At 52.5% G+C, this 263,111-nt stretch overlaps 4 protein-coding genes across 6 annotated transcripts; 1 reads left to right on the top strand and 3 right to left on the bottom strand.

The window, feature by feature from the left end:
• Positions 1-17,815: 17,815 nt before the first annotated feature.
• Positions 17,816-39,624, bottom strand: TADA2A (transcriptional adaptor 2A). Its single transcript, XM_054394270.1, has 15 exons — positions 39,600-39,624; positions 38,641-38,747; positions 37,513-37,572; positions 36,805-36,896; positions 35,920-36,077; positions 34,815-34,903; positions 34,032-34,104; positions 29,226-29,289; positions 26,529-26,572; positions 25,933-26,043; positions 23,699-23,770; positions 22,992-23,124; positions 21,880-21,923; positions 20,079-20,152; positions 17,816-18,002 (listed from the first exon to the last, which is right to left on the bottom strand). The coding sequence occupies exons 1-15, from the start codon at positions 39,622-39,624 to the stop codon at positions 17,817-17,819; spliced, it is 1,332 nt and encodes a 443-aa protein (XP_054250245.1). The 3' UTR covers position 17,816.
• A 15,828-nt stretch (positions 39,625-55,452) lies between these two features.
• Positions 55,453-160,890, top strand: ACACA (acetyl-CoA carboxylase alpha). Of its 3 annotated transcripts, XM_054394135.1 has the most exons (54): positions 55,453-55,697; positions 66,635-66,767; positions 67,614-67,752; positions 68,246-68,355; positions 68,806-68,887; positions 69,513-69,611; positions 70,489-70,595; positions 71,270-71,380; positions 72,139-72,348; positions 73,244-73,414; positions 75,448-75,609; positions 75,856-76,019; positions 76,903-77,053; positions 77,576-77,679; positions 78,469-78,550; positions 79,624-79,769; positions 80,836-80,986; positions 82,113-82,247; positions 82,848-82,994; positions 83,493-83,681; positions 84,222-84,322; positions 84,815-84,903; positions 85,603-85,727; positions 89,379-89,492; positions 91,004-91,117; positions 91,836-91,925; positions 92,410-92,528; positions 99,586-99,609; positions 102,182-102,325; positions 103,282-103,378; positions 104,306-104,413; positions 110,356-110,412; positions 110,708-110,752; positions 113,056-113,097; positions 113,684-113,899; positions 114,426-114,581; positions 115,871-116,074; positions 116,466-116,621; positions 117,275-117,421; positions 127,151-127,420; positions 127,764-127,861; positions 128,383-128,503; positions 128,945-129,055; positions 138,180-138,323; positions 138,771-138,891; positions 141,227-141,323; positions 143,763-143,859; positions 144,500-144,635; positions 147,242-147,419; positions 148,141-148,253; positions 156,699-156,853; positions 157,459-157,629; positions 160,243-160,379; positions 160,764-160,890. In XM_054394135.1, the coding sequence occupies exons 1-54, from the start codon at positions 55,471-55,473 to the stop codon at positions 160,888-160,890; spliced, it is 7,044 nt and encodes a 2,347-aa protein (XP_054250110.1). In that variant the 5' UTR covers positions 55,453-55,470. The 3 variants fall into 3 exon arrangements, with proteins under 3 accessions (XP_054250110.1, XP_054250109.1, XP_054250111.1); XM_054394134.1 differs by lacking the exons at positions 99,586-99,609; positions 110,708-110,752 and having other exon boundaries at positions 55,471-55,697; XM_054394136.1 differs by lacking the exons at positions 55,453-55,697; positions 110,708-110,752 and having other exon boundaries at positions 66,627-66,767.
• A 6,639-nt stretch (positions 160,891-167,529) lies between these two features.
• On the bottom strand, positions 167,530-206,534 carry AATF (apoptosis antagonizing transcription factor). Its single transcript, XM_054394516.1, has 12 exons — positions 206,450-206,534; positions 204,109-204,297; positions 203,061-203,477; positions 202,280-202,417; positions 189,166-189,280; positions 188,660-188,864; positions 187,812-187,976; positions 186,968-187,051; positions 178,440-178,507; positions 176,988-177,068; positions 174,688-174,759; positions 167,530-167,590 (listed from the first exon to the last, which is right to left on the bottom strand). Exons 1-12 carry the CDS (start codon positions 206,532-206,534, stop codon positions 167,530-167,532), a joined length of 1,680 nt encoding a protein of 559 aa, XP_054250491.1.
• Positions 206,535-214,187: 7,653 nt separating this feature from the next.
• LHX1 (LIM homeobox 1) lies at positions 214,188-218,386 on the bottom strand. The gene is made up of 5 exons (XM_054394328.1): positions 218,217-218,386; positions 216,753-216,979; positions 215,842-216,119; positions 215,013-215,178; positions 214,188-214,567 (listed from the first exon to the last, which is right to left on the bottom strand). The coding sequence occupies exons 1-5, from the start codon at positions 218,384-218,386 to the stop codon at positions 214,188-214,190; spliced, it is 1,221 nt and encodes a 406-aa protein (XP_054250303.1).
• Positions 218,387-263,111: the final 44,725 nt, after the last annotated feature.

Raw genomic sequence — 263,111 nt, 5'->3', positions numbered from 1 at the left:
ACATGGCTGGTACCGGGCAGCGCTGCGTCGGCTGGCGGCAGGATGGCTCCTGTCCAGGAAGAGTTAATGCTTTGGAGAGGAGCTCATTCCATAAGTGAGGGCTGAGGCCCCAAGCCCCGCATCCCAGGCTGGGGGCCGCGGCAGCAGCAGACGCTGGGAGAGAAGCTACGGCAGAGGGACAGGGAGCAGCGTCCCTCCCGTGGCTCACAGCTCTCGCAGCAGGAGCTGGCTGGGATGGCACCGACTGCGACACGCTGTCTCAGGCATGTGACAAAGCCACACTCCTCCTGCCCACACATAGAAGGCTGAGCAGCTGCTGCCTTGCAGGGAGCCTGCAAATGGAAGGGGCCACGTCTGCCGCGGAAGGCAGGGGCTGCGTGCGGCGTCTTGGGCTGGCGATGAGGAAGCTTCAGCAGCCCTGCAGGTGCAAGCCCTGCTCTGTCCTGAGAGCTGCACCTTCTCCTAACCCTCCTGCCTGGCCCTAGCCAGCTTCACAGATTCACTGAATCATAGAATGAGTTGGGTTGGAAGGGACCTTAGAGATCATCCAGAGTCAGCCCCCTGCAACAGGCAGGGACACCTCCACCAGCTCAGGTTTCTCAAGGCCTCATCCAGCCTGGCCTTGGACACTTGAGGGAGGAGGCATCCACAGCCTCCCTGGGCAACCTGTTTCCGTGTCTCCCCAGCCTCACTGTACAGAATTTCTTCCTTATCTCCAGTCTAAACCTGCCCTCTTCCATCTCAAAGCCATGGCCCTTCATCCTGTCACTACAAGCCCTTCTAAACAGACCCTCCCCAGGTTTCTTGTAGCGCCCTTCAGGTACTGGAAGGCTGCTCCAAGGTCTCTCTAGAGCATTCTCTTCTCCAGGCTGAACAGCCCCAAAGACAGAGGCTCACCTGAAGTCTGCTCTTTCACTCCTGTCAAACTCCCTTTGCCTTTCTCAGCACCTCTGCTTCCCTCTGCTCTGTCCCTGCTGTAACCCGATGCTGCTGCTCTTTATACAGGAGTTCCCCTTCTTGTGCTGAGGTAGAGAGAAAGGAAGAGTGAAAAGGCTCTGCTTGGCCATTGCTGCGTGCAGAAAAAAATAGGGGAAAACAGCTGAAGATCCAATGAAGCACATACAGAGCCCAGCCCTGGCTGTGCCACCTGCACAGGACAGTGGCAAAATGGGCATGGGGAGAGGAGCTGGCTGTGGGTCCAGCACTGCCTCACAGAGTGCAGCGAGGCTGCACCATTTCACATGAAAATAACCTCAGCTGTCCTCCCAGGGTGACAGGGGGTCCCTGGCCCTGATGACACAGGGGTGGGACTGGTGCAGCTTTCCCAGCAGAAACTGGTGGGTTCTGCATAAGCAGGGATGGGGGAAAGGAGAGGGTAAGTACAGCCTGGAGAGGACTCTGGTCTTCAAAGCCTCTAGCTGCTTTCCACACAGCTCCTGGCCAGCATGGTCCTGAGTGCAGGTTTGCAGCTCCTTCTCCAGCTCCTGCCACGACCAGGGCCTCACCCTGCTGCCTGCAGCTCTCCAGAGTGCCACGCTGATGGGGAACCACATTTGGACACCACATGCGGTTCTGATGTACCTTGAGGCTCAGCTGGGTGGTTCACCTGCAGTTGGGTCCACCTGGAGAAGGGGCAGATGCCTTCTGGTGGCTGCTCCCATGGCAAGGCTTGGTGCTTTGGGCTGCACTTTGATACTGGATTGTATCCCACCTGTGCTGGGCTTCCTGGCATCAGCATGGCTCCTCTCCAAACAAGAGGGTTTCAGAAGCAGCACAGCACCACTGGTGTCCTGCTCTGTGTAGCGGGTGCTCCAGTTCCTCAGGTTGCTGCTGGCAATGTTCATGGCTCTGTTCACAGCTGGAGCTTGTTTCCTGCTTTCATCCCTGGGAATGTGGTCCTGCTAACAAGGGCTGGAATTCCCACAGGAAAGCATTCCTGGTTCCTCCCAAGAAAGGCTTGAGAACACCTCTGAAAGCTCAGAAGGCAAGCAGGGAGATGTTAGCTCAGCAGGCTGTGATCTCCAGGGCAGGAGAGGAGAGCCTTGCTTCTTGGTCTGTACACAATGAGTTGGCAAGTCTGAGCTTCTGCTTCCTTCCCCTGCTGCTGCTGGGTGGTTTTCTTGGATTTTTGGGGTTTACTTTTTGTAAGAGCTCCTCTGGCTAGAGAGCAGAGACTGTGGTTCGTTTCGGAGCGACTCAAGTAGGACTTCTAGTTGGTGGTGGACTGGATGTCAGTGATGTGGCAGCGTGGCTGGTACCTGGCAGTGGTGGAGGCATCTCCCAGGCCCTTGTCCCCCTGGGCCACAGCTCTGCAGCTGTGTGAGTCGGCAGCCAGGGGTGGCTGGTCCTGCTCTGGCTCTGCTGCTGCTGGCTGGGTGCCCCTGGCTCTGTGGCAGCTGTTCTGCTCCTCCTGCCCTAACACAGCTGGGAGGACCATGGCTGAGCTGGACATCCTTGGAGTGGTGCAGAGGGCAAGGCACAGAGCACAGACCCCAGTGCCCCTGGTTTCACTCCAGAGCATCATCTGGGATTCCAAGCAGGTCTGTGGGCTGGGTGTGTGAAAGGCTGGTACTAGAATAAGCCTTCCCCCCCTCCCAGGAGAGGGAAAGTTATTCATTCATTTTGGAGATGACAAATGCTCCCTAATGCTGCAGTGAAGAGTCAATATTGCAGGTGCTGAAGGAAGGAGCCTGCTCAGGGCTCTTCCTAGCCAAGTTGAACAGCAAATTGCCTCCGAAACGGTCTTGGAGAGCAGCATTTAAAATAAATGTCAGTGGAGAGCACAAAATGCAGCCCTGCTCAGGGTCAGGCCTTGTTCGTGCCCAGCCTGTGGCAGTCTGAAGTGAGCTCAAGGCCAGGGGTGCTGCAGCTGTGACCACAGCTCAGTGTCTGCTCCACTGGGGTCTTTGCCTTCGTGCCTCTGGCTGTGGTGGATGTGCTCCTGAAGCTGTCACAGACTGCTTTGTGTGTGGTTCACAGCCATCAGCACATCATCGTGACGGAAGGGATGAGAAGGTTGGGTTTGAAGCAGAACAGAAGGAGGGGGAAGCAGGAGGGGACGCTGGGGTGGCTTGGGCTGTGACCAGCCTCTGATTGATTCCTGCTTGCAGCCTGCGTTACCCTCTCAGGCAAGCTCAGGATGGAAGCTGTCAGATGTTAAACCAAGATAATCATCTGCCTGCCCCAGCTCCACACAGGCCTGGCTGCTCCTGCAGCACACAGCACCGCTGGGGTTCCCACGCTGGCTGGAACACACTGATGGCACTTCCCAAAGGTTTCCTGGTGCACTCCAGTCTTGACTCCTGTTCACAGGGGAAGCTCACAGAGCACAGCTGCAAAGGCCCCCAGGCTCCATGACCCCGGATCCAACACTTCAGTTCATAGCACAACGTCTGGTTGCTCCCAGTGCAGCACTGCCTCCTCCACACACCTGGAGCTGGGGCTGCTCCCATGACCTTAGCCAGCTCTGCAGAGCTGATGAGCCCTCCCCAGCCTGTCCCAGCCTGCTGTGATGCTGCCTCTGGAGGGGTGACAGCAGACGCTCGGGTGTCACAGCTCATCTCCTTCCACGGGCACTGCTGGCATGCCAGATGCTCTGGGCAGGCTTGGGGAAGGCCAGGACTTGGCAAGCCTCACCCAGCTGCCTCCTGCAGTCCAGGAGCCACAGCCTCACTTTGAAGCTGGTCTCTGTTCACGCTGCAGGCAAAGCACAGCACACAGTCCCAGTCTGTGACCAGGCTGCTGAGGTTAATCCACTGAGCAGACTCCGGAGGGGTTAACCATGGATTGCAGAAGGCATGGGTAGCATTGCAAGCATTTCCAGACCATCAGGACATGCCTTATGGTTGGCAACTTCTAAATCAGCCCAGCTGACGAGCTCCTGAGTGTCTGGCAGTGCTCTGCCATCCCCTCAGCCCCTCCTCACGCTGTGAGCCAAAGCCTGGCTCCCTGATCTGCCACTCTCCCAGCACCAAAGGAGCAGAAAATGACAAGAGTGCTAAGGGGTTTTGGAAGGCTCCACAAGGATGCTGCTTGGCACAGGGGCCAGGCTGCCTGCATGCCTCTGCCAGGCAGGGGAGGGCAGCTCCACTGACTCCTCACACACACTGCCACTATCTCCTCCTCGGGAGGCAGCAGAGCCTGCCCACGGGCACCTTACCCACTCCCTGCAGCACAGCCACCCCCACCTCACTGCTCTGGAGCAGGAACAGGCAGAGCTGCTTCCTCTCTGCTGGATCTTGCCAGCTGTGAGCCAGAGCTCTCACCACGGGCAGGGAGAGCTCCTGGCAGGGCCGGAGGAGGCAGGGAGCGAGCGCAGCACACTGGTGTTTATCACTTCCCCCATGATAGGATATCGGCCACGCTGATCTGGGCACAAGCTTCCCACAGCAAGGTTTCATGCAAAGAAAACAAACCTCCTTCCTCTGGGAGGCAATGGCTGTGCTTGCAGAGCTGCTGGCTCCAGCACCAGCTGGCAGCAGGGGCACGGCGCTCACCGGCTGGGCCCCAGTAGTGTGGCTGTCCACAGCTCACTCAGGATCTGGTAGGGTGCACAAAGCACTCCCTAAAAATCAGAATTAAGTCTCCAGGAGGCACGAACGGGAGCCTACAGTTATGTGCAGCCTTAGTTCTGTTGTCTACTGAACACCAAGGACTGTTTTTGAACCCCAAGTGGAGATATCATCTGTTCTGAAACACTACAGCTCATTCCAGTGCCAGCTGATGGCATCTGGATTGCAGATGGAGTTTAGAAAAGCTGCCCTGCTCCATCCCCTGCTCCCCATGTCTGAAATGACCCTGACAGGACACAGATGGAGTCAAAACACAGGGACCTGGTGTGTGACTGTGCTGGGAGCAGGGCTGCTCAGCTGACACCATGAGGCTCATCCATGTCTGTGCTGGGAGGGTTGTGCCTCTTGCTTACGTGGCAGCAGTTCTGGGCTCTGCCCTGTCCCTGCCAGCCCACCTCAAACCCCGTAAAATCGAAGGCAGCTGCAAATTAACTGCAACGTGCCCTGGAAACTGTCTGGTGCTTCCCTGCTGATGCTCTCCCGGACCTTTTCCTGGGGCACTGCCAACTGATGCATGCTCCGAATGCAGCTCTGCTTTTCCGGGGGTTCTCAGAGCCTGGCACCCCCAGTAAACCAATGACATACCCCCCTGCTGGAGGAACCCAGGCTGGCAGGAGCTGCCCACGCTTTCCAAAGCCAGGCAGTGGTTCTCCACTGGTCAGTAAAAGCAGGAAGCAAGAGCTGAAGGGAGAGCAGCAAGAAAGCAGGATGGGAATGGGCTGGTCGGCTCAGAGGCAGCTGTAAGGAATGAGGTCACCTTCTAAGCACATCGATGGGGTTGCTTAGGGTAACAGGAAGGGAGGCCAATTTTAATCAATTAGTTGGAAATCAAGTTTACAGTCAGGAGAAAAATGCTTCCCGAGCAAGCAGCGTGGGGCCGGCCCCCTGAATCTCCCATGCACAGCTCCGGCTGCTCCTGGCTTGGGGAAGGGATTCCCCTCAGCAGCAGGGACACTGGGAACAGCCAAATTCACTTCGTGAACTGGGACTCCTGCCCCCTGAGCTCTGCTGGGCCTCTCACCAAGGGCAAGGGACCCACAGCCACCCTCTGTGCTGTAGGGTGGCTGGGAGAGGGCAGATTTAGACTGGAGGTTAGGGAGAAATTCTTTGCAATGAGGGTGGGGAGACACTGGAACAGGTTGCCCAGGGAGGCTGTGGCTGCCTCCTCCCTGGAGGTGTTCAAGGCCAGGCTGGATAAGGCCTTGAGCAACCTGGGCTGGTGGGAGGTGTCCCTACCCATGGCAGGGGGTTGGAACTGGATGATCTTTAAGGTCTCTTCCAACCCAACCCATTCTGTGATTCCATCTAGACAGAGGGGGAAATCAAATCTCAGCAGCCCAGGTATCCCAACCCACCCAGCTGTGGGGCACCAATGAGCATGGCAGCACCTGTGGAGCCTTGCTGCTGGGAAACTAAAACCTGCCTGAGTATTATTATTTCTTTTTCAGGTGGGGAGAAGCCCTATGAGGCTGCACCATGAGCTGGTGTTAGGGAATGCTCTGCAGGCACCATGGCTGGGGTAGCCCCCCTGAGCCCTGCCCAAAGCAGGCTGGGCACTGTGTTTGCCTTCCACTTTGAGACTTCATTCCCAAGCAGCCAGGGCTGCTGTTCAGAGATTTCTCAGCTATTTCCAAATGCCAGAGCCTGATGCTGGCACTTCTGATTGCATTGTGGTTGCTCAGCATGTCATTTTTTGAAGCCATAAATTAGTGATGGTTGTGTACCCGGAGAGGGAAGGAGCTGAGAGAAGCTCCTGTCCCTGGTTTGAGGAATCACAAAAAAGCACCCTGGGAGTTAGGTCCTGCATTGGTGGCAGGAAGCATGGAAGGCTTCTCTGCTGCACTGGTGTGAGTGGCTCTGCTGTGTGGTGAATGAGAGCAAAGCTGCTCCCCAGACCCACTGCCTTGCCCAGATACTTTTTCCCCACTCCTCATCCCTGACTTCTGCCTGGATGTGCAGCTGTGCCACGTGGCTGGCTCCCTGAAACAAAGCTGGTACCAAGCTCTCAACGAAGAGGTCGGTTTGAGACTGTTGTGTAGGCTTCTGCGTTTCTCCCCTCCCTCCCCAACGCGCGCTGTAGCCAGACACACCCCTTGTATGTTTCCCCACACCCCTTGTCCATTTCTCTCACTAGAGCCGCAGGAGCTGTCTGCCTTCCCAGCTCTTGAGATTCCAGCTCGGATTAAGTATTGAATTAAACCCTGCAAATTTCAATACTGCCCTGACCAACAAGGAAACAGTGCCAGAGCCTGGAGCAGACCCCACAGGATGAAACCCCTGAGATTTCACCTTTCCCTCTGGAGGAAGGCTGGGATGTGCATGCCCCCATCCAGGAGCCCTCGGGGGCTGGAAGGGCAGGCAGAGCTGCACCCTCACACCTTCTGGGCATAAACCCCCCATAATACAGCCTGCTGCATTACTGCTCCCTCCTGACGCTCACCAGGGTCACGTTAGCCAAGCCACGGCAGCAGGTCGCTGCCGCTGGGGAACGGCACATTCTGCCCAGACTGGGGGGCTCTGGTTTTCCATTGCTTGGGCACTGGAGTGCTACAGAGTCTGTCCCAGCCACGGGGAGCACGGCGCACACCGAGGCGGATAGAGAGGCCCGGGGGAGGAACGTGCTCCCCGGCAGGGCAGGGGCAGCCGATCCGGTGTATCATAAGGGAAAACAGCGTTTTGTCGGCGCTGATCCTTACAGCGTTCCTGGGGCAGCGGCATTAGTGATAAACTGAACTTGCAACACGATATTGGGACATCTGTCAATACTCGGAGCTTCAGAATAAAAGACTCATTTGCTGCCCAGTCGAACAGGTTATAATCCTGTCCAGCCTCCCTGCAGCCAAATACCACTCATTGATTACTGCTCTCGCCCAGAGCAGCTGCTCCGGCGCTGAGTCAAGGGCCACGCACGCAGCCGGCTCGGAGGCCGGGCGGCCGCAGGCACGCGACAGGGTTTGTCGGCCCCGGGGTGCCCCAGGGCCGGGGGTGCCAAGGGCGGGCAGCACCCCGATGGGCAGCAGCCAGGGAATGCCGCCTCGCTCCGGCACCGCCACAAGCGCGGCGTGGGCTGAGCCGTGTTTCCACATCGAGGAAACACCCGAGCCCTGCGCTGGGCTCTTCTGGTGTGGATCCCTAGCGAATCCCTCTCTCTCCAGCCAGGGGTTCAACCACCCGTGAAGGGGTTTTGGCCCAGTCCTGGTCTTCTGGGCACCTTCTGCTGGAGAGGTCTGGATGGGCTGCACCGTCCCACCATAGCCAGCACCATTAACGTTGGGCTGGATGATCTTAAAGGTCTTTTCCAACCCAAACCAGCCCACGGCTCCCTAGCCCTGGATGCACGGGACCGTCCTGACTCTAGTGCTGACTGCGGTGAGGGCCCTCGGGGCTGTATCCAGCCCCTCTGCACCAGGGGGGCTGATCCGTTCTCCCCTCGGTGCGGCGGGGGACACCCCTCCGTGGGGGTGAGGACACTGAAAGGTTGGACCAGATAATCCATGAGGTCCCTTCCAACCTGGCACTGACTCTGTGCTGGGGGGCGGCAGCGCTGCCCAGTCTGGACGGGCAGACCCGGGGCCGCGACGAGGGGCTGGACACCGGGGTTGGGGAGGGGGCTGGCCCGGGGGCCTCCCGGGCAGAGGCCCCCGGAGAAGGGCACTTTGGGACATAATTTAGCGCGGCGAGCTGTAAATACGGCGGAGGCGGCGTTAGAGCGGCAGGGGAACGCGGCCGCCCGAGCTCCCCCTGTTCCCCCCCGCCCCGGCTCAGGCCCCTGCGGGCCCGGCTCGGCTCTTACCATGGCTCCTCGGCGGCAACTCCACGCTCCCTCCCGGGGCGGCGGCGGGGCAGGACTTTTATCGGGGCTCCGTCTCTCCGGGGCTGCCACCTGACCGCGGCGCTGCCAGGGCCGCCCTCCGCCCGCCGAGCCGCCGTTACCAGGCTACGGCGGGGCCCGGCCCGGCCGGCTCTGCCCCGGGGCGGAGGCAGCTGGCGGCCGGCCCAGCCTTAAAGGAGCCGCTGGACGGAGGGGGCCGAGTCGGGGGTCCCTCTGGGGACGTGACGTTGTGTGGGGCAAGTTGGGGTTCCTGTTGGGACATGACGCTGTATGGGGACAAGTGGGGGTCCCTACAGGGACACGACGGTGTGGGCAGATGCAGTGGGGTTCCTGGTGTATGGGGACAAGGGGGTATCCCAGTGAGGATGTGATGACAAGTGGGGGACCCTATAGGGATGGGAGCAAGTAGGGGTCCTTGTTGGGACATCACAGTGTGTGAGGACAAGCGGGGGCCCCTGTGGGGATCGAGCCAAGTGAGGGTTCCAGAGGAAACATGATGATATTTGAGGACAAGTGTAGGTCCCTACAGGGACGTGACAGTGTGTGGGGACAAGTGGAGAGGTCCCTTTGGGGATGGGGATGGGGATGTGCCAAGGTCCCTGTGGGGACTGGGTGAGTGTCCAGTGAGGAGGGGGACAGCCCTAGGAGAGAGAGATGAGCCTTGTGTTTTGTGGATTCAGGACATGGCCAAGACACAGCCTCTACTTTCTCCTTTCTCCTTCCTGCCAGAGTAAAGGCCCGGGGGTCCCTTTGGCCCCATGGCTGGTCCCTTGTCAGTGGCACGGAGGGATAGCATGGGCAGGGGGACTCAAGTTTGACTTTGTCTGGAAACTGTCAGGCTAAGGTGGAAGGAAGGGTCTGCTCCCACCACCTCCCCACCACAGCAGGGATGGGACAAGGCTGCCTGGCACGGGGGAGAGGAGGAGGAGGGCAGCCCCCAGGTTAACTCCCCGGCTGCTGGAGTGAAGCGCCGACGCTTGTCCTGCTTTTGTTCGGTTCCTGACTTTGTTGTCGCAGGTTCAGACTGAAATAGCAAAAAACCCCTAATGGGAAGCTTCCCCTGCCCCGAGCCCTCCGGTCTATATTTCCCTTCAGCAGGTTTCATGACTCAGCAGCCCAGATGGAACCATCCCTCACAGCCCTCAGCACCAAATCTGTTTATTGCTCCAGAGGCTGTTTTTCCAAGAGCCTCTCAGCTTTCTAACAGCCAGGCTCTTCCTCACAGCCCTGCCTCTCCCGCCAAGGCTCTCGTCACACTGCACGGAGGTGGGTGAGGAGCAAAAATAGACAAATTAAGAAAACCTCAAAAGGCCAAAAAAATGAAAATGTAAGTTGGGCTCTGCAAGCTCAAGGTTTGCTTTGCCTCCACGTTGTATCAGCTCTGCTCCTCTCTGCTGTCTTCCTTGGAGCTGCACCAGCTCAGGGGCAGAAACAAAGCCCTGGGTGATCTCAGGTCTGTTGAGAAGCTGAGAGGCAGCTGAACCTCCTGAGATGTCTCCTTAGGAGCTGTGTTGGAGGGACCATGCCCTTGGCTCAGGGCTCAGAGCCCTTGCAGTGCAAGCCTTGGCTGGTGCTGTCCATGGCAGTGTAGGGAACGATGAGGATGGATTTTGGGGAGGCAACCTCAGCAAAGTTCCTCCCCAAGCATCTGAACCCCTCATTTTCCCCTTTTCTGACCATCATTAAATGAGCAGCAGGCTCTTGCACAGCCCTAGGCCACTTGTCCCCTATGATTCTTGACTACTCACACAACAATGGATGGGTTTTAAATGCTGGTGTAACTTCTGCTTTTAACCTTCACCCTGCCAGGAGCTTTGTGTGTTTCTAGCGTGTTGGAGGATGCAGAGAGGGACAGCTGGGAGGCCTTTGACCCAAGGAAGCAGCAGATGCTGTGGGTACAGGAGCTGAAAGGAAAAGTCAGCTCCTCCCAACACTCAGCTGCTGGCTTGGAGCAGGAACAAGGAAGGGAGGACGTGGAAGTACTTGGTGGGTGCTGCTGGAAGGCTGGGATCCTCCAACCCTCCGCAAAGAGCCATTTCAGGCAGAATGGATGAGCAGAGAGGCAGGTGAGATCAGGAGGGTTTGCTCTCGAGGCAGGGGACGTGTCGGGCAAGTGCTTTCTCAGCTTGCCCTCTGCCCTGGCATGGGAGGCCAGCAGTGCCTCCGTGGGACCCCTGCAGCAGAGGGAAGGCAGCCTGTGCTCCCATCACACTCTGCCCAGGTTGTGTGGGGTGGCAGCAGCTCTCCTGTAAGGCAGACTTCATGCTGTGGGCAGGTTTCCCCTGACGCTTCCCATAGGATGCATCTCTTGGAAGAGATACAAAGGCTGTGCTGGGACAAAGATGCTTGAAGCAGGACCAGACTCTCTCAGTGATGCCCCACAGTGCCTTTAGGGGTGATGGCATCGGAGGGCCTCAAGCCCATCTTTCGCCAGCCCAGCCTTGCAGATCCCATGCCCATTGTGCTGGGGTGAGCTGGGCAAGATGCAGTCCTGGGCACATTCCTGAAGGGCGAGTCCAGCCCGCAGTCCATTAGCTGGTCATTAGGGCTATTAGCTTAATCACGGGGTGTTTCCTGCCATGCTCTATGATCATCCATGATCAGCGTGTGAGGGTCACGCAGACAGCTCCGTGGGGAGCAGGCGGCTGCTTTCCACACAGCCGTGGCACTCCTGTGTGGGGATATGCCACCCTCCATCCATCCATCCGTCCTCTCCAGTTTCCATGGCTACATCAGAGTTTACTCTTCCCCGCCCTCGGCCGCCTGCATGGGCGTGATGCAAAAAAAGCTTCCTGCGTGATGCAGAAAGCCCAGGGCCGTGGGACCTCCTGGTTTTTACATCCCAGGGTGTCAAACTGCGGAGCAACAGGTGCCGACCAGTCCAGCAGCGCTCGTACCCCAGCCCAGCGGCACCTTTGAGGGGCTCAGGACAGCTGTGGCACTTTGGGGGTGCTGCCTTCTCCTGCTGAGGGCAGCAGGGACCCGGGGGAGGTAGCGAGCGACCTTCTGGGGATAAATGCAGGCGCGGAGCTGTCGGCCGCCTCTCGGTCGATGCGAGGTGACAGCGCGGAGCAGAGATCCCGGAGCGGGCGCTCAGGCTGCGCCTTACTAATGCGGGAAAACAAAACCTGAGCTCTGGGTCACCGCCTGCCATTCAAGCGACCGAATGTGGGGCACTGGAGGTCTCTCTGGGGAGGGAGGGTGCAGGGGGATGTCACAGCACAGCCGATTTCGAGCTGCTTTACAGCCAGACGAGGAGCAGAGGGAGTTTTGCATCCAGACCCATAGCCGAGCTCCCCAGGCAGGAGGAGGTTTTGGCTGAGGGGCTCCCAGGACACGGGTGGGTGAAGGGCGTGTGGCTCCAAGCCCACGGGAGCTGTGATTCACGGCCCGGTGCAGGAAGTGCTTCCATAGCCCAGGTGTGTTTTGGCTGCGAGGAGCCACCTGTGCCAGAGGCTTACTCACTGCTGGGGCAATTCTCATACCTCACCCCAGCAGCTCAAGCATCCCCCCTGTGCCTGCCTCTCCTGTGTGGAGAGAAGCATCAGCCCCCCTGAGGCCAGTGGTCCCTCTTCCGTCCCACCTGATGGGCTATAGGTGACTGTGAGCTCTGCAGGGCTGTGAGGAGCAGCTCCACTCCATGCTGGTTGCACTGAAGGGATCCCTTCTTGCCTTGAGTAGCCTCTCATTAGCAGGGGAGCAGAGATGGTGGGGTGCAGGGACCCCATGGCATGGGCTGTGCTTCAGCAGCTCCTTTGGTGAGACATGGGGCACAGAGGGGTACTGGGGTGCTGCTGAGGCTCGGGAAGGTGAGGTGAGCTCCAGCCAGGCTCTGGCATGCTGAGTCACAGGGCTGGAAGCTGTGAGCTGTGAGCCATGGCGTGAGTGCCTCTGGCCTGGCCAGCGCCGCTGCTCCGTGTCCTCCCCTGACCCTTCTCCCTCTGCCTTGGGGCAGGCTCTGCGGCCAGGAGGGGAAGCGAGGGCTGATGGCCTGGCAGCTCAGCCTCCTCAAAGGTGCCCACTGCTCCTTGCACCTCTCCCACATTGGCTCCTTCCTCCCCATCCCAAGCCATGTATCACCACCTGCCTCCCTGGCAGCCAAGCTGAGGTCAAAGAATCATGGAGCTATTTGGGTGGGAATGGACCTTTAAGGGTCATCCAGTCCAAGCCCCTGCAGCCAGCAGGGACACTTGCAGGTAGGGCAGGCTGCTCAGAGCCCCAGGCAACCTGGCTTGCAGTAGTACCAGAGATGCGTCTCTGCCCCATCACAAGGCACTCAGACATCTCCTGGGAGCCCAGCCTGCAGCGTGCTCCTACAGAGCCTGCCTCAAGCTCCCCATGGCCTTCAGTGGGGTGGGCTGGGCAGTGCTGGCACCTGCAGAAGCTGCTTCATGGAACACTGACTCTCCAGTCAGGCTTTGCAAAAGAAATGAGATGTCAGTGATTGTATGGAAAGGTCAGCCGATGCCAGACTGCTTTCTCAGGTGTAAAAGGTGATCCTTGTGATGGAGCAGCCACTGCCTAACAGCTCTGGCACCACGGGGACCCAAGGCAGTGGGCATCCTGCATGCTCTGAGCTCATGCTTGACCCTACATCTGGGGTTTCTCATGCTTTCTCCTACTCCATTGTTGCCCATTGGTTTCCCACATGGTCCTGACCCAGGGCTGCCACAATGTGCCAACACCAGGCTGGGATGTGTGGGCTGGGCTGTGGTTCCTCTGTGGAAGGATGTTTAGCTCTGTGGGGAGCAGCCAGGCAGGATGGAGGCACAGCAGGACAGGGGCATGGCAGGATGGAACCTCACAGCATGAGGTGCTGGTGGTGTCACTCCCTGTTCCCCTCCATCAGCTCCAGCCAAAGGGAGTGGGGTGGAAATACCTATGCTTCCCCTGTGCCACTCTCTCCTCACTCACTAATAAACCCTGCTGGCTCTTCCCGGAAGGCTGCTGAACCAGTTTGTTGGAGGAGCAGAGGGATGGCTGTGGGACACCACCAGGTGCCTTGGACTTTTTTCCTTTTTTGGTGCCACACTGGCCAGGAGGACAGCTCGGGTGTTCCTCTAAGCACAGCTGAGTGGCTGCTGCTCCAGCACCGCTGCTGTTTGTCCGCGGAAGGAGGAGGTTTAAGTTTCACCAGCCCCACCTGATGGGAATTCGAGCAGGCACTGAAACTAGGGCTGCTTGTGCCGACCTTATCGGCCTGATCTACCCTGCTCTGCGGGGAGCGGGTGAGCGCCCGGGATGTGCTCCTGGCAGCCGCCACCCCCCGGGGCTGAGTCACCAGCGGCCCGAGTGCGTGAGCTGCCAGTGTGACGGCAGCGGTGAGACCCAAAAAAGAAAGCCCCAGCTCCAGTGCTTTCCGTGGCAGGCGAGGAGCAGAGCCCCGAAGAGGACTCAGCCCTCGCACAGCTTCTGCCAGGGTGAATAAGCCTGCGCTGGGGTGGAGCAGGGGCAGCCTCCCATCACCGCCCCAGCCCTGCCTAATGAATTCCGCGGGTCCCCTACCGGCACACGAACCCAAACTGGCCCTCTCCTGCCCGGCCCCAGCCTTGTGCCGTGTTCGCTCTCCCGCGTTCACCTGAGTCTCTAACGAAGCCAGCTGCAGCCCATAGCTGGGAGCCTGCCGGCTGCTGACGAGCCCTGGCCCCCGGCGCTCTGTGTGCCAGGCCACGCCACAGCCCCCAGAAACACCCCCGGGCGCGGGTTTGCCTTTTTCCTCTCCTAAAATGTAGTTTGTTTTATTCTCCCCTCCCTGAACTAGCACTGGTCCCAAACCAGGGACTGGATGGTTGGAACTGGATGACCTTTAAGGTCCCTTCCAACCCAAACCTGTCAATCCATGAGTAAGCGTGGGCCTCTTGGCAGCAAAGTTATTGGAAAAGATCTGTGGGGACTGTCTTTTATTGCCTCCTTTTGCACAGCAAAATCATGATGGGGTTGTTTGAGGTATCTGAGAAGCACTTTGTGGGGTTTCCTTTCACTGGCAGCAGCAGTCCAGAGAGGTTGTGCCTGGGTGCGACAGGGCAGCAGGAAACCTCTGTGTGCTGCTTCCTAAGCCACAGCCTGAGCACAGAACCACAGAATCAGAACCACAGAATGGTAGGGGTTGAAAGGGACCTCTGAAGATCATCAAGTCCACCTCTCCTGCCAGAGCAGCATCACCTGAAGCTGATCACATAGGAACCAGCAGCCAGTGGAGGATCTGGGCCACAGCAGGGGCAGCAGCAGCCACCATCCTGCCCCTGCCATCCAGCTTGGCTGCCTTTCTGTTCCAGCATCCCAGTTAAAAATAAGCCCTCACGCCACAGCAGTGAATGGGGTTCTGATTTCCCTCTGCTGCTGCACAGGAGAGCTGTGTTGTAAATAGAAAGGCATAGCCATGGCAACCCCAACTTTTCATTATTGTTAATTACTTGCAGAGTGCTGGAGCCGCACATGGCGCTTCCCGGCACGGATAAAGATAGAAGGCTCCGCTCAAAGCCTCTCACACCACAGCCAGGAGGCAGCGAGCTCCTGGGAGCTTGCAGCTGGCTCTGGCAGGCAGCGATGGAGACATTTTGTGAGGAGTCAGAGAGGAGCTGGGATTAAAGAAGGAGGAACTGGTGAAGCAGCCAGGAGCTCAGGGGCAGCTTTTCTTCCCCCAAACACCTCCCCAGGTGCTGGGAAATAGCTTAGAGCAGGGAGGAGGGGGACAAAGGTCACAGGCAAGAAAACTGTCTTGTGCCCACACACTGGCTTTTCTCTCCTCAGGTTCATGGCGATGGAGAGCGTGTGAAGGGGAGGAAGGGCCAGTGGGGCTTGTCACCAGAGAGGCAGGGATCTGCTGGTGTTGGCTGCAGTCCTCCTGTCCTGCAGGAGCCTTCTGCTCTGTTTGGAAAGCAGTGCAGCTGAGCTCACTTCTCAGCGGATGAGCTTGGCCTCAGCTGGCACCATCTGAGTGGCTTTTGCTTCTCTGTTTCTTGGGGTTCATTTTATTGGAAGAGGTTCACAAACTTTTGAGTGACGAGGTCCCCATCCTGCCTCCCCACATTGGGCAATCTGGCCCCAGCCAGTTCTAGATGGTTACATTTGTACCACAAATCCTGCCCCTGGTGCGTTTCTGGCAGCTGACCACTTGCCTGTCCTCAGAGCATGGTGTGAGCAGCTGTGGGATGGTTGTGCCTTGGTGGTCTCTGCATGGTCACAGCCAGTGTCCAAGAGCCTTCCACAGCCCCTGGTCCTCATCTCACCCCCAAGCTTGGCATAGGCACAGATGAAGCTTTTTAACCCAACTGCCTTCTCCTAAGGTGCCTTTCCTGGCCTTACTGCTGCAGAAAGTGGTGTTAGAGCCTGGCAAGCAAAGGCAACAGGAGCAGCAGAGAGGTGTTGGCCCTGGCAGAAGCGTTCCCTTGCTTGGGAGATTCCCTTTGAAAGGGGAAAATCCCTTTTTTTATCCTTGAAACATCCCAGGCCCCTTCACTGCCTCCTGCTCTCTTACTGTGCAAAAATGCCTTTGCTGGTTCCCCTCCCAGGCAGCTGAAGACTCTTCCAGAGATCTTTTCCTCCTAACATGTTCCAGATGGCCAAATTGTTTAGCACTGCCCACAGCACAAGGCTTGGCAGCAGCTCAGGCCTGGGCAGTTCTGTCTGGTCAAAGCAGGTCACCCTCAGTCCTGTCTGTGTCCCTGTGGGGCAAAGGAAGGTCACTGGGTTTTGCTGGGTGGGGATGGTGCTGACCTCGGAGTGCTCATGGCAGCTCCTGGGGTATTTGTGCCTTCTGCTTTCTGCACAAGCCATGGTGAAGGGGACTGGGCCAGAGGAAGGTGGTTTGGCTGCTTAATGATAAAATACAACTGGGCAAAACATTCCCAGGGATTTACAGCTCTGTCCCTTCCCTTGGCATTCCCACTCTCTCCAGTCTCAGTTCCTACACTTTAACCTCCAAGGTGTAGTTTGCTGCTGCTGCTCTCATAGTGAGGAACTGATGGACGCAGATGCAGGCAGCTCTGTGACGTTTCCAGTCTCTCTGGGAGCCCAAGAAGGTAGACAGGAGATTGGTTTGACTCATTTTGATTTTTATTATAAACCAAAACACTTCACATTCAACGGCACTCCAGGTACACAGGAGAAAACATCCCCAAACCTGAACACCTGCAACAGACATTGGTATGGCTGCAGCTCACTTAGGCTTGTCCAGATGGTGTCCCACACTTGAGACCACCCCAATCCCACTGCTCTGGCTGTTGTGTCACCCAGGGGATATTATTTCAGCTCCACACAGCAGCAGTGGAAGCTGTTTGATAAAGAGTTTCGTGTCCAGTGAAGCAGGCCAAGCTGCATCTGGAAAGAACCATCCTCATGTGTTCCACCACCCCAGTGCCCTGCTCTGAAGATGTTCCATGGCTCAGCTGGGTGACAGGGTGCTGGGTGCAGGAGCTTGGTGCACCTCATCTTGCTTTGCTGGTCAGCTGGGTCCACCACTGTGACAAGCTGAGAGAATAAGGCCCCAGGAAGAGAAGGGCAGGAGGGGTTGATTCATGGAATTGGTTTTGGGCTGGAAAGGTCCTTGAGGATCATCTTCCAACCCCCCTGGCACTGGCAGGGATGCCCTGCACTAGACCAGATTACTCATGGCCTGATGTGTGTGCTCTGGGCAGGCTGTGGTACTGCTATCTTCTGGGTGATGACAGGGGGGTCCTGAGCACCCTTTGTATTCTGAAGGGCTGTGATCTTCAGCAGCCTCTCCCGTGAGCTGCAGCAAGGGAACCTTAACCTGGGGGATTTTATATAACCTGACAATCACAACTCAAGTAGGGAGCAGCTGAAGCTGATTGGTCTGTACAGTGCTCTCATGCTGTGATATGTGCTAATATCACATAAAAGTAACAACTGTTGAGGAGCTTCCCTGCAATGTCCTTTCCCATCCTTTATCACAATTAAATTAAAAGGACTGGACTACTGCAAGCTCTATTTTTATACCCTGGGGCATGTGCTATCTCCTCTGAAAGCTGCCAGGGGTTTAGGAAGGGAGCACAGGGGAGGGGACTGCATTTCTCTAGCCCTGTGCTCACACAAAGCCAAGCTGTGACTCTGCTCTGTGCTGCTCCTCTGTGCTTCTCCCTGGCAGGATCGAAGCTCTGTGCCTCTCCCTCAGCTCACAGGAGGTGTGGGAGCTGAGAGCCCATTCCCAGCTCACACCATAGCTGCTGCTTCCCAGTGCCACGTGGCAGTGGGATTCTGCCTACAGCACTCAGGGGGCACCCAGAGGAGGAGCTGTCAGTGCTCACAGGATTCAAGGAAGCTCCCTACTTGCTTGTACCAAACCCCACAACCCTAACAGCTTTGGAAGGGAAGGCAACGTCCTTCCTCCAGCACTGAAACCTTGCAGTGCCGCCAGAGCACCTTCCAGCCCTGCAGCTTGGCTGCTGCTGTGCTCAGGCCTTGGTGATGTAGCCCTCCCTGATCAGGAAGTCGTAGATCTTCCTGGTCTTATTCACATCGATCTTGATGAGCGCTCGAGCCTGTGCCAGCCTCAGGCCTCCCTGCTTGTTGCACTCATTCACCAGTGCAGCTTTGTACTCTAAATAGGCTCCAGGGACCAGCCTCACCATCTGACAGAGCTGCAAGACAAGAGGTGAAGTTCATGAACACCAACGCTCCTCACACTCTGGCACTCCACAGCCTCTGCTGGGGGACTGACTGTGAAAATTCTTCTGCAAAAATTCAGATGTGTTGTGGAGGTTGTCACAATCACAGAACTGTTTGGCTTGGAAAAGGCCTCCAAGAGCATCCAGTCCAACCTTCAACCCAACACCACCACAGCCAACAAACCACAGGTTTCTGGAACGTCTCCAGGGAATGGGGACTCCACCACCTCCCTGGGCAGCCTGTTCCAATCCCTGACCACTCTTCCAGCAATAAATTTTTCCTCATCTCCAACCTAACCCTCCCCTGGCACAATTTCAGGCCATTTCCTCTCCTATCACCTGAGACTTGGGAGAAGAGACCAACCCCCACCTCACTGCAACCTCTTTTCAGGGATATGTAGAGAGCTATGAGGCGATGGGAGATGCAGGCAGCAATTGCAGGATGAGCTGTTCCCAGCCACAGGTAGGGAAGGGGAGGAGCTTGTTGGCTGCTGCCCTTAAATAGAACCCCACATTCCTGACTGAAAAATAACCTAGGAGGATGAAAGCAAGCTCTGGGCTCAGAGTGTAGCCATGAGTGTGCTGTGTGGGCGTTGTTCTTTACAAACCCAGGGAAGCAGCCATGCCAAAGAACCTTGCAAGCTGCAATTGGGCATGCTGGCCAGCAGCCAGGCAGGGCAGCTGCCTACTAATCCCCTGCAGACTGAGCCTCTAATGTCTTGCTACAAAAGCAGCTCTGCACACATGGCCTGGCCCTGTGGAAGCTGTGCAAGGAGGGCAGCCTGTCTCTGGAAGTTTGGAAGGAATTGCTGCCAGAAACTCCCCAAGCTCTGCTGTGAGGCTGCAATGCTCCTGTTTAGCTTCCAAACCCCATCTGCCTTCCAGCCAGGGAGCTGTGCTGCTCCCCATGGAGAAGCTGGCTCTCTCCTCCTTGTAATAAGGAAATGCTTTAATGATTGTTCTTTATTGATAGGAAATTGCAGAAGTCAGAGGAACTCAGAATTTGTGTCTCAGCTGAGGAGCAAATCAGATTCCCTGTGCAGGCTGCTGTCTAGTCACAATTATTTATGTGCCGAATGGGGCCACAAATGCCCTGGTCCATGGTGGGGCTGTGAGCTGCTTGCCAATGCTGCCATGGCCAGTCAAGGGGAAACAGCTTCCACACAGAGGTAGAGGGCTGAAAGACATCTGCCTTTCACAGGCACTGAAACCTGCTTTGTGGAAAATCCAAAGGCCAGTGATGGTCTGCATTTAAAGGATGTAAGATTTGGTACTTCAGTGGTCTCCCAGCGCTGCCTTTCCCTGAATCAGAGCCCAGTTCACCTGGCTGCAGGCCCCTCACAGCACTGCTCACCTCTCCTGTCTGCTGTCTGTCTGCTGACCTTCCCTGCTCCTGACTGCTGCAGGTGGCTGTGCAAGAACACAAATTGCAGCACCAGGCTGAGCTCACGACCCAGGGCTTGAAGCCAGAGTCCATTCTCTGCCATACATCTGTGCAAAGGCTTGGGCTGTGCACTGAAAGAAGGAGACATGGAAAAACCTGGTGAAAGAACAGCCTGGTGTCACCTGCCTGGCTCCCAGCACTGCTTGGTGAGAACACCCATGAGCGACTGAGGTGTGGCCTGGAGGTGTCTGTGACAGAGAAAAAGCTCCAGTGCTCAGTGGTGTGGCCAGTGAAGCTCTTGCTGACTTCCTCTGGCTGCTATAAAGCCCAAACAGCCCTGCTGCTCAGCCTGTGCTCACAAACACCCACTGAGAAAAACTTCCTCTGCCCACCTCAGCATGAGGAAGAGAGGAGACATGCTCTGGAGGCTGCAAGAGCTGCTTGCTGTGCTTCACCTTTCCCTGCTAACTGAGCTGACCTGCCCTGTGTGGGGGGGACCTAGCTGGAAAACCAAATGGGATTTGTGAGCAGGGTCTCAGAGTCTGTGTCTTTGTCAGAGTCTGTGGCTGAGGTGATGTTCACAGCACCAGATTTGGATGGTGGGAGCAGCCCTGTGCTGTGGAGAGAAAGTTTTCCCTCAGCTATCTTCCCCTTCCTCTCCTCACCTCCTTCTCCTTCTCGTTGAGCTTCTCGGTGCCAGGCAGCCCGGTGAGGTTCAGCGGCGGAGCACTGCGCCTGCCTGCAGGGACAGCAAAGCACAACTGAGCAGCTCTGAGCACCTGCTGCTGGCTGCTAGCACAGGAGCAAGGAAATCCCAGTATGATCCCAGTGTTCATCCCAACACAGCCCTCCCAAATGTGGCAAAGGGATGAGACCTTGGGAACTCTGCAGTTCCATTTTCCCCACGGACTGTGCTGGCTTCTGCTCTGGAGCCTTGCCCTGCCAGGGGCCTACCTCTGGGGATGGGGAGTCCCTCTCTCCCCTGTGCATCTGTAGGAAACAGATGGGAGTCTGCCTGGGTGAGGGGAGCCTGGGCAGAGAGGGAACTGCAGGGCTAAGAAGATGCTGGAGCTGTGTCTGTGGCAGGTGCAGAGGAACGATTTCCCAACACTGCTCCCTGGCCTGGAACCAGTGTGCTATGGTGAGACAGGACAAGGTTGGATTTTACTTGTTTACAAACTTAGGAAATCACAGAGATACACAAACTACACCAAAGGAAGCACACTGAGGCTGCAAAGTCCAGATCTCAAAGTCCAAGGCCAAGTCAAGCAAGGTTAATTTGCCCTCCTGCATATTCAGGGTGATACAGTCTTCAATTACAGCCATGTGTGCAGCCTGGTTGCAGGGTGATTGCTAATTAGCAGCTCCATGGAGCTGTGTTTGGGTTAACAGGTGAGGCTGGAAGTAAACACTGCCTGCTATCAGAGTTCAGGGTAAAACAATTCCTGCTCCACTGGGCTCTTCCCCATGGGCCACTGAGAGACAAAAACTGAGTTTGGTTCTTCAGCTGGGGGGAACTGTCCCCATTCCATGGCTCTGGGTGAGCAGCATGAGACACAGAGCACTGCTCCCTCCCAAACCCCAGCTCCTGCCCCTCACCAGGTATGCTTAGCACACAGTGCAGACTGCAGGGACTAATTGCTGGCTGCTCTGACCCATATTTCTCCTGGCAGAAATGTGGAAGGACAACCCAGAGGCAGTGTTCACCTCACAGGAGTTTGGTTCCAGGGGTTTATTAGCATCCACATCAAAACTGGATGCAGAGACAGAGCTGGGAGCCAGTTCTCCTTGGCAACACTTAACAGCTTTGTAGTAAAACCTGATCCCAGGCCCATTGATTGCATGTCAGCCTGTGACCTCACCAAACCAGATGGGAACTCATGCAAGTCTTGCTCACAAGGGTCTTCACTGACCCCTGGCTCTGCTCTTAGTGGGCACTGAAAGGAGTCCTCCTCTTGGGGGAAAACTCATAAATGGTGATTAGAAAAGTAAAGAATATAAAAGCATATTAATTGAGAAGGAAAACTGAAGCTGCCCAGACAACCTGCACCATTTCCTTTGTCATTCTGAAATGCTGCACTCATTGCCTGCTGCTCAGGCAACTGGTTTTGGTGTTCTGCCCTCCCAGCTCTTATGTCAGGTTGATATTGCTGGGGTAAGTGCTACACAGCCTCATGAAACACTTAGGTTAGCTTTTGAAATTAAAGTTTTGTTCTCATGTGAAAATTCTGTCCTTTCCTGCCTTGCTAGTGAGCTCTAAGATAGGTTCTTCACCCTGTAGTTGGAAAAATCCAGAAACTGAGCAAAACTCCTCCAGGATTTGAGGGGGGAATGAGTTGCAGACTGAGGCAACGTCCAGTTAAGCAGTGCTTAACCATAGGCTCCAGGCCTCTGTGCCCTGGCTGTCAGGGTGGTGGCAGTGGTGCATGGCTGGCTCCTGGTCACAGCCCATCAGCTCACACCTACCTGAATTGGAAGGCACTGGCACCGTGGGACTCAGGCCGGAATCACTGAAAAGAAAAAACATTTTCAGATTGCCTCTGTGCTCTGCCAAGGACTCACTGCAAATACTGGCCCTGGAATGACTCTGCCCAGCTTCTCCCAACTACACAACCCAGGCACTGAGCATTTCTGAATGTTTAGCAGTCCCAGACTGAAGACCATGTCTGAAACCTGACAAATCAGAGGGGAGGGACACAAAGAACAGCTCAGCCTGGGCTGCTTGGGGAAATGCAAACACCTCAGCCCCTGTGGCACACAGGAAGCGTTTCCCTCGCTGCAGCTCAGTGCTTGTGCAGGGTAACTCCACATTAATGATGCTGCTACATCCAAAAGCATCTCAAACATTTCAAGTGTCATCTGTGCCCTCATTAAGAGCCACCAAGACCTCATTTCCCTCCATGGCTTCATTAACAGCAGTTAAATTCCTGCAATATGAACTAGAGAAAACTGGTCACCAGTCTGCACCTCCCAAGCACTGCTGCTTCCATCTCTGCCTTCCTGACCTCCTGGGTTGTGCAGACTCTTCGTACTGCAAGAAAAAGGGAATGCTTTTGTTGTTACCATAGCATGGTTTGGGTTGGAAGGGACCTTCCTTGGATATTAGGAAACGTTTCTTTGCTGTAAGAGTGGTCAGGGACTGGAACAAGCTGCCCAGGGAGATGGTGGAGTCACCATCCCTGGAGGTGTTCAAGAAGTTTGCAGGTGTGGTGCTTCAGAATCTACTTTAGTGGTCATGGTAGGTGGGTTAAGGTTGGACTCAATGGTCTTAAAGGTCTTCTCCAACCTTAATGATTCTGTGACCTTAAAGATCATCCAGTTCCAACTCCCTGCCAGGGGCAGGGACACTTCCCACCAGCCCAGGTTGCTCAAGGCCTCAACGAACGTAGCCTTGAACACCTCCAGGCAGGAGGCAGCCTCCCCAGGCAACCTGCCCCAGTGTCTCCCCTCCCTCACTGGCAAGAATTTCCTCCTCGTATCCACTCTGCATTTGCCCTCTGCCAGTTACCACACAGCCAAGTGTTTGCTGCAGCTGCCTGAAGCAGAGGTGTGTGACACAGATTCCTCCTGTCCCCTACATGTCAGCTTGTCTGCTGAGCCACTGCTGGCAGGCACTGCTGTCCTGGATGTACTGCAGCACTTCGGAGAGCATGGTGCGCTTCAGCCGCTCCTCCTCCCGCGTCCGCTTCAGGTGCTCGTAGGTCCTGGCACCTGCAGTGAGCACAGACCACGTCCTTGCCCGCTGCCCTGCCCAGCACCCTAGACTGCTGCCTTTCTCCTTCAGGAAATGGGAACCTGTTCCCTAGCTCTGGAGCAGGCTCTGCTATTCTCCCTCCTGACAGCTCCTTGGCATCAGAGGGATGAGATTCCAGCCTGCACCCCTCCCCCCATTCATTTCAGGCCAAAACCAAACAAAAAAGGCTTCCAGGATCCCATTCCAGGCTAAAGCAGGCCAGTTCTTTTGTGTAGGGGTCTGAGGCCTCTCTCCAGATACCACACTTGCTGACAGGCAGCTGCACTGGCCAGGGATGAAGCCCTGGAGACCACTGTGCCATGCCACAGATTTATTTTGCTGAGCCTTTTGCAAAGCTCTGCTGAGCAGCGCAGGCTCCAGGGGCACAGCTGCACCCAGGCACTGCTGCTGAAGCCTCCCTCACTTTAGGAGCCAGGCAAAGGTGCTTCAGGATCAAGTGCCTTTTTGATTCAGCACATCCTGAACATTGGGAAATCATCCTTCCACACCCTGATGAATGGGGATGGGCTGAATAATGCATCAGGTACTTACTGCAGAAGTTGGTGATTCCTGCTGCTCTGTACTCCTGCAGCCGCTTGATCTCTCTGCGCAGCTCAAACTCCACTGTTTCACCCCAGAAGGGAGATACAGAAAACAAAGGAGGGTCAATGGGGGTGGCAGTGAACTGTCCTGCACCAAGAACATCGCTGCTGCTTATTTGTCAGCAGCTTGCAGTGAAGCACACAGAGCCACAGACAGGGTTAACCTCCCTGCCCACATCACTATCTGATCTCAAACTGGCTGTGCCCAGCACTCCTTGTCTGTGGATTTAAGCTGGCTTCTGGCACCTGTGTGCCCACAGAGCCTATTTCATCTTCAGGCTTTGACAGTTCTTTTGCCATAATAACACCAGTGTAGGATTTCTGGAAAGCCCTCCAATAGGTCTGAATCTCTCCCCCATCTTGGCTCCTTACAGCATCTCTCAACTCTGATTTCCATGAGTGGACCCTCCCGAAATTTCCCTCGCAGACAACTCTTTTCCAGCAGTCAGGAAGATGCAATCCCCATTTGTCTTTTGCTCAGAGATATTTAAGTGCCTGCAGCTTTTATCAGCTGGCTGCCAGGCACTACGCAGCTTTGCAGTGAGCAAGTTTGCTTGTCTCAGGTTTGTTTACTCATCCTTCTCAGGAGACCTGGGCAGGGCATGGACTTGGCTGCCAGGTTAACTGTAGAGGGCTTGGCTGATGCTACAGCAACAAAATCAAGTTCCAGGACTAGGCACTCACGTGTGGCACTTGAGATCTGCAGGATCATACCTTTGGTATTTCAGGCAGGCTGCCCTGGAAATACAGTGGCAGCTCACTGCAGCACTCTGTTCCCTCTAATGGCAGCAGTTCCCCAGGGTCAGTCACAGCTGAAGCAGGAGGCAGTGACTCTACTGCTGCTGTGGTCATGCATCAGGACCTGAGATGATGTGGTGCTGGAGCAGAGCCTCTCCCTCCGAGGTAAGGGCCATGATGACAGTGCCCCTCTGTAATTATGTGCACACACAACAGCCTCACGTGGATCTTTCAAAGAATTCACAGCTTGCTGCCTGCTGCTGCGCTCTCAATGCAGACATTTTAGGGCCTTTGTTCTTTCAGTGACAGAGTTCCCAGAAATGAAGAGTGGTCTTTTGTTCACAGTCACAGAATGGGGTAGGTTGGAAGGGACCTTAAAGATCATCCAGTTCCAACCCCCTGCCATGGGCAGGGACACCTTGCACCAGCCCAGACTACTCAAGGTCTCATCCAGCCTGGCCCTGAACACCTCCCTGGGCAACCTGTTCCAGTGCCTGACCACCCTCACTGCAAAGAATTTCCTCCTAAGCTGCAGTATTGATAAGGAAGCTCTGCTGCTAGCACATGACCAGAATGCTCAGTCAGCTGAGACATCAAACAAAGAACTCAGACGCAGCTCAGTGGAAGAAAACATTTGCTGCTCATTTAATAAATCAAACCACAAATGTGTTTGGGTTTTCTGAGGTAGTTAGATGGGGAGGAGGAGGAGCAAAAACAACCTCCTGTCCTTCAGCAGTGGAATATATTTAGGGAAGACTGTAGGATGTCCATGAGCCAGCAATGAGACCCTGTGGTCAAGAAGGCCAATGGCATCCTGTGGTGCATCAAGAAGAGTGTAGGGAGCAGGTCAAGAGAGGTTCTCCTCCCAGTCTGCTCTGCCCTGGTGAGGTCACATCTAGAGTCCACTTCTGGGCTCTCCAGTTCAAGGACAGGGACCTGCTGGAGAAGGGATAGCAAAGAGCTGCAAAGATACTGAGGGGACTGGAACAGCTCTGTGGTGAGGAAGGGCTGAGAGAATTGGGGCTGCTTGGTCTGGAGAAGAGCAGCCTGAGGGGGATCTGATCAATGCTGATCCATACTCAGAGGGTGGGTGGCAGGAGGATGGCACCAGGCTTTGTTCAGTGGTGCCTAGTGACAGGACAAGGGGCAGTGGGCACAGACTGGAACAGAAGAAATTCCATCTGGACATGAGGAGGAACTTGTAATGTAAGGGTGCTAAAGCCCTGGAGCAGGCTGCCCAGAGAGGTGGTGGAGTCTCTTTCTCTGGAGGCTTTCAAGACCCACCTGGATGTGTTCCTGTGTGACCTGCCCTGGGTGACCCTGCCTGGGCAGGGGGCTAGACTGGATGATGTCCAGAGGTCCCTTCCAAGCCCTGCCCTTCTGTGGCTCTGTGAAGCCCGTTCCCCATGCAGAGGGAGGGGGCCAGCTGCTGCCCCCAGTACTTACAGGCGTGGCTCTCTATGAACTTGTCGTGCTCCAGGGGCCCCAGGATGCGCGCGAAGCGCCGCATGGTCTCGTGCAGCTCCTGCAGCTCCTTGGGGTAGCGCCGCTCCAGAACTGCAGGGAACACAGCACAGCCCTCAGCATGCCTACAGCCACCCCCAGCCTCTCAGCTGCCCAGGGATCCACTCTGGGGCCTTTCTGTGTCACTAGCACAAACAGCTGAGGCACAGCAGGGAAAGCATCCAGCACTGCAAGCTCTGAGAGCAGCCAGGGTGGCACCTCCACGCTAGGTGCTCACTGCCCAGCAGAGTGAGATGCACTCTGAGGCCAGGAGGTCTCCTTCACCCTTCTCCTTACTCAAAGGAACCTGAAATGCTTCTCAAGAGTGGTTCTCAGTCAACAACTAAAACACTGAGCTGGGAGGACTTGGAGCCAGGTGGCTGGGAACAGCTGGGGCAGAAAATCTGCTGGAATTCAGCCCCCCTGAACTCAGTCCAGCATGAACAAACCACAGTGGTGCCCTGGGAACAGTGAGCAGAAGAAGTTTTCCTTCCCAAGCAGAGCCACCTTCAAGCTAAGCAGCTGCACTTGATACTCACTCTGAAACTTCCTGAGGTTAATGAGGCCATGATCTCTTATAATCCTGAAATTGAGAGGAGCAAATGCTGTTAACAGGAGACATTAACTGCTGTGGCACCTCACAAGTAACAAAGGCTTCAGAAGACTCTTTGACATAGACCATCAGAGGGGTCTAGAACCAAACACGTATGAAACTTCCAGGGCCCTGGGGCTGGCCAGCTGAGGGACAAACTGGGGTGATGCAGGGTGGCTTTACTCAAAGGAATTCTGGGTGGTGCTGTGCATTGGTCCAGCTCTGAGAGCACCAAGCACAAAGGAGCCACCATCACTTCAGAGGTTTAAAACTGTTGCTTTAGGCACAGATTTCACACCCACACCCACCCTGAAGCTGGAGGCACAAGGAACATCTCCCGAAGCATGGCTTCCAGCTCCAGAGAGAGACAAACATCCTTCTGCCAGAGCAGGGGTGAGAGGTGGACTGCAGACTCCACCCCTGGAGCAGAGGACAGGATTTTGCTATGACAGCTTAGCTTTTAAACAGAGGAACTCATCCCTTTGAGGTGCTCCTGCCAGGACCAGGGAAATGAGCAGAGAGGAAAGGCAGGTAAGGTATTTCCAGGTGCCTGACAAATCCATGTGTCACAGGCTCCAGCACAGGCCACAAGGCCATTGCTAAGTGGTGGTTCCATAAACAGCCAACTCTTGGTAATGCTCAGATCCCAGGAGCTGGGCTTGGCAAGGGCAGCCTGGAATTTGCTCTAGAAACTTCATCACAGTTTCTTTAGAGTATAAAACCCACTCCTGAGCCATGCAGAGAAGCCTTTCTGAAAGAGACATCAGCAATGGATTTGAAAGGAGTCAAGGTTGGGAAAGACCTCCAAGATCATCCAGTCCAATGCTCAACCCAACACCACCATGGCCACCAAACCATGGCCCCAAGTGCCATGGCTACAGGTTTCTGGAATACCTCCAGGGATGGGGACTCTACCACCTCCCTTGGCAGCCTGTTCCAAACCCGGACCACTCTTGCAGCAAAGACATTTTTCCTAATCTTCAACTTAAACCTCCTCTGGCACAATTTCAGGCCAGTTCCTCTCCTTCCATCACTTGAGAGAAAGAAAAAGAGGCCAGTCCCCACCTCACTCCAAGCTCCTTTCAGGTAGACGGAAGCAGAAGGAGAAAATGAAACACTATGAGGGAAACCAGGGCCAGGGCCAGGACCCATTAAAAAGAGGAAGTGACCTTAGGGCATTTCCCAGATTTTTGTCCCATGCTGCTGCAGGAAGGCTACCAACCTGATAGGATTTATGGCCCTGAGCTCATGGCAGCCTCTCTTGGTGTGGTGTGATTTGATTTATCATCGAGAGGATGGCACCACAGAAGGATTGTTATTTATGGGTTACAAAGAGCCAGACCAACACAGACCAGCTCCTGCCTGTCCTGCAGCAGAACCGTGCTGCACGAGGGGGAGAAGGACCAGAGGACTCTCACCCCAGATTATGAATTCCTCCAGCAGGGAGTAATGCAGCAAGAGATCATTTTAAATATTGAACAAAGTGTTTGAAAGTTCTATTAAAATTGAACTTAATGAACAGTTTGAGTCATTGCAAAGAGCTGTCAACTGCACTGAATACATTACTCAAATTCAGCTCAGCAGTAGTTACCTACATCACACACAGAGGAAAACTAATGTAGGGACGACTAAGAATTCAAAACAATATGCAAACATTCCTGTGGGGAGTGGGGGTCGAGCCATTAGTCACAGACTGGCAGCTTTTTTTCCCCCCTAAAATAGAAAATGAACCACATGCAGTCCACAGGCAGTGCACTGGGGATGAAAAGAGCAGGGATTGGCCTCTCTTTTCTGGGTCCTGGCCCTAGATATGGGACTTGTTGCCCTCATAGTGTTTCAGTTTCTCCTTCTGCTTCCTCCTACCTGAAAGGAGGTTGGAGTGCAGTGGGTGTTGGCCTCATTTCCCTAGCATCAGGTGATAGGAAAAGAGGAAATGGCCTCAAGCTGCATCAGGGGAGGTTTAAGTCTGAGAGTAGGGAGAATTTCCTTGCTGCCAGAGTGGTCAGGGAACAGGCTGCCCAGGGAGACGGTGGAGTCCCCATCCCTGGAGGTGTTCACAGATGTGTGGCCATGGCCCTTAGGGTCATGGTTTGGTGGCCATGGTGGTATTGGGTTGATGGTTGGACTCCATGATCTTGGAGGACTTTTCCAACCCAACCAATTCTGTGATACTCCTTCTGTGGCTTTGGGATCTCCTAGGGTGTGCTGGAACCTGAGTGATTTGTGTCTGACTGGCTTTGGGGCTGCAGGATGAAGAGCCCTCTGTGCATGGCCTCCTTGCACTAAGGAGGACTGGGAAAGAGGCTCTTCACAACTCAGGACTTGCTTGGGGAGTTTAAAGGAGAGTTGTGGTGTGCAGAGGTCCTTTGCACAATGTGCACACAACTCCCAGGGCCTGCTAGCCTCTGCCTTCTGGGCTGGTACTACTGCTACAGCCACAGGCCTGATCTTCACCAGTGCTCAGGAGGGGAAACACCCAGCTGAGGTGGAGCCTGTGGTGCAAATGTGACAGCAGAAGGCCTCCATGCATGGCAATTGGCTGAAAGATGCTGGAGGAAATCAGGCATGGTTAGCAGCAGCACGACACTGGGGACCAAAACATGGTAGTGGAGCAAAGGAACAGAATTATTGCTTGAGAACTCACTTTTTTCTTCTCTGCCTTTCCTTTAACCTGGAATGGTAGATATCTACCACTGCAATCTTCAGAGCTGCAAAGTAAAGATACAAACCATGACAGGATACAAAATTATCACTGCAATAGGCTCATTTGCAAGCCTCTGTGATCACTGGAGGCTACAGAGGTCACTGCACTTTCCTCTTTAGTGGCAGCTTTAGAGGGGCAGAAGCTCCCTGGAGGCTGTCTGCAGACTGCTGCTGCTACCTGCAAGAGCTTTTCTTTGCCTGCTCCTCCCAAACACATTGCTGCCTGTGACTGTGAGCCTGGGCAGATCCTGGCAACCCTTCTCCTCATCCTTGGACTGGAGTCTGTGCCATCCTAAGGGCAAGAGTTGTATATTTTGAAGCCCTCTGCCAGCTCAGCTGACATCCTATTTGCTGGGCTTTGTGTGGGCAGAACTTAATAAGTGCCTGCAGATTCTGCACTGAGGACTTCTATAAATATCAGAAGCATTTCTGCACCCAAAGCACTGTACTTGGATGCTTTCACCTGAGCACAAGATATTCTGAAAGAAATGATCATCAGCTGGGGAGGAGAAGGAGCACTGCTGAGGAAGAGTGAAGGGAGAAAAATGGAGCTTCTGCTTAGCCAAACAGGAAGCGTTTGCTGCCACTTGCATGGTGCAGAGGCTTTTGTTGTCATGGACATAGTCACCCAGGACAGCCCAGGGCCAGGTGTGGCGTGCAGGAATAACTCACCCTGCTGGGCTGTGCCATGCTGCAGGGAATGAGACAAGAGATGCTGTGGGAATGGAAATGCTTTGCCTCTGCTCCTCCCCAGCGTGCCAGTGGCTTGCACTGGTGACCTAAGGTAACTCCAGCTGACACCTGAGCAGAGTGGCCAGCTGGGCACTGACCAGGCTCTGAGATGGGCAGAGCAGCCTTGAAGGCTCCAGTGATGGGCAGCAATTCAAGGCCCCTTTCTCCACTCCCAAACAAAACTCCAAATATTTTGGTTTCTCAAGAGTGTGTCCAAAAAAGTTTCTTAGCTTTTTGTTCATCTGCAGCCTCCTTTGCTCTGCAACAACTTCTCTGAAGGCTAATGAGTGAGACCTTTGTTTTGCTAGCTAACCTGTTTGGCCTGCAAGGCCCAAATAAAGGCAAGAATGCAAAGCAAGCAAAGCAAACAGGCTGTGTGCATGTCCAGGCTGTGTCCTGCTTGCTACCAACTTCATGACTCCAATCCAAATTCCCCCTCCCTGAAGGCACAGAGGGTATCTGCCTTCAGAGTGTGCCAGCAGCTCCAGAGCAGAGCAAGCACCAAGCAGTATTGAGAGGGACACTGCCTGCCTTGTCTCACCCAATGAAACCTCAGCACAGGCAGCCAGAGCTGCAGGCTCCATCCCCTTGCTTCCAGAGCTGTGGTTTCAGCAATTACTTGCTGGTGAAAAATCATTTACATGAGAAGGGGAGAAAAAGCTGGGGAAAAAGACAAATTACTGAGGCTGTAATTCTGGCTGATGAAAACTTGTAATTCATGAAATATTCAGGCACTCAGGCCTGGATCAGATCTGTAGCTGCTTGTTGCCTTTGATCTGCCCTTTATGGCTCTGTTTAACTGCAGTGTAGGTTTGCAGCACTAATTGTGCTGCAAGAACTGAATTAGGCTGAATACTGCCAGCAGTTAATTGAAATCTGAGAGATTCCACACCAATTCCAGCACCTCACCAGCATCAGGAAGTGCCTGATCAAGGTCTGTGCCCTCCTGAGTGGAGGGAGGAGCCAGCAGGTAGAGCTTTCTGTGCTACTCAGTAAAGGCTGCCTGGGATTTTTCCACCCTGTATTAAATTGCACTTTTTGTTCTTATGGGAATACTGAGACAGGGCAGGGAAAATGCAATGCCAGTGTGAAAAGGGAGTCCAGTAGCTCAAATCTAGAACTTTTTACAAAGTTATTTAATATAATGTAAAGAAAAGCAGAGCAATGTAAGAAGGAGGAATTCTGTTGCAATGGAAGCATCCAACACTGCTGTTGTGTGCAGTGCAGAAGCTGCAGCCCTCACCTGGGACCTGTGAAACCAAAGGAAGAAAGAGGCTCCAGAGGAATGGTTCTGGTTGGTGTGCTCTCACGGTCTAGCTTGAGTAAATTGCAGAAAATGGAATATAAAAGTGGCTTTCAGAAATTAACCTTGAACCCAATAAGGTTTAATGCACAGCAGAGTTTATCACAAACCTGAGACTTAATCTATGCTCAAGACCCCCCTGGGCTTTCTCCAGGCTCCAACATGTGTTAAGCCCCTGGTTTACATCTTTGCCTTTAGTTTGGCCAGCACAGCTGTGTCTCCTGCAGCTGTGGAAGCAGGCAGCCACAGGGTTGCCTTTCAAGGCTGCTGCAGTGAGATCAGTGCAAGGAGTTTGCCAGTGGGCAGGGCTGGGGTGCAGAGGCACTGCTGGAGCTGCTCTGGGAGCACTGGGACACGTACCCTTGGGAGAGCTTAGGAGAACCTGGGCCTGCAGGGCTGCCTCACCACCTTCCCTTCCTGCTAACTAGAAAGTACAAAGGTTTCTTAAATCATCCTAATGCCTGTCCCTGCCTTCAGACCCAAATGTCGAGCCACTTTCTACAGGATGAAAGCCTACAATTAGGTAGCAAAATGCTGTAAAGCAAAGACAGCATCTGAGGTCTTTGACACTGCAGGACAGGGAGGAAGTAGCTCTGAGAAGGGAAAGAGCTACTTCCAAAGTTTTTGAGAATTCCTTCTCTCCCTAAGACACCTGATGCCAGAGAAAAGCATCTGCCTGGAGCCTGGGACTTCACTCTTCAGAGGCATTCTCTGTCACATGGGCAGATGTAGGACAGCTGTGGGAAGGAAGATGACAGAGTTCCTGAGCTAAGAGGTGGAAAATGTAGCTGGTCATGCTTCATGACCTCTGTCAAAGAGTTATCAAGGGCAAGTGCCTGACATCCTGTACTGCATACTGAGGACAACTGGAGACTGAGCTAGAGAAGAGCCAATGAAATGATCAGGCCAAAGATCTGGCAGGCAGAAGGAAGGATTCTTCACACAGCACGTAACTTGTGGAGCTCCTGAGGCAGGTGTGGGGCTGACTGCACAGGAAGCTATGGGGGCAAAAGCACAAACATCTCCAGCTCTGACAGCAGGGAGCTAGGCTGGTGCAGAACAGGTCCTGCGCTGAAAGCCAGGAGAGCTGGCATCTGGATTCAGACAGCTGCAACAGCAGGCTCGGAGGCTGCCCTGTGAGGAGAGGCTGAGAGCTGGGGGTGTGCAGCCTGCACAAGAGAAGGCTTAGGGAGACCTTATTGCCATGGACCAGAACAGAAAGGGTGGCTGCCAGGAGCATGGAGACTCCCTTTGGACAAGGAGTGCCATGGAGAAGACAAGGGGTGATGGGGACAAGTTACTGCTGGGGAGGTTCCCATTGGACTCCAGAAGAAAATGTTTCCCCATGAGCACAACCAGACATGGGAATCATCTCCCAAGGGCATCACTGGGCAGTCCCCTACACAGCACTCAGCCTGCCAGCTCATTTCAGCTCCACCATCACCTAGAAAGGTTGGAGCAGATGGGTCCCTGGGGTCCTGGCCCTCTGGGATTGTGTGAGGAGATTCCTTAAGTGGCTCAGCTGTGCAGTGGGAGGGGCATGGACAGCAGTGCTTGGATGCATATTGAGCTCTCAATTAATACACAGTAGATCAGTTTTGCTTTTCCAGTTTACCAGGACTCAGACAGGATCTAGAGGCAAGACAATGGCTCTTTGATAGTAACAAAGGGAAAGGGTGGGGAGATGGCTTCACGGATCCATGCTCTGTTCCCTTTTCAATGCACATTGAAAGGGAAGAGGCTGAGCCCCCATTCCCATAACATTTGTTTTGAGCCAAGGGAGTCTGCACTCCCCAAAGCTCTGTGGACACTGCTACAGCTCAGCCTTATTTCCAGCTCCAGGAGGCCTGTCTGTAAGTCACAGGGTTTGTCTGTCTGCAAGGCTTCAGTTCCGAGCTGCCTGGCACAGATGGCAGAACTCTGCGGCACAAACAGTACTTTCCACTACTGTGTACTTGCAAATGTGGGCAAAAGCAGCAGCTTTCCTCCTCTGTGGATGAAAGCAACACATTTTAGTCATTCTGTTCTTTCTTTGGTGCTGTTCAAGCAGCTATGTTCACAGCAACTCAGCAGCAGGAACTGGACTCACACAACAACCATCCCCTGCTCAATAAGCAGCTGTCCCTTGCAGCTGATGCTGCTACAGCTCCAGGATCCTGTTTAGCGCATGGAAAGCCTCTGGAGAAGGAGTTTCAGTGTGTTGCACACAGTCCTGAACTACACCTCCTTGCTGCCTGTGTCAACACCCAGCCTGAGAGCAGATTTCCTTAAGACCAGGGGTGAGAAGTGACTGATCTGAGAAACTGCACAGTCGGGGACAGGGGACAGCAGCAGAGGGAAGTGTTCCCCTGTGGGAATCAGAGCCAAAGCTGGGCCTTGCCATGACGCTCACAAACATTATGTAGATGAGAAGACTCACTTTCAGCTGGGCAGGGAATAGTAACATCAAGACTGAGTTGCTGGAGCAGGTCAAGAGAAGGACAAGGAAGCTGGGGAAGGGTCTTGAGAACAGGGCTGGGGAGGAGCAGCTGAGGCAGCTTTTAAAAGAGACCTGAGAGTGAGGAGCATGGAAACATTGGTGTTTGAATCCAGCACACAGGAGTGAGATCATTAACAGTCTGTGTTCACTTTGTAGAGAGTGTGTAGAGAAACGGAGAGCCAAGGAGGTGCTGTGTAGGCCTCTCTGGTGGTGTACAAAGAGCTAGCACTTACCATGCAAAATGTCAGAGTCATCCTCCACAAAATCAATATCTCTCAAATCCCATTCAGCATAGTTGTCAAACTCCTGTGGAGGTGATTAACAAATGGTCACTAACTAGCACCAAAGAACTGCTGTCAAGCTTCAGCACATGCAGGAGCACTGAAAACAGAGACACTGACTCAGACACAGCTCTGCAGGGCTCCAGCAACACACATCCCAGGGAGCTTTACCTGGGGACTGTGTAACTTGCACCCCTGGCTGGGGCTGGAGCAGGACAATGAGAGCTCACCAGGCAGTCCCCATGACTCCCACACTGCTCCAACCTACAGCCCCAACAAGGTCCTGCAGGACTGAACTCATCAGCTCATGGACAGGAGTTCTGCAACAGAAACTGGGGCCCTGGGCCCACAGCTAAACCACTGCAAACAATGCAGAGCTTCCACGTGATCCTTGGAGCAGGCTCCTATGTGCTTCCCAGAAGCATGCTGGAGCTGACCCCTTTGGCTATGCATCTAAATCACAGCATCCAGTCCACTCACACAAGGGGCATTCACCACTGGGCATCTGCTGGCAGCAGCAACAGCCCTGCAGCCCCTGCACAGAGCCAGGGACTCTGCCTGCCCCAGCTCTGCAGGCCTGCAGTGCTCCCTCTCTAATCAACTCCTGGGTCCATCACTCCCTTCCCATGTCCTTCACACCAGGAGCAAAGACCCACAGGCAGGGGCAAAGCAGTGTGTGAGTGCTGAGCCTGCACGCAGCAGCACATTGAAACTGATGGCAGAAGAGAGACTTACCTCAACAAAGTCAGCCCTGGCTGGCATGTACCCAGCCATATCCCTGGAGAGCAAGGAATCAAAGGTTGGCCGTGGAGGGTCATCAGCAGCTGCAAAAATCAAAGGGTTTTCAGTGTTGTGTAGGGCTTGGGGTCAGCTTCTAATGTTCTGCAAACAGAGGTTTCTTTGGGGGGAGGTGGGGGAGTAATTAGCTGAAGAAAAAGAGCCTGCTTGGGCTTTTATCCAGCCCTGTGTCCAGAGCAAGACTGAGTTCATATGGAGAAAAAGGCAGGAACCTGAGCTCTCCAAAGTCAAACACAGAAATTCAAGGTAATAAATAGGTCATCAAAGGTAAACTCCATTTCCCAGCTCAGCATGCCCCTGCTAAATCTCTGCACATCACTTGGCCTCAGCCTGCAGGTTCCTTTAATTAACAGCAACAGGGGTGTAAAATCTGCCTTCTTCTCGGTGCCATTCACAGAAAGGTGCAATTACAGCTCCACAGCTCTGGAGTTTTACAGCTTCCCAGCTGAGGAGCTCAGTGTTTCACAGTCATGGACTGAGGCTCACAACACTTGTGAAGGAGCTGAGCATTACAAGTCCCAGGCTATAGATAAAGCAGGCTGAGGTACTGAGAATTTGCAAAGTTGAACTGCTTTAGAGGTAGAAATCCCTTCTCAGCTGACACTGCTGCAGAGGGTCTGGACAAGAGCCCCAGGCTGAGAGCTCCCACTGCTGCCTGCCATGAGGGATGTGCTGTGCCAGGTGCCATGTGGGAGGCAGCTCGGAGGGGCTGTGTCCTGGCAATGAACTGCACATCCAGGCTTTGCTGGGGGGATTTCTGAGTGACCATTTCCATTGCAGGAACTGCTGGCTGGGACACCCTGAGGTCTGTATCAGACCACTCTGCTCCCTGCCTTCTCCCACCAAGCACCCAGTCTGGGTTATCTGACACAGCAGTAGGGTAATGCCACCTGAAGAACCCCTGTTAGTAACAGCAGAGCAAGCTCTCCTTTTGCAGATGAAAGCAAACTGCAGGTGTGGTGCAGGCCTTTCTCAAAAGGTTTGGAAGAGCAAAGCCCTTGCAGAGCAGGCCCTGGGGTGCCCCTGGCCAGGGGGTACTCACGGTGGAAGGGAATGGCTGTTTCGTTGTGCTGTGCCTCCTCTGCCTGCTTCAGGTTCAGCAAGGTGGATGCAAAGAGAGGGTTGTTGATGAAGTGCTTCATGTAATGCTTCTCACACTCCTCCTTGGACTTTGTACACATCTGGTTGGCTACGTCCTGCCTGAAGTGGGGAGGGAGCCTTAGTGTGGAGAACATGGAAACACTGAGGGCTTGTTTTTTGCCCCAGTGGTGGTGTAGTGTGCAGGGGACTGGCCTGGGGTGGTGCCTGAAGTCACATTTTCACACTGAGCCAATGCTAACAAGGTTGCTACAGTGCTGGGGAGCACTTTTTGATGGCCATGAGCAAGGCACTTCAGTGGTTTTACAGGAGAACTTCCTCCTCTGATGGAATGCACCAAATCTTCTGAATGCCTGACATTCAATATGGGTTTTAAGAATTTTTATTCTATTAACCCCAGGTAATGATGAGCTGTAAGTCCAGAACTGTTTCCTGCTTCTCAGGTGTCACTGCAGGTTAGCTGGAGAGTGCTTTCCCCTTTCATGCAGTGACCCTAAGCAGTGTTTCCCAAACACCAAAGTGTTTCTACAAAACACACTCTAGAAAACTTTGCCAGGCTTTCATTTCCTGGAGAAGTGGTTGATGGAAGTTTCCAGGATTCCAGGGAGAAAAGTCAGGATGAACTTCCTTTGGTAAAGATTGACAAAAGCCAAGAGCTTAAGGAAAGAGTTAAGACTGCTGAGTAGGGGAGAGAGTACAGAACTGTAGCCAGTTTCCAGTCCTAATTCTGACAGCAGTGTAGACACAAGAACTGAGAGTGAAATGTGAAATGAGAGGAAGAAAAAGCCACTCCTCACTCACTGATGCTGCTGACCCACTGAATTCTCACCAGTTCCCAAATCCACAATCCATCACAGCTTCCAGCAGAGCCATTTCCTCTTGAGCTGTCCAGTTAGGATCCAAGACAGGGAAATCAGATGTCTGGAGAAGAAACAACCAAATCAGGCTGCTGTGGTGCTCTATAACAATCCCCCACTTGAACAGCAAAGGTCTGAACCACAGAGCAACACAGTACAGAACCTTGGCAGTTTAAACTTTTACTGTGCCCATTAAACCTGAGCAAATCCTTGCTGAATTATTTAGGCCACTGAGCCATCAGCTATGGTCAAAGCCACTTTGCTGCTGACTATACTGCTCCATGCTGTAATTCAACAATTTATTCTATGAAACACACAACAAATTACTGAAGACTTTAAAAATTATGAATTTGGAAAAAAAAAAAACTAAACAAAAAAACCCAAACAGGAATAGAAAAGCAGAAGCTGCCTCACATGATTAAAGGACTGGAAGTCTGCACAGTGCTACCCAAGGGCAATAAAAAATGCAGCTTTAAATGTCTCCACTACTCCATCATGTGCCAGATGGAAATTTCTCTTTGGTCTCAAGGAAGACTTTTTCCTTCTTTAATAGCTCTAAACCTCTGAGTCAAACCATTGTGGCACCTGACTTTTCAGTGTGGTATTAGCAAGCAAGAGTCTAACTCCTGGGAGCTGGGGAAGCTCAGCACCGAGCAGGTGTTATCCAAAGGAGTATTTACCATTATCTCGTAAGTGTGGTCACTCTGATGCTTCTTGTACTCAAATCCTCTTGTGAAACACTGCAGAACAAAAGATCAGCATCATGTTAGCCTCCAGTTTCTGCCCTGAAAACATTTTAACTGGTCCCTTGTCTGCTTTTATTCTCTGACTTGCTGGGTATCCACAATTGATCTGCTGAAAGAGATACTGAATCCTGCTGCTGTCCCTGCACAGACAACCCCCAAGGGGCAGGGAAAGCTGCTCAAGTGGTGCTGAGTCTGTTTTTGCATCTGCCTTTGCACCAAAGCACAGCTCCTGTGAGGCTCCACACCTCTTGTGAAGGAATTATTGCCAAGCCAGGCAGGTGAGAGAAGCCTGCTGAGGTGTTTTGAAGTGAATCATGCCAGGAGCAGAGCACTTCCTCAGCGCTGAAAGCAGCTTCCCTTTGATCTTGCTCTTCTGTTTAAAAAGCACAAGAATGCTCTGCAGCTGCTTTCAACACTTGCATGTTTGGGCTTTTAAGGACAAGTAAAGGGAACAAAACCAGACCCAACACACAGACTATGGGGCTGTGCACTCTGTGCACGAGCTCAGGCTCAAGGCTAAGCTCCTCTGCCAGTTTTAGAGGTTAGTTATGTTTTTTAATCACAAATACTGCAAGCTTTCTTATGGACCAATTAAAACTAGCAACAGCTTCTGTGCTTATCACATCACAAACACAATTTTAAAGGCACCAGATCTGGTCACAAACAATGACTGTCATTATGGCAAACTTTCCCCAAATTCTCTTCTCCACCTGGGAGGACAAGCCCAAGGTGTGGTGGCAAGAGAAGGTCTTTCTTTGTGCCTTTTCTGTGCCATCAAAGCTGTCAGAAGTGACACCTCTCCAGACATGCAGCAGCATGCTCCTTACAGCCAGCCTGGCTGCATGTCTTGAGGCATCTCTGGCTGCCTTCAGCTGCTCATGCCTCAGTTCTCCAGCCCCAAACACTTTCTTTGTTATTTTCCTGTCCCTGGGCAGATAAGGGCTCTTGATGCAAGTTTACAGAGAGCAGTTATTAATGTGTTTATGGGTGGCTTGGCACTGGACAGCCCTTTGATGACTTTCTCACAGAAATGAATGCCTCTGCTTTCACCCTTCCACTCACCTGCAAGCACAGGAGGAAGGGAGGAGGCCCACACTCAGCACACTTAACGTAGGGCTCTGTGAGGTACGAAGAGCAACCTCGGCATGGAGGCTTATCAAAAGGATCATCTGTGGAGCCAAAAGGAAATCTCATTCAAGACAAACAACAGACTGCTTTTTCCCCCCCTAAATTCACTTGTGTCCAGTGAACTGGACTGTACACAACCTCCTTCCCCATGCAGCTTCTCCAAGTATCTGTTAGAAGCTCCTTGTTCAGCTGGAGCTGCAAGAGACAGGCTGGCACTGCCACACTGCTAGAGTGAGGACTAAGCCTGGACTCCTGCAATGGTTGAAGGAAAATCTGCTCTGTAGCAGCCTCTGGTAGAGCTCAGCAGTGGTGCCAGAAACTGCTGGCTGACCTGAGCCTGTGCCCACACTCACCTTCTGCATCGAAGACCAGACCTGAGGTCATACTTGTGGAGAGCAGTGCACAGACAGCTGCAGCCTCCCATCTGTCTGCCTCAGGTCAGATGCATAAAGCACATTGCTGGAGTTGCAAAGGCATCAACAGAATTGTTCTGTAACCTGCCCAGACCTCAGCTTCTGCTCAGATTGCTGCACAAGGAATGAGACACTGCTCTGCAAGTTTTGCTTCTTTTGTTCAAGGCAGAGCAGTCAAAATAAATAGACTGCTGAGCTCTACGTCACACTTCACAAGGACATGGATTTGAACTAACCCAGTTATAGAAAGCAGACAGAAAAAAGGACCTGAACTCCTACTGAATCATTCATGTACTCATGGCCTTGGGAATGTGATCAAAGAAGTGGACCAGACAGTGCCACTTTGCTGTCTCTCTCCCCAAGACATAGAAACATAGAATCACTAAGCTGGGGGAAGACCCCCAAGATCAAGTCCCAGACAGCTGCTAACATCCCTACATGACAGCAAGCACTCTCCCCGTGCCACCTGATGGTACTCACTGCTGAAAGAGGCCAGGCGCTCCATGCCGCTGCCTCAGGGGTGTCCTTGCTCCTCTGAGTCCTGCCCAGGGGTCCCAACCAGGATGGCCAAGCAAAGTATCCTCTCCCTGCAGACCTCTCTGACAGGTGAGATCCTCCCAGAGCCTCCTGAGCAGAAAAGCAGAAGGGTTGTCAGCAGTCTTGGTGAGCATCTGACAGACTGAGAGTCTGTTTGCTGTGTAAGAGAAGACACCAAATGCTGGGAGACAAGATCTGGTGTAGGAAGTGATGGGAAGTGACAGGATATCAGCCAAGCCCGGGCTGAGGCTTACAGTGGGAATGTCTGTGCTGAGCAGAGACTCACAGACAAGTTGTTGTGCCACAAAGTGTTTTGCACCTCCAAGAAGCAGCAGGAAGGAACTTAACAGGTGAGAGGTGGCACAGACACAGCAGTGCAAAACCCTACCAGGCTGATGTCAGTTACACTGATCCACCAGCACCTGGCCACTGCTGTCCAGCAGGGAACTGCTTCCCACTCTGGGATCTCTAATATGTCTCACGCCGTTTCCCACTCCCCACATCCCAGCCTTCCATATCCTACTCCCCCGTCACCATTCCTACAAATCCCAAGTGCCTATGCCCCGCTCCCTGCTCCCCATTTCCCACTCCCCACACCCCAGCCCCGTGTCCAGCCTTGGCGAAACCTTCTCCCCATCACCGCCAGACGGCGCTCTGCCTGCCGCCCGGCGCCGCCCTGGAGGCGGCTGTGGGCAGCGCGCTCCCGCAGCCCGCTCCCTCCGGCCGTGGCGCGACTCCGCCCTTCCCGCTTCCCCTGCTCCGGGCCGGCTCCTTCCCGTTATGATCCGGTCCCGACTTCCCCCTCACGGGCCGGGCCGTGGCTGGCGTCCCGGCAGCTTCCTCACCTCACGCCGGGCCACGGCTAGGCCCCGCGCGCCACGGCCTATTGCGGCCGCGCCGTGCGCGTGCGCCGATGCGTGCATGCGTGCGCGCGCCCCCGCGAGGGCCCGCCCCGCCCCGCCCCGCCCCGCCCCTCGGCGGCTGTGGGCTCTCGGCTGCCGCTGGGCGGCCTCGTGCAGGCTCCTGGCTGGGGGTAGAGGGGCTGGAAACTGCCCTGTGGAAAAGGGCCTGGGGGTTTGGTCAGCAGCGGCTGGAGGAAAAATGAGGCCCGGGAAAAATGAGGAGGAAAAAATGATGAGTTTGGGAGCAGTAGAGTTTGGAATGCCAATGAAATATTTATTGCTTATGCTAACAGGTTTTTTTTGTATCCAGGAACTAAAGCAAGAACCTGGGTAGCTGAAGGAAGGAGCACATGGGAGCTTCTTAGCAGCTGGCTCTGCTGTTTGCATCTGGCCAGGATGTTCCTCAGAGGCCAGCAGCTTTTGGTGAGCAGAATGCACGGATGACAGTGGGTTTGGATCTTCTTTTGTAAGGGTCTTGCCTCTATCTGGCAAGGGAAGAAGAAAGGAATTGTGAAGAATGTCAAACGCTGTCCCTAGGGTCTGACCCTGTGCTGGCGTGGCTCAGGTCAGGGGTTTGGTGGTTGGACAGCTCCTGGCTGAAGGGACTTGAAATCACAGCAGGTCTGATGTCACCTGCAGGAAACATGACATCAAGGCTTTTTGCCTTCAGTCTGCTCGAATGGTTTCAGCTTAGTGGAGGCCCAAAGGGGTCACCACCTGATGGCTGTTCAGTGGCTTGTGTGAAATAGCTCTTAAGGATCTTGGTTCAATCTCCAAACCTCTCACTGGAGCACATTTCTCACTGCAGTTACACTCCGAGAAGATCTAAGTGGGTAATTGGCAACGAGTGATGTGCTCACACACTGCCTTCTCCTGCTCACGAGTCTGAACAGATGAGGCAATTTTCATTTGCTATTTGAAATTATTTACTGATCCTTTCTGCCAATTCAGTGCTCTCGAGCAGGTTGTTCCTTACATGGAGCGTCCAGAGAGCTTCTGGCATGGCTGAAGGGCCATTAGGGAGGCATACTCTGCTCTCACTACAAGGGTGGGGGACAGACAAGTAACTGGGTAAGCTGCAGTGACTTCATCCAGGTGGGAGCAGAGTATGCCTGTTCAAGCTCAGCAGCTCTCTTTATGGGGTAGGAAGCACAAGATGAAATAATTTCTTCCCAAAAAGGCACTTTAATAATTTATTTTTTTGAGGGGGAAAGGATAGCTCTACCTTCAAGCACAGTAACTGATGCTCTAGGTGCACCTAAAGCCTGTAAAGAGAAGAAGGGCTGAGCCCAGGCTGGCCCCATACATCCTCCCCATGCCAGCAGGCCCAGTTCCCCCCTGTGTCACTGTGCTCCCTCCTGTCTCCACTTGTGAGCACAGGGCTCCACTTGTGAGCACAGGGCACGATGGCAGCAGGAGGGACAGGGCTTGTCAGATGGCTGCCACCCAGCAGCCCCCAGGCACGCATTTCTCTCTCTCCTTACTACCTGCTCAGATCATCATTGTGTCAAATTTGGTTGACACTGACCAGCAGTACCTGGGGAAGTGAGGCTGAGAGTCATAGAGAAGCTTCCCTTGGCTGCTGTTCTGTGCCCTTCAGCAGCTCTTCTGCTTGACCATGGATGAGGACACAGGCTGCAGACTGGAGTTTTCTGCTCCTCCTCTTGATGCAGGGAGGGCAGGAGCACTGGGAGAGAAGCAAAAGCAGTTAGGGGCCATTGGGGAGCACCAGCTGTTCAGAACTAACATCAGTTGTGTGTGTGCTGCTGGATTTTTAGCATCAAGGTAAGGTGGCTTTGCAGATGGAAATTGGCCCGTCACAGCTCCTGATGTCTTCTGTTCTCAGTATCTCCTTCTTGCACATTCACCCTCAGCCAGCAGGTCTGAATCCTGCAGTCCACATGACTAGAGAGGGTTACCTGTCCTTGGAAAGTATTGCCTCTTCTCTTCCACCCCTAAACTGTTCTTCCTCTGGCTGGCCAGCAGTTAACAGCAGTTCATTTGGGGATTGCAACCAAAAATCAGAGATGCCTCCCATAAACCAGTAGCTGGGCTGTTAGGGAATTACTCTGCTGCCAGGCTCTGCTGAGGGGGAACAAGGGTTCCTGTAGGAAAAGCAGTGTCCTGGTCTCAAGAAGCCCATGAGGTGGCTGCAGTCATCAAAGTACTCTGCAAATCTCATACCGTGTCTTGTCTCTCTTTACTGAGCACTCTCTCAGTGCCTGGAAGGACACTTCTCCCTACTTGAGAACTTGGCGAGCACATTCCAGCCTGCAGGGCTGAGTTCTAGAGGGGTGGGGGACTGCGGTGAGAAGATCTCCTGCTCAAGAACTCACCAGGCAGGGCAGCTCAAACACAACAAACAGGGCCCAGGCTATGAGGGAGGCTAACAGGATGCAAATGAAGGCACAGCTTGGGTTTAGTCTGTTCAGCATCTCTTTGTCATCTGTAGATGGAATTTCCTCTGCAATGAGACACAGAAGAATATTTAAATTGTGTTTACAAGTCTCTGATGCATCAAAGTTTCATTCATTTTGGTTGGGTCAGGCTAAGTTAGGTGGACCAGAGCAAAGGAACCTTTGGGAGCCTTTTGTGGCTTTCCCTATAAATTTCTGGGCTCTCAGAAACTCAAAAATCTCAGACTGCCAGAAACTTTTTACTTCATCTGCAGTATGTCAGTTCCTCAGCACACCCACACACGGAACATCTTGAGAAGGTCACTGCTTAATTACTGTTCTCTCATTATGGCCATGGATTCCCAAAGCACCTGGGCCAGTGCAGTTGTGGTCCTGCTATCCAGAGAAATTGCTGTTTGGAAGAACTTTGCCAAAGGTTCAATCCTCCCATCTCCAGTGCCTGGAGGGAGAACTGGGACTTACCCTCTGAAGCTTGGATTTCTTGGTTCACATGTGGGGCAGTGAAAGCCTCTTCAGAAACCTTCAGCTTGAGCAGCTTTTCTTTAACACCACTATTTTTTATTCCTGCCAGAAGCACTGGAAACAAAAAGAAGTTCAGAAGGCAGATATTTGTTTCTGTGTTGAACTGAGGGAGCAGCAGCAGTGGAAGTCTGGAGCTGCACACAGCTGGCAGTGTGCCTGCCAATGTGCAGTCAAGTGCTAGAGGCACTTCTCTGGCTTGTGTGCAGTTTCCCAATCTGCAGAATTCTTTAAAGGTATTAGCACTGGAAACTCCTTTTGCACTCCCAAAGGAAGTGAAAACATCAGCAGGGAATGGTTCCAAAACCTGGAGCTGCTGGTAGTGTCAGTTCTGGATCATCATTTTCCTCCTCATTCATTTTGGGTTGGGTTTGTTTGTTTTTTTTTTTTTTAATAGAAAGGTACAAATAGGGTTTTCTCTAACTGCTGAGGTCCTAGCTGCATGGAATTGCAGACTGCCCTCTTCTGCCATAACTAAATGTACATTTGTTACACTGAGCTTTTTACCTCTTTCTTTAAGAAGGAGTTTTCTTGAAAACTTTTCCTAGTGGTGTGTCAGCAACACACAGGCAGGGCTGGCAGCAGCTCTGTCAGCCATGACTCTGACGCTCTTCAGGGTGCATCTCTCCACTGTCTGGTTTCCAAGCACTCTGTGCATCTTCTCTAGATACAGCAGATTCACTTGCATGGAGTTTTCAGGAGTCAGGCATTCCAGAGGGATGACCTTTTGGGGTCTGTTTAACTTTTCCTTGCTTGCTTCTGTCCCAGGAGCTGGAAAAGGATAAGAGACATTAGAATGTTTTCTTTTAAATATCTGAAATTCTTCAGGTCCCAGCCAGCTGTGAGGGACATTCTGCTGCACAGGACCCTCAGAGCCAGCTTGCTGTGGATGTCATACTGAAGAAAATGAAGCAGGTCCTCTGTGAGTGCTCCCTTTGGAGACTCATTCTGGTCTGACCAGCTTTGCTCTTATGCCCAAGCAGGCAGGAGGTTGTCACACTCTGGAGGAGAACATTTACAGTGTGTAACTGTATAGTAACATAACCACCATGGGCAGCTCCCTGAGGAGTGGGCAGACTGTTTAGGGTCCCTGTTGCCCTCAGGGACTGCAGAGGTAGGAGCTGGGGCCCTTAAGCAAGGTGCTCAGGTGCTGGGCTCTGACAGTTTCAGATCTGATGCATTAGTTACCAACAGCAAGTGCCACCAGCCCATCAGGTGTTGCTGACTCTCTGGTTTTCAGCAAAACAGAGCTAAAATGTTGCATGGTCTTCTGCAGATGGCTGAGAAGTAGCTGAGACAGCTGAAAATGTTCACCACACTGAGCCTCACCAGCTTCTCTCTTCTGCTGGCTCCTTACCTTGCAGGGAGATGTTCAGGCTTCTTAGGCTGCCAGGTACTTCAGAGCCATTTTCCACATGACATTTGTAGGTTCTTGGGGCTGAGGGGATGAAGGATGGCTCACTTTGAATTCCAGCACACACTTCTTTCACTACTACCCCCTTTTAGTAATTAATTGTAAGTGTCAGCCTTCTGCTGCCAGCAAAGATGTGAGGGTTGGAGGTGAGGGTGGATGGAGGGAAGACTTAGTCCAGCATATGGCAGAGGGGAGGAAGTTAAGATGCCAAGATGGATCGATTCATAATACTACCCAAATTACTCTCTTAGTAAAGCCTTAGTTTCATCCAGATAGAACTTGGAAGTATGTCAGCAACTCACCTTTGGGGCTGAGGTTGTTGTGTGCCAGCACTAAGCTAACTATCAATATTTTGAACATAATTGTCTTCTCTTGATAATCTCAATGCCCTTTTTATCTTTACTGCTTCCTTTGAGTCATGTTGTAAAGGTGTTTGAGCAGATACCAAGCTGATAGCAGAGATCCCTCTGCAATCACATATTCCTTTCTGGAACTCCTGCACCTTTACCCTGGTCAAAAGAAGGAGGGTTTAAAGTTAGAGCCTGAATTCACTGCAGGTTGTACTAATTTCAGCCAACCAGGAGAAATGTTGAATTTGGTGAAAAAATGGACCTGAAAAAAAGAGAATCTTACCTGTTGGCCAAGTTTCCTCTCAACAGGTATGTCACAAATGAATCCTAGTCCTGAGCACAAGTCCCAGAGTGAAGCACAGAGATGAGCAAAACAGCAAATGTGTCTTGTGGGACAAGGGTCCTGGCCACTCTGAGGTCCTGGTGCAGACTGGAGGCTGCTGGTTGCCACGGGGCTGAGGTACTTCTGGAACGGGGTCCTCTGGCAACCCTCCCGTTGTTGAGAGACAAACAGAACCCTTCCCTAACACCTTTTTCCTCAAGGAGGGGGTCCTCAGCAGCCTCCTGGGAGTCCCTGGGGGGATCTTGAGCCTCCCCAGCCCCTAACCACCTGCAGGTAAAGGGCAAACCTTGGTGCATGGTGGGAAGGGGCACCAGCACTAGTGGGGATTTCCACCAGAGCACAGGGATAAGTGAAGCCAAGCAGGCTGGCCCCAGGCCGTTTGGGGCTTTTCAGGTAATTGATAAAGCCTAAAGCTGATCAGGATTGCAGCCTGTGCTTGCCTGCTGACCCTGGTGCAGGTGGCCCCCAGGACTCGGGAGGGAGCCCAGGCTGAGCCCCCCCCATGCCGCTGGGTGAAATGCAATAGCTCTGGGGGAAGCTGTGCTCAGCCAGCTCTGAGGCCATCCGCGACGGCAGCAAACAGAAGCGGGTGGGAAATGATCAGGCGACTCTGCAGCGTCCGGGGAGATCTCCCGGGCTGCTGCGCTTTGGGATTTGGCGCTGCCTGCACTGGCCGCCAGGTGGCGACAGGAATCGCTGTTTGCTGCCTGTGAAATGCTGAATCATAAAATCCAGAGTCGGGAACCGGATGGGTGGGAAGGGATTTTACAGATCATCCAGTTCCAAATCCCTGCCATGGGCAGGGACACCTCCACCAGCCCAGGTTGCTCAAGGCCTCATCCAGCCTGGCCTTGAACACCTGCAGGCTTTGAGCCTCCACAGCTTCTCTGGGCAACTTGTTCCAGTGTCTCACCACCCTCCTGAGGAAGAATTTCCTCCTAATGTCTGATCTAAATCCAGCTTCTTCCACTTCGAACCTGCTACCTGGAGATAATCCCTGAATTGAGGGAATGAGGGTTTTTGTTAGGGATTGGACTTGAAAACAGGTTGCTGTCAGTGGTGTGAGGATTCATATCTCATTTCCCATGGTTGATGTCTTCTGTAATGTTGTTTTAGCAAGCTAAACCAGGGGTTTGCTTGAAAAAGTGACCTGACCTTTCTGTCTCCTTGCCCGCCAGGCCAGGAGTTGTGCCAGGGAGGATGGCGTCACCAACCCCCCTCACCTAGGATGATCTCTCCTCTGTTTGCACTGTGATGTTGGCAGAGCATGGGGATGAGATGTGGAGCCCCAACTTGGTGCCACAGATGGTAATAACATTTCCCTTTATTTGGAGGGCAATGGTTTACTTGCATTATTAAGGCTCTCTCTGTTGAGCAAAGGGTGGGGGGGGACTGCATGTGTAGGTGGTCAGAAACCATCTGGTGTGGCCACATTCTGCAAAGAAGATGGACACAGATTTAACCCACTCAGCAGAAATGCAGAGACAATTCAAACCCTGAGAGAAGTGTAGGAATGTCAAAACTTTGTGAAGCAGCACAGATGTGTGCTGCCACGAGCTGGGCTTTAACTAATCCTCTGTAACTCTTCAGTCTAGCACTGAGACAAAATTTTAACCCATTTCTGCTCCTGTAGAAGTCAGAAAATTCCCTGGGTGCACTAAACACAGGATGTGATTCAGCATGACAAGGAATGATTGCTGGGTATTCCTTGCCCTGCATCCCAAATCACTACTCTCATCCCTCCCACGCTGTATTTCCTGGTAGAAAGAGTTCCACCAGCACTTGTTCACACGAGGTGGCACACAGCAAGTGTGAAAGACCCAAAAGCTTTTATTTGCTTGTGTAAAATTCCCATCATGGAGTATTTTGTGCTCCATTCTGTGCTGTGCAAGGGCTATTAATAGCTGTCCTGCATGACCCAGCTGTGAAAACACCCAACCATTCAGGTTCTAAGGAGAAAGGAAGTGCTGCTGGGAGGCCATGAAGCTGAGCATGGTCCAGAGCTATGATTAGTTAAATTTCAAACTGCACCTTCCAAACCCATCCTTCACTTTCAGGTTAACGCATTTGATTTGCTGTTTTCACCTGTTCTTTCTTCACCCTTGAACAGGACAGTTGCTACAGGATTTCATTCTATGTAGCAATCACTCCTCCAGCAGTATTTGAATAGTATTTATTAACTGAAGGGATGAAATGGGCAGGGCAGATGAGCAGTGAGCAGGTCTTAGCACGACCAGAATACCCAGAACCCCAGAGTGGATGAACTAAGCACCTGTCGTAATCTCCAGGTTTTGAAAGCCCTGTAGCTGGTTGTTATCAGTCATTTGGGACACAGCCCCTCAGAGCGCCAAGCACTCCCCCTCACTCTGTGTGCTTAAGCTAACAGCCTTCCCCTCCAGGGAAATATTTACATTGAGGAAAGTTCTTTATGTAAAAGAGATATAAATAAATGTCCATGCCTGCAACAACCATCCAGCTTTACACCTAGTGGAGAGCAGAACGTTTTCTGTCTCCTCAAATAATATTAACCACCAAACCCCACAGGTTTCCCAGCTGCGGACTACTTGCGAGCACTCTGCACATACCCAACATATGCTCTCAGGCAGCACAGTCAGATAGCCCCCATAACTTTGTCTTCAAACACATCTTAAGAGGAAACTGCCTCTAAAGTGAGGTCTGTGGCTCAGGAAATTCACTGTTCTGTTGTCACAAGTTCCTGTGAGTTTGAGACAGCTGTGCCAGAGCAGTCCCAGAGCCAGAGTGAGCTCGCAGGGATATCCTCTCAAGCCTGGTATCACACTTGGTTAAGTGCAAGAAAGAGCCCAGTGTCCAGAGAAATTAGACAAGAAAACCCTATTTCCTCATGAGGTGAAGATGGTACAGACATGTGGGTGCTGGTTCTGTCTGAGCATCACAGGAGGGACCCATGGTGACAATCCCAGCCTGAACATTGTCTGTGTAGATAGTTGAGCTTTTATATCCCTCTGGACCACTGTCACTGTAGGATCTGCCTACACAGAAGACCTGTTCCAGTAGCACTGGGAATTAAACTTAAATTGCTTATTCGACAGCAATTTCAGCAGCAATCTTTAAATAAAATTTAGAAAGTTCAACAAGCAGCAAGTGGAGCTCTATAAGCCTTTGTCCAGCTACAGAACAAGTGGCTGAAGGTCGCAGAAGCAGCAGGAGAGACTCTGGCAGCACCTGGCCAGGAGCAGACCGGAGGGCCGCACGGGGCGCGGGGACCGTGCCCGCACAGGCCAGGCCAGGGCTGATGAAGCGCAGGCGGCGGCTCAGGCATCTCCTCATTGGGCACGCCCCACAGGCGCCACCTGATTGGTCAGGCCGCTCCTGCCGCGTGCCCACGGCAGCCAATGGGAGCGGGCCGGCGCGGGGCGGGGGCAGCGGCTCTAACCTGAGGTGACCTCCCCCATCACACCACCGAGGCGCGCGGGCGCGCTCGCGCGGGGGGCGGGTTCGGGGGCGGGCGCGCGGGGCGGGTCTGTCGGGGGACGGGGTGGGGCCGCACCGCGCCCCCGCCAGCTCCGCTGCCCAGCGCCAGGCCGGGGGCCCGCCGCGCCTCCGCAGCACCCGGCACCCTGAGGTGAGCGTCCCGCCCGCCGTGAGGACCGGGATCTCCGCCGCCGTGAAGGGCTGGCAGCTCGGGGGAGCGGGGCTGGGCGGGGCCGGGGCCCGGGGGAGCGCGAGCCGCGTCGTGTCGTGCCGTGCCGTGCCAGCGGGAGGCGGCGGAGCGCCGCGCTCAGCCGTGCCATGCCATGCCATGCCGTGCCGTGCAGTGCCGTGCCGTGCCGGGCTGTGCAGGGCCCTCAGCTCTGTCAGCGCCGGGCGGTGCTCGGGGATGCTCAGCATGAGGAGGGTGGGAAGAGGGTTTCCAGCCGCGGGGATCTGTGGCGGGCAGCCGACCGGAAGAGCTGGTCGGTTTCCTCCCGGTGCCTCGCCGCTGCTGCCCGCGGCGGGGCCGAGGGCCGCCGGAGATCCGCCGTGCAGCGCGCTGGTCGTGCTGCATCAGGGCTGGTGGTTCTGGTGGCCTCCTCGCTTCCCACCCGCTGCGCACCTCCCGCCTGCCCCGGCGGACCCGGTGTTCGTAGCTCCGGCACGGACCAAGGCGCTGGTTGTGGCCGTGCCTCGTGGGAGGGAGTTAATTCACAAAAAAATCACATCGAGCCTGTGGGAGCCAGCAGCTCAGCGCAGGAGCACAGCGTGGGCCGCTTGCTGTGCCAGCCTAAGCATCCCTCGGCTTCATGGGCATCCTCCTGCCATCGCTGGGGGGTGTCGGGGGCTGAAGGGGAGAGTCTGGGGCCTGATTCTTCAGAGGGGCCAAAATCAGGAGCCTTCTGCAGGGTGATGTGGGGCACTTAAAAAGAATGAAGTTGTAAAAGCAGATTTGCAGGAGAAACCAAGTTCTCATTCTTACCTCCTGTGGTGTTTCTAAAATCTTCTTCAGAAAGTTTTAAAATGAAATAAACCAGCTTGAAAATACTCCAGGGTCAAACTGCAGCCTGTGCCTAGTTAGCAGGCAGTAAATATTCAGCAAAATGTTGCAGTTATGCTCAAGTCTCTCACAAACAGTGGGATTTGGATGCAGTCTGCACCGTTTTCGCAGAGTAGGATGTTTGTAAATACATGCTGAGGGTTTGTCTTTCTGTTGTTTTTGGAAGTGGCATAGGAATCTCTTACCTGAGGAGCCCTAGGAAGTATCTGCTGCACTTGTCTGTTTAGCTTTCTGTGTCTGGTGTTGACAAAGTCAATCTGAACAGTAACCAGGGCTCCTAACCTGTGCACACAGAGCTTGTGAAGTACCTTTTGGTGTGTTCTTGGCAGGGCGTTTAATGTTTGCTGAGAACACTTTAGGATAGGAAGTGAAGCAATGCCCAATGATTAACCAGGAGGCATGGCCCAGGAGGAGCAGTCTGATTCCTGGTCCAGTGCTGGTTGGGCAGAAATACAGACTGGGGAGTTCTGAGACCCTGGGAGTCTTGCAGTGCAGCAGCAGCTGCTGGTACAGGACAGCAGCAGATCTGCAAGTGCTTGGTTTGAAGCTTGGCGACCATTTGAGGTGCAGAAATCCTCTCTTCGACATCTGATCTGGAAACTCACAGCCAGCCCTGGTATAGGTGAGCATGTGGATAACTTTTGTGTTCAGTAGAGGCAATTAGTCAGCTTGCTACTCAGACTCCAGCTCTTTTTACTTTGTTTTTGCCTGTTTTGTTCCTCTGTTTCCTTTTACCTGTGTTTATTCAGCAGGGCTGCTGAGAGTCCATTTAGTTGTTTTAAGATTCTTTGTGTTAATTAGCAGCACCACAAATCCCTGGGCTCTGAACAGAAAACCTCTACCCAAAACTAGTGTTGTTATTTCCCATTTTGTAGGACTTAGCAGCACTTTAAGGGGCCCTATTCTGAGTCCCTGAAAGAACCTGCAGCTCATTTTCCCTGCAGTAATGATGCTTTGCCCCAGCAGTGTCCTTGCCCTCAGAATGGGATGTTCTGTAGGAACTGGGAGCTGCAACTCCAGCTCCAAGCTGTGGGTTCTGCAGTGTCTATTTCAGTTGGAGTTACCTTAGTGAGTGGTAGGTTTAGCCTGAGTGTGTTTTACAACAATAAACAGGAGCCTAAAGTGAAACTGACATGGAAAGTTCAGAGCTCTGGTAGCTTCCCTTGTGCAGCTCACTGTCAGGCTAAAAAATGTGTTAATGATAGTAGCAGAGCTGTGGAGAAGTGACTTGGAGTTTTGTTTCACCTTGGGCCAAAGCAGCTACATTGCTGTTTGAATTTGGATTGCAGAGATGTCATTGCTTGTATCATGGACATGAGTTGGGGCTTAAATGCCTTGCTGCCTGCTGAGCTGGAGTGCTGTCTGTCTGTCTGTCTGCAGACCTCTGGTGGGAGCTGCTTCCTTTGGGAGGAGGAAGCACCATGTGGCTCAGGTTGTGTGAAGAGTCAGCTGTGATTTAAACACATTTGTGTAGCTGGGCAGGCTTGGAGTGCTTGGGATCACAGAATCAGTAAGGTTGGAGAAGATCTCAAAGATCATCGAGTTCAGCCATAATCCAACTACCATTACCACTAAACCATGTCCTGCTTGGACACCTCCAGGGATTGGGACTCCACCACCTCCCTGGGCAGCCTGTTCCAGGCCCTGACCACTCTGGCAGCAAAGAAGTTTTTCCTACTGTCCAACCCACCCCTCCCCTGGTACCACTGAAGCCTGTTTCCTCCTCATTGCAGCATCAAAATCTCAGTCTGCAAATCACAGAACTTTCAGGGGTTTAAAGCAAACATCTCCCTTCAAAAGCTGGCTCGTGTGACATGCTGTTGACACTTGCAGAAGGAACTGTAGGGGCTGCAGATAGCTGAGGAGCCAGACAGTGTTGGGCTTTAGGGTCCAATTCCACACCACTGCAGCAGAGAGCACATCTGCAGGGGCTGGTGGTGCATGGGCACTGACTCTGGTCCTCTGGGCACTGTGACCTAAATCACAGTGAATCCAGCAAGCAGAGGCTTGGTGGGACTGGTGCATGCCACTTGCAGCATGGAAAGCAAAAGGCTTATGTGAGGAGATCTCTGAGAAAGTTTGGATTTTATTTGACCTTAGAAAAGGCCAAAGAGTGGTAAAATACTGGAAGAGGTTGCCCAGGGATGTGGTTGAGGGCCCGTCCCTAGAGACATTCAAGATTGGACTTGATGTGGCCCTGGGCGGCCTGCTCAAGTTGGAGGTGTCCCTGCTGACTGCAGGGGATTGGATGAGATGACCTCTGAGGGTCTCTTCCAACCTGATGCAATCTGTGACATTGATTTAAATATGAATAATGGATTTCAGCATGCTGGGAACAGGCTGAGCTTCCCTCTAACTCACTGCAGTGTTGAGTTACCAGCTGGTTGCAAAACAAGCATAACCCATGGTTTGGGACTGCTCTGCAAGGGGTTGGAAGTGCACAGGTAAATGGACTTGAATGGGGCTCCTTTGTATGACTGCCTGGTTTTGAGCTGAGCTGTGCAAACAAGGTGTTTGTTTGAGTGTGGCCGTTGGGGATCAGCAGCCTTGGCTTTGCTGTGCTGCTTTTCAGGGAGTATTTGAGTGAAATGCATCACTGCCTGGGCCTCTGTTTCCTTCTCTGTGTAACAAATAATAAAAAAATGCCTTGAGACTTGCTTGTTACTGTCCAAGTTCTTGCAGTTAAAAGTTTGTCTCTGCTAAGAAACGACCGAAGTCAGTTTGGTCCTTGCCCAGGCTCCTCAGTGCTGCTCCTCGTGCCAGGAGTAAATCCGTCTGCATGCAACAGTGCAGGAGTGCTCTGATGCCAGGGCAGATGAACAGACACCTGAAGGTTGTCTTTGTGCTTGTGGGCACAAGCAAGAGGTGATTAAACTTTGTGCTGCCTGAGCTATGCCTGCTGCCCAAGACCCTGGGCTGCAGAAGCCTTCCTGTGTGGCTCAGCTTCAGAGGTGTGCAGGCTTTGCACCTTGCTGCCCTTCTGCTCCTTCTGTGCCCTGGCTAAAGGCAGATCAATCCCCCTGTGGATCCCTGTGTTCGGCTGACATTTGTAGCTTGCCAGCCATAAAGTGGTGAAGTACCTGCGTGAAATGAACTGCCTGTGGCCCCAGTGAAACTGGAGTTTCTGGGAGTAATAATGTCAACACAGGGCTGGATCTAAATAATTCAGAGCAGTACATTCATGGTAAAAGTGCATAAGCCAGTTGGGTCAGTTTTTAATTCTCAGTCAGGGATGAAAAGAAGGAGCATGGCGTTTAGGGATTGCACTGCCTGTGGATTCCTGCTCTGCTCTAATTAAAGCCCCCACCATGGCCCACTCGTGTTAGAACATGGGCCAGTTTTGCTTCTGCACTGGCTGAAAGCTGTCCTGTTCCTACCAAACCAATTGTGCCCCATCCCTGTACTGGCATAGCTGGGCTGTAATTAGCGGGGCTGAGTTAGGCCTAAGTAGAGAGGATGGCACAGAGTGCAGGTTCCTTCAGAGCACAGCTGGAGCCAGGTGTGGTGGTCAGGTGTGTGCTGACACTGCCCAGCAGCTGCCAGAGCCAGGGACTGCCAGGAGGTGCCGTGGCTGGACTGGAACACTGCAGGTCCCACTACCAGTTTGCTCTGTGACCCTGACCAAGACACTGAGGCTGTTTTGTGCCTGTGGGGTTTACAGAACAGTTGTGTGCTCAAAGATTCATGCAGCTGGGAATTTCCACCATCATCATCACCACACTTACCTGCTAACTCCTTTCTCTTCCAGCTCGCTGTGGCGGTGGATCGCTGCTCAGATTGCCAGGCTGACAAGAGGTTGGTGCATTCCTGGTTTTACAGGGAGGTGATTTCCAGCTGTGCGGAGCTATCAGAGCCAGGGCAGGATGTGCCTGATGTTCATTCCCCCGCCCCACCTGTCCTTGTGCTAGGAGGTTCTCCTTTGTTTCCCCTACGCTTTCTTTCTGGGTTTTCTGATGGTGAGGAAAATGCATTCAGTCCCTGCTGGAACTTTTGATACCCAGGGCTGCCCTTATTGGAGAGATTCTTCCCTCTCTGTGTAAGGATTTTTTAAATGGAAAATGGAGACATGAGGTTTGGTCTTTTCCTCTGACAATTGCAAGTTGTGCTGCTAAGTTTCAGTACTTTAGCTCAAAGTAGATCCTGATAGACATGGATAGTCTGGGACCAAGAGGTTAAAGTCAGGCTGAAGTTAGAGCAGCCAGCAGCCAGTCTCACAGTTCCCTGCTGCCAGAGAGGGGAGGGTTTGACTCTGTCCCCAGCATTCTTTGCTGGTACCTTCCCATCCCCTCCCTTGGCTGCTCTGATTCCACTTGCAGTGCTCACAGGAGATCCTTGCTCTGTTAGGCACAGTTCTGATGACTTGGTGCACTCAGATCAGTGTTCCAGGCATGGAGAACTGTTAGGGAATCCTTTGCCATAAGGCACTCAGTTACCCCTGCAGATGTTCATGACCTGTGGATGATTCTCAAAGTGAAAACTTCAAAATCACTTGGCCTCAGTTGAAACTTTTCATGCCATTAAGCCCAGAGGTAGCAACTCTGGCTTGAGATGTGCTTGAGCTTATGGCATGGGAAGCTGGGGTCATATTTTGGGAGACAAAACTGTGGGAGTTCAAGCCCTGTCTCTTGCCCAAGTGTCTGCTGGGGACCACAGCTGGAGGTGGCCTCATGTGTGGAAGAGATCTGAGGTCTTGCCTACCTCAGTTGGCAGGCTGCTGTCCAGTGTGCTGCCTCTGCTGCCCACTGGTAAAGCAGCTCCTGAGAAACAGGAGATCTTCTGAAGAGCTCTTGATGGTCTTGTGCCTGGCAAAGGCTGGGCAAAGAGGCTTTGACTAATCAGCACTTTAATGCAGTACCTGGCACAGTGAGTCCCAGTGTTCAGATGTTGTTGAAACACAGAATGGCTGAGGTTGGAAGGGACCTCCCAAGCCCACCTAGTCCAACCCTCTGCTTAAGCAGGGTCATGCAGAGCAGCCCAGGTTTAAATGTCACCAGTAGCCAAAGAATAATAGGAAAAGAAGGATTTTGGATTTGAGGCATGCATTGGTGTGTGGTTTGTATTTCTTGCTCTTAGTGCCTCCTGCAGCTTGGTCTGAAGGGGCAGGTACTGCACAGAGCAGAGGGAGCAGCTGCTTGGATCCCAGGGTCCTTGTGCAAACAGAGAAGGCACTGATGACAGCAGCAGTAGCTGTTTCTGCTCCTGGGCTCCTGTCTGGGGGCAGCTGTGGGGTTTTAACATCATATTTCCTATCAAAATGTCCTCTGCTTTGTCCAGCAGCAGCAGTTACTGACCTCAGGGTTTGTTTTCTTGCTTTCTTTTGCCTCTTGCAGTGCTGAGAGCCCAATTTGTAGGAGCCATGGAAGAGTCTTCCCAACCCACTAAACCCCTGGAGATGAGCCCTCACTCTCGCTTCATCATTGGCTCTGTGTCAGAAGATAACTCAGAAGATGAGACGAGCTCCTTGGTGAAGCTGGACCTCCTAGAGGAGAAGGAGAGGTCCTTGTCGCCTGCCTCTGTCTGCTCAGATTCCCTTTCAGATCTTGGACTTCCCAACGCCCAGGATGGCCCCGCAAGCCATATGAGGTATGGGTGAACAGGCTCAGCCTTTCACCTCATCATTCCAAAGATCATCCAAAAATTCATCTTTGTATCTGCATCTGGCCTCAAATGAGTTTGTTTTGCTCAGACAGCTTCTGGATCGTTTCTAACTGACCTCTTGTGTGTTTATCAAACCCTTCTGCTTCCATTGGTTCTGATGAAATATCTGTGCCTGGATGCTTTGAGCACCTTTCAGACATCTCAGTTGAGTGTCCTGGTGGCCTGGCTGGCACTGCCTGGCACTGCCTGGCACTGCCTGGCTCCTGCCCTGGCTCTCAGAAAATGGAAGTGTGCTGACTGAGAGCTCTGAAGCTGTCACCTGTGTGGAACAAGGACTTCATTTGCTTATTTTGTCTTTGTGTGGGGTTTTATGCTTTATATGTAGCCAAAGGATTGGCAGGACCTTTGGGTAACGTCAATGCCTTGTTGCTTGGAATGTTTTTTAGTTTGGATAGAGAAAATTTTGTGGGTGGTTCAAGAAAGATGCTGCAAAGTGAGGACAAACCAAGGCTGGGTATGGGAGCTGCTACTTGCAGCTCAGGGAGGTGTTGGCCTCACAGCTGGGAGAAGGCTGCTTCAGCCCTGCTGCTAACTCTTCCTGGCTCAAATGAAGTTTGAAGTTGGGATTTTTTTGGTCTTGGTACTAATATTTGCCTGTCCAAGGGCCCCTTTATTTCTGCAGTGTTGGTGATTTGCATCCCACTGGTGGGATGTGCCCCATGGGGATTTCTTTGCTACAGGCCAGGCTGTTGTACTTTCTACTTCAGAGAGCTGTTCTGGCCGTGCTGATGGCCAGCTGTAGCCAGTTGGCACCAATATAAACTCTTAAAGCAAATTTCAAGGGGATTACCTTTCCAAAGACTGCAAGGTGTAGTGATTTGGCAGCACAAAAGGTAATTCTGAAGCCCTGTAACTGTAAATATTTTAGAAGCAAGTGGATGAAGATGTAGCCAGTGGTGTGGAAATAGACAATAAGAGAGCCAAAAAAAAAATCCATCAGCTTCTAGGACACTGCTTGGCATCAGAGAGCTGTATTGCAATAGCTGTGCAGCCTTGAGCACCTCTGTTGTAACCTGCTTACTTTGGCACTACTCTGGGGGCTCTTACTTGCAGCTGAAGTGGAGAGAAAAGCCAATTCAAACAGAAGGAGTTACAGCATCCTTGGCTGTTTTTCTAAGATAAAGTGGGATGAATTGGAAGAGGTTTACAGGGTGGTAGTCCCCTGCACCAAAACATTTCCAAATGATGTTTGCAGATGGAGAAGGAGAGACAAAGACAAGTTCAACAGCTTGCTCTGTGACAGTGAGTTAATGGTACACAGGCTCCAGCTGCCAGCTTCCTTTTGGTAGTCACAAAGGAACAACACTTTCTGAAGTGACAAAGATAAACTCCTGGGGAGTGTGTGTACACTTTGATTAGTGCAGCACACAAGGTGCAGGGCTAGGGGAGCCTGCCAGAAAGCTTTCCACTTGCTGGTTAGTTTCACACAGGAAATTATGATCAGATAGATGAGAGGTTGTATTGCAGGTAAGGGACTTTGCTGCAGAGAAGTCCTTCCCAGGGAATAATTATCTCTAAAATCACAGAATACCAGAGTGGCTCAGGTTGGAAGGGACCTCAGAGGTCATCTACTCCCACCCCCTGTCATGGGCAGGGACACCTCTCAACTAGCTCAAGGGCTCATCCAACCTGGCCTTGAACATCCCCAGGGAGGAGGCATCCACAGCCTCCCTGGGCAGCCTGTTCCAGAGTCTCACCACCCTCACGCTGCAGAACTTCTTTCTCTGCTCCAGTCTAACCCTGCTCTGCCTCAGCTTCCATTCCCCCTTGGCCTGTCCCTAGACACCCTGATGAAAAGTCCCTCTGCAGCCTTCAGTTGGCTGCAGCAGGGTGTGGGAGTGGCCCTGCAGCACCAGGCACTGCTGCTTCTCTCTTGCTCTTAGAGCAGCATCAAAAGTGCCATCCCATGGCCAGTCCATGAGGCAGAGGTGTTGCAGTTGGCTGTTTGGCATCTGCTCAGTATCTGAGGTTTGCAGGTCTTGTGTCTGAGCTGGAAATCATGGGCTGGGGTTGTGGTGTCTGAGCAATACCTCCTGCCCCAGCTGTGGGCACCCTGTGTGCCAGCTCCTCTGTCGTCACCTGAGCACATGGAGCATGTGTGCTGTTCATCACCTTATTGATCCTGCTAAGTGTTTATGCTCTTGCTAAAGACAGTCCTGCTGGGACAGGTTGTACAACACAGGCTTCCATGCCACTAGAGATCTATGAAGACCTTTGTTTGTGCCAGCTGGCTGCTGCTGCAGAGGATTGAGAAAGCCACGCTCTGGTAATGAACTTTAAATTGGTGTGGAGAACATCAGTGCTGAACAGAAATGCTGTGCTGGAGCAGCCACTGTGCAGGATAAGGTGCTCAGTGCTTCCCTGGCTTGTGGTTATGCCTTAAAGAAAGAGCATCAGTGGCAGCCATATAAATGCCCTCCTGCCTCTGCTGGTTACAGCATCCAACACTGAGAACAAGTGTCCTTGAAGACAGTCCTTGATCTTCAAGGTCCTTCCAGGACAACCCATTCTAAGAACCTATGAAAGTCCTCAACTTGTGTACAGCCTACAGCAACTAAAGGAACTCTGTTGCATTTTGCACCTGTAGGTGATAACCCCAAGCATGCCATTTGCTCTTCATCTTTGTGCTCCCATGGTTGCGTTTGCTTTCAGGTCAGAAATCTCCCACCAAAGCAGCAGTCCTGGGGGACAGCTTTTGTTTGCTGTGTGGTGAGCTGTTAGCTATGCTCCTTCCTGATGTGAGTGGTAGATGAGAAACTTCTCTCTGAATGTGACTTGGGAAGCACTCTGAGATTCTTTCTTCTGTGTAATAAATTGTTCTTGACTATTGCTAAACGTAAGCCCTAGCTTCAAAGGTGCTGACTTCTATTTTAACCAAGATTTTGGTACATAAAGAGTGTGTGATCCAGAGGAGCTCACTGAGCCTTACATCATCAGATTCCTTCCCAGCCTAACAGCTGTGAGGTTGCTTTGGGCCTTGCAAGGATCACCAGGGATGTGGTCTGTGGCCTGTGCATCAAGTGGGGAGGGTCCAGTTTCGAATGCGTGCAGCACGGCAGGTAAAAGGCAGCTGCATGGGTTAGGAAAAGCCAACATCTGACAAACAAGGGGCTCAGCACTGCAGCTCTGCATCCATGCAGCTGCTGCAACTTGTTTGTTTGAGGGAATCCCAGCAGCTTGTGCTGGTAGGGGCTGTACAGTTTGGAAACCAAAGGCACTGCTTTGGGCTAAGACCTGCCTGGGTGGCTGGTCAGGATCTGTGCTGGCATGGCAGAGGAGTTCTGTAGCCAGGAGGAGGCAGAGGGCTGCTTTGTTGTTTGTGCTGCATCCTTTATTTAATTTCCTGGAATCCTGTTGTTGGAGCTGAGTGGAGCCTCGCTGTATCTTGAGTCTCAGTGTTTATAGGCTGAAGCCCTGGTTTCTGGCAGTGCCTCCATCAGGCCAACTGTGTGGCTCTGAACAGTTCCAGGCAAGAGCTGGCTCTGAACAGCTCCAGACTGCTGCCTCCCACTGCTGCGAGCCAGCACAGAGGGAGCCTTTTGCTCCAGCTGCAGAGTTCGGTGTTGGTGTGCTGGATGTGAACACCTCTGTGCTTTCTGTCCTGTGGCAGAGCTGCCCTGTGAGGAGAGGCTGAGAGCTGGGGGTGTGCAACCTGGAGAAGAGAAGGCTTAGGGAGACCTTACTGCCAGGGACCAGTACAAAAAGGGTGGCTGCCAGGAGTATGGAGACTCCCTTTGGACAAGGAGTGGCATGGAGAAGCCAAGGGGTGATGGGGACAAGTTACTGCTGGTGAGATTCCCATGGGAATCTTCTCCCAAGGGCAGCAGTGGAGTCCCCTACACTGAACAGTTTGAAGACTCAGAGCTTGGCAGGCTGCTGTGCCAACTCATTGCAACTCCACCATCACCTTGAAAGGTTGGAACAGATGGTCCTGGGGGTCCCTTCCAGTCTGGCACTCTGGGACTCTGTGATTCAGTGCGAAGTAGGTTGCAAGAGCAGGTCTCCAGACAGAGCAGGTCTCCAGACAGAGCAGGTCTGTAGACAGAGCAGGTCTGTAGACAGAGCAGATCTCCAGACAGAGCAGATCTCCAGACAGAGCAGGTCTCCAGACAGAGCAGGTCTGTAGACAGAGCAGGTCTGTAGACAGAGCAGATCTCCAGACAGAGCAGATCTCCAGACGGAGCAGGTCTCCAGACAGAGCAGGTCTGTAGACAGAGCAGATCTCCAGACAGAGCAGGTCTGCAGGCAGAGCAGGTCTGCAGACGGAGCAGGTCTCCAGACAGAGCAGGTCTGCAGGCAGAGCACATCTCCAGACAGAGCAGGTCTCCAGACAGAGCAGGTCTCCAGACAGAGCAGGTCTGCAGACAGAGCAGGTCTCCAGACAAGAGCAGGTCTGCAGGCAGAGCAGGTCTGAGGGATGCCTGTGTTGGCCGCAGCTCATCACGCCCCAGGGGGTTCCTCCTCACACATTTACACAGCACAAAGCCCAGACCGGTGCCAGGCGCTGCCCTCCCTCCACAGCTTTTCCAGGCTTAATCCAGAGAGGAGAGAGAGAAATCCTTTCTGAGGGGTGTGTGAGCTGCAGCTCCTCCAGGTTGCCTTTCAGACCAGCCACCTACTGCAGCCTGCCTGTGCATCAAGGCTACGGCACCGCAGCACTTGGCATGTGAGGTGCTGGCAGCAGTGCAGGCTCCTGGCTGCCATCTGCGGCGGGGGAGTGGCTGGCGGGGGAGTGGCTGGCAGGGGAGTGGCTGGCAGGGGAGTGGCTGGCAGGAGCGTGGCTGGCAGGACTGATGCTTTCCTTGGAGGCTTGGACAGAGAACTCTGCAGGGTTTGCTTTTGTCTGCCAGCAGGCCCTGGCTGTGAGGAGGGGGATGGTTTGCAGAGGGTATTTGCTGTTTGGGTTTGAGTAGGTTTAGGAAATGAGAATGGTAGGGTGTGTGCAGGGTAGCTGGTGAGCGTGTGCAGGGTAGCTGGTGAGCGTGTGCAGGGTTGCTGGTGAGCGTGTGCAGGGTAGCTGGTGAGCGTGTGCAGGGTTGCTGGTGAGCGTGTGCAGGGTAGCTGGTGAGCGTGTGCAGGGTTGCTGGTGAGCGTGTGCAGGGTAGCTGGTGAGCGTGTGCAGGGTTGCTGGTGAGCGTGTGCAGGGTAGCTGGTGAGCGTGTGCAGGGTTGCTGGTGAGCGTGTGCAGGGTAGCTGGTGAGCGTGTGCAGGGTTGCTGGTGAGCGTGTGCAGGGTAGCTGGTGAGCGTGTGCAGGGTAGCTGGTGAGCGTGTGCAGGGTTGCTGGTGAGCGTGTGCAGGGTAGCTGGTGAGCGTGTGCAGGGTTGCTGGTGAGCGTGTGCAGGGTAGCTGGTGAGCGTGTGCAGGGTTGCTGGTGAGCGTGTGCAGGGTAGCTGGTGAGCGTGTGCAGGGTTGCTGGTGAGCGTGTGCAGGGTAGCTGGTGAGCGTGTGCAGGGTAGCTGGTGAGCGTGTGCAGGGTTGCTGGTGAGCGTGTGCAGGGTTGCTGGTGAGCGTGTGCAGGGTTGCTGGTGAGCGTGTGCAGGGTTGCTGGTGAGCGTGTGCAGGGTAGCTGGTGAGCGTGTGCAGGGTTGCTGGTGAGCGTGTGCAGGGTAGCTGGTGAGCGTGTGCAGGGTAGCTGGTGAGCGTGTGCAGGGTAGCTGGTGAGCGTGTGCAGGGTAGATGGTGAGCGTGTGCAGGGTAGCTGGTGAGCGTGTGCAGGGTTGCTGGTGAGCGTGTGCAGGGTAGCTGGTGAGCGTGTGCAGGGTTGCTGGTGAGCGTGTGCAGGGTAGCTGGTGAGTGTTGTGTCAGAACAAGACATCCTTCTGTGGCACCTCTTTGTAGGGATGCTGCAGCAAGCCCTGCCTGTTGATCTCAAGCAGTGAACTCAGCTGGTGGAAGGCACAAGGAATGTTTTTAACCACTGCTGAAGCTGCTCCTCTGCCACTGAGCTCTGTGTATGTGTAGGGTTTGTCTTCTTGCAGCTACAATGGGCAGAAACTGGGCTGGGGGCTGTGGCTGGGGTGTTGTGGAGCACAGGCAAATGTTTGGGAAACCATTTTCACCAAACCTGAAGAACAAAATTCCAGTTAAGCTGTGTATAAACTTTAATCTCAGGATGAGAATGGAGGAAATCTCATGGAACCATGGGTGATGCAAGTATTTTATTGTGAAAGTGACTGAATACAGCATTTTCTACCCAAAACACATATCCTGCAGTCACTGGATGGCAGCTGGGCTTTGCTGGTCTGCCAGCAAAGACCAGAAGAGAGAGCGGCACAGGTTTTATCCAGCAGGGGCTGTAGGTTCATGATCCTCTACCACTGTGATGGCTTGCTTGGCACTGGTGAAATGGTGGCTTTGTGGCAGCCTCCCTGCAGAGCTGAAGAGAAGCAGGAGTCTGGAGAACCTGGGAGAGCAGCCTGGCATGAGCTATGAGCTGGGGTGTGGGAGGCAGGGACCCCCAGCCCTCTCCAGCAGACTGGGAGCAGGGATCTGTACCTGATGTGGTAAGAAATGTAGTGGAGGCTTCTTGAGGTGGAGCCAGCACCAGAAAACACTTCAAGGCAAGTTCTTTTTCTTCTGTTTTAGAGTGAATTAAATGTGAGATTTCTGGTGTGCTGTGTAGGTTGGTGTCTTGAGGAGCTCTTCAGAGGCTGGCAGGGGAGGCAGGCAGGCAGTTGATGGGCAGATTGTAACGCTGGGGTTTCGTTTGGGCAAGCTCTGTGTGTCAGTTCTTTCCCTGGTGCCTCTCTGCTGCCTGGTGAAGGTTGCCACTGCCTTGTCTGTGTGACTGCCACAGTGTGTCACTGTGCCCCCTGGCAGTGCCTGCAGGAGCTGGGTGCCGACAGAGCTGCCTACCTGCACTTCACCCACACATGGCACTGGCTGGTGCCTGCTGCTCACGGTGCTGCTCCTATCGCCTCTGCTATTCTTGGTTCCCTCACCTTGCCCCTCGGGGCTCAAGGTTGCACACTGTCCCCATTCTAATGTGACACTTCTGGGGACTTGCTCCTTTTTTTGGAGTGATACCCTCTGGGGTGGCTGCTTGGCTTTGGCTCAGACTGTTGCAGTGTGCATCAGATACAAGCAGTGCTGTGGATGTGTCCTTGTGCCAGGACAGCCCCTGGTGTGCTGAGGGTTTGAGCTGCAGTGCCTTGCTGTGCCCCGAGCCTGCCCAGCTCTGCCTAGCACTGCAGTGCTGCAGTCGTTACTCTTCTTCATCCTTTCCCTCCCTCTCGATTTGCAGTTTGGTTTTGCAGTGCTCCACACTGAGTCCACACATTCACAGTCATGAAATTATCAAGGTTGGAAAAGACCTTTAAGGTCATTGAGTCCAACCAATTCTTTCCAGTGATGGACCCTGCCGTGCTGTGGCACCTTTCTTGTGAGCTCTTTATTCTCACAGTACTTGGAGTGATCTCATTTCTGTTTTATGGGTGGAGAAACAGAAAAAAGTGACTTGTGCAGGGTCTCCCAGCGTGCCAGCTGGTGTCCAGCACAGCCTCCTGTCCCATGTCTGCCTCAGCCCCGTGTTTTGTGTTGCTGTACAAACTGTGCCCCTGGGCATGCTCTCTTGTCGCCTCCCCTCCTGACAACCTGATCGAATTCCTGGGGCAGGCTGGCCGCCGTCCCTGCGCTCCGAGCCGAGGAGCAGCCTGGCACAGCGGAGCAGCCAGCGACGGGGCCTGGCCAGGCTGCTGCCAGAGCGCCTGGGGCAGCTCTGCTGGCACCGCCAGGGTGGAAGTGGGCACCGGGGCTGCGGGCAGGGCTGCAGCAGTGCTCTCTCTGTGTGCTAAGCCTGATTATGTAACCTGTAGATCGTTTTCTCTCTTTCCTGATCAGCTGCTTTCCTCTGAATGCAGGAGAGGGAAGCTGCTACCCTCCCTATGCATGCTGCGTCATAGGAAGAGTGACAGAGAGAGGGGTGGTGGAAAGCAAGGGACAAAGGTTACAAGACTGAAGCAATCTGAGAAGTGCCTCTGTCTTAAGGAGAGCCGCAGGAGTGCAAGAGGCTCTTTGCATCTTTCTCCTGCTGGGTTTTGAGCTGCAGTGTCGAAACAAAAAATAGCAGCATCTCCACTAGAGGAGTCGTAAGCAAGCCTGAAATCTGTTAATTCCTTCCCTGAGCCAGCATGGAGGATTCTGCAGAGCAGGGTCAGGAAATGAGATACCACATGCTGCAAAGGTAAGAACTACAGCTGTGATTGTCTGCTCACAGCAGCAGCCTCTGGCAGTGAGGCAGCTGGGCACTGTGCTGCAAATGCAAACCCATCTTGTTCCATATCCCTTTTATCCTCTGAGGCCTCAGCAGCTGCTGGGTGGTATCTGTGCATGCAGTCTGCTGGAAGGATGCTAGGGTACAGCTCAGTGGGCAAGCAGGGCTACATAAGTTTGAAATGCTGCACACCTCTAGTGTGGATCCAGTCTGAGGGAGGGGCAGCGTTTTGGAAGCTGCCACCTGACAAAAACACTGCAACTGGGACCTGGGGGTTGGTAGGGATGAGTGTTACCAGCTCAGCAGGGATTCTGTTTTGTTTAGAGCTTGGTGTTCTGTCTTCCTTGCTGCCAAATGCCTCATCTCACCCTGCAGCAATAAGCTCTCTCCTGCTCTGGCTACCCTGTGCAGCCCCTGGCTGTTAGTGAACGATGCTCTGGGGGTGCTTGCAGTCAGAAATGACACCGAGCTGGACTTGCTTAGAAAGAGCTGCGCCTTGCTCTGGATGGTGAACTTCTGGGTTTGTTGAACCTTTATCCATAGCAACATCTTTATGTGTGTAGTAATGCCAGCCTGGGAGGGTGGTTCATGTCCACACACGCTGACAGCTCTTGACCCTGAGATTTTGATCTTTTCCCTGTTTTTGCTGAGGCTGCTTTTAGTAAACTTGCAATGAATCAACCTGCCTCACTTGGGGGACTTTGCGCCTTCCTTGCCATAGCACAGATTCTGACCCTCTTTGGATACACAGATGTAGTAGAAATTCAACTTCAGCTGCACCTTCCCTCCTTTTCTTGCCTGTTGGCTCCTGTCCTGGAATTCCTGGGCTGAGGTTATCACAGAGCAGTTCATGAACTCTCGCTTCTGAGGAACTCTCCCTTCTGAGGAACTCTCACTCGTGTCTCTGGAAGTGCAGCTTACTGGAAGAAGGGGAAGTACAGAGGGGAGGATCCTCTGCACACCTGACTTGTTCCTGTGCCCTTGTCTGGATCTGAGCTAGCAGCATTTCTCGAGAAGTTACCCGGCTGGACTCGAAGTTCTCCATCGTCATGGCTATTTGCCATGGGAATACCTCATGTGTGGGAGAGAAAGAGCTATCTTAACACAGCACAGGGGCTGAATTCCAGGAGCTGTAAAGATGCTCTCTTGCTGTTCTGGAAATCCCTTCGTGCCCTCTCCCAGCAATTCCAGTCTGCTGCATCCCATCCTGTTTCCCAGTGGAGTTGCTCAATGGCAGCAGCATTCAGCAGCTGATTAGGCCAGAGGTTCCCAAGGCTGCCAGGCAGCCAGCACAGCCTGTGTGGCTCCTGGGGACAGACACTGCCCATTGCACAGTGCCCAAGCAGCACTGCCCCCCTTGGGGCTCTTGGGTCAAAGTATTTTAAATGCCCTCCAAATACCTCTGCTCCCTACAGAAAAGTTCTGCAGAGCTTCCCTGGAGGTGTTCAAGGCCAACTTGGATGAGGCCTTGAGCAGCCTGGGCTGGTAGGAGTTGTCCCCAGGGCACTGGGGTTGGAACTAGGTGAGCTTTGAGTGCCTGGAGAGGTAAAGGTTCAGGGACTTAAAAACCAAAAGCATCTTATTCCCCTGTTGTGCTGCACTGTGTGAAGAGCAGGGCTGAGAGCTGCATCTCACAAGCTCAGGTTTATAAGCTTTGGCAGATCAGGTCCTGTAGTGCCTGCAAAGCAAAGGGAGATGCATCCCTGCTAGATCTGTGAAGCTGGAGCAGAAGGAAGGGGAGTGAAGGTTCCAGCCCCACACAGAAGGGGGTGGCAGAGCACGGAGCTGATCTGGGCAGGCACAAAGTTGGCTTTCAGGGGGAAGCAGGAGGAATGTGATTAAGTTTGTCTTCTGGCTCTGAAAATGCTTGAGGAAGATATTAAATTGATTAAAAATTGATATTAAAATGATTGGTCTTGGAAAATGATTTTCAGTAGCCAGTGGCAGAGTCTCCCATTTGCACCTGGAGATTTGTTTGCTGTGGTTCCCATTAGGATTTGCTGCTGGAGTCTGATGGTGGATGTCTGTTTTACTAGAGCCAGAAAGCTGTGCTGTCATCTCCCAGCTGTCCTAAATGAGCTGAAAGCAGTATGGTAGAGCAGGAAACAGTGAATATATTTGAACCTATTTCTGTGTTAGCATGACTAGGATTGTGCAGAGACCCTGGCATTTGGACACAGAACTGAAAGGTAGCCAGAAACCAGAGGCAGCCCTGTAAACACTGAGGACCAAGGCTGTGGTGGTCTGGAGGCCAGAAATTACTCTGCTTATCTACTGGGGGGTGGGACAAGGGGCAGTGGTTTGAAACTGGAGCAGCTTTAGGCTGAACATCAGGAGGAAGTTCTGCACAGTGAGAGTGGTAAAATACTGGAACAGGTTGCCCAGGGATGTGGTTGAAGTCCTATCCCTGGAGACACTCAAAATCAGACTGGATGTGGCCCTGGGCAGCCTGCTCTAGCTGGAGGTGTCCCTGCTGACTGCAGGGGGGTTGGACAAGATGCCCTTGAAGGGTCCCTTCCAACCCAGTGCAATCTGTGAAGCTGTGAATGTGGGCAAGGGGATCTTTGCAAACTGCTGACATCTCCTCCTCTATCTCTGTGCATCTGCACTGCCAAGTTGCATTTTTCTGTCTCCCACCACCCTACTCAGGCCCAGCATGTCTGGTTTGCACCTGGTGAAGCAAGGGCGGGACAGGAAGAAAGTGGACGTGCAGAGGGACTTCACCGTCGCCTCCCCAGCAGAGTTTGTCACTCGCTTTGGAGGGAATAAAGTCATCGAAAAGGTGAGACACTGACCTGTCTGGCACTGGGTGCCCTTCTCCTGGGCTGTGCCTTCTCTCTCTCTAAGGCTCTGCATTGCAGATACCAAAATATTGACATTCTTCAACTCCCAAGTTGTGGTTCTGCCCTTAACCTTCCTGCCTCTGTTTTGGTTTCTGTGTGTAAGCAAACACCCAGATGGCTTAGTCCGTGTGACAGGGAAGCACCAACAGTGTGGGCCAGAGCACTCCTGGGGATACAGAAGGATGTGGAGACAGATACAACAAAAGCAGACTGCAACACCCACAAGGAAAATGTTTAAAAACAGATAATCATTTAATGGGGGAAGTGGCTTCCTTTCAGGTATCAGAAGTTGTAGCCATTCATTATCCTTACTCTCATCTGTCCCTCTGCCCTGGGATCTGCTCTTCCTTAATCCAAGCAAAGCATCATACAGGAAAGTCATAGCATCCTAGAATGCAGTGGGTTGGAAGGGACCTCTAAAGGCCATCTTGGCCAACCCCCCTGCAGCAGGGACATCCCCAACTAAATCAAGTTGCTCAGAGCCCCATCAAGCCTGAACTTGAATGTCTCAGGGATGGGGCTCCCACCACCTCCTGAGCATCCTGTTCCAGTGTTCCACCACCCTCCCAGTAAGGAGCTTCTTCCTGGTGTCCTAAATGTGTGGCTGAACAAGAGGTGATTTGGAAGCTGATGGGTAGGCCCCTCGGTGTTCTGGCTGAACTGAATGCTGGCTGATGAAACCGCACAGCCCCAAAACTGGACAGGAAGTGTGCAGACAAAAAACTGTTTCCATGAATGTTTTGTGCTGTCAGGCTGAGCTTCATCCCTGCCTCTCATCCCCTCAGGTCCTGATAGCCAACAATGGCATTGCAGCAGTGAAGTGCATGAGGTCCATCCGCCGCTGGTCCTATGAGATGTTCCGGAATGAGCGAGCCATCAGATTTGTTGTCATGGTGACCCCTGAGGATCTGAAAGCAAATGCAGGTGAGCTGGAAAGACCAGGAAAGGTGCACAGCTTCCTCCTGGCACAGACCTGGGTGCCTACAAGGATGCATGAAGTCAGATACATGTCCATGTCATCACAGAGTCATAGAGTCATTAAGGTTGGAAAAGACCTTAAAGCTCATCGAGTCCAGCCAGAACCCAGCTGCCATGCCCACTGAACAAGATCCTGAAGCACCACATCTGCACACTCCTTGAACACCTCCAGGGATGGGGACTCCACCACCTCCCTGGGCAGCCTCTTCCAATCCCTGACCACTCTTGCAGCAAAGACATTTTTCCTCATCTCCAACCTAAGCCTCCCCTGGCACAACCTCAGCCTGTTTCCTCTCATCCTGTTGCTAGCTGCTAGCCTGTCAAGGAGGATTTTCCTGGGAGGAGATGAAGTACTTCCAGTGCTGTGGATTTAGTTGTTGCAGAGCAAATGCCATTTATCAGAGCTGCAGCCTGAAAGAGCCTTTCTTTGTGTCTGCAGAGTATATCAAAATGGCAGATCACTATGTCCCGGTTCCAGGAGGACCCAACAACAACAACTATGCAAATGTGGAGCTCATTCTTGATATTGCCAAGAGGATTCCAGTGCAGGTGAGCAGTGCCAAGGGTAGTTTTGCAAACAGGAGGAAACACTGATCAATCTCTGCTTAGATAGTGAGCTGTGTCTGGGGAAAAAGGCAGGTCAAAGAAATGGAAAGTACAAAGCTGTTGTAGCAGCACAAGGCAGTGCACATCACAGTGCAGTGCTTTTCCCAGTGGGAATGTCTGCAGGCCATGGAAGGTTCCCTTCACCCTTTCACTTCCCTGCACTTAGTTGTTCTTCAAGAGCTTGCTGCAGCAGCTGCCTTCAACTTCAACTGTCTACAAGCTGCAAGGCTCCAGCCCTTTGAACTAAGTAGTTCCAGAGGCTGCTCTGGTCTGTGAGTGTCATGGGCTTGTTTTCAGTGAGGAGAGGAAAGGCTTGAAGGATCTGCATGCTTCCCATTTCTGCTCTCTGGCTTGTTTCACACAAAGAGTGAAGTGTGTGATTTTCTTCTGCAGGCTGTGTGGGCTGGCTGGGGCCATGCGTCTGAGAACCCGAAACTGCCAGAGCTTCTCCACAAAAATGGGATTGCTTTCATGGGTGAGGACCTGCACTGCTGATCTGATGTCTGGGCCTTTTTTTAAGATGAGTAGGCTTAGTGAGATAGAAAATCCTCAAGAGAGCCCTGAGGTATGGTCTACAAGTGCAAGGCTGATGCTGTGTTCTTTCCAGCAGGCAGAGCAGGACTCTGCTGCCTGCCAGTGCAGGCTGTTGCCAGTCATGGAGGATAAAGGAGCTGGCTGGGGGCTGGGTGTGTGAGGGCACTGAGTTCTGATTGCAGCAGCATGTGGTGTGCAAACCCATGGCAGTTCCCAGCCTGTGAGGGCAGGCTGGAGGACACACACTGAGTGTGCCAAGACTTTGTTAACTGGATGGGCACTGCCCAAGCTGTGCTGTGTCTGTGGTGCTGCTGTAGCTTCAGTTGCCTTTTCCTCCTTCCTGTACAAGAGTCCTGCAGTCTGTTTGCTTGTAGTTTCCTGGCTGGTACAGAGAATGCTCTCAGTTCTGCTTCAGAAGTGGTGATTCACACCGGTGGGGGTGTGGTGTGCAGCAGCTCTGCAGAGGGTGTTTGTCCCTCTCACATGGGGCTTAATTAGACTTCTGGAAGTTTCCCTTCTGTCTGGTCTCTTGTGTCTCCCTCATGCACTGGTTTTGCTCTTTGCAGGTCCTCCAAGCCAAGCCATGTGGGCCTTAGGAGATAAAATCGCTTCTTCAATAGTGGCTCAGACTGCTGGCATTCCCACTCTGCCTTGGAGTGGCAGTGGTAAGGAAATTGCTGTGTTTGTCAGCACCATTCTGGTCTTTGAATGTGACTGTGCACAAAAAGGTGTTCCAAGAGATGCTCCATTTGTTTAGACTTTTGGTTTTGTATTCTCTGAGGCTTAGGCATAGTGACTGTGATGTATATGGAGATGTCAGCAAAGTTCAGGTGTTGTGTAAGGTGCTGCTAGGCTGAGTGCAGCTGTGTTCCTGCACATCGTGTGGAGTCTGGAGCACACACCCAGGGAAGCTCTCTGCACTTCCAGAAGGCTGTAAATCAGAACACCACAGAATTGTTTTGTTTGGAAAAAGCCTGCCAAGAGCATCCAGTCCAAACAGCAACCCAACACTATCATGTCCCCAAGGGCTATGGCCACAGGTTTCTGGAACACCTCCAGGGATGGGGACTCCACCACCTCCCTGGGCAGCCTGTGCCAATCCTTGACCACTCTTGCAGGAATGAAATTTTTCCTCATCTCCAACCTAACCCTCCCCTGGCACAATTTCAGGCCAAATCCTCTCCTCCTATCACCTGGGACTGGGGAGAAAAGACCAACCCCACCTCACTGCAACCTTCTTTCAGGGAGCTGTAGAGAGCAATGAGGTCTACCCTCAGCCTTCTCCAGGCTGAACACCCCCAGCTCCCTCAGCTGCTCCTTAGGACACCTTTCTCCCCCTTCTAGCAACAGCCTGTGCCTCACAGCTGCAGGAGGTAGATGAAGGAGGTTAGAATTTGCTGGATGAGAAGCTCTGCTCCGCACCCCCTAGGAGTGTCAGGATGAATTCTGGAGCTGTGACTGCTGTTTGTTCACCAGTGCTTGAGGTGTGAGTCCTCAGTGAGGCTTGCAGCAGGGTCAGCTGGGCTGGTGGTTGTGTTTCAGGTCTTCGGGTGGACTGGCAGGAGAACGACCTTCAGAAGCGCATCCTGAACGTGCCCCAGGAGCTGTATGAGAAGGGCTACGTGAAGGACGCGGACGATGGGCTGCGGGTAGGGGGCTCCTGCTGCAGGCACCCGGGGACGGCTGAGTTTTCAGTTTGTAATGGCAGTGCAAACCAGAGCCAGGCTGACAGCCTCACAGCACTGAGACTTGGAAAGTGGGCAGGGATCTTTCACACATCAGCTTTGGGCCCAGCCTTGCAGAATTAGGAGAGATTTAGGAGAAGGAGCTCCAATATGGGAGCAAAGTTGTGTTTTATGAAAGGTTTCTGATGCAGGAGGAAGGTGTTTTAGATATGACCTATGGCATCCCAACTGATTTAAGGGTTTGTTAAGTTTCTTTTTGAGGCAGGTTCGTAGAGTAAGAAATAGTCCTGGCACAATGCAGGGTTTGGGAGGTTTCTTTGTGAAGAGAGGGGGTAGGGGATGTGATTTTCACACATGACCCAGCCCAGTGATTTCTGTGTTCCACAGAAGCTTTTCTGTGGCTTTGGTGAGCACCTGGAGAGCTTTGAGTTCTCTGTAGGCACAAAGTCACTGCTGATTATTCCGAGTACAGGCACCCTCTCAGACTGGAATATTTGGTGTCTACTCCATTCATGTCTCGGTTGCTAAGTAGAGGCAGCCATGGAAGCTTGGACACAGACCAGCAGGGGATAAGGATCCTTTCATTGGGCTCTGCTGGGTTTTGTGCTCACCCCTGTTTGTCTGTGCCTCTCAATCAGGCTGCTGAGGAGGTTGGCTACCCTGTCATGATCAAGGCTTCTGAAGGAGGAGGAGGAAAAGGAATTAGGAAAGTTAACAATGCAGATGACTTCCCCAACCTCTTCAGACAGGTAACTTTTGCTGTTGTTTTGTGCTGTCTTGTTCTAAGTGTTCCGGTTGGATGCTTCAGAGACCACTGACTGTGAAAGTCTGCAGACATTCAGCTCTTTGGCTCATGAGCTCATGCCCTGCTCAGGAGGTTGTTAGAGTTTCAGGGTATTTGTGGATCAAAAACAATTGTCAAATGCCAAACATCACTGGAGGTGGAAAATTTTCTAGGCACAGCCTAAAACTACTACAATAAACTGAATATATACAAAATATACAGTACTTATATATATATACATTTTATAAACAACACAAGAACCCCCCTGGACAAAATCAGGGGGCTACTAATCGCTTCCCCCTCTCTGCTCCCTTCTCTGCTGTACGAGGTAAAGGAGAAAAGAGCAGAGAGTTGCTGTTAGTACTTAACCACATCACTGGAGGTGCTAAATAATGGAGGACATCTGCAGTGTGCCTCAAAAATGTTGAGGGACAAGAGGCCTCCTTCGTTTCTGGGTGATTTAGGAGAGCTGAGAGGCGTGCCAGTGACGCTAATTACATCCCCGCCACCTCTGCTCCAGCTGCAGGTGTCCCTGCTGACCGCAGGGGGGTGCCCAAGAGGACCTTTGGGGGTCCCGTGCAAGCCAGTGCAGTCTGTCAGTCTGTGGCAGGCTGTGTGCAGCCTGGAGGGGCCCAGGGGGGCTCTGGGTGTTGCTTTGCCGCGGGTGGCTGTGCCCGGGGCAGGCGCTGCCGGCGAGCTCTGGTGTTTGGTGCCCCGCTGCAGGTGCAGGCCGAGGTGCCAGGCTCGCCCATCTTCGTGATGCGCCTGGCCAAGCAGTCGCGGCACCTGGAGGTGCAGATCCTGGCGGATCAGTACGGCAATGCCATCTCCCTCTTCGGCCGCGACTGCTCTGTGCAGCGCCGGCACCAGAAGATCATTGAGGAGGCGCCGGCCTCCATCGCCACCTCCGTGGTCTTTGAGCACATGGAGCAGGTGAGAGTGGCTCTGCAGCTTCTCCTTTCCTTCTGGCTCCACAAACAGGTAGGGCTTCGTTTTTGGTGTCACCCAGAGCGCCGTGTGCTCCAGGGGAGCTGTGCAGGGTTGTGTGTGGTAAGGTGCTGTGTGTGGGCATCACTCAGCCCTTCCCAACCTGATCCAGCAAGTGCTGACCAATAGCTGCAAAGCTCCCTTCAAAATGCAGGCAGCCCACAACCAGGTGGGAAGTTTGCTTTAAATGGGTTTTCTGCAGAAGAGGAGAAGAGGAGGCTCCCTGCAACTCCCTGAAAGGAGGCTGGAGCCAGGTGGGGATTGGTCTCTTCTCCCCAGCAACAAGTGGTGGGCCTGGAGGAAAACCGCCTCAAGTTGTACCTCAAGAGGTTTAGGTTGGACATTAGAAGAAACTTCTTGACCACAAGGGTTCTCAAACACTGGAACAGGCTCCCCAGGGAGGTGGTTGAATCCCCATCCCTGGAGGTGTTTAGAAGATACAGAGATGCAGTGCTGAGGGCTATGGTCTAGCACCAGCCTGGGTAGAGGTAGAGGATGGTTGGACTGGATGATCCTGAAAGGCTTTGCCAGCGAAAATGATTCTGTGATTCTCAGTGTCTATTGTTGTGTTAAAAGCAAGCTGCTGGGGTCGTATTTCTGTCTCATGCTGAGTGTTATAAATATCTGCTTCAAGCTCTGCCTTCTGTAAATGGTGAATGAAGTAATGTGGAAACCAAGACTCCTGTGCCATGTGCTTTGCTTTGAGCAGTTCTTGGGCCTGGTCCAAGCTTTTGGTTGTTTCAGAATGCCAGCAAAAATGTCTGGAGAGGGTGGGCTGGGTGAACAGAGCAGAGGTAACTGAGCTTGGAATTCCCACACTCTTTTTTTCCCTGTGTCCCAGTGTGCAGTGAAGCTTGCCAAGATGGTAGGCTATGTGAGTGCAGGCACCGTGGAGTACCTGTACAGCCAGGATGGCAGCTTCTACTTCCTGGAGCTGAATCCCCGCCTGCAAGTGGAGCATCCCTGCACAGAGATGGTTGCTGATGTCAACCTGCCAGCAGCCCAGCTCCAGGTGAGTCAAGTGCCCAGGCCTGGTCCTCCTGAGGCTTTCAGAAGTGCTCAGGCTGTGATATGTTGAAGCCTGGGCATGAAAAACCTGTTCTGCTGAAGCCTCAGTAAAGCAGAGGGGCAGGCTCCTGCCTGAGTCACAGCCAGGTTCTGTGTGGGTCTGCCTGAGTCACAGCCAGGGTCTGCGTGCAGCTGGATCTTATCCTGGCATGATGCAGCCAGCAGGATCTTGGTAGTAAGAGAGGAGAGAAGGCAGAGAAGGTGCTGGGGAGCTGGGCTGTCTGTGGATGGGTGATACTTGACTCCCCCACATCAAAGTTTTGGTGCTTTCTCAGCTTGGGATCTATCTCCTGTGGCTGAAGCACAGCTTCATTCAGCAGTGCAGGGTATAGATGAACTCCTTCTGCTGGGGCTGTTTCACTAAGTCAGAGCTCTGCCTCTTGGCTCTTCCTGCTTTGGGAAGCAAAGAGAGGCTATTTCCTGCTTGTTTCTCCTGCACTGCTCAGGTAGTGTGAAGGGAAGCAACAGGGGAACAAAACACAGAGGTGGGAAAACTAATGTTAAGGCAAGGCTGTGTGCAAAAAGCCTGTCCCAAAAAGCTTCAGCCAGGAGCAGCTCAGCTTTAAGCTCTGGAATTATTTTGTCAGACAAGTTAGCTTCTGAGGCCAGTGGAGAGATTAACGCAGTGTCAGCTGCGAGCAGGGCATCGCCCACTCTGCCTCTGAGGGACCACAGCCTCTTCCCAGAGCTTCTGATTACAAGGAGGGGAGAAAAGAGCAGACAGTTGGGGTTTGTTTTATCTTTCATCAGGTTCAGCAATTGTTTGAAGTTCAAGAAAGTGACTTGGGGCTCTTTAGTTGTGATAAGCAGTCCCTAGCAGTTGTTTCCACCTCACTTGTGGCAGATGCTTCCTCCTCCAGCTAAGGTTCCTGCTTTTAGCCTGTCTGCAAACCAGGACTTGTGCCTGATGATCAGGTACTGAAAGCGGCAAAGTGGACAAGAATTTGTGTTGCTCTTTCAAGTGGAGGTCATGGCAGTGGGTGGCAGTTCTGGCTTTTTGTTGTGCTCAGCTCCAGAGAGAGGAGGGAAACCTTCAAGGATCCTGCACACAGCTGTTGTTGCTTCTGCTGTGGCTCATCTTATTCTTACCCTCTTGCTCTTTTTCTGGGCTTATTCTTCTTCCTGCTGTTTGCATTGTGAAGTTTATTGGGTGGATGGTAGAGAAAACCAAACATTTGAACTGTAGCATCTTGTAGGCTGCTCAGGATCACCTTCGTTGTGCCAGGAGGCTGTTTGGCCTTGGCCTGAGCCTTCTCTCAGCAGTAGCTCCCTGTCTGTATTTTCCAGGCTTTGAGAGTTTGGTCACTTGTTTGGTGCTTTCCTTGCAGTTTGGGCACTGCTCTTCATGCTGCTGGTGCTAGATGCAATTTCATGGAAGCACATGGATATTGCAACCGGTTTGGTCTTTCACCTGTGCGTGTGTGGCTAATACCCAGCTGAGATCAGTGGTTAAGATAAAGCTCAGCCTTTCTGAGCTGAGGCTGTAAAAACCTCCCAGCTAACGTCCAGAGCATGCAGGACTTCACTCCTTAGCCACTTCTGCAGGTTGCTCTCTCTCCAGCTTGTAATTATAAAACTCCAGTTTCCTCTAAACACTTAGGAGCCTTCTGCCTCACTGGGACCTTCTTTCTCACTGGGACTTTGTCTCATTGGCCCCTCAGTGTATTTTGAACAGGCCTCATCATGCCCCTGCCTAGCTGACCTGGCACTGACCAGCTTCCTCTGGAGCCTTTCCATCAGGCAGTGGTAAACAGTGGCTGAAGGGCTTAAGGTGGATCCTGCACAGAGCTCAGCTGTCCTGAGCAACAGGAATGTTGGAGGGGTGTGGATGGAGAAGGCTCCCAGCAGAACACAGGCCTGTGTGTTCCCACAGGGAACTGGGGAAGGAATTCTTCAAGGAATAGCTGCTCTCTGGGAATGGGAGAGAAACTTGGCATTAGCTTCTCTTATTATTTTTCCTGTTCCTATTTTCCCCAGATTGCCATGGGGATTCCCCTGCACAGGATCAAGGACATCCGGGTGATGTATGGTGTCTCTCCCTGGGGGGATGCAGCTATTGACTTTGAGAACTCCGCACATGTGCCCTGCCCCCGCGGCCACGTCATCGCCGCACGCATCACCAGCGAGAACCCCGACGAGGTGAGTGCCTGCCCTGCTACCTGCAGCCTGCTGCCACCCTCAGCGCTCTGCCAGCAGGTCGGGAGGGTTCTTCCCCAGTATCACTGAGCTGATCCTTCTGTGGGCTCTGGTGAGACACAGCCTGAGCTTCCTTGCGTGTCTCACGTTCAGGAGCTGCTGTGGCCTCCAGACCTGGAACCACCTCCCCGGTTCTGGGTTCTCTGCCTGTTCTGTAGGAGGCACAGCAGTGTCTGTTTGTCTTAACAGGGGTTTAAGCCCAGTTCTGGCACAGTGCAGGAGCTGAACTTCCGCAGCAATAAGAACGTCTGGGGCTACTTCAGCGTGGCTGCTGCAGGAGGGCTGCATGAGTTTGCTGATTCTCAGTTTGGTCACTGTTTCTCCTGGGGAGAGAACCGAGAGGAAGCCATCTCGTGAGTAGGCAGAACAGGCCTGGAGCCTTGCAGCTTGCTTGAGTTTGTACTTTTGGATCCAAAGTGACTCCTAGCAGTAGGAAAAGGAATGTCCCTCTTCACCTTGTTTTGCTCAGGCTTCTCACCCTGCTGTGCTTCGCAGTCCCACTGTATTATGCCTATGTGTCTGCACTTCTTGGATCATTGTCTTTATTATTTTTTTTCTGTTCCATTCCTGCTTTGTACACCTGCTGCTGGGGCATGAAACAGCTACCACTGTGCTGAAGTCCTTCTGTGACAGCATTCAGGCACAAGGCTTCTGACAGGACAGACACTGGAGCTTGTTATGCCAGTGCCTTACAATGGTTTATAAACCCTCGAGTGTCCTTACGTGGTGTGGAACATTAAAGCATAAGGTCATGGGACAGAGCTGTCTGACCTCCCATCCATGCCACTCTTCATCCAGAGCCATTCCTTTGTCCCGTTCTGGGGTGGGATGGCCACGGCTGCTCTGCCATGTGGTAGGTGCCTGGGTGATAGTAGCAGTGGAAAGTGCTGGTCCCAAGGCTGATGCTGGCTGGCCTGCTCTTGTGCACACCAGCAGCAGATGGAAGATCAATATGGGTGAGGCTTTGGGCAACCTCATCTAGTGGGAGGTGTCCCTGCCTATGGCAGGAGGTTGGAACTAGGTGATCTTTAAAGGTCCCTTCCATCCCAAACCAGTCTGTGACTCTCTGAATATTCTTCCATTCCCAAGCATGTCACACAGACCCTGCCTCTAGTGGATGCTCTCTTCTGCTGCTACCTTCAGACTGCTCTTTCCCAGCAGCTCAGGGGGAGCCACCAAGAGTTACCAACCAGCAGGTTACTGTTAGTAGGTGAGAGGTGTTCTTTCCTCTTTCAGAAACATGGTGGTGGCTTTGAAGGAGCTGTCCATCCGAGGGGACTTCCGAACCACTGTGGAGTACTTGATCAAGCTGCTGGAAACAGAAAGCTTCCAGCAGAACCGCATTGACACAGGCTGGCTGGACCGCCTCATAGCTGAGAAAGTCCAGGTCAGCTGCTGGCTCCACAGGAGGGAGGGGCAAGGGAGTTGGGGGCAGGCTTGGTGCATGCTGCTTGCAAGGGGACAAGGGTTTGGAATGGTTAATTTGTAGTTTATGAATAAACATTTTCCCTGGCCTTAAATCAAGGTCATCCCTGTCAGGGAAAGGTGGTGGTAAAGTTGGCCAGAAAAGCATCTTAGTGGTGTGTGAGTTAAGGCTGCTCCTTTGGTTTGGAGTTGAGGCAGGGGAGGGTAGAAGTGTAGATGGAGCCTGAAGATTTGATCCAGCAAGGAAAAAATATGAGAGAGAGAAAGAGCTGCTTCTGTGTAGTGTTTGCAACTTAATTGTAAAGAGAGGTTAGCTGTGAACCAGCAGGAGAGCTGAGACTGTTGATGCTTCAAGTGAGTGTCCAGAATGGTCTGAGGTTGGCCATGACCATCTAGAGCCAAGGCTGTTGATTCTTCAGGCGGGTGTCCAGCATGGCCTGAAGCTAAAGCATTTGTAACTGTGCTCTGTGTCTTTGCTTTCTAGGCTGAAAGGCCTGACACCATGCTGGGAGTGGTGTGTGGAGCTCTGCATGTGGCTGATGTGAGCTTCAGAAACAGTGTCTCAAACTTCCTGCACTCTCTAGAAAGGTAAAATTGCTGTAGACAGCTGCTAAGGTAACTGCTACACAGTCATGAGTTTGGGTTTGCAAGTTGTGTTCAAGTCCAGCCTGGAGATGCACAGAGCCTGCTGCCTGCTGCCTGTCTCTGGGCCCAGGCTGCCATTCCTGCAGTGGCTCTGGGGAGCTGGCAGCTGCCCCTGCCCAGGGCACCCCTGCTGATTGCACAGGTTTGGCTTCTGCCAGGTTTGGCTCCAAGAAATGGCTCAGATATGGAGTTCTTTCTGTCTATGCTGCTGGGGCAACACTGGTGAGCCTTCAGTCACTAATGTTGTCTTCCTCCTGTGCTGAGGATCAATTGAATTTGGAAAACTACTTGGAAACCTGTCAGCTCCTGCTGGCTTTCAGGCAGAGCAGGCACTCTAGGGAAGTTTGTCATAACCCTAACCCTGGTGTGACCCAGGCAGGGCTGCTCAGGAGCTCTTTTCCTCAGGGTCCTGTTGGTTGAACTGTACTTAAACAGAGCCCTGGGCTTTGTGCCTGGGCTAAGCCATGCCCCAGTTCCGTAACTGAAGCTGTGATGCTCCTTTTGCAGCCCCTTCTCTAAGGCAGCAGAGGGTGGGTGTAAGGGAGAGAAGAGCTGCTCTGGGTGGCTGCAGAGATGGGCTGGCTGTGTCCCTCCTAAGGAGACACTTCAGGAGCCTGCTCCCATCTCTGCTGATGTTTTCCCAAGTTTTGCATGCTTAGAACCTGCCTGGGGCCCTGGGAGCCATCTGGTGGCTTCAGCAAGACCAGTTTTGTTTTGTGCTTCTCTTTGAAGGGGCCAGGTGCTGCCTGCTCACACTCTGCTGAACACTGTGGATGTGGAGCTCATCTATGAAGGACGGAAATATGTGCTGAAGGTACCCTGCCCAGCCTGCAGCCCCCTGGCTGGGAGTGGCTGCTTGTGTGGCTGCTCTGCCTTCACCTTTGGAATGAGTGCAGTTATTGAAGGAGAACAGTTCAGGGTTTGGCTCTGCTTTGGTGGGGCTCAGAAGGCAGCACAGTCTCCCATCACTTCTCTCCACTGCAGTGTCTCTGTAAACATTGGAACCCTTTGGGGTCAAGAAATGCTTTGAATGGGGTGAAGAATAATTTATTACAGGCAAAGGCTGCTGTCTGTTGAGCAAAGCTTTCAGGGACATTTCTGGATAACCAGATCTCCACTTTGGGGTGTCTGAGCCTAGCTCCATCAGCATGACAGGTTTGTAGGAATTCTGCCTGTCAGTGGTGCTTTTTCTTTGCTGTGTGCAAAAAAACAAGGTCAGAAATTCTGTTTAGAGATTGCACAACCAAGCATGCAGAGTTTTGGGAAATAATAGACTGAAGATTGGCTGTGCAAGCTCCATCAGCTTCCTGGGGCAGATCTGCTGTGGGGAGGTTTCCAACAGCATGACCATGTGCTGGGGTTTGCAGCTCTAAGTGTCCTGCACCTCCATGGTTGTATCTTGGCACCCCTTTGATGAGAAATAGACACTGAACAGCAGCTGAAGCATGATTTAAGTGATTTACCCAGCTGCAGGCAGGAACTCTGTGGCAGAGACTGTGCTGGGCTGCCTTTTTCTTGGGAGAGCTTCAGCTGCTTTTTGCTTCCAGATCATCTCATCCATTTTGCAGCTTCAGTGCATGGCTGACTTGTAGGGAGATCAGGGTGGAGAAATAGTCCATGACTGCATAATCAAACCTGTGCAATTAATGCTTAAGTGTGAGAGGATTAAATCAAGATTCTGCCATCTCTTGACTGCTGGGTGCTCGGCTTTGTGATCCCAATTTTCTTGCCATCGTTTTCCCCCATCTCCCACGAGGACAAGTGGCTCTATTCCCTTTCTTGGCTCCTGCTCTGGTAGTGCATGGGGAACTGTCTGCTGGGGCACCCAAGGCACTGCCAGTGCTGTGCCTATCTTCTGTGGTGCCAACCATTCCTGTGGCTCTGCAGGTGACCAGGCAGTCTCCCAACTCCTACGTGGTCATCATGAACAGCTCCTGCGTGGAGGTGGATGTGCACCGCCTGAGTGATGGAGGCCTGCTCCTCTCCTACGATGGCAGCAGCTACACCACCTACATGAAAGAAGAAGTGGACAGGTAGCAACCTCTCCAGATTGTGCTGAGCATTTACCCCCAGCCACTACTAGATGTAGCTGTAATTTTGTGCTTCCCAATGATGAGCAGGGAGTGGAACTCACCCCTAGGAGGAGGTTGCTGGATGCATTATGGATAGAGTTCATGGATATGGTTTAGAAGGAGTTACCTGCACTTGAACAGATCTTGGCTGCTGTTAGAAGGGAAGGTCTGAATGTGGACCAATGTGAAGTCCTTATTTTCCTGATGGTTCTTCAAAAGTGCCCTCCTGGACTAGAAAAAAACCCAAACAAACAGAAAACAAAAGAAGAAAATCTTTAAACTCCTGGAAACTCCATATCTGCCCTGGACTGGTGGGAGGTGTCCCTGCCTGCCTGTGGCAGGGGGTTGGAACTGGATGACCTTTAAGGCCCCTTCCAACCCAACCCATTCTATGGTTCTATGATTCAATCTCAGTGCTTCCCATCAGAATTCCCTGCAGGGATCATAGGTCAGCAAATGTCCAGCCCTGGCTGGGACCTGCTGCCCCCTCTGCTGAGTTCTCTTCTGTGGAATCTGGTCAGGAGCACAGACAGAGCTTGGGAACTTTGTGGGCTGGAAAATGCTATAAAAATCTCAGGCTCTCTGCTGCAGGGCTGCATCCTGCTGTCTCGGGCTGTGCTCTGGGTACAGGAGGATCTGGCAGGAGCTGGGCAGTTTGTGTGTTCTGGGCAGTGTTGTGTTATGGCAGGGTCAGCTCCTCTAGCATCAGCTTTTGTTTATAGGAAGTCTTGAACCTCTTTGGTTCTGGTTCCAACAGTGAGTGATAGCTGTTGGTAGACAAACACAAAAGTAACACATGGGCAGCCTTGCTAAGGGCTCTCCTTCCTGGGTTTGGCCCCTGGCTTCCACAGTCCTGTTTTGCTGTGGTTAATCTGAGCCGTGCGGTGCAGGGCTGTACCCTGCCGCTCAGAAGAGCTGGGAGCAGTGATTTGGTTTGGTTTTGCAATAGAACAGGGGAAGAGAGAATGGCTGTGGCCTGGCCATGCTTTGCCAGGGGCTGTGGCAGTGTGTGTGCTGTCCTTGGCAGGTACCGCATCACCATAGGGAACAAGACCTGTGTGTTCGAGAAGGAGAACGACCCCTCCATCCTGCGCTCCCCCTCTGCAGGCAAGCTCATCCAGTACGTGGTGGAGGACGGGGGCCACGTGTTTGCAGGCCAGTGCTTTGCAGAGATAGAGGTGAGAGAGCCTCAGCTGAGCCTGCCCAGGCAGAAGCTGAGATGGGGAATGGGATGTTAAATGCTTTGGAACAAAAGGTTGAATGCTTTGGAACTGGGAGTTGGGCATGAGAGATGGTTCCAAATTTTGTCTGTGTTTTGGCCTGGACTAATGCAGGAGGCAGCAGTGAGAGTGACAGAGTGGGGATAGAACTGAAATGTGAGTGTGCTGAGCACCATTTCTCAGCAGTGAGACCATGGTTATCATCTTGCTGTGAGGCCAGGGTGGAGTGGGGCCCATGTGTGCTGTGCTTTCCAGCTGCCTGCTTGCAGACCACTGCTCAGTGCTAACACAGACTCAGAAGAAGAGTTCTGTGCCAAGATGAAGTAACAAATGAGGACTTCTCTGATTACCTGATCATTTATCAAGTTGGTGGGATGAGCAGTACTCCTCCCTTCTGCCTTGGCAGTTACTTAACTCCTGTAGAGGAGGAGGGTGACCAGTTTCTGCATCCCTGTGAGGAAAGCACAACGGATTGTGTAGGAGTGAGAGGCTCAAAGCAGATTTGAGGGAGGGGAGGGTGTGTGTTGACAGAGGGGCAATTAAACCAGCTGGGGACAATGTGTAGGAGAAAAATATCAAGACAGAGATCCAGGTATTAGCTGTAAGTGTTTTTATGCTGCAAGAGAGACATGGCTAAGAAGGAGCCATTTCTGTGTTCCCAGTTGTACATAGTACAGCAGTGGTACAGTGAGGCTCTCTTGCCCCATCCCCAGCCCTCCTCCTCCAAAGGCAGGAGCTTCCATGGCTGATCAGAGGAAGCGTCCTAGTGAGGAGCAGTCTGAGATCTGTGATCTCTAGAAAGAATCCTCTGGGTCCTTCCTGAGTACCTGCTGGTCCAAGCAGTGTGGAGCAGGTGATGCTCTCCAGGGTGGCTTCCTGCTGCACTGCTGTGTGATCACTTCTGTTCCACTGCTCACTTTGGTGCATGGGTTCCCAGTGTGTGCTTGGAAGCTTTTGAGAAAGCTTGAATACAAAAGGTGCTGGTGCAGATTTGTCTGTGGCAGGACACTGGCTGCTGGCTCAGAAGCCCAGAGCCAGCTGGGAGCATGGGAGCTGAGTGTGTGACCTGTTTGCATTGCTGCAGGTGATGAAGATGGTGATGACACTGACAGCAGGAGAGTCAGGCTGCATCCATTATGTCAAACGCCCAGGGGCAGCCCTGGATCCAGGCTGTGTGATTGCCAAGCTCCAAGTGGATGATCCCAGCAGGGTTCAGCAGGTGAGAAGCTGCAGGAGGTGCAGGTGTTTGATGTCTTTGCAAGAGGGGACTGATTCTGAGAGTGGTACCTGGTGAGCCACTGTGCCCAGCCAGTGCCAGGTTTGTCCATAGTGCTGCAGTTGTCACTGTGCCATTTGTTTGTTCCAGATGAGGACCAGGACTCATTGATGTCTCTTTCTCTGAGTCATGCTAAGCTTCTGCACCATTCCTCTCTTCCTCCCTCAGTTCTGCTGTGGGTTGATGGCTCTCCAGGGCACTGGAGGCTGCCCAGGTTTTTCTGTCTGCTTGAATCCTATGCACATTGGTTTAACTTTTTTTTAATCTCATACAGTCTTCTTTAAGTGACCCTCTGTGGGAGGACAGGAGTTGGTATGCAACTCCAGCTGTCACAGGTCCAGCTCTGATCTCGTCTGCCTCTTAGCCAAATGCATTTCCACTCCTCTGAGCAGGCAGTGGAGGGCGGCTGGGTGTTGGCCGAGGGTGGTGCCCCAGCAGGGAGGGTGAGAGGGAGCTGTGGCTGTGCCCCAGCAGGGAGGGTGAGAGGGAGCTGTGGCTGTGCCCCACAGGGAGGGTGAGAGGGAGCTGTGGCTGTGCTTGCAGGCGGAGCTGCACACGGGCACCCTGCCGCAGATCCAGAGCACCGCGCTGCAGGGAGAGAAGCTGCACCGCATCTTCCACTGCGTCCTGGACAACCTGGTGAACATCATGAATGGCTACTGCCTGCCAGAGCCCTTCTTTGGCAGCAAGGTACCACCTCCTGCTGCTGCAGGGACACAAGGACCCTTTCAGCTCAAGGTTGGGGTGGCCAATTCACGTGTCACGGGCAGAGGACCAAGAGCTGGGGCAGCGCTGCCCTGCTAGTGCCAGCTCCATTTGGCCTCCCTTGACTTCCTGACAGTCTCACCAGAGAGGAGGGGGGAGGGTCCCATCTCTGCCACCAAAACCAAAGAGCTGAGCTTGGTCTTTACTGCTTGTGCCTGCAGCCTTGTACTAGGTTGCTGTGTGCATAGCCAGCTGTGGTGGCAGACCCAGAGGGAGGAGGACTGAAGGTGGATGAGTCTGAGACAGCTTTGGTGTAAGGTGACACAGCAGCTTTGTCATCTGCCTTGGTTCCCTCTTTTAGTCCCTGGCCTGGCTGTGTGATAAACCAGTGCTAAAAAATACCTCAGTGAAAAGCTTTTCCTCTTTTCCCTTCTTGCTGCTTATTCTTCATGCTTGCCTCTGCACTGGCTTGGCTCTCCCTAGGTGAAGGGCTGGGTTGAGCGACTCATGAAGACACTGAGAGATCCCTCTCTGCCTCTGCTGGAGCTGCAGGACATCATGACAAGTGTTTCTGGCCGGATCCCACCCAACGTAGAGAAGTCCATCAAGAAGGAAATGGCTCAGTATGCCAGCAACATCACCTCAGTGCTTTGCCAGTTTCCCAGCCAGCAGGTACTCAGCCACACATGGAGGAATAAGGATTGGTTTGTGCTGGGGAGAGAGAAAAGCTCCTTTGAATTATCTAGAGGTCAGCTGGACCTCAAAGGTGTGGTTGAACGTGGGATCTATGCTGAAAGAGACCTGCCTGTATCACTTGAGTTTTAGGGCTTGCCTCCCTTCTGTGCTGAAGGGTAGCTGTTCCCTGCTCAGGACAGCTTTAAACAGGCATCTTGGAAGTGGCCTTGTGGGCATTTATTGATTGGTTTTGTTGCCTGGGCCATATGCTGCAGTGCCATTTGTGGTGTCAACATCATTCTCAGAACGTGGGACGCCAGCAAAGGGAGGCCTGAGCAGCTGAGAGGTGCTGGAGGGGTTCTGCAGTCTAGGATGTTGTGCCTTGATCTTCCTGTTGTTAACTTGTTCGCTTCCTTAGCAGTTCAAGGCTTGGGCCTCTGCTGGAGGTTGCTGGAGCTCTGCTCTGCTGTGTCTGGAGGTTCTCAGCTGGGTGTCAGCCATCCAGGGCTGGGGCTGTCAGTGGCTGCTCTCTTTCAGATTGCCAACATCTTGGACAGCCATGCAGCCACCCTGAACCGCAAGTCAGAGCGTGAGGTCTTCTTCATGAACACCCAGAGCATCGTGCAGCTCGTGCAGAGGTGAGGGAGCCTTTGGCTCTTCTTTTGCTGCTCTTTGAGAGACCTCAGCCTGCTTGTCTTCATTCAGATGAGCACTAGAGTGACCCTCCCTGCTTTCCTCAGAGAGCCAGCAGCAGGAGGGCTCTGTGTGTCTGGCTCCTGGCTGCCTGTGTGAAGCACACATCAGATCCTTCCTCTTTCTCCCTTTGCCGGATGGAAAAGAGCTTTCCCTTCTGTCCTGACACTGGTCACGCCCTGGCTGCTTCACCAAGCTGCTGGGGGGTGTTGTGCCGTTCAGTGTCTGGAGCTCTGAGCATTTTCAGAAGGGAAAGGACATCTTGCTGCAAAGCACAGTGAGCTGTGCTGCCCCACGGCAGTGACGGCAGAGGTTAGGTGCCCCAGAGCTAGGACCACTTCTCCCTGTAAGCACTCTGCCACTTGTGTTGGCAGGCCCTCAGCAGCAGGGCTGTGCCTACCTCACTCAGTGAAGCTTTGACTTGGTTGCTTCTGCAGATACCGGAGTGGCATTCGGGGCCACATGAAGGCAGTGGTGATGGATCTGCTCCGCCAGTATCTGAAGGTGGAGACTCAGTTCCAGCATGGTGAGTCTCAGCACAGCAGCATTGCTGGAGGAACTTCCTCTGTTCCCTGAAGGCTCCTGATTTCTGAGCATCTGCAGAAAGAATCAAAATGTCTTAATTCACCACACTGCTGAATGCCATCTTGCCTGTTTACCAAATTCTACAGTAAGAAAATCAGATGGAGTAAATAAAGTCACTGAGCTGCTTGCCCCTGCTGTAAAATACCAGGAGCAAACTTCAAAGCTCAGCCTGAGACTGAGAGCTGAGGTGAATCCATTGCACTGCTGTGTGCAGGCACAAGATGGCAATGAAGCACTGGTGAAGTTTGAAGCTCTGGCTCTCGAGTAGTTCAGGTTTTGCTCTGCTCTTCTTTTATCCTGGCCCAATACCTGCCCCAGCCTAAAAATACTTCAGATCTATTTCCACCTCACTTTGCTGGCAGCAGAGGATGGTGCAGGGCTTTTTGCTCTTGAGTTTGGTTGGTTGAGCTGAGCTCAACATTCCTCTCTGTATTGCTCACTAGGGAGATGCTTGGTGTTAGAGCTGGTTTAAGAAGAGCAGGGTTGGAGGGGTGGTGGTGGGAGGGATGCTTCCTTCCCAGAGCTGGACTACACAAGTCAGATTCTCAGAATATCAGTGTAGGAAAGCAAAGACACATCTGATAACTTTTCCTGCATGGCAGAGGGGTGTGAGCCTGACTAGCTATGCCTTTGACTGCAGGGCACTATGACAAGTGTGTGTTCACCCTTCGGGAGGAGAACAAGAGTGATATGAATGCGGTGCTGAACTACATCTTTTCACATGCCCAGGTCACCAAGAAGAACCTGCTGGTTACAATGCTCATTGTAAGTTGTCTGTTGGTGCTCTAGACATTGGCTGCTGCTTCTAGTTGTATGCTTGATACTTTGAGAGGTACTGAGTTGACAGCCGAGAGCTACAGAGGCAGTGGCTGCTGCTTGCAGTTCATTCCTGTGTTGCTGGGGCATGCAAGCTGTGGATGAGAGGGGCCCCAGGGCACACTGCTCAGCTCAGTGTCCCTGCCCCTTCTGCTTCATGAATGTCCTGCACTGATTGCATATCAGAGCACAATGAGGGCTTTCTCTCTTTCTCCTCACTCACCTTTTCTCCTTTCGCCCCTTCTTTTTTCCCCAAACATAAGCTGTGACTGCTCCAAATCCATCCGAAGTAGCCCTTCACCAAATAACTCTCAGAAGCAGAAAAGGAGTCATAATTGTCCTGGACTGAGGCTGAGTTCCCTAAATTCTCATTTGTAAGCTGTAAGGACCCTGGCATTCTTTCTTTCCCCTCTCCCTGGCTGCTGTGTGCTGTGATTGTGAGCAAGGTTTGCCTTAAGAATCTCATTATTTGAACACGGAGCTGTATTTCCTCTGAGGATTCTGGAGGAGCTGTGAGCTGGGGCTGTTCATTTCTCAAGTAATCATGCTGCTGTGATGGAGAGAGAAAATGGCAGCTGGGCACAGCTCAGGCCTTCAATTTCCCTGGGAGCCCAGGCACTCAAGTGTGTAATTACAGGGGGTGCTGGCCAGCGCCGCGCCCGGGCAGGCAGCGCTTGGAGCTCTGCTCCCTGCCTTTGCCAGTCAGGGCAGGCAGAGCCAGGGCAGCCTCAGCCACCTGCTTGCTTTGGTGGTTGTCAGCCTGCTTAGTTCTTGCTAAAGTGGGACTGAAACTTTTGTGGTCTGGTTTTTGTGGTTTGGAGGCAGAGTCTTGCTGTGTCCTTGTCTCGCTGACACAGTGTTTGTGTCAGTGATGGAATCACAGAACTGTTTGGGATGGAAAAGGCCTCTCAGATCATCCAGTCCAACCCTCAACCCAGCACCACCATGGCCACTAAACCATGGCCCAAGTGCCATGAACACCTCCAGGGATGGGGACTCCACCACCTCCCTGGACAGCCTGTTCCAGTCCCTGACTGCTCTTGCAGGAATGAAATTTTTCCTCATCTCCAACCTAACCCTCTCCTGGCACAATTTCAGGCCACTCCTTCAGCTGGAGCAGATTTACACTGTGCTGTTGGCAAGCTGTTGAACCTAATGTGATTGCCTTCAGAGGGTCATGTAGACATATCTAGGCAGTGGACACTAACTGGAACACAGAAAGTTTCACCTGCACAGGAGGAGAAGCTTCTTCACTGTGAGGGTGCTGGGGCCCTGGAGCAGGCTGCCCAGAGAGGTTGGGGAGTCTCTTTCTCATGAGCCTTTCAAGCCCCACCTGGATGTATTCCTGTGTGAGCTGCCCTGGGTGACCCTGCACTGGCAAGGAGGTTGGACTCGAGCTCCAGAGGTCCCTTCCAGCCCTCCCAGTCTATGATTCTGTGAATGCAGGTCTGAGGGAGTGAGTTCTGTGCAGGGAGCAGGGAATTCTATGGCTCAGGGGTTCACTGGGGCTCAGCAGGGCTGAGGTGCCTTTGGTCACAGTGTCACCTGTGGCACAGCTTGGGCATTACCATGTGCCAAAGTGCAGGTCACTCTGGTACCCAAAGACCATCCTCCTCTTTCCTCTGCCTCCCATTTCTCTCCCCATCTGAGGGACCTGTTGGCACATGCGGTGTGATGGTGGCAGGGGTGGGGCACTGTCTGGGTTGCCAGGCTGTGTGTGTGGGACGGCCTGAGTCTGTCCTCCAGGGGCAAACACCATGGTCAGTGCCCTGGAGCTTGTGTGGCTGTTATGGATGTATCCCTGGGCTGCATTATTAGCAGGGGGCTCTGAGGGTGGTTTTAGTAACAGTGTTATGCTGCCATCATTCACCTGCTGTAGCCAGCAGGCACTCAGGCAGGATGGGAACTGCTTCATCCTTCATGTTTGTGGCAGCAGAGTGTGACTGGAGGTTGTATGTTCCTGTGATGTTCTCATCCTGGCCTGATTGGGCATGGCAGAGGTCCTGTGTCCTGTGGGATTTCTGTTACCTTGAGCAGTGGCATTACCACACCCAGGGATTTGTTATTCCACATAGCACAAAGGCAGCTCTTGAATGATTCACTCTGAATTCCCAGAGTGTTCTATAGTAGATAAATTCCCACAGCTTTCTTTGGGAACAGCCCTTGTCATGTTTGCTGGTCAGCAGGGGACACCAATCTAGCAAGGGTGAGCAGCCTGTGGCCTCTCTCCCTGGGGTGTACACAGCATCCCTGGGGATGGCATCGAGCCTGGGTCAGAGAGAAGGGGGCAGGAGCAGGCTGAGGGGCTGGACTCCCATGCAGCAGTCAGTGGCACCTGCAGTAGTTGGATTTAGGTTTTTCATTTTCCCTGCAGGTTTCTCTATCTAACCTGAGGTGCAGAGGCTTCCCTTGCTCCCTTTCTGTTTCTTGGATGTTCAAAGATGTTCTGGACTATAGCTGTTTAGAATCTCCTACAGCTTTAAGGCACCAGCTCTACTTCCTGATGCAAATCCCTGTTTCATCTCACATTTCCCTGCTCTGATTCACTTACCAAGAGAAAAGCTGCTGAGTGCTGTGTAGAAGAAACACATTAGAGGCTCCTAGGGGTTTTCTGGCTTCAGGAGTAGGAGGAAGAAGCTCCCAAGCCAGTGTGAGTAGTTGAAGACTCTGGGATTGTTTGCTAGGATTGAAGCTATTTTTGGAAGAAAGTGTGCAGGAGAGTGCACCTCCTGTGTTGAGACAGCAAAGCAGATTGAAGTCTTTGCTCTTTGCCCTTTACTTTGAATGGCTGAATGCAGAAGGGTTTTGAAGCAGCATTGACAGTGAAGATCATGCTGCTGAGTTTGGGCAGTGGAGTAAGCCAGGGAATGTCCTCAGAACCAGGACTGTCTGACTGGAAGGAATATCATGGGGTCAGTGCTGTGCTGTGGCAGGACACAGATGGTATCACCTCTGGGTTTTGTTGCCTTTGCTTGGCCTTCTCAGGGCAGTGCCAGGATCTGATTGTTCTGGTGCTGCTGAGGCTGTGCCAAGCATGTGGTGGTCAGTCTGGGGTTGTTGGGTTCTGGTCCCTTCCAACCTAGTCTGGGATTCTGTGGTTTTATTTTTTTGGGTGTAGTGGTCTTTAGGAGGTTCTCCTGGCAGTTAAACCCTTTCTGTTTGATCACCTTTGACTGTGGGAGTTTGTGGATCTCTGCATGCTGCGTAAGGCATTTTGCTACAATTCAATCTGCTTTGGATTGTGCCTTGCTGCGGGGAGAGAATTCTGGTACAGAGCTGCAGCTGGCTCATGGGAAAATGCTCTGCTGGAGCCTCTTGGAGAAGTCAGGGTTTCTCCTGTGTTTGAATACCAAAACGTGCTACAAATGAGGAAATGGGTGACGGTGTCAGCCCCTCCTTTCCTCTGTGGTTTTATTTGTATGTGTGGAGCTACTGCAAGCCCAATTCTTGTCCCTTGTCAGTGCAGGCTTGCAGAGTGGTGCAGAGTAGCCCCCCAGAGGTGCTGTGGTGCAGCACCCCAGCACACCCCTGGCTGCTTTGCAGGAGGCTGGGAGGTGGCTTTCCCCTGTTCTAAACATTCTCTGTTCTCTTTATTTTCAGGACCAGCTCTGTGGCCGTGACCCCACCTTGACAGATGAGCTGATTAATATTCTGACAGAGCTGACCCAGCTCAGCAAGACGACCAACGCCAAAGTGGCCCTGCGGGCACGGCAGGTAGGGCAGCACTCCGCAGCTGATCCCTGCCGGGGCTGGGCTCTGCCGGTGCTGAGCTGATCCATACGGACTGCTCCCACCTGGAGCTGGCTCTTGTGGAAAGGCTGTGTCTCCTGGCGGTGATTTTGATGACTATGCAAATGGCAAGAGCAGATTACTGTGAGCAGCAACAATGGAGCTAATTAACCACTGATTAACCATTGTGACAGCTTAACACAGCTTGCTGTGGGGTCCCAGGCACTGTACCTCTGACGTTAAGGTGACATTGCTATGTCCCTGCTCCTCCAGAAAGTTTTGCCTGGCTCCAGCAGGAATTAACTGAGGGTAGCCTGAGTCTGTGTGAAGAAGCTGAAATCCGTGGTCACTGTGGTTCCTTCTGGCATTTAGAATGTGAAGCAGACAAGCCTGGAACTCACAGGCAGCTGCAGAGAGAACAGACAGGATGAGCTGGTGCCTCTTCCCAGCCACCTTACAGCTGCAGAGCTGTGTGTGCAGGCAAGAGGGAGAGGAATTTTCCCAGGAACCAGATGTTCTCTGCAGCTGCTCAGGAGTTACTGCAAAGAATGACCTTGGGTTTTGCTGGATTTCTTCAAGTCTTTGGGTTGCATTTTGTTAATTTCTTTTGAACCTGAAGAAAACTGGGGGAAAACTCTTGATGCTGTCAGTTCCAAGAGCCAGGTATTTGATGCCAGGTATCCACCCGGGTATTACCGTGAGCTTCCTCTCCAGCAGTGAGTCTGTAGCCAGGGAGGAGTGAGAGGGCACAATGGTTTCATGGGGATGCCACCCCTGTATCACCTGATGCCTCCTCTCACTCCCTGGTCCCTGTCTCCATGCAGTCTTCAGCTGGGAAGCTGACACTTTGGGAATCTCTTTTTATTTCAGAGCTTGGCTGCTGGAAATGAATGGTGGTGTTTGAAGCTGCTCAGTGACCTTTATGTTTCCTTTAGGATTGTGTTTCTGTCCTTGAACCATTCAGTTACTGGACCTCTCAGCAGCCTGCTGGTGATGGTGCTGCTGTCCTTGTGTTTCTTTATGTTGCTCTTTCACGTCATTTTCCTCTGCAAGCTGCTTCCCCTTCCTGTCTCTGTATCCTTCACGCTGGGCATTTAATACCTGGCACCAGTGTCTGTGGCTTCCTTTGCTGGGAGGCTCTGCTGCTGGCCTCCCCACAGCTGCTGCCTGCCAGCTCTGCTTTCCAATTAACAGCCGAGCAGGCAAGCCCCAGCCCCAGCAGCTCTGCAGAGCTAAATCACATGCACTGATGGAACTTGATTGAGGTTGCTCCTGCTCTCCCTGGGGAGCTGCCAACAATACAAATGGAGCAGATACGCAAAGGAGGCTGGGGAGGCACTTTGCAGCCTCACCCAGGTGCTGCCGAATTCACAGGGGAAAGCAGCCACCTCCTGTGTGCTGGAGCAGCCCCGTGGCTGCCCTGCAGGGAGCAGCCTCCTGCTGCAGCCCAGCACAGCAACTTTGCTGACTCCCCCACCCCTGTTTGCTGTCTGCAGGTTCTCATTGCCTCCCACCTGCCCTCCTACGAGCTGCGCCACAACCAGGTGGAGTCCATCTTCCTGTCTGCCATCGACATGTATGGACACCAGTTCTGCATTGAGAACCTGCAGGTATCTGCCAGACCTCTCTCCTTCTTCCCCTGCTTCCCTCTCACTGACCTCAATGGTTCTGGATTAAATCTCACCTGTAGCCCCAATGCCCTTGTGGTTTGAAATCGTCCTGCTCTGATTTCTAGCTTCCCCACTCCCCCCGTTTTCGTACTCCTTCTTACACCACTATCCTAGAGTCATGGAATTGTTTTGGTTGTAAAAGACCTCTGAAGGTCATCCAGTCCAGTCATCAGAATGACCTCATCACAGGCTGCAGCTTCCTCAAGGGGGACAATGGAAGGAGATGTCCTTATCTCCTCTCTCTGGTGGCCAGAGATAGGACATGAGGAAATGGGATGAAGCTGCCTCAGGGGAAGTTCAGATTGGACATTAGGAAAAGGTTCTTCACTGAGAGGGTGTTGAGGTACTGGGACAGGCACCCCAGGGAAGTGGCCACAGCACCAAGCCAGCCAGAATTCAGGGAGTTTCTGGTCTTAGTCATATGGTTTAGCTTTAGGCTGTTCTGTGAGGAGCAGGGTGTTGGACTCAGTGGTCTTCATGGGTCCCTTCCAACTTGAGCTGATTCTATGATTTAATAGCAGAAGGTCATAATCCTTGATGAAGAACAGGAACAGCATGGAAATCAGAGCTGGCAAGGCTGGGTTTGGGGCTTTGCCTGGTCGTGGTCACAAGCCAGGCAGTTCCCTTTTCAACTGCTGCCTGGTGTGATCTCTCCTAGAAACTCATTCTGTCTGAGACATCCATCTTTGATGTGCTACCCAACTTCTTCTACCACAGTAACCAGGTGGTAAGAATGGCAGCTTTGGAGGTAAGTCTCTTCCTGCTGGGAGAAAAACCCAAACACAACATAAATGTTGATTTTTCTCTCTTCTGTTTGTTTGTTGCTTTCTGTGAGTTTTTGGAGCACTGTTTCCCTGCAAGGCCAAGAGAGCTGTAGGTTGTGTGGAATCAGGAGCTTGGCATTTACCAGCATTAATATTCATAATTGACTGAAATGTCAGCTCCAGGTTATCTCCTGTGCTTGAAGAAGATGTAGGTGGCTGAAAGAATTGAAAGTGAAGCTGCTGCCAGGGGATGTGGCCAGCCTGCCTTATGTGCCTTGGTGCTGAGGGTTGTGTCCTGCCAGATGGGCCCTCCTCAGAGAACAGCTTTAAATTCTGCTTGAATTAGAGCCCTATCTAGATACTCATGTGGGGGTGTCTGTCTGGTTTGAATGCTTGTGAAGCCTCTGGAGCATTATTTGTCTCCCTGCATTCCCCAGCCCTGCTGCTGATGTGTTGGTGTCTCCCCAGGTGTACGTCCGCAGGGCATACATCGCTTACGAGCTGAACAGCGTGCAGCACCGCCAGCTGAAGGACAACACTTGTGTGGTGGAGTTCCAGTTCATGCTGCCTACCTCCCATCCCAACAGGTCAGACCTCGTGTTCAGGAGATCTGTGAGGGGCTGCATCCTGTCTTGGCAAAGGAAACTTGCAGTAGGGTTGGTGGAGAAAGGGAGAGTCACAGCTCCTGCAGCAGCACAGAGTGTGTCAGACACAGCCCTGCCCTGCCTGCTGCTCTCTCCTAGCTTGTTTCAAACCTCAGGAGCTGTGGGCAGGACCTTCTGCAGTCCGGATTCCTTTAAACAGCAGAGAGCTTTCCTATCGTCTTTAACTTTCAAGTTCAGCTCCTGTGCTCTAGAACTCGAGTTCTAGCTGAATCCTTTGAAAGCCAAAGCAAACCGGCTGGGTTATCAGCACTTCATTGTCTGGCAGGGCAGTTGCTGTGTTCCTTCCCTTGCCGCAGGAGCTCGGGAAGGTGCTTTAGCTGCTCTTTGGTTTTGTCCCAGGCAGCAGTGAGGCTCTGTGGCCACCGGGTGCCACTGTTGGTCTGTGCTGCTCTGGCACTGTGGTACCCGCGCTGGTTTTCTCCTTTGTTTCCCAACATCTTTTTCCTTATTTCCTATTTGGTGGGGCTGGGCAGTGGGGCCCAGTCTTGCTTCATTGAGAATCCATCAGTATATTTTATGAGATGGTTTTCAGAACCTGTTTGCTAGAAATGAATGACTGTCCTCAACAAGCAGCACACACCACGAGCCAAATGGGACATGCATTTGGGCTCATCTGTTTCCTGCATTTCTGGAATATTTGTAAATAATTACACACTATTTTTACTGCCCCTTGATGATGCACTCTGCCCCCACCCTGTTCTTTCTCCATTTCTTCTCTTTGCTGATCTCAGTTCCCTCTGCTGCTTGGGGGTTGTTTGGCCTGCCCATGCTGATCACTGCTCTATTGCTGTGTTCAAGCTTAATTGGCCAAGGTCAGCTGGAAGAGGACAACTCTTACCTGCCTGGGGAACAGCTTCTTTGTCCTGAAATCTCCTCTCTCCTTTACGCTGAATTTGCTGGGGCAATGTTCTGAAGCTCCCTTCTGCTTCTCAGCCATCAGCACTGCTGATGGTTGGCTGAAAATGCAGCACAGTCCTTGGGTGGAGGAGAGCAGGCCTGGGGACAAATCCACTGCTTGCATAGGCAGTTTCAGCTCCTTTGGGGTGCACCTCACCTGCGGGTGATGAATGTGGCTCCTGTTGCTTGATGTAGCTTCTCGCAGTGCATCCCTGCTTGTGTGGCTATTGTGTGGCTGGCTGCTGAAGCACAGCCAGGAGCAGAATACTGAGGGGCTTAAGGTAGCCCTGAGGGTATAGATTTAAGCTGTAAAGGTAGACCTTGTGGTGAACCCAGGACACAGGAATCTCCAACCTCTGACATTGTGTTGCTTAAGTCTTCCTTGTTGTTTCTGGCCACATTCCACGTCCCTGGTTTGCTTTCCTGTACCTTCTGTAGCATGAACCTTTAGACTGAGGGGCTGAACATGCATTCCAAGGACAAAACCCGGAGCCAAAATACCCCAAGGTGGCCTAGCAAAATGTCTCCTGGGTGCTGGTGAAGCAGCAGTAGCTACCAGAGAGCCCTCAGGAGTGTGTTCTCTTTTGGAGCTGCTGGTGCACTTTATCAGATATTCTTAAGCCCTTGTCCCTTTTGTGTTTGATTTCTGTGAACATTCAAGGGCCTGAGTTTTGCTGGAGCAAATATTCCTGTAGAGAAAAATGCAGCCTGATAATGGCTGCTCTCCTGAAATTCTTTGGTGGTGGTGTTTAACTCTGCTATGCCCTTACTTGGCTGTAGCAGCAACAATCTCAGGCTCTGCTTCTGAGCTGACTAATCACAGCCAGGCCCTCAGACTTGCTGGTTTTGGGCCACTGAGTGATTGCCATCAGCTCCCCCCAGGACAGCTGCACATGGAAGCAGAGAGCAAAGGAAAACTCTTCAATCTGCTAACAATGTCCTAGCCACACAACCTGCTCCTGGTGGGATCTGGGGGCAGAAAAACTGTCTGGGGAATTATTTGTTGAAATTAACAGAAACCATCCTGCTTTAAGGGTCCTCCTGACTGCAAGGGGAGGACACAGGAGAGAAACTGCTCGGGGCTGAGGCCATGGAGGGCTTTGCAGATCAACCCCAGCACTCCTTGCTGCCCAGCACAAGACAGATGAGGAGCTCAGTGAAACCATCTGGTGTCCTTTGCAGCAAGTGGGCTTTCCAAGCCCTCTCCACATGGGGGGTGCTGCAGCCCGAAGGGAGTGATACCAGGGTGCCCATGGGATGCTGCAGAGGGCACAGAGCTCTTGTGTGTGCATAACCTGCCTCCTTCAGGCCCTGGGAGCCTGGAGAGGGAAGGGCTCTTGTGCAGCCTGCCCTGCTGAGATGGGAAGCAGGTGGAATATTGCCTGGTGTGTAGAGAGCTCAGGCTCCTTTGTGACAATGGCAGGCCAGGGGCCAGGCACTGAAAGGCCTTTCTGAGGTGTTCAGCACAGGAAACAGTGCTGGCTTAATCTTAGCTTCACATCTTCTGTTCAAAGCAACATTGTGTGGCTGCTACAGGGAGAGGGAATTACAGTGCTTTTGCAACAGGAGAGGGTTGTTTTTTTTCTCTAATAATCCTCCTCTCCTGCTTTCCAGCAGCCTTTCTTCTATCTGAAGCTGTAAGGTTTAAATTAACCTGGGACATTGTCTGCTGTAGGCAGCCTTTGGAACCTGCTGCAGAGTGGTGCTGCTGTACTGCTCCTCCTCAAGCATCCCCTTCCCTCCAGCTCACTGCCTGCCCCCAGCCAGGCTGTTCAGCTGCTCTCTTGATCTTTGCTTCCCCAGCAGCAGATTTGCTGGAGGATCAGAAGAGGAAGAACCCAGAGGGTTCTTCTTCTGTGTTCCCTCTGTCAGATGCTGAGACAGTTGCTGACAGGGGTGACTTAGAGCTGAATCTTTATTGTGTGCCATGGCAGTGACACCACAGGGCTCTGCTTCCTGACTCTGTTGACCCCAAAGGAAAGTAAAGTTGCTCACTCAGGTGCCTTCCCAATCCATCTGTGTGCACTGAGCCCATGCCCTTCTTTTGGCCCATGTGCCACCCCTAACTGCCACATTTGGCCCTGAGCCATCCTGGGGAGTCCTGAGTCAGGATCTACCAGTGGAGGGTGGAGGAGGAGGTTTTAGGGCAGCAGATGAAAACTTTTAACTTTGGTAACTGGCTCAGAGCAAGTTTTGCTTTGTAGCCTTACACAGGATGGCTGGTACCAGCTGGTGTGCACACAGCTTGGCAGACATGGGCATACAGCCAAAGGCCTTACTTAGACTTGTCTGGGTTAAATTAATTCTTGGCATTGCATCCTGCCATCCATGCTGCTTCCAGGGTTGGAATTCAGGCCTGGTCATTACCTGCTTTGTACTTCCAGGGGTACCAAGATAATTGTCTCAGCTACCTTGTGCTTGTTTTTGCCCAGTTTATCCTCTCTCTGTGCTTGTGGATGTTTGTTGGTGCCCTACCTGGCCTCTGATGTTGCTGCTCTCAAGGCTTACCAGTGGTGCATGATCTCTCCTTTGCTGTCTCTTGATGTTTTATCATCTATGGAGTACTTTGGTGGTGCCTTTTTTGTCAGCCTCTTCCGTAGCGTGCAGCTGGACCCCTTGTGAAGGCTGAGAGCCAAATGCAACACTGCTGTTTCAAACAGTGGTTTTCACAGGAGAGTAAGCACCCCAGGTTCCCTCACACTTAGAGCAGGGTTTGCAGGTTCCTTCCCACTATCATTTTACAAGGACAGAATGAGAGGGTTGGAGTTTCTGACACCACAGAAGCCTTCTCTGTGGGCTAAAGTAGCTGCTACAGCAGCCTCTTGATCAGGCTTTGGATTATCAGCACTGAATCAGCTCTGCTGCTCTGGACTCCAGCTGCAGGAGCCTGGAGACCTGAGTGTCCTACTCACAGGGTATCATTAGGTAGCCTGAGGTCCCCTCCTTGTTGCAGGAGACAGGCTGGAATCGGGGGGAGGAGGGGAAATGATTCCAGGACACCTGTAAATCCCTGCAGTTTCGTGCTGGGGGTTTGATGTTAATTAGACAGCAGGCAGCAGTAATGTGTTGCAGTTCCCTTGGCTTGCCTGTTTCAGAAAGGGCAAAATCTTCCAGCAGAGCAAAGAAGAGGCTGTGGAAGGGGCAGCAAACTGAATGGAACGAGGATAATTTTATGCAAATTGGAGTTCAGTAGCAGATTCAGCTTGGCTGAATCACAGAGGGAGCAGGAGAATAAGGAAAGAAAGAGGGGAGGAAAAACCCAATCAAAATGTGTGGTTGGAGGCAGGTTTCACAGCCTTCTGTTTAGATTCTTCTACAGAAATGAAGAAACATAAGAGGAGTGCCAGTGGTCACAGGCAGTGGAATTGCTCCTTCTCCTGTGGCACTCTGTTAATAACTACACGTGGGTTACTCAGCTGACCTCTGCTGATTCTGCTTTGCTGCCTGATTTCAAAAGCTCTGCCCTGTGCTGGCACTCAGTCACAGCTTGAGCTAACCACTGGTGCTTTGCATGCCTGCAGCATTTCCATAGGGGAGTGCTCCTGGGTAAAGAAAAAAAAAAAAAGGAGGGGAAGGGCAAGGGAAAACAAATTCAAATTCATCCAGGTGGTGTGGAAGGGGAGCTGAGGGGTTTTTAGTTGCTGGAACAGAAGGAGGAGTTGTGACAGTGGAGCTTGCATGGTGTGGAGCAGGTTTATAGGTTCACAGAATCACAGAAAGCTTTGGGTTGGAAGGGACCTTAGAGGTCATCCAGCTCCAGCCCCCTGCCATGGGCAAGGACACCTCCACCAGCCCAGGTTGCTCAGGGCCTCATCCAGCCTGGTGCCGAACACCTCCAGGGAGGAGGCATCCACAGCCTCCCTGGGCAACCTGTTCCAGTTCTCTACCCTCGCTGTACAGAATTTCTTCCTGATCTCCAGGCTCAATCTGCCCTCCTCAAGCTTCCATCAGTCCCCTCCTGTCCTGTCACACAAGCCCCAGTCAGGTTCCCTGCTCCAGAAGAGCCTCTCTGGGAGTTGGAAAGAGAGGGGCTGGGGTTGGTGTGGTGAGGAGGTCTCTGGTCCTGTGGTCAGCTACATGGAGTTGGCTGTGGAGAAGAACCCTGCTGGCATGAGCTCCATCAGCTGAGCCTTTCTGCAGCTGCCAGGCCATGGTGCTGCTGGCACTGGTGTGGCAGTGAGCTGAGCAGGCTGGCTGGCAGCTGCTGTGGTACTGCTCAGGGCTGCAGCTCAGCCAGGTCTTTTTCACAATGTTTGTGCTGCAGATACCAAACCTTCACCTCTTGGTGCATTTCAGTGGCAAGTGGCAATCCAGCTCCTGAAGGAGAATGCCCTCCCCTCCCACCACAACCTGTAGGTGCAGAGCCAGTCCCACCGAGTGCAGCTTGGAGCTGTTCTTCTGCTCCCTCCTGACACTTCCAACCCATGGCTTTCCTGCTTGCCTCACTGCAATTCTTCCTGTGGTCTATTCAGTTCTCTGCTGTGTGGCTGCAGGACAGCTCCTGGAGCAAGGCACCAGGGTGTCCTTTGGAGGCAGAAAGGAATATTTGTTAGCTGGGGTTTTGCTGTCTGTTTTCTGAAAGTTTTCCAGGGACTACTCCACAAGCACAAGTGTAGGAACTGCCAGTCCTCTCCAGACCTTTTTTTCTCAGCTCAAGCAGATCCCATGCAGCTTTCCCACCATGTGCCAAGCTAAAAAAATAGTCTCAAGCCTGCGAGTCCTGCTGGCCCTTTGGGTCTCAACCACAGGCTCTGCAGCACTGTCTGCAAGGAAAATTAAATTCTTGTGCTGTTTATCTCCAGGCCACTTGCTGCTCTCTCCTGTATGGCTCATGGGAACTTGTTGTGCTTTACCAGCAGTGCACCAGACAGAACCTTGTGGTGAATCCAACTCTGCTGTGACAAACCAGTTTGAGAACAGGACCGGGGGCAGTCAGTGTGCTCAGCAGTGTGCCCGTGGCAATTCCTGGCCCTTAAGTACTGAGCCTTTGTTCCCAGGGAACCTGGGGTCTTGCCTAGGGTCAAGGATGTTGAAGGAGGCTGCGGTCTGATCTCCTGCAGGGAAGGGGAGGGTCAGTGTCTATTACATGCTCCCTGGAGCTCTGCTTTCAGTCTTGTCATGTTTGCTGATCTCTTTGCACAAGCCTCCTGTGTGCATGTGTTTGGTTGCTTTCAGTTTAGTCTTCAGTGCTTTGAATGCCAGGTTTCAGCAGTTTCAACCTTTCCATGCAGTGCATGGCAGGAGTTTGCCTAGCTGCATCTCTGGTGGTTGGACCTGGTGATCTTGCTTGGAGCCCTGTGCTGCCCTGTGCTCTCATGGCTGTACCTGGCATGGGCTGGGACGTGGTGTTCTTGCACTGCTGTGAAAATGTGCCCCTCACCTGCCTTCTGCCTCCTGTGCATCACTCAGCACCACTCTGCATCCACATCTGTAAAGAGCTGCACTGATGCTACAAAAGCAACTCTAGAATTTTCCTAAAATTAGCCTTTAGGTTCTGCTTGTTCTTGGTCAAGGCCTTGAATGCTGAAAATGCAAAGTGTGACCTGGTGGTTGTGTGGTTGCTTTGTCACTGCATTGGTGTGGGCAGCAGTGTGTGGGCAGCAGCCTAGCCTAGAGCTTTGTCGGGGAGGATTTGCCTTGTTTCCCTGCCCCTGCTGCAGCTGCCCTGTGTCATATGGTCACTGTCTGTGTCTGTGCTGTTTGCCCTTCTGTCAGGGAGTACCAAACCCCTCAGCTGGCCTTGCTTGTGAAGCTGGTGGTGCATGCAAAGGCCTTGAAGTGGGTCTGATGGAAGGTGGTGCAGAGCTGGAGGGCACCTGCCAGTTGTGCTCCCCTGGGGTGTGTTCTTTGCATGTCCTGTGCATGGCTGTGCTCGCTCCCTGGCAGCCGTGGCAAGCGAGGTCAGGTGGTGGGTGCCTTCCCAGGGTCAGGGACACTGAGCTCTGCCTGATACCTGATGGTTGACACATTTTGGGTTAGTAAAGGTTAAGGTTGTTGCTGGTCTGTGTATCAGCTTGATTACAGTTGTGTATGATGGCTCTCACTAACCAGTCTGTAACTAACTGTGGTTGTTTGATTACAGAGGGAACATCCCCACGCTAAACAGGTATGGTACTTGTCATCTTCTACAGCTTCAGCAGAGACTAGAAAGCAGTAGCCTAACACTGAATGTTTTAACCTGGTTTGTTTTAGTGCCCTTACTTGGGAAGTTCCCAAACATAACTCCTCTTTCTGCCTTCCCTTTTCCTCTCCCTGTGTCTAAAAACATGTTTTCAGCTTTTCCCTTCCCCTCTGAGAACAGCTTTGCATGCAGCACCCTCGGTTTGCCAGGGGACTCAGCTCATCTGCAGTATGGTACACAGCAAACTTCCAGCAGGATGCTGCTCCTAGGGGCTCTTTTTTGGAAGGGGGCTCCCAGCTGGTGCCCCTCTGGTGGGGGGTCCCAGTGAAACAACAGGAGTTCCACCTAGGCCATGACAGAGCTGTTGCTGCTGTGGTTTTCTGCAGCTAGCTTAGAGTTTCTCGAGGCTGTTTCACCTCCCTCACCCCATAGATGAATCTCCATCTCAGCCAGCTGACAGCATGTTTTGGTGTGTTTTGGATGCTGATTGATTTTCCCCTCCTGTGTCTCAGTTGAAAACATTTCCTTGTTTGAAATAACACTTGAAAATGTCTGCTGTCTCTTTGTTCAGTTCCTGTTCTGTGGCAGTTTTTGTATGAGCTGGAAGAAGTGTACACCAAGGCATGTCCTGACAAATTCTCCCCTTTCCAAGCCTGAATCCCTGTTATTTATTACTGCTTACAAGCCTGTTTAGGGAAAAATAGTAAAACTGGGCTGGAAGTCTCATGGCTCTTAATCAGAGATGAATTCCAGAAACACAGAGTGGCTTCAGACGCCAGGAGCTATTCATCACTGGTGCTTGACGCTTGCTGGCAGGGTGCTTAGGCCCCCAGCAGCCTGGGGTTCTGTGCATGGCAGGAAGGCAGTCACAGCACAGCTGGTAAGCAGCAGTCAGCAGTCCCTAGCTTGGTCTGGTGCTGTGGCCAGCTCAGCTGGGCCCTGCATCACCTCCTGTGCCAGCAGGGTCTGATCCTGCTCTGCTGTTGAGCATCTCCCTGACTTCACAAGCTGTAACTAAAGGATGTGCTGTGCTGACTCAGCACCCTGGGCTGTTGGTTTGGGGTTTTTCCCATTGCCTCTTGCCTCCTGTTGTGGCAGCAGCTGGGGAGAGCAGCAGCTTCCCTTTGTTCAAGTCACGTTAAGCCGTGGGGAGAGCGAGGGAGCCTGAGTGCCCTGTTGTTGAGTGGCACAGAGCTGTGTGCCAGCTTGGCTTTTCTGACGACTCAGAGCAAGCTTGAAGGTTTCACCATGTTGCAGGGAGCTTTTGAAGTAGGCCCCTCAGTGAATTAGGAAGACTCTGTAGCAGAGGTCAGACAGCAGCAGTGATTATTGCAGAGCTGGCAGTCCCCATTCTAGCAGCCAGGGCAAGGCTGTCTCCTTAGTTGGATGCTCTTTGTTCACCATTGGAGATGCTTCCTCTGCTGGCCTTGGCTGGAACACTGTGAGCCTTCTTTAAAAAGCATAAAAATAATAATAATACCCCCAAGTAACACAAACTTTGACAGCTGCTGCGTGCTGCCATAGCAGGGGAGCTGTGTGAGAGCTCAGTGATGCTTTAATCAGGATCTTGCCCTCTGCCAGGCAGGGATGCAGACCTTTAGTGAGTATTGCTCCTGCTTTCCAGAGAAGTCTCTCAATCAGTACCTTCCTCTGAGCTGGTGCAAACCTGTTCCAGTCCTCCTTGCTTCAGAAAGGAATCACTCCTGAGTGCTGCTTGTATCTCAGCAGACAGCAGGCAGGAGGATGACAGCAGTGAGTGTCTAGAGCTCTGCCTGCCCTCCTCCTTCAGACAGCTGTGCTCTGTGGCCAGCTGCTTGTGCTTAGCAGCTGCCACTTTTTAGCAATCAAAACTGAGCAAGAGAAACGAGTGGGAGGAGCTGCAATGTTTTTAAAGTGTGGATTAAAGAGGAGGGAGAAGCAGGTGAATTTGCTCAGCAGTTGGAGGGGAAGGCACTGGGACAGGGCTTTATTTAGGGTGGGCATGCCAGTGTGAGGCTATAGAACCCCCTGATTCCAGCAGAGGCTTTGGGTGTGTCTGTACCACACTGCATTTGAGCAGCAGCAATTAGAGGATGGCCACAAAAGCTGCAGAAACAAAAAGATGGTTTAGCTTGGTGTGCCTCAGCTTAATTTGTTAAAATTTACCAAATCTTGCAAGTGTCAAAGCTTCCAATTATTTGTTGCTTGTCTCAGAGTTCCACCTGTAAAGCAAAATGTACAGGAGGAAAGGAAGTGATCAGCTTTGCATTGCTAAAATTGCCTGCAAGAACCTGCTCAGGAATGACTCCTCTGGAAGGGTCAGAGCATTATTTTCTAGCTCTTTTAACTGTTCCTGTCCACTGGGCCAAGATCCAGGTAAGGGCATTAATGGCACCAGAGGCATGGCAGCGTTGCAGGGGCTTTGGAGCAGGCAGCACAGCAGGTCTGGGCTGCTGAGGGGTCTGACGGATCAGGCAGCAGTGGGATGGGAGCAGCCACAAAGCCTGCAGCAGTCTTTGTCCAGCGATGCTCCTCTCTCCCTTGTCCCTAACTGTGGCCTTGTTGCATTGCCATTCAGGATGTCCTTCTCCTCCAACCTCAATCACTACGGCATGGTGCACGTGGCCAGCGTGAGCGACGTGCTGCTGGACAGCTCCTTCACGCCCCCGTGCCAGCGCATGGGCGGCATGGTCTCCTTCCGCACCTTCGAGGACTTCGTCAGGTACCTGGCACGGGAGGGCTCGGCCTGCTGCCAGCTGCCTGGGTGGGCACACGTGGAGTCACAGAGTGGTAGGGTTGGAAGGGACCCCTGGAGATCAAGTCCAACCCCCTGCCAGGGCAGGGCACACAGGAGCACGCCAGGTGGCTTTGGAAAGTGTCCACAACCTCTCTGGGCAGCCTGCTCCAGGGCTCCAGCACCCTCACAACAAAGAAGTTTCTCCTCTTGTTGAGGTGGAACCTTCTGGATTCCAGTTTACACTCAGTGCTCCTTTTCCTGTCAGTGGGCACCACCAAACAGAGCTTGACCCCTTCATCCTGACACCCACCCTGCAGATATTTATAGATCCCCTCTCAGCTCAGACTAAACAGCCCCCAGGTGTCTCAGTCTTTCTTCACAGGAGAGATGTTCAAGTCCCTGAATAAAATCTTTGCCCTGTTTTGAGTCAGGTTTCAAGTGGTCCTGAGCTTGTTTGCTAAGTTCCTGGAGTTTCAGGAGGAGGTTTGTTTGAATCCTCTTGTCTGTCTCCTGAAGTACCTGCAAGTTTCAGAGTGCTGTGAGGGCAGCTCACAGCCAGGGGGATCAGCATCTGTGATCTCTGCTGATTGGGGATCACTTGCACCTGTGCTGCTCTCTCCTGTGCTCCTCTTCACACAGGGAGCTGTGGGAGGATGTTTGCTTTGTGCCTTCAGCCTTCACGGGGTAGACAAACACCCCAGCAGTCGTGGGGGCCCTGCCACAATTAGATCTCTGGCAAATATGAGCAGATCCAGGTTGTGCTCTGGTGTGAGGGCTGGAGGAGGCTTTGCCTCCTCACCTTTCAGGCCCTGATCCCCCTGTGAATGAGTTTTTGTCCTCTCCGTGCCCCCTCAGCAAGGTGATTTGTGGTTTCAGTGCCAGCTGCTGGGGGTGGGCTGGCTGCAGGTGCTGATGACTAACTCTGCCCTGGTGTGTTGCAGAATCTTTGATGAGGTGATGGGTTGCTTCTGTGACTCTCCTCCTCAGAGCCCAACCTTCCCTGAAGCTGGCCATGCCTCCCTTTACGATGAGGACAAGGTACAGTGGTTTCTTGTCTCTTGGGGCTGCTCTCAGGTTGGAGGTGGAGGGTGTGCAGGGGGTGGCTGCAGGCTGGGTGCTTCTCAGCAGTGCCAGTGCTGGAAGCAGGATTTGAGAGCTGGGAGTGTTTCTGTGTGGGATTTGTTTGCTTGTTTTCAGCAGGTGACTCAAAGGTAGCCATTCTCTGACTGTTGTGAACCCACAGAGAGGTCTCTTACTCTCCATGTAAATTTAGTTTGTAGCTTTTAACATCAGCAGAGCTTCTGGATGCACAGCAGTGTAACTGGGAGGTTAAACTCATCATTAAGCTACCAGACCTTCTCAGACCTTCACTGCTACAGAGTGCTGGGGCTTTGGTCCTGAGTGTGCTCACATCTCTCTACCTCCTTCCTGCCTCTCCAAGGATCATGTCCTGTCACACTCAGCTTTTCCCAGTTGCCCAGAGGCTCTTGGATGGTCAATTGTCACTTCTCAGAGCTCCCCTGTCGCTGGTGCTTCCAGAGGACAGCATTTGGTGCAGCTGTGCAGACACTCACTGCTTTGCTCTTAGCCTGGCAATTTGCTTAATTCCATTACCTTTCTTGATGCCAGAGTCCTCTGATGTCTTGCCCATAATGAGGGGACCTGACCCTGCATTCTCTCTGCATCCAAATGAACCACACTTGAGTTAGCCAAGGCAGATGTGACCCTCAGAATTGGATTCTCCAAGGGAAGCTCCTGTTTGGGAACATTAACTCTTACCTCTGCAGAGCTGCACATTCCTGAGGCTGCTGGGCAAGGATTTCCCTCAACATTTCTTGGTTCCCCTGTGCTTTGCTGAGGTGGTTTTTCCCTGGAGCATCTATATTTTAGAGCTGTCTTTAAGGAGCCTTTTTGGAGGACTCCAGTTAACTGTTTCTGTGTGGGGCAATCTGCTGTGCCTTGCAGGCTGCCCGGGAGGAGCCCATTCACATCCTTAACGTGGCCATTAAGACCGACAGTGATGTGGATGACGATGGCCTGGCTGCCATGTTCAGGGAGTTCACACAGAGCAAGGTAAGTTGCCTTGATTCTCCCTCTGGAGATGGGTACAGGGCAGTTCTGTCTGCTGTGGGAACTCTCAGCCTGTTCCTCAGCTGTCCCTTTGCTTTCAAAGCAAATAAACACAGCAGTAACCTCCTGGATTTATCCCATCCAAAACCTTACCCCTGCTTGAGGTGCAGCTGTATCCTTCCAGAGCCTCCAGGTTATTGCTGCTCCCTTTGCCGTTCATTCTCATCCATCAGTCAGGAGTTCTTCCATTTAATTTTTGATGTGTTTAAAACCTTAAAGGTCTTTTATTCTCTCAGGGTAATCTTCAGTATCTGTCTGCAGATGCTCTGCTAAACTGCTGTGAGCTTCTCCCACATGGTGAGGTTGTTACCTGAGTCACAGAGGCATGGCAAGGGTCACTCAAATGGCCTCTACTTTCTGTGTCACCACAGCCTTCACTGAAGTTTGCTCTCCATGCTGGCATGCAGGACATCCACCTGGTGTGGTGTGCCTGGCATGAGGGGGAGCTGAGCTGCTGGGTTGTGTTGCCCCTTCCTGAGCATGGGATGCACTACAGAGTCTTAGAGTCACAGAACTGGTGTGCTTGGAAAAGACCTTTAAGGTTATTGAGTCCAACCTTTATCTAACTACCAGTCTGGTGCTAACCCACATCCCTCAGCACCACATCTCTGCCTCTATTAAACCCCTCCAGGGATGGGGATTCAACCACCTCCCCCAGCAGCCTGTGCCAGTCTTTGAGAAACCTTTCAGGGAAGTTGTTTCTTCTCATGTCCAACCTAAACCTCCCCTGGTGTAACTTGAGGTCATTTCCTCTTGCCCTATCTCTTGTTACTTGAGAGAGGAACCCAACGTTCACCTGGCTTCAGCCTCCCTTCAGGGAGCTGTAGGGAACAATGAAGTCTCCCCTCAGCCTCCTCTCCTCCAGACTAGCCCCAGCTCCCTTAGCTCCAACACTGAGAGTTCCAAATGCAAGTCCTGTGCTCAGCTGTGAGATGTGTGGGGATGAGCCTTCTCAAATCCACTCTGCCCTCCCATGTCTGCCTGCCCTTGCTTTTCTGGTTGGTGTGAAGAACTCAAGGGGCTGGTGGATGTGAGGAGCCTAGCAGGTGCTGGGACCTTTGGATACCTGCAATGGCATGGGGACGAGGTGGGGTTCCCATCCCTGGAGGTGTTCAGGAAACTTGGGGCCATGGTTTGGTGACCATGGTGGTGCTGGGTTGATGGCTGGACTGGATGATCTTGGAGGCCTTTCCCAACCAAACAGTACTGAGATTCTGAGAGTTTCTAGGTGCTGCCAGGCTGGGAGGTGGCAAATTCGTTCTGCAGAAGCAAAGGGCTCCAAATGGGGCTGCCTTCCACAGAAGTTCAGCAGCTTCCTGTCTCTTTAAGCAGAAGGAAAATCATCATTAAATACCCAAATTAAAAGCAGCTCTGCTCTCATCTGCTGGCTCCTGCTGCAGGCATTTTGTGGGAGGGGGGAAAAGGCAGAGAAAGGAAATAAAAAAAAATTCCCCAAGATATTAAACTATCAAATAGGTTGATCCAAATTGTCCAAATAATCTTCTAGTCCCAGCATGTTGTGTGTGTGTTTTTTTTAATAGAAATTAGGATCATATACTTGTAAATGACTTGTGGAGTAGATTGAGGCAGGCAGTGGAAATGGAGTTCCTCCAGGTGCTGATGGCTAATCGCTCTCTAATAGTCGTGGCCGTGCTGTGAGGCCCAGATCATTACCATGTAATCAGGATCCTGTTGCTCTGCTGTTATTGTCTGCCACTTGTGGAATTTTAAAAGCAATAACAATTTTTGCTTTTTAAATCATGGCATTATTAAAGTTATTTTCTTCCCCTTGCCATGAATATAGTCACTGCTGCTCATTTTCAGAGGGCTTAACCTTACTGAAACACTTCAGTCTGTGCTGAAAAAGGTTGTTTTGTTCCTGTTCTAGCTGAGATCATCTTTATTTCCTCTCCTTTATTTCTCCCTTTTTCTTGGCTTTTAAATTGGAAAAAAGGAGGAGAAAGGGAAAAGATCTGAACACTTCAAAAGATCAGTGGTGTGGCAAAAAAAAAAAGAAAAGAAACAATGGACACTAGCTGGAACACAGGAGGTTCCACCTCAACATGAGGAGAAACTTCTTTGGTGTGAGGCTGCTGGAGCCCTGGAGCAGGCTGCCCAGAGAGGTTGTGGAATCTCCTTCTCTGGAGACTTCCCAACCCACCTGGATGCATTCCTGTGTGACCTGCCCTGGGTGTCCCTGCTCTTGCAGGGGGTTGGACTTGATCTCCAGAGGTCCATTCCAGCCTCTGACATTCTGTGATTCTATGAAACATTGATGGGTAGCACACATTTCAAATGTGGCTCAGTGGATCAAGAAACAACCAGGGTGGATGTCCTCCCATCTGTTTGCAAGCCCTGAGCACCACCTTCCACTGGTCACCTGCTGGCACATCTGCCCTTGCTCTGGGCTGGCTGTGTGCTTATTGGGCTAGAAGTCACAGAACCATGGAACTGTTGTGCTTGGGAAAGACCTCCAGGATTGAGTCCAATCAGCAACCCACCACCACCATGGCCACTAATCCATGTCCCAAGGGCCACAGGTCTCATGAACCCCTCCAGGGATGGGGACTCCGCCACCTCCCTGGGCAACCTCTTCCAATCCCTGACCACTCTTGCAGCAAAGAAATTTTTCCTCATCTATAACCTATCCCTCTTCTGGCACCATTTCAGGCCATTTCCTCTCCTACCAGGTTGTCCCTGGCTCTGGGGCTACGCTGACTAGCAGGGCTCAGCTGGAATGTTGTGTTCTGGTGCCCTGGACGCTCAGCTCTCCAGACTGAATGGGTTTGTTTATGTGCTGCTGGATGATCACCAGATGAGAAATTTTAGCAAGGAGTGGAATGAAGTGGGCTCAGCCTCAGCAGAGCTGCAGGAGGCTTTGCAGGGCTGCTGCAGTTCCTGGAAACCTTGGCCTTGGCTGTGTGCTGCGTGGGGGCAGTCACCCACCCCAGGTTGGGCGCTATCTGGGTGTGTGCTGTGTGGGGGCACTCACCGCACTCACCCCAGGCTGGGCACTGTCTGGGTGTGTGCTGTGTGGGGGCACTCAACCACCCCAGGCTGGGTGCTGTCTGGGTGTGTGCTGTGTGGGGGCACTCACCGCACTCACCCCAGGCTGGGCACTGTCTGGGTGTGTGCTGTGTGGGGGCACTCACCGCACTCACCCCAAGCTGGGCACTGTCTGGGTGTGTGCTGTGTGGGGGCACTCACTGCACTCACCCCAGGCTGGGCACTGTCTGGGTGTGTGCTGTGTGGGGGCACTCACCGCACTCACCCCAGGCTGGGCACTGTCTGGGTGTGTGCTGTGTGGGGGCACTCACCGCCCCATGCTGGGCACTGTCTGGGTGTGTGCTGTGGGGGCACGCACCGCACTCACCCCAGGCTGGGCACTGTCTGGGTGTGTGCTGTGTGGGGGCACTCACCCCCAGCTGGGCACTGTCTGGGTGTGCTGTGGGGCACTCACCGCACTCACCCATGCTGGGCACTGTCTGGGTGTGTGCTGTGTGGGGGCACTCACCGCACTCACCCATGCTGGGCACTGTCTGGGTGTGTGCTGTGTGGGGGCACTCACCGCACTCACCCCATGCTGGGCACTGTCTGGGTGTGTGCTGTGTGGGGGCACTCACCTCACTCACCCCATGCTGGGCACTGTCTGGGTGTGTGCTGTGTGGGGGCACTCAACCACCCCAGGCTGGGCACTGTCTGGGTGTGTGCTGTGTGGGGGCGCGAAACCACCCCAGGCTGGGCAGTGTCTGGGTGTGTGCTGTGTGGGGGCACTCAGCCACCCCAGGCTGGGCACTGTCTGGGTGTGTGCTGTGTGGGGACACTCACCCCAAGCAGAGCACTGTCTGGGTGTGTGCTGTGTGGGGGCACTCACCGCACTCACCCCAGGCTGGGCACTGTCTGGGTGTGTGCTGTGTGGGGGCACTCACCCGCCCCAGGCTGGGCACTGTCTGGGTGTGTGCTGTGTGGGGGCACTCACCCACCCCATGCTGGGCACTGTCTGGGTGTGTGCTGTGTGGGGGCACTCACCCACCCCAGGCTGGGCACTGTCTGGGTGTGTGCTGTGTGGGGGCGCGAAACCACCCCAGGCTGGGCAGTGTCTGGGTGTGTGCTGTGTGGGGGCACTCAACCACCCCAGGCTGGGCACTGTCTGGGTGTGTGCTGTGTGGGGGCACTCACCCACCCCAGGCTGGGCACTGTCTGGGTGTGTGCTGTGTGGGGGCACTCACCCGCCCCAGGCTGGGCACTGTCTGGGTGTGTGCTGTGTGGGGGCACTCACCCACCCCATGCTGGGCACTGTCTGGGTGTCTGCTGTGTGGGGACACTCACCGCACTCACCCCATGCTGGGCACTGTCTGGGTGTGTGCTGTGTGGGGGCACTCACCCCAAGCTGGGCACTGTCTGGGTGTGTGCTGTGTGGGGACACTCACCCCAAGCTGGGCACTGTCTGGGTGTGTGCTGTGTGGGGACACTCACCGCACTCACCCCAGGCTGGGCACTGTCTGGGTGTGTGCTGTGTGGGGGCACTCACCGCACTCACCCCAGGCTGGGCACTGTCTGGGTGTGTGCTGTGTGGGGGTACTCACCCGCCCCAGGCTGGGCACTGTCTGGGTGTGTGCTGTGTGGGGGCACTCACCGCACTCACCCCAGGCTGGGCACTGTCTGGGTGTGTGCTGTGTGGGGGCACTCACCGCACTCACCCCAGGCTGGGCACTGTCTGGGTGTGTGCTGTGTGGGGGCACTCACCGCACTCACCCCATGCTGGGCACTGTCTGGGTGTGTGCTGTGTGGGGGCACTCAACCACCCCAGGCTGGGCACTGTCTGGGTGTGTGCTGTGTGGGGGCACTCACCGCACTCACCCCAAGCTGGGCACTGTCTGGGTGTGTGCTGTGTGGGGGCACTCACCGCACTCACCCCATGCTGGGCACTGTCTGGGTGTGTGCTGTGTGGGGGCACTCAACCACCCCAGGCTGGGCACTGTCTGGGTGTGTGCTGTGTGGGGGCACTCAACCACCCCAGGCTGGGCACTGTCTGGGTGTGTGCTGTGTGGGGGCACTCAACCACCCCATGCTGGGCACTGTCTGGGTGTGTGCTGTGTAGGGGCACTCACCGCACTCACCCCATGCTGGGCACTGTCTGGGTGTGTGCTGTGTGGGGGCACTCACCCACCCCAAGCTGGGCACTGTCTGGGTGTGTGCTGTGTGGGGGCACTCACCGCACTCACCCCAGGCTGGGCACTGTCTGGGTGTGTGCTGTGTGGGGGCACTCACCCACCCCATGCTGGGCACTGTCTGGGTGTGTGCTGTGTGGAGGCACTCACCCACCCCAGGCTGGGCATTGTCTGGGTGTGTGCTGTGTGGGGGCACTCACCCACCCCAGGCTGCGCACTGTCTGGGTGTGTGCTGTGTGGGGGCACTCACCCGCCCCATGCTGGGCACTGTCTGGGTGTGTGCTGTGTGGGGGCACTCACCGCACTCACCCCAGGCTGGGCACTGTCTGGGTGTGTGCTGTGTGGGGGCACTCACCGCACTCACCCCAGGCTGGGCACTGTCTGGGTGTGTGCTGTGTGGGGGCACTCACCGCACTCACCCCAGGCTGGGCACTGTCTGGGTGTGTGCTGTGTGGGGGCACTCACCGCACTCACCCCAGGCTGGGCACTGTCTGGGTGTGTGCTGTGTGGGGGCACTCACCGCACTCACCCCAGGCTGGGCACTGTCTGGGTGTGTGCTGTGTGGGGGCACTCACCGCACTCACCCCAGGCTGGGCACTGTCTGGGTGTGTGCTGTGTGGGGGCACTCACCGCACTCACCCCAGGCTGGGCACTGTCTGGGTGTGTGCTCTGTGGGGGCACTCCCTCTTCTCACCCCACCTTGTCTCTTTGCAGAAGTCGGTCCTGATCGAGCACGGCATCCGGCGCCTGACGTTCCTCGTGGCACAGAAGGTACTTGGATCCCTGTCACGCTGCTCAGAGCTCTGTGGCTCCTAGCTGACCTTAGCATTGCCCTTTGGTGTGGCTTCCCCCAGGTTAAGAGCTGTGGTAGCTACATTTGGTTCTCTCTTCACTGTTCTGTAAAATTTGAGATGGTTTTGATGAATTTGCTTAAAATGCACTGGCAATTGTAGACAATTGTGGCCCCTCTTGTGTTCTGCAATTAATTCAGTTTTGATTTTCATCCTAATTGCTAGCTCTCTTCTGCTTTTGTTTTTTTCCCGTGTTTGCACGTTTCGTTTGTAAGGACTTCAGGAAACAGGTCAACTATGAGGTGGATCAGAGATTCCACGTAAGTAACAGGGGTCTGGAATGTGGTGGTACTCCTGACCTGAGGCCAGGGGACACAGGAGTGACTCTAGGCCCCTGGTTTGGCTCTTAGTCAGACATTTAATGCCAGCAGTGGTGCCAGGGTCAAGGGAAGTGCTAAACCAACAGCTGACCTTGGGCAGCCTTTGCACCCAGTGGGGCCATTCCCATGCTGGAGTCTCTGCTGTCTCCTGGCTGAGCTCATGGCTGCCACCCTGACAAAGATCTTGTTGGTGTCAGTGTCAGTTTCACTCTCAGATGTAATTGTGCAATTACATTTTGGTGTTTCTTCTGCAGTGTGGTGATTTCCTTGAGGCTTCTCACTGATTTTAAAATAACTTTGAGGAGTGATTGAAGTCATCTGATAAATTTTGCATAATGGCTTAGTGATGTGGAAAATGTTTGCTGCTCTTACTGCTGAGAAATTGCTTCTTTCCCCAGGACTTGGGCATCAGTGAGGGCTGCTTTAGCCTTGTTTTCAAGGTGGCAATGTAAGGTACAAACCAGATTTTTTTTTAATCCCTTGTCTATCTTCTTTACAGCTCTGGAAGTTGTTAGGAGTCTTTAAAGTGCAAGGATCATAGAATCCCAGAGTGCCAGGTTGGAAGGGACCCCAAGGATCAGCTGGCCCAACCATTCTGGGTGATAGTGTAGATTAAATGAGATGGCCCAGCAGCAAGAAATCCATCCAGCATTCAGCACCTCTGCTTCAGCAAGCTCCACGAAAGGAGAATAGGGTTATAAGCCAAAAAGAACAGCATTTGAACAGCTGTGGGTATCACCAGGTGCAGATAGGTCAGTCCATGGCTTATGTAGGGTACTGGACTCTTTGAGAGCTGTTGGGACCTTAAACAAAAGAGCCCAGGCTTTAGATGTAAAAAAAAGGAGGTTCTAGAGAACTGAATTGATATTGGGGAATGAAAACTTGGAGTCCATCAATAAGCACTGAAGCATGGGGCAGTGGTAAGAAGGGAGGCAAAGAATAAAAGGAGTCATCAGGAGAAGCTTTCCCTGAGCTGCTGTTCAGAGCCAGGGGCTGCTGGGAAGCTCCTGAGGTGCAGGAGGCAGTGTGGTTGTCATCTACTTGCAAAGTTTGTAGAGTACCTCTGGGGTCCTCTCCAAGTGCCAGACTTCATTACCACCTCCTATTCTCCTCCCTTTATGACTGGACCAACTCTTAACTTAGCCAAGGCCTGGGCTTGGGTTTGTTTTTTGTTTTAATTACAGTCTATATAATTAGTTCCCAGCATGTTGAGGTAATAGAGAGTTGCTCCAGCAAGCTTCCAATTTCCTCATCTCATTAGGTTTTTAACATGATTATTAGTATAATAATCAACTATGATGATTTCTGTTGGAGCTTTCCACATTCTGCAGTTTGCAGGGTGTCTTGATTGGCTAATTTAGGCAAATTATTTTGATTGTCTTGATGATGGTTGGCTGATTAGAACACAGCAGGGGTATAATTCTTCTGCCTAGGAAATGGAGCACTCTTCTGGATGTTGGTACCAGAGCTCTGAGGGCTTGTGTGTGTCTGCACATCTGATGATTACATTGCCCACACCACTGGTCAGATGCCTTGGAAGCAATCACATCAGTGGTGAAATGAGCATGGATTGGGTGAGGAGAAATTGGCAGCCTGCAGAGGAGGACAGGTGGGAGGGATCTAGAAGAGAAGTGAGGAAAGATGGAGGTGGTTGTTCCTTAGAGCATAGCTGATGCCCCTAGGTCCATTGCCTGAATGTCCAGGCCTTTACCAATTGCTAGGATTTTATCTGTGCAAAGGAAGAGCAGAGATGCCTCATTTGGGGGTTCAAATAGATTCTATAGATGAGGATGAAGTTATGTGATGGCAATCCCCAGTTTGCCTTGGGAAGAGAGAATTTCTAGCAGTAAGAGCATGAAGAGAGCTGTGGAACAGAGATCATTGTTTTGTGCACATCTGCTTCCCAAAGGGACTGTTGTGTGGCTCCCAAACATTTTCACAGTCATCGTAATCATCATAGAGCTAGAAGTTTCCTGCTGCTGTCTGTCCAGTTCCATGTTCCTCTCTGTTAGTAATTGCCAGCAATAACCAAAAGCCAATCAATAGCCTCTGGCATCAGTGGTGCAGGCAGGTTGCAGTGGCTGCTGCCTTCTCTGGATTTTCAGCACCCTTTGTGGTGCTGAGAAAATAGCTTGTGCCAGCTCCTGTCCTCTGCTCTGCTGTGGGCTGTCCCTCTGAGCACTCTGGGTCGGTGGAATCTCCTCCTTTGGGGAGCTAACAGCACTGCTTCTGTTTTCAAACAGAGGGAATTCCCAAAGTTCTTCACCTTCCGTGCCCGGGATAAGGTAGGTTCTGTGTTCTTAATATTTCTCTAAGTGTTGGCTTTGTCCTTGCAGCTGCTCCTTCCCAGTCTCTGGGGGTGGGAGCTGCTTCAGCCCTGCTTCTCTGCCTGCTGTGGTGGTTTCAGCTCCCCTGCTAGGGCAGTTATCCATACACACAGCCACTGATGTCAGTAACCAGGATGAGTCCTTGTGAGTTGGGGATGGCAATTTGGAAGCCTGGCTTGAAGCTTCTGCTCATGCAGATTTCAGTCCCAGTGGAACAGGGGAGCATTGAAAGCAGCACAGTGACTGAACACCAAACTTTCTGGCTTCTGGGAAACAGAGGGGTTTGGAGGGGCTGGAGGACTTGCTGCCTTGTAACTCGTCTTCTGCCCTCAGTGTTTCGTTAGTTCCAGCACAGCTCTTAGTGCCAATGACTGCTTCAGGTAAAAGGTTCTGGGTTGGATCCATCTGGGGTTTTAGTGTTTTAATTAAGTATGAAATGTCATCACGGGTCTGGCCTGGTTCTTCCCTTCCTCAGTGTTTCAGCTTCCTAATGCACCTTCCCTCTTCACCCCCTCCTCTGCCCCATGCTGCTGGGTGCCTGCAGTTTGAGGAGGACAGGATTTACCGGCACCTGGAGCCGGCTCTGGCTTTCCAGCTGGAGCTGAACCGCATGAGGAACTTTGACCTCACTGCCATCCCCTGTGCCAACCACAAGATGCATCTCTACCTGGGAGCAGCTAAAGTTGAAGTGGGAACAGAAGTGACAGACTACAGGTTCTTTGTGAGGGCTATTATAAGGCATTCAGACCTGGTTACCAAGGTGAGTGTCACCCACTGGGGGAAAAGCTGAAGTTCTTCTAGAGTCATGGAATGGGTGGGTTGGAGGGGCCCTAAAGATCATCTACATGGATCACAGAACGCTTTGGGTTGGAAGGGACCTTTAAAGGTCACCAAGAAGAGACAGGTTACCTGCGTTTTTCTATCATGATTCTTAAACAAAGCTGAGCAGGGTGGGTGGGTGAAGAGGGGTGCAGATGAACAGCACCGTCAGCCAAAACCAGTGACCAGAGCTGGAGACACCAACAGCACTGTAAAGAGTATGCACCACAGCCACTGTGTGGTCTGGCTGGTTTGCCCTGTCTGCTCTGGGGTCTGTGCTGACCTGGACAGGGACACAAGTCAGCCAGGGATGCAAATGCAGGCTGCTGGCCCTGGGACTGTGATGGATCTATTTCAGGGTCACTTTCCAGTTTCTCAGTCAAGTCCTCCTGCTGTTCTTCAGACACTGTACCTTTGGGCCTGATGTTTGTGTATCCAGTAAATAATGTGTTGCCCACACCTGGTAGGAAGCCTCCTTTGAGTACCTGCAGAATGAGGGCGAGCGCTTGCTGCTGGAGGCCATGGACGAGCTGGAGGTGGCCTTCAACAACACCAACGTCCGCACCGACTGCAACCACATCTTCCTCAACTTCGTGCCCACTGTCATCATGGACCCCTCCAAGGTTGGTGCTCTCCACAGCTCTCAGCCCTTTGTTTGGCTTGGCCTTGACTCAGTGCTCTTTGGTTGCCTTTGATGCCCCTGTTGAGGACACTTTAAGCCCAGGAAGGTGAGTGGCACACGGCTTCTGCTGACAAAGCACAAGGAGCTGGGCACCAGTGCCAGCAGTGGTGACAAACTCAGAACTTTGGTTGCTCCACAAATGCTGGAGCTCTGCTTTCCAGTGGAGAAAGTGGAGTCATAAGCCCTGGCTGCCTGTCACTGAAGATGCCTTGCTGAGCTGCTAAGGCAGAAAAGAGGATACTTTTTATTTCAGCAGTTATGACAAGGGATTGGTTTGATTCTTGTTAGGAACCCGTCTGGCAGGGAGGAAGGAAGAAAGCTTTGGGTTTTCTTCCAGTCTGTGAATAAATACCACATGCAAGATCTTGGCACTAGCAGAGCTGGTGTTGTAGTGGAGCAACACTGTCCTTCAGGCAATGCAGCTCTCTTCCTTTGTCAGCTAAGGAGTACTGTGTCCAAACTACATTTTATACTTGAAACTAGGCTTCTTTTCCATTGTGTGCTTGACAGAAGCAATTTTAATGAGGAAATAGCTGTAAATGCTCTTCTGCCTGGTACAAAAGTCCAGATTTATCCAAATAAAATGTGAGATAAATCAGGAACTTGAAAAGAATTGGTAAATTCAGCCATAAAATGAAGGGCTTTGTTTTCATTCTCTGACACACACCCACAGAGACCAACACTGTAAGTAAATGAGCACTGAACTTTGTAGAAGCAGAAAGGAAAGTGTTTGGGCAGCAGGCAGAGTAGAACCTCCTGCACTGTGATGTTTCCCTCAGCTGCTGTGGAGGAGACTTTTCATTGTTTGAAAGCACCTTAAACCCAGCCCAGAACTAGCCTTTTCCTGTGTCCCTTGGCCCTGGCTGCCTTTGTGCAGTGGAGCAGCAGCAGACCACACTGCCAGCAGTGGTGGCTTTGCTGGGTTAAGGACCCAGCCCCCTGTGCCTGGGGCTTGGTTGTTGTGCACAGCAGTGCTGCAGGGCTGCTTGTCAGGGTCCCAGAACAGCTCTGGCCATGTGCTGCCCTTTGGTGCTTCCATCTCTCCTCTTCTGGGATGTTCCTCTTCATGGTGGGCTGTGCTCATGGCAGTGGTGTGGAGGGGTGGCAGGACTGGCTGTGTGCAGGGGCTGAGGCTGCCTGTGCTGCCCCAGATCGAGGGGCAGGGGAGGCTGTATGCAGGGGCTGAGGGGAGGCTGTGTGCAGGGGCTGAGGCTGCCTGTGCTGCCCCAGATCGAGGAGTCGGTGCGGTCCATGGTGATGCGCTATGGCAGCCGCCTCTGGAAGCTGAGAGTCCTCCAGGCCGAACTGAAGATCAACATCCGCCTGACACCCACGGGCAAGGCCATCCCAATCCGCCTCTTCCTCACCAATGAGTCAGGATACTACCTAGACATCAGCCTCTACAAGGAAGTGACTGACCCCAGGACAGCACAGGTACTGCTCGCTGTGGCTCCATGCTCTGGGGAGCAAATTGTCTGGGGGGGCTCGTGGTACCTGGTGAAGCTCCTCTGCACTCCCACCTAGCTCCAGCCTCCTTTCAGGGACCTGTAGAGAGCTTGAGTTGCAGTTGTTGAGCTGCAGAGTCGAAGCAGAGGGGTTACAGGACATGGGAGTATCACAGATTCACAGACTGCATCAGGTGGGAAGGGACCCTTGGGAAGCTCATCTTGTCCAGACCCCTGCAGCAAGCAGGGACACTTCCGGCTGGCTCAGGTGGAGCAGATCTGCAGAGAGCAGCAGCAAGGCTGAGCAGCCTGCACTGTGCTGCTGATGTTGGGTGAAGTGGGTGGGCAGAGGCAGTCATTGGTTGCTCTTTGTGCTGCAGATCATGTTCCAGGCTTATGGAGATAAACAGGGACCACTCCATGGGATGCTGATCAACACCCCATACGTGACCAAGGACCTGCTGCAGTCCAAGAGGTTCCAGGCACAGTCTTTAGGGACCTCCTACGTCTATGACATCCCCGAGATGTTCCGGCAGGTATGTGGGGACTGGTCACTGCTCCCATCCTTGCCTGTCAGGGATCCCAGTGCCCTGCTGTGGCTAACAGTGGTCCCCCAGCTCTGTACAGCTATGGACTGAGGCTGCTTGGGAAGAAATTAGGACTCCTGATGCACTGCAGCTGTGCTTCCATTCATAAGTCAAGCAGTAGAAGCTGAAATGTAAACTATAAACCATCTTCTGTTTCTTGTTGATGCCTCTTGTTTTCTTACTCTTTGTTTTGTTTCCTTACTCTTTGGATTGTTTCCCTCCTTTTTCCTACTACTTCTTTCCTACTACTTTTTCCCCTGTCTTCCTCCTCTGCTGTCCAGCGTCCCTAGAGGGTTAGGCAGTGCAGGGGTGATAGTTCCTGGGTGGGACTGGTGCATTGTTGGATGTGTTAATGAGCTGCTGACTTGGCTGTGTGATTTGCTGGGTTCTGTCCTGAATCAGCTCATGTGGATTCCCCCACTCAGGGTATTGCTGGGTGTCATGACTGATGTGCCAGCCTCAGGGATGCCCACTGAACACTGCCAGCCAGCCCTAGGGGAGGGATGTTTCAGGGTGTTCTGTCTTGGACATGCAGTCACAGTGGGTTGAATGAAAGCCTTTCAGTGATGTCCTCAACCAGACTTTCTCTCCTCATTGCCTAGTCCCTGATCAAGCTCTGGAACTCCATGAACGAGCTGGCAGTGCTGCCCACACCGCCGCTGCCTTCTGACATCCTCACCTACACTGAGCTGGTGCTGGACGATCAGGGCCAGCTGGTGCACATGAACAGGCTGCCAGGAGGAAACGAGGCAAGTTCCACTTCCTTCAGTGCTGTACGTGGTGTTCTGGGCTGGGTTTGACAGTGGTCATGAAAATCTCCCAGCTAGGCACAAAATCTGTTCACTCAGACTTTGAGATGAAATCTCTCTTTTGAAAATGAGATTTTTGTTTCATTAAAAATTAATCCCCTCCATACAATAGGTATTTGAACCTCCAGAGTAAATGATGATTCCATTTCCAAGCTGTGCCTGTGCTGGTTTACCTTCCTAATTAAAAAGTGCTCATTCAGCTACTCCAGGTGGCTGGGGTTTGTGTTTGAGCAATATATGTTCTACAAGACTAAATGGAAATGTTTTCATTTGCTTAAAAGAAATCAACCCCCTGTAAAAGCAATTCAGTGCCTCCCATTGCAATGCCTGCAGTGCTGGTGGAGCAGGCTGCAAGATGCATGCAACATCCCCATCTAGTGCAGGATTCACTGGAGACCAGCAGCCTGCTCCTGCTGGGCAGGCTGAGAGAGTTCCTCGCCCAGCTCAAGCAGGAGGAGGTTGTCCTGCTGTGGGGAGCTTCTCCTGGGTCATGACCTCAGCAAGCCCAGGGCTGCCCAGCGTGGCAATGGCAGATGGAGATTAGGGTTGGGTCTGGATGAACTTTAAGGTCTCTTCCAACCCAATTAATTCTGTGAATCTCTGGAGACTGAAGCTAACTAGGACAAGAAGTGTTCATGTTTTTTGCCCTGGCTTGGTCGGACTCAGCCACTGAATTCCCCTGCAGTAATTTAAATTGGAGCAGTTTGAAGCTGTGGGATCATTTATTTCTTCTTGGCCATTTAGCCAGCACCCTCTCTGTACCACAGCTATAACCTCAGATTTGCAAAGCTCTGTTCAGAGGACATCAAATGTGATGAGAGACAGGAGAGGTTTCCATCTCTGCTTTAGGGCCTGGTGTTCTGTCAGGGAAGGTTTTGGGATCTGCTGCTTTCCAACTGCACACAATCAGTACCTGGTGAGTGCAGGAGCACTGCATCCTTGTCTTCTGCTGGCCTGTAGGAGAAATGTTCTAACTAGTCTAATTAAAGCTGAAATGAGCTCTTCCCTGCGTTGCTGGGGAAAGCTGAGGCTGTGCTCTGTGCAGGTTTATGCCATCATCTTTCTCTCTTCTCTCTGCTCTCATTCAGCGTTTGAGTGGATGGTGGCTGGGGAAATAGCAAAGTCCCTGAGGGACGTAGCTCTGTTCTTGCTGAAATTACAAGCACAGAGCTGCCTGGGCATGAACATGTAGTGTTTACTCTGCCAGTATGAATACAAATAGTCTTATTATAAGAGATTCTCTACCCAAAGACCACCAAAAAACATTAGGAGTTTTTTTTAACCCTTGGTAGACTTAGTTGTGCTCAATCTATAAAGAAATTAGGTGGCCCTTGTGGTGTGTGTAGTGCTGGTACCTAATGCCCCCCTCCCCAGGACATGCTCTGTGCCTCCCTAGTGAGCAGTGAGCCCCAGGACACATTCTATATCCCCCAGGACACGCTCCCTGCCTCCCCAGAGAGGCTGCAGCTCCCAGCTGGCCGTGCTGAGCTGTCAGCACTGCCTGTCAGCAGCTGGACAGTCGCTGTAGGACCATTTGCAGCTGGAATGAGGTTTGAGGCTGTGCTATTGAATTCTGTTAGCAATAGCCAGGGCACACAATAGGGCTCATTCACAGGTGAGAGGGGACAGTCTGGGAAAGAGGTTCTAGCTGCAGCCTGAAGGACAGGTGACATTCAGGAGGCGCTGAGCTGCTGAACAGATTCATTCCTCCCTGCTGCACCTCCTTTATCTGGCTGAGCTGACTTTAGGCTTTTCTGCTTCAATTCTGTTCAGCTCAGGGAACAAATTTTCACATAGGCAGGCTCAGGTTTCTCTTGCCAAAGAAGATGGCTTCAGGGGTGGAGGAAGAAGAGACAGGAGGCTAGATAAATGCAGAGCAAAAACCCTTGGCTTTAAGGCTCTGAGTGGATCCATCCTGCTGTTCTTGAGAATCAGTCTGTGTAGCATCTGGGCAGCAGAGATCCTGGGGTGATCCATCTATGTGGCAGCAGCTGTGAGCATTGCACAGGGAGAGGAGAGCAGGGCAAGTATGAACTGGAACCATTCTCCAGTTGTGGGCCATTTCCTGGGCTCGCTAAGCTTGCCTGAGTTCATTAAAGAAGAGTTTTGTCCTCAGACACATGTATTTGACCTCAAAATGCCAGAGGAGAGAGAATGGTGGTACAGGGAGGTGATCCCTAAGGAAATGAGCACAGTGGGGCAGTCGAGTCCCTGAGCTTTGCGGTGGCTTTGCTTGGTGGTCTTGGTCAGAGCTTTCAGTGCTGCTCTTTGTTCACATCTTAGTGAGACAGAACTGCCTTGGGATGCTGGGAGGACAACTGTGTTCCAAGAGTATTTGTGCTTCCTAAGTGCTGGATAGGATCTTGTACAGCAGTCACAGTCAGGGCACTCAGGTGTGACTGCAGGGAGGTTGGACAAGATGAGCTTTGAGGGTCCCTTCCAGTCCAGTGCAGTCTGTGACTGCATATTGGGACTGGTTTGGGAGGCTGCAGCACTGTTAGTGTAAGACAAGCAGTTGGCTGCTCCTCTGGGAGCCTTTTGCCCCAGCAGCTCACCTCTGTCCTGCCTGTCACCTAAGCCTCTGATGTTGCTCTGTAGATTTGTGGCTGTGCTAAACTGGGGAAGTCTCTGAAAGAGGCAGAAATGGTGTGAGCAGGGCTGGGGTTCAGAGGAGCATGGCAGCTTGCAGGGCGTTTGGACACATGCTGGCTGCAGCAGTTCTGCTGAAGGCACCACCTGTGGTGTAGCAGCATCCTCTTGGAACCATCTCCAAGGCAGCAGTGGAGTCCCCTGCATTGGGCAGTTTGAAGGCTCAGCTTGGCAGGGTGCTGGGACAGCTCATTCAGCTCCACCATCACCCAGAAAGCTTGGGACAGCTGATCCTTGGGGTGCCCTCCAACCTGGCACTCTGAAGATCAGTGTCTGTGTCTTGGCTGCAGGCTGGGTGGGCAAAGGTGATTCCCTCACTGCACATTCCTGAGCTGGACATTCCGAGCCTGTGCTCTTCACTTGCTCTATTTAACTACAATTTACCCTCATCCTGGGGCTGCACCATCTACTGCTAAGCCCAAACTGCTCTGCAGGGACAAGGAGAGTGTGAGTGTGGCAGTGCCTGCAGCAGCACCCCTGCTGCCCTGCATCCCCTCAGTGGCCATGTGGAATGAGCTGATTTCCCTCCTGGCACTAGATGTCACAGTTTTTCCTTCTCAGAGCTGGGAGCTGCAGCTTGGGAAGGTGGAGAGGTTTGGCCAGGTGAAATTCAGGACAGCAGTGGGCAGAGGGCTGCTGAAACTCCGCTCTGGCAGCTCCCAGGGACTGCCTGGGGCTGCAGGGTGTAGCTAACGGATTCTGTACAGCGAAGCTCCACAGCTGATCTGCATGTTCTGCTTTGTCACCCCCACTCCTGCCTTGGAGGACTGGGGCAGGCTATGAAAATATCCTCTGGGCTACTTCTGGAGGGTAAGGACTTGAGAAGCAGCAGGGAGTGGGTGGTGGCCAAGTGAGAGAATTTTATGGAGCTGAAAGAGAACATCCCACATCTTCTGCCCCCAGCTCCAGCCCCAGCACTACAAGAGGACAATTTCCCAGAGACAAAAAAAAAATAATCCAGAAATATAAAAATTTCCCAGAGATTCCTGTAAAAAATAGCTGTTTGGGTTTGCCAGCCCTCCTTGGTGAGCTGTGGGAGCAATCCTGACCTGCAGGTTCTGTGGTGGTAGGATTGGCTTTAAATACCAGGGCAGCTGGGCAGCTGTTAGTGCTGCACAGCAAGAGGTGTCTCCTGCTCTGGAATAGTGCTGATGCAACTGTAGGAGGGGATCCTCCTCCCTTGGCAGAAGCCTTTCAGCCCCTCTCAGATGCTGGGAGGTCACCATGAGGTGTGGGGGTGGGGCTGAGGACAGCACGTCCCTGGCATGGGCTGGGAGGGCTATTTTTAGCAGAAGGTGGAATGTCTGCTGCCAAGTGCAAGAGAATGCAAATTAAAAGAGGCTCCCTGAGGCATCACTGAAAGCTGGTTTAAGTTTTTTCTCTCACTGATATGCCTGGATCATGTAGTGTGACTCCTAAGAGTAGCATGGGAGGGGGGATTGCTGGAGGGATCTTTCCAACTCATTTAGAGCTGGGATGGCTGCATGGTGTGGTCTGCATGGAGCATCCCCTTGGCTGGACACTTAAGCAGGAGACATTCAAGGTCAGACTGGATGTGTCCAGCCTGCTCTAGCTGGAGGTGTCCCTGCTGCCTCTAGGGGGGTTGGACTAGGTGAGCTTTGAGGGTCCCTTCTAGCCCACTGCAATCTGTGAAGCTGTGCACTGAAAGACTCCCACAGAGCACTACCTTCAGCGTGCTGGGGGCACAGCTCCCATGGCCTAGGTTTTGCTATAGCAATGCCACAAATCCAAGATCTGAAGCTTTGCTTACAGAACCATAACTTGTGAGACTCTACCATGAACCTGGGAGTGAGAATTTATCCAGAATCAGTTAAAATGTGATTTGGGGAAGGTTTTAAATAAATCTCTCTCTATTTTTAAGTTTTGTGTAATCAGCTCTGTTGAATTTCACAAGGCTGTCAAACAATTCCAGGGTTTTAATGTTGCTGCTGTTCTTTGTGATTCTGACTTGGATCAAATCTTTAGGTTTGAATCACACCTCCAAATGGTGTTGGTGAGATTGGTTAAATCTACAAAAATTAAGTTCTTGGGCAGGATATAGCCCCACAGCTCAGAGGTGAGGCTCTCAGGGGGTGCTGAAAGCACAGATGTGGTGCTGAGGGACATGGTTTAGCAGCAGATGTGGTAGAGTTGGGTACTGGTGGGACTGAAGCATCTGGAAGGTCTTCTCCGTCTGAAACAATCTCTGATTCAGTTCTATGACTGCCCAAGTTGTGTTTGGCTCAAAGAGCAACCAGAGCTCCACATTTCTTGGAGGGTTTTAAAATCCTCAAATGCAAGTTAGTAGATGAGAGATGTCAGTGGTGGTGCTGTCCCCAGGAGCCACTGTGCAGGCTTCCCACCTGCAGCATAGCTGCATGCAGTGAAGCTGCTTTTGCCCTTCTTCAGGGGCTTTGAGCTTTGCCTTTGGTGCTCCCTGTGCCTGTCCACTTGCCCTGACCAGCAGCCAGTCTTTTGCTGGTTTGCTTCCTGCCTGGCCAGCTGAGTGCCCTTGGGTGTTGCACAAGGAACCAGGACAAGTACAAGTTCCTTCTCCTGCAGCCCACCTCTCCCTGGGCAGGCCTGGAGCTGTCTCCTGGCCACGTGCCATGCTGGAGCCCTGTGCCAGCCTGTGCTTGGCTGCACAACACCTTTCTGAGAGCCAGGAGCAGGGGCAGGAATCCTGCCTCAAGAGGCACTCCATCCTCACTGAGGTATGAGGGCTGCCTGCCTTTGGCAAGCCATGTGCACCATCAGGCCCTTTCTGGGAACTGGACCCCACTGAGGATAAAAATTCTGCAGCTCATGACCACAGTTCAAGTGCAGAGTCGCTCAGATCTGAAGTTCTGGCTGGCAGATGAAAGCCCTGAACTGCTACATCTGTACCACATGCAGTTTCTGAGGATGTTCCCTGTCTAAAACACAGCTTGTGCAGGGCTGTGCAGCATCCTGGGGCAGTGCACACTGCTCCACCTCCAGAGCAGGCAGAGGTTGTGCAGGGAGAGTTGCTCCTGGGTGCCAGTGCGCAGCAGCAGTGGGTTTCATTGGCACTCAGCTTTGGCATTGCCAGTGCTCACATGCTGCACCACCACAGCTGGTGCACTTCCCTTCTCCTTACAGCTTGTGTGCAGAAGATGCTCTTGTGCAAATGGGTGCAGAGTCCACAGAGAACTCAGGTAGATGTGGTACAGGTGCGGCAGGACAGGAACAAGGCAAAGTGGTTGTCAGGCTTCTCTAAGTTCAGTTCTCCTACTCCAGAGACTTCAAGACTTCAGGTCTCCATATTTGGATGCAGATGAATAAAATGAAGCATGGCACAAAGTACCTGGGCCCAGGCATTGCCCTTGTGCGAGGGGTGGGAACAAGTCAAGCGCTTGGCATGGCTCAAGCCTGGATCACAAATCGGTTCTGGTTGGAAAAGACCTTCAAGGTCATTGAGTCCAAGTGTCAGCCCTGCTTTGGCTGGACAGCTGGACTCGATCTCTAGAGGTCCTTTCCAACCCCTACTGTGCTGTGGGAAAGGCTCCCTCTGCCCAGCAGCCACCAGCCCTGCTGCTCTCCCTTCTGTGGGAGCCTGCTGTGCTTCCAGGGGCAGGACTGGGATCATTTGCCCTCCCCATTCCCCTCAGTGCCTGTTGTCAACAGCTCCTGCTGCCACTAGCAGTCAATTTGTGAGTGCATCAGTGTGTGTGTTCCTGCTCACATCGATAGCACAATTAATGTTGCAGTCAATGCTGCTGTTAATTTGAGGCTGTGATTAGTGTTGACACTGTGTCAGGCCAGGGCTGGCTGCCAGCGCCGCCAGAGCTGTGCTGGTTCCTGGCCTGGGCTTGCTGATGGCTCAGAGCTGGTGGGAGAAGGTGTGAGGGGTGCAGGTCTGCATTGCTGGGGTGCCAGCCAGGGAGCAAATGACATCTGAGCACTGAATCCTAATCACAGCTTGGGCCATCAGAATTAATGACCGGTTCTGGTTGGGGCTGCTGAATAACGCATCTGCTGTGACTCCTGCACGTGCTGCCCCTGGTGCTTCCCAGACCAACCTGTTCCTGCACCAGCAGAATGGCCTTCTTCTGAGGGAGGTGCCAAGCATGCTGCCAGCAGAAAAACAGTTAAATAAGGCAGCTCCTGATTTTGTTTTTCCCTCCCTGGCCTCTTTGCTCTGGGAGCAGAGCTGTGGCAGGGGCAGAGCTGTGGCAAGAGCAGCACTTCCAAGCCCTGCGCCTCTTCAGCAGAGCCCAGAGCCTGTTTGGAAGCCATGCAGCTCACCAGCACCATTATTGTTCTGGCAGTGCTCTTAGGTGATTAGCTCAGCCTGTCTAATTAACCTGTGAACTCTCCAGTTTTTGCCATGCTGCTGTTAACTTAGAAATCTCATCTCTGATATTTTCCCCCCTCTGCTGCCCATAAATTTAAACAGAATCTGCATTGTTCATAGGAAAAAGCCCAGTCCCTAGCTGTGCCCCTGTGAGTTTTCTTGCTGGAGCAATGGCACCAAGCATCGTTAGGGAGGCCAAAAGACAAGAAATTAATAAATTGGAGCACTCCAGGTTTGCTTTTCCCAGACTGCAGACTGCTTGCTCCATATTTATCAGCTAGAAACTGCTTCCAGGAGCTGCTGTTTGCTGTGCCCTGCTGGGTAGCTTTTCCTGTTCTAGTGAGCGTTAACAAAAGGAGGTTTGTTTAGGATACAGGATCTTGGATTAGGGAACTTACCAAAGGAGGTTCTCTTCCCTCTCTACTCTGCCCTGGTCAGACTACATCTGGAGTATCATGTCCTGTTCTGGGCTTCCCAGTTCGAGAGGGACAGGGAAATACTTGAGAGAGTCCAGGATTTTAGTTATGGCAGCTGCTAAAATGTGCTAAAGAACTGAGTCTCAGTAGGTGACAGGGCCCAGCCTGGTATCCCCTGTTGCTTAGAAGCTGACCTTGCCACCTTTCATTTGGATCTGCAGACTTTCTAACCTGCTGCTGCCACTCACAGGCCTGCCCACGGCTGAGAGCTAGAACAGGCACACAAACCCCAGCCCCTGCTAGCTCTTTTCCTGCAGCAGTTGGATCAGAAGGACAAAACTTATATTTCTTATGGTTTATTTCACCTTTATTCTTCCTTTTTCTGGTGTGAAAGTCTAGTGGTGGAAGAGCAGAAGGCCAAGGAGCCCCTCTGGCTGTGTGTGTTTGTTTGGGGTGGATTGGGTGGCTGCTGGGTTGGTTGTCTGTGTGACCCCTGGTCTCTTTGCACACACTTTGGGTCCGTGTGTCTGACCAGCAGCTACAGTCACTGGTCTTGCAGCACTGCAGCTTCTCCCTTTGGTGGTGACACACCAGTGGTGTTCAGGCAAAGCATCCTGCTGCCTGGGAGAGATCTGTGCTCCTCTTCCTGAGCCTGCTGCAGTATCTCCCTCTTCCAGCTCGTGTTGAGGTGTAACTGTAAATCTGCAAACACAAGTCAAGCCCTTCTGAGGTGTCAGTGGGAACAGCAGTGGCTGGAGCTGGGAGCAGGGGAGGGTGAGCTGGAACATCAGCACTCTGCTGACTTGCAGCCTCAGCTGCGGGAGGGGAGGTGGCAGGCGAGGATCCACCAGGCTGTAACGCTTTTGGATCGCTGCCTGCTTTACTTCCAGTGACCCTTTGATTAATTCCTCTGCCTTTTTTGGTGTCTGTAATGAACCTATTATGGCACATCTTAGTGCAGCTGCTGATTGGATCTCAACTGTGTATTGTGCCATTTTGATTTGGATTAAATGGCACATTTCTGTCTGCTGCTTCTCCCCTCTCCCCCCTCCTGCTTTAGTTCATCACATTCAGAATTCAGAGGCTCCACAATGAGAGTTTCAAGTCTCCTGATTGCAGGGGATGTGCAATTGGCTTGAGGAATGTGTACTCAGAGCTTATGATCCTTGGGCGAGCGCAGACGGGGTGATGCATGTGGCTTTCAAGGGACGCTGCTATTTCCATCTGTTAATGGCATTCCAGGCTGGACAGCTCCCTGCACGCCGCAGCTGAGGGATAGGAGGTGCCGGGGACAGATGCTGCTGATCTCCATCAGAGGGGCCAGAGGAGATCATCTGCTGATCTTACAAAGAAAAATACCCAGGGAAAAGCATTGCTTACCCCAGGCAGGCCTGGGGAGAGACTGCTGCAGTGTCTGGGAAGCAAAAAGGGAAAAGCCAAAGAAATTAAAGGAAGGGCAGAATAAAATATAAATGGAAGTAGTTATGGAATGAAAGGGTTGTTAAAGTGAGGGCAGGGGGAGAGAGAAGCAGCTGTTAGCAGGAGCAGCTGAGGGAGCTGGGGGTGTTTAGTCTGGAGAAGTGGAGGCTGAGGGGAGACCTCATTGCTCTCTGCAGCTCCCTGAAAGGAGGCTGCAGTGAGGTAGGGGTTGGTCTCTTCTCCCTAGTCTCAGGTGATAGGAGAGGAAATGGCCTGAAATTGTGCCAGAGGAGGGTTAGGTTGGAGGTTAGGAGAAATTTCTTTGCTACAAGAACGGTCAGGGGTTGGAACAGGCTGCCCAGGGAGGTGATGGAGTCCCCATCCCTGGAGGTATTAAAGAAATGTGGGGCCATGGTGGTGTCGGGTTGAGGGTTGGACTGGATGATCTTAGAGACCTTTTCCAGCTGAAAAAAATTCCATGATTCTGTGATTTTTTTCAGTCTAAGCAGGTGGTCAGGAATCCTGTGCAGCAGCACATCCATGCCCACCCCCTGAGCCCTGGCACACAGAGCAGTTGGCAGCACCTCCTGAGAGGGGCATTTGCAGAATGTGTTCTAGACCTATGACAAATCCCTGAGTGGGGAGAGGGAGGGCCAGGATTAGTGCCTGGAGTGGGCAGAGGTGGAGGATGTGCTCCAGTGAGTGTGGGAAGGATCAAGCTCTGCCAGCTGTGCTCTGCCCTGCATCTCAGAGCTGCTAGTGTTGGAGTTCCCGGACACCAGCCAGAGTGCAGCACGGAGGAGGGCAGTGGCCCCTGCTGGTTCCCCTCTTTCACACCCTGAGGTCGTGTTCTCTGCTCTGTGGCTGCAGATTGGGATGGTGGCCTGGAAGATGACTCTTAAGACCCCCGAGTACCCTGAGGGCCGGGACATCATTGTGATCGGCAACGACATCACCTACCAGATCGGCTCCTTCGGGCCGCAGGAGGATCTGCTCTTCCTGAGGGCCTCAGAGCTGGCTCGTGCCCAGGGCATCCCCCGCCTCTACGTGGCTGCCAACAGCGGCGCCAGGATCGGCCTGGCCGAGGAGATCAGGCACATGTTCCATGTCGCCTGGGAGGACCCAGAGGACCCTTACAAGGTGAGGGGGCACGGGAGGCAGGGGTGAGGTTGCAGTAACTCACAACAGAATCTTGTTTTTCATACCACCTCTTGTGGTAGAGGTGAGGGTGAATCTTTGCCAGGCCGTTAGGTGCAAAGCTTCCTTGCTTTGGGTCTCTCAGGGTGCAGGGTTGGCAGCCAGAGCCAGTGCTGAATGTTGAAAATGTCCCTGGCCCTCAGTGACCACAGCTGGGGCACTGATGCTAGGAGATGTTCTTGTTGCTGGCTGGAGTTGAGTTCTGCTCCCTCGCAGCTTTCTTTTCCTGGGAATCAGGAAGGGGCAGCAGGTGGGGATGAGGTGACTGAAATGTTTCTCCCTTCAGGGATACAAATACTTGTACCTGACTCCCCAAGACTACAAGAAAGTCAGTGCCCTGAACTCAGTTCACTGTGAGCACGTGGAGGACAATGGAGAGTCCAGGTAAGCACAGAGGTCAGACTGGAAAGCTTTCTGCTGACCCTTGTGATGCACACCATAGCCTGGTCTTCAGCCAGGATATTCTTTGGGACCCAGGTATGCAGCAAGCCACAGTTGTGTGTGGTGAGAGCATGGAGACTGCCAGAGGAACCCTTTTCATGGGCATTCCTCTCCCTTGGCATTTCACAGCTTCACAGAGTGCATCGGGTTGGAAGGGACTCTGAGGTCATCCTGTCCGACCCCCTGCAGGCAGCAGGGACACCTCCAGCTAGAGCAGGCTGCCCAGGGCAAGAGCAAGGCTGCTCTTGAATGTCTTTCCTCTTTGCAGAGCAGCTTTGGCTGCTCATGTGTAGGATATTCTATGGTGCTCAGCAAGGCTGCAGAAGGAGCCCCATGCAGAGGTCCTGGCTGGCTTTTATGCACATTACTCTTTGGAGCCTCAATGATACTTAGTCAGTTCTCGTTTTCTTCTCAGCAAATCATTGGCCCTTGTGACTAAGAGGCTCTGTGTGTGTCTCCCTCAGGTACAAGATAACAGATATCATTGGGAAGGAAGATGGGCTTGGAACAGAGAACCTCAGAGGATCTGGCATGATTGCTGGAGAATCATCCTTAGCCTATGACAGTATCATCACCATCAACCTGGTAATCCCCCACTGCTTTCTGTCCTCCAGGCTCTAGTGTCTGTTTCAGCTACAAATCCTGCAGCGATGCCCAGAAGATACAGCTGGGATCAGCTTGGGGCTGGATGTAAATTGGCTTCTGTAGGCTTTGAGCAACAACACTGGCACCATTACAGGGCTGGGGCTCTTTCAGACTAAACTGAAACCACTCTTGGAGAAGTCATTTGGCCTCAGGTTTGCTCAGTCTGCAAGTTCCTGCTGCTTTTTGCTTAGGTGAAATCCAGGTGTGTGCAGATGCTGTACTGCCAAACCCCACACCCTGCAGCTGTGCACCATGAGTGGGGTTTACAGCCCTGTAGTGCAAACTCACCCAGCTTCTGCCAGCTGTTTGGGTGGCTGGGCTTGGGCTGTGTGGCAGGACAGAGGTCAAGGGGATTGCTTCATTCCCTGTTTCTCCCCTCAGGTTTCCTGCCGGGCCATTGGGATTGGGGCATACCTGGTGCGGCTGGGCCAGAGGACGATCCAGGTGGAGAACTCTCACATAATCCTGACTGGCTGTGGAGCCCTCAACAAAGTAAGTCTCTGCATTTCAGCCTTCAGAGCTGGGGGAGTCATGTTGGTGTTTCTGGGAGTCCCTCAAGGAGCTGCCACCACTCATTTTGGTCCTCTGTCCTTTCCCCTTCTCAAGCTCTTCCCAATCCAGGGAGGAGAACTGACCCAGGGCAGCAGCTGTGAGCCCTTTGTGCCTCTGCAGCCTTGCTTCTTTGCTCCCTGCTCAGGAAGTAGCCCTTTCACCCACCTGTTTTTCTTGACAAGTACATCACATTGACAGCCAGGGGCATTATTCCAGGCATCCTCGTTGGAGATTGCAGTTCTGCCTGGGTCTCCTGCCAGAGTTAAGGGCCTGGGTGTGAGCCGGAAGAAGGAGAAGCAGCTTTTAACAGAGGTTGTGTGCAGTGACCAAATGGCAGAAGTGGAGAAGCTCACTGACTGGGCAGCATCTCCTCCCACCCCCTGCGCACTGTGATAGAGGGAAGACCATTCCAGAACACATAGGTGTGGATCACTCTGAGCTTCCAGCCACCCACAGCCCTGCCTGAGTGCTGGGGGAGGCTGCAGCCTGAGGAGGTTGTGTGGATGGTGATTTTCAGGGGGTCAGATCTGCTGCAGAGCTAAGCTGTGGGGGCAGGGAGGAATAACTCAGGCTGTAAGAAACTTCCCTGCTTTCACCACTGAAGTGGCTCTCCTGCTTTCCTCCCCCCAGTAGAGGCAGTTTTTCCCTTGCTACCCCAAGCTCATTAATATCCCAGCCTGCAGCCCTTGTCTGCAGCTCACAGCCGACTGGGCTCTTGTCCCTCTGGCTGAGGGCTTTGTTTCCGTGGGAGTGGGGACTGTGTGGGCACGAGTGCCCTTCCCATTGTGCAGCTTTGTTCTCAGGCACTCTCCAGCACCTGGGGCGGTTGTGCTTCAGCGCAAGCTGCGCCTGGAGGAGAGCCTGCCTGACAATGGGAGATAAAAGGAAAATAGTCTCTTGTTGAATGATTCCCCTGAACGAGGGGGCTTGCAGAAAATGAAGCATTGATTCCATCAGCACCCTCAGTTAGATCTCTTACACACATCACACACACCTGCATCAATGGGAGCAGAAGAGGCGTTTGAGGATCCATGCTCTAAAGAGAAATGGAGTCAGTTTAGTGCCTGCTAAAGTGGAGTAAGTTGCCTGGTTCCAGTTGTCATTTGTTGGGATCGGGGCCCTGCAGAGTTTCCCAGATGGCAGGGCCAGGCTGTTCAGTCCTCCTCTTCTGCTCTCTTCTCTCCAGGTTTAGCTGCACTCTCTGCCAGTGGAATCACCACTTGGTTTTACATGACTAGGTTAATCTCACTGAATTTGAGGCACTTAAAAATAAAGGATTTAGTCTGAATTAAGCACCTGACATCTGTCAGCAGGTGTCAGCAGGAGGGCATGCTTCCTGAGGGTGATGTTACCCATCCCAGGAATTCCAGTGGGCTGAATAATCCCATGTGTCCTTTTCCCTCCCTTCTCCATAGATGTTTATGGACTTCCACCTGCCTTAAGGTCAGGGAGAGGGAGAACCTCTTGCATCCTACCTAGCTTTCCCAGGAACACAGCTAAGCCCAAACCCAGCAATGAGTTCACCTGTCCCTGAATCTGGAGAAACTGGGAACCCCCACTCCTGCATGGGTGCTGTGTGGTAGTTCTTGCTACCTCATATGTTCTTTGCTGTGCAATCCCTATGGTTTTGGCCAGAGCTTCTTGAATGGATCCGGCCATAGCTGTGCCCCAGAGGTGTGTCTGGATTAGAGAAATGATGCCCAGTGCTGATGGGAAATGACCCACCCAGCTGGTGGGGTCTTAGAGCAAAGGTGATGACTGAAACAAGGATTCAAAATGGAATCAGCTCATTCCAGCTCCTGGATCACCCAGAAAGGTTGGACAGATGATCTTTGGGGTCCCTTCCAACCTGGCATTCTGTGAAGCTGCTGCTTTGTGTGACAGTTGGAAGGGAATGTTCAGTGACACAGTGCATGGAAATGCTGCTCCTGATGAAGTGTCAGGGCATGCCCAGGGGATGCTGGGCACAGCTCACCCATAGGCTTGTATCTGCCTGCAGGTCTTCAAAATGTCTTCTCCGGCAGGCAGGGATGTGCTGTGCAGAGAGGGTCTGCAACAGAGGAGACAATGAGGCTGTGAGGGATCAGGGAGCTTTCCTCAGGGAACTTTGGGTTGGTCTTTACCCTGTGCAGTGCTGGGCTCCTGTAAATTTATAGGGGAGCAGAGGGGACTGTACAGCCCTGGGTGTGCCACAGAGCTGCTGCTGGGTTTGTTCATCCCCTACCCAGGGGATGAAGTGAGCAGGCAGGGGTGCAGCTGCCCAGGCCAGCCTGGCACCCATAGCTCAGGTGCTGGGCTCAAGGTCAGTGCCACAGTGAGCTGGAGTCGACGGTGGGGTCTGGGGTTAGCTCATCCCGGGCTGGCCGTTGAGTGCTTTGTGAGCAGAGGCACCGCACTGTGGGACAGCAGAAGGGCTTCACGATTCTCTCAGCCCCGCAGGAAGCCGCTCCAGGAGCTGCAGGAGGTTCCACTCTGCTCCTGCCGAAGCTGTCTTTGTCTCCAGCCCGGCGCGGCAGAGCCCTGGGCAGCAGCGGGGCTGCATTTCAGCCGTACCCCCTTTTGTCTTTCCCCCCTGCCTTTGAGCTTCAGCAGGGGGTGGGGAGGTGGAAATGCCATTTCCTGGCGGTGCCGGAGCGTGTGCGCCGGAGCCGCGCCCGCTGACCCCCCTGCAAATTGAAATAATGATAATGCGCGGCTGCATCAAAGCCTCAGCACATCCAGAGCCAGGAGGCATGAAATGCAAATGATGGGGGGCAGCAGATGGATTCTGCCTGCTCGCCCGGTGCCCGCTGGATGCGGAGCTGCTGCTTCACGTGGGGACGGGGCTGGGATGAACACGTTAGCCCTGCAATTCCTTTCATTTGTCTGTTTTTTTTTTTTTTTTTTCGCTCTCACTGCTCACTCCTGACAATATTTTTTCACACCCCAGCGAGCAGCCCCTCCACTCCACTCCATCTCCCTCCCTCTTCTCCCCTCTCTCCCTCTCTCTCTGCTGTCTGCTTCTCACACGTCTCGGGTCACGTCGCCGCAGCTCTGGTGGAAATAATAAGATATAAACCACGAGGTTGTTATTTGCATAGAAATAGCATAGAGCCCCAGGCAGCATGGGAGAAGGACACAGAGATCATTTGTCTAAAATTTTAATGAAAACTTTTGCTGAGGCAGAGGGTTTATATAATTTTTTTTTTTAACTTTCCCTGCCTCCCCTTTTTTTCCCTCCCCTGCACCTTCCACCACCTCCCTCGACTCCCTTTTCTCATCACAAGCTGAACACAGAATCATAGAGTTATGGAATGGGTTGGGTTGGAAAGGACTTTGAAGACCATCCAGCTCCAACCCCCTGCCATAGGCAGGGACACCTCCCACCAGCCCAGGTTGCTCAAGGCTTCATCCAGCCTGGCCCTGAACACCTCCAGGGAGGTAACATCCACAACCCCCTTGGGTAACCTGTTCCAGTGTCTCCTCACCCTCACTGTCAAGAACTTCTTTCTCATCTCCAGTCTCTGTCTCCTCTCTCCCAGCTCAAAGGCTTTGCAGTTCCATCTGGGAGAGGGCTGTGCAGCAGCCAGGCACTCACAGGTTAATTCCTGTTTGTTTTCTTTTGACTAGAGGCAAGACAAGAGCCCAGCACCCCCACTTTCTGCATTGCTTGTGTGGTGCCAGCTTCCAGGACTACATTTTCATTTCAGTCTTCACAAGGATGTTCCCAAGTCTGTTGCTGACCTATTTTTAATTAGTTTTCTCCTTACTGTCTGTTGTGTTTGGGGTCCTGGCTTTGGGACTGTTGTGTTTGTGTCACCTCAAAGGGCTTTCAGCTCCTTTTCTCCACAAACACCTTTCAGGCTTTCCCTGCAGGCTTCCAGCTTTGGCAGAGGGGCTCAGGACTTGCTCCTGACCTGAGACCCAATACCTTGTTCCAGAGATCTTCAGCCTGGTGTCTCAAACAGGTCATTCTCTGAGTGATGATGAGGAACTGTCCCACACACTGCACCTCACAACAGTATGTCTAAAGTGGCCTTCACTGGAGGTGAAGGGAGAATGGACTCTAAGCAGCAGGTTGTCCTGTTTCCTCTCCCTCCTGTTTAGCTTCATTTCCCCCAGACTCTCCAGGCTTGGCCTGCCTGAATCAGGCCTTCCAGCTGTCCTCTGGTGTGCTGGTCCCTGGAGTCCCATAGCACTGTGCTGTTGGCCTGAATTGTCACAGAATGGAAGGGGTGGGAAGGGACATCTGGAGATCATTGAGCCCAACCACCCCTGCCCAGGCAGGGTCACCTAGAGAGGGTTACCCAGGAAAATGTCCAGGCAGGTTTTGAATGTCCCAGAGATGGAGACTTCACCACCTCTCTGGGCAGCTTGCTCCAGGGCTCCAGCAGCCTTACATTAAAGGAGCTCCTCCTCGTGTTTAGGTGGAACCTTGATGTTCCAGTCTGTGCTGTTCCTGGTTTTTGAGGCACTCAGCCAATGTGGCTCTCTGATGCTGGTTGCTCCTCTGTGTCTTCTGATAGATATGGACATGCCCTGGCTGCCTGGTGGGATGTTGTTTGGTCTTGGTGCTGAAGCAGCCTGGTACTGCCCTGAAGGTTGCAGGGCAGAGCTGAGGGAAGCTGTAGAACGTGTTGGTTGCCCTGAGACTGGTATGAGAATGGGGAGACAAGAGGTGAGGATTTGGGAGGAACAGGCAGAGATGCTCAGGGTGCTGTGCCCAGGAGAGAGGCTTCTGGCTCAGGTGTGAAGCTCAGCAGAGGTGCAGCAGGAAACCTCCTGACAGAGGCTGTCAGTCTGTCTGGTGTCAGTCTGTCTGGTGTCAGTCTGTCTGGTGTCAGTCTGTCTGGTGTCAGTCTGTCAGCTCAGCAGCAGTACAAAAAAACAGCCCTGTGGTTCTGGTGGCTTTTGGGGCTCAGGCTGTGAAATGCAGGTAGTGGAGAACTCTTTTTACTTTGAGATTCCAGGCAGGAATCTGCTCAAGATGACTCCAGTCTTAGGATTAGATCAAAGCAATCATGTGAGAGCAATCATGTGAGTCAGAGCAGCAAGTGCCAGCACTGTCATTCAAGGAGCACTCCCATTATTAATGCATGATAGGAATCTCCTGTAGGGGTACAGCAAGGCTGTGAGGAAGGGCCCTGTGGATACAGGGGCTTGGAGATGCTGATCACAGAGGAGCTGGGGAATGTCCAACAGCAGCTTTAGCCATCAGTGCTTCCTCCCATGGACCTCACCAAGGGTACCCTGCTCATGGCTCCAGTGCTGGGGGAAGCAGGAGGGGCTGCACTGCCCTGCCTTGGCATGGCCCTAAGCACCACATCTGCACAGCTTTGAAACCCCTCCAGGGATGGGGACTCCACCACTGCCCTGGGCAGCCTAGGCCAGGGCCTGACAAACCTTTGGGGGAAGAAATTGTTCCTCATGTCCAACCTAAACCTCCCCTGGGACAACTTGAGGCCATTTCCTCTTGTCTTGTGCCTTGTACCATGGGAGAAGAGTCTGACCCCACCTCACTGCAGCCTCCTCTCAGGGAGTTGTAGAGAGCAACGAGGTCTCCCTTAGCCTCCTCTTCTCCAGACTAAACAGCCCCAAGTCCCTCATGATTAAGCCTAAACCCACACTGCAAAGTGAACAGAGCTTCACTGTCCTGCAGCCTGTCCCCTTGGTCTGTGAATGGACTCTGGAAGGTGACCAAGGGAGTGACCAAACCAAGACCTTTAGGTATCACTGCTGCTGGTGACAGGGCTGGTGTCTGGAGTAGGGAACCCCATCTGAGGAGGCTCTGTGAGTGTTTGCTCCTCTAGAGCAAGGGGCTGTGGCTTGAGCTTGCGACGTGTTTTGAGTCCTTTTGATTTACCACTGACTGATGGAGTGACCTTGAGCCAAACATGCAGGCTCCCTACACTCTGGAAGGGGAGCCAGGCAGGAATTTCTTGACAAGACATTTGTCACTGGAAAATGCCAGCTCACTGCAACTGCTCTCTCTAGAAAAAGAGGTCAGCGTGGGTGAATTTCTCATCTGGAGGCTTTGGGGTCAGGTGAAGAGTTTGGGAGTTTTGATGTTTGTTTGTTTGTTTTCCAAACTGACTTCTCTTCCCAAATTAGTTTTTATTTCTCATACCTACAGCAAATGCTTCAGTCAGAAGCAAACATCTTGACCCTGTCTGATATTTATTCAGATCTCAAGACTGCAAAATCTGATTTTCTGTGGCAGTCCAGAAATGTTCACAAATCCTCACTCAGGGCTGCAAGGTGGACAAACTGTTTCCTCCGGGTAACATTCCACCTTGCTATCTGTGGGGAGGGAGGATCTGATCAGCAGTGAGTCCTGCTCCCCTTGTGCTGGTGAGGTGTTTTGGGACCTGGAGGCATGAGGTGGTGTAGAAGGGGCAGCTGCAGTGCATCTGGATGCATCTTGCTGCCTCTGAGGTGCAGTTCAGTTGCTTTTTCTCCTCCCCCCTCTGATTCCCCCAAATTAAAGCAAGAAAAAGACTCCACCAGCAAGACCTGCTTCTGGATTTGCAGTCAGTAGCCATCTCCAATAACCATCAGGCTGTCAGCTTCCCCCCCAACCCCCCCTGCCTCCCACCTCCCCCATCACTCACCAAAGGGAAAAAAGAGCTGGAGCCACAGCTTGAAATATATCATGCAATAGTGTATCATGAATTTCTTGTGAATCACATTGGTGAAGCAGGTTTATTTATTTCTGAGACTTTAAATCAATACAAAGTAGGTCTCTTAGTTCTGAAGCTGGGATGGAGTGTGAAAAAATGAGCCCATTGTACTCTTAAAACTTTGGGGAAAGGAGATGACAGCTATATAATTCCATTTACCAGGCACTAGGGGCTTTAATGTGAAGGTGACGGGGAGCTCTTTGTGCATTTAGAGCACCATATCTTCTAAATAAAAGATCTGTAGACTTGATAGTGCAGTGCAGCTCTGCCTTTAATAATCTCCAGGCATTAGAGTGAGCCAGTCTGTTCCCAAGCCAGGAGGGTCCCCCAGTGAGGGCTCGTAAATTAGGAGTGCGGGAGCTACACACCTCCAGGGCTGAGAGATGCAAGAGGAGTCTGCACCCACAGTGACCTGGGCACTGGCTGTGCTGGGAGCTACCATCCCACCTCAGCCTGGCCCTTCTGGCTGCTGTTTCAGCCTCTGATGGCAGGAGTTGTGTGTGGGAAGAGCTGAGTGACAGCAGTGAGGGCTGCAGGACCTGCTGGGGCTGCGCTGCAGGTAACAGCAGTGGAGTTTGCAGTCCCTGTGTTGTTTCTGATGAGACCTCCTGCTGCTCATCCCTGCTTGCAGAAGACTGTTCAGAGTGCTACTGCCTTGGCTGCTGCAGCTCCCTGGCAGATCTCAGCAGTGCTGGGGTGGGAAGTGCAATTATTGAAATGATTTGGATAGAGTCTGGCACTTGTGTTTGATACACACAGGCGATGTGCTCACAGTAATGACAGCACTCGGTGCATAATGAGCCCCACTCCAGCCCTCTGCTCTCCTTTCTGCAGATCTCTCATCTTTGTTGAAACACAGGAGCCAGTTAGGTCTGCAGCCAGAGCAGCTTTGCAGGCAATGTCTCGGCTACCTGCAGTTCTGTTCCTGAAAAGCAGCATGGAGAAGGCAGCTGGTCAGAGAATCTGGAATGGTCCTTGAGAAGGGACCTTGAAGATGGGCAAGGACACCTCCACCAGCCCAGGCTGCTCAAGGCCTCATCCAGCCTGGCCTTGAACACCTCCAGGGAGGGAGCAGCCACAGCCTCCCTGGGCAACCTGTTCCAGTGTCTCTCCACCCTCACTGTCAAGAATTTCTTCCTTGTCTCAGTCTCCCCTCCTCCAGCTTCATTCCCTCTCATCCTGTCACTTACAGCCCATGTCAGAAGTCCCTCCCCAGCTGTGCCATAGCCCCTTCAGGTACTGGAAGGCTGCTCTAAGGTCTCTGATTCTGCACCAGGGTGTGGAGCAGTTTGTGCTGCTTTCGACCTGTGCTGAAGTCAGGGTGTGCTGCAGAGCTCCTGTGTGCCATCTCCCCCCTGCTGCTCTCCACCCAGCTGCCTTTCCAGGGGGCTGCTCTCCAGCCAGGTGGATCCCAGTCTGAGCTGTAATATTCCCGGGTGCAAGACCCTACGCTTGTCCCTGTTGAACTGCACAGGGTTCCTGCAGCCTGTCCAGGTCTTCCTGGAGGGTGGCTTCTCCCTTCTGCAGTGTCACCCTCCCCACTCATTTTGCTGTCATCTGCAGCAGACTTGGGCTCCAGGCTGCTCCTCTCTTGGGGTATCTCTTCTTCCCTGGGTGTTTGGTGGTGGAGGGCAGGGTGTTTGTGTGTGCTGGTGGGGGCTAAGAGCTAAATGAGGCAGGTGGGCGATGCCCTCTGCCCGCTGGCAAGGCTCAGCCCATAAAGATAACAAACGGCGTGGATTTGCTGGAGTGTCAAAGTTATGAGTTTATTTTGTAATGATGTGCTCCTGCCTTCATGAGGGAAACTGGCCGTGGCAGAGGTGTTATTAGTAATATGGGCTCAGTGGAGCAGAGAGCTGAGTGACCGAGAGCTCAGAGTATCAGTCAGGGAGAGGGCAAATGGGAAGAGACAGCAGGAGAATGAGAAAAGAGCTGCTGTGCCTGGGCTGAGATTGCAGACCGAGCGGGGCCAGGCAATGAGAAGCCCAGCAGCCAGAGTCTTGTTTCTTCTGCTCTCTCCAAGGAGCTGCTGGGGCTTGGTCTTTGCTGTGCTCACCTTCCTGGACAGTGTTGTGGTGTTTTTCCCCAGTTAAACGTTTAAATGCCTCCCCCACCCGAACCAGCAGCCTTGGCCATATACCAGCTGGGGGCAGGGCAAGCTTCCTGCCCTTCCTCAGCTGCCCTTTGCCTCAGTTCCCCCTCCTGTCCCCTTGCCCTTGGGATCACTGTCCATAAGGTCTCACCTGCACAGAGGGCTGGGGGAGGTCTCTTGTGAGTGGCTTGCTCCATCCTTTGGCATTGCAGTGCTGATGACTTGCTGCAGGGATAGCCTCGTGTTTGCCTCCTGAGCCAAGCCCTCCTCGCATCCCAGCTGCTGACAGCTTCCCTTTTGTCTTCTTCCCCAGGTGCTGGGCCGGGAGGTTTACACCTCCAACAACCAGCTGGGTGGGATCCAGATCATGCACAACAATGGGGTGACACACAGCGCTGTCTGTGATGACTTTGAGGGGGTCTACACCATCCTGCAGTGGCTTTCCTACATGCCAAAGGTGAGTGCCCGCCCCAGTGCCAGCTGCTGCTGCCTACCACTTAGCTCACAGGGGCTGGGGGCTCTCTCTGGGCGTCCTGTGTGCTTATGTAGCTGTTGCCAGGCTGCTCAGCATGTTGAGGTAAAAGCAGGCTTTGTCTCAAAGCACTGCAGCACCCGGGCTGTGGGGTGGCCTGGCACCGCCTTGGGTCCTCTCAAATGGCTCCCCTGGCCTGCTGCCCTCAGCCCTCTGGGCAGCAGGATTGTCTGTAAGCAGTGGATTGGTCTCTTGCTGAAAAGCCTCTAAAAGTTCCCCTCTGAGGCAGCAATTTGTAGGAGCTGATGTACAGTGCAAGCTGCTCTGCAAGAACATGCAGGTCACCTTCCTTCAGAAAGAGCCTGGTGAATGAGCCAGGTGGCCTGGTCACCTTCTGAAAGGAATCCTTCCATGCTTTTCTTTTTCCCTTAGAATGTGTTCAGCCCTGTTCCTATCCTCAAAGTGAAGGATCCCATAGACAGGACCATAGACTTTGTTCCCACCAAGACTCCCTACGACCCTCGCTGGATGCTGGCTGGACGCCCACACCCAAGTAGGTGGATCTTTGGTGGTCAAGATACAAAGGTGGACCTTGTTTCAAACTCTGTCAGGGCTCTCTGTCTGCCATCAAATGGCTTACAGAGCTCAGACAGTAATAGCTCTAAACAATTTCAATATAGTGTAGAAAAACATAGTATAGAAAAATAGTTCCTAAAAGGGGCCTAAAAGAGAGCTGGGGAGGGGCTTTTGATAAGGGCCAGGATGAGGGACAATGGCTCTGGGCTGGGAGAGGGGAGATGGACTGGGGATGAGGAAGAAATTCTGTACAGTGAGGTTGGGGAGACCCTGGAACAGGTTGCCCAGGGAGGCTGTGGCTTGTCCCCTCCCTGGAGGTATTCAAGGCCAGGCTGGATGAGGCCTTGAGCAACCTGGGCTGGTGGAGGTGTCCCTGCCCATGGCAGGGGAGTTGGAGTTGGATGATCTGTAAGGTCCTTTCCAACCCAACCCATTCTAAGCCTCTCTGAAATCTGAGTGCTTGAGGACACCTGCAGTTATTAGTTGCTTCTGTAGATTATTTTTGTTCATGGTTGAGAGGAAAATCCACATGGACAGGGTCTGGACACTGAAGGGATCACAGCATTCCCGCAGATCCTGGAGGATAATTGTTCTGGAACACTGCAGAAACTGAACCCGGCTGCAAGCCTTTGGGGTTGCACAGCCTGTGCCCATGCCAAGCTGCAGACTGGGTGCCCATTGTACCCACTGCTACTAACGAGCCTGGGGGGCTGGGATGAGGTCTGTGATAAACTGAAGTTTTCTGGGTTTGGATAATATTTTTTCATCCTCTCTCCAGTAATTCATCCAAGTGTCTGCAGTGCAGCTAACGCTGCCTTCCAAATCGAGTGGCTTCAGATTTTAATTTAGTGGAAGCGTTAAGGCTAGCAGATGATTCCCTGAGATAAGTTAAAGCAGATATCTGCTGGGTGAAAAGTTAAAGCCATTTATTAGAGAAGATATTGCCCTGATATTCTTCAAAGTGACGCCCGACACGAGGCCGGAATCTAAACCATCAGCTCTGGACCCACGATAAAGAGATAAGCTTGGGAATGGATGGTCACAGTTTACAGTGGGGCCACAGACGCAGGGAATGTAGAACACAGTAATTACAAGTTTGGTCTTGATAAAACACTCTCCATCCTGTTTAAGTCAGCAGAGGTTAGCTTGCTTGGATCTCCACTTTTAATTGGTTTTGGACTTGGGTTTGCAGAAGCAGAGGGGCTCAGATTGAAGCTGGGTGCCCAGGGGGAGAGCTGGGAGGAATTTGGGTTGGGTGTTTTTTGCAGAGCTCCATGAAGCTTCATGGTCTGCTCCAGGGTGGTGACTGGCAAAGCAAGCTTTAGTTTATGGAGAGGAGCATCATCCTCTGGTTCTGCTGTGAGCAAGGAGGCTTCTGGTGTCAGAATGCTTCATTTCAGGCTGGGAGAGTTGGGGCTGTTCAGCCTGGAGAAGAGAAGGCTCCAGAGAGACCTTAGAGCTGCATTTCAGCAGGGAGAAATGGACTGTTCAGAAGGGCCTGTGGTGATGAGACAAGGAGCAGTGGTTTGAAACTGGAGCAAGGCAGATTTAGGTTGGACATCAGGAGGAAATTCCGTACAGTGAGGGTGGGGAGACACTGCTGGGGAGGCTGCCCAGGGAGATGGTTGAGGCTCCATCCCTGGAGCCATTCAGTATCAGCCTGGATGTGTCCCTGGGCAGCCTGCTCTAGCTGGAGGTGTCCCTGCTGCCTGCAGGGGAGTTGGACAAGATGACCTTTGGGGTCCCTTCTAGCCTGATGGCATCTGTGAAGCTGTGAATGTGTGGCTGTGTGGAGCAGGCTCAGGTGTGTGGTTCTAGAACAGCACAGAAATGTTTGTGTTTAGTTCCTGGCTTTCTGCAGCATCCATTCTTTAAAGGCAAACTTAGCCAAGAATCAAGAGAAAAATGTGAGGTAAGTTTTGAGTCAGGAATGGGCATTTTGAAGAACATCTCTAATGACTTTGTTGCCTTTTGACAGATGTCTGTGGTGGCTTGAGCAAAGCAAAGTTATTTATTGAGAGGTGCCAAGTGCTCTGCTCCCTGAGCCCCATCCTTTGCCAATAAATGATGCTGTGGCTGATCAATTGCTGCCTTTATGCAGACTAGCAAATGAAGCAAGAGCTGATGGCTGAAGGCAGACTAATGCTCAGCTGTCCAGTGTTCCCCTGTGTTATAATCTAGTTGGAAATAAAGAAATAACCACTGCCACCTTCCCTACTGTCACTTCTAAGTAGGTTTCAGTTGCTGCTTTTGCTATTCTCTCTCTCCTCTTCCCTGCCTCTGATATCTCCATGTTTCCCCCTTCTCTTTAGATCAAAAAGGACAGTGGCAGAGTGGTTTCTTTGACAATGGCTCATTCCTGGAGATCATGCAGCCCTGGGCACAGACTGTTGTGGTTGGCAGAGCAAGGTAAATTCTAAGAGGGGTTTTGGACATTTGTAGAAATCAAATTCCTGTTGTGCTTTGCACTTTTCTGGCAGATGTTTGCAAGCTGATGGCTGTAAGTAAAACCAAGTCATTGCCTGAGTGGGATAGGGTTCTGTCACAGGAGTGAAGCATGGTCTGGTGGTTTCTCCTGTTTGGCTTGGAGCTGGCAGCTTCAACATGCACCAAAAGAGATGCTGTCAAAAATGATGGCAAACAATATCTGCTTCCCTGGGTAGATGGTGGCACAGTGAGGCCTTCCTGTAGCCCTGACTGCTGCAGGCACATCAGGCAGCTGATGGCTTTGCATTTCATGGACTTGCAAGGGAAGTTCAGCTAAAACTAAAGGAAATGGCAGAGACAGGAGCTGATCTTTGAGGGTTGTGCCACAGTGCCAGCAATCCAGAGCCAAACACCCTGCTAAGCCTCACAGCCCCTGGAAGTCCTCTGGCCAGCCCTGGGGTCTGACTTCATCAGCTCTGGGGTCACCCAGCTGGTGACTCAGAGCCTGACCCTAGCAGCAGGACAGCCCTGGTGATGCTGTGTTTGCCTGACAGACACCCCCATGGCACAGCTGGCACAGCCAGCCAGGCTCCCAGCCAGCACAACCATGGATCAGGGCTGCTCTTAGCTCCTCCTGGTGCTGGCACACCTGCCCCAGAACCTTTGGCACTGGCAGCTTCTCTTTCAGTCCTGTTAAAGCCACAGCTGCCCAGAGCCCTCATGAGAGTTGCAGAGCAGAGGTCATGCTGTGAAACAGCAAAGCTGAGGCTGTTTCCCCTGCTTGAGAGGGGCTGGAGCTGGGGTGGGGGGGGGGCTCAGTCTCTTCTCCCTTGTATCAGTTTCATCTCACAACGTCTGGAAATTATTTCAAGGCTTTTATGTTAAGCAGTGCTCCAGGGGGCAGGGTTGGAATCAGTGGTTTGGCAAAGCTGGAAGATCTCTGCCCGGGTCCCTGCTCAGCTTCCCTTGCAGTTCCTTTTGCTCCTGCCAAATTCCAAGCTGCTTCAAGCTCTCCCATCCAGGTATCTGTAATAGAAATGAAAGGGACTTCTGTCAGGAGCAGTGGCACTGGCAAAACAAACCCAGCCAAGTAGGGATGTACTCCTCTGGGATTGTTACTGTAAGTGCTGCCAAAACTCATCTCTTGTATGGATGTTTGGAATCTGTCTGCTGGTGGCTGTAAATTGTCTTTTATTATTCGATGGCAACTTGTCCAGGGACACACTATAAAACAAGATGGAGCATCTTCATGTGCTGGCCTGATAAAATTTATATGAAATATAATGGAAAACAGAAGTTGTTTTGAGCTGTTTTCCTGTTCAATAAATAACTATAATACTTGGATAAAGATGTTCTTTATTAGGTCACCTGGGCCTGCAGACCCCAGCTGTAAGTTACCCATCGCAGACGGCTCTGCAATTACAGCTGCTGGGCAGCCTCTTCATCACGGGCAGTGGGGAGCTGCTCAGCCCCTCCTGCACATAGGCCCTGTCCCCTCCTGCCTGCAGCATGTGGGGCTGAGCCCCTGCTGGGACTCTGTCCTGGGAGGGAGCAGTTGTCAGCAAGATGCCTTTTGTGTGCCATGGAGAGCAGAGCTGAGCATCCTCCTGCTGCCTGCACTCCTCTGCAGCCTGCTTCCCACCCCTGCAGTCATAGGATCACAGAGTGTCAGGAGTTGGAAGGCACTTTTAAAGACAATCCAGTCCAAGCCCCTGCCAGAGCAGGGTCACCCAGGGCAGGTCACACAGGAGCACATCCAGATGGGTCTTGAAAGTCTCCAGAGAAGGAGACTCCACAACCTCCCTGGACAGCCTGCTGCAGGACTCCAGCAGCCTCACTCCTTCAAAGAAGTTTCTCCTCCTGTGTTCAGGTGGCAACTCCTGGGTTCCAGTTTGTGTCCACTGCCCCTTTGTCACTGACCCATTGCAGCAGAGGGAGGATGTAGACAAAGAAAGTCAAAACTTTGACACATCATTCACCCCAGCCTCTTGGGAGAGGGTGAGTTAGGGTGGCTTGGACATCAGCCTTGCTTGGTCTTGCAGCCTGTGGGTGCATTTCACCAGGGGACAGTGCTGGTAAAAGGGCTGGGGAAGCCCTTGGCTCTTCAAGTTTGTTTGTCATGGTCAGGACCAGCAGTGTCACAGTGTGAGGGGTGGCAGGTGGTGGAGATGTGGCTGTGTCATTCCAAACCTGGGCTTTACTCTGCCCTGTTTAGTTTCCAGGGGCTATCTGCCAGGTGTAGCAGGAGATTTGGCTTTCACAACTGTGACTGCTGCTCTGAAGTTCTCCAGCCAGGTGCCTAAACTCTTCAGATGGTCCAGAAGGCTTCTTCTGCCTTTTGCTTGCTGCCTTTGTGTCTCTGGAGTGTTTTGATGCCATTGTGTAGCAGCAGGGATTCTGCTTTGTCTCCTGTGTCACCAGGCTGGGAGGGATACCTGTAGGAGTGGTTGCCGTTGAAACGCGGACGGTGGAGCTCAGCATCCCTGCTGATCCTGCAAACCTGGACTCTGAGGCCAAGGTGGGTTGAGATGTGCTCAGCTGCTTGGTTGTCCTCTGCAAGTGAACTCTTGGTAGGATTTTTTTTTTCCCCCCAAACATGGGACCAAAATACAGCCCTCTCTTGGTGAGCTGCTGGTGGGTGGCTGCTGCTGGAGCAGCTGCTGGGCAGCTGAGGCCCCTGCAGTGCTGCTGCTTGTGTGGCCTCAGGGAGGTGCAGGGCCCAGGGCCAGGAGATCTGCCAAGCAGAGGAGATTTCCCTGTTCTCGTTCTGTGATCACAGTGTGTCAGGATTTGCTGGTCTCTGCTCTGACACTTTGCCTTTCCTCTGCCTGCTCTCCCAGCTCTAGCCCAGCATCACCTCGTTGGGGTTTTCCCCTTGGCACATCCTTCTCTCTCCTCTCCTTCACTCCTTACAGCAGGCAGCCTTTCTGTGCTCTCCCTTTCCTCAGCTGAATCAGTGGGAACCCTCCTGCTGAAGGTGGTGACAAGAGGCTTGTCCTGATTCTGCTGTGGGCAAGCAGCTGCTAAGCATTCAAGGTGCTGGGCTCCTCCTTGTCAGTTCCACATCCCAGCTCTTGCTGTATCAATTTCTGAGGGATTCTGACAGCTGTTATCTTGATGTCTTCCAAGACTTACCAGGCTGTTTTCATTCCCACCAGATCATCCAGCAGGCTGGGCAGGTGTGGTTCCCTGACTCTGCCTTCAAGACTGCACAAGCTATCAAGGACTTCAACAGGGAGGGGCTGCCTCTCATGGTCTTTGCTAACTGGAGAGGCTTCTCTGGAGGAATGAAAGGTAACCAGCAGTTTGGATCCACTTTGGGTGCTGCCCTGAAATTGTGCCAGGGGAGGGTTAGGTTGGAGATGAGCAACAATTTCTTGGCTGCAAGAGTGGTCAGGGACTGGAACAGGCTGCCCAGGGAGGTGGTGGAGTCCCCATCCCTGGAGGTGTTCCAGAAACCTATGGCCATGGCACTTGGAGCCATGGTTTAGTGGCCATGGTGGTGTTGGGTTGATGGCTGGACTGGATGATCTTGGAGGCTTTTTCCAACCCAAACAGTTCTGTGTCCTATGTGCTGGCAGCAGGAGGAGGGAGCCATGGTGGTCTGCACCTCAGTCCAGGTGTTCTCCTGCACCTTGCTCACTGGTGGGCCCTGTGCTGAAGCCTCCTGACTCTCTCTGTGCTCCCTGGGGGGTTGTTTGCAGTTTGGGTTTCAGTGCTGGCTGGGGGATTATGCAGGGGAGGGAAAATAAACAATTATGCCACCCCTCAGTGCACACAAACACACTGCCAGGAGCAGGCTGCACTGTGGGTAAAATGACTCCAAAATTGTGTGTAATGAGTAGGAAAAGATTAGAGACAGCTCTTGCTATGCTGAAAATTGACATTAGTGGAGGGGAAAAGAAGAGAGGGAGGGAAAAAAAAGGCAAAGGGAAAAAAGGAAGAGAAAAAAGGGAAAAAAAGGATGGAAAAAGTAAAAGAAAAATGAAAAAGGAAAAAATGGGGGGAAAGGGGAAAAAAGAATATTTAAGAAAAGGGGAAAAAGGAAAAGAAAAAGAAGGGAGTGGAAGGCAAATAAAAGAAGGGGGAAAAGGGAAAGAAAAAGAAGGGAGTGGAAGGCAAATAAAAGAAGGGGGAAAAGGGAAAGAAAAAGAAGGGAGTGGAAGGACAATAAAAGAAGGGGGAAAAGGGAAAGAAAAAGAAGGAAAAGATAAAAAAGGGGGGGGCACTCCCAGAGGATTCTCAGCTTTTACTCAGCATTGTTATTTTTTTCCATAGGATGGGTTATAAATAACAATAAAAAAAGGCATTAAAGAACCCCCAGCTCAGCAGCACAAAAAGGCTGCTTTAAATCTCTGTCCCCTGGGTGCTGCATGCCAGCCTGGCTTGTCTGGGATGGGTCTGTGAGGGACATCCTGTGGCCAGCCTGTACCTGGTGATCACCTCCAGATCCTGTCTGACAATCCAGCCAAGCCTGATCAGGTCTGTCCCAGGCAGGGAGGCTCAGGGCACACTGCCCAGCACAATGGAAATGCAGAAGGCTGTCTGCAGCCTTTCCTAGCATGCTTGATGCAGCTGGCTGCCAACATTTGCACCCACAGGGGCATGAGAGGAGCCTCCAATGAGCTGCTGTCTGTGTGCAGTCAGCACTGCTGTGCCCTGCAGCTGAGCAGGCAACAGCAGAGTGTGTGGGAACATGGGTGGTGGACACCTCTGCTCCCCTCAGAGGAGCCCTCCATAGAATCACAGAATGCTTCAGGTTGGAGAAGTCCTCTGAGGTAATCCAGTCCAACCATCAACCCCACACCACCATGGCTGTCAAACCTTGTCCCCAAGGGCCATGGGGACCTTTCTATGTTGGAGAGAAGAGAGAAGAGAAGATCTGGTATGAAGGAAGGCTGAGAGGCTTGGGGCTGTTCAGCCTAGAGGGGAGGAGACTGGAGGGAGAGCTTCTCAATGCTTATAAATACTTGAAAGGTGGCACCAGTGGTGCCCAGTGACAGGACAGGGGACAATGTGCACAGACTGGAACAGAAGAAATTCCATCTGAACACGAGGAGGAGCTTCTTTATTTTGAGGGTGGCAGAGCCCTGGAGCAGGTGGTGGAGTCTCCATCTCTGGAGACTTTCAAGGCCCATCTGGCTGTGCTGTGTGACCCTCTCTAGGGCACCCTGCTTTAGCGGGAGGCCTGGACTCAGTGATCTTCAGAGGTCCCCCCAAGCCTTACCCACTACAAGAGCACATTACCTCTTGTTCTGTCCGTGGGGACCACTGAGAAGAGTCTGGCCCCATCTTCCCCACCTGAGCTTGCTGGTGCCAAACCTGGAAGAGATTTGGAGACATGCACAGAAAATGTTGAGTTTCTCTCAAGTTCTCTGCTCCTTCTCCCTCTGCCTTGTTCAAACAAGTAGTGCACTTAACCTGAGTAAAATACACCCCCTTGGCAGCAGTGAGGAATGTGCTGCTAATTACACAATTATTTTATTATGTAGCGCCAGTAAAAAATGTCCAGGAAAGAATTAATTCAGTTAAAATAATTTGAATCAAGCAATTATTTTCTTAACACTAGAATTAGCTGAAAGTACTTCAAGTGGTTTATGACTAGCACTACATAATAAAATAATTGTGTAATTAGTAATAAATTTGTCACCCCTTTTGAGGTATTTTTCTTTACCCAGGACAAAGGAGAAGGTTGGGAGTTTTGTTTGGTCCTCAGCCCTCACTGGCTCTGCCAAGAATCTGTGGTTGGTCACGGCTAGAGGGAATGAATTGTTCTCCTCTTCCTCAGATCTGACATGCCTTAACTCAGGGGACACTGCCCTGGCAGATGACCTGGAGGCATCCCAGCAGAGCCCTGCCAGGCTGGGGCACTGCCATGCTGTGGCTTGCTCTTTCTGCAGACATGTATGACCAAGTGCTCAAGTTTGGTGCCTACATCGTGGACGGCCTGAGGGAGTACCATCAGCCTGTGCTTGTCTACATCCCCCCCCAAGCAGAGCTGAGAGGAGGCTCTTGGGTGGTGATTGACCCCACCATCAACCCCCGGCACATGGAGATGTATGCAGACCGGGAGAGCAGGTACAGCAGCTGCCCTCCTCACCCACCCTGGCTGCACATCTGGGGCAGCAAAGCTGGGGGAGGGTCTGGAGAGTAGGGCTGGGGAGGAGCAGCTGTGGGAGCTGGGGGTGTGGAGGCTGAGGGGAGACCTCATTGCTCTCTGCAGCTCCCTGAGAGGAGGCTGGAGCCAGGTGGGGGTTGGGCTCTTCTCCCTAGTCTCAGGTGGTAGGAGGAGAGGAAATGGCCTGAAATTGTGCCAGGGGAGGGTCAGGTTGGAGATGGGGAAAATAATTGTCCCTGCTGCTGTTGCATAATCCTCAGCACTGCCCTTCCTCCTCAGCACTGCTCCTGCCCTCACAGTTAGAGGCGAAGTGATTTTATTTACCAAGCCCAAGTTTCAAGTCACTCCAGCTTTGGCCTGGGCAGGATCCCTAATGAAGGTGGCTATTGGTTGGTTTGTCACACAGTTTACCCACCCCCTGAGAGAGCTTTCAGGCCACAGTTTTACAGAGGCTGCTGAAGAGCATGGCTGGTGCCAGACTGTGCCCCAGGCTGCTGGACAGAGGAAGCATAAACCACAGCTAAGATTCTGCCTTTCTTCTCTCTCTTTCTGTTTTGTCTCTCCCCTTCTCTTCTTTTTGTCACATACTTTCTAGCTAACACTGAACCATTCCATTTTGTGTTTCCCCTTGTCTGATGACCTGAAAGTGCCTTTCTTTTCTCTTTTCCCATCACTGATCAGAGGAGGAATCCTGGAGCCGGAGGGGACAGTGGAAATCAAGTTCCGCAAGAAGGATCTGGTGAAGACCATGAGGAGGGTGGACCCTGTCTACATCCGCCTGGCAGAGAGGCTGGGTAGGTCTGCAGGGGGCTGGGGGCAGCCAGCCTCCAGCTGGGGGCTAATCAGTGTGTTAGAGACCTCAGAAAGGGGCCCTGGGGCATTTTATCCAATTCATACTAATTTTTATTTGCTGTCCTCTAAACTGGGCAGCAAAGGGGCTGAGAGAAGCTGTGAGAGGTGACACCTGTGTGCCCCTAGCACACCTGGGGCTGGCAGTGCCTCTGGGGCCTGATTTCTTCTCTTATTATTCTTTTTCTATTGAATAAGACTTACTACAGGTGCTTGAATTAGTTTCCATCTCAGCTGCTGCTCAGCTCACCGAAAGCTCCTGAGCCAAACCTTCAGCTGGTGTCATTTGGAGTAACTAAGAACTGGCTGCAGGACACTTTGGGCTGCTGGAGGGTCCCAGAGTGTCTGAGGCAGTTGTGAGTAGTGATACCTGCCTGCTCCTCAGCCTGCAGAGAAGACAAAAGATTCTTTGCCCCTGTGTGGAGAGGGAGTGACCTGCAGTACTCAGACCCTCACCTGTCACTCGGTGTGCCTGTGGTGATTGTGCCTCTGGCTCCAGATGATCTCTGGTGCACACCCAGCAGCCCAGCACAGCAGAATGCACTCAGCCCTGTGCTGCCTCGGGGGGCTCTGAGTGGTTCTCGACTGGCTCTCACTGTAAGGGTCTCATCTCACAGAGCCTCTCTCTGCCTCCCACACTGCCTGCAGTCCACTAGAGGAAGAAGCAGGCGACGTGTGGGGATGGCTGGAATTTATAAAGCCTTTTGGGACCCTTCAGGAGGAAAAGTGTTCTGCAAAGGACTGATAAATCCTGGCTCTTGCTGCTCTCACACTTCAGTCTTGGGCTTTTTTTGTTAATTTATGGCAGTGCAACAATTTCTATACAAAGAACCATCCTGACAGCCTTGGGAGGAGAATAACAACTGTGAAGGGTGCAGGGAGTGTTGAGAATCAGGCTGCCTGCAAACCAGCTTCCTGGGATGGCTTTGATAGCATCCAACACATCTCTGTGGGGTTTTTTTAGTGACAGTATTTTGCTACTCTTTGTTTTCTCTCACTGTGCTGATTGCTTTCTGGGCCAGAAGCTGTTTGGCAAATGTGTGAGTTTTGCAGACCAACACAAGGCAGCAGCTTTATCCAAGTTCAGACCTTGCTGATGGAGGGTCATAGAATGGTTTGGGTCGGAAGGGAGTACAGAAGGGAGAAGAGAAGGCTCCAGGGAGACCTTGTAGTGGCCTTGTAGTACCTGAAGAGGGGCTATAAGAAGGCTGGGCAGGGACTTTTTACAGGGGCTTGTGGTGATAGAACTGAAGGGCAATGGCTTTGAGCTGGAAGAGGGCAGAGTGAGACTGGAGATGAGGAAGAAATTCTTGACAGTGAGGGTGAGGAGACACTGGAACAGGTTGCCCAGGGAGGTTGTGGATGCTCCCTCCCTGTTCAAGGTGTTCAAGGCCAGGCTGTTCTGCACCCTCACTGTGCAAAACCTCCTCCTGATGTCCAACCTAAACCTCCTCTGCTCCAGTTTCAAACTATTGCCCCTCATTCTATCCCCACAGTCCCTCCTGAACAGTCCCTTCCCAGCCTTTCTGTAGCCCCCTTCAGATACTGAATGCAGCTCTAAGGTCTCCCTGGCACCTCTTCTCTAGGCTGAACAGCCCCAACTCTTTCAGGACCACAGCAGTGAGACCTGCGCAGAAAAACCCCAGGTGGAAAGCCTCAGCAATCTACCCCTAGGCTCTGTGAGGAGGCAGCAGCCTCTTCAGGGCTTTTTTTTTTTTTTTTTCCCCTCTTCCACCACAGGGTAATTACTGCCAGCAAAGTCCATACACTTTAATTAAAATGACTGCAACACAAGAGGAGTCTCTTCCAACTGCCCACGGAGAGAGCTCTAAAAGCTTCAGTCAGCGATAAGCATCTCACTTAGCTGCTGGTAATTGCTGCCAGCGTCGGCAATCGGCGCTGCTGCTGCTCTCCCACTAATTCCAGGAGCAGAGCAGCAAGATTGCAGCAGCACCACAGTGAATTGCAGAATTGTTTTGGATTTTTTTTTAAATATTATTTAATTTTTTTTTTGCTGGTTTTCTTTCTGGCCAATTTAAAATTTGTCAGAGTCGGTCTTCTTCTGGATCACTGCCCTTTGATATTTCATGCACTCCATTTGCCACAAACAAGCCGCAGGGCCGCAGTTCATGCTGACTCCAGCAGAAGCAGAGAAAGCTCCATTTATCTTACACTGCCTGCTGAATTCTTACTCATTAGCTGGGGGTTCACTGCCTCTCTTTAACCCCTGAGTGGCTGTCATCCCTCCCCGGAGCTGCCGGCGAGAGGGAGATGCTCTCCGTCGCTGCCTGTTGCGGAGGGGTGGGGAAGGAGGGAGCCGCAGGCTGGAGGCTCTGGGGTTGGGCTTGCAGTTGGGGAGAGTGAGAGGAGGGGACGCTGGCAGATATTGAATAATTTGACACAAATCTGTTCATTATCAATTCTCCAGCACTGTTGCTGCAGTGTTGATTAGCCCCATGCTTTATTAAAATGTCACTCAAGAGTTGGGCTGCTGGAAGCCAAGAAACAGTGAGGAGCAAAGGGCAGGGAGGGAAGGGCTGAGCCCTGCCCTGCCTAGGAGCAGGAGGAGGTGTGCAGGGGGAGCAGGGATTGCCTGGAAGTGCAGGAGCAGTGCTGGCTGCAAGCCTCAGGCTGTTGTTAAACACCTGGGGAGCCACTGTTGCTTTATTTATTTATGACAATCAGAGCTTTGCCATGCAGGGTCTGGGAATGGCCTGTGGCAGGTGCACACAAGAAATGGTGGAATAGGAATGGAAGGAGGCAAAATGGCTGTGGGCAGGGCGAGGGTGGCTCTTGCATTGCACATTTCTCCCATCAGGTGTTTGTCTTGTGGTAAAAGGCAGCAGCTGTCTGTCCCCTGAAAAATGTCCTAACAGTGCCAGTGTCCTCTTCAGCTGCACAGGTCCTGGCATGCACAGAATCAGAGAAAGGTTTGGGTTGGAAGGGACCTGCCATGGCCAGGCAGCATCTTGAAAGTGATTGAAATAATTTTTGCGTTTCCTTAAGCAGTGTCCAAGGTGCAGGAGGAGGAACACTGATCTTCACATGGGGGTGTCTGCAGACAGGACAAGGGGAAATGGTTTGAAGCTGAGGGAGGGCAGGGTTAGGCTGGAGCTGAGGAAGAAGTTCTGCAGTAGGAGGGTGGGGAGACTCTGGAACAGGCTGTCCTGGGAGGCTGTGGCTGCATCCTCCTTGGAGGTGTTCAGGGACAGTTCAGATGAGGCCTTGAGCAGCCTGGGCTGTGGGAGGTGTCCCTGCCCATGGCAGGGGGTTGGAGCTGGATGATCTCTGAGGTCTCTTCCAGCCTGAGCCGTTCTAGGATTCTGTGCACAGCAGCGCCCTGGGGACAGGGCACAGTGGAGCTTCTCTGCACAAACTCCAGGGCTGGGTCACTCTGTGTTTGGCTCAAGAGTGTGCAAAACCTGTCTGAAGTCTCCAAACCATGAAGCCAGGACTGGCCCTGAGCAGAGCTGCTCCCCTCTGAAGGGAAACAGAGGGTGTGGTGCCAGATGGAACCTGCAGGTGCCTCTTGGCCCCAGCCTGCCACCTCCTGAGGGCTGTGCTGGTGACCTGGAAGCTTGCTTTCTGCACTGCCTGGAAACTTCCACCCTGTGACCTGTCTCGTTCCAAGCTGTAGTTTGGAGAGTCAGATTGCAGCTCTGAAGCCCAGTAATGTGTGAGGGTTTTTTTGAGGCGTTGTTTGTTCAGTGCTGTAATTAATCAAAGTGCTGATTGTTTGCTTCAGCAACAGCCAAGGAGAACTGCTGCTCCTGGGGGGCCTTGGACAGACACAGTCTGTGGCTGTAACTTTGATTTGTTTAGGTGCTGCTGATCTCCAGTGGCTGCTCCTGGCTGCAGGAGCTGCTGCAGTTAATTGTTGTTAATTCACTGTCAGGAGTCCTGGGGAGCAAGCACTGCCTTCTGTCAGCTCCTGCCTGACAACTGCCATCCTGAATGCCCTCCCAGGGGGCTGCAGATGTTCCCCATAAAGAGGAGGTTTGGGGAACTGGGTACCTGCTGCACTTTGCCTGTTTGATGCCAACGTGAGACCTCAGGAGCGAAGTGTTGGAAAGGGCTAGGCTGGAGGATCAGGTGGTGGAGCTGCACAGGGAGATCTGGAGCCTGTGTCAGGAGCTGGTGTGACCTTCACTGCTCTTCCCTCTTGCTCCTCTACCACATAAATCCTGCTGAATATTTAGTGAAGCAATTACAAGCAGTCTCATTTAAAGAAACAAGCAACAGCCCAAAAAGGACTCTCTCCAGGGACGTGAGTGGCTGGGGGTGACCTTCCTTGTCCCCTCTGGAGCAGCTCCCTCCAGCTGGGGTGGGAGATGTCTGGCGCCTGGGCAGCCTGGATGCTGTTGGCATTCTTGCTGCCTTTGCTGATTTTTTTTTTTTTTTTTTTTTTTGTCTGGCAGAGGAGGAGAAGGTGAGATTCAGGGTGGAGGATTGTTGTTGGAGTTGTGGGAATTGGGTGGGGGTGTCCTAACCAGGGTTAAAATGGACATTTGGTGCTGTCAGGGAGGCAGAGCAAGTGGAGTGCTTCTCCAGAGGACTCCTCCAGTGCACGCTCGGGTGGGATTTAACTGCTTTGCTCAGAAGAATGCCCACAGCAGAGGACAAGATAGGTTGAATTCAGTGTGGGGTGGGTTTGGTGTTACCCAGCCCCCCAGGTTTGCCTGGAGTAATTGTACCTTTCAGATACTCAGTTGTTACTAAGGCTTCTTTGTGGCCTGGAGGGATGCCTTCTGTTTGTTTTGTCACCTCTGAAAATCAGAGCTGAGGGGCAACTTGCCCCTGTCCCGAGGGCACCAGAGGAAGGGTCACAGCTGTCTTTGCCATGGTGAGCCACTGGCATGGCCTTGGCTTGTTCAGAAGAGGGCTGCAGCTGTGGCTGAGGAGGACTCTGCATCTTGGGTGTGCTGAGCTGAGTATAGGCTGGAGCCATCTCCTTTGTCCAGAGCATGGCAGGAGGCTCTCTTGGATCAGAGACCTTGATGCTTGGAGTGCTTGTCTGAGGAAGAGGCAAGGAAATGGAGCAGTGGATGGCTGTGCTGAGGCTGTGTGCCGGGGGTGACGGAGCAGCTCCCACATTTAACAGCTTAGAAGCCATAAACCATCAAATTGATTCAGAAGCTGCCCAGCTCCCTGCAATCAGAGGGAACCTACAATAACATTTCTTGAAGTCATTTTGTCTAACCTGTTAAACTGGTCATATTTAAACACAGCACTTTGCTGCTAAATGTTATGGGAAGCTGTGATTCATGGCCCTGCTGAGCCACTTCCAGCTGGCAGCAACTTCATTAACGGCAGCCCTGGTCCTGCCAGCACAGCCACAGCAGGGCATGGCTGGGCACCAAGCCCCCTCATGCCTGGCAGGGGCCTGGTTGGTGTCATGGGGCACAATCAAAGTGGCTCAGGAGGTGCTGTCCCTGCCATGATGCTTTCCCCTAACTTTTGGAGAGGAGGAGAAATTGATAACCATCACAGGAGGGTTCCCTGCGTGGCTCTGTTGTGGTGGCTTCGAGGGCAGCTCCTGCAGCCTTCGTGGGCTGGGCAGCAAGTGGCCATGTCCCTGCTGGGGCCAGGGAGGGGTCTCTGCAGGGTGCTTCAAGGGCTGGTTTTGGTAGTCCTTGTATTACAAAATCCCAGCATGGTGGGGTTGGAAGGGACCTCTGGAGATCACCCAGTCCAAACCCCCTGCTAAAGCAGGGCACGCACAGCAGCTTGCCCAGGACCATGATGGTCACAGCTGGGTTTGGAGTCTCTGCAGAGAAGGAGACTCCACAACCTCTCTGGGCAGCCTCTTGAGAGCAGAATTAAGACACTGAGCTGGGCTCTTCTGCCCAGGGCAGAGCTGGGATGCCAGCACCACACACAGGCAGAAGCATGCTTGGGGACTGCAGAGCACAGCATAGCCCAGGGTGGGTGTGACATTTGGCGGCACTTGGAGAGTGCTGCTCCGAGTGTCCTGTGCTGCCTGCCCAGTCAGGAAGGTCACACTTGCTCCTTCCCTTGGATTGTCCTTGCCCTGCCTGCCAGCCCACCCCTCCACCTGCCAGCCCTCCCCCCCCCCTCACCTGCCAGCCCCCACCTTGTCTGCCAGCCCCCTCTGCTCTGTGTTTGCCCTGCACAGGACCATTCTAGAGTGCTGCTGCTGCTTTTGTTTTCTATTGATCAGCAGCTGATCCATACTCCAGGTCTATAATGCTCCTATGATTTAAACTTGAACAGTTTCATTAACTGTCAAGTGCCTTTAGAGTAAAGGAATCCCATATTTTAACTGCCCCTCTCCTTGCCAGTTAAAGATTTGTGGCAGGAGACTTCTTTTGCCCAGAAACAAACAAACAAATAAATAAATAAATAAACCATCTCAGCTTTCTGGGAGAGGGAAAAAAACAAAACAAAAGAAAACACCACCAAACCCTGAGGCCTCGAGATCTGAGTGGGAAAGAAAGAAAAACCATTCCAAGATATTTAATTGTACAGGGGGCTTACAGGATTGATCGAGAGCTTAGCTTTTTACAATAGTGCAGTGAATAAGAAATGCTCCTGACAAACGATCGATGAGGGGATAATCACTCCTGATCCCCCTCCTCATTGTTGCCTTCTTTCTTCCAGCAGAACAGGGTGCAGAAGTCAAAAATCTTTATAGACGCTGCTTTTAAATTAAGCAGAAAATAGACATTGACATATTTGTTAATCTCACCTAAATCATTGCTGGGCCTGGCTGGGCTGGCTGCACACCCTGGAGTGCCTGGGTGGCCATGGGGAGCTGGGGAAGCCTGGGATGTTTAATGGGGATAAATATGGAGCATTTTTTATGCTGAAGGTTCTGTGAGTAGCTGCTCTTCATTAAAACCTCCTTGCTGGCACTGGCAAGGCTGGGTGACATTTATATTGGTAGGCACCTGGAAACATCCCTCCCTTGGACAAAGCCTTGTGTGGCCTCCTCCTGCTTTGGAGATGGGGTGGGGCTGTGCTCCACCCTGGGGTGGCTTGGAAGAGCAGCTCTGGAAGGGAGATAACAACCTAGGGAGCTGAGAGTAGGCAACAGATCTGGTGGAGGTCCCATCCCTGCAGACACTCAAGAGCAGCCTTGCTGTGTCCCTGGCAGCCTGCTCTAGCTGGAGGTGTCCCTGCTGAATGCAGGGGGGTTGGACTGGATGACCTGAGGGTCCCTTGCAACCTGATGCAGTCTGTGAAGCTGTAGAGCAAAAGAGACAAGAGCAGAGCCTGCAGGCCTGGTGTCGTGGTGCTGTGTGAGACCTGCTGTGGTGCTGCACCCACCGGTGACAGCCCGTGGGGGGGCTTGGTCCCTCGGTCCAGCAGCCCTGGCTTGTGGTGTTGGTGAGGTCAGCCATGGATGCTGATGGCAAGAGCAGGAGCAGTGGGCAAGGAGCCCCTCAAGCTGCTGCAGGACACGGCAGGAGCTGCCTCCTGTCTCCCATCGCTTCCCCTGGGCAGTGCCTGGGCAGCCGGAGGATGTTTCACACAGGGCTTGCTTTTAATCAGTTAATTTCATCAGTGCTGATGTTGCTTAATGAATGAAGAATTATGGACTCCACAGGACATTATCTGCTGGACACAGCTTTAGTTTTGTCCATCCTGTTAGTCTGTGACTGTGCCTGGTGTGTGCCGCTCGTGGGGGAGCTGGCTGGGAGCAGTCTGGGGAACCTCTCTCTGTGGTTTCCTTAATGAGGCTAAGGCTCCACAGCCACTGGCAGGAAGCAGCCTGCAGGAGAAGCTGTAATTGTGGAGGTGCTTTTACATTGTCCATCTTTCTTGCTAAATGAACTGCATGTGAGGACATTATTCTTTTTTAGGAGGAAGTCCAGTAAATGTCACTTAATTGATGGCTCAGCTCATTGGCATTTAAACGGAATAGAGTTTCCATGGTGAAAACTCCTGTGAAGCTCCTGCCTGAAGAGCAGTGGCAGGAACCTGGGATGATGGTTGACTCCACACTCTGCTTGGGGATGCTGGGAGCTGATGGTCTGATGTTTGTCCTGGCCAAAAGCAGTCTGGGCTTCACCTGTGTTCAGGAACCGAGGAAACCTTCACTCTCCCTGTTTTGTCAGAGCTGCTCACCCCTGCTCCATGGAACCACACAACTGTTTGGGTTGGAAAAGGCCTCTAAGATCACCCAATCCAACCACTAACCAGACACCATGGCCACTAACCCATGTCCCCAGGTGCCATGGCCACAGGTTTCATGAGCACAGCAGCCCTTTGCTTTGCCCTGTCAGAGAATCCCAGCCTGGGGTCTGGGAGGGACCCTTGGGGATCACCCAGTGCAGCCCTCTTGCTAGTGCAGGGGCAGCTAGAGCAGGCTGCACAGGGACATGGTGAGGTGAAGGTGTGTGAGGTGTGGCTGTCCCTGGTTGCAGGCACCCCCGAGCTGAGCCCTGCTGAGAGGAAGGAGCTGGAGAGCAAGCTGAAGGAGCGGGAGGAGTTCCTGATCCCCATCTACCATCAGGTGGCCATGCAGTTCGCTGACCTGCACGACACGCCGGGCCGCATGCAGGAGAAGGGAGTCATAACTGTGAGTGGCCTGCACCTGCAGGGGCCTCCTTGGAGCTGGCCAAGGGCTGGCTGCAGCCTGGAGGCAGCCTTTGGGCCCCCAGGTAAAGCCCTGCCCTGAAGGCTCTGCCACAGCTGTTCCCTGGTCCCAGAGCATGGTCATGGTGTGCAGCACTGTCCTGGGGAGCCCCCACGCTGCCTGTGCTTCACTGCTGGCTCAGCAGGGACCACATAAACCCCACATAGGCAGAGTGCAGTCTGCCCTGCAAGAAGGGGACCCAGGGCAGGTGGGGAACCTGTACCCATGGGGGACCTTGGTGATGGAAAGCTGGCAGTGATGGCATAGCTGATGGCCAGGGTTTGAACCTTGCCCAACAGACTTTCCTGGTTCCCTCCTGGGCCCTGCTACTCATCCAGGGAGCTGTGTCTGCCTCTGGGAAGGGAGCAGGGCTCTGAGAGACAGAGGAGCCTGGGTGTAGCTCCACAGGGTGGAAGGCTTCAAAGCTCAGCTGTGGAAGTCTTTGCATTTCTCTTGTGCAAGCAGTGGGACTTCAGCACGTCCTGAGTGCAGCCCTCGGGCTGCTGGGAGTAAGGTGTAAATGTCCCTCCCTCACCTCTCCTGGGCAGGATGTTCTGGACTGGAAGACCTCCCGGACCTTCTTCTACTGGAGGCTGCGGCGCCTGCTCCTGGAGGATGTGGTGAAGAGGAAGATCCACACTGCCAACCCTGACCTGACCGACGGCCAGATCCAGGCCATGCTGCGCCGCTGGTTCGTCGAGGTGGAGGGCACAGTGAAGGTAAATGGAGACCTTGGCCTGCTCCTGGGCTCCAGCTCAGTTTGAGCTCTGGGCTTTAGTTGTGGCATCCACAGAGAGCTTTTAGATGGGGAAAGCATACCTCTGGGCAGTGTTCCAGGCCCTGGGCTGGTGTATTTGGACACTTGTTTGTACCCAGAAAACCAAAATGGGTATTCTGCAGGCAGGCAGCACTGCTGACAGGAAAACCTGGGCACCTGGGAAGGACAAAGGGCAAAGCAGGGCAGTGCTGGGAAGGAGGCTGCCCAGAGCTCCATCCCAGGGGCACTGAGGAGGGTGTGGAGATTCCTTGCAGCTCTGCGGATGCACATCCAGCCTTCCTCACCCTCCTGTCCTGCCTTCAGAGCAGACCATGGCCTCTTTCTCCATCTCTCACCATTGGCACCTCTCAGCCATCCTCCGGACTACTTCACTTGGACAGCCTAAGGACCTGCTGTCAGAGGCAGGGCCCTGGATCAGCTGTAGGATCTGACTTGGGGTGGAGGGGTCACCCCAGCACCATCCCCAGGCCCCATCTGATGGTGTGCTGAGGATTTCTTTTCCAATTGTGCTCCAGCTGGGAATGTGCCAATCTCTGAGGAGCTATCTCCAGAGCTGCTCCTAGCTTGTTTTTTGTCACAGTCCTCCACTTAGAGGGCCTGAGGTTTATTTTATGTGAATGATTTGATTTTTTCCTATTCTATTTTTAAAGTCCCAAACACTCAGGGGGTGCAGGGCAGGGGGCGCAGCGTTCTCTGGAGGGCAGCAGCTTTGCAAGGTGCTGTCTGAGCCCCTTTAAAAGCAGGCAGCTCGTTAGCTAATACATTACACCAATCAAGGGGAGTTATCTTAAGCCACAATTAATCTGCTCCCTGGCATATGTTGATAGGAAAGCATCATGCTGTTTCTTAATTAAAAGCAAACGGATTAAAATGATTAATAAGAGTATTAAATATTCTCCTAAACAGAAAGCTTTGGGCTTCTTGGCTAAATCCAGGCTGCTGCAGGTCTGCAGCCACAGGGCAGCTTCTTGGGCTCCTTCTTCTTCCTGGAAAGCTTCCCAAGTGCCCCACTTTGTACCCAGGGAGCACCTCCTGGCATGGCTAGGGGCAGAGGCAAGGAGCCAGAACCTAAGGAGGTTAAAATAAGAATGAAATAAGCAAAAGCTGGAGGCTGAGGTGGGGTCACTGACACTCAGCTGCAGGATGAAAACAAACTCCTGGGGTCCTGTGCAAGGCTGCCAGGTAGGACCAGCACTGCTGGGCTGCACTTTGGGCTTCTCAGCTGTAGTGCACCAACACCTTCATGGAGTTAGAGTGGGTTAGGTTGGAAGAGACTTTCAGAGATCAGTGAATCCAACCCAGCGCTAAACCATGGCCCTCAGCACCACATCTCCACAGTTTTGAAACCCCTGCAGGGATGGGGACTCCACCACTGCTCTGGGCAGCCTGTGTGAGGCCTTGGCAACCCTTTTGGAGAAGAAATTGTTCCTCATGTCCCACCTAAACCTCCTCTGGGGCAACTTGAGGCCATTTCCTCTCATCCTGTCACTTGCTCCCTGGGAGAAGAGACCAACCCCACCTGGCTCCAGCCTCCATTCAGGGAGCTATAGAGAGCAATGACGTCTCCCCTCAGCCTCCTCTTTTCCCACCTGAACAACCCCACCTCCCTCAGGTGCTCCTCACCAGCCCTGTTCCCCAGACCCTTCTCTGGACCTGCTTCAGCACAGAAGTCTTCTGCTGGCCTCACTGCTACTGCTCTGAGGGCTTCCAGGGACTTTGCTGCTCCCCACACCACAGCTTCACCTTTGGGTGCAATCCTCCTCCACCCTGTGCTCCTGCTCCCTGGGCAGTCCTTGCAGCCACCCTGCTCCCAGGCAGGTCCCAGGGGTGACCTTTAAAGGAACAGGCTGCCCAGGAAGTCCCCATCCCTGGAGGTGTCCATGGTTTAGTGGCCATGGTGGGGTTGGGTTGATGGTTGGAGTGGATATCTTGGAGGGTTTTCTCCACCCACCCGGCTCCATGGCAGGCAGTGAGGCTGTGGGCGCGGGGGGGGGGGGGGGGGGGGGGGGGGGGGGTGGAGCAGTGGCAGCTCAGCTGCCCCATGGCACTGAGCTCATTGCATTCTGCCTTGGACCTGGGTAGAGCTATCAGAGGAGGCTGGGGCAGCTCTGGCTGAGGGGCTCTGTGTTTAATTACCCAAATAAAATGACATAAATATGAATGAGAGCTAATGTGGGGCCTGCTCCTACAGAAGCCATTACCAGAACCAGTCTGGAATGATCTGTAAAGGAGAGGAGCCAGGAGGCCATTAGGACACCCTCCTGGTTTGTTACAGACCCAACCACCTACCAAGTGCCAGGTGAAATGAGCTTGCAAGAGATAAAAGGGGGCAGGGGGACACCTCAGCCTCCTCTGCTGAGTACTCACCTTCTGATGGGACTCACTTATCTCTGGGCTGGAGCTGGGATCCCATGAGTGTTGGGATCAGGTGATGGGACCCACGACACCTCCCACCACCCCCACTGCCAAGGATTGGGAGTCCAGTGTTGGGGCTGGGGGAGCAGGAGGGTGCAGAGCAGTGGGACAGCAGGTGACAGATATGGTTTGCCCACAGGCCTACCTGTGGGACAGCAACAAGGACCTGGTGGAGTGGCTGGAGAAGCAGCTGACGGAGGAGGAGGGAGTGCGCTCGGTGGTGGAGGAGAACATCAAATACATCTCCAGGGACTACATCCTCAAGCAGATCCGCAGGTAGGGCCCTGCGCACAGCCTGCCCAGTGGAACAGGCACTGCCAGCAGCCAAGCCTCTCACCTGGGCCATGTGTCCTCCCCACCTGAGGAACCTGGGCTCACAGGGCTGTCTGTGGGGCAGACGCAGTGCCTGGAATCAGCTCCAAGGCAGCAGAGTGCCCTGCACTGGGCAGGTTGAAAGCTCAGCTTGTGAAGTTGCTGGACCAGCTCAAACCAGAGCAGGCTGCTCGTCATTTCCACTTCCTCCATCCATGCCACAGCAGCTGTGGCTCTGCATCCCTTGGGGGGCTGGGCTGGGCGCATCTGGCACCCTCTGAAGGTGCTGCTGGGGAGCCGTGGGCTGCCAGCCAGGGCTGCTGGCACTGACCTGTGCCCTCTCTGCAGCCTGGTGCAGGCCAACCCCGAGGTGGCCATGGATTCCATCGTGCACATGACCCAGCACATCTCCCCCACCCAGCGGGCCGAGGTGGTGCGGATCCTCTCCACCATGGACTCTCCTTCCTCCACGTAAGAGCAGCGACCTCCTGCGCCCCCCTGCCCACCACAGCGGAGGGAGAGGAGCAAGAGCCCAGAGCTGCCCTTGGTCTGCTCGGCTGTGGCCACTGTACTGACAGGGAGGCTTGGGGAAGGCTGCAGGAGGGACACTTCCCTTTTCCAAACCAGCCCAAGCAGAGGAGCTGCTGGCCAGGGCAGATAAACGCAAGGCCACAGCCCCAGGCAGCCCTGGCTCCACATTATTTATTCAGCAGCCTGAGCACAGCCATGGCCCGGCCATGAAGGGTGCTGTGGCACCCTGATCCCTTGGCATGGCAGAGCAGGGCTCCTTCCTCAACACCCCTCTGCTCCTGCTTCTCCTCAACTCCACTCTCCAGGCTGGCAGCACCGGCTTGTGCTGACAAGTGCCAATGTTCCCCCTCCCAGAGCATTGCTGCAGCTGAGAATGGGCTTTCCCCCCCAGGAGGAGAGGGTGGGAGCCCAAGATCCTCATGTCTGGCATCCTGGGGGGCAGTAGAGCCCAGCCCTGAGTCAGCCCTTCTGGCTCTGCCAGCCCTTGGTGGTTTGTTTCCAATGTCCACATTGTTAGTTCACAGCAGAGGAAAAGCAGCAGCACTTCAGCCAGGCTTCAATTCCCCACCTTGCCCTGGTGCTGGCTGGTTAGAGCTGCCTGGCATATGGCTGGCCCTGGTGTGTGGCTGGGCAAGGGGCTGTGGTTGTTGATGGGGGAGAGGGAAATAGAAGGAAAGTTATTTCTGGTAACCCCCTTGCAGTGGTTCCTCTCTGCAGGCAGTCAGGAGTTGGTGACCCCAGGGTGGGCACTGAGCCTGGCTGCCCCAGTCAGAGGGGAGGTGGCACCACAGTTTCCCCCAGGCTGACCCCAGGGCTCTCTCTCCACTGATTTTCTTTGCAAGAAGAGCAGGTCAAGGAAGCTCTGACTCTACCCAGCCAACCCCCTACCCATGGATGCTGTTACAGAGCTTGGGCTGAGTAGTGCTGGGAAGCTCACACCAATGAGTGTCTTAAAGTCATCTCCCATTTCAGTTCCTCTTTCAGGGCAGGACACAGCAGGGAGGCTCTGAGGACCCCACTGCTCACTGCTGCCAGTGCCTCACACTGCCCTGCCCCTTCCCCAGGGCAGTGCAGCCCTTCCCTGCCCACCGTGCCAGAGCCCTGCTGCAGCCGGGCTGAGCTGTGGCCAGAGGAGGGATCAGCTTGTTCTTAATAGTTAAGAGACCTAAGTTGATTTCAAAGACTTTTTGTCCCCCACTGGAGCCCCTGACCAACCCCAGAGAGGCTTTTACTGTTGCCAAGGTGGGCAGCAGCAGGACACACAGGACAGAGAATGTCTCAGGCAGGCAGGACTGCTTGAGGGGCAGGGGCACCTCATTGGGCTCATTCTCTGCTGTCACCAGGATGTCCTGCATGGTTATGTCACAGCTGCAGGTGCTGTGGGGGACTGGGTGGGAGCTGCTGCTGCCAAAGCCTCTTGCCTGCTGGGTGAGAGCAGCAGCTCTGTGCCAGCACTACAGGCACTAGCTCAGGCTCCACTTCACTGGGGGTAAAGTAGTTCCAAAACACAGCTCTGGGGTAGGAGCTGGGCTGGAGGCAAGGGCTGGCAGTGGCCCAGTGACCCTGGGAGCCCTGGGCCTGCAGAAGCGCTGTGGCAGTGTCACCATGGCACTGTCCCCAGCCCAGCTGCAGCCACAGTGCCTGCAGGTGGGTTGCGCAGTGGGGCAGGGGTGGCAAGGAGCCCCCCGGGTCCTGCTGGTGCTGAAGAATTTCACTTACCTCAGATTCTTTTAATAAAAACAAAGAATTTCATCCCTGCCCTTGGAGTGGAAATCAGTCACCCCTTGTCCTGAGCACCCCCTGGATGCTCTGCTGTTCCTCAGGGCAAGAAAAAGGAGTCTGCTGGGGCACCCCTTGAAGGAGGGCTGGTGGCAGCTAATGCCAGGAGGATGGAGCCAAGCTCCTTCGTGGTCTTAGCTGTGTCCCCACCTGCTGCTTGGGCTCACCACAGACTGCCTCTTGCCAGGGCCTGGGCCCTACCCATGGTCAGATTCTGCTGCTGCTTGAAATAAACCTTCTGAGATGTGAGCCCACAAAGGCCATCCTGGCACCTTAGCCAGCCAGAGACAAGCTGAACCCCCACAAACCAGGCAGAAACTTTGCGTTCTCCAAGGTTCATCCTGTCCCCTTTGTACCCTCAGTGGCAGAAGGAGCTGGACAGCCAACACTGAAGGGGGATCAGCTCCTTGTCCTACTACAGGCTCTGGTCTCTGCCCAGCACTCTGGGCTTAACTCCCAGCCCAAAGCTGCTATCTCAGGGAGCTGCTCGTGGGTGTCCTGTTCGTTCCCCAAGGGACTGAAACGGAAAGGAGAAGCCCAGTCCGTGCCTGGCCCTGAGGGTGCTGGGAGATCATCCATGAACCCAGGCTGCCCAGGGTGGCTGTGGATGTCCCCTCCCTGGAGGTGTCCAAGGCCAGGCTGGATGAGACCTTGAGCAGCCTGGGCTGGTCGGAAGTGTCCCTGCCCATGGCAGGGGTTGGAACTGGATGAGCTTTAAGGTCCCTTCCAACCCAACCCATTCTGTGGTTCCATGACCCTGTGAAACCTCCCCCAGCGCTGTTCCACAGCAGGGACCCAGCTGAAGGCTGTCCCTGGGGAGCTCAGCACCACACCAACACCTTTCAGCTGTTTCCCACGTTAAAGGTCAGTGACAGTGCCACATGCTGGAGGCGTTCGGCAAACCTGTGGCTATGGCACCTGGGAACACTGTAGTGGCCACGGTGGTGCTGGGTTATGGCTGGGTTGATCTTTGAGGGCTTTGCCAACCACAACAGATCTATGGTTCTCTGTTCAGCTGGCCCATGTCAGGTCTTTGCTACAGGTTTCTGCACCCAGCCTCCTGCCTCAAGCAGAACAGAATGGGGGTGGGTGAGGGACAGGCCCTGCTGAAGCCCTTTGAAACTCTCCAGCCTGAAATATCTGCACATTAAAATGCCAAGCAAAAGCAGGACCAAAGCTGTAAGCTCTCCAAAGCCTGAGATCAAAGTGCCATCCCTCCTTCAATGCAAACCTTTTGTTGCATCAACAGCCTTGGGAGGGATGAAGAGACATCAAAATAAAAACAAACTGGGGCTTTGTAGCTGCCTTGTTGTGGGTTTTTTGTTTTGTTTTAGTCTCTTCTCTCAATTTGGGCCATGAAATAGGTCAGCTCCATTACTGCTCAGCCTTCCCACAAATATTTAAAACAAATTGGATCGCACACCCAATACCCTTCACAATTACCCAGGCACAATAACTAAATTAGCAATTCAACAAAATAATTGGAAATGCGATTCCCTCCATTCCCCTGCCTCCCCCAGGGCTTTGCCCGATCTGTGGGGGGAAAAAAACTCTGCTTTACTAATTCTGCAGCTAATTAGAGGCACTTGTAAATGAAGTTGTTTGTCTGAAAGTTGAAATTCTTTGCTGCTGGGGGGACACACAGCAGGGAATTGAGGCAGCCACTATGTGTCGTCCCCCCCCGCCCCCGGCTCCGTGCACTCGCAGGTCCCCACCCCTCTGCCAGCTGCCATGCAGTGAGCTGCAGAGGGGCAGGGGTCACTTGTGGGGATGCTCATTAATGTGCCATGAATTAATAAAGAGTTAATATTATATATTGAGGGGGAAGGGGGGAGATATCTTTCTGTCAATTGTCAGCCTTAAGAAAACTTAAAATCACAAAACTGTTTTGGCTGGAAAGGGCTTCCAAGAGCATCCAGCCCAGACATCAACCCAACACCACCATGGCTACCAAACCCTGTCCCCATGTGACATGGCCACAGGTTTCTGAACACCTCCAGGGATGGGGACTCCACCACCTCCCTGGGCAGCCTATTCCTGACCACTCTTGCAGCATAGAAATTGTTCCTAAATCTCAGCACAAGCACCCTGGGTCCTCTCTGCCCTCACACAGAGCCCCTTCCCCAGCCAAGTGCCCTCCTCGGTGGGCACCGGGGGCGTTGGTGCTGTCTGCGGGGCTGTGCAGGGTGCTGAGGGCAGCAGGAGCAGTGCCCAGCGAGTTGTTACTCAGGGAGTACAGAGGCAGCACTTCTGCCGCAGCGCTTGCAAATCCAGGCCCGGGACCCTTTTCCTGCCAGGAATACAGAGCTGCCCTTACCGGCAAGGTCAGCAGATGAATCGGAGGCTGCGGAGCTGCGGCTGCGGGCCCAGGCTCCCCCTGTAGGGCCCCGGCAGGTGGGGGCAGGGCGGCAAGCCTGCTTAAACACTGATAAGTGAATTCAAAAGCTTGCTTAGCAGGGCTTTCACTCTTATCTCTTCAAACAATACCAACGAGAAGTTATCACATTTGAAGTGTTTCACATTACCCTTTTAACATTACAGCCAACAGCTCCCAGGAAAAAGAAAAGGCGGGGGGGGAGGCGGGGAACCCAACCAAAAACGCAACCGAGTGCCGAGCTGCAAAGGACACCGGAATCAAACTGAAAAGGGGTGGCACAGCTGCAGCAGGTTTCCAGCAGCCCTGAGAGCAGGCAACACAGCAGCCCCCGAATGCAGTGGGAACCATTTCACCCACACCAGCCTTGGAGCAGCCAAGTGCCTCCCCTGGCTGCCTTCCAGCGCCATGGCTGTCAAGCCATCATTTGAAAATGATGCTGGAAAACCGAAGAGCTGCTCGCAGCCAGAGAGCCATAGCAGCCAGGGAGCTCTGTGGGGGCAGCCCTCTGCACCACAGCAGCCTACTGAGAGGCTCCACATTGAGCTGAAGGCTCTGGCTCACTAATGAGCACAGAATGCTCAACACAGCTTGGCACAGGGCTCTGAAAATCAGCCCTGGGTCCTGCAGCCATGGATCCCCTGGACTTTGCTCCCCACAGCTTCCCAGACACTGACTCTGGCAGCTCGGGTGAGCTTCACAGGAGTGCTGTGAGTGCTGGGCCAGCACAAAGTGATGGCCTCCCCTGAGAGCTGCTTCACGAGCACCATGATTTGCCCACCCATGGCACTCCTGCCTCCCACCCACACCCACTGCTCACCTCTCCAAGGCCAAGGGAAGTGCCACAATTCCTCCACAGGGCAGGGACCTGCCCTCCTCTGCTGTGTCTGCCCATGCTGCTTGAGAGGACTGAGGAGCAGCAGTAGCAGGAACAGGGTAAGGAAAAGCTCTGAGGGCTTCCTGGAGCTGGCAGCTCCTGGGGAGGCACCAGGTCCACAGCTGCCCAAAGAACAAGCAGGATCCCAGCAGTGACCCCCGTCTGAACTGCTCAGAGGAGCTGGGCTTAGTGACATTATCTCACCTCCTCTTCCCTGCTTTGAAACAACCCCAATCACAGCTCAAGTCCCTGCAGCTGAGCAGGTTCTCCCTGGCTGTGGTGGCCTCTGCTCATACAACACTGAAGGTGTTGGGAGGCTCATTATTGGAAGCAGGTGACTGGAAGGGAGACTTAGATCTGTAATGATGAGGTGCAAAAGTGATTAATTACCATCAGCTGTGCAAACAGCTCCAGGGACACAGGGAGTGCAACAATGCAGCCACAGAGAAAGGCTGCACCCAGCCTAAGCTTCCCCTCACACTGCAGCTGCACAAGTGTCCAACTCAGCCCCATACTGCTCCTGCAACCTCATTATGGCCTTGGTTGTTTGCTGCTCAGAGCCACTAGTAGCACCATGCTGGTGGGGCTGACAGCCAGGGCTGCTGGTACCTCCCCTGCTCCGATGACACCTGAGAAGCAGCTGACAAAGGTTTTAAAGTAACCCACAAAGCAAGGCCAACGTGGTGCCAAGCCACAGCCACCTCACATCCACCTGCACCTACCCTTGATGCACACTGAGCACAGCAGGGTAACAAAGACCCTCCTGGGGATTTAATTCCTGGCTTCTGACCTTTGGCTATCAAAGCCCCACAAAGCCCTCAGCTGAGCCCTCTCCTCTGGCCAGCTGCTCACTGGTGCTGGAATGCCTCAGCACAGTGTGATGGTGAAGCCAGGAGGGCTCAGAGTCAAGACCAGCAGCAATGATCAGTGCTGGACTGGAAACTCACTGAGGTTTAACTGCAGAGATCCCCTCCAGGTGTTCCAATGCTGTGCTCCCCACCAACTAGCAAATGCCCCTGGCACAGACAGTGTGAGCTGGGAGCTGCAGAGCTCTTCTCTGTTTTAAGGCCATGGTAATTATGTAAATGACATTTAAATCCTCTTGGCTCAGTGAAAAATGAAGTCCCACATTCCAGCTCTGCAGCCAACTACCAGAACACCACATTTAGCCCCCAGCCCCCAGACAGAGCTCTCCTGAGGATGTCACACAAACATGGGTGACCTGATTGCAGGGCTGGGGGAGTCCCTGCTGCTCTGACCTGAGTGGCCCTCCCCTAGCAGAACACTGTACTGCAGGATCCAGGGCAGGGATTGTCAGGGAACACCACAGATGGGCTGAGTGTGGCAGGAAGCAGAGGTGCCTCTGGAGCTGGAGAGGAAGGCACTGAGCCCCCACTCCTCTTCCTGAGCTGGCGTGATTTCAAGTGACACTGTTTGATGGTCCCGCAGTGAGGCTTTGAGGAGCAAACCCTTTGTGGGGTCCCAGCTGGAGGCTGCCCAGGCAGAGAGGTGAGGAGCCAGGGTGGCACAGGGCTGGTGGGGTCAGTCCTGGTCTAGCTCTGGTTGGGTTCTTCACTCCTGACTGTTCCAAACAGCGACCGATACAGCTCCGTCCTGGGGAAGAGACAGAGGAGGGGGAAAAGTTACTTTCCAAGGTCAAAATGGAAGCAAGGAGGCTGCCACCCCTCAGAATGAAAGGGCCTAGTGCAATTGAAAATGCGTCTAATGATCTTCATTAACAAATACAGACAAAGGGGAGAACTTGAGTGAGACCCCTGACAGAAACAGGTAAGTGCTGCTGTGTGGCTGTGATCCCACAGCTCTGCACAAGTAGGCTGCCTGCAAGCCTGCCCTTTCCAGACAAGCTCTTCGAGTAAGGAAACAAGATTGGATATTTTAATAGGCTGCATGAGGCCAGGGAGCCATCAGGAGGATTCAATCAGGCAGCCTAGGAGGGGCTGTAATTTAGTTTTCATGCATTTCCTTGGACCTGATGGTACTTGAGAAACAATGGGAATGGCCCAGCAAAGGGTGCCAGCCAAAACACACAGCAGCAGCTCTGCTAACAGCAGCAAGTGCCCCTTAAAAACAGCCCTGGTGGCTTTAATCTTAGAACCAAAGTAACCTGGGAGGAGATATGGGGAAGGAGAGAGCTCTGTTACAGACAACACACTGCTGGAAACCAAAGGAAGAGCAGCATCAGAGCTCTGCTTTCCCACACGCACTTTGTAAAGCACAGCCTGGGGGTTTGTGGAGCTGGGCTGCAGAGGGTGGGGGGAGGTGGTGTACAGGATGGGATTCTCCCCTCTAGATCACCATTTACTGAAGCAATGACCAAATGCACTCACTGCCATGGGTCAGTGTCCCAATGGTTTATTTGGGACACCACCTGCTGAGAATCACAGAATGGTGAGGTTGGAAGGGACCTCTGGAGAGCATCCAGTCCAGCCCCCTGCCAGAGCAGCATCACCCAGGACAGGTCACACAGGAACACATCCAGGTGGGTTTGGAAAGGAGACTCCACAACCTCTCTGGGCAGCCTGCTCCAGGGCTCCAGCAGCCTCACACCAAAGTTCCTCCTCATGGAAGAACTGGAGAGTGTGAGCTTATCGCCAGGGACTCCGTGACCCCTCTGGCTGCTGAGTCACTTGGGCAACACAAAAGCCTGGGCTGAAGAAATCCTCTTTTGGAGGATGCTCACACCTCAGGTTTTGAGTGTGCAAAGGGGCTGAACCCACAGCCACAGGCAGGCTGTCCCTGCAGTGCTGACCCCAGCACCTCCATGGCTCCCATCCTGCTGGGCACACTGCTGGCAACCTCTGCTGAAGGAGGAGTTCAAGTCTGGCTGAGAACACAGCATGGACAGACCCCTGACAGAGTGCCAGGAGCAATGTGAGGGACCCCCACCTCCCCTAATGTCACCTGCCTTTTCTTCTCCCCTGTCCTCATCACCAGGGTGCCTTTCTTCTCCATCATCTCCCCTCAGCAGGCTCTAACCATGCAGAGAGTAAAAGAAGTCATCAATCCTCCAGGTTTAACCTTGTCTCTGTTTCAATTCACCAGGGTAAGTGTGGATTTTAATACTTTCAGCCCCCTTAAGGCTATGCATAATGAACTTGGATTTTGGTTCAAAAACATCAAATTCTTCTCCTCCATCTACAGATATTAAACATCAGACTTGAGCCACTGGGTTGAAAGCACCCCTCCTGCAAGCCTGCCACCTCCAGAGGCAGAGAGGTTGACTGCAGCACAGAGAGGGTCCTGGCCTGGGCAACAGGACCCTCAGTGAGTAATTAACAGCACTCCCAGCTCGGGTGCAGAATGTGCCAGGAGCAGGGCATGCAGGGGGCTGCCTGGCACCAACATTTAACTCACCCTTTATTGCCACCCACAAAAGCAAGTAATGAGCACTAACATTTTTATTTCTTTTAAACTGTCATTTAGGCTGCAGAGGGGATAATTACCTATTTCCACTGTAGTGAGCTTTTATCACCCTTAGTGAGGCATTTTCTAATTTAATATTTCCCCTCTATTATCATAAAACCTGTTTCTGGAAAAAAATGGCCAGGAAGCTCACAGCCACTTGCCATAAAGCATCTGTGGAGGTGCCCTGGCCTCAGTATTGAGGCATTTCTTCTGAGGACAGTGTGGGTGGCTCCATGTTCTCAGGCTCTCACATCTGCCCAGCACCAGGGCTGGGCCACAGCCACCTTCAGAGTTTGTCATGCACCAGCAGCCTGAGGCACAAGGTTTGGTGAGGGAGGTTTTATTCTGCTCTCAGAAGAAGCCTGGGTTTGGCACAGCAGGCTCTGGCTGTGCTGGTTGTGGGAAGAGCCAGGAAGGATGTCCCAAAAATCACAGAATCATTTGGGCCGCAATAGACCTTCAAGGTCACTGAGTCCAGCCATTGACTCCAGCCAGGCTGCTGCTGACCCATGGCCCTCAGCACCACACCTCTGCTTCTCTGGAACACCTCCAGGGATGGGCAGTCAGCCACTTCCCTGGGCAGCCTGGGCCAGTGCTTGAGAACCCTTTCAGGGAAGAAGTTTCTTCTAATGTCCAATATCCCTTGGTGCAACCTGAGTCCACTTCCTCTTGTCCCCACCTCACTCCAGCCTCCTTTCAGGGGGCTGTAAAGAGCCAGAAGGTCTCCCTTCAGCCTCCTCTTCTCCAGACTAAACTGGAGAAACTGGAGCAGGGGAGGTTTAGGTTGGACATCAGGAGGAAGTTCTGCACAGTGAGGGTGGTGAGACACTGGAACAGGCTGCCCAGGGAGGTGGTTGAGGCCCCATCCCTGAAGACATTCAAGATCAAACTTGCTGTGTTCCTGGGCAGCCTGCTCTAGCTGGAGGTGTCCCTGCTGAGTGCAGGGGAGGTAGACAAGATGACAAGGTGAAGCTGTGAAATGTTTCCCCCTCACACCAGCCCACAGCCATCTGCCTACTGACCAGCCACGGGCTCAAGGCATGAATGGGAGCAGAGATGCCCCTCTCCCTGACTGTAGTGCCAGCAGCATTGTGCCCTCTCTCCCTGGCTGTGGTGCCAGCAGCATCAACATTTTCATACCAGTTTTATTTTTCCCCATGAGCACAAAGCATAAAAGCTGTGCACAAGTGGCTGGAGAAGTCTCCCTCCTGCTCCATTCCCCAAAGCAGCTTTCATTTCCCCCTGAAGTTCCCAAACTGCTGTTTTCTGCATCTCTGTTTCCAGAGGGGTCTGAGCAGAGCAGCCACAGCTGCTGCCCTGTGCAGGGAGGGGACTACTCTTTGTGTACCTTAGCATCCCATACTCCTGGGATGATTTCCCTCTTTCACAGCTTGCCTGTTTTATAACAGATTGGATGCAGGAGAAGACAAATTGTCTGGGGAAGGAAGGACAACAAATCATCTTGCAGCCCTTAGCAGGTCCTCTCTCCCCTTTAAGCAGAGACATTTCCATATCAGAGCTCTGGCTGCCTGCTCAGGGATGTCAAACAGGGAGCTGGGACACGATGATTTCAGCCTGCTGGTACAAGCCAGGGTCACGTCCACCACTTCACTACTGCCAGCTCCAAGGGACACAAAACCTCCTTGTCCCACCCCCACCCCTCTGACAGTGCTGCTCAAAAGCCATCTGGGATCCTGCACCACATCTGCCTGGGCCGATTGCTGAGGCAAAGGGCAGGGGGATGAAAGGATACGGAAAGGGCAGGATGGCACCAAAGCCAGGGTGCCAACAGGTTGAGCTTCACAAGACAGCTGGTGGCTGCTTCTCATTTCCCAGCACAGCTCAGGTCTCCCTGCACTCAGCACCAAGCCTCTGACCACGCCAGCTCAGGAGTGCAGCACAGCACACAGCACCTGCACTGGGCAATCCTGCAGCTCCCTGGGGGACCTCAGAGGCTCTTGGCCATACCAGGGGCCTCTTCCAAGGGAACACTCAATTCCCCTAACACAGCAGAGCAGTGCAAGCTGAGACACTGCCCTCCATGGGACTGCCTTGGTTTCCCAAAACAAAGCCAATAAAATCAGGCCAACCTTTCTTCCTCCAGGCTGTGTCTATACTAACTTGGGAGAACTCTTCTCACACCACCAGCCAGCCAAGGTTTGTGCCAGCAGCACAGAAGCTGCAGCAGGAAGGGGCTGTGCAGGACCTGCTGTGGGGTGACTGTGCTGGATTGACAACTGCTGAGCCCAAATTCCTCCACTAATCTACTCCCATGGTGGTTTAATACCCAAAGCACAAAGTGAGCAAAGTTAGAGGCTCGTATCTCACCAACCTTTTATTTTGTATATTTAATATTAAACTCTTCTGTCACATAAGTAAATTAATCTTTTAATGCCAGGATTTCCTACCACATTCCCCCTTCTGCTCGCAGAGGCTGCCTGTGACAAAGCAGCTGAGTGAGAACACAACAGCTTTCCTGGACCCAGGGAAGATGCTCCAAATGCAGACCTCCCTGGCAGCTGGATACTCTGGGGTCTATGATTCTGTGGCCATCTTCCTCCCTCTTGTGTGGCTCCCAGCAGACACAAAGTCCTCTGTAATGCAGACCCCTTGCTGAGGTTAACCCAACCTGTCTTAAAAGCTGGGGCCTTTCCCCCACCTTCCCCCAATTTCAGCTTGAGGAGCCCTGCTGCAGCCAGGCTGCTGCCCGGGCCAGCCGTGCTGCTCTCTGGGTGTCGCTCTCTCCGCCGGCACCGTGGGGAGGGGTCACACGTGTGACACTGCCAGATCCACAGCACATTACACACCGTGTCAGGCCCAGCTAATGCAGAGCTGTAATCCTCTTTAACAGAGATCAGATCAGTGCCATGAGTTATGCTCACTCTGTAATCTGATAAGAAAGAGAGGCAGCCTCTAATAAAAGAGTAATGAGAGCCCTTAATGACGCTGCTAAAGGCAGCACAGTGAAAGCCCTGCTGCTGTTCCAGCTGATTAGATCGCTGCTGCACATCTGCACAATCTTGTTTTACCTGGCAGAAGAACCTGAGTACTCCTGGGAGATAAAGATGCCTGCACCAAACATTTGTCCTTATAGAATGCCTCTGCTCCAGAGCTGACACTGCTCTTCCTCAGCCCTGGCAGTGATCTGAGAGCACAGCTTCTGCTGAAGGGTCTGTGTTCAGTCCTGCTCCACACACACTGCAGAGATCTCAGAGCTGACAGGGATGGAACAAATCCCAGAGCCACCCCTCCCAGGAACACAGACTTGACCTTGCCCCAGCCAGGCCCTTCCCAGGCTCCTCCTGCAGACAAGGCAGCTCTGCACTTCCTGCAAACAGGACGCACTCGCTGGCCTCTGGCCCTGCAGCCCTCCAGTGGGAACCTCTAGCTGCAGCTGACTCACAGAGAAACTCATCTGCCTCACCTAGGAGCTTCCTGAGAGTGCACAGATCTCCAAACAACATGAGGCAGAATCATAGAATCACAGAATTATTTCAGTTCGAAAAGGCCTCCAAGAGCATCCAGTCCAACCAGCAACCCAGTACCACCATGGCCACTAAACCATGGCCCCGAATGCCATGGCCACATGGTTCTGGGACACCTCCACAGATGAGGACTCCACCACCTCCCTGGGCAGCCTGTTCCAATCCCTGACCACTCTTTCACTACAGAATTTCTTCCCAATATCCAGTCTGAATCTCCCCTCCTCAAGGTTCAGTCCATCTCCTCTCATCCCGGCACTACAAGCCCTTGTCAGAAGTTCCTACAAGCCTGTTCCATACCCAGCTCAGGGACCCCTTCCAGTGTCTCACAGGGCTGTGCACAGAGCCCCCTTCTTCAGGTGGATTTATTCTGGGATCATGCCTTGTAAGGGCCTGGCCAGAAAAAAACCCAAAGGGCTTGGGGCATGATCACATCACTGCAAATGGATCCCTGCATTTCCAATGTAGTAATTCACACTTGCAAACAATAAAATCCCCTTCTCCTGGCACAGAGGCAGCTCTTAGCATTACTGCTCCCCCCTCATGGGGACAGCCTTGGTCCTTTCTTTTTAATTCCCCTCTAGAATAAAGCAGCTTCTAAATTCTCATTGCCTTGCCTGCTGTGGCTGTGCTGCTACAGAGCTATTATGGCCCATGGCAGTGCAGGGGCGTTTTGAAGAGGGCTGGGAAGTGATCCCCAAGGACTGGCTGTGATTTCCAGCAGCAGATATCTTCATTTGGGGAGAGCTGCACCAAAGCACCTACAGAGGGCTAATTTCCAGACCCTAGCCACTCCAGTACTTTGAGTGTGTTTTATGTCTGTATTCAAACAGAAATGGTGCAGACTAGAGAGGAAAGGAAGCTGAGCTAAATAACAGCCAGGCTGCAGTGTGCAGAGCAGCAGTGAGCCCCAAACACAGAGGCTGCTACAAAGAGCCGACAAGAACCTGGACTTAAAGCCCAGACTGAACAGGATGAGAAGTAACAGACATTGTTTGTCCTGAATTGCAGCTGAGGGAAATTCAAGCTCAGCATTAGGCCTTAACAATGCCACAGCACAGCCTGTGGGAAGGAAGCTGCAGGAGGACAGCAAAGCCTGCAACAGGCACAGGTAGGGCACAACCATAGTATTGTAACTAAACCTCTGGTGTTTGCAGGCAGACCTCTGCTGCACAGGAAGGGAATCAGTCACAGAAGCACAGAGTGACCTGCTCAGGGTCAGCCACAAAGCCACCAGCAGCACTAAGAACAGAACCTGCCCAGGATTTGCTGGAAAGCCTGAGCTGGGGGGAATGGGGCACAGCTGCCCACATGGTCTGACCCTCAGCATATCAAGGCCAGTCTGGCCGAAGCCACACCAGCAGCTGAGTGACTGAGCTGCCATCAGCAGGCTCTCCAAAGTGCCCAATCAGCTGAAGATAAGAGACAAGTTCCTGCAGCCACTGGCATTTCTGTCCCAAGGTGAACTGCAAGCCTGGGCAGCACCTGGAGTCAGCAGCTCACCTGCCTGCCTGTTTCCAAAATAACTCCACAGAACCAGATTCTGAAACTGGAGGAGTTTGAAGGCAGGGATCAAGATGCAGGTGCTGAGATGTATGAAAATGCCTTGTTTGATGTCACAGCAACCGCAGAGTGAATGTTCAGCCAGGCTGCCTGGCCAGATGTGACCAAGACACCAGGCCACGATGCCAGTGACAAATGGGTAACTGATAAGGAGAAAGGGAGGGGGAGACAGCCTGAAGAACAGGTCAATAGCACAGTGCCATGGAGCCATTTGAGAAGCATAATTAATCTGTTACTCACCTGGCATCATCATTCATTGCACAGTGGTCAATAGGTGCCATGAAGCTCACCAGCTTGCTATGGACGTGATACCTGAGGAGCACAGGACAGAAGCAGGCAGCACATCAGTGACTCTTAATGCAAAGGTTGCGGCTTGAACAGAAACTGTCCCTGCAGTGCAAAGCAGTGGCTGTGCTGGGGGCTGGGATCTAATACACTGCTTGGAGCTGGCAATTCCCCCTTCCCTCCCTCCTCCTCCTCTCGTATGACAAGCTGTGTTACTGCCCCACTTCTCAAATCAGGACCCTAAGAATTCCACTTCAGCAGAGGGAAAAGATTCCATTCCTTGTTGCAGCAGCACAGGGCAAGGGGGCACTGGCAGGCAGATCAGGTGTGCACACAGGAGCCCTCCATAGGCACCTGAAGAAAGCCCAGTCCCAGGGAGGGGCAGCAGGGCTCTCTGGTGTCCAACCAGCTTGCTTAAACTCAGTTGTGGAGGTTTTTGGGTGAGCTCACTGTGCCTCAGTGCCCCATTTCCTCCTCTCTGAAGGCACAGTACTCACCCCAAAGGGAAGAGCAGCTGCTTTTGGAGGCACTTGAGGAGCCTTAGAGCCTGCAAAGCACCAGCACATTTCACACAAACGTGCTGCAACCTGGAGGCTTTGCTAAAGGATAGCTGAGAAGGAAGAATTACAGAGACAACTGAAACCTAGCAGTAAATACTTTGCTCTCCAGGATCTCAAAGTCCTTCACAAGAAGAAATCCAAGCACGGCTGCCCCAGCTTGAGAGAAGGAAAAGGAGCAGAGCGTAGATGATGTGCTGGGGTGACACCAAGTTCCTGATGGAAGAACTAGCTCCTTACAAACCCCATCTGGGCTTAGCTGGACCACTGTGAGAAGCTGCAGCTCAAGTGCAGGTTAATTCTGAGCCACAGCTGAGACACTTCCTTTTAGGGCTCCTTCCCCTGCAGGGCCAGGGCAACTTTTATTTAAAGAAGAAAGGGCAGCTAAGATGCAAGAGGCAAGGCAGCTGCTGTGTGAGGGATGCTGCAGCTCAGGGACTGCACACAATGAGAGACTTCCCCATTACTCCTGGAGTTTTACGAGGCTGCCTCAGTTGTGTGATGTTGTCAGGAGTTTTGACTGAATCATGAATACATCCAATTACGGGTGATGCTGACAGAAAAGAATATTGATAGTCAATAATTATAGGCTTTTCAGGCCAACAAAGTAGCTCTTCCCTCTTTTAATAAATTATCTTATGACATCTATCTTAAAAATTGCTATGGCAGGCCTGACCCAGGCTGACTCCACTGACTCCCTATCAGATGCCATCTCAGCTCAGGATTTATAGTTTACTCACAAAGGGATGGTTAATGCAGCAGATTGCTCAGCAAGCAGTGCAGCTCTGTAATGCCTCCCTGCCACACACACCTCCTCCACCACAAATCATGCACTCATGCTAAACCCTCCCAGTCTAAAATCTGTCTGCTCTGCACAGAGGGGAAAACCCAACCCCAGCCTCTCCAGACTCCTTCCTTTCCCACCCTACTGTGTAGAAGCTGGAGCAGGGCAGATTGAGACTGGAGATGAGGGAGAAGTTCTTGAGAGTGAGGGTGGGAAGACACTGGAACAGGTTGCCCAGGGAGGCTGTGGATGTCCCCTCCCTGGAGGTGTTCAAGGCCAGGCTGGATGAGGCCTTGAGCAACCTGGGCTGGTGGAGGTGTCCCTGCCCATGGCAGGGGGTTGGAACTGCATGGTCTTTAAGGTCCCTTCCAACCCAAATCATAGAATCACAGAATGTTAGGGTTCAGAAGGGACCTCCAGAGATCATCCAGCCCAACCCCCTGCAAGAGCAGGGGAATAGGAACACATCCAGGTGGGGTTGAAAGTCTACAGAGAAGGAGACTCCACAGCCTCTTTGGGCAGTCTGCTGCAGGGCTGCAGCACCCTCACAGCAACAAAGTTTTCCATTATGTTCCTGTGGCTCCATTACACTACACAAGAGGAGATGATTTGCTTTCCCTGGAGATCTCAGCCCCAGATCACTCAGGGACATTTGAACAATTCTCTCCAGTGCTTCCTGAGACCATGACCACTCCTGCCAAGGCTGATCTGGGCAATGCCCACAGGCTGCATCCACCCAAGCCCTTATGCTAGGTTCCAAGAACATTGAGGTTTCCCAGTGGACGCCCAAAAGAAGACATCTTGCCCTAAAAAGGCAGGATTAAGGCTACCAATGCACCCAAAGCCAGCCCAGCACAGTCAGACGTGCCTGGCAAACCCAGAAGCTCTGCCTGCTTGCAGCAGCTGTGACCCACCTGATCCTCCTTCCTTTGCTGGCTTTTCTGTCCACTTTCTTCTTGATTTTGCTCCGTAGCTTCTGGATGGCCAGCCACTGCCTGAGGGGGCAAAACTGAGGTAAATCAGGACTCCATGCAGGGAAGCTCTTGTTGTTATGCTTGACTCTAGAGTGAGAAGATGAAGAACCCTCCAAACACCACTCAATGAGCAGTGAACACTGAGCAGCTAGCAGCAGAGGAAGGCTGAAAACACCTGAGTGGGGCTGGCCACTGAGAAAGGGCCTTGGGAAGGGGCAGAAAATCCATCAAGAAATACGATGGTGAAAGAAACTTTTGCCTGTGTAAAATATGTCCCACGTTTTAGTGCCATGTGTCAGACTTCTTGGGTGTGTGTCGGAGGCACTGTGGGAAGCGATTGTGTGCCCAGCTAATCTGACTTTGCAATAAAAGAGATTACAGCTATTAGGATGAAATTAAGATTGCAGTAATTAGATTTTGCTAGATTTTTGCCCCTGATGTTGAGCCTTCATTGTATAAATCAAGTAAGATGACACTCAGTTTTGTGGGAAAAAAGATGTATTTATAACCAGGAGAAGTCATCTCCTGCTGAAAACTCCTCTGACTCGATGGAGCTCTGCTTGAGGAGCTGAGCTCCCCCTTCTAAACACAGCCAGGGATCAGACAGCAGCTCCTGCAAGTGCCCGGTGCTTCTCTTTCTTTTGTGTAGTAATAGCTGGAGCATTATTTAGGGCTTCTTGGTCAGGTTTAAGTGGAGGTGGTGGGGAGAAAATACAATTTGCAATATCCTTTGCAAAACTGAAGCAGGAAATAACTTCAGAGTACTTCCAGCCCCATGCTGACTCTGTTCAGGAAGCTGTCTCCTGCAACAGATCAGCTGCAGATATGGCAGGCCACCTGTTCTTGCTATGGGCTTTCTTCTGACATGGTCTAGTGGTCATGGAGGTGCTGAGTAGAAGGCTGGAGTTGGAGGCCTTTTCCATCCTTAATGAGTCTATGATTCTATATTCAAAAGAGAAGTCTCTCTGGAGCTCCAAGCTGGAACAAGAAGCAGGACCTGTCAAGAGCCCTTTTACAGATTTCAGCATTTGTTTTTGGTGAAGATTCTTGACAATACTCAGTGATCAAGAAGGAATGAAAAGCTGAGCCAAGCCTGTGGCCTCCATGGCTTTCCCTGCAGCTGGAATATTCGCCCTGGACTGCAGCTCTGCTCTGCATGTCCCTCTGAGCCAGGAGAAACCCTTGTTTAAATGTCCTGGCCATGGCCTGAAGCAGCACCATGGGCACCTGAACTTTCATAGTTATCTTCCTGGGGTCCTGATCTCCCCCACTTGCATAAGTGCAATAGACAGGAAGGGCTGGGAAGGGCCTCAGAGCTCATTCTCCTAGAGGCTCCTTTAGAGCCAGTGCTGGGGATGAAGCTTGCCCTGTGACCAACAAGCTGCTGCTTACCTGCCCATCGCCACCTGGTCGTTGGGGTCCCATGAAGTGGTTTTACGTTCTATGAATTCCCGAAGGAGCTGCAGGAAAGAACAACCCCAGGTGAGAGCCAAGCCAGGCCATGAAATGCAAAGCAGCTTACAGCTCTCTCAGAAGACTGAAGAAGTTGGCTGCCAAATCCCCCCAGGGACCTGCAGGCCTCCCCAGCACAAGCCAAGCCCAAGCTGTGTAACATCTCCTCGGTTTCATGTTTCAGACAAGGTTTTGTATGCAGGGACCTCCACGAGCAAAAGCTGATGGCTAGGCTGAAGCCACTGTGCATCATGGTCCTTCCAACAAGGTCTCCAGAGAATCTGTGCCAGGAGCACAGCACTGAAGGCCACCACAAAGTGCTTCTGCACAGAATTTCAGAGGGGTCTAGGACCAGCAGAGTCTGCCCTTCAACGTGCCAGGGCTTACTCAGGTGAGAGTCACCTGAAGAGAATCTAGAAGGCTACAAAGTCAGAGGGGACAACCAGCTCAGGTGAGACAGCAGCAGTTATGAGCACAGCTTAGCTTCTGACCCACTCTGTGCTCAGAGCATTGGCCCCCAGACAGCACGCCCAGCACCAGTGCTCGCCCTCCAAGCATGGCTGGCACCAGAAGATATCCCAGGCACAGTGCTGGGTGAGAGACTCACTGATCCCTGTAGCTCCTAATCATTCATACACTGCTGGAGGGAGGGAAGGAGAGAAAAGATGTGCACTCCAGAGGAGCAAAATGCCATCAGGCATATGACCCTCAAACAAGAGACACTCAAGCAACAGAGAGAATATTTATACCTGTCCTCAGCCTTCCTCTCCTGCCAGGCACACATCAGATCACAACAAAAAGAGCAATTCAAGCATAAGTAAAAACCTGCCACCACTTTCCTGGTTTTTTTCTATTTGCTTATTTCTGGAGATCATCACTGCAACAATTACAGCTGAAAATTCCAGGAGAGAGGCCACTGCTTGATTATCTCCAGCAAACAGCAAGCTACTTCTCTGCCCTGTTTATCTGATTGATTCCCAACATCTCTCTGGCACACAATCTATCAGTTTATCTCTCCCACTTCATCACAGTCACTCCTGGCAGCTAAATACAAGATCCAAATCCAGTGTTACACAGACACACGACACAGTAAACCTGTGTAACACTGCTGCTGTCTGAAGAGCTGCCCTTAAGGCTACGCAGAAATGGGATCTCGGCTCCTAGTCAATATTCTGTCAAAAGCAAGGTGGGAGGGAGGCTTTGAACAGCAGCAAGAAATGGTGCAGCAAGGGTTCAGGGGCTCCCTCCTGTACCAGCAGCAAAGTGCATTTAATGTCTCCTCTCACCTTGCTTTCATGGCACAATACACAGCAAAAACCTGCAGAGTGGCCATGGCAGAGGCTCAGGAACACAGCACTGCACAGACCTCCTGGGCTCTAGAGAGTCAAGCAGCAGGACCTTTGCAGGACTTGGTCTACCTGGTGGCCCACCAAATACACAGACTGCTAGGCAGTGCCAAGATCATGGAATCACAGTCACAGAATGGCAGGGGTTGAAAGGGACTTCTGCAGATCATCAGTCCAAGCCCCCTGCTAGAGCAGGGTCACCCAGGGCAGGTCACACAGGAATGCATCCAGGTGGGGTTGGAAGCTCTCCAGAGAAGACGACTCCACAACCTCTCTGGGCTGCTCCAGGGTTCAGCACTCTCACACCAAAGAAGTTTCTCCTCCTGTTGAGGTGGAACCTCCTGGGTTCCAAGTTTGTGTCTATTGCCCCTTGTCCTGTCACTGGACACCACTGAAAAGAGCCTGGCCCCTTCTTGTTCCCCAACCCTCAGGTATTTACAGACATTGATCAGATCCCCTCTCACTCTTCTCTGGCCTCACCTGCCCAGGGCTCTCAGCCTCCACCTGACCACACTGGTTAGAACAAGATGCCTCTGGGGGGGCATGTTCCTAACACTGCACCCAGGAGGTGGACAGGATCCTGCTGGAGAAGATCCCTCTCCTTTTGGGGAGGCAGAGCTTCCCATGATGACTGTGAAGGGCAAGGAGCTCCATTGTGTGCCACTTGGCAGGAATCCCATTATTTGCTGGGGACCACACCCCCTCCTCTGTGGATAGAATTAGCAAGGAAAAACTTTGTGCAGCAGGAGGAAACTAAACCCTGCCCACAGCTGTCTGCACAGAGCAGGCCACCAGCCGACAGCCATTAGTTGAGGCAAGGACACTTTGCTTGACCTTGGGGTTGACAGGGAAATGTTCCTCAGCTCAGCATCAACTGCAGGAGTGGGGACACTGCTAGGGAGAGGAGAGATAAAGATGGGGGGGAATTAACAAAGAGGCAGGGACAGGAGGGAAATTAGGGAACAGAAACCAAAGCTGCGAAGCATCTTTATTACATCTAAACAGTGTACCTCTGAAAGCTGAAGTTATAAATCATGCTAACAATGGTTACTAAAATAAAAGTGATGTAGCCAGAGGCTACCACTGAAAAAAAAGTCAGGCTGGGCCTGCCTCACTGCCTTTGGTCTTTAAGGATTTGATTAGTTTTTCCGCCTTCTAGTTCAGAGCCTTGCATTCAGCCCCTGCTCCAGAGCCAGCCTGGGCACAGGGTACAGCAGGAATGATAAATTCACTTACTGCAGAAAGCAACACTGTTTTCACAGCACAAGACTTAAAACACTTCCCAAGCTATAATATTTCATTAAGCTTGGTGATTCTGCTTAAAATTTATTAGTCAAAACAGAAAACTCTCCTCAGACCCCCCAGGTTCCATCAGCAGTGATAAATGTGTCTCCCAATGGCTAATTATTAACTAGGAAGTGTAAGTAAATCATGATCAGCACTAAGCCCTGATGTGTGAAGAGCAGAGTTTGAGGTATTCCAGAGGCAATTTCAGCATCAAAGGCTTGGATTTGAAACATGTCCTTATTCTGCTGTCCCACCCTGACCTCCTCACATCTGCCCTGAGCTCAGTCTCCCAGGGTCTGCCTGCGACACAGCGCAACCACAGCTGCAGCTCAGCAGCCAGCTCCTGCCAAGACCTGGAACCAGGAGCACGAACTGTGCAAAGTGGACAACAGGCAACAGCAAGCATGAGAAAGCTGCTGAGCTGTTTGCTTTGCCTTTGGAACGATGTGACAATGCCACAAGTGGTCCTCAGCAAAGCTCTGCTATTAGAACCAACCCAGTCAGGCTCCCCCAGTCAAGACCAGGGATTCATAGAGTCACAGAATGGGTTGGGTTGGAAGCGGCCTTAAAGATCATCCAGCCCAGGTTGCTCAAGGCCTCATCCAACCTGGCCATGAACACCTCTAGGGAGAGGGCATCCACGACCTCCGTGGGTAACCTGTTCTAGTGTCTCACCATCCTAACTGCAAAGAATCTTTCCCTAATCTCCATTCTGAGGTCAATTTCATTTTGGAGGTTGGGGCTCATTTTCATGCACTGTCTGTCAGTGTTTCTAATACCACAGGTGCTGACCCTTCTGATTTGCAGACCCCTACAAATTTCCAGTTCAGACAAAGAGGGGAGAAAGCTGCAGTCAGCCTGGTGACAAAGGCTCACTTGTCCCAGACTGTGCAGATCGACTCCAATTAACACCTGGCAATGCTGATCCAAGCTGTATCACAGCAAACAGCTGGGTTTAGAGAGCCTGGAAGGGTAAGCAGAACAAAAAGAACACTTTCCCTCTGATGTTACTCAAATATTCAAAAAGAGCCAGCACAAGCAGGGGTCACTTCTGCTACAGTGCATCAAAGCCAACTGCTCTGTCTCACAAGGGGCACTGCTGCCTTTGATTCATCAGTCAGGTACACGAGGTGACCACCATAGTGCTGGTGGTCACACAGGGAACTTGAAACAGTCCTACCAGGCTCTCTGTGCCAATAAAACATCAAACAAGGGGCTGCCAGGGTTCACTTTGAACCAGATGTGCAGAACAATGGACAAGCAGAACCTCAGACTGCTTCTGCCATCTTGAGTCACTTGCTGAAAGCAGCAGAATCCAGACTTGAGGTTTACCAGCAGCTGCTTACCCTTGCCAGGACACACAGAATGGCAGGGGCTGGAAGGGACCTCTGCAGGTCCAATCCCCTGCCAGAGCAGGGTCACCCAGGGCAGGTCACACAGGAATGCATCCAGGTGGGGTTGGAAAGTCTCCACAGAAGGAGACTCCACAACCTCTCTGGGCAGCCTGCTCAGGGGCTCCAGCAGCCTCACAGCAAAGAAGTTTCTCCTCATGTTAAGGTGGAGCCTCCTGGCTTCTATCCAAGCACTGTGCGAGTGAAACCCAGACAGAAGAGGTCCTTTCAGTGTCCCAGCAGCTGAGGGGGCACAGTCCTCTCACCCACAGGCAGCCTGCCCAGCAAACTGCTGCCAGCCCTCTCTGAAGGCTTCAGCCCAGCCCCAGCTGGGCTCTGCTCAGGTCCTGGAGCTGTGCTGCTCCCAGCCAGGACTGATTATCAGGGCCTGTTATAAAGCGTGATGACATCCAACAGAACCAAACCAGAGGGAGGAGGGAGCAGGAGCGCAGAGAAGGGAAAAAAGGGGATTATGTATATTCCTAGTTCTCCTTGGGCATACCTGCTGCCATCAATGATGAACATTTGTTCTGGGAAGAGCTGCTACCAGTGGAACACTTAGCATACGAACACTAACCTAATTCCTGTTGGAAATAAACCAATTTCCATTCTCTCCTTTACTAGAGGAGTATTTCAACCTAATAATAAAATCTCCACTGTAGCATGTCAAACCATGAGCTCCCTGGTAGCAGGCTGGAATTTTAAGTCTTAATGCTGCAATATCAGCTGTAATGAATTCTACCTAAAGATGACTTCTAAAAATAAAAAGCCTTTTTCCTTTTTCTTCCCTTAAAACAGAATCACAGAATCTCTTTGGTTGGAAGAGACCTTCGAGATCATCCAGTCTAACCTCTGACTCAGCACTGCAAGGTCAGCACTAAACCACGTCCTAAGCACCAGGTCCATGTATGAAAGAGAGTTTAAAAGAGAAGGAAATGGGGTCAGGGTCTAAGCTCTCACTGCTCTCAGTGATGAGGATCCTTCTGAAGCAGTTTAACTATTCCCACCCAGTGCAACCCAAATAAAACCTTTTCACTTGCACTCTTCAGCTCAGCTTTACATCATCATCCAGTATGGGCCAGCACAGGAAAAAATGTCACTGTTCAGAAAACAAGAGTGGGACAGAAGGCAAAGTGGGACGAGCAGAGAGAAGGCAATTAAATTCTGCACTGTGAAATTCCACCAGCCCCACCTGCTGAATTCCACTGAATACCAAGACCTGGACAAGAAAATGTCTTTTCCACAGGAAAAGCAGATTCAGTACAGAGTGTTGTGTTATGATCTACAGCCAAACAGTGCTACTTATTCTGCTGTCTTTAACTCAGGCACAGCCAGCAGCCCTCAGTCATTTCAACCTGTTTAAATCACACTGAAATCCACAAGAACTTTGTTTCCAGTGTCCTCCTTTATCCGGATGTTTACCTCCATAAGCCATAGGCAGTAAACACAATAAACTAATAACTACAAAATGGTATTTAGAAACATGAAAGTGATACTAAAACAATAAAGGTCTGGACCTACAGTGAAACACCAAGCAAAACCCAAGCAGCCACTGAAAGGTCCTCACTCACCTGCACAAAATGTTATGCACAGAAGGCAGTTTTTGAGCAACCTCAGCTCCAATAAGCAGAGCTGCTGCTGCTGACTGTCCCTGAAGAAGCAGCTCCCTTTCTGATTTATCTCCTTGTGCACATCCAGACACACACAGGCACTGCACAGTTCTGACCCACCTGAAGGCAAACCCATTCCATGGCCTGTCCAAGCCCCATTGTATCACAGCCTGCCCATGCCAACTGCACTCCAGCTGCAGTTACCACCCTGGCCAGCACAGAGAGCACTTCATGAAACCAATTTAACTGGGGGTGACAGCAAACACAGCATTAGCTCTGTGTTTCTTCTGCCTTAGCACTGAGTTGGCTTCGGATCCCATCTCTGCTCAGGCCCACTCTACAGAAGACATTAAGCAGGGCAGCAGCAGAAGTGCTGCATGGCTGGTGAGGAGTGGGCACCCCACAACCACCTGCACAGAATCTGTACAGGAGCAGGAATCTGTACAGATCACCTCACCCAAGAGGCACCCTGGAGGAGAGGAGAAGGGTGGAAAGGAGGGAGAGAGGAAGGGAGGGAAGGAAAGGATGAAAAAAAAAAAAAACAAAAACCAATGAAACCCCCAAGCAAGAAAGGAAAATGAATGTGCGGCTGCTGGCAGCTCAGCAGATGTCTGTGTGATGTACAAGGCTGGAGGAAGCTGCCAGAGCCTGCTGCCAGGCAGTGCTGCTGCTGCAAGCCTCCCCCAGCCTCAGCACCAGACTTAGGGTCCATGGGGTTTCCAAGCTGCACCCATCCCTTGCTATGCTGCCAGATGCTGCTGGCTGGTTGGCTGTGCGCAGGAGGCAGCAGTTGATGGAGCAAGGAGCACAATCTGGAGGGGTTCCAGTGGTGCTACCCATCCTTCACCTCTGCCCAGTGCTCAAACAGCTCCAATTTGCTGCCACTTCCCTCCTGGGAAATGGCCAAGGTACAGTTGTGCCTGGCAGCCCCATTTGTTTTACTCAGGTGATTCTCTTCCCTCAATGACCTCTATTAGTTTAAGTTTTAATTTAGATTAACCCCAGAACCCCAATTAACCAGTGAGGAGAAAAGCTAAGCTGTGCCTTGGCACATTCCTGAGCTCACCACTTCCTGGAGTTGCAGTGAGCAGTAGGGCAGAGGAGCCACTTCCTCCACAGTGGAGCACTTCATGCCCAGGAAGAGCTGCTCTGCACATGCCCACAGGCTGCCAGTCACAGCTATGCACAGATTCACAAATTGCAGCAGGTTGGACCCTCCAAGGGCATCTTGTCCAACCCCCTGCACTCAGCAGGGTCACCTCCAACTAGAGCAGGCTGCCCAGGGACACAGCAAGTCTGACCTCGAATGTCTCCTCAGCCACATCCTTGGCCTTTCTCCTTGACCACTTCACATGATTTTGTTATGCTAATTCCGTTCTGTGCTCCTAGGGTTCACTTGGTCCCCAAAGTTGGCCTGCTGGTCCACTTGGAGTCAAATCTCCACCACAGCATTACCCCCAGTGTCACACAGATCTGGCCTCAGTCCCCACTGCCAACAAGGCAGGCACTCTCCCATGTCCTTCTTAGAGCCCTCACAGAGGAACCTGGCATCTCCAGCTGTCTAAGAGAGGCTGCTTTCAGTTCACAGCAGAGATCTTACAATAAATCCACAACCTAGAGATGAGCTACCTTGGAACAGAATCCCAGGTCTGAGGCAGGCTGCCTTGAGTGAGAGTTGTGTGGCCATGGCACTGTGGGACACGGTTTAATTGCCATGGGGCGGTCAGGTTGGACTGGATGTCCTTACAGAGCTTTCCCAGCCAAAACAGTTCTATGATTCTATGATACTCTGAGTAGAGCCCTCACAAACACAAAATGTTCAGACAGTCCCAGTTCTGCACTAGGTGAGGCCTACTGAAAACATTTTCATGGACATCTACAGCAGTAGGGTTGGAAGTGCACTGGAAACCTTCTTGGAGGGCAGCATCACAGTTCCCTGTATTTCCTCTCCATTTCCTGACCATTTAATGCAGCTTTTTATTCACCTTTAGTCCTGGCTCTGGACAGGAACCCCCAAGCTTTGGAGGTATTCCAATACTTTTGGTTAACTCAGTTCTCAGAACACAGCCACAAGGCAACAGCTCTCCTCCACTGCTCTGGCACTTTCCTGGTCACTCTAAGGACTGCTCAGGTCAGGAATCTCTGCCTGTCCAATGATACAGTAGGACCTGGTTAGTCCTGAAGTTAAAGCTCTCTTGTGGATCATCAGAGCAAAACCAGGATTTTGTGTGCTGGGGAAGGACCTGGAGTGACACACTCCTCAGTACATGGCAATATCAGCGTTCCACTGCTGCTTGTTAAATCAATCACAAACATGAGGCTTCCCTCAGCTGCAGCCTCCACACTCTGGGTGCAGATTCCCTGTTTCTAAGAGTTTTGCAAAAAAAAAGCAGAACTGGCCTGAATCCAAGCTGGCACCACTCCAAGACAAGCACCAGAGCCCCCCTGCAGCTTTTCCATTCAGCAGCTGGATGAGACGATTTCAGTTGAGGTGAGAGCAACTCGGGGGCTCTGGAGGATCTGCTGGGGGACTCTACCCACTGAGAGCAGTCACTGGAGGGAATTCAGTCATCTCCCTCTGGTGTAGCAACGTTCACTAGGGAGGGCCACAGGCACAGACCTTACCCTGCAGCCCTGCCTCAGGGCCAGGAGTGGCAGCAAGTGTAAACTCACACTGCCCTACAATAAAGTCCTCTGAGGTATCTACAGAGACTTGGAATGTTACCACAGGTAGCTGAGTTTCAGTGGTGAAAGGAATTTAGAGCCCAAACCAAGCACATTACCTCTGTAAGTATTAAAAGCTGTAATTCCAACACAGATTTAGCATCACCTACCTCATGATAGAAGTCATCATCATCAAATATCTCCTCATCAATGTCCTTCAGGTGCCTGTTGGAATCTGAGGGAGGGAGGACTTCCTAGAAGCATAAAGGAAAGACTGAAAGCTGCTGGCTGTGTATTTCTGTCCCTAACTCTGATGACATCACGTGCAGCAGCTTGTAAACACACTTGAGGATATGAGGAAGGGGGAAAAGCTCCTGATATAACAAGTTCTTAAGGACTAGGAATACATTTAAAGGCAAGGCAGAAATGCTGCCAACGCCACCAGAGATTTATGAGCCCTTTACTGGGAAATAAATAGGGCTGAGCAAAGCCTTTCTGGCAAAACAGTGCAGATATTTTTAATGTAATGGCAAAAATACATCTTGCAAGTGCAGTAATTTTACATGATCTCTCAGAATTGAGTATTTATTCATTCTTAAATCCTAAATTAATAACAGACTTACTGCTCAGATATTCTGCAGGTTGTATGCAGTATGATTTTAGAAGTGGCTTTTTGGGTTAAAGATTCTAAACTCCAGAGGGAAAACAAAGTTTTTTGTTGCCACTACCTCAGAAAGCAGATTTAGTGAGCGTCAGGAGCACAGGAGGGGCAAAATCACAGCCCAAACCTTGTTTTCCTTGTGAAGAACCAGCACAGGAGATAATGCAAACACCATAAAGCTGGAATTGAAACATCTACATCTCCTCCTTGGCCATTCCAGGAATCAGCACAGAGCTATCTCCTCCATAAATCTCTCCCCAACAAGAACATCTCCTGCTGCTAAGGGCTCCAGCTAATCGTTTTGCAGAGAAGTTTTGTCACTGCTAGAGAGGAGTCAGACAGAGCTCCCTTACCAGGTCTCCAGGCACAGGCTGAGGGAGGGGAGGGGGCTCCTGCTCCTGCTTTCCCAGCACCGTGTAGACGGAGCGCTTGGTCTGCGTGCGCCGGAGCAGCCTCTCCTTGTCCAGCAGGATGTGATCAATCTGAGCCAGGATGGAGCGCTCGAAGGCACCGAACCCCTGCGGCAGCATCAACCAGTGTCAGATAATGCAGAGAGCTTCTTCTCCAGGCAGCACTGCTCCTCTATCTTTCCATGTCAGTGGCTAAACAGACAGCATTCCAAGAGGAGGGGGCTGGGTTTCCTTGCTGGGATTTCTGCTTGGATTTTTTATTTGTTTCTCCTCTCTCCCTTCCCAACCCGAGGCAACCTGATGCCTGGCTTAACAAAATACCTTTGCTGTTCTGGTTCAGATGAACTGCTCCATGATTAATACCAGCTCAGGGATGTTAGGAGACCCTGGATCTTCAGTGAAATGATTGCCCATTGTATTAAAGAGCACTCCTCAGGGAGGAGTAGAGCCACAGAAGCCTCTGGGTCTGCTATAAACCACAACCAGCAACACTGCCATTTTCACACAGCTACCTGCTGCCACAGCCTGGCTCTGATGAGGTGTCTGGCTGGGAGGTTTTGGCGTTGAAATTCTTTTTCCTGCTCAAAACAGGAATGCCTTTGGAATGAGGGCTGAGCTTCTCTCCAAACTCCTTTAAAGGCTGGGGACAAGCACCCAGCTGTGTATTTAATTCCTACTGCTCTAACCTCAGCCTAACTCAGAACATCCATCACATAAAGCCTCCAAATGCACTTGTTCCACAAACCTCTGCTACACAAGAAGCATCTGAGAACACAGAAAGCAGGACTTGCCTTGCCCATTTTGCCAGCTGCCAGCTTTGTCTTCTCGTGCCACTTCTGCAGGACGTTGTTACGATAGGTCCTGAAGTCATCGTAGCGCTTGGCTATGAACTCTGGGTACTCCTCCATCTTCAGCTTCCGTTTGGGGAGGCTCCTCCTCTTCTCCTGGGCCTTCTTCACCTGCTCTTCATCACTGCTGCTGGGGATTTCATCATCACTACAACACAAGAACACAGACTGAACAAAGCAGCGTGCATGGGGGAGCCTCTCCAGCATGCTCAGGCCTCCCACACCACAGTGATGTTCATGGCAAGAGCCCCATCCATGGTTTAGAGCTCCTTCCTTATCCAAAACATTACAAACACACTTCTCCCACGGGCAGAAGGAATGCAGACGATCACCTGGCCAGGGTGTCTGTCACCCAGACAGAGCAGCACCTGAGAGAGCAGCAGGGAGTGAGCACAGTGCAGAAGGCTGTGTGGTGCCCTCAGAGAGCCCTGGGCTTCCCTGGCACTCACCTTGCAGGCTCTGACTGCTTTCCATCCACCAGATGCCTCGTGCCTGGGTACTGATAAAGCAGCTCATCCTGAAGGCCCACTAGCACTCTCAGCAATGCCTCCAAGGCTTTGTAACCTGCAGAACAAGAGACACGAGACAATTTCCCACCGGTCCTTGCTCCTGGTGCTTGGCAGTGCTTAGTTTCTCATCCTGAATCTGACCTTCTGTCACAGCTGCTACACATCCCATGGCACACAGGCTTGGCTGCCCTCCTAATGGACCCAGAAGAATCACAGGGCTGAAACACCTCCTGCCAGACCAGGTTGGTCCAACCTGGCCTTGAACATTTCCAGGGACATCCACCACTTCCCTGGGCAACCTGTCCCAGCATCTCCCCACCCTCACTGTCAAGAATGCCTTCCTCATCTCCGGTCAAACCTTACCCTGATGGGCAGGAGCTGAGCGCTGGGACTTGTGCTGGCAGAGTGCTGGCAGGAGGAGCACTGTGCTGGTCAGATGTTTCTCAGGCCTTTCCCTGATAGCATCTCTGATGTGAAGTCACTGGGGCTGCTCTGCTTAACTCCCAGTCCTGTTCTGTCTTTGCAGTTAGCACTACAGAATGCAGAGGACCTCTCACCACCCCAGCTTTTTCCTAGTGTTCTTTTCTTTTTTTTTAAATGGAGGACGCAGAGATCATGGACAGAGTGCAGAGCAAATCTTCATCAGCCAGACACAGGGAGTGCAGGCAGAAATCAGCCCAGACACTCAGAGGTCTCAATCCCCTGCATGTTTCCCCTGTGATACTGCTCAGTTGTCACCATCTTCAGATAAATTACAGCCTGACCTCAGTAACAGCAGTGTCAAGGAGAAGATGCTTTAAGATTTTTGTTGCAGATCAGCTGTTGGGCTCAGCCTCCCCCAGCCTGCTGTTCATTATAGATACGTTCTGACAACTCCTCTGTATAAACCTATTAAGGGATTAGGTTTGCCCTGCTTGTAAACCCAGTCCTGTGTTAGTATCAAAACAATTCCAGCAGACAAACAGACAAAAGCCCTTAAAAAATGCATTTGTTGTGTGTCTGCTGCTAAAGCAGCGCTTGCAGAAGGAAGGTGCCCCCACCCCAGCCTGAATGCACAGCTTACAACAGCAAAGCCTTTCCCACTGCCTGCAGCACAGCTAAACGTCCCCAGCGCACCCAAACTGTTTATTTTCTGCCTCCCGCAGCCCTGCCGCTGCCCCCAGGGCAGCTCCGCGCCTGTCAATTACCGCTGGAGCCGCACTCGGGCCGCGGCAGCAGCTCAGGAATAAAGACAGGCTAGAGCCCCGCAGGCTGAGAGAGAGGGACCCCAGCGGAGGTGGGGATGGGGAGCAGCTTCACCTGGAGGGAAGGGGATGGAGAGGGCAGGGAAGACAATGCCCAAGCTCGTGGCAGGGCTAATTACTGCAGCCTGGCTCCATCCCGAGCCTCTTACAGCTGGGGTCATTTCCCCCTCTTCTCGGGTAGTTAATGGCATTATGGGATGGCATTCTCATTGTTACTGGTGGGCGCTTCAGTGTGCTGTAAACTCAACTGCAGAAGCCAAGTGCCACCCTCCCCTGCCCCCTTCCCCAGCTCTGCCCTATCCATTCTACGTTTAATTCCAAAGGGACTCTTGGCTTCCCAGACTCCTCTCTTCTCTTCTTTCCAATGCCCTCATTTGCCTTTCCACAGCCTGCTGGGAAAGGCTGAGCCCATTCTGCACGAAGGCAGCACGAACCAGAACCGTTCACAGATGCAAACGTTGCCATTTGGAAAGCAAGCTGGACGCTGCCCCTCTGCTCCCCCACCCCAGGTTCTTAATGCTGCTCCTCACCTGAAACAGACAATTAAACAGAAAAGAGTCCCAAAGGTGGAACTTTTCAGCAGTCAGGCAGCCAAGGAGCAGCTATCACTTGTGATAACCATCAGGGTTGTATCTCTGCTCCCTTCCCCACTCTGTTCACAGAACAAAACCAGCCACACCTCCAGGAGCATAGCAGGGGTCTCCCCCTGCCATGAGCTGTGTCTGGCCCTAGCCAGTCGCTGGTGATTTTCAATGCCTAAAGCTTTCAGGACCTAGCAGGTAAAACCACTTCCACATGCACCACAAATGGGCCAAGGCTCAAACAGTGCTGTCAAAGCTCTAGGACCACTTCCCACAACTGGGTCACCAGTGGGAAGAACCTGATGCCAACAGCTCATTCCCAGAGCCACTCTGCAGGCACTGCCCAGCACCCTAGTTAACCCCAGCCTGCACCCCTACCACCCTTTCTGTCCCACCCCTACCACCCACTCTGTCCCCACGCTTTGCTGCGTCTCTTTCATGATCTGCACTGCAACGTGCTGAGGTAAACATTCCACCATCTCTCAACATCACTGTCCCAGCTGACACTTGAACATCAGACTATCATCAGTGAAAAAAAACTCAAAACTATCTCCTTCTCCAGGAGTGAGTCACTTCTGCATACCCAGCCTGTGTGTGCGTGGGGACAGGTGGCTCAGCCCTGCCTTAAAACCAAAAAACCCCAACTGGGTCTCTTCATGGCATTTCAGTGTGAGCCACTGGGCTCCCCAAAACACCAACTCATATCCTGTGTGCAAGAGCAGCCAACTAACCCCAGGACAACACACAAACCCTCCTTCCACCAAGCCCTTTCTATGGCTGCCCTTGGAGGAAGAATGAAGGATGCTGAGTGGGACCCATCTGCAGCTGCTCCCAGAAGAGAGCAGGAATGGTTTGGATGTGGCTTCCAGCCCAGATGGGAGTCAGTGTCCATGGTGAGATGCTGACCTGTTACAGTCACTTTTAAGAGGCCAGAGGAGCCCTCTGTTTGGTGTACAGGAGTGAAACAGTTGTTCCAGATCCAGCAGTGCTTATCAATCAACCATGGAAGCTGGGAGCCAGCCCCAGTAAATCACATTGAGCCATTCTGGTAATCCTCTCCCCTACCTTCTCATTTTATACAGCCCCTCACCCAGTCACAAGCAGCCCTGGAGTACTCAGCTCCACTCAGGATAGCACTGTCATGTCTCAGCATGGCAAGAGACCCACCAGAAATGAAATCTGTCCTGCTCTCAGACCACACAATTCCACTTTGTCAGTACCAGTGGCACTAGGGACAAGCTGGTTGTGCTGCTGGCATCCCACTCTGTGCAGGGTGGCTCCTGGCTGCAGGGTTCCAACCCCTCCACCAGCCCTCTCCTCTTGGTGGGGGTAGCCATGTCTCAGCTGCCACCCAAACCCAAGCCCTGCTGTGCTGGGGACATTGCAGGCATGATGATTCCTGTGCTCCAAGTTCAGCATTTCTACAGCTTCCTGCACCGGGAAATATCTGCACTCTTCTTCATGACCTCTAAAAATGGGGTCTCCTTGCATCTTCCCAAGCAGCTGCAGAGAACAGCAGCTGGTATGGAGCAGCAGGGAGCAGCCTCATGCAGAGACACTTGAAGTTGATGGAAAAAAAGGCAGAGCCTCAAGGCCAGGCTTTCAGAGGCACTCACAGAGAGCCAGCCAGAGGGATTCCCAAAACTGCTCCAAAGCCAAGCTCCTCCTGGCCTGGCCCTGGGGAATCCACCCAGAGTGCAAGGGACAGGGATGGGATCCTACACACTGGGGCAGACCCCCAGGATTTTCTGTCCCTGTGTTCATGGCACCTTACAGGGTGTGCTGGGGCAGGGCTCCCTTCAAAACAGTGCCTGCTGCTGTGTGCACAGGGCACCTGAACAGAGACAGGAGCATCACTGCTGTGGGGTACCAGCCCCAAAGATCACATGTGCAGGACAGGCTGAAATTCAGAGCCCACGAAATTCAGACTGAAATTCAGTTTCTGAGCTGGTAATTAAGACTGAAATCCAGGCAGAAATTCAAGAGTCCAGGGTGGAAATTCAGAGCCCACACTGGAAATTCAGAATGAAATCCAGAGCCCATGCTGGAAATTCAGGCTGAAATTCAGAGCCCACGCTGGAAATGAGCTCCTTTTTCCCCTCAATTAAATGTGAGGATCTGGCATGGCAGAACATCATCAGCATGCAAGCTTTTAATTTCCCTGTGCCTCCACAGGCTGTAGGAGGTGCTCAGGCAGAAGAGCTGGAAGGGTTTGAACCTAAGGATGCAGAGCCACGGCTGAGCTGCCAAACATTGGGAGAGCTTCCCCCTGCCACCAAGGAGAGTCCCCACGTCAGCAGGGCACAGCTCAGCAGGGCACAGGCTCCAGTCCCGTTAAGCAAACGGAGAGGAGGAGAGGGATCAGCTCTCTTTGAACAGCTGCAGGGCATGAGGAGCATCTTCCCCAGGTACAGGCAGCTCTCCCCACAGCCAGATGAGGAGGGGCAGCTCTCCTTGCTTTCAAAGGGCTGCGGGCCAGGAGTTAAACTGCAGGTCAGAGTGGCACTGTGCGTCCTTCTCATTCACAGCCAGCAGCCAGCCCCTTGCACCAGGCATCCCCAGCAATTAATCCCCCCCTGAAACACGTTTGATTAAATCTCTTCAAGCAAATCCTTTGCTTTGCTTTTGTTAGTTCACTTCTTGTCAACATCTATTAAAATATGCCTTTAATTCTCCCACAATCTTAAAAAACACCGATCCCACTGTCTTCAACTTTAATCAACTGTATGGCCAGCATTTTTCATTTCATAATAATGTGCTGCTTGGAATTCAAGAGGCAGGCTCAGCATCAATCATTCGGCAGGAATTTTTCCACTGCAATAAATATGCAAATGAGCAGAGGCAGTCAGTCGTATTTCAGGCCCGACTTGCCAGTGTTTTAAAAAAGACACAAATTTATTAATTGCCGTTGGCCAGCGGAATCCTATTACTGTGGGCATTGATTACAAAGCTGTGTGAGTGATTATTGTGCAACTCGCAGCCTACCCAGGCATGAGGGAAAATTATTAAAGCAAGGCAGAGATTATCAACTCAGAATAATAATAAGCCTTAACATTTTAGGCCTCTAACTTCTTCAACAAAGAGTGACGCCCCAGCTCCAGTGCTATCAGCATCTGAAGGCTGTCAGTGGCACTTTTGGAGCCTGCTCTCTGTTCCCCAACAGCAGGAACAACGCTGGCAGCCAGGAGGAGGAGGGAATCCCTCCAGGTACCACATCTGCAACACCAGGCTTTGGACAACAGCTTCACTGCAACTCCTGTCATAGGATCCTGGCATGGTGGGGGTGGGAAGGGACCTCTGGAGATGATCGAAGCCACCCCTGCCAGAGCAGGTCACCTATGGCAAGTCACACAGAAACACATCCAGGCAGGTTTCACAAGTCTCCAGAGAAGGAGACTCCACAGCCTCTCTGGCAGACACAGTATGGTGCTAGCAATGCTGGGTGCCAGCAATTCCTATCCAGTTCTGGGTAGCACTGAAACCCAAACTGCAAACAACCCCCCAGGGAGCACAGAGAGAGTCAGGAGGCTTCAGCACAGGGCCCACCAGTGAGCAAGGTGCAGGAGAACACCTGGACTGAGGTACAGACCACCATGGCTCCCTCCTCCTGCTGCCAGCACATAGGACACAGAACTGTTTGGGTTGGAAAAAGCCTCCAAGATCATCCAGTCCAGCCATCAACCCAACACCACCATGGCCACTAAACCCTGTCCCCAACGGCCATGGTCACAGGCATGGGCAGCCTGTTCCAATCCCTGACCACTCCTGCAGCAAAGCAATTTTCCCTCATCTCCACCTAACCCTCCCCTGGAACAGTTTCAGGTCATTTCCTCTCATCCTATCACCTGAGACTAGGGAGAAGAGACCACCCCCCTTCTCATTCCAACCTCCTCTCAGGGAGCTGTAGAGAGCAATGAGGTCTCCCTTCAGCTTCCTCTTCTCCAGAGTGAACACTCCCAGGTCCCTCATGCCCTTAGAGGTGCTGTAGCTACACGGACACTTCTCACAGACTTCAGCCAAACCCAGCACAAAGCATCTGTAAATCTCTCCAGCTCATTCTAGGAAATCATGGAGTACCATTCCCTTCACACTTCCCAAAACACTGAGTTTGTGGAATTTCAAAGGCTGGTAGGAAAAATGGTGACTTCTGCTGATGACAACAAAAAAGGGTCTGCTCCTCAGCAAAGGCCACATTTGCTGCTTGGTTCCATTGGAATGCAAATGATGCAAAAGCCTGTGCAGGGGAAAGTTGTATTCCCCCAGCACAAAGGAGCCAGGGCTGCAAGCCCCTTTCACACAGGCAGCTCAGCTGACTCCCGAAGAGTTACAGGAGGGACTCCATTTAGCCCTTTCACTCCAACCTGACTGCATCTGACAGTAAGGACAACAGGATTAGACCTAGAGGAGTTTGCCAGAAGTAAAGACAATAACTGGATGCAACAACAGAATCAAAGGCACTGGCATCCAACAGGTTTGTTAGTGGGGACTGGGGGAGAGGGAAAGCTGGGAAGGGAGAGAAAGAGAAACACTTCCATGAAGTTCATGCTCTGCTGCTTCGCCTCAACCCTCATCTTCTGGTGTCAGCCCAAGCCAGGGAGGGCAAGGGGCTTGCAAAAATGAGATTGATAAAACCTGCAGTTTTGCACTGCAGGAAATGTAAAGAAGCTGGCAGCATCTACCCCTGTCTGCCAGGCAGCAACCCCCTGCGCAGGAGCAGGGAGGAGAAAGGAAGAGGAACTGGGGAATTTCATAGCTCCCTAGGTACTGAGGCCAGAAGGGAACACGAGCCCCTTTGCCTGACCTCCCCACAGAACACCAGGCCATTAATTACATTTATCATGACAAGCCCCCAGTCTCCATTTCAAAGTAACCAATTGCCAATTAATCCCAGTTAGCTGACATTTGCACATGGCTTGTCTGGATGCTCTGCAAGCCTTTGTGTCCCCAGATCTTGCTTGTGAGTATCCAGACTAGCACACACCTGAACTCAGCTCTTCAATGCCCTGAGAAACTTCAGTGTAGGCAAACCCATTTGGTGTGGAACCTGACAGGCTGGAGTTTGGGTGTATCAGGTCAACAATGACAGACTCTCCTAGCATCTCCTGCACTAAAATTTAAGGCAGCTTTAAAATAAACCTCAAACAGCAGCAGTGTCCAACACATGGTTATGGAGATAGCTATAAACCAGGAGCACTGACATTTTACAAGAGAACACAGCAGAAGCAGACAAAAACTCTGCTCAGAAAGACTAAACCCAGAAGCTAAAAGTCTTGGCACTCCCTGAGGAAGGGCTTTTTCCTGACAAACCCTCCCAAACCCCCATGTTAGATAACCTACATTTCCCCACACTCCCCAGCAGAACATTTCTGACCAGTTCAGACAGTAAAGACAAAGCCACAAAATACTTTCATGGTACCTCACACAGCCCAGATTCTGCACACCCCCACCCACCCAACTAACCAAAGACCCTCAAAACAAGACCTCTGCCTCTTACTCCAGCCCTCTCGCCTCCTGCTCGCTGGCACACACAAAGCAGCCACCCATGGGCCCAGGAGCTGAGCATCCCTCCTGACCCCAGCCCTCACCAAAAGCTCTCCACAGCACAGGATCATCACAACAAAATTCACAAAACAGGGGCTGGCTCATTCTTTTATGTTAGTCAACAGAAGTCTTCATTAATGCCAACAGGCTTTGGCTCAGGCCCCAAAAGAGCTGAAGAGACTCTTCAACAGATCCAAGAGGTGAAATGTGGGGACACCTGCACCCACAGCCACTTGAATCAAATCCAGCCCTGCCTGCAGTGACAGGCACAAAGCTTTCTGTATTCATAAAGTGTCTGGACTAATACAATTCAATTAAAATGAGCTACCAGTTCTAAGTGGGCTAGATATGATCACAGTAATTTCCACTCAGGCTGGAAGCCCAGTTCTGCTGTCACACATCTGTGCAGACTCCCAGTAAAATCTTCAAAGCAGGAATGTCTTTAAGTCCATGATCTTGCCTAGCACCAATTAATCCTGCAGCTGCTCTGTGCCTCTGGAGCTGTGTAATCTGCTTGTGCCTTGGGTGCATGCCCACCCTCCATGACACCTACCCTGCCCTGCATTAATACATCAACATCTCCAGATGCACCTTGAGTTTTAAAGTAAGCCATAAATACCCAGTGACAGCAGTTCTCCAGTACCTAAAGGAGACTTGATCTTATCCAAAGTCAGGCAGAGATTCTTCCTCATGACTCACAGAACTAGAGAATCATTTTGGTTGTTTCCTCTTGTCCTATCTCTTGTTCCTTGGGAGAAGGGCCCAACCCACACCTGGCTCCAGCCTCCTTTCAGGAAGCTGTAGAAAGCAGTAAGGTCTCCCCTCAGTTTCCTCTTCTCCAGGCTGAATAGCCCCAGCTCCCTCAGCTGCTACCCACCAACCCTGTTCTCCAGACCCTCCCCTGGGTGGTGTACAGAATTCTGTTTTCTCCAAGATCAGGAATCAGAGTGAAAAAAAGCCAGAAAAAAAAATCCTCTATTTAAGGAGAACATCCAAACAAACATCATCATAAAGGTCTTCTCCAGCCCAAACAACTCCAGGACTCTATGCACTAAACAGACACCACAGAGACTTTTCCCTGTGTCTTAAGTCCCTTTTCAGTGACATGCTCCAGAACCAGCCCAGAAGAAACTGCAGCTCCTCATCGTGGAGCACTGCCACAGAAATGTTTAATATGCAGGAATGTAAGAGCAGAGAACACATGGCACCTTCTGAGGTCTCCTGCTGGCAATGAATGTAAGTGGGATTCTTAATCACATCCCTAAGAGCCTTGGCCACAAATCTGTTTAGTCACAAGCCACAGAGATCTGTCATGAGAACAGTTCACCAACCTGCTGTACCAAGAGCCCAGCTCAGGCAGCCACTGCAAGGGTCCACACAGCTCCAAGCAGAAGCACAGCCCCTCACCAGCACACTCCTTACAGATGCTCCGATTCCCACCCGGAAACAGACACTTCTGGGTCCAAGTGTTTGGACTGAACTGCAATTTTAGGAGCAAAAAACACCCAGCCTCATGCAACCCCAGGCCAGTCCTGTCATGCTTTAGCAGTGCTCCTCTTAGCTTTGCCTTCCAAGAAAACAGTTAAACAGCAGCCACTGTCCTGCTGCACCTGAGACTTACAGCATCTTAAGGAAATAACTAATCAATGTCTAACAGAAGTTCTCCAGCAACTGCCTCTGAGCTGAGGAAACAGCCCTAGGGAAAGGTTATGAGCAATAGGTTGCTTCCTGCAGCTGCAGGTTAACTCACACCCTCCTTGCCCCTGGCTTTTGAATAAAGCTCCTTCACAGCATCCCCTGTAAGACACACACTAAAGATCATAGAATCACAGAAATGTTCCAGCTGGAAGAGACCTTTTAAACTCATACATATGGACAAGCCTTTATGTCATCTCTCTACAGCTCCACAAAGAGCAAATGGCACTGAACAGTTGTGGTCCCCACTTCTGTCTCTGCAGTCAGCAAATCTATTCTTACAGACCCTGCACCTCTGCCCTTTCACCAAACCCAGCATTTGCACCACTGCTCCAGAACAACTCCTCTTGAGCTCAGACTTAAGAACAGAAGTGTGGGTTCCAGTGTTTTCTCCTCATCTACTGACAGCACTGGAACAGGCTGAAGTGGTTGAATCATCACAGAATGGGTTGGGTTGGAAGGGACCCCAAAGATCATCCAGCTCCAAGCCCCTGCCATGGGCAGGGACACCTTCTACCTGCCCAGTTTGCTCAAGGCCTCATCCAGTCTGGCCTTGAACACCTCCAGGGAAGGCACATCCTCAACCTCCCTGGGCAACCTGTTCCAGTGTCTCCCCACCCCCACTCTAAAGAATTTCTTCCTCATCTCCAGTCTAAATCTGCCCTCTTTCAGCTTAAATCCATGCCCAGAGGGATTTAAAAGACCTGCAGATGTGGTGCTGAGGGACATGGCTTAGTGGGGCCCTTGGTAGAGCTGGGCTCACAGTCGGACTCAATGACCTTAAAGGTCTTTTCCAACTCAAGTGATTCGGTGATTCTATGACAGATGGAGTCAAAGCAAAAATAAAAGAAAGCAAACACAACAATTCAGCCAGCAGCTGACATTTCAGGGGCCTCCTGAACTCTTGGGAAGTGAACCAATCTACAGATGAAAACATCTACAACTGCTTGGCTAATTAAAGCCTTATAGCTCCCATCAGCTCCACGCTTCTGCAAGAGCCTCACCTGGGTCTCTTGTGTGATGTAACTGTTCCCACCAGCTAAAAACTGCAAAGAACACTTTCTGGGCTCAGACCTAGAGCTGCCAGCTCTGTGTGTGCAGCACAAAGGACCAGGCACTGAAACACCCTCAGTATAATACTTTTAACCACAATTCTAAAGGAATTAAACCAGCAAGAGCAGAGCTGCTGGTTGTTCGTGACTGACAGACAGCAGTTCCTACAGCTCCTGTTGCCCCCACCTCATTGGGGGCTCTTGCCTCTGCATCAGGATTTAACGTAACAAGCCCCAAACCTAGGGGCTGCTTAATCCCTGACACTGGATGTGGCTTCCCTGACGTCGCTTCCACCTCTCCTCTGGCTCTTTCTTGCCCTTGAGGTGATTTTTGGTGACATTTTCAGCAGATTTGCTCCTAAGCTCCCTCCCTCTCGCAAGCACAGCCAAGCTGTGAATGGCAGGCATGCAATCTGCACACAGACCCAGCACAGAAACTTGCACCTTGCACTCTTTTCTATGTAAATACTGCAAGGATCCTGCGGGAACATGCCAAGGATTGGAATTTTTAATTAATGGGACTCTTTAATGTGCAAATCAGGAGCAGATTGTAAATTCTGACTCGCATTGATTATGAAAAACATTAATTGAACGTGCAAGACCCCAAACAGAGGCAACATCTCAAGCCCTGGACTAGGCTGGAAGACAGGGTGTGAGAGTATACAAATCTACCCTGGAGCAGCCCATTGCAGGCAGCAGCAGCAGCACCTCAGCCTCACCAGCTGTGGGAGTTCACCTGTGCAGTGCAGCAACCCTCACACATCTGCACTGCATCCAGCTCAGCCACTCTGAGTGCAGGACTACAACCCATTCTGACTTCTCCCAGGGATTCAACACAGGAATAAACCTGAGCTCCATGACCACAGCTTGGTCTCCAATTTGTATGTAAAAACGGTGACAGAGGAGGGAAAAAAGAACAGAACAAAACAAAACTGGAATATAATTAAAGATTTTAAAGGGAAGAAAAAAGTAAAGCAGTGCAGACAAAGCAATGTTGTCTCTTTAAACAGAAAATCATCCTATATAAATTATGGCCATAAACTTTTCCTGCAGTGCAGCCTAATTAATTCTTGTTCTATACACAAAGGGAAATGCTGGGTGACAAATGGGTGTGAAGCCTGAAAGCTGCCAGGTCTGCAAAACATTTTCTACTTCAATTTATAAGCAATTTTGCAGTAAATCATCCACCAGAACCTGAGATCTGAGGAATTCCAGACTGTCCAAAGCAGGTTGTATCCTTCCTTGTAAAAACACCCAACACTATTTCAGAAAAGATTACAGAAATAATAAATTAAACAGGTGGGGGTTTCTAACCTCCCATCTCCAAACCTGGAAGCCAAGCATGACCTCGGCATTCTCCCTCAGGTTTGGCTCTGACACTGCCAATGCACAGAGCACTGCTGCCAGCTCTCCAGCACAATCCTGCTCCAATCTTGAGGGGATGTCACCACCACCACTGGCTGCACAGAGGCTTGCATGGGTGTGAGGCACCAGAGAGGCAAATACACAAAGGATCATTTTCCATTAAAAAAAAAATCATCCTTCTTTGAGCAGGAATTTCATGAGCTTGAGGAGGGCAAATTGAGACTGCAGATCAGGAGGAAATTCTTGCCAGTGAGGGTGGGGAGAGACTGGCACAGGTTGCCCAGAGAGGCTGTGGATGTCCCCTCCCTGGAGGTGTTCAAGGCCAGGCTAGATGAGGCCTTGAGCAACCTGGGCTGGTGGAGGTGTCCCTGCCCATAGCAGGGGGTTGGAACTGGATGGTCTTTAAGGTCCCTTCCAACCCATTCTGTGAATCCATGACCCTTTGCAGCTTCTGGAAGGAGCACCCCTGCAGGGCAGTGAAAGATGGCTGCACTGCGAAAGAGTGCAGCTCATCAGCAGTGACTATCTCCTCTAGCCTGCTTGGCTGTACAATTCCAGGCTGCAGCTAGAAAAATTGGATTTTTTTAAAAGGAACAGCTTTGGTCCCTTGGAGAACACCAACAGACAGTAACCAAGTTCTTCACTTTTATCTATCAGAGCTCTTCCCCTGGTAACTTTGCCCAGCTCACCCCAGCTTTACTTCCTTGCTGTTTTCAGATAAAACAAGACATGAAGCCAGGCCACCAGAGACATCAGTGTCCCACAGCAATTCCACAGCTCAGATGATGAGCAGAGGGTGGAAATCACTGAGCAGTTACCAAAGAGCGGAATTTCCTTTCTGGAGAACTGCAAGCTCAGGCTCCCTGCTGCTGTGCTGTGTGCAGTGTCACACTCCAGGTACAGTACCCAGCTCCATGTTCTTGGATCTATTTTGCTTATGGGAAATATCAAAATGCCAACCATTGTTTCTGTTAAAGGTCTTTAATGATATTGCATTTTAGACCTGTAATGAAACACGGTGCTGGCTGCAGTTTGCAATGCATCCCATTAAAGACATTAATAACACCTATTTCACTGAAAGGTCAGCTTAGTATTGTTGGGAGTTTGCCTTTTCTCCTTTAATCACTTCATTTAAAGCAGCAGAGCTAACTTTAAAACATGAAGCACCTCACCTGCTGTAACTCAGCTGTCACATTCAGCTCAGGTGTGAGCCATAAACTGAGAGGCAAGGCTCAGGGTGAAGTCTGATGATGGTAAAAAACTCCTAATCCAGTTTTAAGATGCCTTGTGCCAGGCCAGGCACAGGACCTGAGCTGAGGCTTTCCAACACTACCTAAGTGACAAGAGGCCACAGAGATCAACCAGGCTTTGCAGCCAAGACTGCTGGGAGATGACTTCTTTGTCTAGGGTAGGAAACACCTTCTGGTTTCTGTTTGCACCTGACAATGGCTAAAGCAATACAAATCAAGAGTTAACACTACAGATACTCACAACTCAAAGCCCTCCTTTTGCCATTAGCATTTCCCCACCCAGGCTACAGAGTTCACCCCAAGAAGAAAGACTGAAAAGTCCTTACAGCTCTCAACAGCATTGTCAAACTCCTGTCCTCCTTCCTTCCTGAAGAGTGGGAAGGTATCTGGCTGTGGGAGCCGGTTGGCTGTCACCAGTGCCTTCTGCATCTTGATTCTCCCTTCCAGTAGCTGGTCCCACAGTGCTTCAGGACAAAGAGAAAATAAAACAATTATTCTGCAAGCCAAAGCCCTTGCTGCTGATTTCACACCTCAGGCCCTCTCCTTTGAGCTACGTAACTCCTGGTTAGGGAAAATCTTTGCATGCACTGACTCGGCACAGAACTGGTACCAGGAGGTGTCTCTGGGAAAAGCAGCATCCCAAATCCCATCCTGTGACCCTGAGTGCAACTCTTTCATCCACGCAAACATCACCCCCTGGCTTCCCTATTTAAAAGGACACTCTGCAAAAGGAGTGCTCAGTAGGACAGGAAGAAATGGCACTTGGCATCGACACTTGGAAAAGAAACAGAAGCTGCATCCCCACCACTGTGCAGCGCCACGGGGTAGGAAATGCCTGACCCCACCAACGCTGCAAGCAGCTTCACTGCTGGTGCAACGAAGCCAGTGGCTGAATGTACCTCAGAACAGGAGGCTCTGCAGCAGCAGTGCCACCAGCTTGCACAGCAGATTTCACAGAACATTTGCACATCACCAGGGCTGCTGCACACACAGCCAGGATGCTACGTAACAGCAGGTTAACGTGCTGGAGAGCTTCCTAACACGGCCAGCTCCTGGAGTGTCAGCAAGGTGAAGGTCTTGTGAAACACAAAGCAAACATGCACAAACCTAGCTGGTTCTTCACAGCTCTTCCCTTTTCTACTTCCTCAGCCTCTTCTCTTTTTGAGAATGTCATTATCCCCTCATCATCCTCCGTGTCTTTGGTTTCCTTTATGCTGTCATGGGTTTCACTTTCACATTCTTCCTCATCACTTCCTTCTTCCATGCTGGCATCATCTTCATCTTCCCCCTCACTGCTCCCTACATCATCCATCCCCTCTGCGAATTTCTCAAAGTCTGTGATATTCTGGAAACTGAACTTTGGTGCCTTGGCCTTGACAGACACATCTGCCTCTTCATCATCTTCCAAGCCATCTTCCTGGTCACTGCCAGCACTGCTGGGCTTCTCCTCTGTTTTACAGCCTAAGCTGCCATTCTCTTCTGAATTCTCACTGCCACTGTACCATTCCTCTAATGCTTCTTCAGCTAAAAATTGGAAGAGAAAACAGTTAGTTAAGAACACAAGAGACCATGCTGCACTGTGCAGCATCAGCAGCTGCAGGTCTGGCCTGTTCTAGCCTCAGACTTTAGCCCTGTCTGCTGTTACTCTTTGTTTTGGCTAAAGACTGGAAACATAGAAGGCCATGGTCACTAAAAGTTCTCAGGTCATGTTTTCTGCAGCAATCTACTGGTCCGTGGCTTAGCTCTCCCATGAAGCAGTGACATGAGAAGCAGAGCAGGTGGTTAGAATCTGCTCCATGCATTTTTAAAATGAGAATCTGTACAAATTTCCCAGCCGTCAAGACACATTGGCTAAAAAATGGGAGCTCTTTCTTTCCCTCCACACAGCATTCCTTCAATGCACAGAACCTGACTTAATCCCACTCCATCCTCAGCCTCTGTTAGTGACCTCCTCTGGGAATTCCCCTTCCCTCAGGCCAAAAACTACAGCTTGCATTTCAGGCAGGCACTTTAAGGTGTCCAAAATAATTGCACCCATTTATTGCCCTGTAAGAGAGACCCAAAGTTTGTCACCTCAGTTCAGATGGCACTAGCTCAGCTAATGTGCTGACATCGAACTCTGAGCAGTGTAGGGGAAAGGAAGGAGATTTCTTACCAGACCCTTCTTCAGATAGAGCGTCTCCCCAGAGCTCTTCTTGCAAGGCCTTGCGAGATGTAGCTTTTCCTCTGTACCTTTTATCAGCCTCCAAGAAAGAGGCTGAAGCTTTTTTCCTTATGTCACCAACAGGCAAAATGTCATCTGCAGTTTCATCCTCAAATCTGCCAATCACTTTAGCAACTGTAGCTGTGGGGGAAAAAAACAAAGAGGAAAGACATCTAAACTGAACTGACTTTAAAAGGAGAAGGACTAGCTGCAGGAAGGAGCCATGGAAATTCCTCATGCTCCACAACCAAAACTGTACTGCAAAGACAAGCTGGAGACAGCTGGACTCAAGTAGGAGCCTGTCTTGGAGGGAGCAAGGCTCTTCCCTGCCTGGGGAAGCAAAGCCAGCACACTTATTTTTTGCAAAGAGCGAAAGCTGCTGGGGCACCAAAGGCAGAGGCAAAGCCTCAAAGGTGGTGTCTGTGCAGATCAGCACCAGTTCTGCCTAGAAACCACTAAGTAATACTTAAGACCTAGCAGGAGAGACAAGACAGCTCCAAGCGTGTTTGTCAGAAAACATCCTGTGACCTCTCTTCAGCCAGGTGAACCTTTGCAGGAAGAGAGATGTTACATGAACAACTCCCAGCCCCCTCTCAGCACTCTGGGCTTCTCCATGCATGGGTTTGGTACCACAGGGCTCACCGGCAACAAGCACCAGAAACCCTGCTAAGTACTTTTCCCTTTTTGAGGGAATGCTGCCTCCATTCACACCTTGTTCCCTGCCCCTTCCTTATTTTAGAGAAGCTGGACATTTTAGAGAAGCTGGACAAAGTCTCTCCAAGCTCTTCCACTGATGGATGAGGGTCTCATGAGAAAGGCAGTCCTCTGGGTGGAGGACTCTGCTGGAATATCTTTGCTCACGTTTGCTTGCAGATTAAATGAAGAAAGCTGTAATTCAGGTGCACTTTGGCCTCTTGCTCTATATATATGCCACATAAATATGTAAACCTTGTAGAATGGCTAAGCAGAGGAAGTGATGTTGCTGTGCTCATTGCCCTCTTTCACACCCATCTTCTCCAGGGCACAGGAAGGGAGCAGTGCAGCAAAGAGAACACATCACAGCATGCACCCCCTCCCTGTTCTCATTCATGTGCAAGGCACCCTGTATGCAAAATTACAGGGTTAGCTTTGTCCAGCCAGCTGAGTGATCCAAATGGCTGAGCATGGCTGAGTGCTCTGCTAATGTGTGCTTGGCAGTGTTAATGCCTCACCCACGTTCACTTCAGGCAGGAGGGAAGCAAAAACGTAATCATCATCTGCTCATACTCAAAGCAGCAAGACCTGGTCTACACGCAGGGACAGGACAGAAGAGTTGCTCCAGATAGAAGAGAGTGGCAAGGTGCTCGTCACCAGGGAATGGCTGGGCAAGAGGGGCAGATTCAGACTGATCTGTGGCACTCAATGGATCCTCTCAGTCTTCGCATCACTAAAATATGAAGCCTGAAACTACAGCCTGAGCACCAAAACCAGGAGAATGCCTCTGCTGACTGCACGAATCTCCTCAGTGGTGACCAAGATGCTGCTTACAAGCCACTACTGCCCTCACACTACGGAAGAGCCAGGCCGGCTGGCACAGCGTTTGCCATGCCTGCTGCCCTCCGAGGCTGGCGGCTGGCAATGTGTGGTAGGGCACTCGCTGTCTGCAGAGCTGCAGCAGCACCTGGGTGAGACATGCCCGGGATGGGTCCTGCCCCGTGGCTTGGCTGCGCAGCTGCTCGGCGGGGAAGCTGCTCTGGAGAGGGTAAGTCAAGGAAGCAGCAGCAGCGGCTTGAGAAGGTGACGTTGCTGCCTACATCCATGGGAAAAGGGTGAGGGTCTCCAAACCCACAACTCGGGCAAGAAGACCTTTGTCTGCTGGAGATCCATGTGGTGATCCCCGACGTAATCCTGTCCTTGAGGTGATCCCTAAGGTAACCTCGATCCCCACGCTAACTCTGACCCCTGAGATGATCCCTGAGGTGATTTGAAGCCCCGAGGTAGCCCCGAACTCTGAAGTGATCCCTTAGGCAGCCCCGATCCGGTCGCAGCCCGGTTCCGGTCGCGGCCCATCGGGGCACAGTGCGACTGTTGTCGGCGGGACCGGATCTGGGGGCACAGCGGGATGATCCGTTCCCCACCCGCGGCTGAGGGACACCGAGGCGCTGGGTAGCGCCCTGGCTCCATGCTCGGGCCGAGCCCTTCCCCCTCAGCAGCGGCGGCACCACGTGCGGCCTGTCCGGCAGCTCCCGGTCCGGCCCTGGCCTCCACCGCCGGCCGCGGGTATCGAACCCTCCTCCTCCCGGCCCTCCCTCACCTTCCTCCGCATCGTCTTCGGGGTCGTGGAAGCTGGGCCGGGGGTCGAGCAGCTCCTGCAGCTGCTGCGCTAAGGGCGCCGCCATCTTGGCACGGCGGGAGGGGCGCGGGGAGGGGCGCGAGGCGGGGCCTGACGCGGGGCGGGGCCAACGGCCCGAGACGGCGGGGACGGGATAGGTCCCACGGGGTCCTACCGCCCTGGTTCCCGGGGAGCAGTGGCCCGCAGGGCTGTTAAAAGGCGGTGAGGGCTGGTGCCTGCCCGGTGCTCTGAAGCTGAGCAGCACGGCGGTAGCGGCGCTATAAAAGCAAAGTCTGATTACAGCTCGGTACCAGCTCCAGCCCTAGCTCGGAGATGCGCGAGCTGTTTGCTCCCCTTCTCAGCACAAGACTCTCCCCCACCCCTTATCTGCTTTGAAACGCTATAAAAATTAATCCAGCCGTGCTTTCAAATTAGGATGCAGGATTGTAGAGGCCAGGCAGCAGCAGCAACACTCCGAGATGCATCCCGCAGCAGCAGCAGTGTCCATGCAGGAATTCTCCTACAGAGGGCAGAGGAATATCATTAATTACCACTGGCCGCCAGCCCCGGGGGTTTGCTGCTACCCACAACCTGGGATGGGGCTCGGGATCCTGGAAGGCACCGAGGAAGGAGGCAACTGCAAAAAACCCAAACACCTCCTCCCTTTTCAAATCTCTCCCTGTCACACGGTGCAGGCACTACACACTTTGGTTTCTGCAGACCCCAACGTTCACTGTGAATGCACATTTGCACTGCACACACACACTCAGGTTCTGTGCTGCTGGGGATTTCAAACCTGTTTCAATTTTATTTTGTAGTCTGTGTTGTTTTTTTTTTTTATCACAGCTCGGCTGACAGCTACAATGCTCTGCATCCTGTATTATGTAGGTTTGCCATTGCTCCAGCAATGTGAAATTAAGCACTGCTGCTTTGGGGCTGGTTTTTAACTAAGAGCAGGAAAGTCATGACCCAGGAGATGTGCACTGTGTGCCTCCCCTGCCTTTCCTTCCAGCTGGTTTGTTCACCTTTTCTTTGCAGGTATTTTGTTTCCAAAACAAAACATGCCATCATAAACAAAGGGAGGAGCTTGGAGAAATAAATCTACAGAAAATGAAGAAACAGAAGCAAATGTTTACCTGAGCAGTTCCTTAGGACCAACAAACCACTTGCCTAACAAAACCCAGTGCTAAGCCCCCTGCAGAAATACAATTTCAAACCTCTGTGAAAAAGAGATGGTCCCTAACCTGACTGTTACTAAGACTGTTAATAAGAGAGAGGCTTCTAGTGAGGGTTAAATAAAATGCACCCAATATAATTCATATAAAATACACAGAGTTGCATTAGTCCTTTGGTGCAAAAAAATGGGCTTGAAGTTGACAGCATTTTTGTCACCCACAGCAGCAAGAGCAGGACTTGTTGGATGTAAACCCTTCAGCCAGCAACACATCAAAATTCATATTTGCACAGCTGGAAACTCGAAGGGTTCTGCCAGAGCCCATAGACCTCTTTCTGCTGCGTCCTGCATCCTCACTTCCATCGGAGCAAAGCAAACATGAAGGGGAGAAGTCTCCTCTGCTAGGACTGGAGCACTACACAGGAGCAGTGCTGGGGAGCAGGGGGAGACCCCCACACTGGGACTCACCCAGGTTACCCCAGCCCCATTGATCAGCACATGGCTGCAGGAGCTGGAGATTTAGAATTTCTGCTAAGAAGGTTCAGCCAATATAAAGCAACAGCAAGCAGAAAATGCAGCGTGTGGAGCTCATGGCTGTTAAAATATTAGCACCACCACTCTCTGTCCTGTGCTGTTTATCCTCTCACTTTTGCCTTTCGCTTAGCAGAGTAATTAAATCAGACTCTCAGGCTTGGTTTTAATTTCTGGTTCACATGCCCTCAAACCATGCTGCCGTGGTTTGGCCTCATAATCATGCAGAGAAAATATCTGTACAAAAAAATACATCATCAATACAACCACACTGAGGAAGCTCACGAGAGCCTTGCTACGCACCAGGGTGTGCTCTGCAAAACCTTCCTCCTGTTTCTGAACCCCAAGCAGGAGCCACCAGCCTGGCTGGCATCATTTTGCTGGCATTTTCTCCCTTGATTTCACTTTTTTATTTGCATACTTATTTGCTAAAATGGCAACAGCAGCCTGAGCAGAGCAGATGATGAACAAGTGGATTTTTGTACTACAAGAAACACTTTTCCTTCCTCCCACTCAGCTTCTCTTTTGCTTCCCTGTGCTTGTGGAGCTTGTGTCATCTGTTAGGAAATTGTCAGATCCAAGGGCTCCTTTGGCAGAGAGAGACCTCATCCTCCTCCCGTGTCTGTGGAATTACAGCTTATTAATACAAATCCATTTCTCAGAGCATTTCTTTGCTTAAATATACAAATAAAGAAACGTGTGGGAAATGCCAAGCAGCTCACAGCACCACCAGCGAGGAGCTGGCTGTGAAACCAGCCCCAACAGTACCTGGCGCTGGGTCCTTCCCTTGGGGAGCAGAGTGGTGGAATGAGGTGGGCTGCAGGCACTGAGCTACGATGGCATTCCCAGAGAGATCCACGGGAATTACAATGCCAGAGTCATGTCTGCTGAATTTAATTGAATTGCATTATCAGCAGCAGGATTTGACCCACATAGCGAGGGCTGTGCCGTCCAAAAATAGCGACGAGCCAGGGCTCAGCTTATCAGCCCCACACTTTGGCCAGCAAATGTCATTTTCCAAACCAACCTTTTCCATTTCATGTCATTCTATTCCATTTTAAGATTTCTCTTCTTGAATCAGCAGGGGAAAAAAAAAAAAGAGGGAGAAAAAAAAATTGGGAAGAAGCAGGAAAAAGAACAGATCAAACCTGTTCACTGAAGGGAATTACATAACAAGGAATTTAGGTGATGGACATCAAACCTCCACGCTCCTTATAAATATTTATTACTATTTTCTTCCAGGTTTTTATTTACTTAGTCTTTCTGCTGTTCCTAACCATCACTCCTTCCAAAACCACAATTGTTTTAAAGATTTAATCAACCCTTCATGGTTCCTCCCTCTAAAAATATAATGGGGGAATAGACACACAGCCCAAGAGGCTTCCAGCAGATAAGCATTTCAAAGGCCACCCAACTACAACTTGAAAACAAAAAGGCTTTGTTTAGACAGAACACAAAATTCTATTTTTCATGCCCAGAAAGGCCTCCCCCTATACACTGCGCCAAGGGCTCCTGCACCCAGCGTTTGCTGCCACCATGGCTTCCAGCGCTGCTCCGCAGCAGCACTCCCATGCCTGTGGAACTGGGGGAGCATTTCCAGCTCAATCTACACTGCACGGCAATTCCTGTGCCCCCTGTCCACACTGGGCCTGCCCTGCAAACCTGGGCTCCCTCAAGCAGCACAGCTGAGGGGTTCGTGCCAAACCACATGAGATACCATCAGTCTCTTTACGTGGTCAGATTCTGCAGGAAGGAAGTTTGTGTTAAACCCAGGCAGGAAAAAAAAAATCTGCTTCTTGTGGTTGCCAAAATGCTCCCTCAGAAGTGCCCCAAATGTCACCAAAGCAGAGCTGTCCCTGAATTTGAAGGCAGCCTGTAACAGGAGCCTGAAGAGAGAGCAGTTGTGCTGCTCAGCTCCAGGAGGGTGATGCAGAGGGGCAGGGGGATTCCCCGAAGCCAGTCCACGATGCACACAAGAAAAAACAGCCCTGAGCAGCACATTCAGCAGCCCCAGCACAACTGCTGCAAAGGCTGCAGAAGGAGCAGCTGCCCTAGGAGCACCCTTCCCATGCCAGCTCCAGCAACAGCAAGTATGGAGATTTCAGCATTTGAAGGTCACCTACCTGCCAGGCCACTTAACTCTTCCACTTCTGTTATGATTTTGCATTTAACAAATAAAAAAAAAAGCCTCCTTCCATCCATGCCACTTGCCCTGGCTATGGCCATGGGTGCCATCCCACACCGGGTGAATAGGCATGGGCTGCAGTGCCACTGGGCTGCACCTTCTGCTGGGACATAGCAACAAGGTGAAGGTCACTGGAACCAGAAGCACTCAAGGGAAGAAAAGGTTGAAGAGAGTAATTGCTCCTAAAAGCACCTCTGCAGTTCTGTGCACAGATGTGGAGTCACACACATGGCACAGCCATGCCTCTGCAGCTCCAGCATCAGCACTCTCAGGCCAAACCCACCCAAGCAGCACAGATTTTTCAAGGCCCTGCTCTGCAGACCCCCATTCACCCAAGTCGTGCTGCTGAAGTCAATGGAAAGGCTCTTGTAAACAAGGGCTTACAAGAACCAAACGTGACAATGATTTCAAAAGGAGTTTTGACTGTGCAATTGTTGCTGGATTAGGGTCTTCAGAAACACTGAGCGGCTCTGAAGAGCACAGAATTCAAATCTGCAGAGTGCTGGGGCCCACGGAGCAGCTCCCGGGAAGCACAGAAGGATATGCTCAGCATTCAGCATGGGAACGACTCCCGGGCTCCCCGCAGATGGGCAAAACCTCTGTGGAAAGGATGGGAGCTGGGAGCAGACACAGGCTCCTCTCTCTCCCTTTTCCAAGCCACAGAAACAAACACAAAAAAACCCTGAACAAACAAACAAACAAAAAGGCAAGAAAAATAAATTGAAAGAAAAAAATTAAAGGAAAAAGTGGAAGAACAAAGCCTGAAAGAAATAACTAATAGGAAAAAAAGTGAAAGGAAAAAATGGAAGAAAAAAAAAGAAAGAAAGAAATGGAAGGAAAAAGAAGAAAGAAAGAAAAAGGGCAGGGGAAAAAAGCAAAAGAAAAGCCACTTGGCAGAGATGTTTTCTCCAACACCAGGCCATTTGGTGAAATCCTCATTAAAATTTAAATAATTGATTCCACAATAAAGCAGCAGCTTGGAGCGGAAGCACAAACAAGCAGAATTTATCAACAGCACTCACCCAGATGAGTAAAAGTTTGCCATAAACAGCTCAGCCTTTACTGTGCTTCTATAAATGCAAAAACGCAGCAACAAAACATCACAGCCACACAGAAGACAAATAAAGGAGTCCCACACAGAGTCCAGGAGCTCGAGAAGCCTCCCTTCTATTTAACAAAGCATGAAGTATTTTTTTAGGAAAACTACCAGGTCCCTTGCAGAGAGTTAATAATCTTTAGATTATTATGTAAGACATTTTGTATTTAAAGTGAACTATTGCTTCATCGAGGTGGTCTCTGCTGGGCAGAGAAACCAGGTCGTCAGCAAAATAAGAAATCACCACTGAAAACTACAATTCGGATAACTTTAAAGCATTTGGATTATTTCCCCCTCTCAGACCAAAGAGATAAACAAGGGAGCGGCTGGGAGCGCAGCAGTCAGCGTTTCAGCGTCAGTCTCTGTGTCTGCATCAAGTGAAAAGGCAGCCGGAGTCGGGCAGCTGAGGGACGACGTGGAGCGGGGCGGGACTGGACCCTCCCATCCGATCAGCTCAGGTGGGAAACATTGAAATCAGAATTCGACTTTCTAGAGCCAAACCAAATTCTTTGCTTCTAAGCCAGGTCCTGTCAGAATCAGCAAGGTTTTTGCTTTTGAAGAGCTGAATGTTTGGGATGTTGCAATCATTTAGAATGAAAACATTGAGCCTTTCATTTCACGAGGCTCCAGACCTGTTTTTGGTTTATTTCTCACCAAGAAAATTACTCTCAGTCTAGAGCATAGCAAAGCATTCGCCCCTGCTGCCCTTCAGAGAACTTCATCTATCGCAGACGCTATTAAACAATTGACTTTGCATCAACTTGAAATAAAAGGATTAAAATTACTCTGATGACACTGAGGTTATGCTCTGTTCAAAACCATCCAATCAGGGGGGAAAAAATTAAATAAATTACCTTCAGGTAATTAATTTCAGTAAAACCAGATCGATCCAAGCCGGCACCTCTGCAAGTGTTGCACATTTGCAGCGCAGTTTGGTTTGGGCATAAAATCAGCCTGCAGAGAAGGCTTTTCTCCCCGCACACAGCACAAACAGTTGAGTCGTTTGGCACTTGGATCGTTCTCCTCTCTCAGAATTTAAAGGGCAGGGATCGTTTGGACTGCCGCAGCTCAGGCTGCGGGTGGGAAGTGCGGCGGAGCTGCCCCTGACCGAGAGCTGCATCGGCAGCAGGATTCAGGCTTCTTCCGAGGGAAGAGAGCGACCCGGGGCCAGCAGCGGGGGATTAGCCTTTCCCGGGGCTGTTCTGACTCAAGGGGATCCAGAGGAAAACTTGCTTCAAACATCAAATGAAACACAAGTTATCTAAACATCAGATTTTCTAATTTTATTAAAAACGCACAAATTTTATCCAACATGTTTTCTTTCATACAGTGAATGGTCTAATATGCACTGGAGGTCACACAAGCTTAGGTTTATTAGAACAATAAAAGACATATGAGAAATTTAATATATAAAGGAAAAAGTAGCAGCTGTTGACTGCATATTTGACCATAAAATTTAAATATTTTGGACTTTTATTTTAAAGACACAAAAATAAAACCTGTGTGGGTCTATATAAGTCATATTAACAATTCCATGAATGTTCAACAGGACTAAAAATTAGCAAAGATGTTTGTTTTTGTTTAACCTTATAACACTTTTTAAACACCTTCTGGGGTTGCTGGTGCAAAGCACCTTACAGTAGTTGTGCTATAGATTTACTTTATTTGGCAACTGTCTGGGTTTTGTGGGGTTCTTGTCTTTTTCTTTGCCTTCTGTAAACAACACCTTTTACAAACTAGCACAGTGAACCACAAGCCCTGCAATCTGTTAGAACATCGACAGAAAAGGAAAAACGAACTCTTTTGGTTGGTTGCTCAAAATACTTTGCTTTTTTGAACAAGAGGTTCTAAAACAGGATTTATTAGTAAAACATTGAGCTCCTGAATTTAACATTAGACGTAAACAGTTGACTGTTTTTTAGTTCAATAGAGTCTTTTTGTTTAGCTTTTCTCTCTCTGTGAAGGTAGAATACTTTGTGTTTCTTTTTTTGTTTCTGTTTTTTTTTTTCAAGTCATTTTTGTTAGAGGTCTGGGCGGTGACCCTTGCTATGATGAGGAGGTTTTTGTATGTGTAGCTTTGTGAAGGTAGAAGAGTTGGTGCTGAGGGCTTTAACGTTTAGTATTTGCTATTTTTGGAAAACAAAACAGAAAAACAAAGGAGACAAACAAACCAAAAAACCAAAAGGAAAGTTGTCCCACCTGATCGTCAGCAGGCTGAGATGGCTGCAGCTAAAAAGAGTTTCTTCTTGTCGAGCTTTCTGAGAGACAAAAATGAACAGATTCAGAATGCCAGAACCATCCTTAACCGGGGCCGCTAGAGTTCTTGAGGCTTTTTCTCTCCCTTTTCTTTGACCTTTCCTTCATTCAATTATTAATTTTGTTTGCTTGTTTGTTTTTAAAATGAGAAGTTTCTAAGGATTGTGGCTCTTTAGGATGACATCCAAACAGGGCAATCAAACTGAACGCCATCCTACAGCATTGGCAGCACTGTACTGTACAGCTTCACCAGTTCCTTTGTCAATGGTACAAAAAGAGTCCCCTTGCTTGTCTGATACAAACATAACATGAAGATTGTCCTGGTCTAGAGCAAAGCTTGCCTTGGAGCGATTTGGATTCAGTTCATTCCCAAGGAAATAGTGTCTTAGGGCAGGAGAGATATTTATTCATTTCTGTACACCATAACAATAAGCAGACTAGATGATCATCACTTACTTAGACCCAGTTTGTTTTAAAGCTACCACACAGCTGCTTCATTCATTTCGGGTGGATGTGACAAGTGATTGCCATAGTTAGCACCACCGTTGACCGATATCGAAGAAAAAGGAGGGCTGGGGCCAAAGACTTCCGCAGACATGGAGTGCAAGGACCCAGGCAGGTTGGGCTCGGGGCTGGGTGAGTCTCCTGGGGGGTGCGACATGATGTCAGTGAAGCGCTGAGCCTCACTGGATGGGTGATGTCCGGGCAGGGGGTGGTCCATGGCCCCCAGGGGAGTGCCTGACGGCCCTGAGGAGGGCACGAATGGGAGATCCACGGGGGTCTGCGCTTGAGATGAAGGAGGTCCTTGTGGGAAGAAATCGTAGTTGCTTCCAGGGCCATAATACTCGCTCTGATAATCTGGAGGACAAGGAGAGACAGAGGGAAGGTGACATACGGGCAAAGGAACTAGGTGGAGAGCGTTTTGACAGGGTGCCCCAAAGCCTCACCCAGAGCTGGCTGACCCCAAGAAGGGACCGAGCTGACAGCTTGGCCAGGCTCTAGCTCATTCTCAAGCATCCCTTACTGCAGCAGCATGGGAACACCTCCACGGTGTCTGTGCTCTTAAAGTTTTTTTCCAACCAAAACGATTCTCTGATTCCATGAAAGGAAAAGGATTCCTCCAGGACCGCCCAGGAGCAAAGAAATAACCCCCGAGGAGCAAACAAACAATTCCCGAGGACCACCTGACCCCTGGGAGGGTTGGGTGGGTTTGGACGGCAGCGGCACGGCCTCGGTGATGGAGTGAAGAGCCCGGGCATGAGGAAGGGGAGGATGGAGCGAGGATGGGACGCACGTTACCCACCTCCGTAGAAGGAGAAGGGCCCGTTGGGGATGAGCTCTCCGGGCTCCAGCCGGTCGACCAGCGGCCGCATCCTGCGCGGGCTGCGGAAGAATGCGTGGCGCCGCGCACCCAGCGCGCTCAGCTGCTTCATGCGCCGCTCCTTGGAGCGCCGGTTCTGGAACCAGACCTGGGCCAGCGGCCGGAAAAAACCGGCGCTTAAGGGGAGCCGCGGCCGTGGGGGTCTCGCTCACGGCAAATTGGGTCCCATCGTGCAACAACAACCCCCCCGCCCTCAACATCCCCCCTCAGCACTCCACAAGATCTCTTTGTTCGGCAGGCCCCGACCGGTGCAAGCCGTCTCCCACTCCGTCTCGTTTCAAACGGGGCCGGGCCTCCACACGTGAACCCGGTTTCCCCGCGCCTGCCGGCTGCAGGTCGAAAATGATTGAGTTAATTCTGATTACCCTCACGAGCTTACTCCTAATTACCCTCACACTGAGCCTCTCCAATCTAACCTCGTCCTTAATGGTCCTGTAACCCCCCATTACCCTCGGCGCCGCGGGTTTATGAACCTCCCCGCAATTCCCGCGCCTTGCCCCCCTGATTTCTCCATTAACCCCTCACATTTCTGGTTTAATAATTTCGATGACATTTCCAGCTTCTTTAGGACTTTCTGTAGGAAACCCGCAGCTCTGCCCCGCCGACCGGGCCGGCCCCATAAATCACGATTTAAAGCGACGACAGAACTTCCCCCGGCCCTGAGGTTCGGGGACTGCCGGGGGTCGGTCCCTCCGCGGTCCCGCATTACCCCACCGCCTGCGGAGCCGTGCCTGGTGCCTTGGCTCGGTACCTGGATGACCCGCATGTTGAGGCCGGTCTCCTGCGCCAGCTGCTCCCTGATGTGCCGTGTGGGTTTCGGAGTGGCCGCGAAGGCGGCTTTCAGAGTCTCTAGCTGTTTGGCTTTGATGGTGGTGCGGGGACCCCTTCGCTTGGCCCCCAGGTTCTGGTCGTCGTTTTCGTTACTGCCCGTTTCCTTGTCGGACACGTTGGCGCTTTCCGAGTCCTTGGCGTCGTCTTGGGAAGGGTCTTGGGAGTCGGGGGACAGGCTGGGGTCACTGCCGGTGGTGGCTATGGGAGAGTAAACCGGGTCATGGTCAGCCTGGGGGCGGCTGGCGGGGGGGAATACCAATCGCGGGGGACGGGATGAGGAACGACCCGGGGAGAGGAGAGAGTGCATGGGGAAGGCAAATGAAAAGGAGAAGGGGAGAAGAAGGGACGGGGAAAGGGGAGAAGAAGGGACGGGGAAAGGGGAGAAGAAGGGACGGGGAAAGGGGAGAAGAAGGGACGGGGAAAGGGGAGAAGAAGGGACCGGGAAAGGGGAGAAGAAGGGACCGGGAAAGGGGAGAAGAAGGGACCGGGAAAGGGGAGAAGAAGGGACCGGGAAAGGGGAGAAGAAGGGACCGGGAAAGGGGAGAAGAAGGGACCGGGAAAGGGGAGAAGAAGGGAAGTGGGATGAAAAGGGAAAGGAAAAGAAACGAGAGGAAATGGAGAGGAGAAGGAAGAGGAAAATGAAAGAAGGAAGAGAAGGGAAGTAAAGGGAAGCGAGAAGCGAGGATAAAGAATAGAACAGAGAGGAGAAAAGACAGGATAAGAGAAGGGAGAGTAGAAATAAGGTAGAGAATAAATAAAGACGAGAAAGGGACCGGGCTGACCTCGGGAGAAGCCGCGGCTGGGCTTACCCCTCCGGCCGCGCTCCCTCACCTGAATGCAGGCTGTTTTCTTTGGCAGTATTGCTGTTGTTTAGGTAATCTTCTTTGCAGACGAACTTGTTTTCGTCGATGATGTAGAGCTCCTCGCCGGTGGAGAGTTGCTTGTTACACATCATACACGTAAAACAGTTCAAGTGGAACACTTTGCTCCGCGCCCTGCGGACCAGGTCGCTGGGGGAGATGCCCTGGGCACAGCCCGCACACTTGGTCCCGAAACACCTGCGAGGTGGAGGGAGGAAGAGGCCGGGGAGCGGGGATCAGAGCCGCGGAATCTCACTGGGAACCACCTGCAGCCCGGTGCCGCCGGGCCCAGGTCCTTTCCGCGTCGCCTCCGCCCGCCCCGCAACGGAACGGGATGAACCGGCGCATTCCCAGAGAGGGCTCTCGCTGTTAACGAGAGAATGTCCGAAATTAAATATATCAAAAAAGAAAGGACGCGATGCGGGTAGGAGATGAAGGGCTGCGGGATGGATTAAACACCGGGGTTTCCCCTTCGCATCCCGGCTCATCGGTTCACGACGCGCTAATAAACATTAAGTAGAAATTCTTGGCCATTATTAATCGCCCACGGCCGAGCCTTGGCCGGAGGAGCCGCCGCTCCAGGCTCGGCCGGTAGCGGGGAGCCCCGGGCCCGTATGGGGCACCGGAGCCTCCAGCGCTGTGCTCCCCGCAGGACCGGGCTCCCGGCAGCCGGACCCGGTGTAGAGCCGGCCACCATGTCCGAAGAGGAGTGGCGGGGCTCGGGGTAGCGTTCCGGCATGCACCGGGAAGGGCTCCATGGGCATCCCGGCCCCGTTATTGTCAGTACCGACGTGCCGGGGCCCGCCCCTAGCCGGGGATTTATTCCAGGGCCCGTCGGGATGCATGGATGTCAGTACCCGCTCCCTTCTCCATCAGTCCGAGGGGATGACAGAGGAGGGTCCTTGTCCTTCGGAGCAGCCTCTGCTCGGCTTAACGGGAAGCGCTGGGCCCGCCGGGCCGCGCACTCCCGCCGCACTGGGCCTTCCCCGCCAGGACGGCAGCGGACTCTGGGCGTGTTGGAAACATCACTGTGCACCGGTGCGCTCGCGGAAAGCCCCGCCGAGAAGCCCCGGCAAAGTGTCGCAGCACCGGGACCGGCGCAGCCCCCGCCCGCCTGCGGGGCCCGGCCCGCACCGCCCCCAGTCAATAGTTTCGAGGCAACTTTGGGGAACTCAAGCTCTTCTGGTGCCTGCGGAGAGCGGACGCGCCTCGACAGGGTGACCGGGGGACCCTTCTCCGGGAGATCTCCCGAAGGAGTAACGGGGTGTTCGAGAGTGTTCTCACGGAGCGGGGAAAGAGGAGTTTGTGGGTCAGTGCGAGAAACGGGGGAAAACACACACACACGGAAAAAAAAGGGAAAAAAAGAGCAGAAAAAGGGAGATGAGAAATGGATGAAAAAGGTGTAGGGCTGCGGGCAGGGCGGGCCGGTACTCACCGAAAGAAGTCGTTTTTGCAGTAAAGCTTGCCTTCTCGCGAAAAGCATTTCTCTGTCAAATTGCATTTACATTCACAGCACTGAACACACTTCACATGCCAAGCCCTGTCCAGTACATTCAACAAAAACCGGTCCAAGATTGGCCTTTTGCAGCCTGCACAGTGAACCATTGTCTTTGGTTATTTCTGAGGGTGGGGGGATGTTGGTTCCCAGGTGTCAAGCGAAAACAAAACAAACCAAAACCACCCAAAAAAGACCCCCCAAAAAACTAAAACCAACAAAATCGTTTGGAAAAAGACGACAACACCGGCGTAGGTTTGCTTTTGTTTTGTTTGTTTGACTATTATTTGTGTGTGTGTGTTTTAAAAACCCTTGGAGAAGCAAAGGAGGAGAAAAAGGGAGGAAGAAGAAGAAGAAGAAAAAACAAAAATCTTCGTTGGAGTGTCCTAGGAGGGATACAGAGGAGAAACCACCCCAGAAGCCCGAGGAGAACAGAGCTTCACACCACCACAGAGTCCCGGCCGCTACCAATCGCGACAGCAACAACAACAATAATAATAATAATGATAACAACAATAAAACAGCAACGACTATAAATTTTAAAATTGAAAAAGGAAAAAAAAGGAAAAGACAAAAACGCCAAAAAAGCGAGCGTGATGAGTTTTTCTCAGGTCTGAGGTAGAGCAGTCAGGAGTCAAAGTGCTTTTTCCCAAAGAGAAACCAAAGGAGGAAAAAAAATTACAAAAACAATAAAAATAATAAAAACAAATAACAAAAGGGGACATGGAGCCCCGAGAGCGGTCAGAGGGGCTCTGCCTGTCGCCGTCGCGACATGGCCCTACGCACCACGGAGCGGGCCGCCGTCCTTACGCGGGTGGGTGGGGGGTGTGTGCGGTGGGTGGATGGATGGAGGGGGGGCTCAGGCGCTCCGCGGTTCCTCGCTCCGTCCTCTCTTTCTTTCTCTCTCTCTCTCCTCTCCTCTTTCCCTCGACGTCTCGGCGATACGGTCGCGCCTGGTTCCTGCCTACCCCCTTCGCGTTACCCGCGGCGGCCGGCCGCCTTCCCACCGAGTCGGCGCGGCATCGCCCGGCTCTACCGGCTTTTGTTCCACCTCCCTCGGTATCGGTGTGGCCTGTGATGCCGTGCCGGGAGCTGAGGGGGAGGGCGGGAGGGGAGGGCGGGCGGAGGGCAGGATCGCGGCGCTGCCCGCGCCGTCCCGGCCGCGCTGGGCGCTCTGCATGTTCCCGGCAGCCCCGCGCCCGCAGCCTTATGCACCGCGCGTTCACGTCACCGCCCGCCACGGCCAATCAGCGGCGCCGATGCTGCCACCCCCCCCCCCCCCTCCCGAACTCTCCAACACACCCCCACCCATCCGCACCCCACCCCTCCGACAGAGCCAGCCGAGCGCCGAGCATCGGACGGGGCGTCCGCGCCCCTTTATAGAGCCGCCGGGGCGCCGCCGCTTCGCACCCGCCACGAACGGACCGACCGACGGACCGACCGACCGACACACCGACCGACGACGGACAGACCCACCGACAGATCGCACATGGCTCGCACTTGAACCGACAGGCTGACAGACCGACGGACAGACTGCACGGCCCGCACTGCACCGACAGACCCACCTACGACGGACAGAGCGACCTACGGACAGAGCGAAACGGCCCGCAGTACACTGACAGACCGAAACGGCCCGCAATACACTGACAGACCGACGGACACACCGACGGACACACCACATTCAGCCCACAGTACGCCGAGCAACGGACAGACCGGCCGATGGACAGACTACACCAGGCCCTCAATGCACCGACAGACCGACTGACAGAAGACCCACTGCCCCGCACGAACGGACCGACGGACGCACCGTCGCCCAGCCCGGCCCGGTGCAGCGGGTAGGTTGTGTTGGTGCGATGCGGCTGTGCTCGGTAACGGGGCCGTTCGTCAGGAGTCTGGGACCACCCCCATAGGGTTGAGAATCCGTTATAGGAACCCCTTGGTCTCTGTTATCCGAAGCGGTAGGAAGCGGAATCCAACGAGTTCCCAGCTGAGCGAAGGTTTCCTCCCCGTTACTATCGGTGGCACACGAGGGTGGGTGGCGCGGAGCATCCCGCGGGAAGGTGCGGAGCGCGTCACCGACGGCTCACCTTTCCCGGGAGAACAGGTCCAGACAGGCCGAGCCCGGGGCCCTAGAGGGGCTCCGACGGGTCCACGCAGGGCTGTGCCGGTGGGGAGGAGGCGGCGGGTCCCGGGACTGCCCACCCGTTCTGAGCAGAGGTAAAGCAGCGGTAACTCCGTCATGATTCCGTTACCGGCGCTCGCAGCACCCGTCCGGGCAGATCGACTCCAACCGCCGCTGACGCACTTTTAGGATTTTCTCCTTTTTGGAGGAAGCAAATAAAAACCGATTTGCTTTTGCCTTCCAGGGGGTCGGTCGGTACCGTGGCGGTTAGAGGGATGTGATTTCTCTTTGCCGCCCGGATGGAGCTGACGCTCCGGGGAGGTGTTACCTCCCGGTAGACGCGGGCAGGGCCCCGGGACTCCCCCGGCCCCTCAGCGGCGGAGCCCTCTCTCCCACCTTCCACGACTAGGGGGGAATTCCAACTGGCAGTGAACTGGGAGGGGAACACCGGATTAAACGGCCCAAGGTTACAGACATGGCTGAGAACCGGGGCTGGGCGCGGGCGATGGCGAAAGCCTCAGACCCCACAGCATCCCGCGCCCTCACGCACCGTCCGCGCTCCTCTCCCGACTGTCTTCCTCGTCCTTCAGAATTACCAAAAAAAAAAAAAAAAGAACAAAATCCAACCAACCAAAATCAACCAACCCACCAACAAAACCCATCCCCTCCCCAAAAAACCCAACCCCCCCCCAAACCCAAAACAAACAAAAAAACCCCAAACCACAAACCCCCACAACAATAAACAAACAAACAACAAAAAGAAAGAAAGAAAGAAAGAGAGTGAGTTAAAAATTGTAAACCAATAAGGAAAAAGCCAGGAAACGCATCCCGGTGCTCCGTGTCCTGCCCGTCAGGGGCGGATGGGGCCGGCAGGGGGTGCGGAGCCTGCGGGGCAATTCCTGAGGTTGTCCCTCGGTGCTTCTGCGGGTGTTCAAAAGCCTCGAGGCGGCGTCCTCGATTTGCTCCCCCTCCGCCTCCAAAGTCTCCCTGTTTCTCAGAGCCGGCCATTGCCGCCCCGTCCCCGTCGGAGCCGCGCCGGGCTCTCTGCGTCCCGGCCCCTCCTGCCCAGCTGTTGGTCTGCCTGGCCGCCGGTTGCAGGGATCAATAGAGCCCCGAGCACCCCCCCCTTCCATCCTCCTCCACCCCCCCTGCTCGGTCCCCCTGCATATGGGCCGCTTCTCATACGGAGCGGCCGGGGAGGTGCGGCCGGCCCTGCTCCGCCGCCCGGGAAAGCGACAGCTGTGAGCTGCCGTCAGGGGACAGCTTCCCTTTGACTGCGGGTCCCCAAGTGACATGTGGTGCTGGGGATGAATGAGGGGAAGGAGATGAGCATCTTATGTCTAGCAAGCACCAGTTTTTCACAGCGATTTGGGCTGGTTTGGGGATTTTTGTTGGTTTTATTTTTTTTTCCCAGGCGGTAGCGAAAGCATCTGGTTGTCTTCTGCCCCACTCCCACCCTGCCAGATCCGTGGGGACAGGACCGCTGTGTCCCCTCCCCGCCATTCCCAGGTCTACGGAGGGGGAGCAGAGCACCTCGGCCCGGGGTCCACCGCTCATTTAACGGCGGGGCTTCCTGCCTGCCCTGCCACAGGCACACCTCCCAAACTCCGCTCGGGAGGACTATGGGGGGACGCTCTCCCTGAGTGATGGGGACCGTGGGGTGGCCAAGTCCACCTCTCCTCCCTCTCTCCTCTCCAGGGATGCCAGCTCCGTGGGGTGAAAATGTCAGCGCTGATTCCAGCGCGCTCCGAAAAGCAAAACTCCCTATCCCCGGGCTCCCTCCGATCTGCCTGTGCCCGGTGCGACCGGCCGTGTCCCGGCATGGGGCACCCACGGGTCAGGGAATCCATGAAGCTTGAGGGGAGGGGGCAAAAAAACCCCCCCCGCCCCGCTACCATGGGAATGACCAGCACGGCAGCGCCCGGACTGCCGTGGCCCCCTCCCAGGGCACTGGCTCTGGGTTGGAATTATTTTTTTGGGGAGTTTTATTTTATTTTGCAAATCAGCCAGGTCCGTTCCCGGTTCCCATCCCCCGAGGAGAGAGGAACCCCGGGGAAAGCAGGGCCGGGGAATTTCAGAGCCAGTACTGAAAAAGAGAGAAATTAAAAGACTAAAAGGGTAAAAAAAAAAAAAAAAAAAAAGAAGAAATTAAAATAACAATAATTTAAATACCTCAAATTTATTTTAAGTCTGATATATAAAAGGAGGCGGGGGGAAAGTCCCTTTCCAGGCGAGTTTGAATTTGCATTTTATTGGTGTCTTTCCCGTCTGTTTTAGTTAAACATCATCCCGCTTATCAGCAGCCGTTTTTTTTCTACACCGCTGCACTCGGTAATGGGATTTTGCTCTTCTTTACCGGGCACCAGCGCTATAGAAACAGCGGAGCCCCCTCGCCCCACACCGGGAACATCCCCCTCATCCCCATCATCTTCCCCCCAAAAAGCCAAAAACTTCTTTCCTGCCCTGGCACAGACACTTTTCCTGCCGTTTCTGTGCTAAGATTTGAGTATTTTCAATTTAATTTGAATCCCTCCACCCCCTTCCTTCTCAATGACCGCAGCCGGGATCAAGGACGCTACCGGGCTTCTCCGTGCTCTAGTGGGGGTGAAGGAGGCAGCGCTAAACCCCCTCTTTAACCCCTCTGCATCCCGAAAAAAATACCGCCTTCGATGGCAGGGGATGCTCCCCCGGGGGGAGCAGGAGAGTCGGATCGGATCGGTGCATCCCCCGCCGTCGCGGGCAGCTCTGGTGGGTACATCGATGGAGCGGATGGGATGTCCCCCCTCCCTAAAACTTTCCCCCCCTCACGAAGAACATCTCCGCTTGATTAAATATATATCTGACCAATGCACTCAACAAATATTGAAGTTCAGATGCAATTAAGCCTGGAGAAGATCACCATGAAATAATCCTGGTGCTGGACAGGATCCATCCATCCCTAATTCCTGCACCATTTTTCCCTTTTTTTTTTTTTTTTTGGTGGTCCCCCCCTTGCCCCACTCCTCCCTGATTATCTCTCCACGTTGCTAAATGTTGTCACTTACACTCCAACCTCATGCATTGCTGATGGGAAATATAGTTAATAAATAAACAAATCCGAGCTGTGCCTCTCTGGCTTTGACTGAGAGATGCCGATGGAGATGAGAAAAGGGCGGGGGGCAGATACCAGAGCCTGGTCCCGAAGTGGGGAACTGGCCGAGGTAAGGAGAAACTGGTTGTGTGAGAGCTGAAGGGGATTCTTCACGTTGTTAAAGAGAGAAAAGAGCAGATAAAAGACGAGTAAAAGAGAAAAGAAAGAAAAAAAGTAGATGGACCGGGGGCGGGGTGGGGGTTGGGGGGAGACGATAAAAAAAGAGGGTGAAACAAACCCCAGGAGGATGCAGCGATCCCGGCTCATCCATCTTCATTGTCTCCGTGTGTGCAAAAGCAACTCCAGTAGAAGGAAAAGCCACTATCAAAGCCATGGCTTTATTTTATATCCTATAGATCAGGAGGGAGGCAAAGCTTTATTTTCGCCCAGAGACAGATATTTTATTTCTCTCTTACGGTTTTATGTGTGAGAGATGTCAAAAAGGTAAAATAGATTGCTAATGCATAGGCAAAACGAAGCTGTTTTGGCATGCTCTGTGTCATGAGGTCTCCCAGGGAGAGCAGGCTGGGGATTTAGGGCTGATGGGAGACTCGGGGGGATTTCTGCTAAAACATCTCTCTCCATAAATTCAGCCGCATGGCCAGCTCGGAAGGGAGAACGACTTTTAAAGGGGAAGACTTGGAAGCGTGGCAGAGCAGAGCGGGGACGCCCCCAGCCCTTCTTTAGCCTCATTTTTGTGGCATGGGGGGTTTTACACTGCCGCTTCCCAGTGCTCCTCTCCGTGCTGCACACTCACTCCCAGCAACAGGGAGCATCCCTGGCACATCCAGCCCTGTTTATGCTCACTCATCGCTCCACTTTAGCACACTCCTCACCTTATTTGATATTATTCACCCCACAAAAAAACAATCCCAAGCCACTAGCCCCCACTGTAAGCCCCGCAGCTTGCCTGCAATCATCTCTGCAGCTGCTCCACAGCTGCCTCTACCCCACAACCCTGCAGTGGATTTTGCAAAGGACCTTTTGCAAAGTTTAAAATATATCTCCCCAAGCTGCAACAATTTTCCTACTTTTTTTGACCTCGGGGATTTACTTAGCATGTTAAGTTCAAGGCTCAGAAGTCCAAGGCTATTACTCATTGAGGCACTCCCACCACCACCACCACTTTTCACCACATATTTTATCATTTGACTTCCTGGGCTTAAATTCATGTTATGGCAAATAATGGATGGTAATACTTTCCCCCTTCCCCATGCTAATTGTCTTGTCTGACAACCTCTGCATTCGCAATGATTTAAAGCAAACAACAGCGCAGCGAGACCAGGAGGACAAACCAGCACAAAACATCTGCAGGAGCCCTGCAGCTCCTGCTCTTACCTCACAAGGTGAGGCAGGCTGCATCTAGAGCACAGCAAGCCTCCCTCTCACCTCTTGCTGGGGTCACCAAGGTGCCCTGCAGTTCCCTGGGTCCTTCTGCCTTTGCTGCCCAAAATCTCACTCTTCTAGAGGCAGTGGGAAACAAACCAGAGTGCTAGTTGCAAATAAAAAAAAAAAAAAGGAAAGTGTAGTTGATTAGCAAATTAATTATTTCAGTCCCCCCAGGATTATATTGTTTTGCTAAGTTCTGTGGGCCTGTGTAATTTACTAATTTCACAGTGGCTGAACTTCCCTGGGCGTCAGACTCGATCTCGTTCACCCATCGCAGCGCCTCGATGCCACTCCGTGCAGAGGCAGCGGCTCTGGCGGCGGTGCTGGAGGGGAGAGGGTTCCAGACCCTTTCCCCTGCTCCTGCCACTGACCTGCTGCATGACTCGGAACAAATCCTTAATTTTTCTCATTTTTGGAAGGTGGACAGCACCTTCCTGCCCACCAGGAACATGTTTCCTGCCTAGCAAGGAGTAACCACACAGGTTTTCCTCAGCTGAACACTGTCACTGGCTTCCCACATGCGGACAGCAAAAGAGCTGCTGCTTTATCAACCCCTGGCAAGCACCTGGAGAAGGGGTTCCCAGTAGCAGAGGGGTTTTGTGGTCATCAGCAGAATGTCAGCTTTTAGTGTCTGACATCAGTGCCATGCCTGGAACCAAAACAAGCAGGACTTTCCCTATAAAATTTGGGGATAAAGCAGCCCTTCCCCTGCCTGCCTGCTGCAGACAGGAGCAGATCTAGATTGGAGGTGATCAAACAGCATCACTTGGACAATGTCCTGCAGCACCACAACCTGCCTTTGGTTCCAGATCTCCTGGTGTATCCTTAGTCCTGACCTCTGACTAATCTGCTAAATCTAGAGCCAGTAACTGGAGAGCACATTTCTGTACAGCACCCTAGGTCACACCCTATTTATATAGGCTTCTATTTTAAGGTGTCTGTGAGGACGTGGAGGCTCCTGGCCAGGAGAGCAGAAGCTGATGCATCCAACCCCATACCAGGGCAGGGAGCTGCTTTCCTTTATTTCAAATGGAGAATCCCTTGTTTAGCCAGGGGAGGTTTAGGTTAGACATCAGAAGAAACTTTTTCCCTGAAAGGGTTCTCAAAGCCTGGCACAGGCTGCCTGGGGAGGTGGCTGAATCCCTACGCCTGGAGGGGTTTAAAAGATGCAGAGATGTGCCAAGGGATGTTGGTTAGCAGCAGCTACCAGCTTCAGTTTAGTTTAGCTACCAGCTACCTTGGTAGAGTTAGACAGCGGTCGGGCTTGACGATCTTAAAGATCTTCTCCAACCAAAATGGTTCTACCACAGTTCTGATTCTGTCCATGCTTCCTTCAGGAGCAACCCCAAGCCCTAGTTAAGGTTTTCACAAAGTACAGGAATTGCACTCTCTGCCCTGATCACAGTTACCTGAAGAAGACGATGATACTCTCAAAAGTCTCTTCCAACCTCATCACTTCTGTGATTCTGTGTTCTGTGCCGAGCATCCTCATGCCAGGATCGCAGTGGTGCCCCACACCCATTTCCTGATTGAGATGGTCCTGAGATGGTCCAGCCCAGGAGCTCTGAGCCTGCAGAATTCCCTACCAATGTGGTTTGTTTTTTTCCAGTTGTTGCAATAAAATCTTCATTGCTGTAATCAATGAATGTTTGTAAAGCCTGCAAGATTCTGCAAGAAATGGCTGCAAGAAATGCAGATGGTGAAGGTGGCTGCTGAGAGGACATCTTTCCTACTGGTGCATGACTCAGTTCCTGAGGGGTGTGCTAATAAACAGAACTCACTGCTGAAGTCTGGCACGTTTATTCCATGTGCTCTCAGAGCAGATAAGTTTCTCCAAGCACAGCAAAGTCTTGCTCTTCTCCCCTCTCTGAGGTTCCCCATTCATGCTTGCCCTGCTGGTTACAAGGAGGAGCTCTCCTTCCCCTCAGTCACCCTAGATGTTAAAATGTGCTGCCCTCAGTTCTCCTAGATGTTAAAATCTGTTGCCCTCAGTCCTGACCTGGCAGCCAGCCAGAGGGGCTTGCCAAAGGACCACTTAACCTCTGTGAAAGAGCCTGGGTGCTTGCTCTCATCCCAAGCCAAGCTTTGCAGGGAATCCCAGGATGGATCTCCAAGCCCTGGGTCAGCTTGGTCATCAGCTTCTTGGCCCTTCTCTTTAGCAGGTCTAGAGGAGGCCACAAAGATGATCAGAGGCTGGAGTGCTTCCCCTATGGGGACAGGCTGGGAGAGCTGGGGCTGCTTGGACTAGAAGAGAAGGCTGCAGGGAGACCTTAGAGCAGCCTTCCAGTACCTGAAGGGGCTACAGAAGAAGTGGGTAGGGACTTTTGAACAAGGACTGGGAGTGACAGGACGAGGGACAATGGCTTTGAGCTGGAAGAGGAGAGATTGAGACTGGAGATGAGGAAGAAATTCTTGACAGTGAACTGGGTGAGACACTGGAACAGGTCCTCTGCCAGGCTGCCCAGGGCAGTGGTGGAGTTCCCACCCCTGGAAGGGTACCAAAGGTGTGGAGATGTGGTGAGGGTGATGGTTTGGTGGTGCCCTGGCAGTGCTCGGGTAATAGGTGGGCTGGATGATCTGAAAGGTTTCTTCCAACCAAAACGATTTCTTGACTCTATGGTCCCTGACACTCCTCCCTTATGCTAAGGCCGTTATCAGGTGTGCCCACAAGGACCTGGGTGATTTATTCCATTGTCACTCTTCAAAGGCACATCTGTTTACCATGCAGCCCCGGCACCAGCTCATCACAGCTCTGTTTGTTTGGAGGGGCCGAGGTGCAGGAAGCGTGGAGCTGTGAACCCACCCCACGCCTGCCGCTCTTCTCACCTTGACTGCGAGCTGCTGGAGCCCTCAGGCACCGCCGGCAGCATCCCTGCGGCTCTCCAAGGGATGCCCCCAGCAGTGTGACACCCGGGAGGGCTGACCTGAATTTAACCTTTCTACATGCCTCACATTTGATGGGGAGGGAAGGTGAGAGATGCGGCAGCCTGGTCAGAGCCAGTAACAACTGTTGGTGTTTCTTGGGATGAAGGAGGGGGCATGGGGGAAGGACATGCTGCAAGCCCATCCCGGCAGGACCTGCAGGGCACAGCTGCCCTATGGCTTGGCAGGGCTTTGCGCCGTGGCACTGCTGCTTAATAATGAGGGTGTGTTACCTCACCTCTCCTCAGGGGAAAAGAGAAGGGAGGAAAAAGCAAAAATAAGGAAAAACTAAACCAAAAAGCTTTGGGGTTTTTCTAAAAAAAGGAGTAAAAGTTGGAACTGGGCTCCAAGCTTGGCTGATCTGGTCCCACAGACTCAGAAGACATCAATTTCAGTCCTGCCAGAGCCAGCTAGGTAAGGGACCAGCTTTTCAGTGGGGCTCAGGGAGGGATACTGGAGCTTGTAGTGACAGAACAAGGGGCAATGGCTTTGAGCTGGAAGAGGGGAGATGGAGACTGGAGATGAGGAAGAAATTCTTTAGAATGAGGGTGGGGAGACACTGGAACAGGTTGCCCAGGGAGGCTGTGGATATCCCCTCCCTGGTGGTGGCCAAGGGCCAGGCTGGATGAGGCCTTGAGTGACCTGGGCTGGTGGGAGGTGCAGAAGTGATGAGGAGGATGAGGAAGGGTGCACCATGGTTGGGAGGTGCTCCCTGCCTGTCCCTGGCACTCAGCCCAGCACTCATGGTCACCACCAGGCCTCCCTGGTTCCCCTCACCTGGCACAGTAGTCATTTCAAAACTCAAAATTATCAGCTAAGCACTTTGATTTTTTTTCCCCCCAGGCCACTCCAGTTACCTCCAAGCACACTCATTTGTTTTCAGGATCAAGAAATTTTCTCTCTCTTGAGTTGTTTTCACTCAAAAAAAAAAATTAAACAACCAAATCCTGGAGCAGCAGCCAGAATCATGACCAGACTCACCATTTAGTCACAGAATGACCCAAAATTTCTCTGAGGAAACACTTTTCAGTAAGATCTACTGGAAAATCTGGATGAAGTTTTTTCCTTGACATTTTCTTGGTTTAGGGGAAACATGAGAGCAATTTTCCCTCATCACTTCCATAGTTTGTTATTTTTCCTTCCCTCTCTCATCTCCAAGAGTTTGCTCCAGGATGGCACTCACACAGTGCCACAAAAGGGCTGAGGAACATCACTGTGGTTCCATCTGTTTAGATGTGAACACAGCTGGAAGTAGGGAGGAAAACCAACTTTGCTGAGAGTGTGAGATAGACCTGTGCCAAACTTGCTGGTGAGCAGGGAGGCCCTGGTCCTGGTGCTGTAACCCCAGGCTGATAGGGTGAAGCCAGTTGAATCTGGATTCCTAGGGTGTAAATGGGATTAGGAGCAGCAGCTAAGGGATGTGACTTCACAGACCACAGGAAGAGGAGCTGGGCTGAGCTGAGGATGCTGGTTCATCCTTGCAGTGCACATGACCTGCTGTCACCCAGACGAGAGCAGGGCACCAGGGAAGGGGCCAGCACAAACCATGGCAGCTCCACACATGCTTTCCTGGATGGCTGAATCAACAAAGAGGGAGACCCTCACCTAACGCCCTCCTGGCCAGAGGAGCCTGGATTCTCAAGAGCATGGGAACCTCTGGCTGCTCCAGAGTGCCATTTGCTGAGTAGCAGTAATAGTATTTGCACAACAGCAGCACCCTGAGGGTTCACCTGGGGTGGTCACAGAATGGTAAAGGTTGGAAGGGATCTCTGCAGATCTTTGAGCCCAACTCCCCTGCCAGAGCAGGATCACCCAGGGCAGATCACAGGAACACATCCAGGTGGGCCTTGAAAGTGTCCAGAGAAGGAGACTCCACCACCTCTCTGGGCAGCCTGCTCCAGGGCTCCAGCACCCTCACACCAAACAAGTTCCTTCTCATGTTCAGATGGAACTTCCTATGTTTGTGTTCCAGATTTATGGTCCTCACTGAGATACTCAGTGCCCACCACAACACAGGACTGGGCCAGAAACCAAGCCCTGAGCCTGCCAGTTGCTTGTGTCCAGGTCCTCTTGCCAACCAGCTGCTGTGCCAAGGGGTCTGTCACATTTAAATGGATGGAATTATCTATTATTATGCTTCAATATTTATTGCAGAGATTTCACTTTAACTGCTTTGTAAATCACAGCAGAAGTCATGGCCTCCCAGCTGAGCCTCGCACACGGCGACCAACAGCAGCAAGCCCGGGCTGTGATTTAAAGTGTGTGCATTCCGCAGCCCTCTGTGAGCACTCTGTGAAGTGAAGGCCTGGGACTGCATCCAAGCAATAAGGCCCCACCAAAGAGTTTTTTCCAGCAAATCAGTCAAGGGTTTAGAGGAGGCTCAGGGGGTGCTGAGGACAAGCTGTGACCTCCCAAGACTATAAATATGTTTGGTTGTCAGATGATTTAGAGTCACTGAGCCAAAGAACTTGAACAGAGTCAGAGTCACAGACCTGAGGAGTGCCCAGCACCTCAGAGGCTGCAGCCAGCAGAGCCATGCCCAGCACTGCAGAGCTGGACACTCAACAGCATCTTTGGGCCATGGCCACCCTCCCCAGGGCAATGCCACACTGCCCTCAGCACAGGCTCGATGCCCTCTCCGGCCCTGTCTGTCACATCCTTCCCTGGCCCCAGTGCCCTCTGCTCTGCCCCCAGCCCAGGGCAGAAGTCACAGGGCGTCTGTGAGCCCTCCTGGCAGGCCACAGCACCCCAGTGCTTCTGAAGCCTCCTTTCAGTACTTCTCATGCTGTTACATTGCTGAGTTTCCTGACAAGTTATTAAATCATAATTTCTAATTTAAATGCCAGCTTTTGGTGTGCATGCCTGCTCAGGATAAGCTCATTTTCATTTTTATTAAACATCACCTATTAAAGACAAGGACAATTTTCTTAGCAATAGCAGAAAACACCACAGGTGCCTTATTTCCCAGCTCATGTTGGAATGGCTTCAAATAATTCCTCAAACACATAACCACAACAAGGGAATTGTGGATTAGGGGAGGACTGAGGTCTGCAAAGACCTCAGGTGTTGGCTGGCACCTTCTCTTTGTTTGCTCTCCTTGCAAGCCCTGGAGGTGACAGTCCCCCATAAAGCACCTCCACCTCCCCAACCCAAAGAGCACTCACACAAAACCAGAGGAATGCTCAGGAGGCCCAAGCTAAGCATCCAAAGCACCCAACTTCCAGAGCTATTCCAGCAACATGGTAGTCATCCTTCAGTGCCACCCAGTGTGTGGCTTTTCAAACAGATGGTCAATTAATTATCCTCATTTAGTGTCTCTTGTGCCTGGCCTTGGGCTCAGCATCTGAACCATGCACCCCTGTGCTACAGAAATGGTGGCAGAGGTGCTGCTGGCTCCATCCCACCCAGATTTACTCTTCCCCAACCCACCAAATTTACAGGGTGAGAGGCTGGTTGTCTGTGGGGTCCAGGACTGAGCCCATGGTACAAACCAGGCAAATTTCATCTGAAATTGGGAAGGTAAAGGAAAGGAGAAGCTGGAATACACGAGGTATGGTGAGAGGATGCTCAAAACCACCCCTGAGGATGAAGGGTCCTGCACTTGGCTTGACCCCTCTCCCTGGGCTGTATTTTGGGCTAAAATCCTGCTTTACTTGGAGGCTGGAGGGAAAGGGAATTACCCATTTCCCCAGATGATTTCCATCTCCAGATTGCTATCTATGATCAGACTGATCAGTTAAATAAATCATCCTCACCTGAGGAGCAGTCACTTGTGCTTTGTAATTAAACACAATCATGACAACTTGTTCTGCTGCCAGCCAACGTCTGCAGCCCGAGCCCAGGGCAGGGAACTCCTCTGGCTGTGGTTACCTCCAGGCTGAAATGAAAAAAGAGCAGAAGAGCACTGAAAGTGCATCCTTAGATCTCAGAATCACAGAATGGTTTGGGTTGGAAAGGACCTTAAGGATCATCTGGTTCCAACCCCCTGCCATGGGCAGGGACACCTCCCACTAGACCTCAAGGCCTCATCCAGCCTGGCCTTGAACACCTGCAGGGAGGAGGCATCCACAGCCTCCCTGGGCAGCCTGTTCCAGTGTCTCCCCACCTTCAGTGGAAAGAATTTCTTCCTTATCTGCAGTCTCAGTTTGCCCTCCTCAAGCTTAGATGTTGGTCAGCATCGATCAGATCTCCTCTCAGGCTGCTTTTCTTCAGGCTAAACAGCCCCAGGGCTCTCAGCCTTTCCTCCTAAGAGAGGAGAAGCTTCAGCACTCCCAAGGGGTGCAGGAAGACCCCAGGCTGGGGGCTGTGCAGCCTCCCTGCTGAATGCAAAGCCCCCTGGTGGTGTCCTCTCTGGAGCCCCACAGGACAAGCAAGCAGGCCCTGTTTACTCTTCCAAGAGTTTCTATTCAGGTCGACTTTCCTCCACCTTGCTCGCAGGGAGGGAGAAATGGAATAAGGCAGAAAGTGCAGCCTGAAGAGATGTTAGGGATCTTCCCTCCTCCAAAAGTCCTCTGCAACCTCTCTCCCCTCCCCCTGGCACCACCTTGCCCAAGTTCAAGGCACTAGTGTGCTGCAGGCTCTGTGCTGTTTGTTTTGGGTTCAATGGCATCTCATTTACACGTGTTAATTGCAACTAATTGGCACTAATTGGATGAACAGGAAACCCTCTGGGAGCACTCATACCTTTAATTTGTAGTAAATATCATTAATTAACATATGCTAATTAGAGCCAATTAACATTGATTAAGGGTTGCCAGCTACTTGGAAAGTAGAACTCTCCATGTTGCATTAAGTCAGCACAAAATATGATGCCTGCTGCAAGAGCTCCAGAAGAGGGGAGCTGACATAAGGCAACGTCTGGGCTGAGCCTGGCTGCTGGCTGGGCACGGGTGGCACATGGGGCACAATCAGCTTCTCACCACCCACACCACAACCTCAGCACTCTGCAGGCACAGCACAGGGAGGGCAGCAGCCTGGACCTGCCGTGGGCCCTGCCTTGTGCTCACAGATGTGGTAGGAGAGAAAATGCATCTCCAAAATTGAGAGGTACAGGACCAGGGCAGGGATTGTCCTCCTGTACTGGGCACTGGTGAGGCCACATCTTGAGTACTGAGGTCAGCTTTGGGGCCCTCACTCCAAGAAGGACATGGAGGGGCTGGAACAAGTCCAGAGAAGGGCAAAGAAGCTGGAGAAGGATCTGGAGAACAGGGCTGGGGAGGAGCAGCTGAGGGAGCTGGGGGTGTTCAGTGTGGAGAAGAGGAGGCTGAGGGGAGACCTCTTTGCTCTCTACAACCCACTGAAAGGATGTTGGAGCCAGGTGGGGTTGGCCTCTCCTCCCACAGAACAAGTGACAGGATGAGAGGAGAGGGCCTCAAGTCGCACCATGGGAGGTTTAGGTTGGACATGAGGAACAACGTCTTCCCCAAAAGAGCTGTCAAGCCCTGAGACAGGCTGCCCAGGGCAGGGGTGGAATTCCCATCCCTGAGGGGACTTAAAAGCTGTGGAGATGCAGTGCTGAGGGCCATGGTTTGGTGGTGACCTGGCAGTGCTGGGTTAATCTGGATGATCTGAAAGGTCTCTTTCAATTACAACTATTCTATGATTTTATAGAATAAGAAAAGAACCCCAAACACCACAAAAACAACCCCAGCTGTTGCTGCCCCAAGCAAGCACAACCCTTCTCTTGGTCTCCAGGGAAGATCAGTAGCTCTTCAGCAGCAGGTCTGTGAAAAGAGGCCTCCAGCATTTACAACAAGAGCTAAGCCTCCACACCTGCCTGCGTCTGCTGGGTGCTGACAGGTTTCTGCTGGCACCCAAGCACAATACATCCCAACCACCCCAGAATGGCTTTGGTTGGAAGAGACCTTTAGGACCACTGAGTCCAATCATCAACCCAACACCACCATGCCCACTAAACTGTGTCCCAAGGTGCCATGTCATCCAGGGACAGTCCTTGTATCCCAGAGAATGGTGGAAATACTGGATTCAACCTTCTGCTCTTACACTTAGCAGAGATGAACAACCTGGGGAGGTGTCCAGACATGGCTGAGTCAGTCACAGGGGGCAGAAGTTCCAACACCTCTAGTTTAGCTCCCCTAAAGCTTTTACACTGAGGTGATTGCCCACCTGCCTCCTCTGCTGTTTGCCACTGCACTGATATCACAACTGCTTATTAGTTTGCACAGCCACTGCTTCATCTGAGCAAACAGGCAGACAGGCTGTGCTCTGGGCCGACCCAGCTCCCCTCCCCAGTTCACACCTGTCTGAAGGGATTAGCTTCTCACATTGAGAACACAGAGCCTTGAGACACCACCAGGAGAAGACACCCTGCAAATGCCTGGAGTTTTGTTGTTTGGCTACAAAAATGAGCTTTGTTAGCAGAGCAGGAAGCACCAGGTACCAGCAGAAGGGACATGTGGTGACACATCCTGGAGCTTTCCTTCCTCAGCTCTACAAATGCTGGTTGCAGAGGATGGGGGAACACAATCAGCTCTGCCCCTATAACCTGGGGGCTGTGATTAAACACAGTGGTTGGGGCCTCTCTTCACTATTTACATCCCAGAGTGCAATGAGACAGGGTGATGGACGGAAAAGGGACACTGAGAGATGCTTCAGCCCAAATCATCAACTCATAGAACCGTTAAGGTTGGAAAAGACCTCTAAGACCATCAAGTCCACCCTCAACCCAAGCACGGCCACTAAACCATGTCCCTAAGTGCCATGGCCACACATTTCTGGAACACCTCCATGTCTGTTGGAGAGGAGCATCACTGACACATTGGAAGCAGCACCAGGAAGCTGAGAAGCTAAAAGCCCCAACAACATAACTACACAATAGGGCACACCAGCTGTCCCTCCATGAGGATGTGCTCAGTAACTCAGCAGGTCTGTTCTACCTCTGCTTACAGGATCCCAGAGACCTGGTGTATTCCTATAACCAGGGTTTTAAATCTGAGTTTACAGTATTTAGGAAGTCTTGTCAATAATGCTTACAGTGAATTAATTACTGAAGTGATTTTAATGTATTTTCATTAATTATAATCTTATTAACCAATTAATTAAATCCAAATAGAGGATGTGACATTGTTTTGGTGGTTACACCCTGCTAAGCAAACAAGCAGTGTAATCAGACTTCCAGCAAAGCAAACCAGCAATTAGGGAGGAGACTTGGAATGGGTTTCCCAGGGGGGTTGTGGATGTCCCCTCCCTGGTGGTGTTCAAGGCCAGGCTGGATGAGGCCTGGAGCAGCCTGGGCTAGGGGGAGGTGTCCCTGCCCATGGCAGGAGTAGATGGTCTCTAAGATCCCCTCCAACCTAAGTTATTCTTTGATTCTATGATTCTGTGATGCGGGACACCAGCTCTAGGTGGATCCTCCCACAGGAGGGGTGTTCTTGGGGTGATGTCTATCTGCTGCTCCTACCACTCCATCCCAATTCTGCTTCCCTGACAGGCCCTGCATAGCCACCCAGCAGCCACTCAGCTGCACCAGCTGTGTATTTTATCCCAACTGGGTATTTTATCCCCCTGGGACTCCTCCAAACACGAAAAGTTTCATTCAAACGCCCCTCTGATGGTTGCCCAGCACCAACCCATTGCTGCTCCTCACCCCGCTGCCCATAGTGGGAGGTTTGTGCCAGTGTGGTAGGAGAAAATCAGGGTTACTGGGCAGTGTATGGAGCACAGATCCTTTGGTGAAGAGAAACCAGTTGAAGAATGACACAACCAGTGACAAACTCAAGATCTCTCTTTGTTTTATGGCTGCCTTAGCACCCAGCCACACACGGACACAATCCCCTTCCACAAACATTATGCACAGGAATTAGTACAGCTGTGAACTACTTGCAAGTTCCTGGTGATCTACAGTCCCCCTTCATCACCTGGGCACTGGAATATATTGTTCTGACCCCTCCACACCCCCCCTGTGCCCAGGACTCCAGCCACTTCCCCAGCTCTGGCATTTCACACACGCAGTGCCTCCAGTACTGCCACTTCCAGGTAATTATCACGTAAAATTAGGCCGGGCTGGTACATGAAACTAGCAATTAGCCAGGAATTGAAGGTCAAAGAGATCTCATTTATAGAGTTTCTAACAAAATGTTAAGTGTAAATGTGTGTCAGATGGTCCAGGATGCTGGATTATTATGGGGTCATGACAGCAGGGCTGAAGTGTCATCAGGCACGATGTAACCAGTCTGTTGGGCACAGCAGTACAATCTGGGACATATCTCTTTCAGCCTTATCAGAACCTCTGCTAAATCTAGGACACGGCCTTGGAGGAGTTTCTGCAACACCAGGAGGATGAGCTGCAGCCATTTTCTGCCTTGCCTGGGCTTTGCAGGGGCTGGCCTTTGTCACAGTGCCCTCTCAGGGCATGTGTGTGCCAGCCAGAGCAGGGCTTTCTTGCTCCTGTTTGGATCAGGTCAGGTTTTGCCCAACCACACCTACAGAAGGGCAACATGGGCTGCTGTGCCATGAAGAGGTGAGCAGGAGCTGCCACTGCTGGCCCTGTGTGGATGCCATGGGGCTGTAGATCCCCCTCCAACTCCAAAGTGGCCCTGCCGGGCTGTATCAGCTATCAGCACCAAACCATCAACGTTTAATGGCATCAGAGTGGCCTTATCCAGCAGGTCTAAAGGCATTTGGGACCTTAATCAGGTGCTAATTTGTTCAGCTGTGGAGACAGCAGGCTGAATTTCTGCTGATGCACGATCACATCCTGCAAGCATTTGGGAAGGCAGAGCAAAGCTTCCAGGGCCCCTGTGGTGCTAGGTCAGCCCCTCCCTGCCCAAGCAGAGCACAGAAGGGCTCCATGCCGTCTCCAGAAGCAGGCACCAGGCTTTATGCTCCTTTCCCAGCACCCAACAGAGTGCTTTCTGTGTAGAGCAGTCAGGGATGCCCATGCACACCATTCTGTGTAAGTGTTTGTGGCTGAACTCTCACCAACCTGATCCCTCTTCTTTTCCCTCTCCCAGGCAACACTGCCCCACTTCCCAGCCGCACTTGGACGAACAGAGATGGAGCACAAAAGCCAAGCTGGCAGCAGATGCCTGTGCCAGGACTATTGCTGAATGAGACCTCCTCCTCCTGTGGTAAGGAAGGTGCCTGCACCTCCTTGCACAAAGATCTGTCCTTCCTTCCTGCCTCTCCAAAAAGGTGAGAAACAATGGAAACAAAGTATTTTCTTCCACAACCCAACATCCCAGTGGGATGTATCCTCCATCAGCCCTGCCAGCTACTCCAAGTCCTTGCTGGCTGTCACCCCCTCCTTGGCATTAATTCCCCATCCCTACGACGAGCAACTGTTTCTCACCGTGCACCTCCCACTCATCAGTGGGGTCCACGGCAGATGCCTTTCACGTGTTCCTCACCGAAGGCAGATGAAGCAGAGGGCTCACAGCCTTTTGCTTCCAAGTTTTCCTCCCCGACCCTTCCCTACCCCTCTGGTTTCCCTGCGCTTCGAATGCCGCCGCCTGGTTTGCTTCTCCTCCCCTCTGCCGCACCGCGTCCCAGCGCTGTGCGCTGCCTGCCAGTGCCGCTCCCGGCCCTGCTCTGCATGCCGGCGGCAGGCAGCGCTGGGGGCCAGCCCTGCTCCGCTCCCCAGCCCCTCGCCTGCCGCACAGGGCCGGGGGCTGCGGCAGGGACCGGCGCTGTTCTCCCTGCTGAGCGTGGAACCAGAGCTTTGCTAGCCATACAGCAGCAGACAGGGCCCGACCAGCGCAGGGCAGAGCCAGGGGCTCTCCCGTCCTTTCTCATTACAGGTGAAGGGAGTAGGGATGCCCCTTGTGCCAACGCACCCAAGCTCAAGGGGTTATTGCAGCTTCACCCTTTGGTTTGCCATTGAGACCTGTCCCCACGGACAGGATGGCCTCAGACTTCTTCATCTTTCCCGTCCACCCTCAAACTTATCATAGAATCACAGAATTACTTCAGTTGGAAAAGGCCTCTAAGATCATTAAGCCAACCCACCATGCCCACTACACCATGTCCCCAGGTGCCATGGCCACACCTTTCTTGAAGACCTCCAGGGATGGGGACTCAACCACCTCCCTGGGCAGCCTCTTCCAATCCCTGATCACTCTTGCAACAAAGAAATTTTTCCTCATCACCTGCTCTCATGCAACTTGAGGCCAGCTTCTCCATCTCTTCCCTCCACCCCATGCTCCGTGGAGGCCCCGTCTCAAAACCTTCCTTTCCCATTCTGGCAGCCAGGTCATAGCAGCACTTAGCTAAATTATATAACTGCAAACAAAGTGTGACAGCTTTATTTGTAATTATACTGCACTTAAAGGAACAAGATGAGCTTAATGAGTTAATAAAGTGGCTGCCTGTCAAAGCTGGGGCTGCTTTGCATAGGTGCCCGGCGGGTTCCGCTCGGGGCTCATGCATATGGAGGGAGCTGGAGGTGCCGCAGGCCACGGCAACACGCAGGTAGCAGCCCGCGGCCAGCTGCCCCTGTCCCAGAAGACTTGTATGAAGTGAAGACTTGTGAGAAGCGAGCATTTTGTCTGCACACACTTGACAAAACAAAGACAACTCACTCCTCTGGTTTCATGCCACATTTTTTATTCATAAACAAGCTGTTGGCTGTAAAGACATGATAAAACTCGAGCTCAGAGGAGGCTGCCGAACATTTGAATGCAAATCCTCAGCTGCTACAAATCCCTCCTATTATTCAGCTGATTTTTTTCTTCCCACCCCCCTTGCCCTCCCCTTGTTTTTTTGTCTTATGCTAAGCTAGGCAGGATCTCAACCAGAGATATGTGATAAACTCTGGTCAATGCAAAGAAAGGCATCAAAATTGAAAGGCTTGCCTGGGAGAGGGGAGGCAGGCAGCTCTCTGGGGTGAGGGAGCAGGAACAAACGGCACCGAGCTGCTGGGGGGTCTCATAGGCAGCAGCCCATGGTTTAGCTCTACATGCATCATGTTGCCTGCTGGGAGCTTTCTTCACCAGGTAGCTGGGGCCAAAAAAGCCAACCAAATCCCAGCCCAGTAATTGCATATTTTCCACTTTCATCACAGATTCACAGAAGGGCTGAGGTTGGAAGGGACCAGCACTGGTGCTGGTCAAAGCTGAGCATCTGGGCTGAGAAAATCATGTCCCAGGTAAGTGACCAAGCTCGTGCTGAGCAGTGAAGAGCAGGCATAGCCCCATGGCCAAGCCCACCACAGTGCTAGTCTGTAACTTAAACCCAGTTGTGCCAGCACCCCTCAAACACATCCCATCTGGATTAAATCCAGGTGTTTGACTGAGCCCAGCTCTGGAGCTGAATATTGCTGTCAGACTGGGTCTGATCTGGCTCCTGGGTAGCTCCTGCCTCTTGTGGCTATTTGTGCAAGACTTCTAATCTCTGCAGCCCCTTGTCTTCTCAGCCAGCAGGGGCTGACAGCAGCTCTCTCCACTGACCCTGCTGGGGGGAGAAGGTCTCCTGGCCTTTTGCTGAAACACCTCACCAGCAGCAGAAACACAGCCAAGCTTTGCCCTTGGCCATAATAGAGGGAACTTCCTTGGGGAAGAGAAAAAAAGTGGAGAGGAGATACAACTGAGAGACATGAGTTCTGCAGACAACTGGGAAATAAAGAAAATAAAAGTTGGTAGGAATTCATTTGCATGAGAAGGCAAATGGTGGGGAAAAAAAAGAAAAAACCAGATTATTTCCTGCAGTCTCTAAGAAATTACTTTGAGTAGAAACTGCAGCAAGGATCAGGAACAGGAGCAGGAGGGTTGATGGTCACTCAGGGCTGAGATTTGCCACTCTGGATCCTGACTTACAGGGATATTTGCATTTCTGGGGTCATTCTGCAGCAGGAGGAAATCTGCTATCATAGCACTACAAGGAACCACGGATGCTTGGCAGAAGCAAAACAAGAAGTGTTTAAGCCAATCCCTTTGCCCCTCTGCAAAACAAACACAGCCAATGTCACATCCCTAGCACCAAATGGCTTCAGTTTTGGTGGCACCTAAAGCCAAGCCTGCAATGGGGGTCACCATCCCTGAGGGTGTTTAGAAACTTGTAGACGTGGCACTTTGGGACATGGTTTCATGGGCATGGTGGTGTGGGGTCGATGGTTGGACTGGGTGAACTTGGAGGCCTTTTCCAGCCTTAATGGCTCTGTGATGCAGGAGATATTTGCTGTTCATTCAAGCTGGCAATGCCAGGTAGATGCTGAACCAGAGCTGAAATCACAGCCAGGCAAAGTCTGCACAGGAAATGTCTGACCCAACAGAAATGGCCTTGCATGCTCTGAGGCAAAGTGCAGGGAGCAGACTTTGATTATTGTGACTGCAGTCACCATTCTTGAGCATTGAAGCAGTTTTTCTGAGGGTGCTGCCCACAGACCAGCTGCCCTGAAGTGGCCACAACTCATGGTGGGGCTGGCTCCTGGGAAAGGTGCAGTTGCCTCTGGTCACTGGGCAGGGCAAATCCTTCCTGAGCTGGCAGTGATGTGTGTCCACCCTCCAAGTATCTATGGGTGGGGGTCTACCCAAACCAGCCCTGTTCCCCACATTTGTGAAGGCAACAATGCCACTAATCTCGGCACCTGTGGAAGAGGCAGCGCAGGATGTGAGCAGAGTCATCTTGGAAAATGATGGAAGAGGAAAAGAAAATGTTAGTGGATGTGGGGTTGGAACCAGATGATCTTTATGGTCCCTTCCAACCCAAACCATTCTGTGGATGCATGTTTCTGCCAGCTCTAGTGTAGCTGGAAGAGGCCTCGGTGCAGGACATGCTTCAATGTGTATTTAATCTCCAACCTGTGTTAGATCACAGCTTTGACCCTCTCTGCACTCCCCTTGCTGGGTTTCTCGAAGTGCCCCAGCATCAACCTGCTTGTCTAGGAGCTGCTTTCTGCAGATGCTGAGGGCTGGCACCAGGAAGGAAAATCAGAAGATGGCACTTTCCCAGCTGGGCACAGGCTCCTCCTCCCTCGCCAGCACTTTGGGCAGAGCCCAGGCTTCTGGCACTCTCAGTGCGATCAATGCAGGGCCCCTGGTTGTGGACAAGAGGAGAGACTTAATTCTAATCTGTATTGACTGCTCACTGCTTTGTCTGCCAATTTGCATCATGGACTTGTCTCACACAATGATGTGGGCCTGGCAGGTTCTCTCACAGTAATCCATACCAGCAGGGCAAAGTCTTTGAGCACTCCTTAGAGCCCATCCACACAAAATGCACCTTGGCTGCTGGGAAGGCTCTGAGGTGTCTCACTGCAAGTCCACCTCCATATGGAATCTGCCTAAACCCCAAGAATGCTTCCGATTTTTGGCAGCAGGAGGCCACTACCTGCAGTAGAGAGCATTTCCTTGAGTTTAATTCTAAAATACTTTGTCATCCTGTCTCATGTCCAAGGAACAGATCACTCATAGAACCATAGAATGGGTTGGGCTGGAAGGGACCTTCAAGATCATCCAGTTCCAACCCCCTGCCATGGGCAGGGACACCTCCCACCAGCTCACAGTGCTCAAGGCCCCATCCAACATGGCCTTGAACACAGGGAGGGGACATCCACACAGAATTTAGCCATGTGCAAGAGCAGCTGTGGACACCATGACCTTGCTGCTGCTGTGCTGTGGGGTGGATGGTGGGGCTGTGACACAGAGGGATGTGGGCTGTCCTGTGGAGTGACACAGGGGACCACTGGACAACATCCCTGGCTTTGGCTGCTCACAGACCTCCTAGATCCACCTCCAGCCATGGCTGAACTGGAGAACAGCTTTGATCTGTTGTGCAGGGCCACAACCCCCACCCCATCTCATAAAGCCCCTGACTGCTGAGGCACAGAGCATGGCAGGGAAACACAGATAAGGGTCTGGGTTAAATGCTGAGCTGCAAGGGAGTGGCTGAGCTCCAAAGCCTAGCCCCAGAGTTGGATAATGCAGCATGTCAGCAGCTCTGGAGCTGGAGTGATCAGCTGGGGAAATGGACACTGTGTGTGTGTGCACCTCCCTGTGTCTCCATGCCCTGTCCTGGCACTGACTCCAGAGCAGCTTTGGATTCCCCACATTTGGGTGACAATTTACAGCCCCCCGTGACCCTGGTGGCAGTGCTGCCAAAGGCTTTGTCCAGCCACTGCTGCCTGGACCATGACTGCAGCCCATAAACATGATTTATGGGCAGCCCTGAGGGACAGGCAGTGCCTCTCACACCAGATGGACTGTCTGCCCCTCAGTGACGGGCTCGGGTGGCAGCCGGGTGACCAGGGCACTGCCCACCTCCCCTGACTTCCTAACTAGCTGGTTAGCTGGGCTTTGCCACCTGTCAAGAGGAGCTTGAGTTTTATAAATAGGTTCCTGCTCTTGGGTATTTAAAGGTACAAAGCAGGGTCTGAGGAGAAACCCAAAAAAGGGCAATGAAGCTGGGGAAGGGTCTGGAGAATAGGGCTGGGGAGGAGCAGCTGAGGGAGCTGGGGGGGGTTTAGTCTGGAGAACGCTGAGGGGAGACCTCATTGCTCTCTACAGCTCCCTGAAAGGAGGCTGCAGTGAGGTGGGGGTTGTCTCTTCTCCCCAGTCTCAGGTGATAGAAGGAGAAGAAATGGCCTGAAATTGTGCCAGGAGAGGGTTAGTTTGGAGATGAGGACAAATTTCTTGGCTGCAAGAGTGGTCAGGGATTGGCACAGGGAGGTGGTGGAGTCCCCATCCCTGGAGGTGCTCAAGAGACCTGTGGCCATGGCACTGTGGGCCATGGGTTAGTATAAAAGAATGCTCTCCCCAGCTGCAGCTTTCCTGCTCCAGTGTGCAGACACAGGCTGCTCATCCAGCAACCGTAGAGAATCTCAATTTCCCACATAAAAATATTAGTGGCTGGCTTAAAATATTAACAAGTGGCTGGCATTGCCCTCAGAAGCTGCAGCTGGGAGTTTAGCAGCAGCAGTTAGACACAGATATGGCATTAAAAATGTAAGCAGTGGCTTTGCAGCTTGCAGTGCTGCAGCAGGGAGGCCCTGCAGGAGCATGGTGAGGCAGGGAGGGGCACGGCACAGCCAGGGGCTTTTGTCCTACACTTTTCCTCTCCTACTGCCATCTCCTCCCCTGGCTAAACGGAGCTACCACAGCCTGGGGGCAGGAGGCTGTTCCCAACCAGCACCCCCGGGGTGAACCCCTGCTCAGTCTCTCATCCTCTGCTAGCAAACTGGGTTTGTGCTGGGCAGCATAAAGTATCTTGTGGTGGTAGGAGCTTACGGTGAGGGTGTTCATCACAGAGCCACAGAATTGGTTTGGTTGGAAGAGACCTTTAAGATCCTCCAGTCCAACCCTCACTCCAGCACTGCCAGGTCACCACTAAACCATGGCCCCCAGCACCACATCTCCATGGCTTTGAAATCACTCCAGGAATGGGGACTCCACCACTGCCCTGGCAGCCTGGGCCAGGGTCTGACAAACCATTCAGGGAAGAAATTGTTCCCACCTGCCCTGGCACAACTTGATGCCTTTTTGTCTTGATATACCACTTGTTTCTTGAGAGAAGAGACCAGCCCTACCTGGCTCCAACCTTCCTTCAGTGAGTTGTAGAGAACAATGAGGTCTTCCCTCAGCCTCCTTTTTCTCCACACTGAACATCCCAAGCTCCCTCAGCTGCTCCTCCCCAGCCCTGTTCTCCAGACTCTTCCCCAGTCTTGCTGCCCTTCTCTGGACCTGCTCCAGCCCCACAATGTCCTTCTTGGAGTGAGGGGCCCAAAACTGAACCCAGGATTTGAGCTGTGGCCTCACCAGTGTCCACTACAGGATGACAACCCCTGCTCTGCTGGCCACACTGTCTCTAGCTGAGGGTGCAGGGCATGGCTGGGATGGTGGAGTGCCAGCTACGTGAGGCTGGAGGTGATGAGGAGCCAGCTCCATGGCTCTAGGCACCCTGCCCCAGGCTCTGTCCTATAGGTCCTGTGCCTGTAGGATGTCCTACATGGCCCCATCCCTCCTATTGCAGTACTTGAGGGTGACACCCTTCACTTTAGGGTGGCTCTAAGGGCCAGCTTTGGCCCACAGTAAGTAGCTGCTTTGCAAAGTGTGGGAGCACAGAGGGTCTGGGTGCAGCCAGGGGGTTGGCATATGTCCCCTGCATCTCTGGGACATTCCTGTCCCCAGTGCCCATGTGGGAGGGCCACGGGGTGAGTGCTGCATCCACCCTCATGCCACTGCATAGGGACCCAGCCCTGGAGTCCTCTAGGGGCTACTGCAGCACCAATAATGAATAATCATAGCAATTAACCCGGAACTGTTGGATGCTCCTCACACTGCACACATGCAACCCCCCCTCTAGAGCCCACAGCCCTCTTTCCCTGGAGGTCTGGGTGGGTTTTCACTCAGCAGCACCCACAGGGGCGCTGGAGGAGCCTGTGGGGCTCCCAAGCGTGGCTGCTGCCAAGGCAGACGGAGAAGTTTGGAAGAGCAGAGCTGGGCAGGAGGTGAGTGCTGGAAACAAAAAACCTGGGCTGAATTATTATTCCACCCATAGCCTTCACAAGGAAAATAGAAGCAGCAGATTGAGGCCTGTTTTCATATTTGATAGGGAAGCAGATAAATGGCAGGCAGCTTGCTCTGATAAGGCCTTGCTCTGGGCATAACCTCTCTCTCTGAAAGCCTCTTACTATGCATAGAGTCAGGCTATCTGTGCAGCTGCACCTTGACACAAATATATCTGCACCCAAGATGAACCAATTCCCCCAGAAATTACTGGAGTGGGAATTGCATCTGGGGAAGGGGCCACAGCCACTGCTCTGCCACCTTCTGCTTTTAACCAGACTTTTTTTTCCCTCCCAGGTAGCTTCTTGGAGAAAACATTTTCCCTCATTGTCCCTTCTGCCTCTGCACTGCTCTGTCCCTCCTGCCAGCAAAGAGGGTGATGGGGATGTGGAGGCAGGGAGCTGGTGCTGGGTGCTCCTCTCTGCGCTTCTTTGCAGGAAAAGGGATTAAACCCTCCTGAGCAACCTCAGGCTTGGAAAGCACATCCCAAATCCTTATGCTGAGGGAGCAGCAGCTGAGGTGACATCATTATAACCTGGGATTTCCCAGGCTTTCAGAGGGCATGAAGGAAGGCCTGATGCTACACATCAGTGTGCCTTGGGTATTCCAACACTTCCCAAACTCCCTCCCTGCCTGACCACAGAGCCCAAACCCCTCCTTTCCCACGGCAATGGCTCTTATGTACCAAAATTGTTTGGGAAATGGGACCTGACTCTAATGGCCGCCATGTAAGACAGAGGCCATTCCCACTGAAGCCCAACAACAGCTACACATCTTAACATCCTCTGTGCCTTTGGCAACTTCTCCTTGCTGCACTTTAGGAGCCAGAGCAATAAAGGAGACTGACAGTGGGGAAGGAGAGCTGGGCTGAAGCTGAGGGGCTCAAGGATCAGGAGTTAGGAGGAGTTTCCTATCTCTGCAAGCTGAGCTTCTGCCCTCCAGCACAGAAAGGAATACCCTGAGCACCTCCAGCTCCATGGGGAGGAACCAGGGGAAACCAAAATGAAAGCTGATGACAAAGATGTGGGAAAAAAGGATGAGAGATAGCTGAGGAAATGCCCACACTAGCTGGGTACTGAGCAATTCATGCCCAAACCCACATTCATTTCCAGCCATCAAAGGCCACAAGTAAAGTCCTTGCTCCCAACACCACTGTTTGATGTTTTCCTCTTTAACCAGAGGGTCTATAAATTAGTTTTCCAGGTGCATGGCCACTTTAAAGACTTTATCCTAATGTCCTGTTCTGTGGTGACAAGAGCTCTATCATCATAAGAGAACAAATCAGCAATTAGGCTGCGAGAGGCATCGCCATGGAGGCCGAGCAGCCCCCAGTCAGAGGCAGGGGAATCCTTTACCATGAAGGGCCCCCGAGAGAGCCAGGCCCTGGCCCTGGTGACGATGATTGATGCTGGCACTGCAGCACACACCACACCTCCCCAGAAAATTAAAAGCCTATTTGGTAGGGTCCTAACAGCACAGCACATGGATATTGTCTCATTACCCATCAGCACAGGCTCCTTGGCTTCCCATTTGTGGGGGAATAGGGCAGAAGCCCCACAGGACAAGCACTTTCCCCTTTTCTCCTCATGCATCCCAGAACATGACTGTAAAACCTGAAAGCAAAGGTTGGGCTGATGCAGAGCCCTCCTGCCTCTCCTTAGTCTGGAAATTAGGAAGAAATTCTTAACAGTGAGGGTGGGGAGACACTGGAACAGGTTGCCCAGGTAGGTTGTGGATTTCCCCTCCCTGGAGGTGTCCAAGACCAGGTTGGATGAGGCCTTGAGCAACCTGGGCTAGTGGAAGTGTCCCTGCCCATGGCAGGGGGCTGGAACTGGATGGTCTTTAAGGTTCCTTCCAACCCAACCCTTTCTGTAATTCCATGATCCCTTGCACACAACCATCTTTATTATTATTTACATTAATGTCTCACTCAAAAGCTGTGGGGCTGGACACTGCCCATGAGCAGCCATGGCCCCTGGGGCAGCTCTCTTGCCCCAGTCTGAGTAAGCCAGGGTGACACCAGCTCCATGGCTGCAGGTTAGAGCTGGCTGTGCCAGCACCAACGCTGAGCACCACATGCGCAAAGCACCTTGGGGATTTGGATGTGGCCATATGAAGGAGCCCTGTGAGTGGGGAATCAGCTACAGATAGAGCTGGAGGGTGGGACAGAGGGAGTGCTTGGGGTAGGGACATGGGAAGGTATTTCCAAGAGGGGCAGATTTTATCTGAGCATTGTGGTTGCCGAGCTGCAGCCAGCCCTGCTGCCAACTGTGAAGGGCTGATGGTAGAAAAGTGAAATATTGGAGCTTGGGGCTTTCCCTGCCCCCACTGCTTCCAAACTGGCATCTGTTCCATGCTGGGTTGGAGCAGCAGATGCCTGGTTGCAGCTAATGACAGCAGTAGTCTGTTAACAGATGCCACAGATCTAGCAGCAGCCTTTGTCTGGTCAGAACACCAAGGGCTGGCTGAGCTGTCAGGGTACAGGGCTGCAGCCCGCAGCTCCCACACCCGATGGGGCTTAGCAGGAGCAGTGGACTCGCTCCTGGCCCCTTTCCTGCTGCCAGCAGAGATGCAGCTCCAAGGGCTGGCTGCACCACAGCTCCAGCATAAAGCTGCCCCCATGTAAAGCAGGGACTGGGCCATGCCCCCAGGCCAGCTCCCTCTTTTCTACACAAGAACATTGCTGGGTCCTAAACCTGACACTTACGACCATCCTCTTGCCCTGTTCTCCCACTCTCCCTTGTTGCCTTTGGCTCCTGCCAGGGAGCTGGCTGGCAGCCATCCATCTGCAGGCAGGAGCATGCTGGAGTCATGGCCATGCCAGCAATTCCCTGCTCCAAATCTCTCCATCCCACCCAGTAAAGTCCCTTCCTGGCTTTCTTGTAGGCCCCTTTCAGGTACTCATCTGAAGGTCCACAGTGATGAGGACCCATTCCTTCCAGCCACTCTCCCATTGCACAGATGAAGAAGTTGAGGCAGAAACCAGTCCCTCCACTCACCCACCCACCCACCACCTAGCAGCCTTTCTCTTCCTCCTCTCAACATTTCTATTTCCTTGGACTTATCGCCCTGCCACGCTAGATGGGCAAGGACAATGCAGTGAAGAAGCAAATGAAGAGAGTTTTTAACCAACACACAGGAGCCCAAAGGATAATTAAATGACAAGACTTATCAGCCCCCACGGGGCACTTCCATTGTGCAGCAGATTAAAAACTGTTTCCTTCCCAAAGCAAAACCAGTGGCTGATCCACCTCGTGCTGAATCCATCACAACTCATCTGAAACAAGTTGCACATCTTTTAATTCGACCAGCTGATCCAATCCCCTCCCCTTGATTTCTCCAGATGGCAGGAGCAGCTGGAACGGAAAACCCTGCCCAGCAGCCCTAGCAGCACCGTCCACCCATCTGCAGATTACAGAATCCCTTTGGCTGGAAGAGACCTTCCAGGTCATCCAGACCAAGCATGAACCCAGCACCGCCAGGTCACCACTAAATCATGGCCCTCAGCACCACCCCTGCACAGCTTGGAAACCTCCCTGACTGAAGAGGTTGAGCTATGCAGTGGACTCAGATGACCACCACAGAGCCTCAGAAGTGATCTGCCTGTACAGAACTAACAGCAGTACCTGGGCACGGAGTAGCCTCAAAGAGCCACCTCGCCTGCAGCGAGGGTGCAGTGGAGAGAGTGCTCTGCATGGTCAGAAATGTTTTGCTCTTCAGCAATCAATCAATTAATCAATCAGACAACCCCCCCTCCTGCATTTTCACCACCTTTAAACAATGTTGGTACACACTGTAACAGCTACACACTCATAACTATAACCCAATAGCAAAGCGCTGTGAGCACAAGGGGGGAATTTGGCTCAGTGTGGTACAAGGCTGGACAAGAAAGAGAAGTCAAAACGTCTCAGATAAAAGTTCTTCTACTGCATTGTGTTGAGTTTCGCTAAAAAGATCTGCCTGCTGCAGAACATTTGCAACCTAAAAGTACCTGGCCTTGTGGAGGTGTCCCTGCCTGTGGCAGGGGATTGGAACGGGATGATCTTTAAGGTCCCTTCCAACGCAAATCATTCTGTGGCAGACACGGTAATGGCCTGCCCCCTGCCAGGCCTCACCATCCCCTTGGACTGGGGGGACTGAAGAAAGAAATGACATCAGTGTCAACATTTTCTATGGCAAAGGTGGCACTGTGGTGTGGCCAAGCTGGCAGTTGGCATGTCCCAGCACAGCAGCCCAAAGCTGGTGCTGGTGTCCACGTGCTGGGTGGGGCCCCCCTGCCCAGCCCCATGTGTGCAATCAGCTCCAAATGTGCATTTAATTGGGAACCTTTGCTCCCTCTCCCCCCTCTCCTTCTCTGAGGGCTGTCTGAATGCGAGGGGGAGCAGCCTCAGATTCAGCCACCACCACCCTTGGGTCCCCCCTCCCCCCTCGCAGGGACCCACAAAGGAGAGGTCGCTGCCATGTCAAGTGGGGTGTGGAGACCAGCTGAGGAGCTGGAGAGCTGATTTGTACCAATTTGTGCAGCCAGCACCCGCTGAAAAAGCTGCTGCTGGGGGGGCAGGAGCTGGCATATGGTGCCTCACTCGAGAGGTTGTCATTCAGGGACCTACAAGCCACAGCTCCTGCACCCTCCCTTCATGGCCTTTCTGCTCCCAGGGGTTGGGGAGGCTGAGGAGGAGGAGAGGGAGCAGTATCCCTACTGCTGCTCCCACTCTATCTGATACCCAGCCAGCCCAGCACAGACACTGTCTTTATCCTGCTGCTCTTTGGATTTCTCTGATGGCTCCGTGGATGAATCACTGGTGTCACTGCAGGGACACTCCTGCGGGCTGGGAGGGACCCTCCAAGCTCATCTTGTCCAACCCCCCTGCAGGCAGCAGGGATACCTCCAGCTAGATCAGTCTGCCCAGTGACACATCCAGTCTGATCTTGAATGTCTCAAGGGATGGGGCCTCAACCACCCCTCCAGGCAGCCTGTTCCATGGCTCACCACTCTCACTGCAGATCTCCCTCCTGATGTCCAAGCTAAAACTCCCCTGCTCCACTTTCAAACCTTTGTCCCTCATCCTAGCTGCACAGGCCCTTCCGAACAGTCCCTCCCCAGCCTTCCTGAAGGTCCCCTTCAGATATTGAAATGCAGCTCTAAAGTCTCCCTGGAGCCTTCCTTTCTTCAGGCTGAACAGCATCAGCTCTTTCTTGCCACTTAATGACAAAAAACTGCCTGGGAGAGTGGCTTGGGACAGGCCCCCTGGCACTCCTTGCTTCCAGAAGCCCTCTCCCATCTTGGTGGGCTGCCCTCCTTCTCCCTCCAATCCATCCTTTAGCCAGGGCTTGTTGCTGGCCTCAAAGCTGCCCTTTTACAAGAAGAAAAGCTGCTGGCATCAAAGAACTATGAAGAGCCACCACTCAAAGCCCCTTTCAGAAGCAGACGGTTTTCAGCTCTCAGAGGTTTTTTTTTTTGTTCTGGCTTTGATGTCTCTGGGGTCTGAGACTCCCAGATCCTTTCTCTATCCCAAGCAGGCAGATATAATCACCCTCCTCCTCCCCTGCCCCTATTCATCAGGGGGTTTAAACAGAGCACTGAAGCAATCCCCAGTTTGGGACCCAGCCTCAATCAGCTGAGCAGATTTAATCAGGTGGTTCAGGCTCTGTTTTGTGAGCGGCTGCAGCCCCTTTGTGGGCTTGGAAGGCCTCAGCAGTCAGCGTGTGAGGGAAGGAGGGGGAGAGCTCCAGACAGGTCTTCCAGCACACCCCAGTACTCCAGGCTCCAGTGGCTCCTGCTGAGAGCCATCCCTGAGACCCCAGGGATGGGAGGAGCTGTGTCTCCCTCTGAGGACTGTGACTTGCCAAGTGTCCTAGGCCACCCCCTCAGTGGCCGAAGACTCCACACATCTCCATCTCTGTCTGCATGTCCACCTCCACCTCTACATCCTTCTCCATCCCCATTCCTATCCCCATCTCAGACTGGAGACTAGGAACAATTTCTGTCCTGCAAGAGGGGTCAGACACTGGAACAGGCTGCCCAGGGAGGTGGTGGAGTCCCCATCTCTGCAGGTGTTCAAGAGATGTGTGGCTGTGGCACTTTGGGACATGGTTTAGTGGCCGTGGTAGTAGGTCACCAGCTGGACTCGATGATTTTAGGTCTTTTCCAAATGAAACAACTCCATGATTCTATCTCCATGCCCACCCCCACCCTTGTGTGTCCTGTTCTAACTCTGCTCTGGCAGTAGCGACATCACAAACCCTCCTGCCCATCTCATACAACTTGTAGGAAGGGCCAGCACCAGAACATCAACAGGGAGCTTCATGGACCCCACAGCTGGCCCTGATGAAGCTGTGCTTGCCCTGGTTCTGGCTGTGATCACTTCCATAGCAGCTCCTGAATCCCACCTGAAGGCAGATGCCTGGCTTGGGTGGGCAGTAGGGCAGGAGGGTGCGGGGAGGTTCCGGGGGAGGTGCAGGACACTGGCTGTCCCCTCAGCCTCACACATGCCCTGCTATCAAGAAGCTCAAGATCCCAAAGCACCACTCCATTGGTTCTCCCACCACGGGGAGAACGAGTGGGCAGCATGCCCCTGCCTCTGTACTTGGGTGACAAAAAGGACACTAACGGGCTGCCCCTCGCTGCCCTTCACCTCCTCTGCCACACCCTGCCCAAGGAGGGAGCTGCTGGGGGTGAGGATGGGGTTCACCAGAGTGTCCCAGTGCTGCAGAGCACACCCAGCACTTTCCCAGCCTGGCATGTCTGTGGTTGTCACACACACCACACTGTGCCATGGCCACTGCAGCCCTGCTCGTGCTGCTTTGGTGGGGCACGAGTGAGTGGGCAGAGACCACATCAGGACTCAGCAGCATCCCTGCAGCTGCTGGGCAGTTGGGGAACAAACCTTGGAGACACCATCTGGCAGCAGCTGTGGGGACATTGTCTCAGCCCCCCAACACTCCCCACCCCTTTCAGCCCTTTGGCAGCTTCCTCTGCCCTTCCCCAGCAGCACTTCCCAGCCGGCCCTGCTCTGATTTCACTACAGCATGCCCAGCCCCGCAGTGTCCCGGGTATGGGAAGGGATGTGGAGAGGAAGGGAAGTGTCTCCTTCTCTGGAGACTTTCAAGGCCTGTCTGGACATGTTCCTCTGTGACTTGCCCAAGGTGAACCTGCTGTGGCAGGGGGTTTGGACTCAATGTTCTCCAGAGGTCCCTTCCAACTCCAACCATTCTGTGACTCTATGGAGCAGGAAGGGATGTGGCTGGCCACGGATGCTGAGCGGAGCACAGCACATCCCACCTGGCTGAACCTCCAGACCTGCAGCACCAACTTCCCACTTGCATGCTGGGCAAGCTGGCAGCTGGGTGCTGTGTGAACCACGTGTGCCCACAGGCCTCCCCAGGTGCCCACTGGCTCCAGGGGTGAGTTCCCAGCCACGCTTCCTGGCTGATCTCCCAGTGCCTCCCTGGCTGTCCCCAGCCTGATGTCCCTGAAGCTGCTCAGGCCCTGCTGAATGGAAGCAGCTCTAATGTGGGAGGCAGATGGGCACCTCACAAAGCCCCTCACCTCTCCAAGCTGGTCTGGCCACATGCCTGATTACATCCTAATACTGAAGTTAGAATTGATACAGTGGCTCTGGGGTGATTCAATTAGTGCAGCAGGCATGAAGAAAACAGCACAAAGAGATGTGGTAGTTAGAAAGTCATTTTCTTTTGATCATTATAGCATCTCACACGTGGAAGCAGAAAATTATAGGCTCATGTGTCTTTGCTTAATATCCTCTGGGGCCAGATTTGTCCTAACAGTGAAGTTAGCTGTCAGCATTGACAAAATCATGTGGTGTTGATGAATTTACAGTGCTGCTCTTAAAAGCTGAAGCAGGATCCAGGAAACGGCTGCCAGACAAATGTATTCAACTTCCATAAAATCACCTTTTCCCTCCCCACCCCCTGCCTTGGCTGCAGGCCCTTCGCTGCCTTTGTGGTGCCTTGGCTGCCGCTGCCAGGCTGGGCCAGGAGCCAGCTGACTTTGTGCTGGCTGTCCCCATGTGCTGCCTTTCTTCTTGGGGTGCCACAGCCCACGCTGCCCTAGGACCCCTCTCTGTGCACCTGTGTCCTAAAAGCCTCACAAGCAGACACTTCACACCATTGGAAGATTTAAATGGTGCAATAAGCACTGCTTTTTCAGCTCCCAGAGCAGGTCTGGTGCTGCAGTGGCAGCCAGCAAGACTCGAGCTCTTGCCATCACCATAGGACAGGCATGGCAGGAAATTGTGGATTCCAGGACTTTTAAAGGGCCAGTAAGAAAGCTGTGACAGACCTCTGAGCAGGGCCTGTTGTGACAGGACAAGGGGTGATGGTTTGAACTAAAAGAGGGAGATTCAGACTAGAGAGAATGAAGAAGTTTTGTACCCTGAGGGTGGTGAGACACTGGCCCAGGTTGCTCAGAAACAGGAGGGGTCCCCTTCCCAAACCTTGCAGGCAAATTGCTGTTTGGGAAGGGAGCCCCATTCTCCTTGGTTTGGGGTTTTTTGGTACAAAACAATTATCTGCTGGTAGAGCTCACCCAGCCTCCCTGGAGCACTACCCTCACACAGCAGGGAAGCTGGGTTCTCTGTCCTGATAGGACTCTGCTCAGTACAGAGTCCTATGGTGCTGCAGGCTGCCTGGGCCCTTTACCTGCCTCTGGCAGCGCCTCCAATTTCACCTAGTGCTGGTGGGGTTTCGATTTTGAAATCGAATCCATCAACTTCCTAAACCAAAGGCCTTTTGGTGCCTCACCCACTGTCTGTCCTGCCACTACCCCACCAGGTGTGGGCCATCTCTGAGCTCCAGAGGGAACCACAGCCTTAACCCAAGTTGCTTCCAGCTGCTGCTGGACATTGCGCAACACTAAAAATAACAAGTTGAGACGTGGCGAGGCCAGACCCCTGCATTTATTCCAGGCCACAGTGTCCTGCCCTGCCCTACAGAGGTGGAAAGGTTCAAAGGTCCTTTGCCTCTTGCCTGGAGAATCCCTCTTGCTGTAAGATCCTCACCACCACTGCAGTGGGGCCGGCACAGCCTAATCGCTTCTGCGCGGCAGGAGCTCCTCTGCTCATTAACTGAGCTGTGCTCATTGCTTTGCCCTTGCTGGAGCAGCCACAATATTGCTGCTGTATTTAATACAAACCCAGCTCAGCTGCTCTCACCACATGCAGGCACACCAAGGGTCCTGCTGAACAAATTTGGATTTGATTGGCTTTGTGGTTTTGTTGTTTTTTTGAGAACAGATAAATATTTTGGCTACGGAAAAGCTTCTTCCATTGAACCATAGAATCATGGAACCATAGACCCACGGAATCACAGTCACAGAGTCACAGAATCATTCAGTCATAGAATCTTAGAACTGCTTTGGTTGGAAGAGACCTTTCAGATCACGGAGCCTAACCCTTAACCCAGCACTAAATCAGGGCTTTCCCCTTTCATCTCTATGTCCATCCTTCCTCTGCAGAGGGATATTCCCAGCAAAGTTCCACACACTTGACTGGAATGTATTTATTTAATATTTCAAATCAGGAGGTGAACTTAAGAAGGATTTTTTTTTTCCCTTCAGAAATGCTATTTCTAACTAACTTCAGGATTTTTTGGGGCAGGGAGTTTTATGCAGTTTGTTCATCTTGAAGAATCTCTTTACCTTCTATTCTTCCATTTCTGTCTGGTCTTCAAGATATGCTAATCAGTGTGTAAGTATATCCTTTCAAATAATTACCATACATTATGCTCTACTCATCTCTGTATAATTTCCTCATATGCATAATCGTATTTGACTTCCTTATGAATGTAAAAACCATCTTACCTTGGGCAAGTTAATCTTCATTGATTGAATATCAAATCCATTTGAATGTGTTAGCAAAGCCTTCCCCCTCCCTCCCCAACAGGAGAAAACCAAAGAGAAATGCACATTTCCCAGCCTGGTGCTGAAGGTTTTGGTCTTTATGTCTCATTTTGCTCTTTAATTCCCTTTTTGGTTGCCCTGCATCTTCTCTCTCCCTTTTTCTTCAACTAGAAATTAATAAAAACAGAGACCCCAACTAGCAGCAACACTGCCTATACTTTCAGATGCAAAATGCTCCTTTCACTCCCTGCTTCTGAGAGGAAGAATGAAGGAACTGCAGCACCTTAATGATAACTGATTCAAAAGGGTGAAAATCAAAGCCAAGAAGCCCTTAAACTGAGGCACAATCCCCTCAGGACCCGGTGGGGAGGGAAATCAGCCTCTCTCCTTCAGACTCCTGGTGGCTTTTGGTAGCAACAAACCTCATGCACAGCCCCCTTGCTGTTCCTCCCAGCCTCCCACCAGCAGCAGGGCTTCAGCCCAACCTGCTGCTGTGGCCTGAGTAGAGGAGGATGCTGAAGAAGGTCTGACTGATGCTGACACTACTCCTCCTCCCAGCCAGACTCATGACCTCCTGAAAATCTCCTCACAGACTCTTATGTGGGGTGGGTCCGAGATTACAGGAGGAAAAACGGAGCTTCCCTGCCTATGAGATGGATGGTGACATCCCAGCCCCAGAAAAAGCCCTCATCAGGGATGGGTTTTCACCTGGAATAAAGCTTGCAGGTGAGCTTTTGTTTGAGGGTGAATCACCTTGATGGTCATCACAACACTTCAGCAGCTTTGTCTGAGCTATGAGCTGACACAGCTGAAGCACCTCACATACAGGAGGCAACTGGTAAATCACAGAGGCAGAGCTTGTCCTCAGGATGAGAGAAGCCATCCCAGCTGTGATGCTCTTGCTTCCCCAATGTCACATGCAGCACCACCTCCTTGGAGGCCAAAAATGTCCCTGCCATCTCCCGCCTTTGTGCCTCCCATCTGCCATTGCTCCACCTGAGCCTGCTGACCAAGAACCTCTACCACGTCCCTTTGGCCACCCAGTAACCCACAGCATGGAGCCTTCTGCTCATGTTACAGCAAGAGGTTGGGTTTGGGAATCCTGCTTCAGGAGCCATGTGGGGAACTGCTCATGGCTGCGCTGGGGCAGGAATCCTACCTGCATCTGATGGAGAAGGTGACCTTCAGGATCACTGCTTGTCCCCAGCTGCTAGGCTACAAAATACTCCCAGCTGAGTTTAAATTTTGTGAAAGTTTTGGTTTTGTCTTAAACAAAAAGTTGAAATAATAACAGTGCAAAAATGCATGAATTCCAGCAACATCCAAATCTCCCCCAGATTAGGTTTCTGTCACTGTCCTCAGCTGGAGCAGACACTACTAAATCAGTGCTGGGGAGATGTCCTGGAGATGCTTTCTTACCCAGCATTTAGGAAGCAAATGATATCATCAGCTACATCCCAACCTTGCACATGACAGAGTCCTGCCAAGCTCCAGCATCGTTCCACCACAGCACTGCTCTACCCAGCCCAGCAGCAGTGCCCCTGCAGGGGCTGTGCCATCATGTTTGGCAGGGTGATGAGTGCTGCAGCCCTGGACAGATGTGGTCACCTTCTCCTCAGCTCTCCTTTAGACTCTAATCAGCTGCTTTGTCACTTCTGCAGTTCTGATGGACTCACTTGGGATCCTTCATAGAACCACAGAATTGTTTGGGTTGGAAAAGGCCTCTAAGATCATCCAGTCCAGACATCAACCCAATGCCACCATGGCCACCAAACCCTCTCCCCAAGTGCCATGGCCACACGTTTCCAAACACCTCCAGGAATGGGGACTCCACCGTCTCCTTGGGCAGACTGTTCCAATCTCTGACCACTCTTGCAGCAAAGAAATGTTTCCTCATCTCCAACCTAACCCTCCCCTGGCACAATTTCTGCCATTTCCTCTCCTCACCCACCGACCCTTGTGCACAAACGGCTGCTCTAGTGGAGGTCCCCTGAGAAGGTGACCAGGGGCAGTGGGGACAAGCAACAGCTTTACCACATGGAGCATCTCTCAGGGCCTGGCCAACACCTTTCGACAGGGATTTAATGATGATGAGCAGCAGTCCCCTTCCTGCTTTTACGTCCCCCTGGGAGGCTGGGGAGTGGCAGCTTTCATGGCCACCTTGCACTTTCCCTGACCTCTCAACCTCGGGGCCAGCACTTTTATGGGGATGAAGCAGCACCGCTCCTGCTACCTGCCTCAGGGGCCCTGAAAAATTAGACTGAATCAAAGCAGAAAATGAGTTTTCATTTATCTTGTGATGATGCACGAGGCTACATGAAAGACAAATAGCTGCTTCTGCCTCTTCCTTTGTCATTGTCACCACAATTAATAGGCTGTGGCCTTCGTTACTGTGTTAGCACTAAAGAGACCATGGGCCCCGGGGGGCTGGGCACGAGAGGAGAGAAGCAGCACAGGACCCCCAAGTTCTGTCAGGCCACCATGTGTGACCTGCTGCTTCCTCACTGCTGCTGCAGTGCTGGAGACTCAGCTGGGCGAGGAGAGCACTGCCAGAGCCACTCTGCCACCTCCAGCAGCGGTGTCACCAACCCCACTGCATCCAGAAGCAGTGTCACCTACCCCACTGCCTCCAGCAGCAGTGTCACCAACCCCACTGCATCCAGCAGCAGTGTCACCAACCCCACTGCCTCCAGAAGCAGTGTCACCAATCCCACTGCATCCAGCAGCAGTGTCACCTACCCCACTGCATCCAGCAGCAGTGTCACCAATCCCACTGCCTCCAGCAGCAGTGTCACCAATCCCACTGCATCCAGCAGTAGTGTCACCAGTGCATCTCAGCAGTGGATCCACCTCCACTCTATCCTCTCCTATAGCTCTCACAGCTTCCTGTGCCTTGCTCCACTATGCCATCAGTGGGGTCACCCTTACTCCTACCCCTCCCAAAGCCCTCATGGCCTCTCTCCTCACACCATGGCCACAAGATACCTTCTCTCCTTCACTACACCTTTTCTCCTTCATTATACCTTCTTTCCTTCATACACCTGATGCCAACCATCAAACCCCATCCCAACAGAGCTAGGAAGCAGTCAGAGTCGTTCCCACATCAGGCAGGCAGGACAGGGGCTCACCTGTGCCCTGACCTGCATCACCACAGGTCTTTTCCCTTTCACAAAGCAGGTGCAGGAGCTGTGCTGGGCTTTGCTGGGCTGTGGCTGGTGCAGGAGACACAGCCAGGCTTGTCCTCTCCTCACCTTGGTGCTGCCAAGCCCCGAGGGATTTGTTCTGCTGGTTAATGCCATCTGCTCAGTTTTTAGACTGCGTGGCTCCAAAATGCCCAGAATCAGCTCAGATTTCCCCTGCTGACTCTGTCCTCCCACTGCTGAGGATGAGGATACCGAAGGGGTTCCAACTGTGCTGTCCCACCGCACCCCTCCCCAGGGACTCCCCAATGCCTCTCCCAAGCCTGTAGTGCTGGGGTCCCACGTGCAGAGCCAGACTTCTCCCTTACTTCAGGTTGAGGCTCCAACACATTGGAAGCTCTTTATACCTATCAGAGAGAAACTTGGCTGCATAATGAGAAGCTTAAGTAAATCTACCCCAAACTGTCCCCAGAGGTTGTGGGCTGTGCTTCCATTAATCCTGGGTTTCCCGTTCAAAGCCAGCTCTGCCCTGCAACCTGATATTGACCTTTATCGTTAAATTTTTGTGGTGCTAAAACACTTTGAAAGGCTTTGGTGAAGCCTATCCTTCTGTGCTTCACTATTCTCTGTAATTGGTGTTTTGAGAGGTTAATTGAAAAGGAATCCATGATTGGCAAAGCAAAATTAAGGGAATTTGGTAGGGATTAAAGATGTCCTGGAACAGGAGGGAGAGAAATGTTTACCTGGGAAAATGGAATTGTCATGCTGAGGGATGCATTCCCTATGCCACAGCTGGTGCTGCTCCCACATCTTCAGCTCCTGGAAGAGGCCATGCAGGGGCTGGGCCAGAGCAGAAGATGCTGTGGGTCTACAGGCTCATTTCAATCTAAATGCAGTTAACATGCTAAGAGTCATTTGGGATAAATGGGATACTTAAGGACACATGATCGCTAATCTCTGCTATGACATTTGTGGAGGAGGAGGAGGAATAATTTAGAGGAGGGTATTGTACTGCTCACCAGCTATCCCTTCTCTCCCATCACCAGTGGAATTGTCAGAGGGTAGCTGGGCATGCTGCTGGCGCCTTCTGGACAAAGGTCCTGAGACATGATTGGAGAGGAGGAAGAAATTCTGTACAGTGAGGGTGGGGAGACACTGGAACAGGTTGCACAGGTAGGTTGTGGATGCCCCCTCCCTGGTGGTATTCAGGGCCAGATCAGATGAGGCCTTGAGCACCCTGGGCTGGTGGAGGTGTCCCTGCCCATGGCCAGGGGGTTGGAACTGGATGGTCTTCAAGGTCCCTTCCAATCCAACCCATTCTGAGAATCTGTGATTCTCTGACATCTCACCAATGTTCTCCAGCTGCTCTGCAGATGCATTACTGACCCTGTTCTCCAGAGGGGAAACTGAGGCACACAGCTCTGAGATGGTGCCACAGAGCCTCTGAGCTCAGGCTCCTGGGGCATTTACAGGGAAGAGAGCCACAGTGGCAGGAAAAGCAAGAGAGAGCAGTCAGGCAGCTCACTTGCTGGCAGTGATCCATGTCCCTGGGGCAGGTCTAGCCCCTGCTGCTCCTCTGCCTTCCCAGACACAGCAAGGAGTACCTGAGGGGCTTGTGCAGCAGAGGTCAGCCAGGGACCGCTCCTGTTTCTAAACTTAGACATTTTCTACACATCCCTTTGGATGCAGATTCTGGGATTTGCACCTCATTCCCTGCTGAGGCTCTTTCAAGCACTGATTTCTTGATCTGAGCTTGAAAAACTACCACAAATGATCAGCAGAATGGAGAAAGCCAAAAGGTTTTCAGCTGATCGTCCACAGCCTTTGTTCAGCACAGCTTTGGCCAAGGCCTGGCTCCGGGTGCCACTGCTCCCTGATGGCAATGCTGGAGCAGAGGCATTGACAGACAAATATTGATTACACCAATTGTAGCATGGGTCTGGGGGAGCTGCAAGGCTTTAAAAGTGTCACATTGCTGCTTCCCAAGCCCTGACCCCTCTGAACTCAACAGCAGAACTCCCCTTGCCTTCCTGGAGCTGGGATTTCACCCCTAGATGGCTCTAGGATATAAGTTGTTCCAGGCGATGCTGAAGGATGGTTTGCAGCTCCCCACTCCCTGGCTGCATCACAGCAGTGCCTGAGGGTCTGGGTATTGCCTCCAGATGCTGATGAGTAGTGGGTGGCCTTGTCCCAGAGCATCTGTGTAGCCTGTGCCACTCGGTGCCATGCAAAGGGCCATGACCCTTTGGCCAGCACAGAGCCCCAGCAGTGTGACAAGTGCCTGAGACCACAGAAGAGGCCCAGCAGTTCCCTTGCATTTTAAGCTGCTCCCCTGAACCCAAGACAAGACCTCATTTGATCCCTGTCAGTGACCCCCACAGCTCTGCTACAGAATCATACAATCATTAAGGTTGGAAAAGCCCTCTAGGACCATGCAGTCCAACCACCAACCCATCACCACCACAGCCATCAAACCATGTCCCCAAGGGCCATGGCCACAGGTTTCTGTAACACCTTCAGGGATGGAGACTCCACCACATCCCTGGGCAGCCCGTTCCAATCCCTGACCAGTGTGCTGCTGGTGCTGTGAGCAGTAGGGCTGGATCAGGAACAGGGCTCTCAGAGTGAAGAGCAAATGCACCACCAACTTGCTTTGAATCCCAGAATGCCAGGTTGGAAGGGACCCCAAGGACCATCTGCTCCACCCTTTCTAGGTGATGGTGCAGTTGAGATGAGCTGGCACAGCAGGCTGCCAACCTGAGCCTTCAAACTGCCCAGTGCAGGGGAATCCACTGCTGCCCTTGGGAGATAATTCTTTGAATAGGCAGAAGATGTAGGGAATATGACAGGGAGAGGAGGGAAAAAGGCAACTTAGGGAAAGAAGCAAGGCGATTGCTCTTCCCTCCCGCTTTGCTGGCGAAGCTTTCTCCTCCTCCTGGTGATTAGAGCACAAATGATGTGGGCAGGCTGCAGGCTCTCCCTGCCCACAGAGACACATCGCCCATTGCCACCCCTCAGATGAGAAGTTTAAGCACCAGTGCTGGAGTGGTGGGGAGAGCACTGCCATCCCCACCCCATCACATAGTTATGATGCTTGCAGAAAGATCAATAGCAGTTCCATGCAAGGCTCTATAAATTTAATGTAGCTGATCACTTAGTGCCAGCTGTTTGCTGGGTGCACAACAGAGGTGGGATGCAGGCCTCCAGCCGCACGCAGTGATGCTGACCGGTCCTGAGCCACACAGGCTGTGGTGCCTGCATCACCCTGGCCCTTTGCTAGATGTTCAGAGATTCACAGAATGGGTTGGGTTGGAAGGGACCTTAGAGATCATCCAGTTCCAACCCTCTGCCATGGGCAGGGACACCTCCACCAGCCAAGGCTGCCCAAGCCCTCAACCAGCCTGGCCTTGAACACTGCCAGGGAGGGACACCCACAGCCTCCCTGGGCAACCTGTTCCAGTGTCTCCCCACCCTGACTGCATTCCATTTATTCCCCATCTCCAGTCTAAACCTGCCCTTCTCAAGCTGTTGCCTGAGGTAGTGAAAGGACTCAGCCCTGGGGTGCTCGTGTGACCCGGTACCAGAGTCAGAGCTGTCAGCACCCCCCACCCTCCACCCTCCTTGGCCTCTCACATGCATAAGCAGCAAGCAAGAGGGAAAAACCTGTGCTGTGATTTCCCTTCTGCCAGTGTCACAGCAGAGGGAGGAACTCCAAGCCTCGTGTTCCTCCAGCCTGCCAGAGGCAAAGGCTCTCAGCATCACCCTGCCCACACCGAGACCTCCCTTCCTGTCTCCACAGGCCGTGCAGGGGCCAAAGACTGGCTCTTTGCGCTGACCACAATATGTTACGGTTCAGTGGAAGGACCTTAAACTTACAGACAAGGACAAGGCAGTAAAAGATGAAGCACCTGAACCCCCCATTTCCAGATGAGCAGACCCCAGGTGTGTGCTAGGGAGCAGTTAAATTTCATCATTACCCTTTCTTCTATGGTATTTTTTATAGTCCTTTTTACTACTGGCACTAAAGGTGCCGGACGCATCCCAGGAGCTAAGAGGACATCACTCGTCAGGCTGACTGCTGGCTGATATAAAAAATGATAATTCCTGGCCTAATCTCTCTGATAACTGTGTTCTGCATGGCCCATCCATCTCCACGGAGGAGTTTTGGTGAGGCCAGAAGACAAGAACATCACAGCATTTAAGAATGAAAAATTAAGTGCCCTTTTTGAGCACAGCATGCAGCTCATTGCTGCTGAAGTGTTCTGCTGCTGCCCAGGTTGTGAGCATGGCCCTACACTTGGCTGCAGCACTCCTCCTGCTCTCACTCACTGGGCTGCAGACAGGAAAACAGACACAATCCTGGGCTCCCCTTCACTTGGAGATATCTACAGACACAGGCACTGGGCATTGATGAGGTTGTATCCAAGTCAGGCTTTTCCCTGCCTGCCTGCAGTACAGTACTGCAAAAGAGCAGGTGGAGATCTGCAACCCCAGAGGCAGGACAGCATGGCTCTGCCCATCTTCCTTCCATCCCTCTATCCACCCACAGATGTTGCAGCTTCATGTGAACTGGCAGCATAGCAAATTGTAATTTAATTAACTCTGAAGCATTCCTGCAATCCAGGCTGACAGGGCTCCCCCAGCCCCTTGGCCCAGGAGTCCTGCTGCACAGTCTCTTCTGGCAGGCCAGGGCTATTGTCTGAAGAGCCAAAGTTGATTGAGTCATCTTGGCAGGATGACCTGAAGCCCCAACACTGGAGCTCAAGCTCCCATCATTGTCCTGGATGTCAGCATGCCCTGGGGCTCAACAAAGCCCAGCCTGGCTTGTTTTAAGGCCTTGTTGTTCATTTAAAACACTCAGCTGAAAACGACTTTAGGGGAAAGGAGCCAGATGCATGGTCTCAGAGAAGGTCCCTGCCTGGGAGATGCAGGTACTGAGCTTCAGGAAGCACCTGCAGGGAGAGGGGAAGGCAGTTGCTAAATGCACAGCTTCTCTGAGCAGGTGAGCAGACAAAGAGTGGATCACCTGAGCAGGGAGATGGGCACCCAACTCTCTTAAGAGACACCCTGAGCCCCTCCCCATGTTTCACTCATGGTGCTGAGAGGGGCTTGGATGCTACTCCACAAGGCAGAGCGCTGGGCTGATACTGGGTGAGGTCCTGATTTTCCTGAGCCTCAGCTCTCCCTCAGCCACAGCCAGACCAGGACATTGCCCTCAGCACAGAGCTTTGCAAGCTGATGGGGCAAGGACCTGCTCCCACCACAGTGCAGACACCAAGGAGAAACCAAGACAAGCCCTTGGCCTCAGCAGCACGTGGGCCAGCGTGCCAGAAAGCAAGGGCTCCACAGCCCATTTTGGGTCCCTAATGAGGAATTGTCCTCCTAGGTCATTTGAAATGGCTCCTTGCATCCTTCTCCAGCCCTGACATGTCCCTTTGAGCAAGGCAACTCTCATAGGCTTTAATGGGGAGGCAGCCAGCATTAAAGCAGTACCCAAGGGAGAGGAGGAAATTTTCCAGTGAAACCTACTTTTTGTGGAAAATTGGGTTTGCAGCAAAATGACAGCAAGTGCTGCCTCTTTTCCTGCTGCTTTGAGTTTTCATCAGCAAATTAAAGAGAACAACAATGTCACAGTTTCTTTCCCAATCTTTTCCTTTTCAAACCTCTTTTGCCCAAAGGTTATAAAAGATATTTTGGTTCCTCCCACAATTTTTAAGGTTTCTTATTTTCAGCTTCTTGATGCAAACCTAGGATTCTGTGTCAAGAATTCAACCCAACTACATCCCACCACCCCCAACCCCTCCTGGGCTCCCACA

This window comes from Indicator indicator, chromosome 30, assembly GCF_027791375.1.
Source record: "Indicator indicator isolate 239-I01 chromosome 30, UM_Iind_1.1, whole genome shotgun sequence".
NCBI classification, from domain to species: Eukaryota; Metazoa; Chordata; class Aves; order Piciformes; family Indicatoridae; genus Indicator; species Indicator indicator.
This window is presented reverse-complemented; position numbering and strand designations above follow the sequence as displayed.

Excerpts from the sequence above, each read along its gene's own strand:
- LHX1 (XM_054394328.1), bottom strand. The coding sequence starts at position 218,386 with ATGGTTCACTGTGCAGGCTGCAAAAGGCCAATCTTGGACCGGTTTTTG. Across the intron at positions 216,980-218,216 it reads TGCAAAAACGACTTCTTTCG|GTGTTTCGGGACCAAGTGTG; the intron begins GTGAGTACCGGC and ends TCCACCTCGCAG. Across the intron at positions 214,568-215,012 it reads GCCCTTCTCCTTCTACGGAG|ATTATCAGAGCGAGTATTAT; the intron begins GTGGGTAACGTG and ends CTTGTCCTCCAG.
- AATF (XM_054394516.1), bottom strand. The coding sequence starts at position 206,534 with ATGGCGGCGCCCTTAGCGCAGCAGCTGCAGGAGCTGCTCGACCCCCGG. Across the intron at positions 189,281-202,279 it reads TGACAATGCTGTTGAGAGCT|GTTACAAAGCCTTGGAGGCA; the intron begins GTAAGGACTTTT and ends CTTGTTCTGCAG. Across the intron at positions 167,591-174,687 it reads GCAATGAATGATGATGCCAG|GACGGAGCTGTATCGGTCGC; the intron begins GTGAGTAACAGA and ends TCTCTTCCCCAG.
- TADA2A (XM_054394270.1), bottom strand. The coding sequence starts at position 39,624 with ATGGAGCGCCTGGCCTCTTTCAGCA. Across the intron at positions 29,290-34,031 it reads TGACTCTGACATTTTGCATG|CTCTGAAGATTGCAGTGGTA; the intron begins GTAAGTGCTAGC and ends TTTACTTTGCAG. Across the intron at positions 20,153-21,879 it reads GCCAGTGCCTTCCAATTCAG|GCAGGCGCAGTGCTCCGCCG; the intron begins GTAGGTGTGAGC and ends CTGTCCCTGCAG.
- ACACA (XM_054394135.1), top strand. The coding sequence starts at position 55,471 with ATGGAAGAGTCTTCCCAACCCACTAAACCCCTGGAGATGAGCCCTCAC. Across the intron at positions 113,098-113,683 it reads CCTTCCGTGCCCGGGATAAG|TTTGAGGAGGACAGGATTTA; the intron begins GTAGGTTCTGTG and ends GGGTGCCTGCAG. Across the intron at positions 141,324-143,762 it reads GTTGTGGTTGGCAGAGCAAG|GCTGGGAGGGATACCTGTAG; the intron begins GTAAATTCTAAG and ends CTGTGTCACCAG.